Genomic DNA, 288,358 nt, shown 5'->3' on the forward strand with positions numbered 1-288,358 from the left:
TCTTTTAATGTAATTGGATTAAGAAGATGTGATCTCACAGATAGTGGGGGTGGACCCAAATTCTATCCTCCAAAGTGCAATGAAATGAACAAGCTCAGCGTCCATGCCCAGCAGAAGGAAGTGTCAGTGCACAGATAACATACAGAATCTGCTAGAGATAGAGGCCGTACTACTTACAATGAACTCTGCTTACAATAAGAAGTATGGGTAATGGTGCCCTTACTTTTTCATGCAGAGGAAAGGATATGTCTTCTGCTGAGACAGACTATTGGTCCAATTAATTCCAGAGAGGTAGCTGGGTTGGCCTAATGTAGTAAAATAAAACAGAAGTCCAGTGGCACCTTAAAAACTAACCACATTTATTTCAGCTTGAGCTTTCATTAGTTCAGTTCACACTGGACTGTCTACACTGACTAGCAGCAGTTTTCTAAAATTAAACTAGAAGTCCTCTATATGCAAAGTCATTTCTGTGTAAGAGCCGTAGAAATTCTGGCCTAGAGTTTTTGGGATCCATGAACATTATTTGTAGGGTAGAAGATACCTGAAGGTCATGTAACACTTTCTCTCTCATCTTAATAGGTACTCAGAGGTGGCTAGATTTACTGATCTGAGGAGCCTACAGTATAAATATGGAGGTTGATTCTTTGGACCTGGCTTGGGATTTTATAGGCCTTTTCAAGAACTGGCACCGCTGAATATTTTTGGGCAGGCCTGGAATCAGATAATCCAGTTCTTATTAGTGTCATCATGGTTCATTGGTTTGGTCAGAATATTACTTCCTAAGGGCACAGATCCCAGCCCTACTCTGTCTTCATTGGGGTGGTGGGTCAGCTAGGTTGGTCTAGTCCCCAACAGTTTTCCAGAATACTTTGTAGGGATCCACTAACCTAAACAGCTACTCCACTTATGGCTACCACAATGTGTGGAATAAAAGGCCAATCACAAATGACTCATTTCTTCCCAAGTGTGTCCTCTCCTGCCATGTCATCCACACAGATTTTGCCGGTTTCCAGAAGCATGAAGAGAAAATTTTAGAGGAAAGATACTTTATGGCTTGTGCTTTAAAAGATTATCCCTGAGAGAGCCATCACTATCTGAGTTTATATGCTATTCTTAAGCACTTTTCTTTCTGTCTTTGAATGACCTTAAGTTAGCAGGTATTGGTTAATTTTAATTTCCAAATTGTATGTATGTATTTATAGTTCACTTTGCCAATTCAATTGTTCCAAGTACTGCAAAGAATTAGAAGTCTGAACTGGGAATAATCTGTTTTTATTATATTTCTTAAAGTATTGCTAAAAGGCTAGAACCTTGGAAAGAGGTGGAAAAGAAATGGAAATAAACCTGTTGTCCACAGAATACAATGGTTACAACAGGTTCTAGGTGGCAAGGCACTGCAATTCAAGCAACTGTACAAAATGTGCTAAATAAACAAATAATATTTCCCCCTTAGATCTATGTGGGGCGAACTAGTATATGGTGTCATTGTGTAGGAGCCCTACACTATTTTTTCTGTACATAGAATGTATGAAATAATAAAAAAGATGAAAATACCTATGAGCATGGATAGAGTGCATTTTCTTTCTTCCTAAGTATCCGTAAACTACTTTCACACATCTGGGATTAGGAAATGATGCTTCCAGGTTACCTATATGGCTTCTAGCCAGGTTTAAGTCCCATAATCTTTCTGTAGAAACACAACACAACTGATCTTTTTCTGGGTGGCTGAATGATGTGCTGGTCGTTTTCACACGTCTTTACACTCATGCAAAATCATGCAAAACTCATGGAACGAGGGCGTCTTCATGGCGCAATTTCTGATGTCACCCTGTCATGATTCCATTTCGTGGCATGATGATGTCAGAAATCGCTCCATGAAGACGCCCTCGTTCTGTGAGTTTTGTGCGGTCTTGTGCGAGGGCAAAGACGTGAAAATGACCACTATTGCCTACCTTGCATATTGCAGAGGTCTAAAAAGAGCCTCCCCAGGGTCCAAATTCTCTCTGTAGCAGATATCAGTTCTATCAACTGTTATAGCCACCTACAGAGAGACTCTTTCAAACCCACTTTCAGTGGCCCCAAATGCTCACTTAGGTTTTTCTTGCTGTAAAATAGAGAAAAATGGAAGCAACACCAACTTTCTTATATCTCTGTGAAGGAGGATCAATGGTAGGCCAGAGACCAGCACTGAGAGGGGACTCTCAGAAGGTGGCTGCAGCAGCTGTCAGAACTGAGAACTGCTGCAGTCACATGGAGGCTTCTGTCTACATGGAAGTTCTAATCAAGGCTTCTCTGTGAACCATCCAGGACTAAGATTCAAGGCACGCAGTAGCCTTATAATAGGATAAATATGATAAAGCATTCCTTTGCCATGAACTGGCATGGGTTAAATGTTCCATTTTCCATTGACATTAAGGGCATGCTTCTACTTAATTTCTTAAGCCTCCAAGGAATGACCTCTAACCATCTTGGGCTGCAGATAACTTGAAGGTCGAAACCCTGCAATTGCAATGTCAGCCTAGAAAATCAGACTTCTGGATTGGATCCACTTTTTATTTTCTGTAGTGCTGCTGTGGCAAGAATCCCCAATCTGGAGGTCGTGCTTTGTGTGCATTATTTATGATTGTCTGCTACAAACGCAGCAAATATCGGTCCCCCTTCGAGCTTATTTTTCTTTGCTCTCAGATGTTTCCTTGAGTGGAACAATTGTTTGTACTGTACAGGCTTCATTTCTGTCTCCTCCAGCAGCTAGCCATTGGCAATCCTGTTCAAGATGTGGACAGAACAGAACGCAATTGCAACGGTCCCCTATTATTAGTGGACAAGGGGCATTCGCAAAGAGCCCCAGAAGTGTGAGAGAGATGTAGCCAGGGCAGTTTGGGGGATCTGACATCAGGATTTATGTAACTCTATATAAACACTATGTATCGTTCTGACTGCTCTGTGTCAAAGAGGACATGCCAAGGTACAGAAGAGGGCAAATAAAATGACAAAAGGGGGAACAGCACACGTGCTGTATGGAGACATGTTCCTTCTGTCATCTGCTTATTTACATAGGCAAGGACACAAACTGCCTGTGTGCAAGGGTGCAGAAACTGTGTGCAGATGGATCAACATATAGGGGTGAAGCAAGAGGCCATTTGTTGGAAAAAGAGGGCAGTGTGTACCTCTCACCATCGCAATCAGCCTTCCCTTCCACCCTGTCCATGTCCTTTGATCTCCATCATATGAGTCACTTGACCATGCAAAGGGGATGGAGATTGGATGGGGGTATGAGTGGTGTGAACAACCCTCAGACTGCTTTGGTATACATCTTGTGTGCCAGTCCATATGCACACACCAAGTAGGAAGACAGGAGAAGCAAGGCTGTATTGAGTTGCACCCATGTTTGTGAAAGAATTGTATCTCTCTCTCTCTCTTTTTATAAATTTCCATTTTTAATGATGTATCACAAACCAATTTGGTGGTGGAAAGTGCTATCAAGTCACAGGTGATAGTGACCCCCATAGGATTTTAAAGTAAAGAGACAGAGGAGGCTGGTCATTGTCTGCCTCTGCATAGTGACCTTGGACTTCCTTGGTGGAATTCCATCCAAGTACTAACTAGGGCTGCAGGTCATTACCATGTTGAGGTCTCACTAGTAAGTACATTATTAGCTTCTATTAAAATACGAAGTCTTCCATGTTAGGAGGAAATCAAGCCCATTTGATGCCTTGGAGAAATCTGGAAAGAAGAATGATTCACACGTAGATGAGGGGAACAGAATTGCACCCTGATCTACATGTAGTCAATTGAAAGTATGTCTATGCAGGTACACCTGTATCCAGTTTGTAACTGAATGTGTCTAGATCAAGGGATGGTGTTCGAGAGTGTAATGAAAGAGCAGGTTCTCAGCTTGAAGGTGCTGCTAGATCCATGCCTAAAGACAACAGACAAGGTTTCCTCTGTAGCACATTTATTTCATTTTATTTATTTACATTATTTATAGCCCATCTTTCTCACTGAAATTCAAGGCGGATTACACAGTATAATTCAATACAATCAACAGCTGGGGCATTCAATGAACAATACAACAGGGCAACTGGAAAACAAGCTGAAATCTTAAACAAAGCTGAAAAAAATGTTGAAGAATATATAGGCAATTTGACATGACATAATTAATGACAGTAACAGTGTATAGTAGTAGTCCCTATCCTTTATTAAAGCATTCCTTTGAACCATTTCCTTACAGAATAACTCTGTTACCTGTGTATGAAAGCCCTTCTGAATAATTTGGTTTTGCACAGTTTGCAGAAAACCAGGAGGGTGGGAGCTGTCCTGACCTCTTCAAGTAGGCCATTCCATGATGTGAGAGCCACCACAAAGAACGTGCGAGTACCGACAGCGGTCGATTTTGCTGATTTGAAGGGTGACTTCTCCAGGAGGCCCTGTTCAGAAGAGTGAAGCTGTCATGGTGGAGCAGAGGAAGAGAGATGGTCCCATAGGCATAAGGGTCCGAGACCATGAAGGGCTTTATAAATGATAGTCAAAACCTTGAATTGAGCCCAGTAACTGATGAGCAGCCAGTGGCGTGACTGCAGAATGGGAGGGATATGCATGCTGTGCCTAGCTCCTGGTAATAACTGAGCTGCAGTGTTCTGCACCAGCTGGAATTTCTGAATTGACTTTGAGGGGATAACTATGTAGAGTGCATTACAGTAGTTGAGTCTTGATGTTACCATGCCAGATCAGCCAAGTCAAAATAGGGGGGCAACTTTTGGACTAGATTGAATTTGTGGAAGGCATTTTTGCCACTGTGTTAACTTGCTTTTCTTGCAACAGTGCTGGATCCAGTATTTAATTAATTAATTAATTAATTCAGTCAGTCTATTTTTATGCCACTTCTTTTCTGTTAAGATCTTGAAGCAGTTCACAACAATTACAACGGCTAAAAACAGTACAAAATATAATATTCAATAAAATCACAATAAAACAGCCTAATGCAAATAATTAAAAAAACATTCCCATAGGCTCTTAACCAAGTATGTGAGAGTCAACTGAACCTCATGGAAAGTGGGGAGCACAATGTCCACCGATATCTCTTTCTTCCCAGCATAACTTACCTTGCTTTGACTGGTTCATCAGATGTATCCCTTTCTTGGAAACTGCATGATTTGGCTAGAAATTATCCATGAGCACATTTGGGTTGGACTACTGCAATATGCTTTATATGGGTCTGTCTTTGAGGGCTGCACAGATGGTTCAACAAATGGAAAATATGCATGTGAGATTTCCAGCTAGCATAGATTATAGGAAATATATCTCAACAGTGCTAAATGGCACTGATTCATGTCTGGGTACAATATAAAATGCTGGTAATTAAAGCCCTACATGGCCTGGGACTAGGAGATGTGAAGAACCACTTGCCCCCATACAAATCCACCAGCTCACTAAGATAATTTTCAAAGTCTTTTCTGTTATAGCTCTTTGATTATGGAAAATCCTCTAGACATCTCTGCATTTGTCTCTGAGTCTGATCTGTTTTCAGTGCCAGATAAAAATCTCTCAGTTTATTCAGGCTTTTGTTGAGATGATTTTCCTCTTATCCTTTTAACATCTTTCTGTATGCATTGTCCCTTTTTATATTCCTGCTACTGTTGTTCTATTGCTGCTATAGGAAAATCATGAATTAAGCATCAATTTCTTCCTTTTTTATGCAAGTTTTTTAAAATACCACTTTTAAATAAACAAGCATCTAATAATAACCTGACTGTCCCCTGTGTGGATGAAGAAAGCAGCAAAACTAGGCCTCCCCCATGCAGAAAGATGGGATTTTATAAACTGTCAAAAAAATCCTGAAAAACCAAATGTTGAGAGCAGCCAAGTCAGTTAATGAAAATAGAGGAGGGGCGGTATTTATTTTGGATATTTATTCCCCACTTTTCTCCCAAATGGGGACTCAGAATGGCTTACCACATTGTTCTCCCCTCCTCCATTTTATCATCACAACAATCATATAATGTAGGTTAGGCTGCAAGAGGGTGACTGGCCCAAGGTCACCCAGCACGCATCCATGGCAAAATACATATCTGAACCTGGCTATCCCATGTCCTAGTTTGAAACACTGACCATTAGTGCCTGCTAGCCTTCTCACACCTCTGAAATCCTAGAGAATAGCCGCAGGCAAGATGTTGGTTGATGAGATGTCCCCATTCTATGATTTCTTTTGGGTCTCTAGCTTGTATTTTATTACTTATCTTTTAAAACTGGTTTTTGCGGCTTTTGGGCTAATGCTATTATAATTGCTGCTGTTATTTTGATCATTGTTTTGTTTCAGTTGTTTTCCTGCTGCTATTGTTTTAATGCTGCTTTAACTGCAACTTTTCTTTTAATAAATGTATAGGGACTGTGCTAGGGATTTTAATTGTTTTGATATTATTTCTAACCATTGCAATCTATTGTAAGCTGCTCTTTGTCTGAGAGTGCCAACCTAAAACATTTAAATAAATAAACCCACAACACCCCCTCCTACTAGGGTTGCCAGCCTCCAGGTAGTGGCTGGAGATCTCCTGGAATTACAACTGCTCTCCAGGCCACAGAGATCAGTTCACCTGGAGAAAATGGATACTTTGAGGGGTGGACTCTATAGAATTATGCCATGCCAAGGTTCTTTCCCTACCCAAACCCCGCTCTCTCCAGGTTTCTCCAGGTTTCACCCCCCAGATTGCCAGGAATTTCCGAACTTGGAGCTGGCAACCCTACCTCCTACTTGCATTCCTTCTTTATACCTTATTGTTTGATAAGGGCAAATGTTTGTTTGATTGGGAGTGATAGCTTCATGAGGATAAGGAATCCCCATACTAAGAAAGAAAAAGAAAGAAAGAAAGAAAGAAAGAAAGAAAGAAAGAAAGAAAGAAAGAAAGAAAGAAATGGCATTTAAACCAGATATAAATCTGATTATAAAGCATGGTGTTTTTTATGGGTACTATCTGTGAATCCACAGTGGACTGCATAAACTCCCCCAATGTGGATAACGCATAATTACAGAAAGTTTAGGCCATTTCAGAGGCAAGTGGTGCAGAGCTGCACAGTGCTGTCTAACATGGCATGCTGAGGAGGCTACTGTACCAGTCATGCTGCAAAGTGCCCTTTGTGTAGCTGCAGCTATGCATCCCCCTGGACCAATCCAGGAACTTTAGTTGTGCACTCAGTTTTTCTGGAAGCCCAGATCCCCCCCACCATTTTACCTTAATCCCTGGAAGGCCATCTTTTTCACTCTCAACAACACCCTTGTTATTTAAGGCAGCAAGCTTGCTTTCCTCAGTCATTTAACATCGCTAAAGCTCACCACGAATCCTCTGATTTCCAGCATGGGTTCCTTTTAAATGCCATCAACATGTCCCTTATTATCTCGGCAGCAGCTGGAAGGCCCAGCGGCCACCACAGTCCCTGCCACTTCCTGATTGCCTCCCATATTGACAGCAGCAGGAGGAGCCCGGCTTATTTCTACCCACAGTGGCCGACTGAAATCTTTTCCTTTTGTGTAATTGTGAAGCCTGTAACCCTTATAAAGTAGAGCTGCTGCTCAAATTCTCCTCAGTCAATTTTCTCCCTGGATTTTGGAGTTTTAAATGAGCTAGCCTTGTTTCTGAACTGAGACCGAGGCACTGTCAGCCCTGTGGTCCATTTATATTCCCATATGTTCTATAGAGCTTTGGCCGTGTGCAGCAAAAAGCCAAAGCTCTTTGTTCCTTCGCTTAGGGAGGAATCCTAAGCAGGTCTACTCAGAAGTAAGTCCCATGTTATTCAATGAGGCTTACTCCCAGGAAAGTGTTCTTAGGATTGTAGCCTTAATATCTCTCTCCTTCCCCCCCTCTCATAAACAAGTTCCTCCAAGGAGCTCTGGTCAGCACACATAACTCTCCCCTGCTCCCTTTCATTCTTACCACAACCATATAATACAAGTTAGTCTGAGCAAGAGTGACTGGCCAAAAGCTACCTAGTGAGAGCCATGGTGGAGTGGAGATTTGAACACAGGTTTCCTACGTTCTAGTCTGACACTCTAACTGCTGGAATCACACTGGTTTCTGCATTAATGGTGGGCATGTATTCATTGACATAACACTGCAAAATGGCAATACAGAGAATCTTTGCTGTATGGAATCAGCCTTGATGAGACTATATGTATAACAAGATCCATTGTGTGCCCAGACATTAGTAAAACAATGCTTAAAAAGAATCTGGACACAATTGTGCGTCAATGAATACATTTTTTTGCATTCTTTTACCATCAAAACTGCACTTGCTCCAGTCTTGGGATTAATCTTAAAGATCCTTCTACCCATGTCAGTATTCAAGTTGAGTGGAACACAGGGCACAGCATCTGCTGGAAAAGAACAGGGGACATCTGTACTACGATGGGTATGCGCAGGCTTCTCCTTCTTCTGCCAGATATCTCATCTTGGTCGGTGTCCCTGTATCACTTGTTCACCTGATCTTGAAAAGTTTTTAAAAAGTGGGAGGCAAATCAATGGAATTACATGCCAATTTATTCTTCTATTTAAGCTGTTGCTCTGGGGCTGATGGGAGTAGAACAGTAGCTCTAATAACAACTTGTCCGTGCCAACTGTTACTACAATTCTTTTTCAAATATGGGATCCAGGGGCTTGAACTCAGGATTTCTCCTGGGTTCTACCGCTGAGCTATAGCCTACCTCCAAAGCTCCACCGATCCCCCTCTTCCGCTGATTGACAGGGAATGCAAGCCCACAGTATCTGATGCAGCTCTGGGAGACTCTCTAGAGAGCAAGTCTTGTCGGTGTCATTTCCTGGCCAAAGAGAAGCACTTAGCTTTGCTTGCATCTTGCGTCTTCCCATGGATCAAATCAATGATTAGCCTGAATCAGAAAAGACCTTCTCTTGCTCTTGCCTGCGTGCATCTCTAATACCCTCCAAAGTGGATGATTTGAGGGACCTGTTGCCAAGGGATCTCCCCAGAGACTGAACTTGAAACTGACAATAGCTTTTGCTGCCTCAAAGCTGCCTTTTAAGTGGTGCCCTTCAGGTGAACTTCTCCCCAAGTCATCTGCTTATTGCAGCTTGGAAGATGATAAACAAGGACATTAGCATTTCTGCTTGGCATTTATAGGAAGCAGGTTTACTTACAAAAACTCTCTGAGGAAATATGAGTTTGGCTTCTGCTGAATTCTGTGTTGGAAAAGGAGAGGGAGAGCTACATGGTTGTTAGCTGAATGGTAATGTAGGCTGTTTTATTTCAGCTATTTATCTAGTGAAAGTGTGTGAAATAATCTTTACCAACATCATCCTTGGCATTTTCATTTTCTTATCTTTCTGTATATATCTCTGTGCCACAAGGCATGATTGCATCACAAGAGAAAACCACTGCTTCTCAGGAGGTGTCAGTAGCTGAGAACTGAATTGTGGAAACCTAGCACCTCAATGAACCAATGGGCTGTAGTGGTTGGGGTGTCTCACAAGGGCAGGGGAAACCCAGATCTTATTTCCACTCAGCCACAAAGCTACTGGGTGGCCTCAGAGCAGTTGCTCTCTGGCAGCCTAACCTACCTCACAAACTTGTTGTGAGAAGAAAATGGAGTTGGGGGAGGACCATGCACACTACCCCGAGCTTCTTGGTGGAGAATAATGGATGAATTGTGGCACAAGGGCCAATCAAATGTGTTTGCTGAAGCATCCTTCTACCTCCCCCCATTATACAACTATTCTTCAGAGAATGGAAGAGTACACCCCTCTTTTCTATATAAATTTTTATGGCAGCCTGATTGAGCCTTGTGTTATTTTTTATTTATTTATAGCCATCCTTCTCACTGAGATCCAAGGTGGATTACACACTGCAAGTGAATACAATATATTCAATAAAACTAGGACATTCACTGAGCAAATTACAATATGATCAACAGTTGGGACATTCAATGAAAACAGATACAACAGGGTAGGTAAAGGTAAAGGTAGTCCCCTGTGCAAGCATCAAGTCATTACTGACCCATGGGGGGACATCATATCACAACATTTTCTTGACAGACTTTTTGTTACTGGGTAGTTTGCCATTGCCTTCCCCAGACAATAGGGTATGGTAGCAGAAAATTTGAAAACTAGCATAAAACTGAACATAGAGATGAAACCTTTCTGAAATAAAGTGTAATTAATGCAAATAAAGGTTGTTGGAAGCTGTGCTAAGTTTTTCCTGTCTACCAACTCCTCACCTTGATCAGCCTAACCAGATATACATAAAGCTGGCTTGGCAGATGTGGGGTGCTGGTATGTGGCCATCACGGCACATTGCAGGTCCTTTCATTAGCCACTTATATGATGGAAGCAGGAGGAAGCAAGAATAAGATGGAAGTGACTGGAGCCTTCAGAGGGAGGGAGAGAACTGCTGGCCATAGGAAAGCAGAAGAACCCATGTGTCCCTGCCAAACCAGTGGCAGCACCAGTGATTGCAACAGTCACAGAAGTGGTAAGAATAGTACCTGGAAGGACAGACTTCAGTGCGCCAGAAACTGCAAAGACTAAGATGATGCCGAAATCCCTGTCATCTATGAATGTTCAAACCAAAGTCAAAGTTGTAGAACTGCAAGAATACATGGTGGGAGCCAGGTTTAGGCTCATTTATATTTCTTGAGCACAGCATCTCTATTATCAATGGTAATTCCAACTAAAACAAATAGACCAAAGGTAGAAACCTCAGGGACAAATGCATGTAAAAGATGGGAAGGAAGGTCATTCCAACAACCCTCAGAAAAGAGAGGGATGGAGCTGTTCAGGATCCAGGCCAGAACAAAGTGCCAGGGCTACAGGGTCATTAGGAGAGCCTTTCAAAAGAATGCCATCCTTATCCATTTCTCACCTTCTGGTGTGCTTTTAGTAGGGCGATGCCAGTTTCCGAAAGCTGCCTTCTCATTAATATTTTTAAACCACTTACACAAATTAGGAGGTTGTTTTTGTTTGTTATCTAAAGCAAGAACAAAGATTGCCATCTATTGATGTTTTCATTTGGCCCATGAGGGTAAAGAAATTAGATGAGATCTTTTAGAAATAAAGCTGGTACCCGAGCCCATGCATGTGTCCAGAATTATTTCTATGGCATTCAGAAACAACAAGAGCAGTTCAGACTGTGGAGCTGGTTCCCAAGCAGTGGGTTAGCCACACAGGGGAACATTACAGGGCCATTGGGGAACATCTATTGCCTTTGTGGTCCATCCTTCCACCAAGGAGTTCAGGGCGGTGAACACTGTTTTCCTATTCCCCAGTTCATTCCCATAAGAATCCTGTGAGATTAGCAAGGCTAAGAGCCAAAACACACGTTAAGAAATACCTAGGTTCAGCACGTGTTCTCTTACCTCAAGGTTTGCCGGGATCTGTAGGCGTCCTGGAAGCTTAAAGTTTAGCATTTACAGAGCGCCTGTATTTTAAGCTTTAAGCTTCCAGGACGCCTTTAAGCTTCCAGGACGCCTACAGATCCTTTAAGCTTCCAGGACTTGAAGCTTCCAGGACGCCTACAGATCTTTAAGCTTCCAGGACGCCTACAGATCGTAAGAGAACACGTGCTGAACCTAGGTATTTCTTAACGTGTGTTTTGGCTCTAAGCGAAAGTGGCTCATGGAGCTTCAAGGGCTGAGTCCTAGCCCCAAATCCAGCAACACCATTTCTTTTGAGTTTGTCATTTCCACAGTAAAATACTTTGTGGGTTTCTGACTGAAAAAGTCTGGAGTTGGTCCACATTAGTTCACTCACACCCAGGATGGCAATGTTTAAATGTTCCATTTCTTGTTTTACGATTTCTAGCTTACCTGGCTTCATACTTCTCACGTTCCGTGTTCCTATTATGTAAGTCACACAGCTTTGGATGTTCCATTTGCATCTATTCACATCCACAACTGGATGTCCTTTCGGCATTAATCCAGTGCCATCATTAAGAACAGTGCTCGTCCTTGTCCTCGGCTCTCCCCCAGTAGCCAATTGAGGGCCATCCGACCTGGGAGTCCTGTCTTCCACTGCTCAGTGAATCCTAAGCAATGGGCTTAGTCTAGAGTAACTCTGCTTAGAATTTCACTGTATGTCTTCTTTCATTTTGGATTGTCTCATCATAGGTTTTTTTCAAGGTAAGATTAGCAGAAGTGGTTTATCTTGCCTTCTTCTGTGCAGTACTAACCACGGTTCGCTGAAGGGACACTGACATTGTCTGTGAAAGATCCTCTGCCAGTGTCACCTTCCACTACTGCTGCTGCCCAGTAGCTAACCTTCAGGAATTCCTCTACTCCCATCACCATTGGAACAGTCAATTCTCTTCTCTTCTGATGTGACCATTGATTCCTGAAGGGTGTGGATGCATCTTACGGTGAAATCCCAAGAAGAGTTATTCCAGTCTAAACCCATTGAAAGCAATGGGCTTAGACTGGAGTAACTCTTCTTAGGATTGCACTGTTAGTCTGGTGTCTCAGCTTTGACCATTCCAGGAGTTTAGACTCTTGACCAAGCCTGCACTCCTGACTGTGTTGCTCTCAGTTTCACTGACACACTCAACCTTCCTCACTATGTTAAGGTTTATATCCAAGAGAGATGTAATATTTATAGGGATAGCATTTTCCTCTGCAAATGATATTTAAATGATATTTTCATCATTTGGAAAGGCTCAGAGAATCTCCTTGTTCAATTTGGCAAGTTTATTAGTACCATACATACTAGTATTAAATTTGAAATGTCTTATGACAGATTAGGGGGTTAATTTTTTGGATGAACTGATAAAGAAGTAAGGCAGGATGATACACACAGATGTTTTCAGAAGACCCTCAGATGCGAATTCTTTTTCTAGATGGTGATAGCTTCCACCCTTTTCACATTAAAAAAAAACTTGTCTTGTTCTCAGATGTTGAGGATTAGGAGGAACTGCAGTTGGGATATAGATTTTTATAGACAAGCCAACATACTTATGAGCCAGTTAAAGGACAGGGGATATTTCACTGAAGTTCTAACGCAAGCTTTTTATAAGGCAAGGAACACGCCAAAAGTATCTTTATTAACACCTAGGATCCATAATAACACAGAGTGGGCATCCCTTTGAATTATGATTGTACCTTTACAGGAGTGAGAAATATAATAGAAAACTGGAGAGCCAGTTTGGTGTAGTGGTTAAGAGTGTCAGGACTTTAATCTGGAGAACCGGGTTTGATTCCTCACTCTTCTACTTGAAGCCAGCTGAGTGATGTTGGGTCAGTCATAGCTCTCTCAGATCTCTTTCAGCCCCACCCACCTCACAGGGTGATTGTTGTGGGGATAAAAAAATATTTTGTAAACTGCTCTGAGTGGGGGTTACGGTAAGTAAACCAAATGTTGTTGTTTTTGTTATTATTATTATTATTACTATTAAAAATATTGGATTCCAAGATTCCAAGATGTAAGGCTAACCCTTTATTCGCTTTCAAGAGAGCAAAAAAATCTTTAAAATATGCTTGTTAGGAGCACACTGAAGGAACATACTTCGGATTATACCCTGACTGGGGTAGTGGCATTCCAAAAGGTAACTTTCCACGTGACGATTGCACTATATGTGGTCTCTGTCTTAAAACCAACATGTTTCAAAATTCTAAAGTCCAAAAGATACCGTATTGGATCTGTTGTTAATTGTAACTCCCCAAGTGTTATTTATTGTATACAATGCCCATGCAATTTGCTATATGTAGGTCTTACAACTTGCCCTGTATAGATAAGGATTTCAGAACACAGAAGCTGCAATGGACTGAAAAAACTGCAGTCTCCACTGGTTAAATATGTCATGGCCTTGGGACACTCTGATAAGAAAACGAAGTTCTGGGTATAGAAAAGCTGCAGGTGCACTCTTCACATAAGTTCCAACTTCTGAGAAAACAGGAGATGTTCTGGATCTTCACATGGGAAACCTTGGTACGTAAAGGTCTAAATGAAGAAATAGATTGGCTGTGTGTGTAAAGGATATGGTTATTTGTCTTTTGCTGCTTGTGGTATTGTTTGTGGTTTTGTATACACTAGATTTATCTTTGGTATAGTGGGTTGCTAGATAATAGGGTAAAATCCCTTTTGAGCTGATGCAGTCGATTGGTTACTCACACTGTTGCTTTATGCTCCCCTTCTCCCTTCCACAGCATATAGCTGAGATGTGCAGGCATGTTTCTGTTTCATTTCTATTTCTTGTTGGTATCCAGCACCCCATCTCGAACTTTATATTCTTGACCTGGCTATATAAGGTAAATTTCTTAGATATCATCTTTTTTTAATTTGACAAATCTCCTACCGATAACATGTATTTTTGTGTGTATTGTAGATTTATGGGCAAAGGAACAACTACTTCTATTTAGATGCATAGCCCTGACTTTATTTCATGCTGTTCTGGGGCAGAATTCCATTGAATTTACTCCATGTTGTCTTAAATTTCATTTCAGCTTGAGTAAATTCATTCAAATATATTTAATTTATTTTATCCAGGTATTAACCACTAAATTCCCCCTCCTTTTCCCATTCTAGGTTTATTGTGTGCTAGGTCATGTTTGTTTGATTTATGTGTTATATTGATGAGATTCTGTTTGTGAAATTTGCATGCTACTGAGAAAGGCTTTTGGGCTGAAACATGTCTGGTTTTGGGTTCTATACATATAGTAATGAAATGGACTAATAGTCCTGTATATGTGTGATTTTATTATGTATATATACAAGGTTTTATTCTGATATGTAGAACCATAATATGGGTGTATTTAATCTAATGTATGTATTTCTAATAGATTATTAAATTTTATAATGGTGTTTTAATTCCTGTTTTTAGTTGCATTCTACAATTTCAATACCCCCCCCCTTTGTTCCAACCTCTTTGGCTACCCTTGTTTTGCAGGGTTGTTTCTTTTTTCCTCTGGTCATTGTCTATACCAGCTGCTTTAGTGAGTAAGGCTAAGCTACAAGTATTTATACTGCCAATCAATGCATTCATTTCAGGATGCATGTAATCACAATCAATGAGGATAAGGAGAGGTCAATCCCAGGTAAATGCTCCATTGTGTAAAAAGCACACAGGGGCCTAGAGAAAGTAGCTTGAAGAAGGCCAGAAGAAAAGATACACTGATCATTACTTAGCATCCTGATCAGGCTGTGCAGCATTTGCAGATGAAAAGAAGAGCGACATTATATCCTTTTCTTATTAGATTACTTCTTGCTTTTGAAGTGTCTGTTATCTGTTATTGGAAGCCCATCAGTGCTAAACTGCTTAAAAACTTGGTGTTGTTAAACTCCAGATCAGACAGCAAGGAAAATTTTGCAGTTCTGCATTGGGAAATTCCTAGAAAGTTGGGCATGGAGCTTAGACAGGGTGGGGGTGGTTAAGAGGAACCTCAGTAGGGAATAATATGCCATAGATTCTGCCCTCCAAAGAAGCTATTTTCTCCAGGGCAACTGATTAATGTCAACTGGAGATCAGTTGTAATCCTGGAAGATCTCTGGGCTGCACCTGGAGGTTGGCAACCTTATATGAATCTCAAATGGATACCTCCCCCCAAGACCACTTTAGACATTTTCTAGGCCAGCACAAGCCCTTGTGTGATGATGGAATGGCTGTCTTGGTGTTCATGTGGGGAGTGCGTTTGGCCAACGGAGGTAAGGACTGCCATCAACGATGCTTTGCATTGAATCAATTCATTGGTCAGTTTTGCTCTAGCAGTGACTTCCCAGGGTCTCAGGCTGAGAAAGGTCTCTCAAGGTCATTTGAAGTGGAGATATCAGGTATGAAGCCTAGAACTTTCTGCGTGTCCAGCAGGTGTTCTATCATTAACCCATGCACCCTCCCCAACTATTTATTTTATTTTATTTTATTTTATTTTATTTTATTTTATTTTATTTTATTTTATTTTATTTTATTTTATTTTATTTTATTTTATTTTATTTTATCATATATATATTCCACCCTCCCCACAAGCAGGCTCAGGTTCTGACTACTTGTCAGAACAGGTCATAATATTTGTAGGGGAAATCTCTTCTATTCTCTTTCGGTGTGCATGAAGTTGAAGGGGCCTTTTGCCTTGAAGTGGCCATTGCGAGGAGGGAATGTCTTGGGGATAAGCAACATCTATAACAACAACAACAACGTTCAATTTATATACTGCCCTTCAGGACAACTTAACACCCACTCAAAGCGGTTTACAAAGTATGTTATTATTGTCGAAGGCTTTCACGGCCGGAGAACGATGGTTGTTGGGGGTTTTCCGGGCTGTATTGCCGTGGTCTTGGCATTGTAGTTCCTGACGTTTCGCCAGCAGCTGTGGCTGGCATCTTCAGAGGTGTAGCACCAAAAGACAGAGATCTCTCAGTGTCACAGTGTGGAAAAGATGTAGGTCATTTGTATCTACTCAGGAGGGGTGGGGTTGAGCTGAGTCATTCTGTAAGAGTTTCCCAGGGTGTGGAATGCTAATGGCGGGAGGCTTCACTGTATCCTGAGGCGGTTCTTTTGCATATGGATTGGTGCTTGATGTGCTAATCTTCTCTGCAGGGCTATTGTCGGGTGTGGAGTGTTTTGTTGGCCTGGTGTTTTTCAGAACTGGAGCCCATGCTCTGTTCATTCTTAAGGTTTCTTCTTTCCTGTTGAAGTTTTGCTTATGCTTGTGAATTTCAATGGCTTCCCTGTGCAGTCTGACAAAGTAGTTGGAAGTGTTGTCCAGTATTTTGGTGTCCTGGAATAAGATACTGTGCCCTGTTCAGCAGTGGCTGAACATAGCCTAACTCAAACAGGGCACAGTATCTTATTCCAGGACACCAAAATACTGGACAACACTTCCAACTACTTTGTCAGACTGCACAGGGAAGCCATTGAAATTCACAAGCATAAGCAAAACTTCAACAGGAAAGAAGAAACCTTAAGAATGAACAGAGCATGGGCTCCAGTTCTGAAAAACACCAGGCCAACAAAACACTCCACACCCGACAATAGCCCTGCAGAGAAGATTAGCACATCAAGCACCAATCCATATGCAAAAGAACCGCCTCAGGACACAGTGAAGCCTCCCGCCATTAGCATTCCACACCCTGGGAAACTCTTACAGAATGACTCAGCTCAACCCCACCCCTCCTGAGTAGATACAAATGACCTACATCTTTCCCACACTGTGACACTGAGAGATCTCTGTCTTTTGGTGCTACACCTCTGAAGATGCCAGCCACAGCTGCTGGCGAAACGTCAGGAACTACAATGCCAAGACCACGGCAATACAGCCCGGAAAACCCCCAACAACCATATGTTATTATTAACCCCACAACAAAACACCCTATGAGATGGGTGGGGCTGGAGAGCTCCTGGAAGCTTTGATTGACCCAAGGTCACCCGACTGGCTTCAAGTGGAGTGGGGAATCAAACCCGGTTCTCTAGATTAGAGTCCCACACTCTTAACCACTACACCAAACTAGCTCTTCTGAGACCAATTTCTTCTTCTTCCTCACTACAGTTACTTTGGAGCTGAAGGGAAGATTCAGACTCCGTGTACTCCTGAGGCCATTACTGGTAGCTAGGCAAAGGGGCAAAGAGGAATTCTGGCCTTAGAAACACCTGCCTTTTGGTGTCTGCTTCAGAACCTATATTCTTCCTCATTGTTATGGTTATTTTGAAGACAGCTTCCCTTTGCTCCCAAGGTATCAGCTGCAGCCTGGAAAGCACCATTAACCCACTTATCTCTGCTTAAGTTTGTGTACTTGGAATATCACCTATTAGTAGGTTTGGGAGAGAAGAAGTTCTCCCTCCCCCCAAACCAAGTGCAGGATTTTCCTGCCTGTTTTGGAAGTCATTCTTATTGGAGGAATTTAGTCTGGTCTTCTTCCTCTTATGGTTATTGTGGATTTTCCGGGCTGTATCGCCATGGACTTGGCATTGCAGTTCCTGACGTTTCGCCAGCAGCTGTGACTGGCATCTTCAGAGGTGTAGCACCAAAAGAATCTTTTGGTGCTACACCTCTGAAGATGCCAGTCACAGCTGCTGGCAAAACATCAGGAACTACAATGCCAAGACCACAGCCATACAGCCCGGAAAATCCACAACAACCATCGTTCTCCAGCCGTGAAAGCCTCCGACAATATATTTCTTCCTCTTAGTTGCTGTTTTCACACATCTTTAAAATAGCACAAGACTCACCGGAGGCTGCTGGATTTGTAGCTCAATTTCTGATGTCACCCAGATGCAGGCAGTTATGAGGGTGCCACTAAAACGGCATCATGACAGGGTGGCATCAGAAATTACACAATGAACCCTGCAGCGTTTGGTGAGTCTTGTGTTATTTTAAAGACATGTGAAAATGGTCTTTATTTGGTTGCCTAGTATGTCCATCCCCCGGCCAACTTTATGAATAGAGGTACTGATACAGTTGAATAAAAGGGGGTCATTTTCCAAAGACAGCTTAATATACCAGCAGAAAGGCAGGTTATTGTGGAATAAATGAATATAATTTATGGCCTTCAACAATATGTAACAATACATATATCCATAAAAGAGGGGAAATGCTGGAGCAGGGATGTCTGGTATGAGACTAGGGGTGTTAGAAATAACTATGGATCTCCCAATTTTCAGCTGTGAAAAAATAGTTGATAAGTTGCAATAAGAGCTCCTTGAAGTATGAGCAAGCATTTTGAACTCTCTTTGAGCAAGATGAAAAACTGAGATCTTGACAGCCATAAAAAGACAGGTACAGCCATTACTTGTAGCCCAATAAAACTTTTATGCTCCCCTATTTAATGCAACCTGACAAAAAAGAGAGGATAAAATAGATACTTGCTTATTCACACAAATACATTGTACAGAAGTCATGAGATTTTTTAGACTTGTCCCGCCTTCTTCCGCAAATCCATATTTCTTTTACTAGAATATATTGACTGGGATCTTTCCCTTTAGGCACCCCCGAGGGCTTGGGCATCCCTAGTAAGATGCTTTACTTCTTTTGCTTCATACAGTAGAGGAGACTGCCACATTATAGTCCTGCATAACTTGTCACTCCCTCCCCACCCACCCCAGGCCACCAGCCAAGGTTGCATTCAGACATTTTGGTAAGCCATCACTTATCGATCAACCACAATCAGTCAGTGTGAACGGTGAATCCTGGGTTGTGCATGTACTCCAGTTTATCTGCCACTTGTTGGTTCTCTGTCTCCCAGCAGGAACAAAATCATAGTGTCATCTCTGTAATCAGGTGATTTTGGGATTTGATGAAACTGTAGCTTATAAACCAGTTTGCCATGATGCTACCCATGCATCATGGCCTCTCCAGCTGCTTAATAACAACCTGTTGGGAATGTCACATCATATGTAGACGTCTCTTAAAACTCATGTTGCTCTCCATTGCAGTTCTCCAGATGAGACAGGAGACTGCAATTCAAGGAACACAAGCTCAGTGTTCCCTTGAAGAGCCGTAGAAGGAGTCTGGATCCCACCTTAGGATTTTCAGTAGGTTCTTCCTTATTTTATTTATCTTTCTATTATAAATTTTTATCCCATCCTTTCTCTAAGGAGTTCATAGTGGAATACATTGCTCTCCATTCCTCAGGTTATCCTCACAACAACTTTGTGAAGTTTGTCATGCTAAGAGAGTGAGAGGCTCAAGGTTACCCAGTAGGCTTCACAGCAAAGTGGGAATTTGAACTCAGGTCTCCAAGATCCTCATTTGACACTCTGACAACTACAACACATGTTTAGATTCCATGAAGGACTCAACTGTGTAGCTCAGCTCTCAGTTTGAAAAAACCCAGCAGCCTAGGGTTGCCATCCCCCTTACCTCCAAAGTGGGGGTCTTGTTGCATGTGTGCACTTCAGAGGCCCCAATGATGTCACTTCCAGTTGAAAAAAGGAAGTGACGGGATCTCAGCAAAGACAAAATTGGCCCCAAACACAGCATTTTTACTATTTTGGGGACTGATTTGGAGCCTCCAGAGCATGCTCACGTGCCATTTTGCTGTGTGCTCCGGTGGCTCCTTGCTTGTCTCCCCCCCAGTCAGGTGAGCAGGGCTGGGTGTGTGTGAAAAGTGATGCTTTGGTATCCCCCACCCCCACCTGGGGGCTGGCATCCTTACAGCAGACAGAAATCTAGCCATCTAGCCATATAGATTTGAAGTTGGCCTGATGGAAACTCTTATTTCTCCTTGAGGCCCCCAAATAATTTCTTCCCCATTGTTCTTGAATGTGAGATCACAGTTTGTAAGAGCAAACTCAATATCTGGTAAAGGGGGACGTAAGTCTGACCTTTTCTCATTGTGAATGTGGCCATTTAGTCATTGGTTAGATTCAATCCCTCTGCTTCTGCAGGCAGGATATCTAAAGACATCGAATTCCTTGTGCCCAGTGACATTACACTTCAGGATCATTCCTAAACCAGCATCAGTTTGTTCAGCAAGGGTGTTTGCTGTCTGAGATGGAATAAGCCTCCGCTAGCTCTGCCTCGGAGGAGAGTCACATCGCTGGGAGGTTAGCGGCAACAGGCTCTTCCGAGAGTCACTGAATGTGCGGCTTTATGACTGTATATTCTTAGCTGTCTTCCTTACACTTGGGTCAGAATCTAGTCTAAATGTGTTCACATATTCATCCTGGCAACCCAAGCTGATCAAATACTAGGGTTTTTTTCATATACCAACTGGAGAAATGCACACAATATGCTGGGTGGAATATATCTGGTAATGTCCTATATAGAGATACACTTAAGAAACTTTGTTGCTTGAAAAGAAGGCAGAACACAGACATAGTGTTCTGGGATCCCAGATCCCCTGAAACATAAGGTTTCAGGGGATCTGGGATCAGATTCCTCAATGTGTAATTTAGCCCTCCCAAAGCAGCCATGGGTGACGGTGGTATTGCAATGTGGATGGAAGCTGCTGCCCTGGAGGAAAGGGGAGGACTCCCCCTGCCTGACTCTGGAATTAATTTTAGAAACTGTGCCAATCAAAGCAAAATAAAAGGCAGGGGGACATTGGGATGCCACAGCAAAGAGCATCATAGTGGCCTCCTACCCCATTCCCTGGTAAAGGAAGAATGAACTCTTGATTGGCTGGAGGAGAGCCACTTCTCCCACCCAAAGTAACGAAAAAGCTTACTGGAGGGGAAGAGGGTCCACTGCCTCTGAGATGTTGTACTGACAACTGCCTTGGACATGCTTGGCTTGTGTGGCTGCAGGGATGAAATGCTTCCTCCCCCATGTTCCCCTGGAAGCGCTTTGGCCCTGACAACCAGGGCCGGATCGAGGGGGGGCAGGGGGGTAGTCTACCCCCGGCACCACCAGGGAGGGGGCGCCGGGAGCAGTTGCCAGCTGCCGGAGTGCACAGGAGGCAGCATGGGCAGCCTCGCAGCCCCCCGCGCTGCCTTTCGCCTGCCCCACGGGACAGGGTGCAGCTGGCTTGCCGTGCACCCCCTGTCCTGCAGGGCAGGCAAAGGGCAGCGCGGCCACCCACGCCATTTGGCTGCCCTGCAGTAGAGGGGGCAGCCGGCCGCCCTGTCCCGTGGGGCAGGTGAAAGGCAGCGCGGAGGGCTGCGAGGCTGCCCGTGCCATTCGTCTGCGGAGAAGCGAATGGCGCGGGCAGCTTCCCAGCCCCGCACGCTGCCTCCGCCCCCACGTGATGACATCACCAAAATGATGTCATCACGCTGTGCTAGGAGTGCGCACCACGCCACTGTGTGTGCGCGCAAGGCCAGACTGGGGTTGTCCCGGGCGCCGGCAACTCTAGATCCGGCCCTGCTGACAACCATGCAGGCATGTCTCTCTCTCCTTTGGCTGCCAGGGCAATGACTGGGATATGGCAGGTCCCCTCCAGCTGGCCACACTGAATGAGAGTGGTGGCATCCCAACTGGTAGTCCTCCTGCCTTGGCATGTGTGTGTGTGTGTGTGTGAGTTCTGCATTGCAGTCTAGACTGGCCAGAGGGGGGAGTCTGTGAAGCCAGCCACATCCCTGCCCCAGCCCTCAGCCCATGATGCCTACCAGGCATGGATGGCAGCGTTGGCTCCTTCCACACTGCTGCTGGGGAGAGCTGATGGCAGGGTGGTGGGAATAGAAAGACTGAGGTGGTACTGTCAACACATGGCATTGCAAGGGCTGCTGCCAAGCACCTCATGGAGGGGGATGAATGGGGCTGGGGAGCCTCTGAGTGGGGGGAGCTCAGGCAGGCCTCCAGGCAGAGTTCCACTGGGAACTTCCCTGGGAACTTGAATGACTGGTATGTTCCCAAGAAAGGAGGAGAGGAATTCAGCATACAGAGAACTTCCAGAATAATATAGGAATGAAATGAGGAAAACAAAAAGTTTGAACATTTTGTGTTGAGACTTACTGCTTTGGTGTCTCAGTGTACCTACAGTGTTTGCCCATCAACCCAGATAATCTTAAATCAATTCTTCCAATCATGTCCTGAATAAATGCTACTGACTGCAAATGAAAATGCAGACCATAAAACTGATGTCCTTCATTTAAAGAATGCCTTCCTTTGTGCAGGCGCAAAGAGACAAACTGCAAGTGATTCCATATTTGATACCAGATGTTCAATTTACCGACCTGAACTACCATGACCCTGGGAATGCTACCTTTTATAAATGGGATTATTTAGTTCTTGGACTAGACAAGAGCAGCCTGAAGATACAATAACCAAGTGGCTACTATGCAGGTACGAAGCTGACTGGAATGGCTCAAGAAGAACTTTGCCAAAGCATATTGAGGCCTCATGTGTAATAATCAGTGGACTTGGAACAAGGTATGTTTATCTGGTGGACATTTTTGCTGTGAGGCTTTTAGCCTGGCTAGCTCTATGCAGAAATGATATCAGGAATGACTGCTTGAAAAAAAAGGAAAGAAACCACTGATGTTTCTCTGTGTTTTTAATAGCTGTTGAAAAAAAGATACAGAGCAAATAAGCAGTTAAAAGCAACAGCTATTAAGCTGTTAGAAAGAACATCAACAGGGCCAGGAAGGGAAGAATTTACTGGCAAGGAAATTTTTTACAACTTTTTTACTGGCAGTCAATGTATTTGCAGGCAATTGGCAACTCCGTATATGATGGTGTTGTTAGGATGTAGAAAGATTAGAGCCAAAACTACTCATACTTTTAAAATTTGTAAATCAGGTTCCTCCACAGGACAAAATACTCAGATTTTATTATTATTATTTGCTTGTTTCAATCTTTTGATTGCTTTCAGTACGTTCATTTCTGCCTTGATCTGCATTTGATAAAGTATGACTTTGCACATCGCAGTAGATTATATAGACAGCAAAGGAGATAACATAAGTTGAATGTATAATTTACAATATTCCAGAAATCTAGATATTTAAATTAAAAATTGACAAATCATGAACTGTAAAGTCCCAAATCAAGCAGAGCAAAATTAGAAACAAAATTAAAATTGTACTTTCTTTACAAAGGACTGTGAATTCAGAAAGTTGTGAGATTAGCAGAAATCTAAGTTGCAGCCCAGCACTGATGGGCAGAGGAGGGGAGGAGGGGATGGCGACAAAACACACATACACCTTGACTGGAGTAAAAGAGGCCACAACTTTATTAAAACAACAGCTAAAGGGAATGAAGTACAGTGGGGAGGGGCTGGCAGCCCTATTTATGCCCAGCTCTAGGACCTGACTGAGAACTGTGTCCTCTAGGTCTGGTACCTGGCCTCACCTTGCCTACTGCTTCCAAGCTGTCCCTGACTGGGTGGCTGGGAAGTTTAATTGGACCCAGGCACATCAGCAGGATGACAGGAGGGCCAAAACATGGTGGCCGCCATGCCTCGTGCCCCTCCAGCACAACCCGGACTCCAACACAGACCACACAAGTAAGTTGGGGGGGGGCATAGTTTCCCATGATTTGCTGCAGCATTACAATTGGGGGACTGTATTCTATAGTTTTTGGAATATCTAAGATGAAAACCCACTGGCAAGAATGTTAAGTAAAACACGCTGGAGAGCCAGCCTGGTGTGACTGTTGTCAGATGTGTCAGATGAGGCCCTGGGAGGCCCAGGTTCAGATCCCCAGTCTACCATGGAAGCTTGCTGGGTGACCTTGGACCAGTCACACCCTCTCAGCTTAACTTACCTCACATGGTGGTTGCTGTGAGGATAAAAAGGAGGAGAAGAGAATGGTATTGTAAGTCAGAGTTTTTCAAGACATCTGACATGTGTTCTTCACCTGTCAGGAGATGCAATGTTAGCTGGGAAGTATAGTTTTGAGAGAGAGAGAGAGAGAGCTGGTGGAGATCTGTCCAGAGGGGACAGATCCTTTCACAGCCCACTGCATCCTCTGGCATCTCCCCTTCTCTGGTGTCTCGGCTTTTGCCACGCTGAGGGTCATTTATTTCAAAGTTTTTAGTGAGAGTAGGGCAAAAGTTCTGGAAGGGGACAAAGTCTGGCTGGCTTCTCTTAGTGTGTGAGCAGTGGTATGTGTGTGTGACATTCAAATAATGCCATGCTGTGTGTGAACTTCTGCATGTAAACAATATGAACAAATGACAATCACTGATACGTGATGCTAGAGTCAGCTCGTCTCTATAGTAAAAGACATATTTCCCAGTTGCTGTGTGGGAGATGACAAAAGGGACTGCTGGTATGTCTTGGCTCCAGGAATTGGCCTGCCTGTGTTTTTCAGTAACTGCCCAAAGACTGAATAGCAACTTTGAGTATTCTGTGCTGCTATAGTTTAAAGCAAGATGTATGCCTGGTCCTTGATCAACACGTGCTTTTTGGCTGTAACCAATCATAAGTTGCATAACATGATGTTTTAGCCAATGATAACAAAATATTCACCTATATAATCAAAATGATATCTGTAACCAGTTCGAGCTTGCCAGACATACTTGCATACTTGTTAATTCTGTTACAGTTGTAGTTTAATAAACCAATCTTTTGAGCCTGCTAAACAGAGAGTGGACTCATTTTTGCCACAACAGCTGGCTCCAGGGATGAATGCAACACTTTCTTGCAGCTTACCATTTCTGCAATTTGAACAATTTGAATTTGAACAAATGTTTCTTAGGACTTGGCCTCTAAAGACCTTTTCAGGGTTTGCATTCAGCCTTGGAGTGTGTGAAGTAACCAATCAAGTTCCTCTGCCTTGGTGGAAAATGCCCCTTTCTCATTGCCATGTAATCACAATGAAATATCCAATCATAAAGCCAGAGGTCTGGGCTGCAGGGAGCACAAGCTGCCTTCTCCTTCATGTTCCTGCAGTCTTAAGATCGTCTGCATCCTTTTGACTCTGCCATCCATGTGCTTGTTTTTGCAGAGCAAAAGCACTTAAAAGTAGAGGTGGGTACGAGCCACGAAAAAATGAACCACGCAGTTCGCGGTTCATCCTGTTTCACGAACCATGAACCACGAACGTTCACAAACTTGCCTGTTTGTGAACCAGTTCATGGTTTGTGGGGTTTAAATGGTCCTTTCTGTACTGCTGTGAAGTGGCACGGAAAGGGGCATTTCACTGCGCTGGCTTGGATCAGCTGCTTGTCAGGGAGATCCCCAACAAGCAGCTGATCGGGGGTTGAAATGCCCCTTTCCCTGCCGCTTCACTGCTGCTAGTTCCCCTGCCACTTTGTTTCCAAAGAGCTGTGCAAAACACTTGGTTTTTATTCCCTTTGGCAAAGCCTGAAACATGCCTGGGAGTGAGGGAAAAGCAGCTATTTAATTCTTTCCTGGCTTTTAAAGCTAGGAGGAAAGTGCAGTGATGTTACAATGTTGCAATGTTACAACATTGCAACACTTTCTTGCCTTTGAAAAAAAAGAGAGAGTGTGTGCATACCCCAAGGAGGAAGGGAGAACCAGCCATTTAGCCCTTTCCTGGCTTTTAAAGCCAGCAGGGAATAAGCAAACTCCTGCAAACACGGGAAGCAGAACAGCCGGAATGCAGCAACAGGGAAAGAGACATTTAAACCCCGAATCAGCTGCTTGTCAGGGATCTCCCTGAGAAGCAGCTGATCCAAGCCCATCTCCGGTTGCCTAGGAAACTGATTTATCGGCGCCAGGCTGTCTGCAGTGACAAACCGAAAACGAACCAAACAAACCAGCCTAAAGTTTGTCCAGGTTAGTCAGAAATGGGCTCTGATGAACTGCTGGTTTGCGAACCATGAACCAGCCCAGTTCCTGATGAACTTTGGTTCATATTTCAGTTCGTGCCCATCTCTGCTTAAAAACTCTGACCTCAATAGCCTGGGTGAGCCTGATCTCATCAGCTCTCAAAAGCTAAGCAGGGTTGGCCTTTGTTAGTAATTGGATGGGGAATCTCCAACAAAGACCTGGGTTGTAGAGGGAGGCAATGGCAAACGACCATGTTTAGTTTTTTGCTCTGAAAACCCCACCGGGGGTTGCCATAAGTCACCTATGACTTGATAGCACTTTCCACCACCAGCACTTAAAGAGGTCTCCTCAGAGCTCCCTCAGAACTGTGGGGTTGCTTTTCTGTGGAAGGAAATCTGAGTACTATCTTCTCGACTGACTTTTAACTACCGGGGTTAGATAGAAGAGGGTAAATTTTAAATAGTTTTTGTATAATCATGAGTGAAATGTCTGTCGTCATTTAAAGGATGGAAGTAAAGGAAAGAGGAATGTGGGTGGAGCTGCAGCATAGCACCAACTCTTTATCAGTACAACTCTAATTTGCCAAATTCTTGGTCATACCAGCATGATTGATGAGCATCCTAAAATGTTCCCAGCAATCTCCCACTTCATAGCTGGTGCAGGTTGCACTTTAAAAATGAACTTAAAAATATGATTGCTGATAATAAATAATAATAAACATGATCATTTGATAATCATGTTTATTATTCATAATAATCATGAATATCGTGATAATAATAATAAACATGACATAAACCTTTTAAAAAATAACCCACCCATGTGAAGGTGGGAAGGGCAAAACTGAGCACATATGGTTTACTAGTATACTTGGAAAAAATAAACAGGAATATTGTGGCATCTTAGCCAAACCTACCTCACAGGGTTGTTGTGTACCTAGAATAGAGGAGAACTGTGTACTTTACCTTCGGTCCCCATTGGGGATAAATGAGGTAAATAAACAACATTCTAGCATAAAAGTTCAAGGATTAGATGCTGCTTCATTAGATGCATATAGAGGGTTCATACCAGGCTGACCTTTATACATGAGATTGTGAATATTTTTTTTTCTAAACAGCAGAGTCAAAGGGCTGAGAAATGCTGCAAGTACAAGGAGAAATGTAATTATGTGAAAACTTCAAATGTAATGAAGAAAATTATGGTGATTATTCAGCACAGTAGTAACAGCTCCCATGAAAACTGCAAAAGCAGAGGAAACCAGTCTTGCCCTGTTGCCAATGGGGGGAGCTGCATGCTTTCTTTTTACCCATGCCTGCCTTGATCAAAACCGAGTTTGGGAGTTCATGAGAGAGCAACAACAAAAGCAATAATAAAACTTTCATTGCTTTAAGGAGAAAAATATTCTGCACCAGCTAAACAAACAATTATTGAAGGAGGCTGACAGTGCAATCCTATACAGATTTCCTCCAGCCTAAGCCCATTGACTGCAGCGGGTTTAGACTGGCGTGATTCTGCATAGGACTGCAGAGAGAGGCGTTGCTTTCCCCATGGAACGCAAACATTTTCCTTTGGTCCAGGATGGATCAAACAGGCTTGGTAGGTTTTTGAAGCAATTCAGACCTGACCAGGCTGTTTACCACAGGCAAAAGAGAGATGAACCATCATACTCTGCGTACCCGTCCTTTCAAGCTTGCCTTCATTTCTCTGCCAAAGCTATTCTCTTTCTCCAGCCTCAGAGACACTCTGCCCAGTGATGAACCCAACGAAGAAGTCAGTTTTTCTTGAGGAGGAAAATAAGCTGATGACGTCCTGGATATAAAGACTATATGAGAAGGAAGCGGGGAGGGGAGTTGGAATTTCAGCAGGCAAACCTTTGCAGAAAACCTGTGTTGGCATTTGTTACCATCAGTAATAAAAAGCTCAAAAATGCATCAGTTAGTAATACAAATATAAACACCCAGAATCATTCTAACGTATAATCATAAACATGGAGAAGGAAAACTTAGCAGTAATCTTCTACAAGTAACTTATGAAGCCTCATAGCAGCCAGAATGTACCTAGCAACTTGACTGGTGACATAAGGATTCTGGTCAGATACAAGATATAGAACTAACCACTCATCAGGCTGACCCTGCAATTTCTATAGAAGGTATCTAATGATATGGTTTCTCAACTTGGTATAAAAGTTACAATATAGCATTATGTGTGATAAATGTTTGAGAACACCAGCCCTGCGCAGTGTCTTTCCTGAAGAGGAATTCCAAAAATTTACCATAGAGGAATGCTGAAGCCAAAATATACAACCTGGCGAGCATAAAATCTCTGAAGATTTGCGGAGGTGTAAGGTAAGACAACTAAGAAGCAGGAACCTGTTAACTGAGACTATACCACTTGTAATTGGGGAACATGTTCTGTTTGCTAATGAATACAAAACTTGTCTTTCAATAGCCAATAATATTCAAAAATATCCTAAAAGCTTGTTGTTTTTCTAGCATAAGAAGCCAGTCAAGTGTAATACAAGTTGAGCTGAGATCCTGCCAAATTAAACGTGACCAGTTACTTGAATAAGAATGTGATAATTTAGATTGCACATAACTAGGATAGTCAGATAAAAAATAAAGGGACAGCCAGAATTTCAGTCAGTATCCAGGCTGCAGTTTCCAAAAAACCCAACCCAGTTTCTAGACACATGGTCGCATTTTGTACACAATTCAGAAAACCCAAAATGTAGCTTGAACCTAAAGACTGATTAAATGCTCTAATTCAAATGGAAAATCATACAAAAACTGGGCTACGGATTTGACATTAAATACATGAATGGCCACAGGCACGAATTGACCACCATAGATATAGTAAAAAGTTAACAGACAATAAATTGGAGCCTGCAGACAATAGTCGTTTAAGGTCCAATTGAGCTCTGAGTAATAGTACATCAGCAGCAGCATAAAGTAATAGAGGAATATGATGGGAACCAAGTTTTGGGAAATGACCATCAAATAGATGTCAGGTTGTTCATAAATAAATAAAAAAGATAAGGAGCCAAAATGCACCCCCCCAATTAACCCCCCCTCCCTAATTAAAAGGAATCTCACTAGTTAATTTTCCTCAGCAGGCATAACATTTCCCACCTACATGACAAACTGACCCCTTTGTTACCTGAATTGGTCTTCTTGCAAATAAGAGAATTGTGGGAGGAATTAGCAGCAAGGAAGATGGCTATGCGAGAGGTGGTAACTACGGGATCTTTTCCACCAATTTTTATGGAGTCCCTGCCCAGATAGCAGATGAGACTGGTGCTTTAAATTCAAAGAACAATATTTTATTGAAGAGGAAAAACACGCACACACAGGAGTAAATAATAAAATGGTTACACACACACACGCACAGGGAATCCTAGAAAGCTAGCCAGAAGTTGGAATAGAGTGAGGGAGGGCAAAGCATATCTACCTATCCTGAAGAGTAGTCCAGTCTACGGGGGAAGACAGCAGCTTCAAATGACAGCATTCTCAGCCAGGAGAGCAAGAGGCTTAGGGCAACTTCAAGGGAACAGCATCTTGGATCCAGTAAGCATGTACAGTTCGATTTGAATGGGGCCAGGGCACTACTCTTATAGGGTAAAATGTGCCCTGAGGTGGGAGAGCCCACCTAGTCATTGGAACAAAGACTCCAACGGTCAGTTCCTGAGAGTAACAAAAGGTTTGATTATCTTGATTGGTAGCTGCTGGGGTGTATGAAAAAGAATGCAAAGTCTCTCCTGGACCTGCACAAAACGGGCAGTTTGTTAATGGAGTCCAATGGAGCTAAGTTGATGAATTTAGTTGTGGAATGTACCTTCCCAGGAATGAGTTATAAATACTTATGAATGCTAATTGATTTTCTCCTCAATCATGGGCAGGAGATCTCATCACGGAAGGAGGGAAAGGATTGTGCTAAGTGTGGTGACTCTGCGAGACCTTTGTTGCTCTGGATTCCTTTCGATGCTGGAAGGACTGTAAAACTAATCACCACAAATCTCTCCTCATTTACATGTGGCATTCCATTCATGCCTGGGTCTCCCAGGTGGGACTCAGCAACTGCTAGCTGAAATTCCTCTGGCTGCAATCCAAACTGCCATTTTAATCCAGGGGTCTTCTGATTTTGTATCTCAGGTAGCTATAGTAAATAGCTATTAAAGATGGCAGAGGCAGGACCGACTGCTTACACTTTGCGAAATCTTCTACTCAAGTATTAGGGCCAATTAGATGTTACATGGGAGGTAACTGTAGAAGTCTGAAAAGCAGCCAGAGGAGGCTACAAATATGACTGGTGGAGTGGCTGGTACAGGGGAGAGGAGCTCAAAAAAAAGCAGTGCAAAATGTAATGAACAAGAAAAACATTTTATAGACAGCTTAAACAACAAGGTAGGTGCAGTTGGAAAAGCACCTTTCTCTCTGAGAGGCTTTCCCACCCATAGAGGAAAAGATACAAGTACCCATCTTGCTTCCTGCTTCCTACCTTGGGGAGAAAATGGTTGTGTTTTTTAAAAAGCTGGAAAATGATTTTTAAAAATGGTTAAGAAGCTCTCTGGCCTTACCATCAATTCTCAGCTAAAACTGACAGCCTGTTGAGACTGCTTTTTACTAAAAAGAAACCTTGGGAGACGTTTACAGGTGTCTCAGCAGAAGGGCTAGTTTTGGCACTTAAGAAGACCCTATTCTCCTTTGCATCCAGTCACCAGACTTGGTGGCACACAATAAACTTGCTGAGGTTAGGTGATGATGATAAATCGAGTTGCTGTACAAAGCGTGGAAATTAAATCAAGCAATGCCTTTGGCCACTGCGATCTTAATTAATCAATTAATTGTGCATGTTATGTGCCGTCAAGTCACGCCGACCTATGGCGACCTTTTGAAGGAAAGACCTCCAAAACGTCCTATCATTGACATGCTCAGTTCCTACAAACTGGAGGACATGGCTTCTTTTATTGAGTCAAGTCATCTCGTTTTAGGTCTTCCTCTTTTCCTCCTGCCTTCCACATTATTGACTTTTCCAGAGAATCTTATCTTCTCATGATGTGACCAAAGTACGATAGCTTCAGTTTTGTCATTTTAATTAGTAAGCATCAACAAATTAGCTGTGGAAAAAGAACTCGAGCCTTGTGAAGCACTGGCTAACGATGCGGATCGCGTCCAGGAGGTGGCGCATGCGAGCCGCCCGGGCCTCCGCCCGCCTCCCTCTGGGCTCGCACGTGGCCGCCGCCTCCCGGGTGAAAAGCCGCCTGCAGCGCCGGGCTCGGCTTACTTGGCTCGGCGAAGCGGAGAGCGCCGCGTGCGCCGCGCCTGCTGTGGGCGCCGGAGCCCCGATGCCCGCCGCCGTCGGCAGTCGGCGGGAGCAGCTGCAACAGCGGCGCCCAAAGCCACCGCCGACAGGAGCGCTTGGCACGGGCTGAAGGGGCGAGGCGCGCGCGCGCGAGGAGCCCAGCCCAGGAGCGAGCGCCGCGGCGGGCATAGCGAGGATCCCCTCCCGGGACGGAGCGAGGATGGCAGCGACGGACGAGCCCAGTTAAGAAAAAGCGGAGCGGCGCTCTGCTGAGGTCGAGGGGTGGCTCTTTTTCGGCAGCGGACTGCAGCAGCCCCGTCCGGCTGCGCCCACCGGCGGAGCTGCTGCTGAAGTGAGCCAAGCCCACTCCTGCGGGAGCCGAGGGCAGAGCGGGCGGGAGGGGGGCGCTTTCCTCGGCCGACCTGCGGCTCAGCCCCGACGGACCCGCGTCTCAGTGCTTGAAACTGCCCGGGATCGAGGGCGGGCTCCTGCTTCCTCCTTCGCCGGCTGGGCGTGTGCGCGGCGCTTCTCGGTGTTCGCGATTGACCGGCTGGCCTCTGCTGCCCCGGCGTCTTGGGGCGTGTGGAGGCAGAGCCAGCTGCCGCCCCGCCGAGGCTGGATCCCCGCCCCCCCCCCAGGTCTGCCGGAGAGGACCGACTAACGCCTGGCGGAAGAGCCGCTTCGCTGTCCTTTCCCACACGGAGGCCCTGCTCGCGAGGAGCCTTTCTCGGGGGTCGACTCCCAGCGCTGCCAGGTTCTTCCCAGCCCGGGGAGCGGAAAGTTCCGGAGCGGGCAAGGGCAAAGGAGCGCCGGGGAGCCGTCTTCAGCTGGAGCAGCGAAAGAAAACGGCACTCCGTTGGCGCTTGAAAGACTGGCCACGGTTATTACGGCATTGGGGAGGACACGCGCAATTTGGCGATCGTCTGAACGGGCGTGGACCCGCCCGCCCGCTCGCTCGCTACCGGGAACCTCTGACTTACTCAAAGCGACTCTGTGACTTTTTTTTTAAGTCGGTAGACCCCGTGCCTGCCCTCCCCCCCAACACAGCTGGCTTGAAGGAGTGCTTGTGGGTCACCTCTCCAGGGGACTGTTGGGGGAACTCCACTCCGTTCGTCGTGGTAGCGTGGCGTCTCTCTAAAGAAGAGGAAAGTGCGAATCCCGTAGAAGATTTCTGGTGGAGCGCAGGGGAGCCGGCCAGATAAACTCTCCAGATCTCAGGATTATTCTTCCGAGCTTCCTGGAGGGGAAGGCCTCCTCTCCCGCTGTCGAAGGAGCGCCGGCACCCGCGGTTACGCGCAGAAGGAGAAGGGGCTGCCCCGAGGGCTTGAAGGCGCCCTCTTTTCTCAGCTCTCTTTCTCCCAAGGGAGTTTCTTACTCCTCCTAAACAAGCTGCAGAAGAAAAGTAGTTACACAAGTTTGCACCTTACGCAAAGCCCCTGTGCTGCGCGGCTCTACTTTGCTAGACGCCGGAGAAATTTCTCCGATCCTTGGAGAGGCCAATCCAGAGAGAAAGAGAATCGGCGCAGCGGCGTCGCCGGAGGGGAAGGCGTTCTTTGCCCGGACGGGAACTGGGGAGCCAAGATCTGCCCTTCGCTCGCAGACCAGCGAGAGTTCAGACTCTCTCCTTGCCTCGGAGACGTCGAGGAGCAGCTGCCGCCGCCAGCATGTCGAAGGCGGCGGCGGCCGCCGGAGCGGCAGCGGGAGCGGAAAGTTGCGGGGTGGCGCCGGCCGAAGACCTTTCCAAGGTGTCCGACGAGGAGCTGCTGAAGTGGACCAAAGAGGAGCTCATCCGCAGCTTGCGCAAGGCTGAGGCCGAGAAGATGAGCGCCATGCTGGACCACAGCAACCTGATCCGCGAGGTCAACCGGCGCCTGCAGCTGCACCTGGGCGAGATCCGGGGGCTGAAGGTAAGCCGGAGGCGCCCCCTGGGAGCAAGGGAGGGAAGGGTCGTCTCTGCATGGGGTTGGGGGGGGGGGCTTTGCATCTGGTTCACTCACAGGGCTGGGCAAAGGCATCTTGGTGCCTGGAGTGGACCACCCAGAAGGGATGCCTCCTTCCCCCTAGCTGACATGGAGCTGAGTCCCCCTCCCCCCAACTCAGCCCCTGTTCATTGCTGTGGTGCTTTGGCTGCAGAACTTCCCAGAAGCTTACGTCCTGTTGGTAAGATTGTACTCTCCCTGTCATCTTTAATGGCTCCCCAAAACCTACTGGCTGAGATACTCACTTCCCCTTGTCTCTAGCAGGGCCTCCTTTGCTTAATGGCCCTGAAAGCAGGTCTCCCCACCTATGACTCAGCATCAGAAGGTGTGCAGTAATAGATTGCCTCTGAGGATGTGCAGAGTGCATTCCCTTCGTTACCAAGCACTGCTTACTTCACTAAGTGGCGGCAGCTTTCCGGGAAGCACACCCCCATGCACAAATAGTGAAAAATACCTGAATGTTCAGTGTTGCAAAATTAGCATGTGGGCATTGCTTATACTGCTTGTGCATGGGGGTACTCTTCCTGGGAAGCTGCAGCCAGTTTTGGGTTTCAGGAGCATGCTTATATGGCAAAATACACCCACAACTGTTACATCACAGCATAATGCTTTCATAGATGAATGTTTTTAATCCCTGGCATCTAGCAGGGCTTGCAAGAAGCACCTTGGTGTGATCCGCCAGAGCCTGGGAATGAAGACACTCCCTGGTGCTCAGTGCATGGGGGATCCAGCCCAGTTCAGCAACAGTGTTCCTTTGGGAGGGGCCATGGTTCATTGGCAGGGCACCTGCTTTGCATGCTGTGGTTCAAAGGGTCTAGTGATGTAAAAGGCACTCTGTCTGAGAGCCACTGTCGGTGCCGCACTGTTTTCTCCACAGTGCAGGACGGGGGAGCGATCCACAGATGGAAGAACAATGTTGGGATGTTTAGTGTGCATTGCTTTGGTGATGGGCATTGCCTGAGAACTGGAGGCTGGGCTTTCCCATCTGCTCACAGCTTTCCCTGTGGCTTTTACAGTGCTGCATAATCTTTAAAAAAAAAAGAGAGAAAAGATGCTTTGTCAGAAGGGGTCTGTGACAAGTTGAGAAGAGAAAGAACAGGTGGGGATCTGGCCTGGGCTTTGCAAGAGAAAGGAATGACATGAAGTCTCAGAGACAAAACAAGGACTTCCTTGATAATGGGGAATATTGCAATTTACTTAACTTATATCCCATTTTTCTTTTCAATGAGAACCCAAAGTGACTTACAGCATTCTTCCTTTCATCATTTTATGACAAGAAGTGAAAACAACTAAGAGTTTTGTAAGACCTTAAAGAACTAACAACTGTACAAGTTACAGTGAACACACGTGCAGTCCTTGTACTGTGTACACTTGATTTTTCTTTATACATGTATTGAAATGTTCTCACATTATGGTCAGTGCATGAGCTGCTGAACGTGTGAAAACTCACATTTATCTGAGTATTGGTTCCTGGCTTCAGTTGCAAAGAGAATGCAGATTGGCTTCTTCTTATGAGCTGATGTGTGTATTGTACAAGCAGGATGTATGTGGGTTCACTGTAACTTGTGAACTGGGCTTGTATTTTAGCAGGTTGGTAAAGTGGTCCCTGAGCAGTGCAGGAGATTGCAGTCAAGGTATCCATCACCATAGAAATGACTACAAGGAGAAATGAGCATGGGCGTGTCCTCCTTGTGACTGGTGATGGATAGCTTTAGCAATCTAAGTAGAAGAAACAGAGGGGGGGGGAGTTGCTTTCTGCACAAGGTCAGCCCAGCATGTTTTGAGACTGAGAGTGGCTTATTCCATGGCAGAGTGGAGATTCGAACCTGGGTGTCTCAGATCATAATCCAGCACCTTAACTACTATACCACGCTGGCTCTCTTTGCCTGCCTGGATTCTTCCATGGCTCCTGCTCTCCTAAGCCTGCCTTCCCCTCCCTCTCCTTGGCTGAGAGAGGCTTAATTATATGCACATAAGATTGGGATCTGGGTTCAGCTCTTCACTTTATTGAGAACTCTTGCAGCTTGTTGTGAGAATAAAGTGGGGGAAGGGGAGCCCCACATGGGACCGTGAGCATCCTGGAGGGAGGGGCAGGCTAGACACAAACATAGAAGCTATTCTCATGTGAATCTTTTGTGGGCTTAAAAGAACATTATCAGTTATCTGCTTTTGTAAAACTTTCCTGTGCAGTTTCTTGGAGTAAATTTGAAACTCTCTGCCTGCCCAATGTAGCCATCTCACCTATGCAGACTTTCAAAAGACTTTGCAAAATAGGAATTATTTCCTGTTCAACCTGTTGGGCCTCTGTTTGTGTTCTAGCCTGATTTCTTTAATGAACTTAGAAAAGTTTGCCACTTTATGCTTTTTCTGTTACCAGAGAGGGTTAGCCATGTTAATACAAGTGATTACACCAAACTAAAACAGAAGGCTGACAAAGTTTTTTCCAGCATACGCTTTTGGGAGTCAGACCTCTTCATCAGATGCATGTGTGTCCTCTGATTTCCATATTTCCTTCCAATATGCATCTGTTGAAGTGAGCTCTGGCTCCTGAAAGCTCATGCTTAAACTTGGCTAGTGTTTAAGGTGCAGCTGGACTTCTTTTTGGCTTTTTTGTTTTTAATGTGGTTCTCATTGCCACACCTCCTGCCAGGTGATGCGTTTGCAACAGTCAGGCAGCCGTGTGCTTCTTATGATGTTCTTTGCTGTTTCTATTTATGTTCAAGGTAGCGGGCCATATGTGGCAAAAATGTTCTTCTGATTACGCTGCAAATGGCTTTGCAGATTGCAGAGTTGATTGGGCTGTGAATGGCAACCTCTCTCTCTCTCTGTGTATACCTGTGTGCTGTGCTCTAATGCCTCCTGTAGAGAGAGGAAAGGGAGAAGAAAGAGTTAAAAATTCACCATCCAATCTTTCTGGGTGCTTATATTTAGTGACAGTCCTAGCCAGCTATCGATCTGCTTGGTGGAGGAAGGATATAAAACTCTGAAATGATGTACTCGATTGACCTAGTGATAGGAAGGGAGATAACTAAGGTTCCAGTGATGTGCCTTTGTAGGGCTCTGATTTGTTCCTCCGTGTTTTTTTTTTTACAACCCAAAGTAATGCTGGGCAGGTGGAGAAAGGTTGTTTTTATTCTTTTCCCTCCTGGCATTCATTTTCTAAATCAAATTTGCCCTCCCCAAGCTTCTTTTTAACCCTTAGAGGGAAAGTATGGGAAACATACAAGAATCTCCATATACTCTGCATTCCCAGCAGCACAGGGAGGGGGATTTTGAGTATGGAAAAAGGAAACAGTTGAGAGGAAACAGTGAAACAGACCCTGTGGCGCTGCTCCATGCTTTGGCTTAAGAAATGATGATAGTACAGAGAAGGGCATCATAGAACACTGTATAACCATGTGTCAATTGAGTCACAGCCGTGGGAACACTGTGGAGAGACAGGGACCAGAGGTTTTGGTTCGTCTGCGTTTTGCAGTTTATTCCCTGTTTTCTTTTACATGGAGGGTTGACAAGATTTGGCCCTATTTGGAAGAAGTTGGAGTTTGGCCCAGCGTCTTCCTTCTAGCTTTCTTGAAATTTACCTCTGTTCTTGAGAGAGAGAGGCAGATAGTGGAAGATTAATTTAACCCCCATAGCTGGAAGGGCAAGACTAAATCTCTTCCTCTATCTATTGTGAGGGAGATAAAGAGCCTTCGCAGGTTTTTTTTTTCCTTCCTAAAGATAGACTGTTGAGTTAACCTCATGTCTGTTGCTTCACCAGTGATGACTTCTCTTAGTTTCTCCAAAAAGATTCTTGCTAAGTTTTCAGAACCTTTGACTGTGCAAAGTTTGCACTGGCAAACACATTTCTGCAATCTAGGCCGTCCTGTTGCGGCTTGCTAGAAGCGACAAACTGGGACCAGCCTCCTTTTGTCTGCTCAGCTCACAGGTGCTTCTTGAAAGGGACAGGGAGCATGTTCTTGATGACAAGGGTTCAGATCTCCTGAAGAACACTGTGGGAAGCAAATTACCTTTTTAAATTAAGAAAATACTTTTAATTTGAAGTAGAGCAGGTCTGGGATGTGACTCAGGCTGACTATGCCAGTTGTCCAAAGTTCAGTAGACTCCAGCTGGGTTGGAGTCCGGGAGACGTGGACGATGCTTAGGCGTGCGCAGTATCCCTGCCAGGTCACACCCTTCTAAGACATGGATTTAGAATGGTGTAACTGTTTAGGATTGCTCTGTAAGACTCTGATGCTGTGGAGGCAAGCCAGACATGAAGAAAGTGAAAGGATTGTGTAGGCAGAGGCTGCGATGCACTTATTGCTCATGGTGGGCTGCTAATGTGCACACAGAGCTACTGCACATGCATCCATCCCCCCTCCCCATACGGGTTAGCTCACTGAAAGATGAGTGTCTGGCAGGGTCAGTTCTCACTGCAGTTCTTCCCTCAAGTTCTTTTTTTCCATATGTGCAAATGGCAGCTGTCGTTAGAGCAGATGGTAGCCCTTGGTGAAGGTGTCCGCTGTATCCTAGACTGCAACCCATTTTGGCTGGCCTAGCCAGGCACTATGTGTGGTTGCCAGCGCCTTGCCTCTCATCTGACAGGTAAAGAATGAGGCCAGGTAGAGCCTCTGAGGCACTCAAAGCACTGTGCATCTGTGGGGTCACGACCTCTCCCAAGTATCAGATTGGTCGTGCATATCAAGAGCGGGAGGAGGGGGATGCCTGCTCTGATGAGGGGGGTGAGCAAATTGGTGGACTGCAGTTCTGCATAGCTCCACTTCTTCATGTGAGTAGCCCTGCCCCGCAGTCTCTTTGTTGGCATGACATTAACAATGCAATCCCTAGCAGAGTTACTCCCTTCTAAGTCTATTGATTTCAGTAGACTTAGACGTGTGTAACTCTGTTTAAGATTGCACTGACGAGTGTGGCAGAATCTTGGGAACGTGTTTTTATATATATATTCTGTGTAAACCTAAATATGGCCATACAAATCTGGTAAGTTATACTTTGTATCCAGAGTCCCAGCTCAGCAGCAATCCAGAACTGGCCTTATTGTCATGCGGCGTTGCTGATCCTAAATTACATTGGTAATTATATGGTAGGAAGGAACGGTAGACGACAAGTTTGCAAGCCTGCTCTCTTTGCAGCCCCAAGAACGTTTATTAGACGCTGGCTTGCTGTAGTAATGCATTTGTTGTTTCTTGCTCTGTCTGTCTCTTTCAAAGGACATCAATCAGAAGCTGCAGGAAGACAACCAGGAACTGCGAGACCTTTGCTGTTTCTTGGACGACGACAGGCAGAAAGGCAAAAAGGTTTCCCGAGAGTGGCAGAGACTTGGCCGGTACAGCGCTGGCGTCATGCACAAAGAAGTTGCTTTGTATTTGCAGAAGCTGAAGGAGCTGGAAGTGAGGCAGGAAGAGGTGGTGAAAGAGAACCTCGAGCTGAAGGAACTTTGTGTCCTGCTGGATGAAGAGAAGGGTGGTGTTGCAGGGTGCCGAAACTCGATAGATAGCCAGGCCAGCCTCTGCCAGCTAAATGCCACCAGTACGTACATAAGGGATGTGGGGGACGGAAGCAGCACCTCCAGCACCGGAAGCACAGATAGTCCTGATCATCATAAGCACCATCCAAGCTCGAGTCCCGAGCACCTCCAGAAAACAAGGAGCGAAGGGAGCCCTGAGCATCAAAAGCACAGGAGTGCTAGTCCAGACCACCTCCATAAACCCAGAAGTTCTGGCAGCCCTGATCACCAGAAGCATCTGAAAGGGCCAAGCCCCGAGCACCACAAAACCATTGGCAAAGTGGCCCCCGAACAGCAAAAGCACAGCTGTAGCAGTCCGGAAACCCTGCCCAAGCACATGTTGAGTGGTAGCCCTGAACATTTTCAGAAACACAGGCCTGGGAGCAGCCCGGAGCACCAGAAGCACAGCAGCAGCAGCAGCCCGGAGCACCTTCAGAAGCACACTCTGAGCGGAAGCCTGGAGCATCTCCCCAAAGTGAGGGGCACCAGCCCTGAGCACCTCAAGCAGCATTATGGGGGCAGCCCAGAGCATCACAAGCACTTGGGTGGAGGCAGCAGAGAAGGCACTTTAAGGAGGCAAGTCGCGGATGACCTGTCCCCCCATCACAGGGGCCTCTACAACGGGATGAATGGTGGGTTCTTCTCTGGTGTACCTTTAATGATGATGATGGTTTGAAAGATGGTTGGCAGCACCCTGTCATGTTTGTGATGGTCAGGTTCATGATGACATGGTAAAATGCTTCTCTTCCAAAGTGAAGCAGGAATTGCTGTGGTGGCCACAGTTGTTCCCAGTGATGCTTTAGGAGCGTAAGCGCAGGTGAGGTGGAAGGGGGTGCCTTGGACACGGACTGGTGCAATGGGCAACATGACAGTTGTGCCCCATGGACTCTATGTGGAAGTGTCCTGTGCAAATAGGGAGGCATGGAAAAGGGGTATCCCTGGAGGCTAAAGTTAACTTACAGTGTATAGAGCCTGACTGAACACGGGATGGATAGGGAAGACAGATGACAGAGCTGGGTGAATGCAAGTCTCTCTCACATAATTTGGGGTAAAGCTTGTGGGGGGTGAGATCTATGCAGCTTTCCAAGGGTTGCTGCCCTGATTCGGATCTGGGCAATGGCATGCGCGGTGTGGGGAGAGGAATGGACTTCCGCCTCCCCATTCCCAACCTGAAATGGAGCAGGGGAGGGGGTTCAAAGTGGGGCCATTTTGGGTCAGGAACCCTGACCTGGCTTTTGGCAAAACATATCATCATGGACATGTCGGAATTTCCTGTATCTTTTCTTACTGCCTTTCCCTTACTGTCAGTTCTTTTCTAGTGAAACAGGGACAGGAAAGAAATGGATGGAGGGATTCTTCTTACGTAGGACCTGTGATTCTGAACAGCAGTCAGTGGATTCAGTGTGTGTTTTTTTAAAGGGAGTCATGGGGGGACCTCCCTAAAGTGAGGGGCACCAGCCCTGAGCACCTCAAGCAGCATTACGGGGGCAGCCCAGAGCATCACAAGCACTTGGGTGGAGGCAGCAGTCCACCCAGAAAATCCAGTCAGTCATGGGGGGATCTCATATGGTATCGGTTCTGTGTTTATGTTGCTTCTGTGGTGTATATTAAGTCCTCTAAGAGTGGTAGCTTACTTATGTTTTCATCCTTAGAAAAGGACTCTGAGATGCAGCGTCTGACACCAGGTAGACATTTTAACAATAGTTTCTCAAATGGATATTTATTCCTTGCCCACAGTTCAAAAGGGATATTCTAGACTGTTGCACAATGCAAAGATTTTAGTCTAAATCCATTTTCCAAGATAGGGGTTGGTATTAATGTGTGCTCGTGGATTCTTTATGAAGATGGTCATTCAGTGTCTTACAGATCTTGGAGTATCACTTTAAAAAGAAAATAAAGGCTATTCATGTTCAGTTTGTGCTTCTTCTGTGTAAGCATGGATTGATGCTAGCAGCCAGCTAGTAGGAAACCTTTTGTGAGCTTGGGACCTGGCCTGATCTGCACATGGAGGTAATAGAATGGACTGTAGTACTTCAGCCTACAAACGCCTCTTTTGAAGTCTCATACAGATAAGGAAAAAAGACCTTGCCGAAACAGTCTGTCAACTGTCTCCTTGCTGTGTTAACTTTCTGTTGCATAGATCTTTTTAAAATGTGAGAGAGCATTCAGAAAAGGGAAAAATGAGGGCTATTTATCATTTGTCTTTTATTTTGGGGATCTTCCCTGATTTTCAAGAGTTGCAGGGTGGTTGGGTTAGGTTGTCCTTGAATTTTAGTTTGTGTTCTAGAAAGTGAATTATTTTTTCCAATTGCAATATGTCCAGCCAACAAGCGAGCAAAAGAGGAAGACAAAACTGAACTGCAGGTGTAGTGGCTTTCATGCAAGCTCTGGAGACCATGGGTGAACTTCTTGGTAGTCTGGTTCAAGGAGAATCAGATAGCTTCTTGAGAACTCTGTATTGACTTTTTAAAGTCACTGTGGCTTTAAAAGCTTTTAAATTGCCTACCTTTAATTGTACTCCTTTACAAATCAGTAATGTGCTGTTTGAAAGACCATTGGAAGTAGCATGCAAGCATTCTCATTAGACTTTGGTTGGGGAAGTGGAATAAGCTTGTGCCAGGAGTGGTTCAGCAGGACTTTTCATGAATTGTTGGGGGTGGTTCTTTAGCATCTGTCAAAATCAGGGCCTTGGTGTAAATTTACCAAAGATTACCAAACTTACCAAAGATATGAAAAACCTCCCTGTTTCTCAAACTTGATGAAACCATTGGGGGAGTGATTTCCAAACATACCAAGGTATCACCTGTAACATGAAATATGTGCATGAACCTGGTTTGTTTCCAGGCTGTATTGTGTAACTTGCTCTTCCTCCTTCCCTTTTTACATCAAGAACTGCAGTTAAACAATAACTCTCGTTACCCACAATGCAATGAGGTTAACATGAGGTAGCTTTTATTCTACTAACTGGGATCCTTATCCAGGTTTTAGGATCCCCATAATAGGGGGAGAAATAATTCTGGTTAATCTACATTTGTTTATCAAGGGTAACCAGAGTTAGTGCTTAACAGGATGTGAAAAATGAAACAAAAATGCTGAAAATACTCCTGGAAATCACTGTCTCATTACAGCAGCTTCCAGAATCATCAACCAAATCAGGGAAAACAAATTATAGCACCTTCCCACCCAAAAGTTTGTGTGTTTTGTTTGGTTCTTACCTCGCAGTGGAGGCAGCAGCAGACAGGCGTTGGGCCCACATGGCAGCATCTTCTTTTCCTTAATAGCATTCACCAATTAGATCCTGAGGGGAGAAAGCACTTATGTTATTAATTAACTCTGTTGGCGGGAAGATATTTTCTCCCCCATTGCTACCTGGGCAACGGCATTGTCTCCTTGCCGGTTGGGTCCTCGCAAGGGGAGACCCCTCCCTGCCATTTGGCTTTGGAAATGTTCCAAAGGAGGAAATGTGCAGACTTCTATCATAGGCTGTAATTCTAAAGACAATTCCCTGGGAGTAAGCACTATTGAATAACATGGAATAGTAGACCTGTTTAGGGGAGAATGTGCCTCTTGCTTTGTTTTGTGGTGCTACCTGGGCACTGATCTGTCTCCTTGATGCTGTTAGGACACGTGGACAGTTGGTCACTGTGAGGAAAAATGCCATGGGGTGTGTGTGTCTGTGCATGCAAGTGGTCTGTTCAATCAGTCAAACTTGATTAAAGCCCTGGAAGACTCCAGTTATAGGTTGCAATTCTAAAGAGACTTCCATGGGAGTAATCACTGTTGAATAACGTTGGACTTACATCTGAGTAAACCTTTTTAGGATTGCTTGTTCCCTCCCCTCCATCCTGCAAGCCATTTGCTCTTTCAAAAACAGTTCCTGCCTGCCCACAGCAAAAGGAAAACTTACGGAAAAAACATAGGTCTGTTCAGGTGTGTGTGTGTGTGTAGGATTCAGACAGCCATGCTGTCTGCCTGCTTGCACTTGGGTGATGGAGATCGGTGGTGACTAATGCGAGAACACCCTCTCATCATGGGAACAAAACGGCAGTGCACAAGAAAACATGGCACCAACAGAAAACAGCAGGATGCCAGGGTAGTAATTTATTGGCTCTACAGAAAATGGAAATTGTTTTTCATGCTGCCACTGCCCTGCTACCCCTTCGCCAGCCAGTTTCCTGCCATAGTGTGCACCCACCAACGCTCGCCTTCTTCTGGGTCTGTTGCGCATGTGTGTGCAGTGTAACAGGAAAAACTTGGCGGGTCGATGGGAGGGAGAACTGTTCTGTGCAATTTTGGTGCTGTTCAGTGCAAAACCAGCAACCCCCAAAAGCCTGGAAGCCCTCATTGCAAAGAATGGGGCCGAAGCTCATGATAACGAAAAAAGCCAAATAGATTAAATCTGAGCTTGTAATGCCCCATCTGGAAAAACCAATAATGGTACATAGTTCCTTCAGAAACCCTGGATCCAAAACTGGAACAATTATTTCAGCACACACTCCTAGTGCTTAACCACAATTCTTGGTTTGAGAAGAGGGGAGGAGTGAGGCATGTCCACAAGTGCGCCATCAAGCTTGGTTCATGCTTCTTTGTTCTTAAATGTGGGTGCAGGCGGTGTCTGAATGCAGCCTAGATCTTTGGTTTCCACCGGGGTGGAGTGGAGGTGGGGTGGGGGGGGACAGGCTTGTGTAGTTTCCTTGGAGTTGCTGCAGCTGCTGATACAGCACAGCGGAGCAGAGATTCTTCATTGCCGGGTTCCATATAGCTCCCTTGCCCTCTAGCAGCAGCTCTCTTACAGGGATTTTTCAGTTTTTTAAAAAAAATTGGCAACTTAATATTATTATATTGGTGTAATATTATAACGGTCTGAGTATCCGGTTCACTGAATTCCCAGCTTTCATTAAAAACAAAACAGTAAGTCTCTGGGCCCTTCCTTTGCGGAGACATGCTTATATCTCCACAATGAAATGCGCTAGAGATTTTTTTTAAAAAATAAAGCTAGGAATTCAGTGAACATGATACTCTGCTTGTAAAGTTACATTGATATAACAATATTCAGTTGCTGATTAATAAAACAACAAAAAAGCTCCACCCCCCCCCCCCATTCTGTGATAGGACAAGGGGAAAGGAATGGTCAGGGGTAGGGAAAATAGCTCCGGTATGGGTGGGAATGGGAAATTCTCAACTTTTCCATCCACATAGCAGACATCCAAGCTTTGCTATGATATTTACCCCAAAGTTTGCAGCAAAGGAGGTTTGGGAAGGATCAGGGGAAAAGATACAAAAGGGAAGAAAGGGGGACCCTCCCCGACCTGAGAGTCACAACATTAATTTCTTGTGCTTTGTGCAATAAATTGTTGTATCTTAATTTATTTTTTTGTTGTTCAACCTTTTGCTTCCTGAGAAGGATCAGGGAAAAAAGCTACGGATATTCTGTGAGGTGCACCAGTGCACCGTGATGTGAGGGAAGGAGGAAAAAAATCTGCTTCCGCACAATATTGAACCTGCCGCATATAACCCCCATGGAAATAGCTTTTGGTACCTCCTTTACCTGGATTTCTTGTAGGTTATACCTACCCAGGTACCCTTTTGCTGTTTCTAGATTTGCTAGGTTTTGATCGCCAAGTATGGATTCTCTGTGCCCAAGTGGAATGTGAAAATGAAGGGATGAAGTCTGCAGGTTCCAGCATTGGCAACCCCCCCCCCATCTTTGTTAGGGTGGCTTTGATGGTTACAGGCCCAAATAGTGGTTACTTGCAAAGAAATTATTTGTACCCTCAGTTATTGTTAAACTTTGTTGGAGTTTAAAAAGCCATTGGAGTAACGTGTGTGTGTGCGTGCATGCATGAAGAAAATAGTTTTATGGCAGCGCTTCTGTCTGTTTGGTGTGAGTTCCACTGCCTCTTCCTCATAACATATAATGATGGAATTGCAGGATGTGTATTTCCCCCACCCTTGCACCCGTCCTTGGTTGCCACTGGGAGGGGGTGGCGGCATCGAGAAACACCGTCGTGATCATGTCATGTCGCATGTTTCTATTGCAGCATGTAATGAGGGCAAATTGGTGGGGCTGTATTTTGGGTAATCTCTAATTCTCTTCTTCATGTTGCTCATGTCCTGGAGTACCATAAAATCATGATGTAGCTTAGTCTGCTCTGGGATGATTCATGAGAACCAGGAGCATGCAGTTGTGCTAATTAATATGTTCACATGGGTAGGTTTTGTGTGGTCTTTAAGATAGGATTATTGCAATTTTTTTTTTAAACTGGGAACACTGCTTAATTTTTTCCTTTTTATTTTTTTTGTGACTGAGGAAAATCTCAGTGGCTGTTGGCTCTGCTTTTTATTCCCTGTTGAGGTTATTAATGAGCCAAAGCAAAACTGCTGACTAATATTCTCTGGCTCAAATTGCTGTAGGGGTGTTAGATCAGGAAAGGAACAAGTGCTTCAGAAAACTTGCATTCATTTCAAGTGGAGGGAAAGAAGAAAATATGTACGTGTGGGTGAAATGGAAACACGGTACCAGTGTGAACAGTGGCAGCTCGGAGTATGCTTTCTCAAGAAAAAAGAGTGAATAAATAAGTTCAGGATTCTGGAGAATTGCAGGGCCCCAGTGCAACATGGGTATCTAAATACTGCTCCACATACTTCGTTTCTTTCTGATCGGTTGGCTGCCTTTTCCCTGTTCTGCATGCACTTCCCCCATTACCAAAGAACCTAAGGATTGCTTTGCTGAATTAGATCTCAAAGGCCAGCATTTCGTTTTTCTTTGTAGAAAGGCAGATGCTGCCAAGCTGAGATGTTAACTATGAAGATGCTGACCATTCCGTATTTCTCATAGGGTAGGACAGCAAGCAAATGTGTTTTGTTGGTTAATGGTATGTGGTTCTTAGAATCATAGGGTTGGAAGGTACCTCCAGAGTCATCTAGTCCAACCCCTGCACTTTGGAGGAAATTCACAACTACCTCCCCCTCACCTTCCCCCCAGTGACCCTTGTTCCATGCCCAGAAGATGGCAAAACACTGTCAGGATCCCAAACTGGCCTGGAAAATTCTTTCCTGACCCCAAAGTGGCGATCGGCATTACCTCAGACATGTAAGAAGGGGCCACAAGAACTAAGCGCTAATATAACCTTTACTGCCCTCCCTCTCATCATCTGCCCAGGTTCACAAAATCAGCATTGCTTTCAGATGGCCATCTAGCCTCTGCTTAAAAACCTGCAAAGAAGGAGAGCCCACCACCTTCCAAGGAAACCTGTTCCACTGAGGGACCGCTCTAACTGTCTAATGGGTTCTTGTTAGGGAAGAGTATGCAGGCAGGCTCTCTACCTCTCCCCACCCCCCTTTCTCTCTCTACCTGTGAGACACTGCCAGACTTGTAGTTCATTCTCTTATTATTTCCCGTATTGATTATTGTAACATTCCTCTTGTTGGCCTTCCTGCTTCTACTTTTACGCCTCCTCACTCTGCTGCTTGCTTCGTATTTTCTGCTTATCTGATCATATCACTCCTTTGTACTGCTGTCTTCACTGGCTTTCTTTGTCTGTTCCGCTTCACTTCAAGTTTCTGGTACTTAATTTCCAATCCCTTCAACAGGAACCAGTCTTCTAGTTAACTACCTTCTCTGTTCCCTGTTTGTGCCCTGTGCCGTACCTATCCCTGAAATGCCCTTTCACCTGTTCTTTGTCTCTCTTCCTCTGTCTTCCCATTCAACTGTCTTCTTCCTTAAGGCACATCAAGTCACCCTTGTATTTCCCATGGGATGCTTCTTTCTGTTTTGCTTTATTTTTCATGCCCGTTCTTTCCCGTTCGATTGTAAGCTTGTGAGTAGGGCCTGTTTTATTTTAAATTTTTGTTTGGCTTCTGACAGTTGTAGGTGCTTTATAAATATCCCTGCCCTCTCCCATTGATCTTCCCTGTAACTCCTCCTCCCCAAGGCTTTCTTTCTACAAAAGTTTCCTAAGTCAGGCTACAAGACTGGAAAAGTAATATATAAATGGCTGAGAAGGGAGGATTGTGAGGGAAGAGTAGGAGATGGGAAAGGGTTAAATACCTCCCCTCAGATGTTCTCCTTTGAATCCCCCCCCCTTTCTGTTAGATATATGCAGCAAATCCAGGTTTGGAAAGCCCATGTTTGATGCAGTCCCAAAATTACAAATCGTTTTGTGGCCTCTGAAAGATTTTAACAACTTTATTGTGGCATTAGCTTTCATGCGTCAGGACACCTCTTTGTCACGTCCATGAAGTATGACGTTCAGTTGGCAGAGAGATACCCAGAACTGCTCAATGCATAGCAGTTGGTTCTGCCCTCTCCATCAGGCACAGCTACCTTGGGACATGGATATCAGCTTAGTTACTGTCTTCAGGAGCTGTTGACAGGCCTAGGCATTTGTCTGGCCCTTTTAAAATTCCTCCTAAGCTAGAGTGGCCACTATCTATTCTTGTGATTTGTATTCCAATGTCACTTGTAATTCTGTTCAGTCATCACAAATGTTTCCCATATTTACATTCTCCACAAAGTTCAAGGAGGCCTGCACAATTTACCTTGAGTTCCCATTGGGAAAAGAAGCCACAGCCCCTTTTATATAGCTGCCTCCAACCCTCATTTCAAGTCTCCTGTTTAAAAGAGGCCTCATACTGGTTTCTGCTATCTGCAGGCCACCTGAAAAGCCTGCCTCTGCTCCTTTTTGGTGGAGAAGTAGAAGCAGCATTGTGTGTGCAACCACACAGAATTCATAGACATTTGAAATGGCTCATGGGAAGGATGTGGAATGGAACATGTAACACATTGCTAAGGAACAAGCATGGAATGAAATGAACGGTCATCCAATTTCTGACTTTTTCTCAGTCTGTTTACAATGATCTTTCACTAAATGTTTCCCTGTCCCCACTTTTTAAAATAAACTATTTTAACGATTTTTTTAACCTTACAAACTGTGGCCGAATCCACACTTCCTTTTTGTTTCCGCGCCTTTTTCGCAAGTGGTGCGCTGTTCATCCAGATACTCACATGCTTTCCCATTCTGCGTGTTCCTCGCCATCACTGTGCCACAATTGCGCCTTCCTTCCAAACCACGTGATAGTGGCGGAAATCCGTTCCCCCCCCTTTTTTTTGCATAGTGCAGAAAGGTCGGTATACCGGTAAACCAACTGTAGTGAGCAGCGGTTTGCGTGGGTAAAGAAACGGTCACCGGAGCATGCGCATGTCACACTGTGACCGTTTCCCTACTGTGTTCCCACCATTTTTAAGAGTGCGAGGAGCCAAGCCGAGCAATCCTGTATTTCCCACAACGATCGTCTCCAGTAAACGGCAGGTGTGGAAAACAAATATATTCCTGAAAGCTTAGGACACAGGTGGGAGATTCTACCATGTGCGAAAGACAGAATGCATCATCTCATGGTGTCGCGTGGCTGTGCTGCGAAGCATGCCAACCACAATCTGAGCCATCATCACAAATATCACACTCTGAGCATCCATGCTGTTAACTACTAAAAACAGAAAACCACTCTGAGCAGCAGAATTTCCGAACAATGCCTTTAATGTGACAATCTAATTTCAAATACCACCCAGCCAATTGTTAGAAAGTGGTCTGTGACGAGCAAATCAAAGATGAGAGGGAGGGTACATTGCCATTTCTTAAAAGTTGGAATATCGGTATACCGGAAAATTGACCTTTTTTTTTAAAAGGAAGTGACGTGTGCCGCCAATTGTGACGGCGGACGATGGAACCGCCCACTGTAATGCTTTACTCAGTGGCATGTGGAGAAATGATTGCGTCATGAAGACGCACTGGAAGGGTGAATGTGATGATGCACAGCATGGTAGCGGAATGAACCCGATTGCCACGACTGTGCAAGATAAGCAGATGTTGAGTGTGGATTTGGCCTATTAAGCTAAATTAAAATAACATTTTAAAAGAACTTTCAATTCAAAAATATCTCATGCCAAACTGGAGTGCAGGTTTTTTTAAAAAAATGGATGATAGAAAAAAAGAAAGGCATCTCAACAAGGTACCATCTACTTTTATTTTGTAAGTTACTCTTATGTAGGTCTGTTGTATAGTCGCAGTTGGACTATTTTGGTTGTCATGGCTCAAAAAGTGATATTGTAGTGCTGGAAAAGGTTCAGAAAATGACAACCGAAGTGATTGAGACGTGGGACTGCTCCTGTAAGAAAGGCTAAGACCATTGCAGCTTTGTTTACAGACAGAGGGGTGAGTGCGCGTACGTGTGCGTGGGCTTGGTAGAGGTTTATAAAATCATGCTTGAGGTAGAGAAAATGGGTTTTCTACCTCCTAATATCAGGACTTACGGTCATACAATAATCTGATGGGCAGTATTCAGGACAGAAAGAATGTACTTCTTTACTCAAAAAGCAATTAACTTCTAGGGTTCCCTGTCACAGGAGCTAGTGGATGAAGACTTTTTTTGTTTTGTCTAGTGATCCCTCCTTCCTGTTCTTTTAATTTTTGTTTTTGGATATGTGTTTTACGTTTTGGTTTTTAAGATGTTTTTAAGATGTTTTTAATGTGTTTTTAGTCTCTTAGCCACCTTGGTGGCCCTAATGAGGGCAAAAAGAGGGAGTATAAGTTTTGTAAATAAATAAATGTTATCCTAGAACTGACTAGGCAGTGTTTTTCCTGCAGGTATAGTCCCAAGACTTTACACAGTGTGATTCTGTGTTCAAGCAAATACGGCTTCAAATCAGATTGGGGCTACAATGGAAAGGGAAATAGGCCTTTAATGAAAGAGCAGAAACGGGTGAAATCCTTTCTGCCTGGTTTTTTTGTGGCCTTTTTGTCTATTTTATATGATCCTGATCTGAATTACACTTGCATGTGTACACAATTGGCTTCATGCACACTGTTAAGTTCATGACTGTCATCATTTCTGTGTCCTCAGACATGGGTTGTGATGAATTTTAAACCAAAAGTTCTAAGCTGGGAAGACCTCTTTTTAGCCCTTGCTTGAAGGCCTGACTGCACTTTGTTTTTCCTTGGGTGCCCTGAATGATCAGATGAGAATTTGTGCTGGAAACTCAAGATTTTTTTCCTAATTTCTCCTGTTCTGTTCTGTCTTTCTCTGTTTTAGTCTGTTTTCTTTTCTTTCGAATCGCTACTTAATTCTGTTCTAACTCTCCAAACGGCTGGACTTCACTGTTGGTTCTACAGCCAGAAAATTTTGTCTGTGCATTATGAGCCCTACCATTGCCATCTGCTTCTTGGCATTCAAACCTGCTAGTTAACCTTGTTGTATCCAGTTCAGAAAGCACCAAATAAATCATGAGAATATTTCAAACAAACAGGGAGTGTAGTGTTTTAATGCATAGGGTAGTAGAGATCAAATTGGGAATGTGCCCTGTGTATTTTTCTGTAATATGATAATGAAAGCTAAGATTCCTCAAAAATAAAAAAACCCACTAGAACAAGGGGACTATCATCCATATATACTTCTTCAGTATTCTCTGCACTGTCATGGAATCTGGCATATTTGCATATAGGTCAGGGAGACAGCGGTTTGTATACTTCCTGCTTGCTTAAAATTTTAACATCATGCCTCTTGTAGTAGGTTAGGCTGAAAGATTATGGGACAGTTCATACGCTGTCCCAGCCATTGATTCTGTTCACATTGCCACATGGGTAAGGGAGCGTGAATCAGGAGACTTTTTAGCATACGTCTGTGTGCGCATAGGTCCTATATTCATGGTTCTTTTTCCCTCATAAAAGGATGGACTTGGAGTGGTCATAGGTCTGGCATATACATCCTCTCCTCATCTCAAATCTCAGCCATGTGACTCAAGGGCTTCATGACATTCCGAACTCCAGTGCACGTTTCATCTGTCCTAGCAATTCCTTTGGAACTTGGAGGCAGAATAGATTCATGACCTAAGGCAAGACTGGAGATACTAGTAAGCAGTGAAACTCACCGTTTCTGAGGGCCAAAACACATATCGCTGTTTTTGTAATTTTATTCCAAGGTAGCTTTTTAAAAACGAACCCCTCCCCCCCAAATTTGGTCTTCTGAGAACAGATAACAACTTCAACATTTTGTTAATGAGCACTCAGAATTTTTTTGGAAAAACCAGCACTTTTAGGCTTGGCATTTGCCTATCTGTGATAGTGTTCCCATGTCCGTATACCCTCCCAGCTGGGGGGGAAGGGAGACCTGGCACTTACTAGGAATCTTCTCTTCGTGTGTGTGTGAAGCTGGCACGTTCTCCTAGTGGACACAGTGACATTACTTCTGGAAGTGACATCGTCATGCTGTCCGTGGGAATGTTCCCATGTCCTGCGCAGGGCCGAATCTTTGAGAACTGGCCTTTTGGGGGGCCATAATTGGCCCCAAATGAAGCACAGGAGCACTCCTGCAGCCAGCACAGCAGTGTCACTTCCAGAAGTAACCTCATTGCGTCTGCTGGGAGCACATGTGCTGCGTGTGTTCCCAGGGTGCCTGCTGGTGGCGGATGATCTCTGGGTGGTCGGAACCCCCTTGCTGGTTGTCAGCAACTGGCAGGCAAGCAGGTAATCCACCGGGAGACTGTCTGCCAGTGGCAGGCACCTGGGATCTCTACTGTGATGGGTCCTACCCTGCAGGTAGGGGTGACTGTCCTGATTAGCATATTACATCAGTGGTGTTCACATGTTTCCTGGTTTTGGAAGGAAGGTAATAGAGCTTCCTTCACTTGCAGTGTGAAGTAATGCAAGTATTACCTCAGCACAGCCAACCCGTCACCACCTTATTCCGCTGCATGTGTAGACTAAGCTTTTCCCACTCTGGCTTGGGACTGGGCAGAAGGGAGCCAGGGGCTCATAGAGGTTGGTGATGACAGTGCTCTTAACCTGCCTCATGCTGAAGGGGAGGAGGAAAAGAAGAAGTGACTGACGCACCACACCGTGCCTCATCCTTGACTTGGAAGACAATAACTGACGTGTAGTTTTGCAGTAAGCATCTGAGGCTTTATTTATTTATGGACCACTTTTCTCACTGAGACTCGAGGGGGATTACACAGTGTAGGTCAATACAATCAACAGCTGGGATATTCAACAAACAATATAGTGGGGTATGGATTGTAGAAGTGTGAAAACAAGTATAGAACAAATACAGATATGAAACTGCAGAAACAGAACGTAAGTAATTGGACACAAATACATTAAGTGAAGTGGTACTCTCAGTAGAATATCTGCATCAACAGATAGTATCCAATAGTATAGTATATAGGTCCTATCCCTGTACCAAAACAAGTCTGATCTGTTTCTTACAATAATAATTCAGTTTGCATAGTTAGCGGGAAACCAAGGAAGTGGAGGCTTTCCCAACCTCTTCATAGGGTAGGGGCCACCAGAGAGAATGCATATGTACAAGGAGCTGTTGATATTGCCCATTTGCAAAGTGGTATTTGTAGAATGCCCATTGTTGTGGTGGAGCATAGGGACAGAGGTGATCCCATAGATATGAGGGGCCATGGCTGTAATATATAATAGCCAAATCCTTGAATTGAGCCTGCTAAATGGGTAGCCAATGGAGTGACTGCAGAATGGGGATAATTTTGCATGCTCTGATCAATTTTTGATGAACCAGCTAGAGTCTCTGAATTGTCTTTGATGGGAGGCCTCTGTAGAGTGCATTATGTAGTCTAATCTCAATAATATCGTGGCATGGCCAGATCAGTAGTGTTGAGGTAGGGGGTCATCTTTCAGGCTCATCTGATTTGGGAGAAGGCCTCCTTTGCAGCTGTGTTCACTTGCTTCTCTGTTAGCAGTGCTAGACCTAGTATAACCCCTAGGCTTTTAACTGAGACTGCAAGGATCAGCTGAACCCCTTCAAAAGTGGAAAGCACAAAGTCCTTCAAGATCTTTGCTTTCCTAACCAGCATCACTTCCATCTTGTCAGGGTTCAGTTTCAATTTCAGCCATTGGACCACAGCTGTCAGGCAGTGACTTGGGACCTGTACTGCAGGTTAGTTGGACAGTGAGATATAGAGCTGGGTGTCTTGTGCATGTGTGTTACGTGCCATTAAGCAGCCTCTGACTTACGGCAACCCTATGATTGAAAGATAAGTCTCGATAGGGGCCCAAATGGCCTGGATTGGGTCGGTGCTGGGTGGGGGACCCTTCCCCCACCCGGCACCAACCTGGTCCTGGCCGTTTCGGCCCCGATCTGGGCTGAAACGGGCCCAAAATGGCCATTTTGGGCTCATTTTGGCCTGGTTAAAGGTCGACACGGGCTGGATCGGGGCTGAAACAGCCAGGATTCGGTTGGTGCCAGGTGGAGGAACCCTTCCCCACCCAGAACCAACTTGGTCCCTGCTGTTTCGGCCAGAATCCAGGCTGATACAGGCCAAAAAAGGCAATTTTGGGCCCGTTTTGGGGGCAGAGCCTGGATCGTGGCTGAAACGGCCCAGATTGGGTTGGTGCCGGGTGGGTGAAACCTCTCTTGCTGGACACCGACTGGGTCCTGGCCATTTTGGCCCCGATCCGGGCCAAAATAGGCCCAAAATGGCAATTTTTGGCCATTTTCAGCTTGTTTTGGGGCCAAAGGGGTCTGGATCGGGTTGGTACTGGGTGGGGGAAGCCTCCCCTGCCTGGCACCAACCTGGTCCTGGCCGTTTCGGCACTGATCCAGGCTGAAATGGGCCCAAAATGGCAATTTGGGCCCATTTTGGTCTAGATTGGGGCCGAATGGACCCAGAGTGGGTCGGTGTCAGGCGGGGGAAGCCTCCCCCACCTGGCAGCTACCTGAACCAGTCATTTCGGCCCTGATCCTGGCCCAAAAGGGCCATTTTCGGCCCTTTTGGGCCCAGATCAGTTCCAAAACAGCCTGGACTGGGTCAGTGCCAGGCAGGGCACTGTATTTCCACATTGATCTTTTAGCATCCCAAGCAGTGTGTCATGTCTGCACCTCATCCATGATGTTATTTTAAGCTGAGCTGTTACAAGGAACCATTGCTGTTATTGTGAACCACTATTCATGCTGTACTCTGATGTCATATTACCAATGCCATAAATTGCCTTGCTTTCACAGGCCTACTGAAACTGCAGGTGCCTTATCTAACTGCTATGAAGTTCCCAGCGTTTCTGACCTTGTAAACTGTCCGTTCTCATGAATCGCTGTGTTTCAACTCTAATCTTATGCCTTTCTAGGGTCTAGACTTGATATGTAGACTATGCAAAGAAGTACTCAAGATGGTTTTGTGCCAGAAAGTATGTTTTACTGTTGTGGAGGGAGGGGGGGATGAGTAATTGTGCTCTATAATAAGAATGATTTTCACGTGTTTAAGTATTCCTGTCAACCTGCTTGTATGTTGCTTTTCTTCTGAGCCATCCTATGGACATATCTATGGAATTGATTAGATTCCTAAATAAAACCTTTCAACCAAGATTGTGGATTTCTTGCTGTGAGGGTACAGGGATTTATCTGACATAGCCTGTCATCCATAGACTGATATCATGGCTTGAATTTCCCTTTGATTTCCTGGATCTTGTGGAACAGATTTCTTGTTCTTCCTTTTTTTGTTGTTCTATTTCTTTGCACTGGTTATTATAATAGATTTCTTTGTCTCTGCGTTCTTTGTCACGGAAAAGCTGCATTTAGAATTCTGACTCTATTTTTGTCACCTTTTGCTTTTGCTTCCTGTCTGTCTTTAGCAATTTTAAGAGTTTTCTCAGTCCTCCATTTATGCTTCTTTCTTTTGGCTGCAGGAATAGTCTTTGCACATACTTCCTTTATAATATCTCTGGTTTCAGCCCATAGCTCTTCTGGTTCATAATCAATTAAACTTAGTATTGCAACATGGACTTTGAATTCTTCAGGAATATCCTTTAGATTGCATTTTGGCACTATGTTTCTTTTAGTGTTTCTCCTCAGCTTTTTTCTAATTATTGATATTTGATCTGTATTGAATCAGCTCCTGGTCTTGTTTTAGCAAACAGAATAGAACTTCTCTATCTTCTGCTTCCAATTATGTAATCTATTTGGTTCCTGTATTGGTGCATATTGATGACATCCAGTTACATAGCTATGAATGATTTCTTCTAAAAGCTTTACATAGAGGTTGAATAACATGGGTGATAACATTGCACCCTGTGGAACCTCACAAGATAATTCCCACACTGAAGATAACTGGTCATCAACAGCAACCCTTTGAATCCATTCCATAAGGAATGACTTAAACCAGTCTAAGGCATGTTCCCTGATACCTACTTCTCTGAATGCCTCAACAAGATGGCATGGTCTACTGTATCAAAAGCTGCAAGTAGATCCAGGAGGAGTAAGTAAGAAAGAAGTATGGCTCTTTTTCATTTTTAAACAGAGGCCATCAACTAAAGGCTCCAGAGATGTCTCTGTCCCATAGCCTGGCCTGAAACAGACTGAAAGTGGTCCAGAGCACAAGAGTTATCCAAGAAGACCTGGAGTTGGTCAGCTACTGCTCTTGCAGTCACTTTTCCCAGAAAGGGTAAGTTAGAGACTGGGGAATAACTAGCCACTTCATTTTTGTCTAAGGATGTTTTTTTAAGTAATAGGCAGATGATCACCTCTTTGAACATTCATGGGAAGGTGCCCTGAGTTAGTGACTGATTCATGATTGATATCAAGGGCTCATTTATGTGGTCTTTACAAGATTTGAGCAGCGAGGATGGGCAAGGATCCAATGTACAAGTAGTCAGGGCTTTTTTTTCTGGGAAAAGAGGTGGTGGAACTCAGTGGGTTGCCCTCAGAGAAAATGGTCACATGGTTGGTGGCCCCGCCCCCTGATCTCCAGACGGAGGGGAGTTTAGATTGCCCTCTGGGCCATGCGCAGAGGGCAATCTAAACTCCCCTCTGTCTGGAGATCAGGGGGCGGGGCCACCAGCCATGTGACCATTTTCAAGAGGTTCCAGAACTCCATTCTACCACGTTCCGGCTGAAAAAAAGCCCTGCAAGTAGTGATCTTCACAGATGCCAGGATCCTGTCATCAATATCTGTCACTATAACTGGGTCAAAATAGTCCATAAGCTGACCAGATGGTGTATTAAGCATATCTTCTGTCTTGATTATATTATAGTTGGTATCCAGATCAGAGTGTATATGTTCTATTTTATCAGTAAATTTTTTTGCAAAGGTGTCATAGCTAATTGTCCTTGAGCCAGGAGTTAGATGTTGAGATATGTAGTTCCAATTGTTGTGAACCAGCTGATGCAGTGGTTGCAGAGAAATAATGTTTCTTTGCTGTTTTCACTGCTGCTTCAGAGGACTTTCAATGGGCTTTGTAGTACTCTTTATCAGATTAAGCATAAGTTTTCCTCAAGCATTTTTCTGTATGTCTTCCAGCACCCATTAGTTCACCTGGCTCCATGGTAAACCACAGGGCTGGCATCTGTTGCAAGGGTAGGAGAGGTTGATAAGGAGCAATCTTGTTAATGGCTTTAAAGAGTTTTCCAATTCAAGCTTATTCTGCAGCCTCAACAGATCATGTGTATGGAATTCTAAATCTCCCCAGAGTATTTTGGAATCCAGAAGGATTCATGAGCCTCTGTGGGTGGACCATTTTGACAGGTCCCCCTTTTTGAGTGGTGTCAGGGCCTTATGCACCCTTGTCTTCTGATAAGACCATAGTTCATTCCTTATCGGGAAAACCTGAAAAACTTGGTGCAAAAAATTAAGCTTGTTTCATGTTTGGGGCCTGTTGCTATTTGAGAAAGGCCAAGGAGACTATGAAATCCTGACCCAGCCCTGACATGGAACATTTAGCGTGGAAGTTGAAATCACTGAGAACAATCGGTTTGTTCCCCAGTTTGGTGGAGGACTGCATAATTATTTGGGACAGACACACATATCATTTTCTTCCAGCCATGTCTCTGTTATGCAAACCAGGTCAATTACCTCTTCCTGCAGCAGCCTGACAAGTCGTGCAGTTTTGTACCTCACTGATTTGACATTGTATAGTTTTAGTGGTAGGGGATATCTTGGACCCTGCATCATCAACTCTTAGGATGTATTGGAGATTAGATAGGCAGTGAGCATCCTTGCCTGATACTGGCCATCTTTGACAGGTATGGGGCTGCTTTCTCCTATTAGGGAAGAGCAACTAAGGAAGACATAGTTGTTTCTTTTAAAAAATTCGGTGCTGTCATTGTAGGCCCTGTGGGGTATGGGCAATATGTGCAGTAGCAGGTTCGCATGGAACAAAACAAAAATAAGAAATTAGTCCTGTGAATAAACTTCTTGTGGTGAAAGGCGCGCTGCTGGATTCCAAATTAAGTGGAAACATAGTTTAATCTGTGCCCGAACACATTAGGGCCGATTCCACACTACCTTAGCTCCCGCTTTTCTTGTGCACTGATTGCTCCATCTGCTATTGCGCGTTCTTTGCTTGTTTGTTCACATCACCTTTAGAATAGCGCTTATCCTGCGCAATCCGTTGATCACATCCCCTTTCAAAAATACGGGTAAAGGGGCGGGACAAAACCAAAAGGCCCGGGTTATTTTTTTTTTTTTAAAAAAGGCAAATTTGACGCTATATCGACGTGTAATTATCTTGAAACAACGAATCCGCGTTCCCTTCCTTCCCTGTCATTGGTCAGTTTTCGGACCAGCCTCTTAAAAGGTTATTGGATCCCCGTGGAGGCGCCAAAATTTGAACAGCTTTAAAATTGGACTGATAGTCATTCCTGTCTCTGTGGGAGTTACAGGTGACTTGGAGAGGGTAGGATGGCACCCCGGGAAACGATCATTTTTCTGATGGCTCATGTCCTTCTGATTATGCTCCGCTGCTCGACATTCATGTGCCTTTCCTATAAAAGGTACATCTGCAGGAGGAGACGTGCGGCTGCCAGATTGCTATTTTTCAGAAACCGGCACTCCGCTTACCGCCGCTACCTTCGTGCACCACCTAGAAACAGGTTTCGGCGATGGTTTGCCTTGGCAGAACTTGAAGAGCCACGGGAGCACTGGGTTTACCCACGAAGCCTCCACTGGTGGGATGCCATCGTTTTGGGCTACTGGGATGATCATTGTTGGATGGAGCGTTTCCGAATGTCCAAGCAAACATTTCTTGAGTTGGTGGAGGCTCTACGGCCACGTCTCGAACGTCAAACCACCACCATGCGTGTGCCATTATCCGTGGAGAGGAGAGTCGCCGTAGCGGTGTGGTACCTCGCCAACGGGTCAAGCTATCAGGTGGCGAGCGACTTGTTTGGCATCGGACGGTCCACGGTCGCATCCTCGGTAATAGAGTTCTGCTTTGCTGTGGAACTAGAACTTCTCTCGAAAACAATATGCATTGGTCCCGACGTTGGAAAGGTAGGTTGCACTGTGGAAAATTTTTTTTTTTGTAATGTGATGTCGTCCTTCCGACTTATCATTGTGCCAAAATCATATCAGTTGCTTTTATTTGACCATCCAAAAAATGTCTAGGTTCTGACTGGACAACTAGGAATCTCACACTTGCGCATTGATGTGCCTTACGCTGACAGATGCCCGTGAGCGTGGATATAATCTTGAATAACAATCACCTAAACTTCTGTGAGTGCTGTTTGAGTAACCCCAAAACATGTCTGATTAATTTATTTTCCTTTTTCGAAACAGATAATGGATGGCTTCGATCGCCTTGGATTTCCGCACTGCATAGGCGCTATAGATGGCACCCACATTCCCATTTGCGCTCCGGGGGGAAGGCCCGATCAATATGGGAATCGGAAGAACTATTCATCCATTCTTCTTCAAGGAACTGTAGACTCATCAGGACGCTTCATCGACGTGGAGGTAGGGTGGAGTGGGAAAAATCATGATGCCTTTGTCTTTACCCACTCCGCCCTCTGTATTGCCATGGATGCCGGCTCCCTGGTTCCTGGGAACCCTTGCCTGGATTTGGATGGTGTGGTGGTTCCACCGATCATCATTGCGGATGGTGCCTACCCCTTGCGTCCCTGGCTGATGAAGCCATACGGCCGGACAGCAGAAGCGGGACATCACCGAGACTTTGATAGGAGACTTTGCAGGGCTCGCAACAAGGTGGAATGTTGTTTTGGTCGTTATAAGGGGAGATGGCGTTGTTTGTCCAGGCGTCTGCAGGTCAGAGAACAAAATGTGGTCTCTGTTGTCACTGCTTGTGCTGTCCTACATAACTTGTGTGAGGAAAGGGGTCATCCGGTGTTGGGTGACCTGGAATCACCAGAACCCATTCGCATACAGGCTGATGAGGATGATGACATGGCCACAAATGGTGAGAATCTCGCAGCAGGAAAGGTAGTGCGGGAGGCCTTGGCAAGGTTCATGGCCGCCGCAGGATCAAGAGAGTAGAGCTTACCATGCCACCAATGGATGTTTCAGAAATCCGATTGTGGTGGTCCTTTAAACGATTTTTTATTATTATCCTGTCACGAGCCCTTGCTGTGTTGGCTCAAAAATAAACCAAAAATATGTTTTTGGATCTCATTGTTGAACTGTTTTCTTTCTCCTGATCTAAAATAAAAAAATACACATCATCACAAGACCAGTGAACAATCAATAAATAAAACAAATCAGAAAACCATTATATTCCTCTTGCAAACAATTTAGTGCTCCACACATTGCCCTTTCCATTTTTAAAAAAAATATTGCAATCTTGCCCAGTCGATGTTGTTGTTCGTGGAGGTGCATCCTGGAGATCATGGACACTCAAAATCACACTCACCGGCACACAGATGGCCCTGTCTCTGAACAACCAATTCTGCTCCGGAATGTGCATAGTGGACTCATACACAGCTAATCTGTTCACCCCGCGTTGGTTTAAGTCCTTCCCAGTGATGGTCTACAGGCTATTGTGTGGTCATTTCTCAGGGAACCTTACAAGGGTTATCACCCAACCCTCACGTCACTCATTAATATGTTAAAAAAAAAATTCTTATCACTTGACACTGTCATTCCCATTGTCCACTTAATGCTTTCGTGGGTACAGCCGGGAAGCAAAGAGCGCGGGGTGGACACGGGTCCATTTAATAAAAAAAACGCCTCTAAGCCTCCGTCGTTAAGATTCTCCCGCGCAAATAACGGGCGCGTGTAGCCGCCGATCATGCGCGTTGAAGATTCATTACTGTGTCGACATACCGTCTCATTGAAATCATGGCTTCAGGCGGGAAAGGTGTCTTTTGGAGGGACGACGAGGTCCGTGCCCTGCTTAACCTGGTGCTCAGCTCGGGAAAGGCAGGAATCCTCATGAAGAGCACCCACCTTCCCAACAGGCAGCACTTCAGTCGGGTAGCCACTCGTATGCGTGAGGCCGGCTTTGAGAGGAACACCGAACAATGCCGGTCCAAGTTTAAGCGCGTCAAGGGGGCTTTCTACGATGCCTTGGAGTCCTGGCAAGGGATTCCAAGGCAGAGTGGGAAGCCCCCCTTTTTTGCCGAAATGATGAGGCTCTGGGAGGCAGCAGGGAAACCCAGCTGGAGGAACCGATATCATGGTGGTGAGTTGAGGTCTCGATGATAAAATTATGCCTATGACAATTATGCTTGTGTTTTGATTTTGAATTTTTTTCAAGGACATTGAGCTGAGGAATTGGTGAGTGGTGGTCCAAAAACCGCAGATCTTGGACATTGTTCACTGCTGTGCCTGACCACCCTAGAAGCGGGTGTATGCTTGTGCTTTTTTAACAATACCGAACCCTGTTTGAATGGCCAAACCGCCCCATGATAGCTCCCCATGGACAGGATGTTCAAGCCAAATTTGTTTCTCAAAACATCGATACTGTAGGACAATAGAATTCACATTTGCAGACCACTCCACATAACCTCATGCATGCGTGGATTGGGGAAAAGCATTTGCTGGGGTGTCAGTAAAGTTTTGATAGTATGATTACAAGGTTTTCATAGAGGCCATTTTATAAAAAAAGATATTTTCCTGATTTCCACAGCTGCTCTTAGGAGGAGAGATGAGCCGATGAGTCAACCTGAGGAGCCAGAGGGGGAAGCCTCCGATGAGATGGAGCACGCCAGTGCGGCAGGCTCCTCCCCTGTGAGCAACGTGGTGCACCAGGAGTTGGCACATGCAGGTGGGTGTCATGAGGAGTATCATTGCATTATGCAGCATCTAAATAGCCATTCCCCTCCACCCACTTTGGGTGATGCCATCCAAGTGTCAAGAACATTCTGCGCCAAAGGCTGCCCTGGCATGATGTCAGGTGGCAGATTCTTTCAGTTTTGCATTCTCCACAGACCAACATCACCTGCAACGTGACCATTTTCCAATTTAAAGGAAAGTTTAGAGCAGACATGAGTTATCGAAAAGGTGACATCTTAGTGGTCTGCGGGCCAAGCTACACATGACGAATGACACTTGAATGGCAAGTGTATTTCTCCCTGTTCACTTGCCCTCCACTCAAACCACTCGCCATTCAAGTGTCATTCGTCATGTGTAGCTTGGCCCTGTGAAGCAACCTCATCCAAAGCATCACAGCACCGTGGTCCAAACAAGTGCTTACCGTCCACCATTCATAGATTCAAAAGACTGTTTCTTACAGTAAACATTGGTGTGACCACATTTTCCTGCACCGTCAAGACCGAGAATTTTTAAGGATGGCCCAAGTTTTCTCAAATCGTACTTCTCATAGTTAGATGCATGGTGTGCCAAAAAGATAAGGGCATGATATTGTAGTTTACAGAGGTGTTAATCTACTCTGCCATAACCTCTCCAGCTCAATATCAGAGTTTTTTCTCTTTTTACCACCATGCAACAAACTAAGAGAATTGTGATTCTCGAATGTGCACTCCACAATTTTATCACTTTGAACCCAAGGGCGCTTCCAGGATAAATGTTTATTGCTCCCAGGGTTAAACACCGCAAAATCATGTGGATTTCACCGATTTGTGAATCAGGAAACTTTTGTCATTGCTGTGATAATGGAAATTGACTGTTTGTCCATCCAAATGCAACTGTAAACGCAATTTGAACGGCAGCATTGGATCTCTTCACAGGAATCCAAACGCTGGCATTTGAATTCACAGGTTTTTTTCCCCCGGGCGCCCCTTCCTGGCACACACACACTGATGATATCTTGCTCTATGTAGATCACCTTCAAATTAATCCCTCCTGTTTAAATTTTTTTCTCTAACCACGAAGGAGCCTCTCCAGACCTATATGGTCACCTATCCATACATGGATTATCTCAAAATCTTAAACTGGTTTCAGACCCTCTGCGTTAGAAACATGCATGGCAACACTGGAGTGCGTGTCTCAAACTGTGTTCTCATATCTTGACTCACTTGAACCTTAATACAGAATTTTCTTTTAAATTTGGAAAACAATGTTTCATTTCTGATTGGCCATCAAGATGATGGTTAGATAACACCCTTAAAAATGATATGTTTTTCTATTGTGACAGAGGAGGTTGGGGATCGTCCGGGTACATCGGATTCAACTCAAGCGGCTCCATCCACCAGTACAGCGCCAGAGACCGCCCCCCGCCGCCAGGGAAGAACTCTTGATGACCTATTTGCCTTGGTGGAGAGCATGGATGGGCGCACCTCTGCATCACGTGGGTTCAACTCTATAAATGTGCTTTGGAGAGCAGCCACAGTAAACAATGCAACCGCCTAAAAAATTCTTGTTCTGTTTAGTCAACAGCATCCAGAGACGTATGGCCACATACGAGGGTCGTATGATGCGCTTTGGCCGGAGGCTGGACAACATCGAAAGGAGGCAACGGGAGATGGAAGAATCCAGCTTGTCAGCCAGGGAAGCTCATGGCCAACAAAATCAGTAATTGTTGCCCTGGCATGAGGCATCAATCTTTCCCACCCCTTGAGTTTCTCTTTAGTTTCAATAAATCAAGAACTGTTAACGTTACCATTTGTCCCCTTGTTTATTGATGTCTTGGCCGTCAGGAGTAAAACAAGTAGTGGCATTGAAAAACACTCCAATGTAATACAAACAACAGTGTAACAGTGAAAATGGGGAAACGGGACCGTTAATTCAAACGGAAACATCTTAGTCCAGTAATGCTAAAGAGTCAGCCTTTCACGAGCCCTTCCAACGCATGCACGTTTTGCCGTGGCAGACCTAGGTGGGATGTTTTCTGAGTTGCTGTCACCCTTTTCACAAGCATTTGCTGACCTTCCCCGGTGCTGACTCACCAACATTTCCCCAAGTGTTTGGAGAGTGGTTACTGCAGATTCCATTACATGCAGATTCTGCATCCACACATCCCTAAAATCATTTCTTTCCTTCCTGGTCTCCTCTAGGAACTCGACTTGCAACCTCCTTTCTTCTTCATGCCATTTGTTGCTATCCTTGCGGTCTATGCGCCATTCATTGATCTGTGCCTTGTGCTCTTCCCCTGACTGACTCATCATCTTGTCCGCCACAGAAAACAGGCCAGCATTTCTTCTTCTTCTGGATCTAATGGCTGATAGGCGTGTGCCAGGTGATAGCTCCGCCACTGATTTCAAAGGTGATTCTGTGAATTGATAAAAAGCCAAAAAAACATCAAAAAACAAACATAATCCAGAGCATGACATTGACTTTTCTGCACAGTTATTGTCCCTTGAGTGATCAATCAACAGAATCTCGTGTGCAGTCCCATGCTGAGGATTTTTTTTTGGTCTCCTGCTGAGAATCAACACTCCTTGCCATGTTTAACAGACATGGTTTTTACATCTATGCCCTGGGGGGAGAAAAAACCTGTACAGTTGACGTTTTTTGCCTGATGTTACCCAAGGATTCAATCAATGTGAAGCTGATGTGAGGGTGCTGTTCATTTGGTCCATAGTTCCGGCCAAGAAACTTTGGTGACTTCCCTTTTGACTCAAGCCAAAATTGGTACCAAGGGGACCCACCACCCCCCAAAACACACAATGACGTTAACATGACACTGCTGCCGGGGTTACATATCACGTCGCCAAGTTTAATTTAGCTTTATCTGCAGAAACAAATTTGAAAATTTGGTGAACAAACTCTTACTGATGGTAAACCATAGAGATGCTATGCGATTGCTAGCCCTTTATTTCGTTACCGAGAAAACATACCTTTGCTGCTGCCAAGACCAGATGTGCTGGAGCTGTTGTTGCTAATTGTTTCCTCTTGACCGTCAGGACACGGATCATCAGACTCTAGAAATAAAGGAGAGGTTTTCACAGATTTAATTGTGAGTTAAGTGGGTGGATTTGATGTCCTGGCATAAAACCAATTCCTGGCAGGATACAGAAGTTCACACAAACACAGGAAGGAAGTGGCTTAGGGTGAAGCTGCAAGCGACGCCTGACACAGGGCGGACACTTGTCCGCTTCCCTCAATTTCTGATGGGAACTGTAGGTATCCTGGTCTTGCAGCTGCATTGGAGAGACAAGCGCTAAATCAAGGAAGCCCACTTCTCCCATCAAAAGTTTAGCAAGGCTAACAAGTTTGCAACCTGTCAGGCATCACTTGTAGCTTGGGTCTCAGGCTCTGCAATTTTCACAAATGAAACAAAGCACAGTTTCTCAAACATTGAAAACATAACGTGTTTTCCTGAACACGTGGTCCAAACATGGATCCAATTGTGTTGAAGTGGTGTCCCATATCCTCACGATTCTAGACTCCAGCTGTCTTTTCACCACGATAGATCAAAGAACACCTGCAACTAGATATAACTAATCAAGGTTAAAGGGTTAATCACTGCAATATATGGATGTTTTCCTATGAAACTCATCAAACTCACCTTTGTCTTCAAGGCCATCCACAGTGGCATCAGTGTCAATCTCTGCCTCAACCTCAGGTACATTCTCTCTCACACCTGTGTCAATTGAAAGAATGTCATGATATTACTTCATGCGTCTCTATAATGAGCACTTTTCAAACCTCCACAGTAAAAGTGGTTTTCACTCACCCACTTGGCATGGAGTGGAGCTTCTAATCTGTCCATGATCTATGGTGAAGAGGTCGTGCGAAAAAAGCTCCTCCGAGCCATCAGACACTGGACACGGGTCTCTCAATTGCCGCCCCAGGGACACAACGCCAAGACTTCTTGACACTCGTTTTGGTTTCACGCTTGCATCCCCCCGGAGAATGCTGTCAAGCTCCCTGAAATACGGGCAGGTAATGGGAGCATTTCCAGAGGTTGAATTGTGCGCCACTACCTTCTTGTAATCCAGTCTCATCGTTTTTGTTTTTGACCTGCACTCCATAGCTGTCCTTTTATGTCCCCGAAGGGCCATCTGGGCTGCAATGCGCTCGAAATAATCGATATTTCTATAGGAACTCTTCAGTGCTTCCTGTATTTTTTCCTCCCCCCAGAAGGAGAGGAGATCCAATATTTCCCTCTCCCTCCAAGCAATTCCACGGGAGGCGGCATGCCTATGTTCGCTCATCTCGACAATTTTGAAAATACCTGACCTGAACTCCTGAGATCTCGTTCTAAGTGCTAGAACAGATTTATAGCTGAGGCTCCGTGCTCCGCTGCAGAATGTCTGTCAATAAAATGCTACCACATGCATTGGATCATGGGAAAGGATGGGAAAGTTTCCGCGGGAAGTAACGGTCAAGAAATGGCATGCCGCATGCGCGAGTTTGGACAGCAAGGATTGAATTAACGCCAATCCGAAACAGCGGTTCAATGGAACAACGACGACATTAGTGTTAATGTTAAAGGCATTCCAAGTGCACGTCAACGATGAACGCCAGTGAATGAAATCAACATGGGATGGGTGATCGGTCATGATGACCGGCCACATCATCCAAAGGCAGAGCTTGATTTTCTCTTTTGAAACTTGACCGCGGTGCCAAGTCCAGTGGCACAGGCCATTTCAAGCGTATCAAAAGCCATGAATGAGGTGTCACGAGGATGTCTAATAAACAGAGCTCATTGTTCCTCTGATATCGGAGGTCTGTCCGTTAAATTGATATGAGAACAATATGATGAGATGTCGACATATCGACACGGTAGTCTTTTATTTTTTAAAAAAGGGGTTGGAAAAAAGGCAGGGCAGGGAATTTGGGGGCGGATCAAGAGAGGGTGGGAAACCAAATGGGGCCGTTTATTCATAACAAGATAAACCGGAATGAAAGTGCAATGGGCTGTTGCGACGCGATGCCGGTTTAATGACGTCATGGGAGATGAGTGTGTGAACCGATTAAAGTATGGCGCTGCAGAAGTGAAAAACTGCCGCAAGAAGAACGGTAGTGTGGATTCGGCCTAGGTTGCTTGTAGAAGCTATGTGATTGAAAAAAACTCTTTACCTCTAGAGGGCTGGATCCTGTGATCTGTCAAGGGAAAATGCTGATGGTTGCAGATTTCTTCCATCAGCACAGTTCCATTGACAGATAACAGAGGAGAGGGCTAAACTCGTAACTTCATGGTGTGCCCCTGAGCATACTCTTTGGCTCGCAGCTACAGAGCTGAAAGTAGCAACTGAATCTTAATAAGGAAGCCTTTTAAGCATCCTCCCACAAGGCGACTGCAAAGGCAGCAAAGATAGTGGTCCACAAAGCAAACATTACATATTGTCTATTTACCCAGAAAGAAGAGTAGTTCTTTTTCCAGATGTGCCATCAAGAAAAAGAGGGGTTGCCTTATATTCTCATTCAAGTGCGTGCAGTAGTAAAAATTTTCATGTGTATAGCATGTTATGAAGGCAGGCATTTTACATTTGGGGTCATCTTCTGTTGGGGTAAATATGATAATTATCCTCATCAGTAGGATTAATAACCTAAAGTCAGAAGTAGTGAGACTGGGCAGACAGAGCACAGTTCAGTGAGAACTGACCCACATGCAGTTCAGGAACAGGTATTATATGGAATTCTTAACAAAAGTGCAAAGAGATGGACGAAAAGATGGAGTTGTGCTTCCCAAACTGTAAGGGCCAAAGTAGATGCAATGTCATCCTTGTGGTGGCCATGAGGATGTCATCGCCATTTTAAAGTGATTTGAAAATGCCATGAGAGGCCTCCTTCAGTGTGGTACTTGTTTCCCCCCATGCCTTTTAAACTGCCAAAAGAGCAATTGGGATGTGTGGGGCTGTTTGGTCACTTGATAAGGTGTGTGTGTGTGTGGGGGGGGGGCAGTCCTCGGCCTGCTGGTATTTGGGCCCAGTCGGGATCAGGAGCACTTCACAGCATTTTAAAATCACTTTAAAATGGCAACGACATCTTCATGGAGACCATGAGGACACCATTATGTCTAGTTTGGCCTGAAGAGCCAGTTTTTAGTGAGCTGGCGTCTTCATGAAGGGTTTGTATCTGTGCAGCTTCGCAGTTCTTCTCTTTGGGTTGTTAAACATTATCTGTTGAAGTGAGCTTTGACTAATGAAAGCATATATCCTGGAAAATTTTATTGGTCTTTAAGGTGCTACGGGATTCAAATTTTGTTTTGCTAATACAGACTAACATGGCTACCCACCTGAAACTGTCAGACATGAGACACCCTTAAAGAAGAATGCATTTATTATAGCATAAACTTTTGTGGAGTAGAACCTACTTAATTAGGTGCCTCAGTTGGTATGGGAATAGAGGGAAAATATAAATAGTTTGTTAAAAAAAAATAAGGGGGAAATGAAATGCAAGAGGTACAGTTTGTGACATTTCAGTGTAAAACTGAAATTTATTCAAGATAAGCACAGTGGCAGTAATTGGTGATAAAACAATACAGACTACACTATGGTCAATTACAGCTCTTTTTATAAATGGTTGCTGTGCTTATTTTGCAGACATTTGAGCTTTGCATAATGTCACAGGTTGTATGTCTTGTATTTCATTGCCCTTTCACCTTACTGTTTACATTTTTTTCTGTGCCCATGTATATCTACCTGAACATGCACCTGACAAAATGGGCTTCAGTCCATGAAAACTAAAGCCACAGTAGATATGCTGGACTATTTTGTTTTTGCTGCAGCAGACAAAATTGGAGTGCTTCTCCAGAAAACAGTAAATTTGTTCCTGATCTTCTCTGAGGGCTTGGGTTTGGAGATATCAACATCAAATAAACTCATCTGAAACACCAACTTCTTGAACTCACCCCAGATCTTTGTGAGAATATTGGCTGACAAGGTGTGCTTACAAAAGTGGGAAGATACGTTTGGATGAATGTCCCAAGTCTGAGGGTTCTTTTACCATAAAGATGTAATTCTGTGCATATTTACTGGTGAATATGTCACCTATTTGATTCCACCAGGCGGCATTCAAAAGAGTATCTCCTAGGTGATTTGCATACTTCATATGCAAACCAACTTCCAGTGGTAATACATGTCAGGTCACCAGAAGTGCCATGTTTTTGCATTAGAACAGTTGCACTACTGTGAAGATTCTATGTAAGTACTTCAGAAGAACTCTGCAGGATCAGACCAGTGGTTGATGTAGTTCAACATCCATTGACCAACCACTTTCTCTGGAGGGCCAACAAACAGCACGGAAAGCTGGGGCCTTCCAACAGCTTTCAGTGGTTGTATAATAGGCAATAAATGTCTGGTGAAATCTTTTCCTATTGCAAAGGCACAGTGACAGGCAAATCTTCAATTGTGGATTCCTTTCAGGCGCTTAATAAAGGCATAGCCCCTTGGTTCATTAAGTGGGTGACAACCCTGAACTATGAATATTATTCTTTCCAAGACTCTGGGTGTTTTTACTGGAGGTTTTGTTGGGTTGGGCCTTATGTGATGAAACCTTTAAAAATAGCCCTCTCTCTTCCCACTTGGTACAGTTAATGGAGTATAAAGCATGAAGCTGGCAAGGTATTCTTGGAAATATAGCTGCGATTAGAAAGCCTGACTGAACAATGCTGATTTTAATGCATAACCATGTTAGTATAATTCTTCGTAACTGCTGCTTACTTAACCTCTTCGTTCCTTTAGGATTTATAAGCAACATAAATCAAAAGGCTTCCTTCCATCTTTCCTTTGTGCATAGGCCATCAATTATTTTTCAGATTGCTTTCCTGATGTGGAAATGTTTCAGAGCTGGGTTTTCCCAAAAGAGGAAGAGGTGTATGTTGCCAGTGTACTTTACTTGCTCCTGCTCTTGTGCTTTTAACAACAACTTGACATAAAAATTAATTGTGTGGAGTTTTTTTCCCCTGACATGTGTGAGGAAAATGACATATCTATTTAGGTTTTTTCATATCACTGGGTCCTTTTTAAAAGGCCAGTAAAATTGAGCAACATCATTTGTTACAGTCCCCTGAAGTGGTATATCTGTAGCCCAGACTAGACTGAGCTTGTTGGAACTTGGAAGCTAAGTAGAGTTGGCCATGGTCAGTACTTGGATGGGAGACCACTGAGGAAGTCCAGGCTCACCTAGCAGAGGCAGGCAATGGCAAATCATCTCTGCTCATCTCTTGCCTTGAAAATGCCATGAGAGGTCACTATATGTCATTGGCAACTTGATGACACTTAATTGTTATGTTATTATTGCTGATTGAAACTGGTCCATAAATGGACTACATATCAGCTTGTAGTTGGGGTGAAAGTGAGCTATGACTTAGGAAGTCATTTTTGGAGCCTTGATTCTGCCATAAGCTAAGTGAGCTTAGGCAAGCAAGATTTCTCAATTTTTTGTCTGTAGTCTGGGAATAAAGATAGAGTTCTGACTTACCAAGACTGTTGTAAGATTTATAGAAGAGTAAAAAAAAAGGGGGGGGGTTGCTATAGGAAGAAGGTGAGATGGCAGAGAAGCTAAATGAATTCTTTGCAACTGTGTTTGTTGTAGAAAGTGCACCCAGGCCAAAGTCACTGCTTTCAGGAAGGGAGTCTGAAGAAATGAGTCAATTTGAGGTGAAAAGGGTTTGAAGCTCTAGACCTCAGTGCTTAGTTCTTGTGGCCCCTTCTTTCATGCCTAGAGTAATGCCAATCGCCACCTTGGGATCAGGTAGCAATTTTCCCCAGGTCAGTTTGGCTAGGGATCCTGATGGTGTTTTGCCATCTTCTGGGCATGGAGCAGGGATCACTGTGTGTGTGTGTGTGTGTGTGTGTGTGTATGAGAGTGAGGTAGTTGTGAATTTCCTGCATTGTGCAGGAGGTTGGACTAGATGACCCTGGAGATCCCTGCCAACCCTATAACTCTATGATTCTTGGAGAAATTAAAAGCCAGTAAGACTCCTTGTCCTGGCAGCATACACCTGCATATTCTTACGGAACTCAGATGTGAGATTGTTGATCTATTAACCCATAGATGTAATTTATTGCTAAAATCAGCCACTGAACCAGAAGACTGGAGAGTAGCATCTATTAACACTAATTTTTAAAATGGGGTCCAGAGGGGAGTGAGGAAATTCCAGGTCAGTTAGTCTAATGTCTATCCCAGGCAAATTAATAAAAACTGTAATCAAAGGTGGAATTATTAGACACACTGAGGAACAAGCCTGCTGAGGGAAAATCAGCACGGCTTCTGCAAAAGCAAGCCCTGCCTCACCAACCTTTTGGAATTCTTTGAGAAAGTGAGCGAGTGTGTATATTATAATGCACATCTTTGGTGGAACATCATTTGGGATACTGTGTGCAGTTCTGGTCCCTGTATCTCCAAAATAATATTGCAGAGCTGGGAGAAGTACAGAAGAGAGCAACAAGTTTATCGGGAGTTTGGAGCACCTTTCTTATGAGGAAAGGATGAAGAGTCTGCAACTTTTAAGTTTAGAAAAGAGACAATGGAGGGGGGCATGGTAGAGATTTATAAAACGATGCATGAGGTAGAAAAAGTGGACAGAGAGAACTTTTTCTCCCTTTTCCAAAATACTAGAACTCCAGGGCATCCAGTAAAGTTGATGGGCAGTAGATTCAGGACGGACAAAAAGAAATACTTCTCTACACAATGAGTGATTAAGGTGTGGAATTTGCTAATAGAAGATATAGCAGTGGCCAGCTTTAAAGAGGTTTAGATAGATTCATGGAGGATAGGTCTTTCTCAGTGGCTTTTATCCATGGTGCCTAAAAGGAAGTTCCATATTCAGAGGCCATAAACCTCTGCATACTGGTGGCAGCAGGCGACTTCAGGGGAAGGCCTCAGCTTCTGTGCTCTGTTGTTGACCCTTCATAGTAACTGGCTGGCCTCCGTGTAAGACAAGATGCTGGATTAAATGGACCACTGGTCTGATCCAGTGGGGCTCTTCTTATATATAGTGATGTGGTTGAATATCAAGGTGAGTGGGTTGATAATACAAATTAGAAAAGCCTTACCCCAATTTGAGTCAGACCTCAGATCTGGGCCCAACTGAAACCGGGGCTCGTACCTGCCACTGTACAGCCCTTTCTGCTCCTTCTCCTGTCCCTTTCAGGGCAACACACCATACCTTTGGGGAGGTAGAAGGAGTGGGAGAGGGCTTGTGAGGCAAAAGATACAGGTTTGTTGGGCCTGATGGCTTCATGCCAGTGATACGGGATTTGAAGTCAGAGAAAACTGCAACTTCCATTCTTTGGCAAGAAATGATGGAGAAGATGGGATTTATGACTACTGCAAGAATTGGTCCCGCAGGCCCATTTCCTCTGTTTCTCCCCTTCTCAAAGGGGAGGGTTTTCTTTTGTTTGTTTCAGGGAGTGGAGATTGGCTGGAAGTGGGATTTGATGTGTTTGTTAGGTTTTTTTAAAAAAAAAATCCTTAACTGACTGTTCACAAAATCCCTTGGAGTTTTTGATCGGTTCATGGGTACAGTTGGAGGGGGGAGGGAGATTTCTTTCAAGGTGAACCTGGGGAAGGATGGGTTTTGATTATCAGTATGGAGTTTGTATAAATGTAGCTCTATATAAGTATCACACTATATAAATGCTAAGTGGTGTTAAGTATTCACTGTAAGAATGTTCTTTTTTTTTGTGGAAACAAAAATGCGAAGTGTAGCTATTTTTATTTGTTGATCTTATGCTGAAAACAGAAATTATTGCATATAATAATAGAGCTTCCTAGGACCGTTAGGCATTTAGTGACCTGATTTCCAACTTTATAATTAAAACCTAAAATAAAATAAAATAGTGTTACTAGATACTCCTAATTATATATTGTCTATATGTTGTCACTGCTTTGTTCACTTGCTAATGTGTGGAATGGCTGGATTGCCTGTAATATGTTTAGAACAAAGTGAGCTTACAACTTAATATGTTCCACTGCAGAAATGGAGTTAAAAGGAAGGAAGAAGAGGAAGTTAAAATGGAGAGTTTAAAAGGAAGGAAGAATAGAATGGAGAAATTTCGAGCAGGATTTTAGAGAACTTGAAGTGTTGATGATGGGAACAGAAGTCTAATCTGTGAGCCAAACTACAAGTGACGTCTTACACAGGTTGGACACTAGCCAGCTTCCCTCAAGTTTTGATGGGAAATGTAGGCGTCCTGGTCTTGCAGCTGTAATGGAGAGCCAAGCTGTAAAACCAGGGCGCCTACATTTCCCATCAAAACTTGAGGGAAGCTGACAAGCGTCCAACCTGTGTAAGGCGTCGCTTGTAGTTTGGCTCTGAGAGTGGGCTATACCACTTCGGACTGCAGGAAAGGCTGAATGTTCCTCCAAACAAAAAATGTAGAAAATTAGGTGCCGGGAGAAAGATTCTAGCCCAGCTTTCTCCTAAGCGTGCTTTCCATGGGCATGTAATCAAGCAAATCCAGGGAATCGTGATGCGACTGTATTGAGATTGTTCTTGTACTGTTTTATCCTTCTTGTACTGTTTTATCCTTCTGTTAGGCTAAACTGAAGGCTAAACAGAAAGTGCATCTTACAGTGTCCTGAGTGAGTTTTTTGGGGGGTGAACGTTACGGCATTGGAAAGAGAGGGAGATGACTGGCTGCATTTGCCTACCCAAAGTGACTTGGAAATTGAAATGACTGCTTGTCATGGATGGCTACTGAATGGGTTACCTATGCAGATTGTAGAACTAAATGGTCATTATAATGTGTACACCATGAAAGTACTGGCAGTGCTTTCCCTCTTCCTACTGTAAGAACATGCTGTACAGATGGTTATTTTGCTATTACATTGTGCACAGGGATTTCAAAGCATAGATCTCTTTAGTGATTGGTAATAAAAGAATGCGTGCCTGGCTTTCATTGCTGGATTGATTTTACGTATTGGTTTTAGAGCTAGGAAGCTTTGCTTTAATTACAGCTCAAGCGGAATTTAGTTCTTCATGTGCCACATCCAAATATGATCTCCTCTTTATTATGACAACAGAGAGGCATTATGTTCAATTAGTAGACTTGAAATAAACATTGACCAGGTGGTGTTATTTGAATGGTTACTCTGAAGTCTCTACTGAGAGAATATCAGATTGAAACACCAGCTTTTCTGTAGGTGGTCTAGAGAGAGAGGCCAATAACACTGCACAGATCTATGCTCACATCTCTGGCTTTTACACAATCTTAATCTTAACAATGTCTTACACCTCAGTATGCATGCATGCATATATATATATGCCATGCATGCATGCATACTGAGTATGTATATATATATATATATATATATATATATATATATATATATATATATATATTTATATATATATATATATATATACATATACAGAGAGAGAGAGAGAGAGAGAGAGAGAGAGCTTGATGGGAACTTTCTTTCAAAAGTTGTCTCTCTGTGTTTTTGTGTGTGTGTCTTGGGTGTTATTTCATCTACAAAATATGATCTGATACTTTTTAAAAAGTCATTTAGAGCCATCTGTACTTCTTGCATCTTACTGGGATACACCGTATTGATTCCCACTTCTTCCCGAATGCTGTGATCAGGATTAAGAGGATTGACCTGCAACAGTGTGGTTTGAGGATGGATGTTCTTTAATTATGGATTGGAGGGTATAAGGTTGGGAGGATCCAGAAAGTTGTAAGCATTTCAGAGTTTTTGAGACTGCACAGTACCAATATCAATGGTCAGGATGATCACTTTGATTTTAGGTTGTGCTAACAGCATGAATGTTGTGTTATACTAAAGTTGGCATATAACTAGTCAAGCAGACAAAAAAAATCAGGTATTTGAAGCATTAAGATATTTGAAAAGTAACAAAAAAAAAGGTGATTAGCTTACACTTGTGCCAAAAATGACTGTCTTCTGAAAATGTTCTGGACTCCACTATTTCCCAAAAGTTTTGCAAAGCATTATGCAAACCACACAGAGTCCTCCCCAGATCAAACACTCCTGTTGTTATCAGATGACCACCAACACAAGAGCACAGTATTTGAGTTCAGCCAGGCAGCATGTGGTCAGTAGATAGGCCCCTTGACAATATGTCACCCATCAATTGATTGTCACTCCAGCTCTCTGTTTATTATACACATATAAAAACCATATGCAGCATCAAAGCATAACATTCCAATGCAGTTTTTTTCCCTAACCAGATCGCCTGCCACCAGGATCAAGGGCTCTGCAGTCATAACTAAAGGGTGGAAGATAACTGAATTGGTGCCTCCCTCAGGTACAAGTTCTTAGTATCTCTTACTCTATTCTCTAGTTGTGGGACTTCAACAAGAGAGCAGCTGTGTGCCCTGCGGTCAGAAATGCTTACTGCTTTGCTGCTCTTTGCAAGAGCATGTGTGAGATTTGGAAAACTAGATGGAAAGAAAAAATTGGGTGTGGCCTGACCCCCTAATTTTGGGTGTCTTCTCCTTCCTTTTCTGTCACTGAGAAGCCTTACGTTTGGGAAACAATTTGGGAACAAAAGTATCAGATTGCAGGCTAGCCCACAGTGCTTGAGATAGATGGTGGAATTTTGGAGATATTGTGGCAGGACATTGCATGATTTGCTAGTAATGTATGAATTTTGGTGGTCATTTTCATTTTCAATGCTGGATCCAAGAGATGCTGCAAGGATTGCCCTGAACATTTCAAAGTGGATGCGTCTTCATGAAGGATTCAATGTGATCATGTGTTGGCACCCAAAATGGTATGGTAGATAGAGTGTTGGATCTGGACATGGAAGACATAATTTGAAAATCTCTATGAAGCTCATTGGATGACTTTGTCAAAGAAAAAACCCACGCCTTTGCTACCTTTACCACTACAACATTTTCATTTTCACATTTCAAGGTAAATAGTTTTGAAAAAGGTAAATGTCTTTGTAGATGAATGTACTAACAACTGCAACCAGAAAATGAAATTGGCTGGAAACAACCTGCTATGAAAACTCTCCTGGATTCTTTAACTGTGTTTATGTCACTGAACAGGTTACTTTGGGGTAACTCCGACTCACTGTAACCTCTGCATTGTCATGTTCAAGAGGTGAATCAGAGGCTGAAGGACTGACAAGCACCTTTGACAAGATCAGGGCCTCTAAATTTGCCTCTTTTATCTGAGGGATCATGGAAACAGTAGCCAGTTTTTGAATTCTACAGATCTGGGGGCAGTGCAGAATTCTTGGGAGGTACTCAGTGCAGGAATTACATTGGCTACCACAAACCATGTGTTGCAAATTGGGATCCAGCCTTACAAATACATACTTCTTCCCTGTCCCATCTGTAAGGGAGTGGAAGTAGGTCTTTCCTTCCTAGTGGTAACAATGATTTTGCATTACATGTGCACCAGTGCAATCTCAAGTTCTCCCGTAACAACCGCACTTCAAACCATTTTCTCCACTGGTGAAAGGAGAAGTGTGTCCTCTTTGACCTCCCAAAAGGGTATGCCAAGGAATGTTGGAGGCAAAACCCATGAGGGATGTCAGCTGTAGCAGGAACAGGTATTAGATGAAATTGAGTGAAACAGCAGACTGAATCCAATCCATGGTTTCAGTCTCTGGTTTACAGAGGATCATGGTTTGTGCTAACCTTGATTAGCATCAGTGTACCAGTAACACAAAACTATGGTTAATTCTTGGAAGAGAAAGGAAAAGCTAAATTGGTCTGGAAAATGATTGGTGGTAGAGCACATGTTTAAGGGGAGTGGCTCCTGATAGGCAAATCATCAAGTAGGCAGCACAAGGGTATATGTGAAACACCCTGAGATTTTTTCCCTGCAATTATTTTTTCAAGGTTTCAACAAGCCTGACCCAGTGGAGCTGCTTTTATATTTGAACAAGCCAGTTATTAAGGTCATGTCAAGTATTTTTTTTTTACTAGTCCATGTTTTTGGTGTAGATGTGTTATTTTTTCATATTTCTTTACCTCCATTACAGCTTCCAAAGACAGTTTCTGGTGGTTAGCCAGAGCAAGATTTAGGAAGAGAGCTTTAACACTCAAACACCACATACCCAAGAAATCTAATAAAGAATCCAGTAGCATCTTTAAGATTAACTAACTTTATTGTAGCATAAGCTTTCGAGAACCACAGCTAGTTGGTCTTTAAGGTTCTGTTGGACCTGAATCTTGCTCTACAGCTTCCAAAGATATGCGTGACTGTATATGTAACATGAAACTACCATGATCTTCCATGCTGGCTTGATTGCATTGTCCATCAGTGTCTCCTTGTTTTACATTCAGCTTCATTTTATTCTGCCCCATCAGACAACAAAACAAAAAGACAATTCTGAAATGGGTCTCTGTACAGATCCTTCACCTAGACCGCAGCAATAAAAGTTAACAACAACAACAACAACAACATACATGCGATTTATACACCGCCCTTCAGGACAACTTAACTCCCACTCAGAGCAGTTTACAAAGTGTGTTGTTATTATCCTCATGACAATCGCCCTGTGAGGTGAGGGGCTGAGAGAGCTGTGACTGTCCCAAGGTCACCCAGCTGACTTCAAGTGGAGGAGTGGGGAATCAAACCCGGTTCTTCAGATTAGAGTCCCACTACTCTTAACCACTACACCAAACTTGATCAATTAAAAAAAAATCATGACTTTGTACAAAGTCTAATACACAGGCAAGTGTATGCAGGATACCTCTTTGTCCTTGGAATTTCTAAATTAGGAAAATCTGTTTAATCTTTCTAATATTGCCTGCTCAATGCCACACATTGTTTAGAGCTCTTCAGACCACTATGATTCTTGTGACTGAAGACAGAATAATTGGAGAAATGAAAGTTGTGTGATAGGTTAAACATTATCCATGGGGTACATATTTTATTTGGCTTTTCCTACTGTTGTATCTGGTCAAACTGGTTTAGCAGGTTTTTGAATCATATAGAAACCTGTGAACAAAAACGATAGCAGGATGAGAGTACAAGCATGGTCTTTGTAATGTCCCCTTGGGGGAAAAATATAATTTGCCCCACTTGCTATGGGGTATACTCCAGCCCAGTGGATTAATGAGAATCCTGCAGGCATTCTGAAATGTCGTGGCTGGCTTGGTTAATGTCAGGTTCCTTGAGCCCTTGATACTGCCAGCGGAGATGTCGTTAAACCTGTGCTCAGTTGTATTAGAATGTGGTTCACTCCTTTGTCTGTTTCCTGAAATGCAGATCTCTGGTGGTTTGTCTGCTGGCATTTCCATATTTTATGCCATAATGAACACTTCAGAAGGGATGCAGATGCAAAGAAGGCAGATTCAGAGGAAGATAGATATTTCTAAGGGCCATTTTGCGGAACGCACAATAACAAAGTTGAGTTTGCCACCAAAAGGACAATCAGTAGGGATCTGCAGTTAGTGTTCTCTGATGAGCATGCATGATACATGTTTTTAAAATTCCCTGTGATATATTCATATTTTACATCTTTAGGTTTAAAATTGTGAAGTGAGAAGAGGCCCTTCACAACGCATCAGTTCCTGGCTCTACAGGGGCCTGGGGAATTCCTGAAAGTGACCTTTCCCTTGTCTAAATCCAGGCTATTCTCTACCTCTCATCAATTGCTCAATATTCTGAAAAGGCTAGACAACATGCAGTTGTTTAAAGTTCCTAATTCCTTTAATTGACTAATCCAACAATTGTAGTGTATAGAAAATTGAAGAAACTGTTTAATATATACTGTGCACGCATATGTAAGTAATTTTGAACACTCCAAAGGCTTTCAGAACAAAGATAATGTGTGTCGACTGTGCCGCTGTTGCATTTTCACTGTATTTAAGGTTTTTTGAATACATGCACATCTGGCAGAGGGAAATCCCCACTAAATAATGGTCATCAGAGTAATCGCATTAACAGATCCTCTGGAAATCAGCAAGGTATGTAATGCTTGCCCTTCTGACACCATTGTGCATTCTGTGACCTGGAACTCACTTCTGAAAACAAAAGTCTGCAGTCTACAAACTGCCCAAGGGTGGTTGTCGATAGGGCTTTTTCTGGTGCAGTCACTCATGTTCACTGTGCAAGATTCCATAGTATTCCTGCAGCTTTATTGCCTCTCGGGGACTTTGTGTGAAAGGAGAAATTACTGCAGCAATGCCATCTGAGCATCTGCATCAGGCTGGGAATATGAGGATGTAACAAGGAACGAATAGGACCAACTGCCATTGCATATATGTAATCTTACGGTCAGTCTGCAGGTGATCACTGCAAATCTATGATCAGTTCCCCCCATTTAGCCTCAAAAAGCAACTGAGGAGGAGGGGGCTATATTGATCAAGGCAGTGATGCTGGCGAAGCAGTGGTTTAGCTCTTTAGCCCCTTGCATTGTTTCCCTGGTCAAACTTGCCCCGCCCTGGCCTGCTTTTATCCTGGTAGAGGGGAAAAAAGGCAAGCATGATTTGTTTACTTGCTTCTTTTATACCCTGCCTTTCTCCCCAATGGGAACTCAACGGAGGAGGAAGAACCAAAGCTGCTTTATATTGTACCAAACCCTTGGTCCATCAAAGTCAGCATTGTCTACTCAGACTGGCAGTGGTTCCTTAGCGTCTTAGGTAAAAATCTTTCACATCACTTGCTACCTGATAATTTCAACAGTGATTATTAGAATTCAACCCGGGACCTTCTGTATGCCAAGCAGGTGCTCTAACACTGAGCCATGGACATTTAAATGGTTAGATTAGCAAAGATGGAAGCTGATTTGAAAGGCACACTAGGTACCAATTCAGTTGAGTCAAACAGGATGGGATTACATAGCACTTGGAGGCCATGCCCTCCAATCCCACTGGAAACATCTGGATTTAAACTGCTTCATTTTGCCTGTATCTTACGCTCAGTTCCTGCCTGGATAGTGCAGAAACTGGAGTATGGGGAAATGAAGGTTGGAATCGTACATTCATTTACTTGGAAGTGAGTCTGTTAAAATCAGTGAGATATACTTCCAAGTTAAATGAATTTGAGGTCTGGGTGAAAGATGCCTAATTTTTGAAATATCAGAGGAGGGTAATGCATTTATAATGAGATTAGAGAAAATGCAATTGGAAAGGGCAGCATGAAATAAAAAAATGAAGTGATTGTATACTGGAATTGTATGTACTAAAGTGTTTTTTTAAATAAAAAAACCCTTGTTGTTAGTGTGACCTATTTTTTATGCTCTAGTGAAGCAATTCTTCCACTTTATTTTATTTTATTTATTGATTTATTTGAATTATTTATTCATTCAATTTATAGCCCTCCCTCCCCACAAATGGCCTCAGGGCAGGTTACAATAAAATGCTCAATAGGTATTAAAACATATAAGTACAGTTAAAAACAAAAAAAATAACCATAAATACATGCAAAACAGCATTTCGGATGGTGGCCCCCCTCCAATTCCCCAAACATTATGTAAACAAACAGAAAGGGTGGGGTGGGGCCACAGTTTATAATAATCTGGTGTCTGCACTTGTAGGGGGCAGATGATTTCATTGCCCCCCTGGCGGGAGACCAGTAAGGAGGCTCCTAAGATGATCAAAGACTGGCCTCAACCATATGCCTGGCGGGACTCTCTTACAGGCCCTCCGAAAGATCTTAGTGTGTCCTCCAACAGAGAGTTCCACCAGGTTGGGGCCAGCTGGGCCAGCGACCACCAGTAGGTTCTTATTTGTCAATCTTAATGCTCTCTGGGGTACATACAGGGAGAGACAGTCCCGCCCCTGGTTGGGGCCAGCTGGGGCGAGCGACCACCAGTAGGTTCTTATTTGTCAATCTTAATGCTCTCTGGGGTACATACAGAGAGAGACAGTCCCGCAGGTATGCTGGTCCCAGTCCTTAGGGCGTTAAAAGGTTAAAACCAAAACCTTGAAGCTAATCCAGAATTTGACGGGGAGCCAGTGCAGCTGCTGCAGGATGAGAGTAATATGTGCCCTGTATGATGTACCCATCAAGACATCTGCAGCAGCATTCTGGACCCACTGTAATTTCTGGGTTAGACCCAAGGGAAGCCCTGCGTAGAGCAAGTTACAGTAGTCTATTCTGGAGGTGACTGTTGCATGTTTTTTTTTAAATAATTTTTTTTATTTTCTAATTACTAACATCCAAACTACAAACAGAAAAAAGAAAAAGGAAACAAGGGGAGAGGGAAGAAACAACATAAGAACACAGACTACAACTACAAGTATTGAATTCCCTTCATAATACAGTTATTTAAAGTTAAACTTTCTAATATGCTATTAGATTGGTAGATCTTATAAGATACAAACTACAGTCAGGATCAGGTCTTCTCCACCCCCCCTGCGTCTCGGTCTCAGTTCTCTTTGAACAGCTACAATAGCTGCGCTCACTCCCTCCTCCCCTCTCCCCCCTTCAGATTCTGAATCTTCTTCTTGCTCGAACTCTTGATGATTAAGCACAAAATCCTTCAGCTGTACTTCCGATATTATCTTGTAGGCTTGGTCTTTATATCTAAACCAGATACCTTCCGGAAATAACCACTTGTATTTTATATCACGCTTTCTCAGAAGAGCTGCAAACCTTTTGTATTTGAATCTTTTCCGAGCTAAAAATGGAACGTCCTTCAATATCTTAACCTTGTTGCCAAGAAAGTCCAAGTTCATGTTGATCGAATTGTATAAAATGGTGTCCCGAGTCTTCTTAGATGAAAAATCAATAATAATCTCGTGAGGCAGCTGACGCTTCATTACATATTTTGAAGATGTCCGACGGACTTCCAGAATATCGCTTTTTAACTCTTCTTTAGTTGCCTTTGCGAATGCCGCCAAAAGTTCCGACACCAAATCCTTTAAATTTTCACTTTCCTTCTCCTTCACATTCTGTAAACGCAATACCGTCTGAGCACGATCCACTTGTAGTCCTATCAATTGATTCTCCAAAAGCTTTACTTCTTTATTTGTAGCTCTCATGAGTGTTGCATTTTCACGAGCAGATTCCTCTGCCTCGAGCGCTACATCTTTAATGGTTTTCACTTCATTTTCAACTGAGCCAACCCTTTGTCCGATTTCATTTAGCTTATCAACAAAGGGCTTCATAGCTTCAACGACCGACCGTTTAACCACCTCTTCAAGAGTCTCTCCATTCCCCTGCAACACAGCTGAAACCGATTTGCCCACAGCAGGGCTCTGCTTTTTCATCGCCATCTTAGGGGGGGGGGAGTCCGCCAACTAAGTTCCAAAACTCAATGAAGGGGAAGATAGCCGAGCCTTCTTAAGCTTCAGCTTCCACCAATCCTTCGCATATGCTTAGAGTAACAGAAGGGATCCGCTTACTTACAGGTTTCCACCTTAAATCTGCTTGTTGCCGTTCTCCATGGCCTGGCAGCACGCGATGGGCAGTGCAAGTCTGCCGGCCTCCATAGGAGCAGTCGGGCTATTTACCCCCTGGATTGACTTCAGGGGGCTCTTCCCACAGTGCTCCGGACCCTGACCCACTACCTGGGAGTCCTGGGGGTTAACCCTTGCAGGTCAACCACCCGGTCAGGCTGCTCGGCCGCTTCCTCTCGGACCTGCGGAGAGGAGCGTCCGACATGGCCGGGAAAATGAAACCGAATCCTGGAGGTAACTGTTGCATGGATTACCATAGTTAAGTCGTGGATTGACAGGGTGTAAGCTGTCTGGCCTGTCGAAGATGGAAGAATGCAGACTGGGCAGTTGCCATGACCTGGCCCTCCATCGATAAGGAGGAAACCAGTATCACTCCAGAACAATGAGACAGGCGTTAATGTCGCCCCAAATTTGGCAACCCGCGGCCCAAGTACAGGACCTCTGTCTTTACTGGGTTCAACTTCAGCCAGCTCTACTTTACCTGTCCAGCTACAGCGTCCAAAACTTTTACTAGGACATCAGGGGCAGAGTCAGGCCGGCCTCTGATCAACAGATACAACTGGGTGTCATCCGCATATTGGTGACAACCCAGTCCGAAACTTTGCACCAACTGGACAAGGGGGCGCATGTACAGGTTGAATAACAAAGAGGAGAGTATTGCCCCTTGAAGAATGCCGCACACCAAAGGCTGGCATGCAGATAAGCTCTCCCTAAGCACTACCCTCTGTCCCTGACCGTGGAGAAAAGAGATGAGCCACTGCAAGGCAGTCCCTCAGGTCTCCACCTCGGTGAGGCGGTGGGTCAACAGTTCATAGTTGGCCATGTCAAACGGCACTGAGAGATCCAACAAAATCAGCAGTGCTGACCCACCTCGATCCAGATGTCTGCAAAGCTCATCCATGAAGGTGACCAGTACTGTCTCCGTCCCGTGGCCTGGGCAGAAAGCAGACTGGAATGGGTCCAGGACAGAAGAATCCATCAGGAAAACCTGCAGCTGTTCTGCCACCGTCCACCCAGTCACCTTCCCCAGAAGTATATTTGCACGGAAATATGGCAATGCAAAAAGAACACAATAAGAATAATGAACTTTATATCCCACATGTCTTCTGTGAAATTTTAAGGCAGCATGTGTAGAATTCCCAGAAGGTCTCTGAACCAGACACTCAAGAGACCTGCTTAGTTTCAGCATAATTGCTAAACTGTGTGCCTTCAGGTTGTGGTAGGACATTTTTTTATTTTTAAATTTATTTTATCGTATTTATATTCTGCCCTCCCCGCAAGCAGGCTCAGGGCGGATAACAACATGATATAACGAGTTTGGGTGGGGTTACTGTAATCTCAGGGCATGTAACCACTGTGATGTCATCGTATGTGGGTGGGCCTTGACACAAGTGTAGGGGGCCGGCAGGCCCAGTTTCTAAAGAGCTTCAGAATCTTGGGTTGGGATGTAGGGTTGTTGTAAGTGGACACTATTCATTTGTACTTAACTACTGTCCACTTAATTTAGGTTTGAAAGGGGACTGTTTCAAAATGGGGGCTATTTCATTCCCTTCCCCCTCCTCACCATAGTCTATACTTCACATGAACATTATTCTGTGTGGGTCCTGTAACCTGGAAAATAAACTTTCCCAGGGTTGAACAGGACTACTAAAAGGAGGGGAATGCTGGAAAGCTCCGTAATCCTTGTGGCTGCGGATTGCTGGATTCAGCCATAAAGTCCCACTGAACTCTTGAGTATTTTCTAGATTTTATGAAGGCTAATGACTGGTTCAGGTTCACATTGTGGATGTCCAGTAGGCTCAGTGATGGGTTAATGGGGGGTGAGGGGGCATCTTTGTTTTCACTTCAGCACAGGCTTTTAAAATGGTTTTATTTATATCAGAAAGATACTTATGGCAATACATTATCTAGGCGTTTCATATTCCAATATCCAATTATTTACAAATCCGTTATTTTGATTGCTCTTTCCTTTCCTCTTATAATAAGTTAGCTTTACTAATAACATTATATTCCAGACTTGCCATCTATACCAGTCCATCATTGGGGGCAATGTTGTAGTATAAACATCTATTACTAGAACTGTTCCCACACAATTTTTAAGATAGCTTACCAATATCGCTTTGTGTCTCTTAATATTACATAACCTGTCATTCCTCTGATCACAGTTTAAGTGTTAAATCCAGAGGAGTTAGCCATGTTAGTCTGTAGTTGCAAAATAGTAAAGAGTCCAGTAGCACCTTTAAGACTAACCAACTTATTTGTAGCATAATCTTTTGAGAACCACAACTCTCTTTATCAGATGCATCTGACGAAGAGAGCTGCGGTTCTTGAAAGCTTACGCTACAATAAAGTTGGTTAGTCTACAAGGTGTTACATAACAGCAGAATTGTACAAATGCAGGCTTCATTGTCTTTAAGTCTTGTCTGAGCCCAGTTGTTATGTTTTTACTGTGGCATACTTAAATGTTTTAATGGCCCAACCTTTAGACTGCACTTTACGTATCGCCATCTTATGCAAAGTTACACCCTTTTAAGTCCATTGAAAGAAGGGTGTCGTTCTGCTTAGGATGACAAAGCAAGCATTTTAAAAATATTAACTTCTAAAATAAGACTCCGGTTTCTGAAGCAGATGATTGTGGATTTTACAAAATCTTTGGAAAGATCAAGGATTGTCTGACATTTAGCTTTTTGGAAAGACATTAGATTTTATCTTGCAGACTGTTCCTTGCATATTAAATGTGAAAATGTACTGTCTTGGACAAAACTTTACTAGCCAGTTGGTTTTCTGTGAACCAACCTCTTAATTCCTCCTTTAAAAAGCAGCTTCTGATGAAGTGAGATAAAATGACGGCATTAATTGGAACATACAAAGCGGTTTCATTCAAAACAGTCTTTCTAAGATATGAATTTAAACCATGTTCCCTGTTATTACAGAATGTTTGAATAATAAGCCCTCTGGTAGAAACTGAAAGGTCTTCAAATAAACTTACTAGTCAGTGGTAGAGTTGCTTTGCATCCTCATACAACCTCTCATTCTTAAGGATTCCTTTTTTGTTAGCAGATAAAAGTGTAACAGATGGTAGAGATGCCAAACAATCCACATGAAAAAAATACCTTTAGCAGCTTGTGGTGCTCTGCCACTGTGCACTGTGAAAGTGGAAGGTGGTGCTCTTTCTGGCATGTGGGGGGGCAGTGATGGAGCCGCAGGGCTGCAGCTGCAGAATTGTGTAGGCATGCGGCCTCTGAGCAGCTAGCGGAACACAGTGTGAGTGCAGAGTGATAACATCACTTGCTAGCCCCCACTCATAAGCTGGGCAGCTGCATGGTGCTACAGCCCTTCTCCATGGCAGCTCCACCATCACCTCCCAGCACCCACTGATAACACCTCCCCTTCTCCTTTCAGCAGTGCCCAGCGGTGGACACTGGGATATTCCCTGAGCTCCACTCCATAAGCCCAGTGCTGTTACTGGGTAGACTGCCTTGGGGAAAGGTGTGCCAAGCTTTTGAACTGTATATAACACTCAGCCAAGAAACTACAGAAGCAGTCCGTGTATTTCCGACTCTTACAATCGTACCATCACAGCACTGTTCACTGGATTTGAAGATATCACAATTGTGAGTGTTTCATCCAATTAGAGTTCTTGAGAAACCCAAACAGGCATTGCCAGCAGGTCCCTCTTAGGGAGAGTCACAGTACCCATTACACAGATCTGCATCACCTGGGACCACAGAACCACATACATCCCACTAGTTGTGTATGATGTTACTGTCTGGCTGGAATGGCAAAGACAATTTTTAAGCAACTGGCAGACACAAAACGTGGTTTGGAGGGTGTATATAATTTAGTGGGTCACAAATTGTACATTTCCTGCCCATCAGATGCTAAGGCAGAGGTAGTGGAGGAAATGGCTGGCTCAGTACGTGTGGTGCAGGGTTTTCCAGAGGTCTCCTGCAACTCTTACATTAAGGGCTCATTCCAACATGGGCTGGAAGAAGCAGGTATCTGATGAAGGGAGCTTTGACTCTCAGAGGCTCACATCCTGAAAATCTTGATGGTCTTTAAGGTACTGCTGGACTTGAATCTTGAGGTGCAGCCCACCTCCCTCTGCTGCTTGCAAACCAGAAGTGTTGCCAGCCATTCCCCTTTCCTACTTAGCCATAGTAGCTGATAGACCACTGACTCTATCTTCCCTCTCTATCCTCTTTACTATTTCTTGGTATATATGATGAGAGTAGCACAAATTGGTATCACCTGGGCCACTGAGTTGCTACAGCAGCATCTTAGCACAAGGTACCGTTCTTTGCAAGGAAACTCCAGTATTAACTTCCTCCAGTCCCACCATTTGCTTGCGATTTCATAATTTAAGGGCTTTCTAAGAAGTAGGAATAGTTTTTAATCTATGTTGTTTGACCTCTGCTTATGGAAATACCAGAGAGCCATTTACAGTTGTGCCCTGTAATTTCATTCTTCAAAGCAGGCTTTAAGCAGCTGCTCCAGATTTGGAGGGTTGTCTGATTTTAAAAAGCTCAAGCAATAGTTTTTCTGCTTGAGAAGGCAGTGAGCATCCAGGTGGAAGCATCGGGGCGGATGGGGGGGGGAGTCTTAAATAAGAGTTTGGGCCAAGAGCGACTGATCGTGCGTACGCAAACTGCTTTGCAAGTCATAAGTTTAAAGGTGGTAGTTAAATCTGTGAGCTTGCAAAAAAATGAAGAGACTAAAGGAGGAGGTGGTGATGGGTGAAAGACACTGGCATATACTTCTCTTGTAGAGTCTGTGTCATAATAAGAATGCTGGGAAAGAAGTGAGGAATTCACAGGGTAACTGGTGCTTCAGACCTAAATAAATGAGCATACAGGCAGCAGATGTGGTAGTAAAACTCTTTCTAGACTATGGCACTGCAGCTTGCAGGGAAGGAAGCAGGCTTTAAAGATCTGATATATCTAAATAAACTTCTGCATAGAGAAAACTAGAGGTCAGTGAGATGAGGCCACTGAGATGTAAGGAATTTTGATTTCATTCAACCGTCGGATTCCTTTTACTAACAATCTGCAATGGTTCAGTCTGGTTTAACATGGATTAAACAGGATGCATACTTCTAAATTACAGATGAGTTCCAAGGAATAATCCTCACGCCAAACTACTGGGGCAGATTGCTATGTAGGCTTACTAAAATTTCTGAGAAAAATGGCCCCTTTGTCTCAGGTGATTCCTGAAGAATCCTAAATGGGCAAGGCTTGTGGGATCCTTACATAATGAATGTGGCAATTCCTGAGCTGGCCAATTTGCAGACTCTGCACACATAGTAAGTATTATTGTTACAAACAGTTAAATGAATCTATGCATTAACTATTCATGCCATGGACACAGAGCTGTTTCCTTTTAAGAAGAAAAGGATCGTGCGAATAATTGCTATGGCATCCTCAAGTATTAAAAGGCAAGTGATACATTTAGAATGCATGGCTTACTCCCCCCCCCCCCCCCGCTGTTTTACTCTTAAATGTAACCGAGAAAAACATTTAAGCCTTGCTGTGACAAATCTCTCCCCTGGTCCTTGCTTTACTTGTATTGAAAAGTATTACATTACAGAGGATGTGAATCCTGTATGTGGGATTTGTATCACACACATGAGCCGTTTGTTGACGTTGAAGAGATGAACATGGCAGGTATGCTGACAGCTGTGAATTGAGGGGCTGTGTTAAGAAGAATATTGAAATTGCTTGGCTGAATTGCCTAGAACTAGAGTTCGCAGTTGTCCACCATGATGGGCAATTTCCTGAGGGGGTTTGCCCTGTTACCTGCTGATCTCTGGTGATTGGTGGGAGGTGGCAAACTGCCTGGCAATTGCCCACCTCTGGCAGACAACCTGGGAAAGCAAGCAGTGGGTGTGCTCCCAGCAAGGCGCAACGATGTCACTTCCTCAAGTGATGTCATTTTGCCAGTGGTGGGCATGCTCCTGTGCTTAATAGGTTTCAATTTGTGCCTCAAATAGTGATGTCATCACAGGGGGCGTGCATGTGCAGATCAACAGTCTAGTAAGGGCCAGGTCCCCCCCCCCCACTTCCTGCTGGTAGGATATAGGGACATGGCAACCATACCTAGAACCCAGATAACTCCAGAAACAATTTATGAGAGCTCGCTCACAGATGAATGTTTCATAGGCATGTGTGAACCAGGCCAGAATGTGGATCCTGCAGACAAATATAGAGCCATATAGAGTGTTCTTGCAAGCTGCGAAGCTCTAGTGCTACAGGAAGTTCTTGAGAGGCCTTTGGAAGACTCATGAGCTGAGTGAATCTATTAATATCTGATTCACTTTAAAATAAATCCATCTCAGGATACACTAAGTGATCTGCTTCCTTTGGAAATTATTGATTCTTGCTTTACTGCAAAAGAGCATGTGGGCTAAGCAGCATTTGCATCCTGGAGCCCAGCTATTCTTGGTGCAAGAAACAGAGTCTGCTAAAGCAGCGTCTAGGGAAGTTGCCCGCCTGATCAAGTGTGCTTCTGCTGTAAGCAAAAAGAGAGAAAGAAAGAAGTGAGATTAAGTGTGTTGGGAAGACAGTGTTTAGGGATGATTCATTGTGCACTATGACTGCAAGGTGGCCTGGTAGAAATCATTAAGGACTTCCATAGAAACTAGAGGCCATTAGCCCCGATTTGGCTGATTATTTCAAACCAAACATCAGTCTTCTTCACTCCATGGGCTATGCAGTACGCAGTACCTTTCTACTTTCAGTTCTCCTGCCCTCTGGAATTCTCTCTTCTCTCTTCTCTTCTGGAATTCTCCTCCTTCCCTTAGCCAGCTGTTTTCATAGGTCCTGGCTTACTCCTTTCTTTCACCTTCCTCTCTTTGCTCAGGCTATTTTATGTGAGAGGGGCCTCTCCCCATTTCAGAACACCCTTCCCTCTGGATTTTCATACAGAAACCTTACTTGATGTAAGCTGATTATACTCTGAAAGCTAGGTTCAGATATTTAAACATTTTTTACATTATTTTACATTTTTTACCTATATAGATTTGATTTGGGTTATACTTGCTCCTTGACAGGGTATGAAAATTTGGGTTTTCTGTGGATATTATAATCATTGCCAGAAGCTTCACTGCTACTGCTACACAATCCTTCTGTGTATTCACAAGATGGATTGAGGCGCAGTGTGCACTTCGAATTCCTCATGCCAGAGCCTCAGAATTCACAGGTTTTGCTTAGGGCACTTCTCTGAGGGAAGTGGAGGGAAATTTCAGCCTGGCTGGCCTGAAAGAAAGGAAGCCCTCTCCCACACGCTTGGTTGCTTTTGATGCAGGAGGCCTCTGGTAAGCAAATGCCCTAGTGTAGAGAAAAAAACTGTCTAAAGTTATCTGGGATACTCTTATTTGAGAATTTCCAACTTTGCTGCCTTCCCAAAACAGTTGGCACTACAATTCTTGTACACCTTGTACAGTTCTTGTATATCTGGCAGTGCCCGTGAGGAGAAGCAGGATTTCTTATCTTTACTTTAGCTGAAGTGCTGTTAGAATTCTGGGGCTGTATATTATCATCTTCCTTCCTTTCATAGCTTGGAGGAAGACGAGCTGTCTATGGGGGGCTGCAGGGAGGTACTACTCTCCTTAGCATCCAAGTGAAAGACAGAAAAAGAAAGGTGAAAGGGAGTTCCTATTCCCCTGGTTTAGGGTCCAACTCAGCCTGAGGGGGTGGGACAACACCAAATGACACTGTTGCTTTGGGTCAATTAACAGCTGTGTGCTCTTGCTGGCGTAGGCACCATGGCAGTCATGTGACTGCTGCTTACCACGCACAATGCTCTGCTTGTTTCAGCTCTTCTGAATGCTGTTATCAGAGTTCAGAAAGACTCGTTTGCAGCATTATGCAGGGGGGAAAAGCCCACAGGATGGTTTTGTGCATGTTACCGGCAGTTGCATGGTCACCTCAGCACAAGAGACGGGCAGGTGCACGCAGTGGCTGCTCCCCCACCTTGAAATAAGCCTTGTTTAGCATCTCAGTGCCATGGCAGCTGTTCTCCTTGAGGCTCAAGAGATTTCACATGATCTCTGCTTGGGAGGCCAAGAAAGTGCTAAGAAGTAAGACTTTGCCCTTTACCATCCAGAAAACTGACCTTAGCTGCATCTATTGAGTGCAGTAGGTTAAAAATTTGTTTAGCATAACAGTAAATTAAGTAAGTCTGCAACCTCTTGACCTTATTAGCAGAGCATTAATGCCATTGGGGGATGTTCCTTATTGGAGCAAAGTAATTGGGAGCAAGCTGTTCCCACTGGCAAGCTGGGTGATTAAAGAAATATATTAATTTTTAGAGCCTTCGCTCGGGATGGAATATACCCTCCAGTTTCTGCAACTTTTTTAACAGCAGCGTATTGAACTGTTATTAATAATTAACAACTCATTCATCATGCATGGTTCTGATTATTTTGCTTAGCTTAATGGTGGGGTTAACCTTTCTTGTCCTTTGTGCGCAACTGGATTGTCATTTTTTTAAAAAAAACAATGCAAAAAAGTCTTTGTCATTCGTTACTTTCAGACATTTCTTGTACCGTTCTAATTGTGTAGGCTTCTGTTACAAAATACCAAAGGTGGCTTTCTTAAAAAAAATTAGCTTTATCAGTGTCTCTAGCGAGTGGTGCCAGTAGGCTTTGTTCAAGCATCTGCTGCTTTAAAAGGTCAGTGCATGTATTTACTGCTAGACTCAGATATACCTAATTTTGAAGAGGAAATTCCAGGTCTCTTGTACATTAATCAATGTGCTGCAAAGTACAGGCTGAAATGGGGAAAGGATATTGGATTGAAGATCTTGCTCTTTGATAAAAGCAGCTTTGTGGAGGTTTGCTCTTTCTTCTTGGAAGAAAGGAAGGCCCACAATGTTCCAGGGCTGAGCTTCAAACTTGCATTTCTTTCCAGGTCCTTCAGTCACAATATTTTTCAAGGAATTCTGGGATTCCTATTTATTTAAATAATCCCTATTACTTTTAAAAGTGTTATTCTTTCTCCAGCAGCTCAAGGTAGTGTATATGGGTCTCCCTTTCTCATTTAGCCCCAAGGTTGTCTCCAGGTGGGTCATGGAGATTTGAAATTGCAACTGATCTCCAGACAACAAAGATCATTTCTCCTGGAGAAAATTGCTACTTTGGAGGGTGGACTCTATGGCATTATACCCTGCTGAGGGTCCCTCTTTCTCCCAAGCCCTGCCCTCTCCAGGCTTCACCTCCAAATTGCCAGGAACTTCCAAATTCAGAGTTGGCAACCCTATTTAGCCCTCATGATACTGTGAGATAGGTCAGCTTGAAAAAAAGTAGACCCAAGGGAAACATAAAATGCCGAATTGACCCCTGTGGTGTCTATATTTCCAGTTATATGATTGCTGCCTTCTTTCTCCTCTCATGGATGCGAGTGTCTTTCAGAAGAGGTACAAGATGTGTGGAACAGCCCTACGCTTCTGCCCCTTCCCCAATGGGGCAGATTGCCTTCCTTGCCACTGCTGTGAGATGGGGCAGGGGGAGAGGAATGGGAGTTACCACCCCTCCACATCAGCCAGACAGGTGGAAGTGGCAGCACTGCAGGCAGATGGGGAAGGGAGGAGGGGGAACCACCACCACAGGTAGGTAGGTAGGCAGGTAGAGTGGGAGCTCCTATTGCCACTCCTCCCACACATCAACCAGGCAGATGGCTGGCTGGCGAGTGGGTAGCCTGGTGACTGAGGGAGAAAGAAAGGATGGGATTCATCCTATGAATCTTGTGAATCCCCCACTTGTACAATATATACAAAAACCATTATAAACTTGTCTATTTATAGTATCTGAACCCCAGTAGATCAACTAGAATATACGGAAATAATGTGAACAGATACTGTACATTTTCTGTACATGTAGTGGCAATCACTTGGGTCCTGAGGAAAATTTCTTCTGATGAAATTGGGGATGGATTTTAGCCAATCTTCCTCCTTTCCAGTGCTGCTCCTGGGTCTTCTTTGTCCCACACATGCATAAAAGTTAGAAAAATTGATAAGATTTCAAAAACTCACTGAGATTGTTAAATTAAGAGATACATGAGTATATGAAGTTGCCTTATACTGAATGAGACACTTGGTTCATCAAGCCCGGTATCGTCTACTCAGATTGGGAGCTGTTCTCCAGGGTTTCATGCAAACATCTTTCATATCACCTATTTCCTGATCCTTTCAAGTCGAGATGCCGAGAATGGAATCTCGGATCTTCTCTGTGTTATGCGGATACTCAGCCAGGGCTGCTCTTCAAATGGTAGTGGATGTTCAGAAGCATTTTTTGAAGTTAAATGAATTATGGAACCTCCTTCTCGACTTCTGGAGAATAAAAGGAGGGTTACACATAAAGACATATAATTATATCCTGAAATGTAGCTTAAAATGAGTAAACTTTATGTAATACATAGGATATATTTTTCATTTATTTGTTTTATTTCATTGTTTACTTTCCTCCATAGGTTTGTCTTTTCCTCATAAGTATAAAATTACCTTGATAGCGAAGGCAAGCTTGATCTTGTCAGATCTCAGAAGCTAAGCGGGTCAGCCTTGGTTAGTAATTGGATGGGAAACCTCAAAGGAAGTCAAGGATGGCAGAGGCAGGCAATGGCAAACTACTCCTTGCCGTGAAAACCCCACCACAGGTGGCCAAAAGTCAGCTATGACTTGATGGCATCCTCCACCCCATAAAATGATACTTGTTGACTCAGGCTTCTTCTAAATAGAAGTTTTGCTCCAATTTGTCATTCAAACAAGAACATTTTTTAAAAGCTTCCAAGTCCCTGATCACCCACTTTCCATGTTTCCCCTTGCTTTGCTGTGATATTCCCCCAGTCTGGTGTGGTATGATAGATCACAGTCAAAGAGTGTGTTTGCCATTTGGACAGGAAAGTGCACTTTTTTAGGGGTCTCTGGTTTTAATAGCAGATAAAAACTATTAAAATCCATTAATCAAACCAAGAAATAAAAAACAACTGATGGACAGAGCCAACTACGTCCTTCCCCCCCCCCCCCCCAAAATATCTGCCAGTCCCCTTTTGTGCTGTGTTGGCCTGGAGCACAAGGTGGAAACAAGCAATGAGGGCCCTTAAAACACTTGGAGGGAGCGGGGAAGAGCAAAGGAAAAAAGAGCCACTTAACTGAGGTTTGAGTCAGATAGGTTCCTTATGCATGTTAGGTATCTTCTTGAGTCACTTGAGTTGAAAGGGGACTGTTCAGTATGGTGGGCTCTGTGTGGCATGCACTGGTATTTGGATCTCCTAAGTAGTTTTTCTGAGTGACTGGGAAGCTACAGAGCAGGCTGAAGTCTTCATTTTTAAGAGGCTCAAGCAGTCACCTGAAAGGTGAAGGAACTTGGCAGTTCTTGGAGGAAACTTGACCGTTCCTGGCTAACTTCCTGTGTTTGAATCTTAGTTTTAGTATTCGTTGCATTGGTATAAAGTTGCATTTCCCCCTACTATAAAGAAACCTTTTTCTTGTTGTGTTCTAGCTCTGTTCTCCTCCTTGTTAACAAGGGTGGAAAAGGTTATAACTGGGTTTTACCAAGGCAGGAGAGAGGGTACCTCAGGAAGGCCATCCCAGTAACTATCCAGGGTGGCTAGCAGAAAATAATGCCAAGCACTGGCAGGCCAGTAAATAAAGATTGCTTTGTCCTCTTTCACAGGTGTGCTTGATATTGTGACATGAAAGTATGATAGTCCCTCAGTTAATCCCAAAATCAATACAAGCGATCATCGTGAGGACAAGGGCACTGAGCTGTGAAGGGGAGGGAAGTTCCCCTCAGTTCAGTTCAGTGGTCTCAGTCCATGTGAAGGGAGAATGAGTAGGCCTATTTAGCACTCTGTGTGAACTGAATGTGTTCCCTAGCTAGAGTCCTTTGCAACACACAGGTGTTCTAGCACAGACATATACAGTGACTAAATATTTTTTGTGTTCGTTGGCTAGAAAACCACTGGAATACTAATATGCTTGGTTTTAAGCTGCTTTATGTGTTCATGCGTTAGAGGCGGCAATATTAATTGAAAAATCACTCTAGCATCCCCCTAAAAGATACTCGCCTCTTCAGGCACCCTTGACAGCACTGGCACCCTGCAGACTTTGAGATTATTATGAGTGTGGAACTAAGCACAGAAAGATCTGCAGCAGACCTGAGACTCAACAGGTCAACCCTTTTTCCTTCACTGACCTTTTCCTGTGGAGAAAGACAGGGAAAGGAAAGGTAGATACTTACTTAAGTTTTTATGTACCCCTTTTCTTACCAAGGGGTTCCAAAGCAGCTTAAGGCAGGAAAAAAATGCACTGTATAAATAAACCAAACCAACCAACCCAAATTGCATCTTGGGCTAGCTCTGGGCTCATTGGCTAGCTCATCCAAAGACACAGGGCAAGAGTTCTTCTGCTCATCCCTCTGGCTATGCTCAAGCTTTATAGTATCTGGAACAGGAAGGGCAAGATCCAGCCCCATCTGAACCAAGCCAATACAAGAATGAAATGTTTTGAAACATTTCCAAGACTCGATGTGCTTCACCCACTGCACCCTCCAGCAAACCAGCTTTACTTGCCGAAAAGCAAACATGTATGCCTGGATGCCCTCTTGTAACCTTACTGTTGAAACTCATAGTCCTTAGTTTGCAAAATGATGTCAAGAGCGAACTTTTGGCCCCATTCCAGCCATTTTGGGACCTAGCAAAGCAGATTGACCAGCAGTGCTATGGAAGGATATGTTTGAGTGGACAATCCAGATGGCTGGCCTGGCATTGTTCTCTCGACATTGTATAGCTGCTTAAAAGCTTAGGAGAGTGCAGCTAAGCATAATTGGAATGAACCATCAGGCTGAAGACGACAATGCGTATTTTACTTTTCTCCACAATAGCCTTGCCGATACATATTACTTACAGTTCTTTTTTGCAGTGCATGAAAGTTGCATCAAAATCTGTTGAGCAGAGAATCTGAAATGTAATTGAAGCTGTTTTGTGACATGGTCATAACGTTGGAGGGAAATAGGTTTGTTAACAGTTACTCTAAATAAGAATAAAGTTGTTGCAACCAAGCTTGGGGTGGTTGTACCCCGGGGTCTCTGAGGCCAGCTGCTGGAGGCTGGAAGGGAGCTGGTGATTAAAGAGCAACAGGAAAAATTTATTGCTGTGCTAACAAGGCAAAGGAATAATACCAGGCTCCCATTTATACCAGGAAAGGCCTGCCTGATGCGGTAGGGAGGGGGGATGCTTCAGACCTCTGTTTCCTCTTGTACCTGAGGAAGGCTCCAAAGCCTCAGCACGCAGGGTCTCACTGCATGATATATTTCTCACAGAATCATGGAGTTGGAAGGGGCCTTATAGACCATCTAGTCCAACCCCCTGCCCAATGCAGGAACAGCCTAAAGCATCCCCAACCAGTGTTCGTCCAGCCTCTCATTGAACACTTCCAGTGAGGGGGAATCCACCACATCCCTAGGCAGCTGATTCTGCTGATGAGTTGCTCTTAACATGAAGAAGTTTTACCTTCTCTCCTGTAGTTTAAACCTATTATTCTGCTTGGGCATGCACTGGTTTTAACATGCTCCCTGCAGACACTCAGAAGCTGAAGGGAACGGCATCTTTTTTTAAAAAAAAAAAACCACACAAGCTCAAAATGGCATCGTGGGAGGAGGAAAGGCTCCTGCTCACACCCAATGCCATTTTCTCAAATGAAAATTGCATGCAGGGGGAGTTATTTCACTGATTTTTCACAGGTTCTCCATGTAGAGCAGCAAAGTTGGCAAAATACTCCCCCCTGTGCTGTTTTCAAGCAGGAAAATGGCTTGGGGAAAGGTGGGAATGCACCCTCCCCTTGGGGTGCAGTTCTGATCTTGTTTGAGCGCTCTCTCTCTCTCTCTCTCTCTCTCTCTCAAAAAGAAGCAGTTCCCTTCAGCTGATGTGTGTCAGTCTGCAGGGAGTACATTAAAACTGGTGCACGCCTATGCAGAAATGTATTGTGTAGTGAGACCCACAGACTCCTAGCAATCTCACTAAGTAGAATCCCAGCTGCAGCCCATGAGGATCCTCTTTGAAGACATCACTCTGCTGTAGAACCCCTCGCAAGCTTTCTGGTTTATGCCCTCTCACAAACTTTTGAGATCAGTTGGGCCCCATGTTTGGAAAGCCAAGACACCCAGAGAGGTATGGCCGTGGTTACAGAACTCCTGTCCCTCAATATGAAGGCACTACGCTTCTAGGAATTTGCCAGGTTCTTCACAGCATAGCTTGTTGAAACTGACACAATGGCACCAGTCTTGATGCACACCTGCTCACCCCCCTCCCAAAAGGGAGCGAAGAGCAAGGCATTGACTAGAAGAGGCAGATATGCAAAGCTGGATGGAAGGAAGTTAGCTTGAGGTTTGGTGATCTCTTTTGTCCTCAAGATTCCTGAATTTATATCCCTAAATCCTGGCTACTGACTTAGAACTACGCAGAATAGACTGTGATGATATTTCCCGTCATTCTTTGCAAGCATGTAACTGCATGTATACCATGGTATTTCAGCAAGCATGTTGGTCAAGAGTGGAACATCAGCTCTCTAGGAATTATATCTGGAAGTCTTGGGAAGGGAGCTAATATGGCAAACCGCCAGTGTAAAGAGACCAGGGCCTGGCAAGTAGCTCAGAGGGAGAAGGAAGGCGGACCCAGCTGTGTGGACGTTGCAGCTGATCGGGCATAGAGCAAGCAAACACACCCCTTCTTCAGTTGAAATCCTTGGGTGAGGGAAGTTATCTGGAAGGATACAAATGTGATGCAATGGTAATCATAGTAAGAATGAACTCTGTGTATGAAAAATTAAATGTGTGAAGCATCCATCTCTTGCCTCTCCATGATCCATTCCTGACGGTGCCGCCTGAAAGCGTTATTTAGACACTGAGTGGAACTGCTGCTTATGAGCATCTCTTCAGATAAAGTTTCACTTACTTTTGAAGGCAATTGGGTGCTATATAAGACCTTGTATATAAGACCCTCTTTCCTCCAATTTTATCCTTGCAGCAGCCCTGGGAGGTAGGTTAGAATGAGAAAGAGCAGCTGCCACAAAATTGCTTAGTGAGTTTCATGACCGAACATGGATGCAGGTCTCTACAGTCTAGCTATACCAGCTCTCATTGAGATGAAGATATGTGCAGTGGCCTCCTGATCATGTTTTCCTAGACTAAACATGTCATTTCCTTGCATTTCAATTATCTCTTTGCAGGAAAATTGCAATGTGTCCCAGGGGCATTCCTGACTAGTTTCATACAATTGTCAAATTCCAAAGGTATTTCTTTGCTTTTCAACCCAAGTAATCATGGGTCAGACAAAGCCAAGAAAGCCCCCAAAGCCTGGTTTGTAAGGCTTGAGGGAACTGTGAAATTCTGCAGCATAACCTCTCAGGCACAGCTGAAGGAGTCTCAAAACCTGGCAATAGGGTTGCCAACTGGCCTGGCGAAATATATCCTGGCCCTTTGATAAAGGGTTTATGTGTGGAAGCAGGCATCAGAAGCTTTTCGTGGCATGAAGGTAAATAATATCACTTAGTAAACAATGCTGATTCCACACACATTGGATAATGCACTTTCAATGCACTTTATCAATCGTTTGAGGTGGATTTTTTGTTCCGCACACAAAAAAATCCGTTCCAAATGATCAATAAAGAGGATTGGAAGTGCATTATCCAACGTGTGCGGAACCGCTCGTCGAGACATCTCATGAAACCTCTGTTAAAGAAGCAGGGTGGTTTTTCCTCCAGGCAGTTGGCAACCCTACATGGAGCTAGAGGAGAATGCAACCTCTGATCTTGTCTGACCTGAATGAACTAAAGCTTAGGCAAAGTTTTAAAAATATATTCTGTCTCTTGAATGTCAGATAAAAATGAGGTTCTTTCATCAGTCATGGGAGGGGAAATTAAACCAAATTGATTTTTAGCTCCATTCTGGTTCAGCCCCAGCATCATGTGGTCCAAGTCGGGTACCGTGTCCATTGCACCACACTGGATTTCAGAACCTCTAGTGAAAACACCTTCTCTCAGCTCTATCCTATTGAGGATTCCTCCCTTCATGCTCCCTGGGACTTAATCTGATGATCTTCAGTCTAGATTTGAAAACTTTGAGAAGCAGAACCCAAAGAGTACAGAGGAAATAGCTTTCCCCTATCTGGTCCTGTTCTCATCTGTACCTCCCCCCTCCTTTCTCCCAGTATCTGCGGATAAAAAAGTTCAAGGAGGGCTTTTTCCAGTTTGATCCTCAAATCTTATAAAATAGGATTTTGCAATCATCTCTAGTTTAAAGATTTAGATTGATTGAATTTAAGATGCTCATAAGATGAACTGTGGATTCTCTTCATTTGTTCTCCTTGTTTATCAAAATGGCCCTTGGATCATGCTGAAGCCTGAAGCAAACTCATGGGCTCTTACTGGCTTTTTAGGTAACGGGTTTTTATTGTACAGCTTCTCAATTGAGTGTAGAGATTTGAATTTATGCCTCCGATATCCAAACCTGACAACCTAGTTTCGCGCCATATTGGTGTGAAGTGAGCAAAAAGTACCCACTTCTTTTTCCTATAGTAAAATATGGGGACTTTTTGAAATAGCTTATAAAACAAAAGGCCTTTCCAAATTGCTTGATGGGTTGATGGCTCTATAGAACCACATAAGTATTTATTGGTGGTTTCTCTCCTGTCTGCCCCTCATTCCCAACTATAGCCCCCTTCACATTTCTGTTTTAACCTGATTGTTACCCTTGGCTGACCTGACTTCATATAAAGTGATGTGCAGGCAGCAGTTTCAAACAGTATTTACATCCCTTTATGAGCCTTATGTGAATCACTATGGCCATTTCAGACAGTGCTGCTTTTTCTGATGTGGGAAGCAGCTACTGTGAGCCAAGCTACAAGTGACGCCTGACACAGGTTGGACACTTGTCAGCTTCACTCAAGTTTTAATGGGAAATGTAGGCATCCTGGTCTTGTAGCTGTAATGGAGAGCCAAGCTGTAAAACCTGGACGCCTACATTTCCCATCAAAACTTGAAGGAAGCTGACAAGTGTCCAACATGTGTAAGGTGTCACAGCTTGGCTCTCGCTCTCTCCGGTTACCAGAGCTTTTTTATTTATTTTTTTTAAAAATCGGCACAAAAATGTCACTAGAGCTGTATAACATTGTAACAGTAGGCATAGCAAGTTCTCTAAATTCCCAGCTTTCATTTTTTTTTAAAGTAAGTCTCTGGCCCCTTTCGTTATGGAGATATAAGGAAAAAAGCACACCCTCATTGGAAGAGGCTAGAGACTTACTCTTTTTAAATGAAAGCTGGGAATTCAGAGAACCTGATGAGCTGTTGTTACAGTGCTATAGCACTATGTATGTTCAAAGAAAGAGAATGTCCTTGAATTGGATGGCAAAATAAAAAGGTGGTATTTTCAGAAGCACTACAGGCATTTCAAACAATCATCCACAGTGAAGTGCAAGCATACTGAAAACTTGCAAATGGACACGAGCAGCTTCATCGGAAAAGGGGGAAAAAATCCATTAGCAACCAGCAGCCAAACTGGTTGTGTCTGAAATGGCACCAAAAATCCACCAGCAACCAGCAGCTAAACTGATTTACAAAAGCTGTGTGAAAAGGGCCGATGTTTCTCCAGTTATGGTAAAAATGAACTCTGCTGCAACGAGGGTGGCCGAAGCTGGGCTGGGGATTTCCTGGAAATATGGGGGTGGGGTTTGGGCAAGAGAGGGACCTCAGCTAGTTATAATGCCATAGAGTCCACCTTCCAAAGCTGCCATTTTATCCAGGGGAACTGATCTCGATGGCCTGGAGAGCTCCAGGCCCCATATGGAGGTTGGCAACCTTCGCTGCAACCCAAATTAAGCAGCTAGGGAGGACACTGTCCTTCTCTATTGGAACAAGACAGAGTTTTTTTGGGAAGGCGGGGTCCCTGATTAGTAGGATTTACTTCCTGAGTGGAAGTCTTCAAGGTTGTGCCAGGCCTTGTGTACAGGAAAGCTTTTATTTACTACTTCACACTACTTCATTGTGTTTTCCTGTGCTGTAGCACATGTGTGGAGACTGTGTTGGTTTGCATTCCAGAATCCCAGTCAGTCATTTTGTGGACCAGAATCAGTTTAATCTGTGGTCTTCCAAAACATTTGGAGAAGAACTTAGAATCTCTGCGCTTATCTGTTCATAATTAGAATAAAGGATGAAAACAGGATATATTTTTGCAAATTTGTGCAGTTTAATTGAGTCACCTAATGTCTTGTCTTAAGCGTGTGTTTTTATTGTGCACGCGCTAAACTCTAGATCTCTTGGTACATGGTGTCTATATAAGTGGTTTGAAGCACATGCTTTTCAGTCTTCAAAGGATCATTAAAAAGTGAACTGAGAAATTCTAGCTTATTTAGTATCAGTGTAATGTAATATATTTGTTTGGAGTTGCTGTTTGTGCATGTATTCTGGAACTATCTGCCCACGTTAGCAGATTTGCATGAAGAAAATACAACATCAACAGCAAATTTTGAAAATAATGAATGTCCCTCATTACAGAGTATATTCGAATGCTGCAGCCCCTAAACAAATTTAGGTCTGTTTTAGCAATGGTCTGAAAAGCGATTTGTTCCAGTTCAGGAAACAGTAGCTTTTTGTCCATTAAAAGGATGCTTGTTTGAAAATTAGAAGAAACAAAATAAATAATATTTGCAAGGCAATAGTTTATTGCACTTTCTTAAGTAATATGCAATATATTATGGGAGGGAAGGTAGAAAACAGGACAGAAGGTTCAAAGCAACTTGATTCACCACTAGCCAGCCTCTCAACCTCTTGAAATAGTAGGTAAAAAAACCCTGCTTGCCCAACTCTGCTTGGAGAAAAAGACTCAAAAGGAATATAATATTTTTCCAGAGATTTTTGTACAATCTCCCTTCTGACTGGTCAGTGGTGTTCCTTGAGTGGAGAGATAGAAGTGGATGGGGGGTGGGTGGGGGGCATTCAACTATCCAAGAGAAAACAATAGAGGGATAATAATTCTGTGGGTTGATTATTAAAGCTAGCCATTGCAGCAAGCAAACAAACAGCTGCTGCTGTTGAGACAGATCAACAGATTATCTCTTGGCTTAGTTTCCACCCAAATAATTGCATTTAGGTTGGAATAATAGGTATTATAAGAAACCAAGGGATGCCATTGAAAGTGGTGAACTTGACTTTTATTTTATATGTTATTTGTAGTCCACCTTTCTCACTGAGACCCAAGATGGATCATACAATGTAAGTCAATATGATTAATGGCTGCGACATTCAATAAACAGTACAATAGGTAAGGATAGCAGGAATTTGAAAGGAAGCAAGTGATTCAAATACAGGAATATAGTGATCAAACATTGCTGAAACAAAACGTAAGTAATTTGACATGACTTTTTGAACAATGTGGAAACAACCCAGTAGGATCATATCTATACTGACTTTACCCTCCCCCTGTCATGTGTAGTCAAACTTAATCCTGTCTTGATATCGGCATGTTGTTCATCCCCCGCCCCTGCTCTACACCATTGCCTTCCATAAGCTTCCTAACCCCACCACTAGCATCCATTGATGTGCAGTCGGTGTAAGGTGTTTAAACTTGCTTTTATGTATTTATTTAAAAATCAAACCTGGGAATCAAGGATTTTATGCTAATTGACAATTTTTTCCAAATTTCCCCCAAATATCTATATACGCAGATGCTAGGCAAGCTTATTGGTTCTTTCTGTGAGCGTTTATCTAATAATGCTTCCCATATGCTACTACCAGACCTGCTGAGTTGGAATGAGCAAAATGAAGCCACAATGGTCTTCATCTTTTGGAAAATGAGATCCATCTTTAACCTCTAGGTGGCAGCAGGAAACCACCAACCTGCATGTATGTAACATTAGAAGTGGCATCATAATAATGTGACAGGAAGGGGAGGTCTCTGAACCTGCCTGTGCAAAAACCAAAAAAACAAAAACCAACTACACTACTAAGTGATCTTGCTTCCTCCTGTTGCTCCTCTCAGCACGTGTGGAAAGAGAAGCCGAGGGCAGAGCCCCTTTTCCCTCTGTCCAAACAGTGGTTCTTCAACCCCTCCTCCCCAAAAGTCCTCATTGGTTGAAGTCTACCGGTATATTTCAGTGAACAGCAGCACAGACCCCCTTGTTGTTCAGGCTAGTGAAGAAACCTAATCTGAAAGCTTTTCTAGGAGTCAGAGAGTGCCACGTGATACTCTCTGGCCTGCTGCTGATAAAAGCTCCTGTTAGTTTCTTAGCCGGAGCATGATGCACAGGCCAGATCCCCTCCTGACTTCCTTCTGGTCCTAGCTGCTGCTGCTGCTGCTGCTGCTGCTGCTCACTTGAGGTACAAACCTCATCTCAATGCTTACAGTTCCGGTGCATGGCAAGGGAAATTAGTTGGCCCTAAGTTTATGGGCTGATTGAGTTAATGAATGACATGCCAGTTAAATTGGCAGGATGAGGCATAAAATGCACTAAAATGGCATCAAACCCACACTTTTCCGTGACCTCCATCAGGAGATGTTCATTTGCTGTTTGCATTTTGAAACCCACGAAACCTCATTTTGCTGTTAGAGTCACTCTCTCATCTTTCCTTTTCAGCTTCTCCATCCCCCCCGCCCCCTTTCTTTGGTTCATCAAAATGCTGTCTATTTTGTTCAGTGGCAATCGGTAGAAAAAGAGATGGAATGGAAAGGGAGATTCCCCCAAATGATTTTTAACCAGCATTTACTTGAAGTATAGATGGCATCCTGGGGAAAAACCTGAGTCAGATGGGTCTGGCTTTGCTCTGCTCATGGAAAGGTGTTTGGGGAGAACAATGGAGGCCTTTCTCAAGCGCTGGGCTTCTTTAATGCATCTCCAAATGGCACACTAAAGTTGCTCATGAAAATGCAAACAGGTTTGTTTCACCTTGAGGATATTTTACTGCTGAGGCTGCCTGGACTAGCCTTAAATTTATCATATAAAAAGGTGGCATTTGAGCTCCAGTTTAATTACATTCAGACAAGCAGTGTAACTTCTGCCGATTTTGACTGAATGAAAGGATGAGAAGCTGTCTTATGCCATTGAGTGCATCAACACTAAGAAGTTTTTGTTGGTTTTCACATTGTCTTGATCATTGTCAGCATCCCCACCTTGCTAGTATTTTATATTGTATTGTAGTACTGTTGCTTGTTATTCATTGCTCGTTAAAAGTGCCTTGCAGTTTTCACCTTTATAGAAACCTTTGAGGTAAACTACCAATATTCCATTTTATAAATGGAAAACTGAGGTTGACAGAAGATAGTGTACCCAAAGCCCTCTAGCAAGTCCATGTTTGAGGTTAATCTGGAACAGAGAGTATGTAATGCTTTCTCCTGTTGCTTTCTTGATACTGTTCTCTTGACATCATTTCCCCAACTTGTGATCCATCAGACTGAATGCAGACCGCCCCCCCCCCATCCATGTTTGGTGGCCCATCAACGTTTGGATAGGTCTTCTGTTGAGAACCTGACTGCCTTGAACTTCAAAAATAGACTGCTTGTGGAACACCTGGAAATCCACACTTTCCGTGCAATCCTATGAAGACTTACTCCAGTCTAAGCCCATTGATTTGAATGGGCTTAGACTGAAGTAACTCTTCATAGGATTGCACTGTTTATAGTTGGTGGGCAGCCTTGTGTCAGGTCTGTTGCCCACAGTCCCTCCATCTTCCTGAGTTATTGCAATCATCTCCTGTGTGTTGCCCGCAGCTCCTGGGAAGGCTGCGCTTTTATCTGAGATGGCTCATCACAGCGGCCTTGGGACAGTTCCATCCTACTCTCCCACGGACTGTACCCAGCTGGTTGGGCACCAAGGGTGGGGGGCTTACGTAGAGGGACTGAAACGTTGTAGCAAGCACTCCATACGTCATTCTCAACAAGAGACCTGTGTACAGCCAGATGCTTTTACTTGCCTCTGTGTAACCTATGGACATATATATGCTGAAGCTATGATATCTCATTAAAGAACCTTAACTCAAGTGAGCTTGGATTTCTTGTTGCAAGGGGTGGGAGTCAACTTCAATGTATCCTGTTCTCCATAGACTGACACATTGGGAAATGTTGGTTTTTTACAAGTTCTGTAGATATGGACCTGCCAATAGTGAGAGCAGGGGTACAGTAATTGTCAGTGTGGCATGGTTACCCTTTTTTCTGTCCCCTATGGGAAGTTCTTAAAGAAGTGAATTTGGAAGAGCCTTAGAAAGTGCATGTGGTTGAAAAAGGAGGAGGACTTCATTTCATTTCATTAACCTGTAATGTCTGTAGTGCTTTGCAGAGTCTAAGGCACTTTATGTTTCTTATCTGTTGGACATTGCGTTCTGTCAAACAGGTGAGAAATATCCCAGTACTAGTAGTCCTTGTGGTGGTGCAAGAGAATTAGCATTTAACTCTTAAGCTGGGATCCCAGAAACTGCTTAGGTGAGCCCAAGGACTTCTGTGAAGGATTTTTGGTGGGGATTCTTCCCCTACACATATTCACATGCATGCCACAAACTGCTTTTGAAAATCGAAACAGACATAGCATTTTAAGTGTGGTGGAGGTTGCTTGAAAGTGTCTTTGTGGCATGGAAAACACAGCTATAATTTGTCCTGTGGCAAAATCTTAAACTACTACTCCTAGCATTTTCCAAAATGCTGGAGGAAGGCTGGCAGTGGTATCTGTTGTCTAAAACTAGCGCCACCACTCATATACCTGGTCCTCTTAATCCTCAGAGTAATTTTGCAAGTGGTCTTAAAATTTATGATTTTTAAAAGAAGTTTAACTGCTCACTGGAACCATCAGTGAACAGGTAAGTCAGAGGCCACAATCTTATGCCTGCTTTCCTGGGAGTAAGTCCTGTTGAAGTGGATGGGATTTATTTCCACATATACATGTCTAGGATTACTCTGTGAGAGTTGACCCATCATTCATAATATGTCTGTGTGTAAGGTAAGTTAGACAGTGCAGGTGGAAAACTCTCTGGGTCGACTGTTGTTGCAGTAATATAGATTGAATCTCATTACACAAGGCAGTATAAAGCAATACATACGCATTCTAAAGGAACATCTGCACTTTGTATAAACTGTCTTTTGAGTTTTTTCAGAATGTTGTATAACTAAAACAGGTGTTGCTTAGTTCAGTATTTTTAATTGGCTGTCAAAGATGAAAGAAATATCTAGATTAATGTTCTCCAATTGCAGAATGGGCCAATGGTGATCTACCAACGTAACTCTTTGTCATTTTACATATATTTATAGTTTTGTAAGTTGGATTTAACATCACTTTTTGGATAATTAGAAGGTTATACAATAGAAAATATGAATATTTAATTAAGCATCAAACCAATCATAGTTTGTTTATGCTATCACATGAAAAAGATCTTAGATATTTGCATAACTTATAAAACATGCATATTCAGATAATACATTAGAGTTCTGATTGGAAGAAATTTCATGCGAATCTAGGTGAGAATTTTACCATTGCTAGGGGAATCTTAATGCATTTCATATACACTTTGATTGTTTTAAACTTAGAGTTAATTAAGAAATGTTAGCAAACCTAATTCTTACTGCATTTCTGTGTTCTATTTTTGTAGGATTTATATTACTGATTATATATGTTTTGATATCCTGCTTCATTAAAAAAACTAGAGTGTAATTTCAATAAAACGGAAATAAATAAACTCTAGAAGGTGTCTGTGTATTTTGATGAGAAAAAGTAAAGCAAGAAGGACTGATAAGCAGAATTTGTTCAAAGTGCAGTCTCTGTTTGACATGTCTCACTAATTGCTATCCAAGAGTAAAGATAAATCTTTATTTTGAGATGATGGGAGCTTAGTGAAGACATGAGTATATAATCTATTACAATGTGAGGAACGTTACATCTGAGACTTCCCAAAACTGCCATACAGCAGGAGGCAGAAGTCTGCTGTTTTTGAGCTGGCCTGGTGTGATGCTTGAGCTCTGGGCTGGAAATCTCCCATTGTAGTCAGTTATGGTTTCAGTGGGGCTTGCTCAAGAAATCTCCCTAAGGGACTGTGCCCATAAGTTACCCTCAGATGACCTCTGTATTAGACTGTGGGTTCTATTTAAGGTTGTCTGTAAGAATAGTTTGCAGCTGGGTTTTCCCGTCTGTTATTTAGGTGAAATCGTTACTGCAACCCCTCCCCCCTTCCTACTTGAAGACCCAGAAGCAGATGAATCTGAGGGTGGTTTTGATTTATTTTAAGCGTGGAGGTAAAAAAAAGCCAGCAGTAGTGCAGAGGCTGCAATCAGTTGAATAAAAGATTCAGCTAAATTTACCGTGATAAAGGGGTGCTTCGTGCATGAAATAGATGGGCCTGTACCAGCAGTTTGGAGATGCAATGCCTGGTGCCGGTGAGGACTATAACTATTTATTAGTATATTTATATCCTGTTTGTCAGCCCCAGGTTTTCCAGGTAGTTTTAGAAAACTAAAATGCAAGCAGTATTTTTTTTTGTACATTGATTAACTTGGGGATGGCTAAGTGGTAGCCTTCAGGACAGATGTGTTCCTTGGAGATATTGTATCTGGCCTTTGGAGATTTTACCATTTTTTTAATGTTTGTGTAACTTACAACAAATACGAAATGAAAAACAGAACAAAAGCAATTAAACATTAATAATCATGATAATAATAATAATTCAGGGAACAATTAATATTTCTCATAAGTTTGCCCTTAGTTTGATGAGTAAGGGTTTCCACAAATTTTCTAACCAGAGAATACTGTCTCCTCTTTGCAAAAACATTTGATCATGAGATAAATCTCCTTGATATTTTAAATCCATTTTAATACATCTGATTGAGAATCATTTTTCCAGTATCTGGGAAATACCATCCTAACTGCCATAATGAAATGCAAAATAATAGTTTGATTTTTTTGTGTGGAATATTTGTTACATTATTGAGTAATGGAGCATCAGTGGTGAATGGGATTTCAGTACAAAAAGCTGTTTCATTTTTTCCATTGTTCTGCCAGAACGTAGATGGATCTGAGCTTCTCCACCAAAGTTGAAGAAAATCAGCATCAGCCTCCTTATAGTAGCGGCAACAACTCAAACTTGAAGGATACTCTGGTTTAATTAGTGTTAATTTTAATTAATGCTAGTTTTAATTAATACTGGTTGTATGAGATTATTAAGAGGGGAATGAGGAGCTACTTGATGCCTGATGGTCGTAATTTGATTTCAGATTGAACTAGCTGTAACAGAAGGTCGGATGGGATGTACAAATGTATAAATAAAAAATATATAAATTAAAAAATTTAGCAGTAGATGCCAACCTTTGGAATTCCCTTTCTCAGAGTGGGTACATTCAGACCCATCCCTTTTGGCTTTACAGAGCACTGTGGAGACATTTCTGTTATAGAAAGGCCTTGGCTAAACTGGAAAATTAGATTGATGGCTGCTGCTCTCTGTCACTATTCCTTGTTCACCTGCCTTCGCTTTTATCGTTACATTTTACCTTTATCATGTAGCTTATGATTTATTTTAGTGTTTGGTTTGTTGTTAGCTGTCTTGACAGTCTTGCAGTGCCATTCTAGGAACACTTTCCTGGGTCTAAGCCCCATTGAATAAATCTGATACGCAGTGCAATCCTAAGCAGAAATCAGCGGGCTTAGACTGGAGTAACTCTTTTTAGAATGGAGTAGACATGTTTAGTCTGGTATTGTTACAGTGCCAATCCATGGAGAGTTACACCTTCCTATGTCTGTTGAAGTCAATGAGCTTAGAAGAGCAGAACTCTTCTTATGATTAGACTGCCATAGAAAGAGGGGTAGAAATGTATAAATAAATAGATAAATTCATTAAGAAATGTTTGCTAATTAATTAATGTCTTAATTAATTAAGAAATATATCCCACATTCCTCAGAAAGTATCCATAGTTCTACTGATAAAGAAAAAGAAAAATATTTACAAGTTGCAAGAAAATCCTTGTTTGTATGTAGTTCTCAGTTCCAGTGTGAACCCATATTTGGGCTTTTACTTTCCTCTCATGGCTCCCTTTTACAGTGAGCAGTTTGATCCAGAGGGCCTGTTTTCACTAAAACTGTTTTAATACCCTCTGTAGAAAAAAGTTGTAAGCAGCCGTATTGGCCCTTGAAAAACCAAATACCAAGTTATATCATCTAAAATGGCACAAAAGATTGTACAATCATTTGTTCTCACTAGAACGTCAAGTCGGATGTTACAAAATAAGATAAAACTGAGGGGAGGAAAAAAGTATATTTCTAAGGTCATGATCTCAAGACCTGCTCATGCCAGCACTTTGTATGCTTTGAGTGGTTGTTGGTTAGATTACAACATACCCTCTATCCGGGGAATCTTGGGAAGCATAGTTACAGTCAGGGCTTTTTTCTGGGAAAAGAGGTGGTGGAACTCAGTGGGTTGCCCTTGGAGAAAATGGTCACATGGCTGGTGACCTCCGCGGTGCGGAAGGCAATCTAAACTTCCCTCTGTTTGGAGATCACGGGGCATGGCCACCAGCCATATGACCATTTTCAAGAAGTTCCAGAACTCCGTTCCACCACGTTCCAGCTGAAAAAAAGCTCTGGTTATAGGAGAGAAGCTAAGGATGTTTGACTGAATTCTTAGCGGAAAAGTTGTACATGCATAGTGGTCGGTGCAAAATCCCAAGAGCGTGCTGCCCAGAGATTGTGCTGTAAGGTGACATCATGGCAGCAGTAAAGTTACCCTAATCACCTGCTAGCATCTCTAAGAGGATGCGTGCAAGATCAGACCTTAACACCATGGCCAGAAGAATCTGTTTTCTACCCTTCTATCTTTTAAAATGTTGTAACCTCTAACTTGATGAAGAGTTCTTTTGAGCTTGAAAGATTGCGAAAAGTTCTGTGTCATTTTGGTTGGTCTAATAAAAGGTATTACATGAATTCTGTTCTTGTTTTTGAATACTCAGCACTCCTTCCAAACTACAGTTCCCAGGATTCTAAATAAGACCAAAATTAAGCTTGTGTAGGTTTGCCTGAGGCATAAAGTTTGGAAACATTCCTAAATCATCATTTCCCCAAATGCAGTAAACAGTTACACCTAACTTCTCGGCCCATTCATCGAAGCTGTCTTTTGTTGTCCGTGAAAAAGAAACAAATCTGATTTGCTTGAAATCTTTGATGCTCTTTTCTCCCTCCAGTCTTCCTATTTTTGCTCTGTCAAGCTGGATTTATCTGACTGATCAGTCTTTGGACTTTCATGCTTTACATCTGCCTTCCTTGTTTGATGAACAGCTGTATGTGTGTACACAAGAGACAGATTTTCTTAACAAGCCTTGGGCAGTCTAGCCTTTATCCTTGACAAAGCTGTGAGAAATCTGATGCACACTGGCAGCACTGTATATTTTGAGGCATGCAGAAAGACGAGCCATGGAATTGCCAGTGTTATTTTTGGTGATGGACTTCTCAGTATTTGAGCATACACCACAGGAGACTTAGACATGTGGTAAAACTTTAGGTGTATATCTTTTTTCAAGTTTACACCTAACAACATCAACTGAGCATGCAGCAAATCCCCCCTACATCCTGGCACAGAGGTCATGTGACATGGGTTGTTGCTGCAATCTAAACTATATAAACTTTCCTCCAAGAATTTGTCTAATCCCATTTTAATAAGAATATTCTGAAAGGGCTCATTGCTGGAATAAGGCTGATGTGCCTTCATTATGTCTGAAGGAAAAACATGGGGTTTCTTAACCATCCGGGGCACAGGGCTGTTCAGTAGAACACTGGAACTATATGGGAAATCAAGTATGCAGAAATGTATATGGACTCCAGATGTTATCGATGAAGTGTGATTGGCTTTAGTCATATTATTTCAGAGGAATGCCAGGTATTTTTATGCACATTTATGATATCATGAAAACATATGTCTTTTTTTAGGTTACATAGTGGTTAGCATCATAGGTCATAAAATGAGTAATCAGCAATTGTCTTTCGATGTGCAAGTCATACTTTGTGGCAGCTGTGCCATTACATACCAACCCAAGAATTCCAGCTCCAAATTCCTAAATTCAAAACTCCTAGATTCCTAGCTGCTTTTGACCTAAAGTGAGCTACAAGCAAGCTGTGTTAAACTAAGATATTGTTGGCAGTGGGTAACAGTTATGCTTGCTTATTTTTACAGCCTTTGCTCATTGGTCTTTCTCAAGAAGACTCAAGGCAGACAGGTCCATATGTGACATATAAAACCATTGCTCCTCACACTGTCCTTGGAGAGTTAACAGTTTATGAATGTAGTTCTAAACAGAGTTACGCTATCCTAAGTCTCTTAAAGTCACTGAGCTCAGAAAACTATAACTCTGTTCAGGATTGCACTGTCAGTATGGGGAATTTATTTATTTGTATTTATAGTCCACCTTTCTCACTGAGACCCAAGGAAGATTACACAGGGTAAGTCTATGCAATAAACAGCTGGGACAATCAACAAACAGTATAACAGGATATGCATGGCAGAAATTTGAAAAGAAGCGTACAATTCAAATACATGAATACAGCGATTAAACATTGCTGAAACAAAACATAAAAATTTGACATGACCTATTAAACGTCATGGAAACTACCCAATAATATCATATCTACATCCATAGACAGTACCCAGTAGTATAGTGTACTGGCCCTATCCCTTTACCAAACCATCTCTCTTCATCATTTCCTTAACAGCACAGCCCTATTGCCTGAGTTAAAAGCCCTTCTGAGTAATTCAGTTTTGCATAATTTGCAGAAAGCTGAGAGTGGAAACTTTCCTGACCTCTTCAGGTAGACTATTCCATAAGGTGGGGACGACTACAGAGAATGCATATACGTGTGCCGATGTTTTACCATCTCTGGGGTGGTATCTGCAGAAGGCCCTGTTCAGAAGAGTGGAGCTGCTGTGGCAGAACATAAAGGAAGGGCTGGTCCTGCAGATATGAGGGGCCAAGGCCAGGAAGAAGCACATGATGTCGCCTTATACTGAATTAGACCATCAGTCCATCAGTGTCGGTATTGTGTACTCAAGCTGGCAGTGGCTCTTCAAGGTCTCAAGTGAATAAAGACTCTTTCACTGAGCCACAGGCCCTGCCCAACATGCCATATGCTTTTTCTGTATGGTGTTTCCTGATACAGACATTACCAAAGCTACACAGGGACTGCAACTGTGCTGCTAAAGGTGTGTGGCCAGCCTGAAGTTAAATAGATGCTCAAAGTGGGGAGAAAGGACTGTGAGTCCATTCATGAAAGATGGGGGGCAGTGGGGCACGAAAAACTGGCAAAGCATACTTGTTTGTTGGTTATTTAGGAGATGTCTATCTTGTCTTTCTGGTAAGACAGTACTCAGTCTGGAATAGTCCCTGGAACATCCAGTTTTGAAATCAAAAGGAGTCCCTGGGCCCTAACCCCTCCCTCTGCTTGTGGCTCACTTCTCTTGAGCTTGTTCCCCTCAACTCCTGGCCTTTTTTCTCCTTAGCTAAATATGAGTGCAGGGAGAGTACTTGGTGGGGGGAGACTGTGGGGGCATAAATGGTGGGTATGGAGGGAGCTCAGTTTCTTTTGTTTGTATCTTCCTTTTGATCATTGACAGACAATGGAAACAGACAGGTTTGCTGCTATCACATATCATTTGTCTCTAAAGTAAAGAAATGCAAGACATTTTAAGAGCAGATGTCATTCCGTGAGTTAACAAAGCTGTAGATTTTTTAAAAAGTCATTGATTTGGCACAGTGGCACCTCAGAAGAACACGGTTATTTATTTATTTAAACTATTTATATCCCACCTTATTTCCATAGACTCAGTGTGGATAACAATTCAACAAGTTGCAAAGGTACAGACGTTAAGCTTCCCATTTCAACCCCTCCCTCCTGACTGAGGATGCCAGAGGCAGAAGGATACCTAAGGAACACAGCTGCTGTGTAGGAGTACACCTGGAGATGGTTCAATAAATATGGTGTTTCAATCCGGGTACAAAGCATAGCTAGTGAAAACTGACCCTAGCTTCATTGTCAGTAAAGCAGCAACAGTGCTCAGCAATGGGACACAGTTACTTATTGTCAATTGTTTGTCCATTGTATGATTGTGGTCAGGTGTTCCACGAAGAAAAATCCCTTTTGTTAGGGCTTCCAGAGGGGCTTTCATGTTGCAGCTAACCCACAGAAGGGTTGAGTCTTATAAACTCAAAGTATGGTGGCATAAAAATGTGCAGCCTGTTTATCTAGTACCAGTGTCAGAAATAAGGAGCCTTCCTCACTGGTCTGAAGCCATATAGAGTGGCTGCTGCTACTCAGTAAGTGTACAGTTCTTGGAAAAATCTCTGAGCAGGAATAAGATTAAGGAGAAAGCATGAAGCAAACCCCCAGAGCTGCAGATCACCCCACACTTACCCCATAATGAGGAAGATTGACTGCTGCATAGGCCAGCCCTCCAAAGTGTAAAAGGAGAGGGCTTTTACAAATCCTATTGGGGCAGAAGTGGATCGTTAAGGGCAAATGGTGAGCCAGACTCCTGCCCCCCTCCTGTACTTCACCATGCATTGGAGGTGACAGAACAATTGGCTGCCCAGATTTGCTGAAGTGACACTATTGGCCTTCCTCGGTTTGATTCTGTACTTCTGGAAAATGCTGGGGCTTCCATATTCCAGGAACTTCCATTTTCTGCTGTTTGATTGACACATCAGAGCTTCTGCCTTCCAGCTACAGTTTTGATTACAAGTTAAATCTGCCAGTTTGTGAGTGCATTTTAAAGCGTGTTCATGTTTTTTGGGATCAAGACGAAGAGATGCCAGTGCCTCTCTGGCTGGCTGTCTTCTGCTGGATGTGCTGCCTCTTCCAGGCATGTCTGATCACTACTGGGGTGGGTTATTTTGGAAATAGAGAACACTTATGCATAGCAGCGGCAATGTGCTTTTCAAAGACTGCTTTTTCTGGAGTTGGAACTGGCACCCCCCCACCCCGACATACACAACACATGACACTCAGATAATACCAGCCCCTTTTTTGTATCCCACCATTTGTCCAAGTAAAGATGATACAAATTTGGCCATAAACAGTCAAACTTACCATGTTTGACTGTGATGATCAAATGTGAGCCAATCACTCGGTCTGTTGAGTTTGGCACCGAATTACTCAAATGCCTGCCAAACAGGCTTGCATTGGGTACTTTAAAAAGTATGCATGACTAATTTATCTGATTTTGGAGCAATTTAGTTGTCTATTTAAACCTTTTTCTTTTGACCGAAGCAGTGGTGCAGCAAAAGGGGGCAGCAGCACTCAGCCAGGCTTTGTGAGAGTGCCCATGTGTGAAAAGCCAAGTGTGCTGTATGGCACTGCTGGGCAGGATTATGCAAAAGGAACCTGCTGAAGGAATATGCTGAAGGAACAGCCACAAATGGATTAATGAATTGTCGGTTTTGCTATTGGCCTGGAATGCGCATATCGAGTGTCTCTGATCCTACCACCTATATGCACAGAGGGGGCTTCAGCAGGTCTGAATGTTATGCCATTGGTGGGTGTCACTGTGGGATCAGAATGGGCTGGGATGATCCCAGGGGTGGGGAAAGCAAATGCATTTCTCATGAATGCTGTATGTGCACTGGGATGGGTATCTGCAGTACTGAAAGGGGCAGGCTTTGCCCACATGCTAAGCTGTAACAGTGCACGCATGCCATGTTCAAAGGGAAGAGACTGACTGAAAGATGTGCAGAGCAATCTGTGCTATTTTATCTGGCAGTTGCAAGGATTAAAACACAGTAATAACCCTCAAGATGGTTGTTAATCAGGGCTGAAGTGGGCAACGGCTTTGAGTGCCATAAAGTCTAGAAGCAGAAGCCTGCCTGGCGATTAAGTGCCTTCTTAGACTAGTACCTTACCAGATGTTGGCACACTTGGGCACTGTGTTAAGATGGATGTAAAAGGTAAAACAGATGTGTTATAAGAGAGCAGAAGAACTTTACAATGATATGGGCTGATGGAGTGTGTGTGTGTGGAGATAGCCTTTCTATACCTTGAAAAACTGCCTAATAGTGCAATCCTATGGAGAATTACTCCAGTTTAAGTCTGTTGACTTCAATGGGTTTAGGCTGGAGTAACTCTCCATAGGATTGCACTGTTAGTTCTAGTCTGCGTATGCAGGAGGTGACAGACTTTTGAGGTGACAGAATGCACTTCAAACTGCAGTGTATATGTGTGGGGAGTCACATTCTTAATGCTTTTTTTGTATAAGAATTTCCTGCAAGTAAAAAATCAGCACATTGAAGAGAATGGTTCTAGCTGATCCCTTGCATGCTGTGCTAGTTTAGTGCTAGTTGCATGCTGACACACAGGGAATTATTAATATCATCATCATAAACTTTATTGCATTCGCTCATAGCCTTAGCAGGAATTATTAATATAGGGAAACTTGAAAATATGTCATCTCTCACCTGCTGTCTGAAGTGGTATAGTCCATTCTATTATTTCCACATTCTGGCATCTCATTACTATCTCATTCTGTACTTGTAGACCAGGTTTTACTTGAAGGCAGAATAAAGGTCCAGGCAGCATAACCTAGAAATGTTCAAATGAACCACACCACAGTTATATCTTACAAAATGATGTGGTGTGAGTAAGATAGGACATAATAGAGGTCTATAAATTTATGAGCATTATGGAGACAGCGGAGAGAGGTATTTGGACAAATCCATGAATTTGGACAAAAAGGTTGGACAAATCCATGAAAATATTTTACAGTGGCTGGCAGTAGTCATTGTAGCTAGCTAAATAGAAGTTGCCACATTCAGAGGAAGTGTGCCGTCTAGGTGCTGATTGCTGTGAGCCAGTGTGGTGTCATGGTTGGAATATGCTGGACTGGGATCTGGGGGGATCAGGTTCAGATTCCCTCTCTGTCATGGAAGCTTGCTGGGTGACCATGAACCAGTCAGTCTTTCTCAGCCCAACCTACCTCATATGATTGTTATAAGGGTAAAATGAGGAAGAGAGAATCATGTATATTGTTCTGAACTCCTTTGAAGAAGGGCAGAATAAAACTGTACTAAACAGTTCAACAACAGGGGGCAGCCATTGTTTTTGTACTATGATAATGAGTTGCCAGAAGCGTTTTTTCTTTGGAAAGGAAATGTAGTACCATACAGACCTTCAGTCTGATCTAACATGACTATGCTTTTATCTTCAAAGAGGGTGGAGGCTGTTGATATAGTGCTTTGCTGTAAGTACTTAAGAACTACTTTCTTGGCTCAGGTGAAAGTCTGTCTCACCAGACATTTTCTTCTAACACTGTTCAGTCAGATGCTCCTGGGAACCTCCCAAACAGGGCATGAATACAGTGGTCTATTTGGCCTCGGCTGTTGCCCTGACATTTCAGGTAAACAATCTTTTCTTTGAATTCTGTTACATTGTTTTGTCCATGAAGAGATGCAAAGATCCAGAAAAAAAAACAGAAACCCTAATTTTTTCCATTTCCATTTTTCCATTTTTTTCCATTTCTGTTTTTGATGGAAAAATTGGGAAATTTGGGGGAGCACTAAAAGGAACCCTATGAATGTTTTTCTTTGAAATAAGTAAAATGCTTTGTAAGGCAAAATTTTATTCACTTAAAAGGTATATAGCATGAAAATCCAAGGACGTTCTTTTTTTCTGATGAAAGATTTTGGGGGTGCTGGAAAAAGCTTCTGTAAAATATATTTATTTCTTGTGGAATGAGTGACGTGCTAAGATAGCATAAGGATGTATTTGCTACTTTTGATTTAATATTAAGTATATTTGCAATCTACTATCTAAATTATAAAGAATTCCTTTTATATTGTTAAAGCAGCAAAATAGGTTAAGGCTTAAAAGGAAAATCAGTATTGCATATATATGTATTTTCACAAACTTTTGGATTTTTTTCTGAAAAATAAAAACCTGAAAGAACTGTTTCCCCCAAGACTTCAAAAAGTTTGGAAATTTTATATGTATTAAGTCTATGGCATTGAAAACTCACCTCAAAACTTTGTAGTGGCATGAAGAAAATTGCAGGACTGTAAGTGCAGCATTGGATCTTACCCCTTTCTCTCTCCTACCCAGTTGGGTCTTCTCCTGTTGATATAGGAGTTTTGACAGATCCCTGGTGGTTCAGAGGTAAAGCAAAACAAAATGTCCAGCTATATTAGCTAAGCTGGGGATTTTAGAGCAAGGTAATCATTCATCATCTGCCAGGAGAGTAATAAAGTCTGAGAACAGGTTGTGATAATTGCTGTTCCCAGAGAGATAAGATTGGAATAGACAATAGCGGCCAGTCCTGATAGCTGAACAGGTACAAGTCTGTGTATGTAAATCTTTTGAGATACAAGAAATCTTTATGATCTTCCCCGGCTGCCCTCTTTCCCCAGCAGTCTGTTGCAGCCCCTCCCCCCCGGTCCCGGGATTCCAGTGGACAGAAAGCCACGAGGCACAGGGAGTGTCAGGCTCTGCCAGTTAGATCCCCAGTTACTTCACTGAAGACGCTTCAAGAGTCCAGTTAAAGTTTCTTTATTAGAGATCCATCAGTATCAGTGCACTCGGACAGCAGCATTGGCAAAGTGACGTAAAGGGAAAAGCAATGTTAGTTATAGGGCAGGGTTTCCCACCTTGGGATAAAGACTGTTAGAATTAAGGTTGGAGGGGGTAGGAGAGGGGAAGACAAGGATGAGCTCATTTCATGTCTCAGGGAGATATGGCTCTGGCTGGCACTTCAAGGACATTTTCCCATGCCAGTAGAAAAAGTGAAAGCAGCCATCTGCAAGATAAGCGACTCATGGCTACACAGTTAAACAGCTACACAGATAGTTCTTTACACATTCTCAAGAGGCCACAAATACAGTACAGAGAATAATAGGCACTCATGGCAGATAAGCAGGGTGCATCTGACAGGGAGCAGCAATGAGGAGGACGAATTGGGCAATATTGCCACTCCTCCTCCTCACACCAGGAGGGTTTCTACTTGTGGTGATGAGAGCACATCAGACTAGGATCTGGCAGACCCAGATTCAAATCTCCACTCATCCTGCAAGCTCATTTGGTGACCTTGAGTTAGTCATTCTCTCTCAGCCTAACCTATGCCACAGGATTGTTGTTATAAAGATAAAATGGAGGGGGGGGAATGATGTTGTAGGCTGTTTGGGGTGACTGTTGGGGAAGAACGCAAGGGATAAAATGGTGCAGGGGTTCTGCTGGTAAAAGGGAGAGTGGGAGAATACTTTTGCCTAATTCTCCCTCCTCACTGTACTACTGTACCACATGCTTTTTGTCTTTGGGGATCCTCCAGGCCAAATCAGCCCACCCAACTGCCTGCAGCATCTGTTAGCATTTTAAGACAGTGGGAAGATCTGATTTTGTGCCATTAATTAAATCTTGAGCATAAGCTGCAGTTTTCGTTGTGTCCCTTGGTGGTTATTTCGGAACCAACTTAGGCTTCTGCTCCACTACAGGTAGGTTTGAATATGAGTTTTTAAATAGAATACAAAATAAATCTCTGTGCTTGGTCAGGTCTCTGCAGTGATGCTGAGTACAGCTGAGCATTTAATGCCAGAAGTTTAGAAGCATAGAATGATTGGGTTGGAAGTGACCTCTGGTATCATCTAGTCCAACCCCCTGCACAATGCAGGAAATTCACAAATCCCCCCCCCCACACACACACCCAGTGACCCTTACTCCATGCCCAGAAGATGGCAAAACACCGTCAGGATCCCTAACCAAAGTGACCTGGGGAAAATTGCTACCTGACCCCAAGGTGTCAATTGGCCTTACCCTTGGCATGAAGTTTGTTTGATGCTATGCAATGTGGGTCTTTTTTATCTTTTGCTAGGGCAAAAAAGATTACTAATTGAAAGGGCTATGTGTTCCATAAGCACTGCTTGGATATACCTCTGACTGCTTGGTAAGGTCATCTTTTTGTTCAGCTTCAGGCAGAAACAATACTTTGTGATTTCCCCCTCAGCCTTTTTAAGCTGCCAGTGCGTTAATTCTTTCTCAGGCATGGAAGAGTGAAACAAAATTCCTTCAAACTTTTATTTCATTTCATGGGAATTGGCTGCCAGAGCTTTGTTGAAACCAAAGGCTAGGGGGTTCTTAGACTTTATAGTGCTACTTGTGTTTGACAAGTATTAGAGATGGGTCTGAACCGAAATATTAACCAAAGTTTGTGACTAACGGGGCTGGTTTGTGGTTTGCGAACTGGCGGTTTGTCAGAGCCCATTTCTGACGAACTGCCACGAACTTTAGGCTGGTTCGTTTGGTTCATTTTTTGGTTCGTCACTGCAAACAGTCTGGCACTGATCAGTTTCCTAGGCAACAGGGGATGGACTTCCTGCAGACCTTCTGCTGACCCGGAAGTGACAGTTTTCTGACCTGGAAGTGATGTTTTCATGAACCAAACAAACCAGTTTGTGAACCGAAGCAGGTTCGTGAAAGTTTGTGGTTTGTGAAATACAGTGAACCACGAACTGCACTGTTAGTTTTTTTTCCAGTTTGTGCCCATCTCTAACAAGTATACATGATCCCTATACACTGGAAAGATGAGGGCAGGTGAGGTTTGAATGGGAAGGAAGCATGTCTTTGAGCCTGTCCATAGAGTTCTTTCGTTCAGATGTTACTAGAATGGCAGGAAATCAGTTAATAATAGACCAATGGGCTTAAAGTTGCCCAGCAGACCTGCTCAAAGCAGAAGTTAGGGTCAACATTTCTGTTCAGTTTGAACCATGTATGGAAATTGGAAGAATGAGTAATCTACATATCTGCATTACTTTTGTGAACATCATCTTTTCATGTGTTCAGCTCTTCTGGATGATGGATGAGATCCTACCAGTTTGTTTAATTACATGCAGAGTCTTCCTGGGGCACAAGAGGCTTCCTCTTGCAGAAGAGGCTGTTCTTCCCAAACGCTTCACTCTTAGCTGAGCAGAGTGGCAGGATCCAACCCTATAATGTTATACACTATTTGGATGTTCTCATACATTCAATTACTTGTGATGGGTTTTGATATGGCAATGGGATTACAATTCCAGGGAGTTTAGGACTTCACAGATGGGGCTAGATGGTGGTGCAAATGTAAACAGATGGGGTCTGATGGCCCCACTGCATTTTATGTGGAAATCCACAGTCCTTAAAAAGTCACAGCATCATCTGAAGAATTCTGTCCACAGGTTTTGCTCATCTTTAATTCTATTCCGTCTTTAAGGCTTGGAGAGGCACGTGAGATATTCTGAACATATGAAGCTGGCATCTGTTGAATCAAACCATGCTCAGGTCCATCTAGCTTCTGCAGACAATGGTCTTCAATAAATACCCAGGTGTAGAAACTTTGGGAAGTTATAGAAAAGGCTCTTGGTTAAGTTGTTTCAGAATTCCCATGGAAAATAGGCTACTTCCTCCTGCAGTTGCCCAAGACTGCACATTGCCTGATCATGATTTCCTGTCATGATATCTTTGATAAGTCCTGTCTATTAGGGGTGTGCAAGGCCTGCCTGTTTCGGTAAACCTGATTCGGTTTTAACTGAATCAGGAAACTGTTTCGGTATTCATGTTTTGGTAATAGATTCGGCTTTTTGGCTTGATTCGGCCATTGTTTTCAATGAGAAAACCTTCTCCCAGCTTTCTGGGAGTCTGGGGGGGGCATTTTCTGTCCGAATCACACCAAACTTGGTGGAGACCTTCTCCTAACTCTCCTCTAACTACCCCCCAAGTTTCAGAAAGATTGGACTTTGGGGGGCATGCCCCCCCAAAATGCACCCAACTTTCAGGGGATCTGTTCCCACCTGTTCTCCCACCCTCCACCAAGTTTCAAGCAGATTTCACTTTGGGGGGGCATTTTATGGCCTCCCAAAGATGCTGCTCTTAGCCCCCCCTTTCTCCATTATTTCCTATGGGGGAAATAAGAGAGGCTTGTCTGGCTAGGGGTGGATTTTGCATGCAAAATGCCCCCAAACTTCAGGGGCCCATCTCCCACCTGTCCTCCCACCCTCTACCAAGGCCCAAGCTGATCCCACTTTGGGGGGCCATTTTATGGCCTCCCAAAGATGCTGCTCTTAGCCCCCCCTTTCTCCATTATTTCCTATGGGGGAAATAAGAGAGGCTTGTCTGGCTAGGGGTGGCATTTTGCATGCAAAATGCCCCCAACCTTCAGCGGCCCATCTGCTACCTGTCCTCCCACCCTCCACCAAGGCTCAACCAGATCCCACTTTGGGGGGCCATATTATGCCCCCCAAAAGGTGGTTCTCCTGCCACACCATTTTGTCTTTCTACTGTGGGGAAGACTTCCACACCGCAGAAATACATGGGATTGGGGCTGCCAATGGCCACAGCCACAGTCCACCTGCACCCAAACTGCCAAATACCACACACCCCCTCCCCAAAACCTAACCTCCCCTGCCCTGTGGCCAGCCACTTTCTATTGATTCCTGTTATGGGAAAATCTCCCACAGCAGGAACCCACGGAATGTGGCTTCTGTGGCCACAGGCACAGTCCCCCTTTTAAATCCACCCCCACAGCCCCACACTGACTCAAAGACACCCTCCTCAACATTCCCACACAGGCCACTACCCCAGGAGCAGGCTGGCCAGCCATCCCCCATTGTTCCCTGTGATGGGAACTTTTAAACTCTTTCCCAGGGCAATTATGCACAGCCCAGGGGTGCCACAATGGTGGGCACACTCCTGAGTGCGAGCATCTCCCTGTGAAAGAGCACCTGAACCACAGACACCCTCCCCCAAATCCCCCCCCCACCTACAGAGATGGCTGGCCAGCCAGCCCCATTGTTCCCTATGATGGGGCACCTTCTTTGGGAGGCCATAAAATGGCCCCCCAAAGTGGAATCTGCCTGAAACTTGGTGGAGGGTGGGAGGACAGGTGGGAGAAGGTCCCCTGAAAGTTGGGTGCATTTTGCTTGCAAAATGCCACCCCAAGCCACCTAGAAAGATGACTTGTTTTTCCCCATAGAGAACCATGGAGAGTGTAGGAGGATGGGGGCGCCTTGTTTGGGAGGTCATAACATGACCCCCCAAAGTCCAATCTTTATGAAACTTGGGGGGTAGTTAGAGGAGAGTTAGGAGAAGATCTCCACCAAGTTTGGTGTGATTTGGACAGAAAATGCCCCCCAGACTCCCGGAAAGCCGGGAGAAGGTTTTATCATTTAAAACAGTGGCCGAATCGATTCGACAATCTCTGATGTGGTATTACCGAATTTTTTTGGTATTCCGAAAAAGTTTCAGTAATACTGGAAAAAACCGAAATGGCCCTGATTTGGTAACTTTAACCTAATCAAAATACCAAATTGCACATCCCTACTGTCTATTCCTCTGTCTATGCAAGGCGTGAGGATCCAGGGGGACTCTAAAGCATGGTTTCTGGCAGGGGGTGGTCTTGGGGTAACAGGATAGGATACAACATGCAGCTGTATGCAGATTGCACCTCAGTTCACAGCATCCTGTCCTGGGGTTCTTGCAGCATACAGCTTGTAATGTTTTGCCATGTAAATATTTTTGTGTGTTTTACTTCAGCTAATTAATGTGGAGTTTTGAATATGTTTACTGTGGTTTAAAATGCAGGACTCTAAGAGAAGAAAGAGGGGGACTGGATGGGTGAATGAAATTGGCTGTAATTGGATGGTAGCTGTACTGAGGGAGCACAGCGAACTGCAGTTTAGTCAGAGGGGTGCTGAGGGAGTGAGTTGTTGTTCTAGTGTTGTGGAGAGCTGTTCTGGGGAAAGAGGGAGTAGTGAAGTGCTGTAATCTGAGAGAAGTTTCTCTGTTCTTTTCTTTGTTGACATTATTAGCCTAAATGGCAACTGGGAAAAAATAAATCTTTGTGACTGAGTCCAGTTGAAAATGTTTAAATATTTCCACCTATCTAGAAACCATTATATTTAGGAACCACTCTGAAACCATTATGTATATGTACTTGATAAATAAACTCTATTTCTGTTTAAGCAAAAGGTCTGTTTTATCTAGAACGCTATCTCATAACTACCCCTACGCACTGACTGTTCTGTCAGTCTGCCAGCTATAACTAAGCCTTCCTATACTGTGGCTCAAACTGAGAGAAAACAAAAGCACGAGCCTTTAGAGGGAACACTAAGAAAGGCAAGGGAACACTAAGAAAGGCAAGGAGGCAGTATAATACATGTCTCATAAAGGGAGCAAAATGCCACTCAGCTGATCCCTCCACATACCCTGTGTATCTTTATGACACTCATTTTACTGTTTTTTTTTAAAAGTACATTTTGTAATTGCTAGACTTCGCAAGAAAAGTCCTTAACAAGCTTACAGAAGAAAGTTACTGGTGGAATGGATTCTAGGTCACAAGTAAACTTCAGTTCTGAAAAGCTAAATTTAGAAGCTCATTAAAATATTGTCCTTGTGGAGTAGACACAGTTAAAGCATCTGCAAACTTTTCTCTGGGAGAATTGGTAGATTTTTGTTGACACGGCAGTAAGGGCAAAATCGAGGATTGCAACTGAAGCCTGGAGAAATCAATGGGGAAAAGTACTTAACTCAAAGGGATTTGCTTGCATCCCATTGCCTTTTTACACCAGCATTTCTTTATTTGCATACCAGTGAGGTCATGGGTTAGGATTGGCTGCTGAAATGACCCAGAAATTACTTTGTGAGCAATCCAAAGCAGGTCTACTTAGATTCCTACTCAGGTCGATTTGATAATGCTTTCTCCCTGGAAAGTGTCTTTAGGATTGTGCTGTGTTTATATGTCTTTGATAGCAAGTTTTTGTGAGGCTAGAAGTATTTGGTATGGTATAGTGGCTACGCTGCTAGACTTTGACTGGAGAGAGCTGGATTGAAATCCCTGCTCGGCCGTAAAGGTAACCTTGGTCCATTTATTCATCTTAGTTTGACCTACCTTGCAGGCTTTAGGACTGACCTATAATAAAGCTGGTGTCATAATAGTAATATTTATTATTTACATAAATTGCCTATCACGCTGTGGTGATAAAATTTGACAGCGCCCTGCCTGCAGGCTTATAATGGAATAAAGAGAGATGATGTGATGCAATGGAATCTGCACAAGCATTTTAACTGGACTATGTGTCTGCTGTGAGGAAAGAAGAAATTGACTGGGTTTTAGCCAAGCCTAGAGAAAAGGAGGCTTTATTTGCAAGAAGTGTTTTTTGGGGAGCAGGGTGGCATGCCCATGCTCTGTGTAGGTGCTGAATGACAGAACGTAGTGACATGGGTACCTCTGCTTCTTTAAATAATTGCATTTCCATTTACTTTAGTATGAAACTAAGACTTCTCTTTGTTTTATCATTGTCAAAGGCAAAGAAGAGTGTAATTTTTTCCTGAATTATCAGTTTTTCATTTTCAGTAAATGGGAGAAATTTTTGCCAACAATTAGTATGCAATAACCATGTTGCATATAATTAGTTACTAATGCTGCATTATCTGGTGGGGGGGGGCTGTTAGTATATAGCTTTGATCTATGGGATTAATCTGGGTTCTGCAAGCTGTGGCTCAAAAGGTTGCAGATGTAGCTTTTTAAAAAAAGAAAATGAAATCTTTAAATTAAAGTATCCAGGGAGAGGTAAGTGTGATGCTGGAATAACCCGTGTGTAAAGGGAAGATTTTTAATGGACTGAGGGGCTTCTTCAGAAATGAAATGATAGAGGTGAATGATCTCCAGTAATTCCAAGTGTGAAGCATGTGTAGATTTATGCCAGCACACTCAGACAGTGTGTTGTTCTGTGTAGTATTACTTACTGAGAGACCTTCTGTGAGCTACTTTCTAATAAAGGACTTGCAGCAACAATTCTTTCGGCTGCAGAAACTTTGGGAATTATTAATCAACATGTCAGTTAACAGTAATGTTATAGTGCATATTTTCAGGTATATAAATAGACTTTCTTACACTGGATCTTTGTTGATTTCTTGCTCTGAATTTTGATGTGGTCTGGCTCTTTAATTACAGAAGGTTGCTGACACCTCATCTAACCCCTTACAATGGTCTCCTCTCCATTCCCTAAACACTTTGACATGATGCAAGTTGCAGGCATTGAGGATTTAATTTATGCACTATCCCTCATCTTGGATGTATCTTTAGCCATTTACTAACATTTGCAGTCCGGTGCAGGGTTACTGCAGTCTAAACCCATTGGAATCAGTAGTCTTAGAATGGACTTGCTTTGCATCATTTGTGCAACTAATCTGGTAAAGAAAATGTGCCGATGCAGGTATTTTAAAAGTAAATATTATTCTAAAATAATACTTTGTTTAAAAAACCACAATCACATGTTAGTTGAGTAAAGCAAGTGTTGGCTTGAATCTTGTGTGTGCCAGGAGGGGAGCAGTTTTCACCAATTTACTCTTCTGAGGGCATCCAAAATACTGTTCCTAGGTATGGGGACCACTAGGAATAATTTCATAGAATTGCAAGTGTGAGTCTGTTAATCTTTGCCATTAAACAACTGAAGTTTTAACCATAGATTACAATCTTCCTCAGTTGAATTGTGTGGCTGGCAAAGGCTTGTGGTACTTTTTTGAGCATGATTCTGAGAATGGGAGTTCGGAGCAAATGCCAGACATAACAAGAACAGATTCAATGCCAGCATCCACCAAGAAATGGCTTTCTCCTAATGGGGAAAAATGATTGTGTGAATTGGTTGCCAAAGAGCTTCAGGATTGGGACCAGCAAGTCAGAATTGTCATGGAGGTAAGCACTGACAGGATCAGAACGAAAATCAGATCCAGGCAAAAAGAAAAACAGAATTGGGTCCATGACAGAGATGAGGCAGGACTGAGTCCAGAAGAATCAAGAGAGGCATGTGGGAGACAAATAAATAGGAGTTTTGGATATTTTTTCCCTAATCTTGAGTTTTCTAATCTGGCAAATTGAGGTCCAAGGGCCAGAAATTACAGAGGTGCATAATAAGTACAGAATAGCTCCACAGCAGAATTGTTCAGCATTGTGCCTGCAGCCTGTGCTTGTCTTGTCTTTAGGAACTGCTGGGAAGGTGGAAGTCACTTTAGGATAGGGAAATTACATTACAGTTGAACTATGTAGTAAGAGCAGTCATCTGGTTTTGTTAGTTAGTTGCAAATGGGTGGGGGGAGATATACAAGTTTGCATGGTTTGCAGTATGAAAGAGCTCCCTGCACAGTTAAAACGGGGATGTCAAGGAAGATATATTCAAGCTTTTCTTTATAACATATTGATTTTGTTTGTTCAGGAAATTATTTTTATATTAGGGATGATCCAAACATGCAGTCGCTGATCTATAGTCTGAATTTGTTCAGTCTGAAATGTAACTGTTCTGAACTGCAGTTCCATTGTTAGTCTGTTCCATGTTCCATTCTAGGTGCAGTAGATAATGAGTCCAGACACTTGCATTTTTATTTTGCATTTGTTTATTTATATCCCACTTTTCTCCCTGGTTGAAATTCAAAGTAGCTTAGAATATTGTTCTGTCCTCTTCCTGTCTCCCACAACAATGAGCTTGTGAGGTCAGTCTGAAAATTTGTGATGGGTCACCTAGTGAGCTTCCATGGTAGAAGTGAGGATTCGAATCTGGATCTCCCAGGATCCTAGTCCAACAAGTCCACCTTCTATACCATGCCAGAATGTGGTCTATTTGATTAAACCTTGGAGAATTTTTTGTGATTCTCTAGAAGAGATTTGTTTACCTTTTGCTGTGTGTTCATCTGTTACATTAAAAAGTCATTTCTGGTGGGTTGTAAGATATAGCTTAATGTACTTTATGTGACTGGTTAATCTGCTTATACTTTATTTAACATTTTCCTTAATTCTCATTCAGTCAATTATTTATCCTGGATTAATTTGATCTGTTGCAGAGTATTCTCTGCTGCTGTTCATTTCACTTTTAATAATAAAATAAATTTTGTTCCTGCAGCATGTGAAACTGACTAGAGGCAGCTGGAAGGCTACATTAAAGCTCAAACATGGTGCAGAATGCCCAGCTCTCAGAAGGGGAGGGAAATAGATGGCAATATCAGTTCATGCCATCTATATCTCAGCTCTGTTGCTATAAAGAATTGTAATGTCTTTAGCAGTTTCAGAGGAAAGAGCCTGCCAGAGGGAAAAGTTTTTCAAAATGATTGTGAAAATGCTTAAGCAATTAACATTTGTTGGCTATCAAATTGCCCCTGAAAAACTGATATATGAGTGTTGACGGTATTGAAGTTCATTAATGCTGAAAGAGGGGGGGAGGTAAGACAGCAAGGCTCAATGTATTAATTGATTAATGGGTCAGTTGAGTGATTTAATTACAAAATTAAAGTGTGCACTTTGAATCAGCCTCAGAGATTTCCCCTGGAGTCAGTGGATAGAGAGACAGCATTGAACTCCATCCTCTGCCATGGATTCATTGAATAGCCTTGGGGAAATCACATAGCTTCATGCTCAGTCTCATCAGATCTTGGAAGTGAAGGAGGGTTCAGCCATAGTTAGTACTTCCAAAGAAGACCAGGGCTGCAGGGGCAGGCAATGGCAAACCACCTCTGTTAGTCTCTTGCCTTGAAAACCCCAGCAGGGGTTGCCATATGTCAGCTGTGACTTGATGGCACTTTCCACCATAGTGTTAGAATACTAGTGATCTACTTAGCAGCATTGTTTTGAGGTGAAAATAATGAAGACTGTTAAGCAGTTTTCAAGTTCAATATTCTGTATTTTATATATTGTTTTTAGGTTTTTTCTTATTTTTAAACTCTTGCTCAAGTCTGAAAAATCTTGTGACAGGAGATCCTTCCAGAATTTTCCCTATCCAAATTTTTCTCTGGGTTTTGTAGTTCTGAGTTACCTGTCCTTGTTTCTAAAGAGGAGTGGGTGTATTAGGAATTGCCTATTCTACCCTTTTATTATGGATGTTTGTACAGATCATTGCACTTACATGCAGCTTTCGGTGCCTTCCATTAATTTACATGCCCTCTTATATTAATGATGACTATGTATTTTTTATAACACTGTTTAAAAAGGCAGTCTTAATACGATCATACCTATAATTGCACGAAAATTCTTTTTGCATGCTGTTTCACTGATTCACGTGTTGATGTTTTTAATGAGGATATTCAGCTGTAGGGTTTTCCCACCTGCAGTGCTCAGTGTCATGTGATCTCTCTGAATATGTGTTTTGTGAAGCATTGTGGTCTGCAGTTTCTCTCCTGGAGCACAAAGAATGAGAGAACAGTTGGAGCTGGGAGCTGGGGTCAAGGGACCATAGTGAGTGGTGGAGGGAACAGGCAACTGCTTAGGCCTCAGCAAAACCCAACATTTTCCCTCAGAAACAATACTATCCATTTTATTACTTGATACGAGGATCAATAGCACGTTGTTTTTATGACCCTTAGCAACTGAAAATAGATCATCCAATCGATGTATTTACATTGAATCTCTATTTTTGTTGGAATTGTGAATCTTTTGTTTCCGCCTGTGTTTTGCTTTCCATTCCTAGTCCAGCTGCGCAATCTGATTCTTCTTCTTCAAGTCATCAGATTTTAATATGGGTCTGGCTTTATAGAGCTTTAAACCACTTATAAAGACTTCAAGAATATGACATTTCAAGAAAGCATCATCATTTTTATAGGCTGTGAATAAAAGGGTTAGAACAGATGTGACAGAAGATATATTGTGAAGGGAATCTTACAGTTGAGAAAACATGACATTCAATGAAGTGCAGCTTTTGTGTAAAAAGCATTGATCATTTCCTCTTGGAATGATGAAGTTAACATGAAAGTTTACAAGGGTTTTTACTGACTGGACAAGCGCTCACTTGTTTTCAGAGGAAGAGAATGGGATGCATGTTTCATTGTCCAAAAAGAAAATAAAATTCACATGTTGGTCATAACCAGTCCTGTTTTGTCCACTCAGATCGACAACAACTTTCCAGTATCTCTGGCAGAAAAAAAATTCGTCCTTATCACCTGGTACCTGAGTACATCAAAATCTTTAAAAGAATATGCCAACAAATATGGAAAACAAAACAATGGCTCACGCTCTGGAAACACTCAGTCTACATTGTAAGTCCAAAAAAAGAGACATCAAAGATTACAGCAACTACTGGACAATCACATTAATTCCCTATGCAAGGAAAGTGAGTCTCAAAATTTTTCAACAAAGACTGTTACCATATATGGAATGAGAAATGCCACATGTTCAAGCTGGATTCAGAAAGAAAAAAGCACTAGAGGTCCTAGTGCAAAATTACATACCAGCAAATTTCAGAAGAAAATCAGTTGTTTTTTTTTTATAAATTACAGCAAAGCTTTCGGTCATGATCATGAAACATTTTGGATGGTGTTAAAAAAAATAAGTGTGCCACAACATCTGATTGTGTTGATTTACAGCCTGTTCTCTGGACAAAAGGCTACTATTGGGATAGAATATGGAGCGTCAGAATGGTTTCCAGTTGACAAAGATGTCAGACAAAGATGTATATTATCCAGGGCCGGATCTACATATTTTTTGAGGGGGGGCAAAAGTGAAAAATGGCACCCCCTTATATTTTTTCTTTATATATACATATATGAGCAATGTTTTAATATAGATATATAATAAACAACTCTTAAACCACAGAATAAATTGTGTTGACTTCTATGAATTGTTAATAATAACAACTTTACATTATCTTATCCATCATTAGCTAAGCATTCCTCCTAGAATTCCTTTTGTTGTAGAGACCCAAGGGAGTTCATAGGCAGACATGCATGTTAGATATTAGGAAGACAGAGTTTAAGGAACTCAGAGGCCTGATGAGAGTCATTCCATGGCAAAAAATACTGGAAGGGAGAGGAGCAAGCGAAGGGCGGGCTCTCCTAAAACAAGAGCTATTGCGAGCTCAAGCTGTCAATGTTCCAGTAAGACAAATGTGGTAGGGAAATCACAATGACAGGGGAAATTTAAACTCCAACAATGGAAGCCCACTACCCAAATAAAGAAAATAGATTCAAATTCTTAATTCTAGAAAAATAACATTTATTGGTTAGCCAAGGCAAGTTTCTGACACCCAAAAGAATCCACAGCAGATGCAAAGTAGAGATATATGAAAAGTAAACTCTCTTGCTAGGGCATCATGTCCTTAGGAGAAAATGCAGATAACTACTTAACTTCAAGTAAAAGTGAACTTTTCTGGCTTTTTTTCCTGCAAAACTTCTCACAGCATCATCATAATTTATGGTATTTGCCACACCACTTTCAATAGACAATATAGCCAGTCTTGACAAACACTCCTGATACATTGCTGACCTGAGGTAATCTCTTTTGGCTGGAGATCAGATCTAATTCTGGGAGATTTCCAGCCTGGAAGCTGGCAACCACCATACCACCATACCATAAGGCTGGATGCTAAGGACTGTTCTTACTAGTGGTGTAAAATTTCCACACGTTTTGAAGCCATAGGAAAAAGGTCCCCCCTCCTTTTTTTTTTTTTGCTACATAACCTGGGAAATTTGGGGGGAAATTGATATGTATGCAATTCATTAACTTACTTTCCTGACAAATCATGTCTTATTTTATTGATTTAACAACTTAGCATATAGAAGTGTGCTATGTGGAATAATTACATTTAAAAGTATAAAGTATATTAGTATTAGTATCCCACGCCCCTACCTTCCTGCCTTGGTTTGATCATCTCCCTCTGTGCTGATCTCTAAGCAAATACAGCAAATAGAATGGTGCCTGCCAGCTGGTGGGGTGATGGAGGAGCCCCCCCTCCCCCTCCATGTGCACCTTTTGGCGCGGTGGCACTTCAAGCTCTTCTCATCCCAGGCAGCAGCGCGCACATGCAGAGACAGGAAAAAAGCAAGTTAGCCATGCACAAGCGCCTATTTGCTGGGAAGAGAGGCGAATGCAGATCCCCCTCCTTGCCGGCGCACAGGCCGCTCTCTCTTTGATGGAGCAAATGGAGGCGCCTGCTGGCTGCCGGGGCCTGGGGGGGTGGCGGCAGTGGAGCCCTTCCCCTTCCCTTCCCCCTTCACACACACATGCCTTCTGCTGGCTGTCCCACCGTTTGGTGTGCTTTGCTCTTGAGAGTTGAGGCAGAAAAAAAAACGAGGGAGAGCTGGGCACGAGCGGCTGTTTGCTGGGGAGGAGAACTCGGATTCTTCTCTTTGCCCATTTGCCGCCCCCTCTTTGATGGCGCCCGGGGCAGGCAACCCCCCTGCCCCCCCCAAGATCCGGCCTTGATATTATCTCCCTATTTGTTTAACCTATATGCAGAACGTATCATAAGGAAAGCTGGATTAAATTTAGATGAAGGTGGAATGAAAATTGGTAGAAGGAATATTAACATTTGAGATGTACAGATGACACCACATTACTGGCAGAAAAAGACTTGAAACAACTACTGATAAAAGTTAAAAGAGAAAGGCTAAAGCAAAATTACAGCTGAACATGCTACAGTTATGCTACAGCTGCTGTAGCATAGTAGTTAAACGGTTGGGCTGTGAATCAGCATCTGCAGGTTCAAATCTCACTACTGCCGTAAGCTTAATAGGTGGCTTTGGGTAAGCGACTCCTCTCAGCCCCAGTTCCCTAGCTGTATTGTGGGGATAATAATAACTCTAACTTTGTTCACTGCTCTGAGTGGAGCACTAATCTGTTTAGAAGAGTGGTATATAAGTGCAATTGTTGTTGTTGGTGGTGAGTAATGACTACTGAGGAATTATACAACTTTTAGGTTGACAGTGGAAAAATTTAGTTTAGGTAGTTGTCTTGGTCTCTAGTAGAAAAGCAAGATTTCGGTCCAGTAGCACCTTAAAGACCAACGAGATTTTCCGGGTATGAGCTTTTGAGAATCAGAGTTCCCTTCATCATAAGGAGAAATTGATATTGTTAAAGATTTCTGTTCCTTACTCAGTTATCAACCAAAAATGATACTGCAACCATGAAATCAGAAGGAGTTTGAGACTTGGAAGGGCACCATTGAGGAACTAGGAAAGATCTTTAAGGATAAGGAAGTGTTGCTAGAGACCAAGATATCCTCATCATTATGTATGAATGTGAAAGTTGGACAGCAAAAAACACTAACTACAAGAAAATGGATTCATTTAAAATTGGTGCTAGCAGAGAGTTTGTACAGATACTATGGATGGCCAAAAAAATAAATAAGTGGGTTCTAGATCAAATCAAGCCTGACTTCTCCCTAGAAGTTAAAGTGATGAAATTAAAGCTATCATTCTTTGGTCACATCATGAGAAGACAAGACTCACTGGAAAAGACAATGTTAGAAAACATTGAAGGCAGTAGAAAAGAAGGGAGAGACTCAGCATGCGATGGATTAACTCAATAAAGGAAGCCACAGTTTTCAGTTTGCAAGACCTGAGCAAGGCTGCCAATGATTGGATGTTTTGGAAGTCACAAATTCATAGGGCCAACATAAATCAGAAGTAACTTGAGGGCACATCACCCCTCCCCCACACCCCTTATAGTTTTGTTGGCGATATCAGGGATCGAACCAGGGTGCCTGATTATACATTGTTTTTCCTGATTACATCTCTGGGCTGGGCTACAGACATGTTTCCCTTGGTCCATTGGAAGAAGGGGCATAGTCCTCCCCCTGTACCATTTCCTGATCTGATAGGGCCCCAAGGAGCTGCTGTTTGTTCCATTGAGGAAACTGGCATGCATCCATCTGAATATATTTACAGCCCCCAACTGGGTAAATAGTGGCTCCTTGGGGCCATTTCAGGTTGAGAAAATGATGCAAAAGAAAGATCTAATCCTATGGGCTTGATGAGGATCTGGCTCCCACACACCTAGGAATCATGAAGCTCCCTGACCTGATCCAGGTATATATCAGGGAAAACCTAACATGTAGACAATTAAGGCATAGAGATGTTCTTGATGGCTGTTGTGCAACTGTAGAAATGTGTTACCCCGCAGATGTGCAGGAGTTCAAGCAAGACATTTTAGGAAGTGAAGACATGGTAAAAATTTGGGCTGGACAAAGTTAATCTATTGGTCAAAGAGCTGTGGCTCAGTGGTAGAGCATATGCCAAAGGCCCCAGGTTCAGTGCTTGACAGCTATAGTAAAAAGTTATTGGGTAGTGGTTACTGTGGAGTCATTTTCTGCCTGTGACCCTGGAATGCTGCTGTGAGTCTTAGAGACTGGTACTGAGCTAGGTAGAGCAACCATTTGATTTAGTATAAGGGAGAGAGTAAGCTTTTCTGTAAGTTTCAAAACTTTCCTTCTGTATGCATCTATTTAAAACTATGACTGTTTACTTTGAGCCTTCAAAATGGGATAGGCTAGAAATCTAAATCAATCATAATAAATCAATAGAGGGCATGGATTTGCAGTCTGAACTAGCCTCGTCATCCTCTGTGCCAGCAAGAAGAGCTGAATGGCGGTCTTCCCATTGGCCCAGTGTCAAAGAAGATGGAAATGCACTGGCACCCGGTATGACCCCAGCCTGACTGATTTGTCACCAAAAGGGGAAGGTCAAATAAACGACCATCTGCTCTGTACATACCCCTTTGTGAAATGAGTCCACTCACCTCTAGAGATTTGTAGGGATGGGGGAAAATGGAAAAAATTTAGGGGTACACACCTTCCCTCCATGTTTTTTCCTTAGGACTTTTTTCAGTTTTTTCAGAGGAAATTTTGGGGAGCATTGAAAAAAAATGAAATATTTTTGGTTTTTTTGAAATGAATAAAATGTTTTTAAAAGTCATTCAGTTGATTCAAAATGTGTAGCATGAAAAAGTCTGAGACTCCCCTTCTTGTTTCCATTGGAAAAATAGAAGGAATTTTGAGGAGTACTGGGAAAAAGTCCTATGAAGTATATTATGTTGGGATGACTGGCATGAGCTAAGATAGAACAGTGTGCAGCAGTTTGCAGCTTTGGAATTGGGTATCTTGGCCATTTTGTTTGTGGCTTTCTAACGGTGCCATCCTAAGATTATACTTTTAAATTCCATAAATACGCCGGTTGGTACAATTTTATATGCTAATTAAGTTATAAATTTTGCTTTTTATGTTGTTAAAGCAGCAAAATAGGTTTAGGTTTGAGAGGAAAGGAAACATCGCATATATTCCATTTCCCCCCCAAAGTTCAATTTTTTTCCAAAAAGAACTGGGGAAAAAAATTGAAGGAAAAAAGTCCTCGGGCCTTTTCATATAGTACTGTTCTTTTTCCATGGCTTTGAAATTTCCAGAAATGTTATATCACGACTCAACTCTCAAGTTGGAGTGAAAGGTTTGGATGAGACTAATCATACAATGCAGGAAGATTTTTCCCCCTGAGCTTTTCCTAACAATTCTCAGACTTCTGAGAGATCTCCAAGGTTTGAAGTGTTAGTGCAACTTGGGGAGGCTTCTCCCTTCTAGTCTTGGCCTAAACTAGGGTTGCCAGGCTGTTCTTGGCAATCTCCGGGAGCTTGAGGGCAGGGACATGGGGGCATTCCAGTGTCATGTGTGCCATGATGTCAGTTCTGGGAAAAACAGAGAAGTGATGTCATGTTGCTCTAGGAATTGCTGGAAACCATAGAATTACTGACAATTCCTAAACTAAGTTGATGTCACAGTACATGTGACGCTAGCAGGGTTTTTTTTTTTTCATTTTTCTCCCACTGCTGCTTGAGGCACTGGTGGGAAATGAAGGTTGCCAGTGGGAGGCCTGGCAACCATAACTCAAAATGATCCTTACAAGGGGTGGCCAGGAGGGCTTTCAGAAAATGCATGCAGCAATAGTGCAACCTCATCTTTAAAGTCTTGAAAAGGTAGCCTTGTTGCTTTTACTGTTAGGCATGTTCTTTTCCTCCTGGGTTCTTGGGAGATGGAGTTCCCAATGGCTTCTACTCAGATGACCGAGGAGGGAGGAATTGGAGTTCAGTTCCTCAGTAATGGATGTCTGAACATCTGCACTTTAAAGATGAGGCCTCTGCTGCTGTTAGCCTTCTTGCTGTTGAATACTCCTTTCTTTGCCCATGGTAAGTTATGGAAAGGAGGTGATTGGTCATTCACAGGTTTGCCACTGGTAGCGGGGGATAACCTGGTACCAGCAGGTACTTCCTGCCACTCCTTAGCAGGATGGCTGGGCAAAAAATGGCAGGAAATGAAGGGAATATTGGCAGTGTCCTAACACACTGACATCACTGCCCATGTGCCTGGGCATGTGGGCAGTGATGTCAGAGCATCGCTGTTGCTAATGGGCATCCCACCAGTTGGCAGGGGGACCAAGCAGCCCTAATCATGGAGTGAAGGCCTTGTGGTAAATTCTTTGTGAATCAGGTACAGACTCATAATGGGCCCAGAGCTCTAAAGTCTGCCATTACAACCCCTTCTGCTTACAGATGTTAGTGCCATCACTAGGCCTGACCAATGTCAGATTCTCTTCTGGAGGATCATACTTGCTCTTCCTTAGTTACATTTCCATGGATTTGTAAAGCCTTAATTTTAATTCGTTACTCATGGGTCTCCTAAGCAGGGATATTTAAGAAATAAATTTTGTGTGCATGTTGCCTGTTGGTTGGCAGGAATCACAAAAAGTAACCTACGAAAGAATGCTACAATAGTTTAGCAGCTAAAACAACTATCAAATGTAATCTATCAAAAGAATGAAGTCCTAAGGAAGTGGCAGCGCCTTCAGTAACTAGGAAAGGCTCTAGGAAACTACTGTTACTAGTGTCAGGTTCAGCATGTTTCTCTCGATGTATAACCAAAGAGACTCCATTTTAATTCTTTTAGTGTTCTGAGAACTTCTTTCACAGGTGCCCAGATGCTCCCTCACAGTTATCTCACAGAAGAAGAATGTTTTGACTTCAGCTTTTCCAGCCTTGGGAAACTTTCGCTTTCTCAGCTTCAAGCAGCTTGTTTTGAGAACTATGGGGGGAGGCTGGGCCTTCTGGGGTTTGATACTTTGTACCATGATCTTTGCCTATCATTCGTAACAATACACGTGTACCAGCCCAGATATTGCATCTGGGCCAGTGGACTATAATGGTTGCTTTTTTCAGTAAATCTTTTGAAAACAACGGACTCTTGTCTGATTGCAGAAGGTAGTCTGGATTACAACTATTATTTAGCCACAGATCTGACAACTAGTTGGTAGAATGTGAGCAGAGAAGTGGATCTTCCTTAACAGAGAATCATATGGAAGAAGTGGAGATTATTATCTATTTGAACAAGTGTGATGGAGAATAACAATGATGGTTGCTTTCGTACTTGCTTTGTACTTAGTTTTTCTTGGTTAGAAGGTTTGATGCAAAGTAGTTTGGAATTTTTTCTTGATTATTACGTAAGTGTTACTGTTGTGGCTCAATCCTTTCTGAGGAACACACGGCACATAAATTCTGCAAATAAATAAATCCCTGAAAATCAGCGAGTTTCAAACTGTGCTTCTTAAAATGTCTGGGGCACCTTTGAAGCCCCTTACGGTTTTTCAATGAGAAGAGCAGCAATTATGGACAAGTTTCCCTGAAGGACAACTTGCTTGTCAATAGCCACTATTCTTAGAGGGTGTGCATATGGAGCAGTACTGAGGCCCAGCGAACCTATTCAGCATCTTCTCTGAATAACAACAACAACATTCAATTTATATACCGCCCTTCAGAACAACTTAATGCCCACTCAGAGCGGTTTACAAAGTATGCTATTATTACCCCCACAAAAACACACCCTGTGAGGTGGGTGGGGCTGAGAGAGCTCCAGAGAGCCGTGACACACACCGAATGTACACACATTCCCAGAACCTTTTACAACACACAGGGTGTGGGAGGGGGAGGGGGAGGCATGAAGGCATTCTTTGGCAGATGGTTCAAGGTGAAAACACTTCTCCAAAGCCAGAAAGTTTGGAAATCACTGCTTTAAATAAAAGCGATAGTTTTACTTTGAAACAGAGGTTGGAAGCAGTTGACATCAAAACTTATAATTAATCATTGGCAACATTGAACAGAAGGCATTTTTTCCAGATTCTGCCAGCAATCTAGACATTGAAGAATAATTAGAGAATTTTTGGCTCTTGCAGGCTGCTAATTAGGTTGCATCTATGCTGTGTCAGATCTTTCTTTTTAAAATGCCTTGACACATTGGGCTACTGAGAGAACAAAATGACTTGGGGTAAATCTTATACCTTAGGACAAAGAGTAAACAAATGGGTGGAAGGGTGAAGAAGGAAAAGAAAACAGATTTTTATGCTTGTTTTGGATATACTATGAATACTATGTGAAGAATAGAGGTAGGAGTCATCATCCTGGATCTTGAATGGTAAATGATTGGTCCTCCTTATCCCTATTTTTCTGTGGCTGGTTAGCTAGCATGGCTGCATTCGAATATGGATCCTATTTGCTTTGGGATGTTTGAGTGTTCCTGTTGCTCCAGTGCCTACGTGAAGTTTTAATGGTGTGTTGCAAGAACACTGAATTCAGTAGGGCCATCATCTCTGACAGTGATGCCTGCTGCTGCATTTTCTAGTGCATGCTTACATCTTCCCCAAAGCATCCTTTCCCCAGAGGTAAAAACCTGGCTTTCCTCTCCTTCATTGGAGTAGGAGCTGTTTCAGAAGAGCTCAAGAGGTATCAGCTTTTTGTCTGCAAGGAGCATTCATTTGGAAACAACTGCCTCCATCACAGAACAGAGCTTGACTGGAACCGCCTAACATTTTGTAGAACCCTTCAACATTTTGTGACTGGACCCATCCCCCGTGGCAGCCAGCTCTTGTGGCACTTGCTACCTGTTCTCAAAATTCAAAATATTGTCCACAGATTCAACAGTGTAGAGTGTTCCTATGGTAAGCTGTTCTAGGTAGCCAGTTGATATCTGTGGGAAACAAGGGCATGTCAAAACATCTTTTTCTAGCTTGAAAAAAGAGCAGTTTTCTCTCATGAAAAAAGAAAGGCAACATAAGCTAAAGCTACAACGTGCAATGTGTGTTATCCTTCCATGGTAAGGAGTAGTTTTTAAAATGAAGTTGGGAACAATTCAAAGTTGTGTATTCTGAAGTCTCACTAACTTTATGGGGAAGCTATCCCACTGAACTTGATGGACTTAGAGATCTAATTTTGGCTGGACTATGCCCATTTTTTAAAATTATTATGAGTATATAAATGATAATTGTATCTTTAAGTACATTGTGCCATTTGCCACCTTAAGATGGGGCTGGTTACTCTCTGAAATAGCCTGGCTTTGATTACCGTATGTGCATTCTTTCTGTCTGCTAACACTCCCTGTTCTTTATTCCCAGGCAGATACAGGGAAGTTTGTGCAGTAACCAGTGTTTCTGCTTTATCCACTATTACACCAGTGTTGGTTCCTTTAATGTAGGCATATGTCTCCATTGGGGGCTATCCAGCCACATTAAATTAATTTTTACATCATGTCAGGAAACACTGTGCAAAATGAAATTAACCAACCAAAGAATCCATCAATAAATACCTTGGCTGACTGCCATGTTTCAAGAAGTTTGGAAATCTCCAGAGCTGCCACAGGACACTCTGTTAAAAAAGAACAAGTAAAATCTTTTCTTTGAAAATACATCCAACCCTCCCCCTTCTTACAACCTGCTCTGCTTCTAGGCATTTATCTTGTTGAAAAATGAGAGATTGACTCTGGTTGGACTGTAGTTCTGACATGGCCCTGCAGTGGTCTAGGACATTAGATTCTAACTGGATAGCCTTATTGCCATGTGCAGTTCTGGTTACCATATCTCAAAAAAGACATTGCAGGGCTGGAAAAAGTACAGAAGAGGGCAACCAAGGTTATTAAGGGGTTGGGGCACCTTTCTAATTAGGAAAAGTTGAAGAGTTTGGGACTTTTCAGTTGTGAAAAGAGATGACTAAGAGGAGACGTATTAGAGGTTGATAAAATTATACACAGGGTAGAGAGAATGAACAGAGGGAGCTTTTTCTCCCTCTCCCAAACTACTAGAACTTGGGGACCTTCAATGGTTGATAAATAATAAGCATAGGACACACAAAAGATGTTACTTCTTTACTCAATGAGTAATTAAAATGAGGAATTTGCTGGCAGAGGATGTAGTGATGGCCACAGGCATAGACAACTTTAAAAGGGGATTAGATAGTTTCATGGAGGATAGATCTATCAATGGCTACAAACTATGGTGGCTTAAGGGAACCTCCACTTTCAGAGGTTGTAAACCTCTGGATACCAGTGCCAGGAGGGAACATTGAGGAAGGCATTGTCCTCTCTGCCCTGTTGCTGGCCCTCCAGCTGAACTAGTTGGCCATTGAGTGAGGCAGGATTCTGTACTGCATGGACCACTGGTCTGATCCCGCAGGGCTGTTCTTATGTTCATAAAATACAGAAATGCCAAATGCTTTGCAAGATGTCAGCAGATAATATATTGCAAAAATAATTATGATGTAACAGTAAAGCTGAGGCTGTATGTTCATCTCAGCAGTTTGTAAAAGGAGTATTTTAAATAGGGATACATTTTTTGGTAAAGGGATCTGATATTTAAGCTGTGCTACAGGAGTGGCTGTTAATTGGAATAAAAAGGGTCATTAAAGTTATAGTATTGCAAAGAGTGCATGATGAATTAACATCAAAGTTCTGGGATACAATAAAGAATCCAAAATGGCTATCTGCAATTTAAAAGGATTTTTAAAAATCCATTTGCTTTGATGCATAGAAAGGATCATGTTGTCAGTTGTTATGATTGTACTGCAACTGTATATTAAAAAAAAGGAAGGGGATTATAAGCAATTCCTTTGCCAGTCAAAATGTAATAAGTGTTTTGTTGAACGATAAAGACAAGATGCCTTAAATCTGAGATGATGCTCCTCATTTATTTTTTTCTTTCCTTTTCTAACCATATCTACATTACTTTGGCAAGAGCTGATTTGTTTTACTTGTAGTTTAAACTGAGATCACGTTTCCTGGTTTTCATCCTTAAAAATCAAAGGCAGCTGATTCCCAGCCAAGACATTTAGGGATAACAGATTAAAGCTCTTAGAGGACTGAGATATGTCCTGGAAATTGGACTAAGGTCCAAACAGCCATGGATAGTGACCAGCCCACATCTTAAACACTGGATTGGCCCACTGATGTATAAAGAGAGAACGGAGGTGCAGTTTAAAGGGCTGAACCCCTCCATGTTTGCCACTCTTACCCCACTCCTTTCCTTCTGGTGATTTATTGAAAATAATTATATCCCTCCTTTTTGTATGATACTTTCAAGGCACCTAACGATATTTGTGTAACAGTGTGCTTTCCAGAGGTCTGATAACAAAATAATAAAACAGAGTTACAGGCAGCTGTGAAACCAGGTGGATATTATCTGTCTATCTCTAGCAGTTCCTTGTGATATCCAAAAGATACAATGAGGTTCAGGAGATCTGCACGGACCAAACACCATGCAGTGGGGTAGAGGGTGAGTTGCCTAAGGGAAAGGAAGTCAGGCTAAATCTTCACTCCTCCTTCCGCCCGTGGAGGAAATTGACAGAGAAAGTTCTTCGCTGGTGGAATGAGGGGAGGGGGACAGTTCCGCCTGATTCTTCCTTCTCATTGCAGTGCTTAATACAGCATGGCATTTGTCCATGGGCTGACATTGCCCTTTCAGGGAACACAGAGGAGTGCTGTGGGAAGGTACCAAAGATTCATAGGATCCAGTACTACAGAGGAACAATACATTCACATGGTAAACCAATAAAACAGCAATACCAGGATGGGTTGCAACAGAAAACAAACTCAGTTGCTGTATTTATTTATTTAGAACATTTATCTGGCACCTTTCTACCCAAAATAGGGTTCACAATGTGGTGAACAACAAATATTAAAACAATCAAAACATTAAAATAACATTTATTCTATTTTTTGCATAAATGAACACACACACACAAACCAGGGGTAAGGCCAAAAAAAGAGTTTAACAGTGACAACAACAACAAGAACAAGAACAACAACAACATTCGATTTATATACCGCTTTCCAGGATGACTTAACACCCACTCAGAGCAGTTTACAAAGTATGTTATTATTATCACCACAACAACAAACACCCTGTAAGGTTGATGGGGCTGAGAAAGCTCCTAGTAGCTGTGACTGACCCAAGGTCACCCATCTGGCTTCAAGTGGAGGAGTGGGGAATCAAACCGGGTTCTCCAGATTAGAGTCCTGTGTTCTTAACGACTACACCAAACTGGCTCTCTACTGGGGGTACTGGGGGTATGCCAAACAAAACAAAATGTGCTTCACCCACTGGCAGAAGACAATAACAGAGGGAGACAGGTGAATCTCCATTGGGAGGGAGTTCCAAAGTTTTAGTACCGTGACTAAAAAGGCCCCTTTGGGGGTTGCTAGTACCTCAAATGGCGGGGGCACCTGAAGCAAGGCCTCCAAAGATAACTAAAGTGGACAGGTAGGTTCAAATGGGAGAAAGTGGTCCTTAAGGTATGCTGGTCCCAAGCACTATAGAGCTTTAAAGATCAATACCAGCACCGGGAATTGGGGTTGGAAGCACTTTGGGAGCCCGTGTAGATGGAACAAGACCCACTCCAGTCAACATTCTGGCTGCAGCATTCTGTACCAATTGCTGCTTCCAGACAGACTTCAAGGGCAGTGCATAGAGTTCATTGCAGTAATCCAATCTAGATCTTACCAGAGTGTGCACTACAGTGGCAAGATCTTTCCTGCCCAAGAAGGACTGCAGCTGCCTCAACAGCCAGCAGCTGGTGAAAGGCGCCCTGGCCACTGCTGCCATGTTTCTCTAACATCATTTAATGTGTCACTTAAGTGATAATAAGTTAGGGAGCAAGTGAACCTCCCACAACCAGGGTGCTTTCTCTACAGTGGCCCCCTGCCTCAAATTTGAGGAGAGAAACACTTAGAGAAGGGTCTTAGGGGATGATCTTAGAGAATGGGAGTGTTTGTATGGGATCAGGTAGTCGTATGGGATCAGGTTGTTCCACCTCTCTGGATGCCACAACTTGAAATGTTAACCAAGAGCTGGATTGCTGAGTGCCGAAGGGACACCATAGAGGAGACCTTATTGCAATCCCAAGGTCCAGAAGTAGTTTCCCTCTGAGCAAGCAGCATACAAATTGATTATATAACATGTTGGCTCAAAGCAGTTGAGCAATTGTACTGTGTGTTGGTGCTGTCATCTGGCAACCTAATAATAGGGATGGAGTTGGTTGAGTGTCTGTTATTCTGTCTGTTCTTTTTTAATAGCAGGGGTGATATGTCCATTAAAATGAACAAATAAATCAATCTGAACTTCGCCAAAGCCTACCTCAATAATCCTGAAATTGTCAAGCAGGGAATGCTAAAGAACTATCGGGAAATACATGAATGATATAATAGAGGTCTCCTATGAGTGTTCAAAGTAGGCCACATCCACAGAGAAGATGTCCTTGCTGAGTGGCAGAGTACCTGCCTGGCCTGCAAAAGGTGCCAAATTCAGTCCTAACCACCCCCAGTCAAAGACTGTCAGGGAGGGGGCATTGGGAGAGACCTCGGAGAGCTGCTGCTTATCCAGGTAGTATAGTGGTTGAGCTGCTGTAGCTTAGTGGTTAAGTGGCTGGGCTCTGAGCCAGTACTCTGCTGGTTTGACTCCCACTGCTGCCATGAACTGGAGCTGAGAGGAGTAAGCTACTCCTCTCAGCCCCAGCTCCCCAGCTGTATTATGGTAATAATAATAACACTGACTTTCTTCACCACTCTGGGTGTGGCACTAATCTGTCCAGAAGGGTGGTATATCAGCATGTTGTTGTTACTATTATTAATAGTGGTGGTGGTAATATTATTAGAAGACAGTACTGAAGCTAGATGGGCCAGTGGTCTGACACAAGGCCACTTCAGATAGAAGATGAATGTCAGTACCTCAGTTCTCATGATTTGCTGCTCTGGCAAAGGATTCTGCTATTATGCCTGCAGTAAGTGTAACTAGATCATTCAGTCATTCCTTGTGTAGAAAGATAGGAGAATTCAGTACTTTCCAGAAGGGCTTGCTGTAGTGCCTTGGCATAAGTCCCTTATCCCCGCTCAGGTGAAAGGCATGTACAGAACAGTGGCTCATTTGGAGAACATGGACAGCCTCTAAAGGCAGCACTTTTGGAGTATAAGAATGAAGTTTCTCTAATTTTTATTCAGAGCTGTGCGTGTGTCTGAGATGTTTTGGCAACATTGGCCTAGCCTTTCCTCGGCACCTCATTGTTTACAGCTAGAAATCTAGTCTTTGACAAACTAGGAAGCGGCTTTTCAGCATCAGTTCTGCCTGATCATCCTTCTCTTGTTGTTGTTATTACAGTGCCTTGTTGAGTTTTGTTTATGCTACAGGAAGGAGGGGGATTGTAATTTTCTTGAGACGTTGGCATCATTCCAGGGAGGAAAGTATATGCATCTCAACTGTCTGAGATTCAGTGCTCGGTAATTGCTACTATTAGAGGGGGATTGAAAAAGGAGATACTTTAAAGTTGCTCCTTGCTGCATTAAAAAAAATTATCTTTCTGCACTACATCCATGTCCATATGGGAAGACTGCTTTATGCTTATCTCTCAGTAAGGAAAATAACCCTCCCCCCCTTTCCTCCTGTTGTTATTTACTATTTTCATAGCACTTGTATTGCCTGATTAATCAAAGAGAGCTGTAAATGGCAATCTAGTATTCCCCTAAGTTGCTGTTGTGATTAAAATCTTCATATGTGAAGGCGATATATATCCATGACAATTTAGAAAGTTGTTGTACTCTGAGACTTGTGTGATGTTATAGATTCTTTCTTTGTTAATTTGCTCATTGAACTGCTTCTGCCTCACTTGTCAAATGTAACAGTTCACAGAGCAGTTCACAAATAATAAATCATCATTAAGTCCAATAATCTGAAATATAAAAAGTAAATATCAGCAAAATATAGCCAAAATAATCAAGAAAAAAGAAGCATCTATCTCAGTATGTCCCCATGCATCAACTGCCATCTTCTGGTTGCTAACTCATCTTCCAGCCATTGGAATCTGCTAGAGCCCAGGCCTCTTCTTCAGTCAGTTCCACCTTTTAAAATAGGCTCCCTGAAGAGGTGAAAGGGTATCATCTTAAAAAGTTTTTAGGAGTCAATGTAAGGTAGGGATGCCATTCCCCCACCCGGGGTGGGGATCCCCTGCTTCCACCCTCCACCCCCACCCCTGCTTATCTGGCTGGTGGGGGGCACGCATCCTGGGGTGTGCCGCCAGGCAGCATGGTACGACCTCAAGCAGCGCAGTGCACCCCTGGGCAGCATAGCACACTCCCATGCCCACAGCAGCCCAATTTGGGCTGAATCACGCCCTGCAGCGGGCCTTATTTGGGCTGAATCGGGCCCTATTCAGCTGGTGAGTGTGGGAGCACTTCCAGGCCGCTCCTTTGCCTGTGTGATGACATCACTTCCCAGAAGTGACATCATCACGCAAGCTGGGAGCACACACACACACTGCACACGCACGAACAGGAACACAGCAAGGTAAGTGCTAGGCCCTTGATCTCCCTCTGGGGGAATCGGGGGACCTGGCAACCCTATTGTAAGGCTGGTTCATTTGTGAGAGATTTTAATAGGTAATGACTAAGAACATCTTTAAAGATAATGCTGTTGAGATTCTGTCATACTTCTGTCTTCCTCTGATATGTTCAGAGCTGCAAACATTGCTCTCCCTTCCTGTACTTTATCCTTACAACAAATCTGTGAAGTAGGCTTGGGCTGAAGAAGAAGGGATGGCCCAACAGTACCCAGCAGGCTGAGCACAGATTTCAACCTGAGTCTCTCCACAGTCCCAGTCTCAAACCATAACTCCTCAGTTACACCATAGACAAAGCATGTTGTACCATACCCAGTGTTCATACTGCTGTACAGTGAATCAGCTCAGAAGGGGGTGTGGGAACAAGATGACTGCAGCTGTACAGAGACAGTATGCATGGGCACAGTCCTAAGAATCTGTTCCTTGGTCTAAGTCGCATCAATTGAATAGTTCCAAGTAGAGCTGCTTAGGATGGCTCCCAGTGGCACTACTGTTCTTTGTTTGCTGCCTCACCAATTATCTAAGGAAAAGGATGTCATTCTTCATTTACTACCTTGACAACATGTCCATTACAAACTAGCATTATTTTAACATTCAGGGATTTTTTATTCTTGCTTTGTGCTCCTTTCCAGGATTTTTCTGTGGTAGATCTGCTCCTAATTCAGTAAGTTAACCAAATTGCCTCATGATGCTGCAATATTCAGGGTAGGGTTGCCAGCCCCTCACTGGGGTGGTAGAACCCTTGCCCCCATCTGCCACTTCCCATCCTGGTCACCTGGCTGGGTTGTGGGGAGGCTGGTCAGAGCATCTGGTGAAATAGCATTTGCGCACTCCTCAGGGCTTCTAACGGCATAGCTTCTGGTTCAAATGGGAAACGATGGGGGTCTCAGCGGGGCCGATTCTATAGGAATTGGCCCCAAACATAGCAAAAATACTATATTTGGGGCTCATTCCTAAAGAATAGACCCTTTAAAAAATTAAATTAAAATAAACCCTACCTATCATTCTATTATTTATGCATTAAGAATTGCCTGATAGGTAGTATCTGTAGGATATAAATTTTGTGCCATGATGTATTCAATAAATGGTTGCCATTTTTCATAGAATCCTATTGTTTTTTCTTTTCCAAGAGAGCAATGTATATCTTCTGTGATTTTTTCCATGATTTTTTTCCAGTGTCATACCACTGGCTTATAGTTGGTATTGTTTTGGTCTTCCACCTTGAAGTGATTGTAGTTTTTGCAGCTATAAGGAGAGACTCCTAATGAGATCTCTTCTAATTGTAGGAATGCTATTATCAAGCCGTAGGTCTAGAAAAATTATTAGCGGCTGTATCTGCAAAGGGTAGTTGGTTATTTTATAAATGGTTTCTGCTACTACTTTCCAAAAGTTCGATATCTTTTTACATGGCCACCAGCAATGAATATATGTGAAGAATTGACCTTGTTGAGAACTCATCACTTCTGGTTCAAACCAGAAGTGATGAGTTCTCAACAGGGTCAATTCTTCACATATATTCATTGCTGGTGGCCATGTAAAAAGATATCGAACTTTTGATCTTTTTGAACTTTTAAGTGACATAGTCAGAAGCCCTGTGGAGTGCACACAAGAGAAGAAATGGCACCCCCTGGCAACCCTGATTCAGGGCCTGTTAAAGACAGTGGAAAGATAACTGGCTCAAAGTCCTCTTCCCGCTAAGAAGCCCAGGCCATCGAGTGGTACAAAAAGAGGCTCCCCTCTAGGACTGAGCACATAATTGTTCTTCTCTTCCTCTGTACAGCAGATTTGTGCTTCTAAGTGTGGCCCCTGGTGGAAGCAATAATCAAAGCTTGTTTCCTAGCAACTGCCATTTGCTTTGTGCCCATCTTTTCTCCTCCCATGGAAAAGGCCCCAAGCCAGGCATCAAACAGTATAGTCCAGACAGCTGATCAAATTAAAATTTTATTAAAAACTTGTATTTTAAATCTTAAATCTGTAATTAAATAATTTATTGATTACACATACCGATGGATCTATAAATGCTTTCAGCTTTGCCTGTCTTTTAGCAAATTACCACAAAAAACTGGCACTGAGATAAAACTGGTCTAAACATAAAGCTGGTTTAAACATAATTGGTCATGTTTCAGTGCAAGTCAATAACCTTTGAAGACCGCTGCAATTGCAATTCATTTCCCAATGCTTTTTTAATTTTGTTACACTGAGCTTTGATTTCTGCACACAATCCTAATGTCACTTTCTGAGACTAGTCTCCACTGAATAACATGAGTTTTATTTCTGAATAGGTCCACTTAGCCTTCCTTAAATGTAGATCCTTTGTCAAAAATCCCCCTTTTGCCATATTCCTCAGACCAGCACAACCTTTAACAATACTTTCTTAATGGTCACTTTCAATGAGCGATGCCTGTGAATTTTGGAAATAAGGCTTGGAATGTGAATCCTCCCCACCCCCGTTCAGAAATCCCTGGCCAGTTACCAGATGAGGCCAAATCCCCTGTGAAGCTTGGACCTGGGCTGTTTCCACACTATTTACCTTCATCCGGAACGCTGCGGACCGTCGCGAAAAAAATGCGGAAGATAGCGTCTTCTTACACGAGTTTTGTGCAACATTGCACAAAACTCACGTGAGAAGATGCTATCTGCTGCGTTTTTTCCACTATGTTTCGCGGTGTTCCGGATGAAGGTAAGTAGGGTGGAAACGGCCCTGGTTCATGGTGAAGTCACAGCTGCTGCCTCAGCAAGCACCTTTCTTCCCATCCCTTCCCTTCTCATGGAAATGTGACCCTTGTAACTGGGCAGAGGCTGTTGAATATAGGAGAAGCTTTGTAGGCCTCATCCCTTAATTCTGGGTTCTCCTGTGCATGTTTATGAACATCATTGCCTGCTGGGGGTTGATGGGACTTCCTCCATTCATTTGAGAGGCGTAGGAAACAACTACCATGTACCTTTCCTATACTTGAGGTGGATGAGGCCTACTGCAGCAAGCCACCAGTTCCCCCACTGGCTTTGTTGAGTAATTTTCTTGGGGCACTGATGGTTGGGGGCAAGTTCGCCTAGTCTTAGTTTTTTCATGCTTAAACAAACAAGTTTTTCTGACAAAATTCAAAAATACGAACTCATTATGGGAAGAACATCATAATTGGCAATCCAGCATAGCATACTTTGAATACATGAATCTGTCTTATACTGAGTCACCTCATTGGTCTGTCAAGGTCAGTATTGTCTACTCTGACCAGCAGCTGCTCTCCAGAATCTCTTTCACATCTCTTACTTACTGATCTATTTCACTGCGGATGCTAGGGATTGAACCTGGGACCTTATACATGCAAAGCCTTTGCTTGAATATGGAGCCCCAGCCCCTTCCCAACTCTTTGAGGGCTAAACTAACCTTTTTGGGTGAGCTTTTGGATTGGAGTTTCCAGACCTGACACACTTTCCCTGAAGTCACAAAATAGATTTGGGGGAGGGGGGGAAGCATTTTTAAAATATTCAGGAAATTGATTCAGCTCAAAACTCTGGTTTGAGGGGAGGAGAGTCTCCTGCCTTCCTTCGCACCACATTTTCCCAAGCTGACACAGCCCCAGCAGGAAGTTATTTGCATAACTTTGGAGCTTCCTGTGCTTGGAATACTCTTAAGTGCAGCTCCAAAGTAATTCAAGTAACTCCCTGCAGGAGCTATTTTGACTCAGGAAAATGCTGTGGAAGGGAAGGCAGGAGTCTTTGCTCCCCTCCTGCTGCCTTTCTCAGTTCAACCAGGCTCCCAGGGGCTTTAAAAATGGCTTTCTCAACAGCTGTTTTACTACAGGAAATGCATGTTGGGTCCAGGGAACCCCAACCCACGTTGCCAAAAAATGTAATGTGTAGCTTAGTTCTGAGTCTTGCATTTTGTTGGCTGTACAAGCAAGTTTTCTTCTTTTATAATAACTAGGCTGCAACTTCCGGTTTGTTTTTTCCATCAGTGCAGTATATTCGTGTTTAGATTTTAATTGCACTGAATTTGTAAACAGCCAGATGAAAAATTTTCAAGGGGGAGGTGCAAATGTCAGTCAAGATGATGCTTCTTTTGGACTGTGTATAGAAGGTAATGTCTTTTCAGAGGCCTGTAGGCAGCATGATAGAGCCTTTGTGATACGAGGGTTTTTAAAAAGTGTCTTGGTTTGTTACCAGGCAGCTTCTGTGGCCCCAGAGTTTTTAATACAATGGAAAAGGAATGCTTAAAAGTATTTTTGAAATCGCTTGTCTAACTCCTCTTTCAAGTGCGAACTGAAGCGTCTTATGAGTTTGTTGAGAATGGGAGTATTTGCTGCCGTATTGTTACCGACACCTCCGGGGACATAGGTCAGACCTTGTCAGATTGTGGTAGGCCAGGTAGAAGTAAGCTGTCACAGAGAACAAGACTTCAGAGCCCCCTTGTTGTGCGGATCAGAGAATGAGTCTGACCTGGGAGGCTTTATCGGTTTATTGGCACAACCCTGCTCCAGTCTACTGCTGTGAAGAAAAACCTTGAAAATAAAAACTATCATCAGGTGTATCATTTACTGCCCCATTGTAGCATGATGGTCCTGATTTAGGATGCCTGTCATGTTAGCTAAATGGAACCTCCATATTCAGAAGTCATAGCCCCTGAACTCCAGATGCTGGGACAAAGAATTGGGCAAGAATAGTTGCCTCCATGCTCTCCTTGAGGCCAGTGTTAGAAACAAGATGCAAAACTGAGTGGTCCAGTCGAGCCAGTGCTCTTGTTAAACTCTTTAAGAAGTTTCCTTTGGGATCTGGCTGGTTTAACAAATGCTAGTCAGTGTTGCAGTTTGCTCATGCTGTCATGTTAAGGTGTTATGTGTTTTTTTGGTGAAAGCTTAATTAGTGAATACACCGTAACAAACACTAATATCTGGAGAAATTCTTTGTTAGACAGCAGTGATTTGCCAACATTGATTTCCTAGTGCCATTAATTTGAACTACCCAACCTTTTCAGAATTTGGCTTTCTTCTATTGCTCACGAGAGTATTTGGTGGTGGAGACTAGTGATGCTATTCTAGTAATATCCCATCCTTTCTGGAAAAAAGATTAGCTGTTTAAGTATGGGATGACATTGTCCCCATTGGAATTTTGCACAAAGTGTGATCCAGGGAGCTAGTGGGCACTTCTGGAATTTCAAGAACAGGTAGTGCATGCCGTAACAAAATGGCTTGCATGGAGTGGGTGGATAAATAACATAGGGATATAATCTATTCACAAAACAGTGACAGGTTCTACAAAATGTTAGGTGGTTCCAACCCAAGGTGGTTGTTCCCAATTGAGTGATCCCTGCATCACAAAGGTGATGTCCCTGAGCTTTTTTGAAGCTCTCTTGCTCCAATGTGATGCAGGAAAGCCAGAATAGGCTCTTTGCTTTAGGGAAAAGATTCTTTGTGGAGGAAGCAAGCGAGCTGGATGCCAGGAAACATATTGGCAGGTACCACATGGGGATCACTGGTGCAATCTATGTTTTTGATCAGCTCATTGATTGTACACACTGATTCTTATAAAGGTGGTGTAACTTTAACTAGCACAGATAATGTTTACTGCACTTAATATGCGGTATTTAAAAAGCAACAAATATTCTTGCAATACACTGAAAGAATATTAAACGTTGCTGATGATTTCGCTTGTTACCAGAACTGCTCTTTTATTATAATGGGGAATTAGCTGTAGCAGTCTGTAACTATTAATATTAAGCGAGGATCATAACCTATGTTTACGGAGGTCCCGATCCCAGACACTCTAGTGAAAAAGAGGCAGACAAGGAGTAAGGTCCAAACACGTGTATTGAGTGTAGCGTAAGCCTAGCTTGCACAATCATACAAAGAACATACAAGGTCTAAGAAATACAGGGTATGAAATACAGAGACGTTCGCATTAGCTGGTTCCCAACGATGGTAAGGGAAATACTCACAATCCTGGAGCAAAGCAGAGACACGGCAGCGAGGGTGGCCCAATGCCAGCACTGGGACCACAGACGGACAGCAAGGAGGTCTGGATAGGGAATGGCCGAGGCCACGGGCAGCAAGGGGGGGGTCTGGATAGGAATGGCCTAAGCCACGGGCAGCAAGGGGGGGGTCTGGATAGGAATGGCCTGAGCACCGAGTGGTCTGAGAGACCAGCTTAAATACCCCAAAACGTACCCTGGGGCTGGTGCTGTACTTGGTGGTTCTCACAGATTAAAACAAAGGGTCTAATGGGCTACTGAATGGCTTGGATGGGCCACTTTGGTAATCAGATTGTGATAAGTGACACCTCAGGAAGAGGGGACAAAAGAGGGAGGGGGAAATCCAAGTGGGCTGAAAGGATGTTCCAGCGGACAGGGCTTGTCCTGATGTCATCAGCTTTGGAATGCGGAGGTTTCTTTGAGATGCATTCTTTAAGTGCTTGGGATGGTCGGCACTTAGTTCCTTCTCCGGGGCGGCTCCTAAGATATGCAGAGCGGGGCGAGGGGCTCTCGCTGCGGACGTGGTGTGCCTGCTTCGCCGAAATGGCTTCTCAAAGCAGTCTCTTCCCTGGGTCTTCTGGGTGCCTGAGAACATGGATGCCGGCTGGGCATAGCTGGGGCTGGATAGCAGGCTGCCCGGTAGCGAGGGCAAGCGTGGCGGCCGGCCCGCGGGAGGCTCCAGGCGGGAACTGACCAGGGAGCGCCTAGCCAGGCTCGCTGGAGGTTTCCCCGGCAGGCGCCCGGCTGCTAGCAGCGGCTTGGGCCCATATGAGGCAGGCTTCCATGGAGGCAGCGGGAACAACACTTTAAAACACAGTCCAAAGCAGGGAACAGGCACGGTCCGTGGCAGATGGCAATGCAGGCACGGGGAACACAGTCCACACACACACTGGGAAGTCCAGATACAGGTCAGGGCAAGGTTGCCCAGAAAGAGAGTCCTTTGTGCAGTTACCCAAACATGGAGTCAGCAAACTACACAGTCTATTGCAGCGGCAAGGTAATTGACACGCAGGCAGGAAACTGACGCGTGTGCCAGAACACACACGTGCAAAGCAGTCTTTGGTGTAGCAGTAAAACAGCAACGCAGGAAACTTTAGCACAGTTCATGGCAGGCTTTAAAGCAGGGGAGGGGGCCTACTTGGCAACGCGCTTTCCCAATCTGAATGGCAGTCTTGAAGCTCAGACCAATTTATGTGGGGTGTCCAGGTTTTCCCCAGTCTGGATACTAACCAGGCTGTTAGGCACTTAGTTTTTGACAATGTAACCAAACAACCAGCATCATGTGCCCTCAAGGCATTCTGTGTTCTGATAAATAAGGAGGACTGTGTTGATGAAAGAGGATTCCCTAATCAGTTATGAGCCACTGAATTTCCTTTAAAAAATATGCTGAAATGAAGAGTCAATTTGTTCTGCAACAAGCCAACAGATGTGCAGTTTTAACAAAGGCAGTGTGAGATGTATTTTCACAGCACATGCTAGTCATTTAAAGAGATTCAGCACGGAATGAAAGCAAGGTTAAAAAAGAGAGAGGTGGACATAGCAAGGGGACCAGTGAGAATAGCACCATATCTGCCAGCCCTTGAATTGAAGCAATCTGTGAACCAGAAGTGTGAATAGAAAAGTAGGTTTCTGCCTTAGCAACAAATATGTAGTTGTCATGAAGAGGTTCAGAGCTTTTTTCTGTCAGCTGTTATATTTGGCCTTGGTTTTTCCAGGTTGTTTTGTAGCTATATACAATTTTTTTAAAGATATAAATTGCCAAAGCCCACAAAGGACTTCAGAACCCCAAATCTTCCAGAGATTTATCCGTGTGGCAGTTATTTAAGTCAAGAGCAAAGCTAACAGGGTTATTCTTTATTGTTGTTGTTTCAAGTTTATGGAAGTTTTGAAAAGGTACAGTAATTTAGGCAGTCAGGTCTTCACAGGTTTTAACATATCCCTCCTTTTATTTAAATGCACCCTTCCTTCCTTTCTATGGACCCTAAAGAAAGCAAACTAGACTCAGAAGGAAAAAACTGCTTCACATCTTCCTGCTTTCATATTGGCTGTTTCTGCCCGTCCTTAGAGGTGCATTCACCCCGGAACTGTGGCAACTTTCCCCCAAGCATGTGCACATTATCGTTTGCCAGCTGTGTCCATATTGATTTTTTATCAGTTTTATTCATATTTCCCGGGACTAGGCTTGCTCCGATGTTTTCTTTTGTGGTGGGTTTCCGTTTGTTTGTTTTTTTGCATTTTCTAGCATATGAATTTGAAGCATTGCTGAAGAAACTCCCTACTCCTCTCAATCTCCACCCAGTTCTTCCCTTCCCCCAAAGCTCTTGCCCTTCCTTCTTCACATTTCTGTTCTGCCACAAAAGCAACAGTAGCTGCATGCAATTGCACATGTACCAAAAAAAAAATATGGATGGATGCTTTTAGTCTATGATGACAAAAGTGTCCAACCTCTCCTCCAAAATCATGTTTCTTTGGACTGTTTGGAGGTTTTCCTGCAACCTCACAACCAAAGATAAGCACTTGTGGGTACTGCCTGTGGAGGATGAGTTATTGGGGTGACTCAACAAAACACAGACCTGAAGTGGGAAAAGGGTGGAAACAATAGGCTGTGCAGAAATGGCCATTGTGTCTTTATTATGCTTATATTATGTTTTATATTTTTATGTCTATGGTGAGTGTTTTCGTTTTAGTATCAGTTTGTGCACTACTAGTTGAAAGACAACATAGTTTTTTTTAATTTAAGAAAAAAACTATAGCATCTATCTGGGTCTGTATTTTTTAGAGTCCCTTTCGGAAGCTGAAATCAAAACTCTCATTGTGCAGACTGCAGGTTCTGTATTTGCTATTGTCTGTGGACTGGACAGGGGCACTAGAACAGAAAGCGCTAGAATGGGATGAAATTAAAGGGATCTGTAGATTTTAGGAGGCATGTATACAGGGGTGTGCGATTCGGGTTTCTGATTTGGGAAAAAATACCTGAATTGGACCTGATTTATAAAGATTTGGGATTTCCGAATCGAGCCCAGCATGCTGGCCCTGATTCAGTAATACTGATTCAAAACTTCCTGAAGTGAATCGAATCCTTCAGGAAGCATCAGGATGCTTTCAAACCCCAGCTGGCTCCAGCAGACCGGCAGAGGAGGATCCCCCGCCAGCCAGCTGAAGTGTGGAAAGGGCCCTCTCCCTGCCGCTTGCGCAGGGGTGGGAGAGCGAGAAGGGAACCCCCTCCTCCCCGTTCCATCTGGTGAAATAAGCAATGGGGTGGGAAGTTTCATTGTGCTTTGAATCTTCACGGAGCATACTGAAGCAGGGCAATAAGTGGTTTTTGAAGCGGCTTATTTCCAATTCTTTTCCCCACTTTAGAAAACGGAATCTTTCCATGCCTGCACACCCCTACATGTATACATGTGCCCCTCTTCCAAAGTACTGTGTGCTGAGGAGTTGACCCTTCCTCTCCTGAGTCAATAGCATCAAAATCAGTCCCTTCCACCCCCACCCCCCACACATACTTTTACCATCAGGGGACTCTTTTTTCCACAGTAGTGTGTCTACCAAGGATTTTGTGTGCATTGCAAATGATTCTTGGGAAGGGGTTGGGGTGAGGAGGTTCAATTTATGCCGAGCTGTTTCTTAGCTTGAAGGGCTTCATCCTAGCCTTGCACAAATCAAGAGTGTTCCCTAGAACTATAATAATGGTCAAACTGCTTTTAAGAGATGGTTGCTTTTAAGAGACTTTGTCTGCTATTACTAATCCCTTCCTGGAGCTTTTAAACACCTTATGAGGAGCCCTTCATTTGGAATCCAGTGGTTTAGACAGTATATGACTGTGCCAATAATAAAGCATTGATTGGCTTGAATGCAACGAGGGGAAGGGCTTACTGGAAGAACATCTATTTTGAAGGTCTCAGGTTCACTCCCTGATTTCTCCAGTTTAAAAGGGTCAGGTGGTAGGTGATGGAAAAGACTTCTGCCAGAAGACCCAGGAGAGCTGCTGCCAATCACATCAATAATCCTGACCTTGATAGACCAATGATCTGTTTCAGTATAAGGCAGTTCAGATTCTAGACTTGTTTTTTAAAAAGGCTCTCAGATTAAACTTCAACAAAGAGATAAAATTTCCAATTAAGACCAGCAATTACTTTTTTAAAAAGTTCATTCTTATTGTAGGAGGTTGGGATTAAAAATACCTAATTATAGGGAGATGTATAATTACCGACAGTGCCTGGAAAGCGTATACAGCCCAAGGAGGAGTAAACTGCATGTGTTGCCTGGGGAATAAAAATAACTATTTTGACTCAAATTATGATAATCGGGGTAGAGGGGCGGAGTGTAATTCCAGATATAATTTGGTTAGGAAAGATATAGCTTATGAGTGCTAAGGCTTCATTTAGCAATAATCAGAGCTGCATACTTGGCGCCGAGCTCCAATGAATTAACCATGTGTACAAATTGTACGTTTTGTTCCAGAAAGAAATGAGGAAATCAAATAGCTCAAGACCTGTAATTATAGGCAAGAGAAAGAAGGGGGCTATGTCGTGCAAAAGTTAAAGTGGACTGTGTGCATATCAGAAATCCAATTCTAGGAGAAGCCCAACTAATTCATCATGGGCAAAGAGCATTTAAAATGCATCATCTGTTACAAATTTCCATTCACACAGAAACACCCACTTAACTTGAGTTGCATAAAATTTGCCTGAACGTTGAGGATGCACCACACTTCAGGTTCTCTGGATTCTCTGGTGTGATAACAGATGTGTCCATTCTGACTGATTTTGAAGGTGATGATGAATTGATGGTGGTGTCAGCTAACTCTTAACTAAAAGGAAAACCATGATATTGTTGGCTCCCAGACACTTGGTCCCATGTATTTATACTTAATTAGGTATGTAAGTATGTGTAACTGCATTAGCTTCCATTCATTTCTTGTTTTCTTTGCTCCTCTTCCCTCTCTTTTTTCTCTGTATGACTTTAGATGTAAGCTTTTGGGAGCATGGCATTATGTGGATCAGGACAGCCAGTCTATTGCAGGAACACATGAATGTATGAAATGTGTCAGTGTGTCCCAGTGGGACGGTCTGTGGAGGTAATGCCACATAATCCAATTCTGGCGGCAGTAGGCAGTTTTTTGCACCACACACTGTCTGTCAGTCACGGTCACTATCGACTGTAAAGCATCCTTCCTGGGTGTGGAGAAAACCCACCCCCAGGTGGGTTGTTTTGGTCACTTCCTCATTTCACATAGGTGAATTATTTGTGGCTCACTTTTCTCCCCATTGTAGAATGCAAGTGATCACAGTACAAAATAGATACTACAATAAAATAAACTGGGCGGGGAAGGGGGTTGACTTCTGAGGTTAGAGTAGGTATTCCTCTCTCTCCTGACTGATTTTCCTGTCAGGTTGAGGCTGTGACCTTCAGGCAAAGAGCTGAAGGACAAGAATAATTTGACTGTTGCTCTTTTGCTCATACCCAATGGCTTGTGCTTTTGGGCATGCAGGTCTTAAATACATATGGAGTATGAGGAGAACAAAGTCAGCTATATTTTATTCAGCTACAGCTAACCGGCTAGCAGTTAATTCCCTATTTGCTCCTGTAACAGTCTGCACATTTTAAAGAAGCAGGCCTGGAAGGACTGTACATGAACAGCTGCAAGACTGTTAAGGGTTAATCTCCCACAGAATCAGAGAGCTTTGAGAGGCAGGCAACTCCAAGGCATCTGAATGGGTAGCCTGAACTGAGAGAGGAGGTTCAGTCCTAGAAGAGAGAGAGAGATCTAGTGTGGAGAAGTGACTGAGGGAGTCCTGAGCTAAAGCACTTTATGGAGAAAGTTGGCAAGGAGGTTTGGGAAGTAGGTGCAGACTCCCAAATGGGCCAAAGAAGGGATAGATCTTCTAAGGAGAGGAGATTTTTTCCCTACTCAGTCAAACAGGGAGGTAGCTCTGGAGAGAGAAGAGATCCCTGGTCGGGTGTGGTCAGAAACTGTCTGTGGAGACCTTCAGATTCAGTTAACGACTCAAGGAAATCACTGTGTGTGAAAAGAAGGGGGTTGGGGTACTAGAAAGTGGGTACCAGCATTCCTAACTCCAGAAGAGAAAGAGAATACTAAAATAAAGTATACTAGAGTGTTTGGAGAAAAACAAAGGAACCAAAGCCTAAAAACCAGGCGCAAGTAACAGAGAAGAGCATAAGAACTGAAGTCTGTACTGTTCTGAATTTTATCTCAGTGATAGTTATATATGTTGAATGTTGCCTCAGAAATGTACAAACTCTAATTTCACCTGAGGTAAATAAACCAATTACTTATTTTTAGAACATTTAAAAAAGCCTCTGATGCCATTTCTGTGGTTTAAGGAGGATGGAACGTCATAGCTCCCCTGGCAGAATCCTGTAGCACTTGGGGGGGGGGCGGTCTGTGATTAAATAAGAGCGAAGATGCATTTTGTACAGCAGTAAGCCACAGTCTTCGGTTTGTAAGACCTTAGCAAGGCTGTCAATAATAGAATGTTTTGGAGGTTGTTAATTCATAGGGTTGCCATAAGTTAGAAGCACCTTGATGACACATAACACACGCACAACAGATGATCAGGCTCTGATGGCCCTTTCTCCTTGCAAAATGTTTTAGGTAGGGGGTGCTTTGCACTTGATAAGAGACAAAGGGGAAAGTGTGCTTAACACTTGTCCTGCCAGAGGTTTCTGTCCCTGAAACTTCCTGACAGCAAGTTGCCCAACTTCAGTGAGTGAGCTTGTTTGCTAAGCAGGGACTTGAACCCCGGTTTCCCATGTTTGTACCAAACCACGCTGGTTCTCTTATAAACAGCCTTGTTAAGGCAAATAAAGAGCTGTAGTCGGCTGAGTAAGCCATGATAACAAAAGCAAAAAACTGTTAGTGGTCATAAAATATTTCATGAGCAGACATTTAATGTATGACAGCACTTGGGAATCTGTTTATACGTTTTTCTAAAGATGTTGAATGTAGGACAAAGTTGTGAGTTGATGGCTTGTTCTTTAATTCCTACCAAGAAATCCTCTTTATGTCTTGAGCAAAAATGAGATGGTTGATGTAATCCTTGTCCTTGTTTGACCTCATGATGATGGATAGTTTTACCAGCATTGTTAAAATAGTATCTCTTGGATTATTAAATACTTTGTCCCTTCCTTCCTTCATTGTTGCATATGTCCTGGTTCCAAGTACCTGGAGTAAGTGAAATTTAATGTGAAATACATGTGGCTGTGGCTCAGTGGTGTAGATCAGTACTGCTGGTCTCCTGTTCAGTTTCTCTGTCTTTGGCAGCAGAGAACGGAAAGAGCTTTGCTGGAGAGCTTCTTCTAGACAGAGGAAGACAGGCTTAAATTAGAAGGCCCATTCACCTATTTCATGACCAGAGGCTGCTCAGCATGAAGCCATTCTCTGTTTCTTGCATCAGTAGATGAGCTTCAGCAGCTGAGCCTCAGCTGCCCAGAAGAAACATGAGACTGCAGCACCATCGTTGCTTGCAATGAGTGTCCTTCTGTCCCCAGCACTCAGATGGTTGTCCTCTCTAGTGACCATGCTTGAAGTAGGAGATGCCAAGCTGGTTAACTGTTTCCCCGTGTACTCAAGGATGATGTAATTTTAGGGCATCCTTGGCCACCAATCCCACACATAATGGCTGAGGAAGAAAGAGGTTATGATGGTGGTGAAGTTGCAAAGTTAACAAAGTTTCCTGTGGTTGCACAGGAAAAAGGGGGCAACATTGTGTGTGTGTATATGTGTGTGCATGCGCATGTGTAGGTGTATAGAGGAAGAAAAAGGCCAATGGGGTATGTATGGCAGGGTCAGGATAGTTCATACCTCCAGTCTGGTAGGGTAGCTTCCCCATCCCACAGAGGATCTGAAGCATACTATATATCTGAGTGAGAAAGGACTGCTCAAAGTGCATAGACGGTCCCACTTTGCTTGAATCTGCCAAATTGTACAACTGCATTAAACAAGACATGATCCCACTAGATAACATACTGTCCAAATCTCCAGTGAATTAACACTGTCCCTGTTTCTGGCTTTGGTACTGGAAGTATGAATCTCAGCATAATGGGCTATAATTGCCATTCTTTCTGACTTTATCCAACAAATATCTTTCCCCTGACCACAACTCCCTGTTTGCAAAGAGTTTCCAGCCCAGTTATGCCACCTCCAGGAAATCCAGCACTGAAACAGGAAACTCAGTAGAATAGAAACGATTCATCGGGCAGGTTGCAGTAGATGCAAGATCTGTATGTTCTCAGTTAGCTTACCAGCCATCCTTAGCTTGCTATCACTACTATCATTTTTCTATTCCCAAAGTCCTCTGTGAGTGACTGAGAATTTGGAAAGCGGGAGGGGTTAGGCTTGATGTTACTGGAGGCTTGGGCTAGTCGTAATCTCTGACTTCATTTCATTTCTGTAAAATGGGCATAACAGTAGCCTAGAGCACAAGGTTGTTATCAGGCTGATTGAGACAAAGGTCTCAATTTCTTTGTAGAATGTGAGATGTTATGAATAATTTTAGCCTTGAAGTTATGTGGGAAGGCAATCAGAACCATGCTGTTTTGTGTTTCTACCATTGCTGCTCTTACCTCTTCAGCAGAGAATGTATTTTATAAACATGCTCAGCTGGAGGGACTTGCCATTAAATATTCGGCACAGTAAAGGCCAGTTCTCCAGTTCTTGGAATAAGGAACAGTTAAAAAACCCAGAATGCAGCCAGCACACTCTTACAGTTTTCCTGAGCTGTCTTTCCTTTCCATTTTTCTACTTTCCTTTTCTAACCCAATTTTGTAAACATGTCCCTGAGTTCTTTTCCCTTTTGCTTTCAGACTGGTCGCCAATCTGGCCCTTAAGAGTATTGCATCATCAGTAACTCAGGATGAGTTAGACCATTATTGCCACTGAACTTTAACTCAAGTGAAATTTGAAACAAACTTGGAGAGTCTTGCTCAGGCAAAATATCCATAGATATTTCAAATAAAATTAAAAGAACTTGGATAAGATTTGCAAAATTTCTTGGGTTGGAAAGGTTAAAACAAATCTATAGGAATCTTGAGAGAAGTTAAAAGTATGTTTATAAGATAAACAGATTTCCGTAGGTAGTAGTGGTGGCATCTGACTAAATAATTGTAGGATTAATTACCATAAATTGTTATAATGGTCACTAATTTAGATGGTGTTAAGGGGGGAGGGGACTAAGGACTTTAGTGGACAAGAGGACTGCTATGAATGGGGGAGGGGAGTGTTCTTCCCTCTCTCTGCTCCTCAGTTTCCTGGGAGCATGCAGCCACCACCCCTACTAGAATAGGCTTTACCCTTCATCAGCTGTTGGGGAGAACTGGTTAGCCTCTGAGCTTATACAAAGTTCTGCTAGGTGACCAGGCAGCAGGCACGTGAGAACTGACACAACTTTATCTTAATCAAGAAAGGTCTTTATTGAGCGACTAAAGACTACAGAATATAAAGAGCACAAGTTAGAGGAAATGTATCTTGCACCAAAGTTTTGCAGGTACTGCAAGAAAAGAAAATAAGTTGCTATTGTCTAACTTTCACAGTAAGAGTTACGACAGTGTACCTTATTCACCTCCTCCTTGAGATGAGCACCCAGTGCCTAGGAGGGGAAGCAAGCCTGACATCCATGATCCTCTGTCCACCATCCTAGGAGTCACTGGAGCCATGCAGCTAAAAGGTGACAGGGTTTTTCTGTACCCTCTCTTCCCAAAGAGGATGGGGGGAGTTCCCTCCTCTAAAACCAGCTTCGTCCCTAGCTGGCCATGGCTAGGTGGCTCTCATGTCATGTATCGCTCATGGGCTTTGTTTCACCGGTCTCTGGTTTTTATAACAGCACCAAAAGCCTAGAACAACACACAATTATTTACCACATTCTGTCAGGTTCTCCACACATCCATAGAGAGGTGTAGAGGGAAGCAAATGGCAATTCAATGCTCTTTCCAGCTCTCCTGGTCAGAGCATGATTATAAAAAGGTGAATCAGAGGCTAGTTTGACATTAAAAAGGCCCTAGGCCTGAACATAACAAGGTCCATCAATGGCTGTTAGCCATAATGTTCCAATAGAACATCTTCAGAGGCTTGCATCTCTGAATATCAGTTACTGAGGGTAAAATTAAGACAGGTCTTCTCGAAAGCTTTTTGTGAGCTAGTATATGAAATGAGATGCTTGGCTAGTTGGGCCTGATGCAGCAGGGCCAGGAATTAAATGTTCAGATGGCAGATCAGGTGGCAGCTGTCATGAGTTTTCCCCCTTGGAGAATTCTTCGGTTCGTCCCAGGCAAATGAGTGTCCTATAGCAAAAGACATAATGGATTGATCTACTTATTTACCTGGACTATCAGAAGACCAGCACTTGTAATTCCAAGCATTAAAGCCCTCCAAAGAGAGATGTTATTTTAAGAGCACAGGTTGTACTCTAATTTCCAAAGTGTCACAGGTTCAACCATCACTTGCTATGACAATTCTTGCATAGCAGAGCACACATTACCTTGAATCACCTCTTTCCCTGTTGTCCCACAGCCCTATTTTTAGTTCGGTACCACGCTGTATTTTAATCACTTCTGACAAACCGCTGTAGATTGCCATCTTATGTTTTGCAATTCACACGCACTCCCAATGTGTGTGCATATTTAAATCGCTAGTGAGCCTCAGAATGGGAAGGAGGAAAGCCTCATCTACTGCCATTCATTTTTATTTTATATGCTGCCTAGCGAGTGAGGTGAGCTGGATATAATTGAGCCGCCAGCTCAGCAGCAAAATTAAGACCTACTAGGGTCAGTTGAGCTCATAGCTTTGCTGTCCACAGGCTGCCTACTTTTTAAACACAAGCCCTCTTGGTTTAAAAGAGCCATTGGATCCAGATTGGAGAATGAATAGCACAGGGAAATAAAACATATACCCGTCTTAATACTAGCTTTCTTAAGGAACACTTTAACAGCAGAGAGGTATTAAATGTCATACAAGATATTCTTCCAGGTCTACAACCTGCATTTTTCTAAGTGTTTGTTTTTGTATTCTAAACTCTTGTCTCTGTGAAGGGGGAACTTAAAGTCCTGGTGTGGCAGCAGTTCTGTGATGAGAGCAAAATAGAAGGAGAAATTGGCTGTGAGCTGTCCCTGTGAACTCCATAACCCTTAGAAAGTTGAGGCCTATCACTTTCCATGTAAGCCTCAACAAGAGAGGAGATATATTCCCATTAGGCTCTGAGGCAGGGGCAACCTTAGCGATTCTGGGGCTCTGGGCAAACGTTCAGGATGGAGCCCTAACATCACTGCTATACACCACTCCCCCCGCTGCCCGCCTTGCTGGGGCCAAGCAAGGGCAGCCCTTGCCTCATGTCAGGTGGGTTGAATCTGTTGCCAAAAGCCTGCTGTGATGGATGGTTTCAAGTTCCACCCTCAAGGAGCCTCAGCTTGCAATGGTGGAATGGAATGTGTGCGTGGGGTGGGGGTGGGGGTGGGGGTGGGGGTGGAGTTGGGTATTTTCACTGCTGGCCAAGGGACAGAGTTGGTGGTTGTTGATTTCGGGTGGGAGAAGGGATATCTGCTTAAGCAGAGTGTCCATTAGGGATTTTGAGTATTTTGAGGTGCTTTTTTTTTTTGAGTATTTTGACAGGAACAGCATTTGGGTGCTGTTCCTGTCAAAAACAGTTAAAAGTTGAAAGCCTTTTTGTTCCATGTTATAACTCTGAGTCAATCAACCTAGAGCCAGTTTGGTGTGAAGGGGCAGTTTGGTGTAGTGGTTAAGAGTGCAGGAATCTGATCTGGAGAGCCGGGTTTGATTCCTCACTCCTCCACTTGAAGCCAGCTGGGTGACCTTGGGTCAGTCACAGCTTCTTGGAGCTCTCTCAGCCCCACCCACCTCACTGGGTGTTTGTTGTGAAGATAATAATAACATACTTTATAAGCTATTCTGAGTGGGTGTTGTCTTGAAGGGCGGTGTATAAATCGAATGTTGTTGTTGTTATTATTAAACAAGAAATTTGCTTTTAACTGTTAACACATTCTCAGGGCCCAACTTTCCAATAACTTTGTGATTGTAATATTGAGAGCTGGAGAGATGGAAAACAAAGAAACAACCAAGCTACAAATACCACTACAGTAAACCTGTTTCTTAGCTCTTTACATCAAGCTTACTGTGTGTTTCCTTTAAGCCTATAATCTCCTCATAATAGGCCAAGTGCATGCTGCGTGGCTCCCTGAGTCCAGGCATTGCCTTCATTGAGAACTAGAAGACTAAGTGGTCCCCAAAGCCTCAATTATAAAAATAAAAGTATATTTTAAATGTCTGTAAGATGTGAAATTTAATTCCCTAGTTTCTTGATCTGGAGATGGGGTGTCATAAGACTGGCTGCCCTAGCCTCTGGTGGGGAAATCACCAGTGGCCACTACTGATCTTGTTGCCTGAGCCCCGGATGAAATGGGTGCAAACGGCAGTGGTGGGACCCTATTTTTCTTTCGCACCCACCCCCGCTCTCTAAAAGTGGGTGGGGTTGTTCCCCACAGCATGGGGCCCAGGGCAGTTCTCCCTTTTGCCTATTGGCTAAGACCTCCCCTACTCTAAGCTGGAATGAATAGTAAATTTCCTCTGTTTGGCTATAGTCACCTGACCATCAGTTATATAGGAGAAGTGATTAGACTGGGTTGATGCCTTGTTGCCCGCCCCCTTTACTAACAGAGCTCTTTTCCAGTTCCTCCTTTCTACTAGTTTTTGGATCAGAATGTACAGTATCTACCTGTTACACAAAATGCGTCACAATATTTTTATCGTAAAATATAAAGGGAACAGATCTGTGTCTGTATGTCACTTTTTTTTGTATGTCACTGTTGTGTATTAAATAAGGAGCTGCGGCTCCTTTGCTTGATGAGTGGATCTCTCTAATATGTGTTTGCAAATGTGTCTGCCACATTCACACTTTAATTTGTCAGGTGTGCACTTAAAACATCTCAGATGTGCACTTAGAAAGTGTAATGTGAGAAGTGTCCTTGATTCACCCATTCAGCAACTCTGTATGAAAAGAACATTTTATTTCCATTTAAGATGCAGGAAGCTATGATGACTTGATCTAAGCAATGCTTCCAGCTCATCCTTGGCCCTGGAAATTGTTTTCAAAGTTAAGCTCAGATTTGGAACTTGTCTGTGCAATTATTATAAGAGAAATGATGCACACACCTCTGAGCATATGCAAAGTGTCTTCTCTCACTGCCAAGTAAGCAGATGCTACCCTTCTGATATTTAGAACTGGAGATAGACTTCTAGCCTTGAGATCATGGTTCCCAGGCAAGCATGATCCTTGCTACTTATTTGCTTATAAATGAACAACAGGGTCTAAACCTCCCAGTAAGCCAAGTTAGACTACATAAATGCTTCTGAAGTTTGGATCCAGGAGTGAGGATTATAGCATGGAGATTAAGTATATGGAGACATGTTTGGTTGCTAGGACAGACCTAAATCTCCAACCACGCCAATCTCCATTTTCTTCCTATTGATGCCAAAAGTATACAGAAATATCACAAGGCCCTGTACAGAATTACAGCCAGTGGCATCTTCAGTTTTTAGTGGAGTATCAGGATGTTTCACTCTCAAGGAGTCAGGGCAGTCTTAGCCAATGGGCAACAAGGGCTGCTATCCCAGGCCTCACACTTTGGGGGCACGACCACCCACCTGCCCCTTCTTGAGCTCGGACATCTGGCTTTATGTGGCAGCTGTGACTCCTGCCCACCTCACATAGGACAAGGGCTACCCCTTGTATGGCACTATGGAAAGGCAGTGATTCAGGGGTGCCAGAAGTAGACTTTTGACCGGGGCCCCAAAATCACTAAGACCATCCCTGCAAGGATTTCGCTACCTTTAAAAAAATCTGAATGTTGCATTCTTCTGGGCTATGCAGAGTCCTGAGTTTATCATCTGCGTACATAGAACAAAGATAATTTGTGAGGTATAACGCAGATGAAATTTTCAAATTAAGCCACACAGGTTAACTAATTTAGATTCTGTACAAAAAAATGTTGTGCTCGTACCAGGACTTAAAGTTCTTAGTTTCTAGTTATAGCCAACCACCTGGCTTTATAAACACTTGGAAAGCAACAAAACAGAGTATTTAAAATCTGTATCACAGACTTAGCAGCTACTGCTGTGAATATGCCCAGTCAGAAACTGCCTTCTGGAGGTTCTGGCCTCGGGTGTGCCCAAGCAGATGTGTATGTGTGTGTGTGTGTAATTTGAGTTCTTTTCTTTTGTCTTTTTAATTTTAGAACCAACCTTGTCCTATGTTAGGCAGCTGGAAGCAAGAGTAAGACAGCTGGAGGAGGAAAATCGCATGCTGCCCCAGGTGGGTGACTTCTATTGTGAGGTACACTAGCTTGTAGCTCAGGCCCATAGTTAGAACTTTGGCACAGGCCCGTTCATGGAATCAGCCTAATTTTGTCAAATATAAAATCACTGAAACAATTATGAGTGTTGTTTGTGAGATGGGTAATAAGTTGGACTATTGTCAGATTTTACGGGGTGTGTATGTCAGCATCCCAAGTGATAATAGGATCGGCATTCCAAAAGGCAGGATGGAGTAAGTCATCAGAAGAGGCAATCAGCATAGCCCAGGAAGGCAAAAATGTCAGGATCCAGAGGCAGCAGTAAGGCAAGAATGAGGCAGGGTAGTGTGTCTGGCAGAATCTTCTCACTAAAAGACAATTGCTCATAGTCGGGATGAGTCTGCACAGATGACCTTTCTGAAGATATTCTCTTATGGTTTAATACGACTTTTTTTATTTAGTGGAGAAATGTGATCTTGCATAGTAACAATAGAATTGCTGTGTTGGACATTCCAAAAAATTACACAAAGGTCTCCAATCATCTAAAATGGAACATACACAATCCCCCCCCCCAATGTCATTCACTCACTGATGCTATATCCCACCAGGCAAATAGGGCTAGCAGTGCTGATGCTGCTCACATGTGTATGTCCACATTCATTTTTGATACCTGCAGGACTATCTCTTTCTCTGTGGTGGCTCTTCTGATCAAGCCCTGCTTAAAGTACCAGGATGTAGGCAGATGCAGTTATCAACAGCTGGGCCAGAGCTTTCTCTGCTGTGTCTCCTGTATTGTGAAATGGCCTTCCTGAATGTCACGAAGGCCCTCTTGTTGCTGGTATTCTGACGCCACTGCAAGGTGGAGTTAACTCACAAGAGCTTTTCTAGATTAGTAGTTGTTGATGAGGAAGTTTGGTATTCTGTTATCCCTGATTGTTGAGCTAGTTTTATTGTTGTGTTGTTTTCTTGTTTGGATTTATTGGTGTGCATTTTAATGGATGTTGTAAACTACCTCGAGTCCTTTGAGAAGGTGGGTTAAAAATAACTTAAATACATACCAAAAAGGAGTGTCTGTCATAGGTGAAAATTTTCACGTTTTCCTCCAAAGCCTATCACCTTTCCCTCCATTTAAGTTTTCTAATACCTGTCTCCTTCATATTGACAAAGGGACTCGGATGGACAATGCAGAGATCAACTCACAGAGATATGGAATGTGACTGTGTATATTTTTTACTTTCATAGGAATTGTACCATGCAGGCTCGTGAATGTGTTATTGACCACAGAATTCAGCATTCCAAGGCTTTGTGTCTCAGTGTTCTTTGCACCTAGGGTGCTGTCATGAGCAGGCATAAAGGAACTTGTAGTTTTCTGAGCAGCTGATGTCCCTATCAAGATGTCAGGTACTCTGGAGAATCACTCCCTTTCGTGCCCAAGACACTCCCACTACAATCGTCACAAATTCCAGAAAGAAAGGGAGGAATTGAGGTTTTGCAGGGAAGCCTTCAGCTGCCACCCTCTGATTAAACTTTGGGGGAAGTGAAGGAGGTACAGCAGGGCTTAAGGGGGTTCTTAGGGTGGGAGGTAGGGAAGCCAAGTCCAATTGCACTCCAAATGATATTATTAGAAATGCATGAATGGATCTGAACAGTACTTAACCCATCTCATATTTATTTATTTACATTCTGTATGGTCTATCTTTCTTCCTGGGATTTAAGGCGGATTATGCAGCCTAAATCAATACAGCCAATGGAGTGGGACATCCAATGAACAGTGCAATAGGATTTGAGTTGCAGAAATCTGAAATCTCTGTCTTAGAATCAGCAATGTATAAACTGGCTCCTAGACAACTCCCTCCAAATGTGTACAGTCTTCTGCTTATCTCAAATATTATGATGAGTTATCATGTAAGTGCTTTGGGTAATGTGTGTGTGTGTGTGTGTTGCACTGGGCTTGTGTTTACATGAAATTGAGAGTTTTCAGGAAATCAGAACTAAACACAATTTAAAGCTCAGTGCAACTAAAGCCTCCCAGTCCAGCAATCAAACATTCTCATCTCCTTGTGTTTTAATTTCTCTTTAATGAGCCTTGACAAACTCTTGGGCTGGGGTTAAGATTTAATTCTCTCCCATGCTTTAGCTCCCCCTTTCCCCCTAGAGTCGATACTTGTGCTATCAAAATCTCATTGGAGGCTCAAATCTGTGCTGCAGAAAGAAAATTTGATTAAGGAAGTCACAAATAGTCACCTTCAGGGATTCAGCAGTCTTTTTTTTCATACATCATATTCTGCAGCAAGTTGGAAGCATCTTAGAATGTTTTCTGTAGTACCTTAAGCATTAAGCCTCCAGGCCTCTGCTCGTGATATCAAAAAGCCGTTCCCTCCACTTAACACAGTGTTGTTTGTATTTGAAGATTACACAAATGCTGCTTGGGCATCTATTGGGAGCATTAACTCATGTATATTTGGCAGTCCTAGGTTGGCTCCAACCAACGCTTTTACAAGTAAAAGGGGGAAGAGGAGTCCTCTTTGACCCCACACGCACGCACGCACGCACGTGCACACACACACACACACACACACACACACAAAAGGACTGTGTTGGGGATCTTAAGACCGGCAGGGACAAAAGCCATTACGTGACTGGGACTGTGGTAAGGAGCGGAATTGAGTGAGACTGGATGGGAAAGCAGGCTGGATACAACCCTCTGTATGCACAACAGGGCAGAGTGCATGAACATACAAAGCTGCATTCTTTCAAGGCAGACATTTCATTCATCTTACTCGATACTGTCTGCTGTGCCTGGCAGCAGACCTCTGGGCTCTCAGGTAGAGACAGGTCTTTCCCCTAATTTGCTGCTGGAGATCCTTTTCACAGCAGATGCCAGGAACTGCATGCAAAGAAGGTGCTCTGCCACCACACCACAACTTCTCCACACAAATGTTCCTTCCACCGCAGAGGGGTATGGTCCCTCCTCAGGTATGACCCCTGCCTGAGCAGGCCATTGCTTCTCCCTTGGTATTTCTCTGAAATGAGATAAACCATAAAACTGGTTTATATTAAGGTGCTGGATATTTAGTTATTTTTATTTAGTAATATATTTATTATCCACCTTTCCCAGGGACTTAGAAGAACCCAGCCCTGCAGCTGCCAAACCCCTTCATTACATTATATATGCAGAATCATACATGCAGTGAGGGGAGACAGTTGCTGACATGCTGGCCATTTATAGTTTTGTTGGGAACCAGAATGTGTGAATTAACCCAGAATGTTGCATCATTTTGTGAGGCCTGAAGGCATGTTGTAGCTTACACTGGCCAAGTTGTAACAAATGATTGCTTATGTTTCCAGTTGGTAGAAGACTGGATAGAATCCAAGCTCTTTCCCTCTGGCCATAGATGGAAGATTTGGAGAAAGAAAACAGGCCCTTCCGCGGAGTTCCAGCAGACCACCAGATCATTCTTCTAGAGATCACGTCTGAGTTAACTGGTTGCCCCTAAAGCATGTGCATCATCAATTTACAGCAGCGCTTATCCAAGTGTTAAACTATGCAAGCCTGTTGCATCTCAAGATATAATCGGAGACACAGAAACAGCACAACCTGTATTTAGAGAGGCAAGAAGTGCCCTTGGCAAGAACTGCCTTGCAAAGGGCACCATCTTGAAAATGTCTTGTGTGATATATTGTGGTTTCTTTGGAATGCACAGTCTCCCTGGCCGGTTCCAGTCTTTCATTTTGATGGGGCATCATCATCACAAAATGATTTTACTTCAGTTTCACATCTGTGCTCCCGACTGCATCCATAGTTCTTAGTAGGTCCATTTAAAAAGGCACAGCCCAGATCTGAATCTATGCTTTTATTGTGCTTTTGAAAGTTGAAGTCACAGTCATGATTGTCTGAGCGATTGTGGTGGCAGAGTGCAGAATGTTCATGAACATACCATCTTTTCAGAATGTTTATAGTCAAATTTCTTTGATAGAAGAAAAATTTAGTAATTACGGCTGGAAGTAAAGTGTCACACATGCACTAAGGATGGGAATAGTTTGTGGGATTGGGTGAAGAGGGAATGGAGCCTAAAAGCAAAAGGAAAAGTACAGAGTAAAAACAGGGACCCAAGATGATGGTGAAGATAAATGTTACATGTTGAATATACCAGTCAGTTCTTTGGCTGCAAGGTGTTAGTCCTATTGAATTTTGCAGCCCACTTTTTTCCTTCAAAAATGCTAATTTCTAATTCTAGGGTTCTGTATCATTTCCGTGCCATTCAAAGTTCTGATTTTAGAATTAGAATGTATAGGGGGGGTGGGGTTTCAACAGGATTTCCACATAGTTTGCTGCACAAACTTCTTCCTCTCATCAGTGCCAGTCCTTGGCTGGAGCAAAGGTGGGCTCTCCTCCCTCACCAAAATGAGCACTGGGGGGAAGAAGACAATCCATTCAACAGAAGCCTTTCAAGGAACCAGGTTCCTGGGGTTGCTTCCCTAAGAAGGACACTCCCAAGAGTGAACACAGTAAACAGTATGGACTTGTTTACATATACACATACACATATGGCAGACAGACAGAAAAAAGCAAAAGTCCAGTAGCACCTATAACACTAACAGAATTTGTGGTAGGATATGAGCTTTCATGTGTCACAGCTTATCTGATGAAGGTCCCACTGGACTCTTGCTCTTTTCTACTGCTACAGACAGACTAACATAGCTGCCCATCTTAATCTAGGCAGATATATATGAAACATTCAGTTGCCGCACCTATCTAGCTCAGCTTCCCACCTGCCAACAATGGCCATCCTCAGGAACATTCTCAATCACGTCATGTCTGTATTTAATGGCAAAATGGCTGACCTTGTGTGGATGATGAAAGCAGCCGAACTGGGCCAGCCACAACAAGGTAGGGTTTATTTTACATACTTGCTGAATTCCCAGGTATGCTGAAAATTTGTCTTTTTAAATTAACCAAAAGGAAGAAAAAATCCTCGAAACATCTCTGAGGAGGACTGAAAATGCTCTAGAAGGGATAGAACATTGAGAGCAGCTGAGAAAAGGTGTGTCATAGAATCTTGCAGGGGTAAAACAGTGTTTCTTACCAGTAACTGTTGTTCGTCGAGTGTCTTCTGTGCAGACACACATTGGGACTGCGCGTGCGCAGGCCGGCCGCGGAAAGATTTAACTAGCTATAGAACGCTGAAAAGGGGGATGCTCGCCCGTTCCGCGCGTGCGCGGTTCCGTTCCCGCCAAAACTGGCATACTTAAAGCGAGCGTCCCCCGCATTCCCTCAGTTCCCCTGAGCCGCCGGAGGCCAAGTAGTACCAAACAGCACTCACAGCGAGGCAGGAGGGAGGGAATGTGTGTCTGCACAGAAGACACTCGACGAACAACAGTTACTGGTAAGAAACACTGTTTTTCGTCGTCGTCCTTCTGTGCAGCCCCACATTGGGAGTATAGCGAGCTACTCACCAATGGGGGCGGGTGTGAGTGTCACTGGAACAACGAGTGCAGGACAGCAGTCCCAACAGCCGAGTCACGTCTTGCATTCACGTCCACAGAGTAGTGCTTGATGAACGTTGATGGAGACGACCAGGTGGCAGCTTGACAGACGTCTCGAAGCGGAACCCCTCGTAGGAATGCTGCAGAAGCAGCTTGTGCCCGGGTAGAGTGGGCAATCACGGACAGAGGACACTGCACACCAGCTTTAGCATAACAAAGTTTAACGGCAGACACCAACCAACGGGAAATGGACTGTGGGGAAGCAGGAAGACCCCTCCGGGGTCCAGAATAGCAAATGAACAATGCAGGGGACTTTCTACAAGCTGCTGTTGCATGCAAATAAAACAATAAAGCACGTCTTAAATCGAGAGTGTGCAAGGCTCTTTCCCCTGGGGAAGAGGGGTTAGGAAAAAAGGTGGGGAGGATAACCTTCTGTTGAAGATGAAATTTGGTTACCACTTTCGGGAGGAATTCCAGACTAGGGTGCAGGACAACCTTATCTGGGAAAAACTGAAGAAAGGGGGGATCAGCCCGAAAGGCAGAGATCTCCCCAACCCTTCTGGAGGAGGTAATAGCCACCAGAAACACCACTTTTAATGTCACCAATGCCAGCGGACAGGTAGCCAGCGGTTCAAAGGGTGGAAGCATCAATTGGGCCAGAACCAAAGGCAAACTCCATTGTGGAACCGGGGGTGCTCTGGGAGGGAAGGTTTTGAAAAGCCCTTTAAGAAACTGCTTGGACAGGTGATGGCTGAACACAGTTCTCCCATCAATCCGCTCATGAAAGGCGGAGATTGCAGCCAGGTGGACCTTAATACTGGTCACAGCCAGACCATTCGAGTGCAACCCCACAAGGTAATCAAAAAGTAAAGGCAGAGGGCATACCCAAGGGGAAACCCCTTTGGGAGCCAACCAACGGGAAAAACGGGACCACTTGTGTTGGTAAGACAGCCTAGTGGAGAGCTTCCGTGAGTTCAAAAGGATCCGCAAGACCTCAGCAGAGAAGGTCATGCTGGGGCCAGCAGGAGCCAGGCTGTCAACTTCAATACCCCTACATTGTGGTGCCACACACCGTCCCGTAGCAAGAGGTCCGGGGCGGGTGGAAAGGGCAGGCAACATCCCTTCGAAAGGGAGAGCAGGAGGGGGAACCATTCCTGGCAAGGCCAATATGGAGCCACCAGGATGCAGTGGGTGCGATAAGCTCGAATCCTGCAAAGAACCTTGTGAAGGAGCGGGGTTGGAGGGAAGGCATAGAAGAAGCCTGGGGACCAGGGTATCTGGAAGGCATCTCCTAGAGATTGAGGATCCACCCCAGCCCTGGTGCAAAACAGAGGGGCCCGTTTGTTGTAGGCTGTAGCAAAAAGGTCGACCTCCGGAAACCCCCACTGGTGGAAAACTGGAAGGAGGTATTTGGGCTGAAGGGACCATTCGTGCTGCGGAAGAAACACCCTGCTGAGGGTGTCTGCGGACACGTTCAGCTTCCCCGCGATGTGAATCGCCCTGGGGTAGACGTTGTGGGACGCCCAAGACCATAGCCTTGCGGCTTCCTTGCAGAGCCTGAGTGAAACTGTTCCCCCTTGCTTGTTCACATAGTAGCAGGCCGTCGTGTTGTCGGACAGGACCTGGACCCGCTTGTTCCGGAGCAAATCTGTGAAGGAAGCAAGGGAGTACCGGATTGCACGTAGTTCTAACACATTGATGTGCATGGAAGCCTCAGAGGGCGACCAGACATCTTGCACAGTTAAAGAACCACAGCGGCCACCCCAGCCGAGGTTGGAGGCATCAGTGGAGACAGTAACGTCAGCCACAAAAGTACCAAAGGGAGAACCCCTGGATAAATTCTCAGGGAGAGACCACCAAACCAGAGAGCGCAGCACACCTCTTGGGATGGAGAACTTCCGATGAGAGGACATCAGAAGTGGGTTAAAGCGTTTAAGAAACCAGGTTTGCAGGGGCCGCATATGGAGGCGTGCCAGAAGCACTACACTTGTAGTGGAGGCCATGAGCCCAAGGAGCGTCTGAATAAGTAAGGCCGTCTGGTAGCGGTGAGACAGAAAATAATGCACCATAGAAACCAGACGGTTTAAACGATCCAGAGGTAGGAACGCCCTCCCTAAAGAGGAGTCCAGAACTACCCCAATAAACCGTATCGTTGGCGTAGGCAAAAATATGGACTTCTCAAAATTAATGAGAAGGCCCAGGCTATTGAGTAGAGAAGTGACAAGGGAGAGCTGATCCCTAAGTCCAGAGGCAGAGGGCCCAACCAGGAGCCAATCATCTAAGTAGGGGTAGATGACACACCCTTCAGAGCGTAAAAAGCCCACCACCGCTGCCATACATTTGGTAAATACTCGGGGGGCGGAAGCCAACCCAAAAGGCAAAACAGTGTATTCATAGGCCACTGACCCACAGAAGAACCTGAGGTATTTCCTATGATCCTCATGTATAGAGATGTGAAAGTAGGCGTCTCTCAGGTCAATAATGGCCATCCAGACTCCAATGTCCAAGAGCTCTATAACCTTGGACAAGGTGAGCATTCGGAATTTCTGGGTCACTAGGTAGGAGTTGAGACCCCGGAGGTCTAGGATAGGGCGAGAACCACCATCCTTTTTATCCACTAGGAAATACCTAGAATAAAACCCAAAGGGAGAGGTGGAAAGATCAACCACACGCACAGCACCCTTTAGAAGCAACTCCTGAACATTATTATTCAATAGAGAACCAGAAACTGGGGCATAACGAGGGGGCAAAGAGAGAGGGGGGGTGCAGAAGAACAACAATTTGTAGCCATGCTCTACAATAGACAACACTCAGGAGTCAGTAGTGATAGTCCGCCAAACGGGCAGGAACGGTCGGAGCCTCTCCCCAAACAAGGGGGTCTGGCCAACATCCTGGGAGGCAGGCAAGGCAACGTCCAGGTCCAGTCAGAAGAGCTGTTTCGGACCCGACGCAGGACCCTTCGGGGAGTGTTGAGGTCCCTGTTTCCCTCGGTTCCGAGAAGACCTTTTAGCAGCACTCTTCTGTGAACCGGAGAAGGAGCGGCGGCCGTAGTAAGTTGAAGAATAGCGGCCTTGGCGCTGATGGTAAGGCTGGGAAGACTGGTAGGGCGCTTGAAAGGACTGGAACCGAGGAGCACGATACCTCAAAGCCGACTGGTCAGCAATCACGCCGAGGGACTTAGCCGTCTGGTGATTCTTTTTCATGAGGGAAAGGGCCTCGTCGGTCTTCTCTGAGAATAAGAGACTTCCCTCGAAGGGGAAATCCTTAACCTTCGCCCGCTTGTCCAGAGGCAGGGCTGTGGAGCGGAGCCAAGCATGCCTTCGGAGGACCACAGAGGAAGCCATGGAGCGAGCTGAACAGTCAGCCACATCTTTTCCGGCTGTCATTTGCTGTTTCGCGAGCTTAACAGCCTCAGCTTGTAGAGCCTTGACCAAGGGTCGACTGGCAGCGGGCAAGTCAGCGATGTAGGAGGATAGTCGGTTCCATAGGAAGAGATTGTACGATCCCATTATCGCTTGGAAGTTGGCAATACGGAAAGCAAGGGATGCTGAGGAGTAGACCTTGCGTCCCAGGGTATCCAGTTCCCGGCCTTCTCGATCTACCGGAGCGGATTGGGAATTCCGACGGAACCGAGCGTTGACCTCATCGGCGACTAGGGAAGAAGGCTTCGGGTGGGCGAAAAGAAAAGGGCAATCCTCCTGCTTTAGCCGATAACATTTTTCCAGGTTCCGGGCAGTCGCCGGAACCGAGGCCGGTGCTTGCCACAAGTTGTGCGCGGCATCAACGAGATCCTCCACCGGAGGGAAAGCTACAGAAGCCGAAGAACCAGAGGACAGCGCCTGGAGGACCTTACTCTTGTGCTTCGTGGCAGAAGAAGTGACATCCAGCTCCAAAGCTTCTGCCATTCGGATCATCTGCTCAGGAAGCATACGATGATCTTCGGTGGGAGAGGACGCTCTGGAATCACCGACGGCATCGTCAGGGGACGGGTCCCATGCAAGGTCGGAGGAAGCTTCTGACGGGGAAGCCAGGCCCTCCTCATCCTCGGAACCGGAGAACTCTGGCACCTGCACAGAGGCAGACGGCATCGGTTCCGTGCGGGAGACCGGAGGCAGCGTCGGAGGGGCGACCGCGTGTCCCGGGTGTCTCACGGACGTCTCTGGTACGGCAGCAGGGAAAGCAGGTACCGGTGGAACCAGGCCAGCGCGTTGGACAAGCGCTGCCGAAGACTGGAGCCAGGACACGAAGGATGACCAGGTCGCCACATCACCTATGCCCGGGAAATTCTGCACCGGAGGCAGCCACGGGGTCGGAACCGAACGGGGGTCCGGGACCTGCTGCTGGGGCCAGAAGGAGGACGAAACAGACGGGTCAGCAGAGGCAGGAGCGGATGGCAAGCCATGCTCGAAGGCCATGATCAGATCCGGGAGGTTCGGAACCGAGATGTAATCATCCTCCATCTGCGGCGGAGGCGTGTGCGGCGGCGACGGCGTGTGCAAGGCATCAGCCGGAGGAACCGAAAGAGTTGCCGGAACAGGAGAAGGGCCTCGAGTGGCGGGAGCGGAGACGTCTCGTTTGTGATGTTTGGAACGAGACTTAGACTTTTTTGCCGGGGGCGCCGAAGCAGCCCGTTCCACAGCGGAGCGCTCTGCCGAGCGCTTCTTCGGGCGCGCAGCGCCCTCGGTCACAGGAGAGGCAGTCGACACCGCAGCCGGTTCCGAGGGGGTCGGATCCGAGGAACCACGAACCGGGTCAGACGACGGCCCGGGAGCGGGAGAAGCGGCCGAGCGAGGCGCATCAAGCTTACCCGCCTGGTCTTGGAGAAGGAGGTTAGACCCCCAGAGGAAGGCCTTCAGCCGAGCGGAGCGGTCGTGGCGAGCCTTCGGCGTAAAAGACTGGCAAATAGCACAGCGTTGAACAATGTGTCCTTCCCCGAGACAGAGAAGGCACAAATCGTGCCCATCCGAGTGGGTCATTTTTGTGGAGCATTTTTGGCACTTTTTGAAGAGGGCCATAACGACGAGTGGAAGGAGAAACACGCTAGAAGAACCGATTCCGACAGCGGTGAAAAAGGAACTGAGGGAATGCGGGGGACGCTCGCTTTAAGTATGCCGGTTTTGGCGGGAACGGAACTGCGCACGCGCGGAACGGGCGAGCGTCCCCCTTTTCAGCGTTCTATAGCTAGTTAAATCTTTCCGCGGCCGGCCTGCGCACGCGCAGTCCCAATGTGGGGCTGCACAGAAGGACGACGACGAACAAAGAATTGCTTGACTATTTCACGATAAATACTACAGTGGATGTTAATCCAATAACAATTTGGGAAGCTAGTAAAGCCTACATAAGAAGGACCTTGTTAGCAATAGCATCCAAAAAGAAAAAAGCGAAGCTGGGAGTTACGGATAATCTAATCCAGAAATTGAAGAAACTGGAACAAGAACACAAATTAACAAGGGATAAAGGTAAATGGAAAGAAATCAAACAGCTAAAGAATGAATTGGATTTATTGGAGGTAGAAGAAACTCAGAAAAAATGAAATATTTAAAACAATGACATTTCAAAGCTGCAAACAAACCTGGAAGATATTTGGCATACTGTTTGAGAAAAGAGAGAGAGAGAAAAGAAGGATACCAGGAATTAGGAATGGCATACCAAGTAATCTACAAAGAGCAAGAAATGAAAGACCAAATTAGAACTTTCTTTTCCAACCTCTACAAAGGAGCCATAAAAGAAGAAGAGATGGAGAAATATCTGCAAAAGACACCAATCAAAAAGTTTATGACTGAGCATAGAAATATTCTAAATAAAGCAATAACAATATAAGATACTAATTTTGCCATCAAAAAACTAAAGGCAGCGAAGGCTCCAGGTCCATATTGGCTGACAGCTGTCTATTATAAATGTTTTGAGGATATATTAGCCATACCCCTACAAAAAGTGATGAAAGAGATACAAGACAGGAAGATCCTACCATGGATGTGGCAAGAAGCAAATATAACTTTAATATATAAAGAGGGGAATGATCTATTAATACCACAATCATATAGACCCATCTCTTTACTGAATGTGGATTATAGGATATTTACAACAATGGCAGAAAGATTAAGAAGTAGTAATCCATGAAGATCAAACAGGTTTTGTCCCGAAGAGATAGATGAAAGACAACATCAGTTGTCTCTCCTCAATGCAATTGAATATTCAAGAAAGAAGAACAAAAACTGTATTTATGTTTCTAGATGCTAAAAAAGCGTTCGACAATGTGTCTTGGAAATTTCTTATGAAAGCATTGAAAAGAATGAATTGTGGGACTCGGTTCTTGAATTGGATGTAAAGTATCTACACCAACCAGCAAGCTGCAATCCTAGTCAATGGTTCATTTATGGAGAAAATTGAAATAACAAAAGGAGCACAACAGGGGTGCCCAGTATCGTTACTGTTCATTATTGCCTTGGAAATTCTGGTGATGAGAATCAGGCAAGACAACAGAATCGATGGAATATAGGGGAAAGAGATATATAAAACGAGAAGCTATGCGGATGATGTGGTTATATCAGTGACAAATCCAAACAACTCTTGTATAATGGAATAAATATTAAAATTTGGACAGTACTGTAGATACAAGTTGAACAAAAAGTAAACAAAGATAATGTTACTTTCGACAACAGAGGAACAAGAAGAGATTGGAAAAATAAGACACTGCCATCACTACAAAGCCTGTAAAATATCTCAAAATAAATGTATCAGCATGTAATGAGAACCTGTATAAGGATAATTATCAAAAAGTGTGGACAAGGATAATTATCAAAAAGTGTGGACAAGCATTACTGAAGACATGCAAAGATGGGAAAAAATTGAATATTTCATGGCTAGGAAGAATTTCTGCTGTTAAAATGAATATACTACTTCTGCTGCTACTACTACTACTACTAATAATAACATTCAATTTATATACTGCCGTTCAGGACAACTTAATCCCCTCCCAGAGCAGTTTACAAAGTACGTTATTATCCCCTCAACAGAACACCCTGTGAGGTGGGTGGGGCTGAGAGAGCTCCTAGAAGCTGTGGCTGACCCAAGGTCACCCAGCTGGCTTCAAGTGGAGGAGTGGGGAATCAAATCCGGTTTTCCAGATTAGAGTCCCACACTCTTATGGAAAAAATGGAAAGATTTCTTTGATGACTTAAAACTAAGATAAATTAATGTAATTATGTTATAAAGATAAAACACAGGAAAAACGACTTAATAAAAATTATTGACATTCAAGTTTGGTATAAGCAACCAAGGAGAGGGGATGAGAGCTATTATATAATTTAGTTGTACTGTTATATACTTTGAATATATCTTTCTATTAACCTTAATCTAAATTCAAATGAAGTGCTTGTATAAGTTTCTATGCACTTTCTATTTTTTTATCTTTTCTTTTAAAATAAAATCTTTACTAAAAACAAAAGAATCTTGCAGGGGAAGATCTGAAGATTTCCACATTTCCCCTAACCCCAATTCTTCTTGATCCCAGCTTGTTGATTGCTAATTCCCAACTTCTGTTCAACAGAATCAGACTATCGCTGAATATTGAGATTGTTCCTGCTGTTCCTTGGCATGGATAGAATTAAGCTTACGACCTCTCAAATGTCTTTGATTTAGTGGACAGCCTACTATCCTATGCCGATGAGTTCCATAGATGAATTGTGCATTATGTTTCTTGTACACTTGCAGCTTATTAGTTTTAGAGTACGTTCCCAATTTTCTTCGTCGTTTGAGAACATTGTGATGACTGAGCATTACTAGCCCTTAATGAAGAGCTGAGTATGTGTATCTAATTGTATTTTTAATTGTATTTGAAACAATAGAATTTAGAAAACTATAGGTACATATAGGCAGAATGGCATGCAGAATGTATTTATTTTTTCTTGATCCATTTGAAAAGAATGTCATCAGAGTTCCAAAATGGCCTTTCTGTGAAACTGGTTCTATTTTTAGATGCCGCCCTCTTTTAGGCAGCCCTGGGTGGGAGGGCTGAGACAAAACCTGTTAGAAACAGCAGTTTTCTTTTTAAAAATCTAGTAATGTAATTGGTTGTAAAGTGCCACCATCTAATAGAACAATAAGCCAGTTAAAAAAAAGTATTGCCAGGACTACAGTATCTGAAAGAAACAGAAGGATTCCCTCTTTGTTACCAGAGGTGTACAAGCAAATGCACGGGAGCTGGCAGAATTGAATTCTCAACTTCCATGGCAACGCAGCAGAAGTCAGACAAAGCAGAGGTAGTGGCAGAATGTGCTTATGCAGAGGTTAGCCCGTGAATCAGAAGAGGAAAAAGAATATCTTTGGGGAGAATATTTTCAGCAGTTACGTTGAAAACAGCAGAAATATATTCTGTAATTACTTCTGAATAGGTCAAGTTATAGCAATTCCTACTCAAGTATGTTTCTTTTTATTGGTTTTGACATGGAAAGTGGTTTCCTTATGGCCCTCAGGGAACAAAGGATGCAAGCTGAATGAGGGGGGACTATTGTTTGTGAAAGGCAAGCTTTTCAGCAACACAGAACTCTTTCTCAGGTATGACAGAAAGGTAGCTCATTCCATATCAAGAGTCTTCCATGGTCATAGATCCAGAGGAGTTAAGCCATGTTAGTCTGTAGTAGCAAAATCGAAGAGTCCAGTAGCGTGCATCTGACAAAAAGAACTGTGATTCTCGAAAGCTTACGCTACAGTAAAGTTGGTTAGTCTTAAAGGTGCTACTGGACTCTTTTCGATTTATCAAGAATCTGTCATCAGTTAGCAGCCAAATGGAACTGCCAAGTTCAGAGGCAGTCAATCTCTGCATAACATTTGCTGGGGAACAAACCACCCTTCTTTTGAACTTCCCAGAAGCTCTGGATGGGCACTGTGAAAAGCAGGATGCTAAACAAATCGGATCTTTGGTTTGATCCAGTGGGATTCATCTTTTTTCCTCAGCTGTACCTAGCACCAGTACAGCTCAGTGAATTAAATGACTGTCGCGCTGGATCAGACCAAAGTGCATCATCCTGCATTGTTTCCAATGCCGATTCCTCTGGGTCACAATTGCACAGTCTAATCGATTTTTTAAGATATTTATTAAAACAAATTGGGATAAACCTCATACACTTCATCCTGAACTCCTTGGAAAAAGAGCGGGATAAATGAAGCAACATTGCTTATATGATGCAAACATTGTAAATAAGAACCCAGATCTACTAAAAGTCTAAAGGGAGTGTTCTCAGGGAATCCAGTGGGAAGGGAATTTGGATGTTAATGAAAACCGACATTATAACGTTTAGATTCATATCCAGACATGTTGGCAGTCCTACCTACTGTGACTTTATGAGACAGTCTCTATCCAAATTCGCTTTCTTATGTGTACTATAGAATTGATTTCCTAACCTCAACTTATTTCTCCCTACCTCTCAAATTGCAAAATTTAAAGATGGTAATGTAGGGTGCAGCAGTTTGCAACTCTTTCTCAAGTATTGGGTATGCTTGCCATTTTTTTGATGGAAAATGAAAATATTTATACTTTTAAATTCCATTTATATGCCAAATAGTAAAGTTTATGCTAACTGTGTTATAAATTATGTATTTTGTGTTTTAAATCAGTAAAATAAGTGTAGGTCTCATAGGAAAACAAGTATTGCATATTTTTAAATTTTCCCTACATTTCTGGGTTTTTTTTTTCCCTGTGGGGAATTTTTTTTCTTGCTTCAAAATTTCAGAAATCTCTGGTCTTGAAATTGGGTTATGTCTCTAACAAAGATTTTGTCTCTCTTTCCCCCTCTTTCTTTGCTAAGGGTCATTTCTTAATTTGCTGAGCTGCTTTCCCATGTCTTCATTCCACCCCCGTCCAAAAACATTTGTACTTGGACAGATGATCAGCATATCGGCACCCCAGAAAGAGGCCAGGTTGGCATGTCAGATACTCCCTAGTGACTTTCTGAGTTTAGACGCTGTCAGAGTTTCATTCAAAAGATGCAAAATGTGTGTTACATAAACATTCAATGTATTTAATGTTTTTACTAGTGTAAGAAAACTTCCAGTAAGTTATGCTCTCTATAATTAAGAACTAATATTTTTAACACTGTCATATCGTATCTTTCACCTTGTGAGGGATGACTCATTGATAGTGTCTCATGCCAGCAAGATCTACCATCTTGCCTCGTTTGTTAAGAGACTTGCTATTTCTTCTTGCTTCCCTCCTTCTTTCCTATTATTTTATCTTCGTTTGGCTTTGATTTCTTTGTTATGTTTTGGGGGCTGCGGGTGTTTTTCAACAGTGTGTTTTGCCTTTGCTGTATAGCTGCTTAGCTGCCCTTTTTCACTCTTGGAAAGTGAAGGTGCAAGTTAGCATTGCTGACTCTCAGGCACACATTATTTTATCTTTCAACACCCCAGCACTTTCCATTTCTCACTTTCCTTCCATTAGTTTATCACCTCCAATTCCACCCTCTGTTTGACTTCAGCCTTTCAGTATATTTTCCCCTGTCCTGGATTGTTCAGTGTTCTTACACACCAAGTTAGGCTGTTGACTAGAAGAACCTTCATCTCAGCCTTTCAGGTTATGTATTTCTATGTAACAGTCTACCAATGTGAACAATACGAGCAGCTTCCTGAAGTATAAATGGAAGGGTGTGTGTGATATGTTGAAAGGGGATGGGTTTCTTTGGTGTAAGTAACCCACAACCTCATCTACTTGTGGCTTTAAATCTGTTCTCCCCACCACTATGAGATCCAGTGCATCTCTTTCCCACCCAAACAGCCCATGCTCTGGAAGAGGAGAAAGTTCTACCCTCAGTTTCTCTTTTGCTGCCAATTCGAGAGGGGCATTGTGAGCTCAATGGGCCTCGGCCTTCCAGTGTTGTCATTGCAGTGGACCTGTAGAAGAGAAAATAGAAAAAAACTTGTAAGATCATGGATGATAAAGGCTTGTTTAAAAAGTGCACTCAATGCAGCACTAAAATAATGAAGAGAGATGGACGTTTGCTCTGTTTTCTGTGTCTTGGAGAAGGACATAATGTCAGGGCATGTGAGCATTGCCAGGTCTTTATGCCCAATGCCCATGCAGAAAGAGCTGCGTGACTGAAAACAGCTTATGGGCAGCTCCAGCAGCTTGGCAGCAAAATCTTCTGCCTTAGCTGAGCTTGACCACTTGGACCCAATGAAGTTGGCCACTTCAAACCTGAGTGCACCAGACCCAACAAATCTTTAAGTCAGCGCCGACATTAGTCTAGATCAAGTGTCCCCTTGGAAACAGTGTCAAGGACTCCATCATAGACTTCAAAACCAGGTGGCTCACGTTTGAATCCATAACTCAAAGAGGTCGAAATCCCCTGTGCTTTGGAACCTCCAGCAAAAAAAAAGAAGAGCAAAGATTAAGTCAGAGCACCCAGCCAAGCAGAAGTTCACTCACCACTCAAGGTACACTGAACCCATGCTGGCTAAATTGTACTCATACTCCATTGGCTCATTCAGGTCACCTTCTCCGTATTCCTTGGAGGAGGATAATGAACTGGTGCACCTCTGCTTGGATCCAATTCCTCAGAGCCACAGGTGCATGCCACACCAGGAATTCTGCTCCCATGATGCCCATCTTGGTATGCCCACAGCATGCCTCCACTGGGCAGTTATGACTGGGGAAAAGTCTGTCACTAGGAGTCAGTCAGACAGAGTATCATCGACTTCTGTCCTACAGCCTCCACTCACAGTCCTCGATGACTTTTCATTTCTCGGAATCAGATTTTGAAATAGAAGCGAAGGAAGACTTCCCATAAAACAAGGGAGAGCCAATAGGCCACACCTACAAGGTTTAGGCTCAAAACCAGAAGCAGCAGAGGGGCAGATTTACCATTTACAGATTTACCGAGTATTGCCATTTGGCCTGGCCATAGCCCCTACAGTGTTCACTAACTGCACTAGCAGTCATGATCACCCATTTAAGGACAATGGGCTGTTCAATTTACCCTTACCTGGATGACTGGATATCAGCACAGTCAAGAGAATCTTTAGAAAGCCACAGTACTCTGATTGCGAAAGTGTGTAACCAATTAGGCCTTGTAATCAACATGAAAAAGTCCAAACTGATCCCTTCTCAAAGGATTCAGTTTATAGGAGCTATTCTAGACTCTGTCCGAAGCAGGGCCTCCCTCCCTCAGGAGGGGATATACAAGATAAAAGTGTCCAACCAAAGGTTCCAGTTAGCATTAAAGATTGAAACACTGCTTGTTCTTTTGGCTGCAACCGCAGCAGTTACAGCTTTAATGAGGTTGAACATGAAACAACTAAAGATGTGATTCCTCTTGGTCCATAACCTCTTGTACATTTATATGCCAAGAAATACACTATCCCAAGGGCAGCAATAAGATCTTTGGGATGGTGACTAGAGGACACTCACTCGATGAAAGGGATAGAGTTGGGCTCCCCCAAAATTGATCTAACAATCACTACTGATGCTTCACTAGAGGGGTAGGGGCATTTTGTCAGCACAATTTGGCCCACAGCCCATGGCTGGGAAAAGAAGATATTTCCATATCACTATATTTGAACTAAATGCTATATAATATGCCCTTACCTCATTCTCAGATATGTTAAACAACAAAAAAATCCAGTTACACACCGATAATTGCATGGCCATGTTTTACTTAAATGAGGGCACGGTGCTGCAGACACTGTGCAGAGAATCCATGTAGATTTGGAACTGGGCTGTTCGACATGGAGTGTCCCTTCAGGCTGTCCACACTGCTGGCTCTTCCAACATCATAGCAAACAGCCTGAGCAGACTAGGGTCTACAAATCAGGAATGGGCATTGAGAGACTCTTTGCCACAAGTGAAAACATCGAGGCTTCAGTGTTCTGTTGTAGAGGCAGGAATAGAAGATCAATAGGAGAAGCCTTTCAGATCAGATGGTCAGGGACTCTATTCTATGGTTTCCCATCCCTTCCATTGATTCCCAGGGCTCTCAGCAAGATGCAGATGGAAGACACCACATGCACAGGGGTAGCACCCTTCTGGCCTTGTCAACAACTATTTCACTACTAGCCAGGAAATGATATATCCGCTTGCTGGTAGTTCCAGACCTCTTGCTCTGTGGTCAAGCAAGACATCATGATATGCTCATAGCATGGCTAGTCTCCCCTTACAGTCAACCTTCACAGAAGGGTAGTGGAATTCTGAATGCCTAATGCCTAAAGCCAAATGCCAGTTTTTCGTATGCAAGAAAATTAAGTTTGAGATATGGGCATGGTTAAGGAGGATCACATTTCACTCTTATCTTACAGCTACAATATTAGAACACTTGTTAGACCAGAAACGACAAAGATATTAAGGTCCGTTAAGGTTCACCTGGCAGCTATATCTGCTTTCCATGCCCTGATTGATGATAAGACACACTTCTCACACTACACGTCTAAATTGTTCCTTACGGGCCTCGACAACATGTTCCCACTGGTATCACCTATAGTGCCACTGTCATTGGTACTTTCCAAGTTGATGGCTGAACCCTTTGAACCCCTTGGCCACCTGTCCACTGAAATTCCTATCCCTGGAGGTGGTGTTTCAAGTGGCCATCATGATGGCTAGCTGGCCACATTGAGGATGGGCTCACCAAAATGGTGTATAAATTCCATACCTTTCAAGATTTTGTACTTCCAACACTCTTCCCCTCATCTACCTCAGAGGTGGAGAAAGCCCTTCATTCACTAGGCCCCAGGTAGGGTGAGCCACCATTTGCTGCCACCACTCTGGGATTTAGAGTCCCTTGGGAAGGCCCAGAGTACCCTCCCAAACCTTGACCTCTGTAGCTTGGCCAATAAACAGGCGTGAGGACCCCGCAGAGTAACAACAAACAAAAGGATTTCTTTACAAGGTCAGATAATATCAAACAAACAAGCAATCAAGGTGCATTAGAAACAAGAGATGGGTGAAAGCAAAATAAACAAAAGGCCCTAGCGTGACTGAACTCACTGTCCCTCTGTCTGCCAGGCCTGCCTTCTCACCCTACCTGGATGAAGGCCTCTCTCCCTAGCAGAAACCTCCTCTGACCTGCTCCCTGGGAGAAAGAACACAGGGTTTTCCCCTCCCAGACTTATATAGCACCAGCCCCCTGTGTTCTGATTGGCCAAAAAGGGTGCCAAAACGGCCCAGGGGCTCCTGGGAATCGTAGGCAGGCCAACTCCCACTGCTAACAGGCTTCTGAGGCCTTGCTAGGCCTTCCTGGCACAGCCAGATCATGACATGTGTACAGGGCAATATTATGCAATTACAATGAAAACAGGCTTATGCTTACCTGTAACTTGTTCATTGAAGTCTTTGTGCAGGTACACACATCCTCCTTCCTACCCCACTGTGTGTTGTTCATTACTTACCTCAGAGGATGCAGTGACTCAGGAGAAACAGGATAGAGAGGATCTCCTCTCCCAGAGCATGGCTTGATTGGGTGGGAAATAGCTGTGCAGGATCAATGAAAGTCAGTGGGCTGGAGGCACTGCTGTGTCATCTTTTTTCACCTCCTTGCCTTCTCATAATCAACCCAGGTCCTACAATTTCTTTCCTCAGCTGGGGTTGGTGGGAGAAGCTGGGCTTACATTAGGGTTGCCAGGCCCCCTCAATCTTCCAGCGGGAGATTGGGGCCTGGGTCTTACCTGGGGGGGGATGCGCGCGCGCTCCTCCAAGTGTGATGACGTCACTTTAAGTGACATCATCACGCAGCCCCCTGGCTTGCGCCTTTGGGGGCTGCTGCAGAGCGCAGGAACGCTCCTGCACTTCGCAGCAGCCCAAAATGGGCCCGAACTACGCCAAAATGGGTGCGGATTGGGCCCGTTTTGGAGTGGATCGAGCCCGTTGTGGGCTCCTGCGGAGCGCGGGAACGTTCCTGCGCTCTGCAGGGGCCCATTTTTGCACGGATTGAGCCCGTTTTGGCGCGGATCAAGCCCGTTGTGGGCCCCTGCGGGGCGCAGGAACGCTCCCACACTCTGCAGTGGCCCCGATCCAGGCCAAAACAGGCATCCTGGCAGCGGCTGTGCGCGGGGGCGCGCAGCACCGCAGGGGGCGCGCATGGAAGGTGCGCCCCCCCGCTGGCCAGGTAAGTAGGGGCGGGGGTGGGAGGGTGGGGGCCGGTGGTTCCCCGCCCCCACTGGGGGTCTGGCAGCCCTAGCTTACATATAGTTCTTGCCACTCCAGGGAAGAACCCTGGGAAGAACCCTGGAGTCTAAGAGCAGAACCACAAGTGACAAAAGGCACAGATTGGACACTTGTCTGCTTCCCTCAAGTTTTGATGGGAAATGTAGGCATCCTGGTCTTGCAGCTTCGCTCTCTGACTGCTGTCCAATGGACTTTTCAACTGTCACTTGTCCAACATTCCACCAAGCTGCCTACATTTCCCATCAAAACTTGAGGGAAGCAGACAAGTGTCCAATCTGTGCCTTTTGTCACTTGTGGTTCTGCTCTAAGTCTTCTCAACCTCGTTGTTTGTTGCCTTTCTTTCATACAACTGGTAGATTAAGAATAGGAAGAAGCCTGAAGATGACTTAAAAAATAAAAGTCTTCAATACAATGCTAATGAGAACACCAATCTAGAATGTCAATACAATACTGTATTTCTTTTCAAGGAGTCACAGTGCTCCCATTGTTTTAACCATGTGTACAAGTTCAAGATGGATAATGGTCAATTAGCTCTCACACTGTGATTCAATTGCAACGGTTGTTGGATCTTTGGAGTACTTCCTTTCCATTTTACTGAGAGCCAGGGACTTGCAACTTCATCACTTAATGGCAGAGCTCCACTTAGAAGCTGATTGAATAGTTGTTCTAGCAATATGGCTGCTTGCCGGCACAGCTTGGGTGGTGGCCAACCTATTCAGGCACATCACTTGTATATAAGAAAGATTGTGTAGGCTGTCTGTAATCCTAAACATTGACTGAGTACTGTGCCAGCTAGGCTAAGGATTTATGGATGAGGAACGCAGGGAGAAGCACAGTATGGAAACAGAAAGTAGGCTAGAGTAAGGCTGGCACACTGGTCAATTGACCTGTCAGGTGTTGTCAGTTGACCACCTGTTATTTGACTGGGGTTAAATATTTCCAGAAGCCAAGATTGCTGCTGCGTAGGAGGCAGCTTACTTTCCTTGTATTTCATTATGATGTGATGTATTAGCAAGGGCAAGATTGAGAGCACTTTGCCTCCCTGTAGCAATTAGGGCACACCTAAGTGGCATGGCAAGGCTTCTCTCACTGGCTGCTCTCTATAACCACCAACATCTCTAAACAGTACCAGTTAACCTGCTGCCTAATGAGCACAACTGCCTTTGACAACTGACTTGTTCTTGAATAGCTGCTGTTACTTTCTTGGCTTCATTTCATTTTTAAAAGTTTTGAAAGTGGAGGCTAACGCGTGTATCACAGGATGAAAGTTAAAGTGAAGAACTGCTGAGTGAGTTGTTTGTGTGTATAGAAACCCCACCTCATATTGTGTAGTTCTAAGAATTCATTACATTTTTTAAAGTTAATTTTATTGTTTCACTGTTATGGTTAAGTACATAGTTTTTGTAATGAGCATAAGGGTCAAAACTTGTTGATGGCTAACATTTGTTTTTTTGATGTATTGTCGAAGGCTTTCACGGCTGGAGAACGATGGTTGTTGTGGGTTTTCCAGGCTGTATTGCTGTGGTCTTGGCATTGGCATTTTTCGGGTGGGATCAGATGGGAAAGCTTATGAAAAAGCATAACCTTCAAGCAGTATTCAGACCCACCCGAAAAATACAACAGATGCTACGATCAGCAAAAGACAGTAGAGACCCCCTCACCTCTGCAGGAGTATACCGTATACCCTGCAGCTGTGGACAAGTTTACATCGGGACCACAAAGCGTAGCATCCAGACAAGAATAAAAGAACATGAAAGACACTGTAGACTTGGACAACCTGAAAAATCAGCAGTGGCGGAACATAGCCTAACTCAAACAGGGCACAGTATCTTATTCCAGGACACCAAAATACTGGACAACACTTCCAACTACTTTGTCAGACTGCCCAGGGAGGCCATTGAAATTCACAAGCATAAGCAAAACTTCAACAGGAAAGAAGAAACCTTAAGAATGAACAGAGCATGGTTTCCAGTTCTGAAAAACACCAGGCTAACAAAACACTCTATACTTGACAATAGCCCTGCAGAGAAAATTAACACATCAGGCACCAATCCATATGCAGAAGAACCTCCTCAGGATACAGTGAAGCCTCCCTCCATTAGCATTCCACACCCTGGGAAACTCTTACAGGATGACTCAGCTCAACTCCACCCCTCCTGAGTAGATACAAATGACCTGCCAACATCTTTTCCACACTGTGACACTGAGAGATCTCTGTCTTTTGGTGCTACACCTCTGAAGATGCCAGCCACAGCTGCTGGAGAAACGTCAGGAACTACAATGCCAAGACCACGGCAATACAGCCGGGAAAACCCACAACAACCATTTGTTTTTTTGCTTTTCAAATAAAGCTAACACTTTAAAAATACTTTGACCAGTATTTGACTGGTCAGCTGTCCACCCTTCGACCTTCTCTGAGCAACAATGCTGGTCAGTTGAGAAATGTGACACACGTTATTTGATTAGACAGTTTATTGTGACCACTGAAAATGGCCAACTCCATGTTACAGGATACTGGGCAGATATGGGCAATACAGGGCTTCAGAGAGTTCCCAGGTAGTCCCCCCAGCCCAAAAGCCATAATGGGATCACTGGATATTATGCTATCATGATCATTTATCTTCTGGATTTTTCTGACTGGAGATAGTACACTATTAAACAACATTTTGATCCTCTTTGACACTTACCCTGTTTCCAGCGTACACTGCTTGCATCTTTATTCCCACACACCCCGACTACTGGCAAAGCCCTAGTGACTGACAGAGTTCCATCCTTAAAGATGCGATTTAACATGGATAAGTGCAGGGTTCTCCACCTGAGTAACAAAAATGTAAAGCATGCATACTGGGTGAGGGATACACTTCTGGGTAGCAGTGTGTGGGGGGAGGGCGGACTATAAATTGAATAAATTAAATTAAAATACTTAAGGAGAGCAATCGTGTCTCCTCTCAATCACCTCTTCTCCAAACTGAACATTCCCAAGCCTCTCAGTCTTTCCTCGTAGGGCTTGGTCTCCAGATCCCTGATCATCCGGATTGCTCTCCTCTGCACCCATTCAATTTGTCCACATCTTTTGTGAAATGAGACCTCCAGAACAGAACACAACACTCCAGGTGAGGTCTGACCAACGCAGTATATAGTGGGACAATGACATCCTGTGATTTGGATGTTACGCCTTTGTTGATGAATCCCAAGATAGCATCTGGCTTTTTTGCTGCTTCATCACACTGTCTGCTCACATTTAGCTTCCCAACCACTCGAATCCCAAGATCTTGTTCACACACACTGCTAAGGGTTCAAAGGGTTCAGTCATCAACTTGTGCCAGGAGATTTCCCTTTTATTACAGCAAGGCTTGCAAAATCCATGTGGAAGAAATCTTATGTTTGTAGCTGGAGTGTTGCTATTTGTTTCCATCATACCAGTTCCCATTGCAAGGAGATAAGCTACTTGTTCAGATGAAGAAATGGCTTGCCTCTTTAGCAAGGGAAAGTACTGCAGCCTAAATCAGAAACTATGGGGACAATCCTAAGCAGCTCTACTCAGAGGTAAGTCCTATTTTATAAACTGGGGCTTGCTGTCAGGAAAGTAGAAGGATTACACAGCTGTGCTGATGTTTCTCTCCCCTATATCTCTCCTTTGAATCCAGAGTGTGATGCTCCCACTGGATGATGCTTAATTTATGTATCTCCCAAGTTTGTGGCTGTTTGTGATTTATTGGCCCACAGCAAGAGACCTTCTATTGCTGGGTCCAAACAGAAAAGGCTGCAGTTCTGTCTCACAGCAGGTTTTCATACTGACGGTGATGAATATAACTTTTTGCCAGCTTCATTACAAAGATAATTTAGACTTGACATTGCTTCACTGCTTGCATTGCTTACCCAATCAGATATGTGATTTCACTGCTGAACAATGAAATTCCTCTGAAATCCCCTCTCTCAGTAAACTATCATAGTTATTTAACCGTTGGACTTACCCATTTGAGAGCAGAAATGTGCGGAACCCACAGGTGGAAACCTTATACAACTCAGAGGTAGAGGAGAGGGACAACCAAATACAAAGGCAGAGAAAGTCAAAAAGTTAGCTGGTTAAGGCTGCAAGCAGCACACTTACCTAGTGAGTGAACCCCATTAAGCTCAATGGGACTTACTGCTTAATTTTTTAAAAAATTATATTTTTCAAATCCAGCAGAAGCTTTGTTGTCCAGCAGTCACAGGGAACGGGGGGCACGGGTTGATCAAATGTGCTGGATACTCAAGCACAGTGCTCTGCTCCAGCCCTTTGCCGGAGTAATCCACTGCCGCTTCACCTCATAGAGGATTCCATGATGACAGCCCCCACGTCTACCTGCATCCTTCCCCTTAAGCTACAGATACCCTACACCACAGGCAGACAAGTGAGCCAGCTACCTGGGAGCTTTCCAGTAGAGTTCCCTACAACTTGAGGCAGGTTGAGGGGGAAGAAGGCACTCAAAGATGATGTCATGGGGCAGAACCTGTAGTTATAAATCCAGCAACTGCTAGGGGCATCAGGCCAGCCAGTTGGAGCAATTGGAGTAGGGTGCCTGTGTGCTGGGGTTGCAAACCTCCAGGTAGGGCCTGGAGATCTTCTGGAATTACAGCTGATCTCCAGACTATTATTCCTCTGGAAAAAATGGCAGCTTCATAGGATGGACGCTGTGGCATCCTAGATTCCCGCTGAGGTTCCTTCCAAAACTCCACCACCTCTAAGCTCTGTCCCAAAATCTCCAGGAATTTTCCAGCCCCATTGGCAGCGATGCTTTACTTTACTTTACTTTATTTGGTATTTAGCCCTCCCTCCCCGCAAGCAGGCTCAGGATGGGGTCCTGTGCCAAAAGACACAGAAGTTTGGTGGCTGAGGAGGAAGTGTTTTCCCTTTGTTAACTGATAATCAGGTGTCAGATAACAAAGCTTTTACTAGTACAATCAAAAAGAGATAAGAGATAGGTCAGTAAGTAAACAGATATTCTATAGATAGTATGAACAATATGTATAATAAAAGAACAGTAACAAGATAATGACAACAGATGTTTGATTTACTACAAGGTTGCCAAATTACACGGTGTTTAACTGCAATTCCTGACAGCAAAAATTGTAAAAGTTTCAGTTCTCAAATATATTCATTTAATTTGGATAATTGTGCTATTTGCCAAACTTTATATTGCAGAGATGTAATCTTTAAGCATATAATTGCTTCCCCAACTTTTAACAGTAATTGGGCAGCTGTAAAAAACAAACCCCAAACACCTAACATTATACTTCTTTGAATGGGTGGTCAGTGGTCAGTTAGCAGGCTTACTTCAGAGTAAATATGCTTAGGATTTCACTTGTATAGTCAGTGGGCTAAGAAAAGTGTAACTGGTTAAAGTTTTATTGTAAGAAATTTATAGTGTACTCCCTGAGGTTGTACAGTAGCTCTATTCAGTTTCAAATCAATAGATTTTATGGCTATAGCAACCAATTAGTATGCACTTTAATTGAGAAAGTATCTAACTAATAAATGGAACATTTTGTTTAAATCAGCAATGGAAACTGCTCTTTATTCTTGTTAAAAATCACTTTGTTTTATATCAAACTGCCCTGATTTGTACATAAAACACGGCTTATTCGTCCACTCTTTAGAGGGCTTTTCTGTCTGATTCACTGTTTTTATGAGGCTTAGATCACATCAAGATGAGGATTGTCTATTCTGGCAGCAGCTCTCCAGGTTCTTAGGCAGAGGTCTTTCACATCATCTGCTACTTGACCCTTTTAATTGGAGATGCTGGGGGTAGAACATGGGGGTCTTCTGCATGCAAAGCTGATGCTGTGCCACTGAGCTGTGGCCTCTGGCATAATGCCTTTAAGATTAATGCTAGGTACACTGCATAGCGACAATCACAAGAAAAGCTCTTGCCCCAATGCATTCACAGTCTAAAATGTGACACAGTTACAGGATCAGCTCTGTTGTACCATGAAACAATAAAAAACCCTCCCACCAAATAAAATTTTATCATTATCACTATTGTTGTTGTTGTTATTTTGCTCTAGTTAACCAAACACTGGTACAAAAATACATTTTCTCCCCTTTTCTGTCCTTTGTCATCAAGGCTACAGGCACATAGTCTGTTTTAACTGAACTAAAGGTTAAGTTAGCTGGAGGATGTGGTAGAGAGAGGGACTGGGTTTGGCATCAAAGAGTGGTTGTGAAGGCATGCCAAGCTGCCCAGCAGTAAACAATATGCCTTCTTGGCTGGGTATTTTCTGTTGAAATTGGAGATTTGGTTAGCAGAAGCCTTTTTCCTCCCATGGGCTGCCTGCTGTACAGCCTCTTCTGCCAAATAAGCAATTGCTGCAGGGCCCAGTGGCTGAGCTGAGCATGTCTTTTGGGAAGCTTCCTATAGAGGGTGAAGTGCTTGTCCTGGAGATATGGATGTACTCTTCTGTCTTTTTGGTTCTTGGCTGTTCTTACATGTCACTGGAAAACTGCTCGGGGAGACGGCAGCTGGCCAGACTTCTTCTTTCTGACAAAGGCTGGATGACAAATGGAATACAACCTCCCCAGACAGTGTGCCAGGCAAATACACTGGTTTTTCCACTCATGCCAACACTTTTCTCAAATGCAGGGACAAAAAATATCTTTAAGAAAAACCAAGTCATGCTTCAAACATTTCAAGACAAAAAAAATGAAAGTTTTAATCTTAAAAGAAAACACGTTACAAAAGCTTGAAGCCAATAACTTCCAGATTTCCAGACCTCAGAGAACTGCTAATGGACGAGAAATTAGTTAAAGAGCTAAACTCTCTTGAGAGCTTGGAGTATACTTTTATAGTGGAGGGTTCCTGTTGCAGCCCAGTGTGACTCGCTGTTGTGGCCCAGCCTCCTTCCCCATCAACCTCATTGTGAGCAGGTATTTCTGCTTCATCTCTGCATTGGGTATGGTTGAGTAATTCAGTCCCTCTTTGTGTAAATAGACAGCAGAAATAGTGCCCACCTTCAAAGGAGGCAGTCTGTTATGCCACTGCCTGAGCTGTAGCCTTGTTTTTGTCTCCTTGCCATCAGGAGGCATGTTCATGAGAAAGGGGACAGGAGGGCAGATATTTCTTATTTTTTCACACATTAAAGACTAAACCATGCAAAAAGTGTGCTTCAGCTACCAGAAGCCTAGGAAACTCTGTTTTGGTATTTGACTTTTTGAGCATATGTAAAAGCACTGTACACATATAAGTACAATTATATGGAGAGACTGAGTTTTTAAAGATCAACCATAAGAGAAAGGGTCTTTCTAAAGTGCTATGAAGACGGAGTTTCCCTTGGGGAAATTTTCTGCTTCCTATTTCCTGTTCACTAAAAATGGCTTCAGATTGCTTGCTGATGACAAGAATAAGATGTGTTTATAATACAACGGATAATTACTTTACATTATTATTGATTTAGCCTTTCTCTGCTGTCAACTGTGTGTCAAAAGATGAAGATAAGCAACAGTTATGTATTCCCCCACCCCCATCATATAACCCCATTATATAACATGCTTAAATAACAGAAGTCATATTGGGTCACACCAATATTTGGCCTGCATGCCATTTAAGCTTTTCTGCTTTCTGTTCCTTCACCTTCTGAGATGAGGAGGGCAGTTGCCTAAGTCAGGGCCTTTTCTGTAGTGGCACCTTGATGTTGTCACTTTCTTGCCAACAGCTGCTTCCCTGGCTCTGATGCTGTCTAGTTTTGGCATTAATTAAAACCTGGGCAGGTGGGGGTGGGGTGGGGTGGAGACAGCATGGTATAGCCCAATCTTATCAGATCTCTGAAGCTAAGCAGGGTTGGTACTTGAATGGGGGACCACCAAGGAAGACTCTGCAGAGGAAGGCAATGGCAAACCACTTCTGCTTCTCACTTGCCTTGAAAGCCCCTGCTGGGGTCCCGATATGTTGGTTGTGACTTGAAGGCACAAAAATACATATAATTGGTGGTGGGGATCAACCAAAGGCCTGGCCAACTCTCCTGAGAGCTTGGAGTATACTTTTATAGTGGAGGGTTCCTGTTGGCCAGGCCTTTGGTTGATCCCCACCACCAATTACCCCCCTCCTCCAACTCTTCATAACTTTTTATCTGGTTTTGCGGCTATTGATTTTGGGATGATTTAAAATGATGGTTTGTGTATATGACTGTTGTTGATTGTTTTACTGCTGGCTATTTTTAACTGATTTAATTATGTTGATTAGTCTTGGTAATTTTTTTTACATGCTAGAAGCCATCACAGGAATCTGCAGTATGGAGAGTGTGGGACAGAAATATCTCTGTATATAAAGAGCAGTCCGTTCAAATCCAGCATTTTCTTTCAACCAGCGCCAGGCACCTTAGGACAGTGCTGTTCAAACTGTGTTCTAAAGAACACAGGGAGATCTTTGAAAGATTATGCTTTGCCCATCACTATGAATTTTCACCTGCTATGCACAGTCACAGCTCAGCTTTGGGTACGTTTTAGGGTACAAGTTCAGTTCATAAATCCCATTGCTTTAGGGCATATTGTTAAAAATGGTAATTATAATTTAATAGGCACTATTATTACTGTAGCATAAAGGTAGAAAAGCATACAAGAGAGTTGCTGGGGCAGAATAACCTGCATTTGAAAGAAAAATTCCTTATATCAGGCTATTTCTTTAAAAAAACTGCTCTTTGCTGCAGCCTGAATGTGGACTTTCAGGCACCATGGCTGCTAAGATAGGGAGGACTAAGGATATAGAATATGTGGGGCCCAAATTGCTCTGCAGGTGTGGAGAGTGACAGTCCACCTGTATATCAGTTTGTTTAACAGTCCATCTTTCTGTCTGACAGTCAAGGTGGATTTCACAGTGTAAGAGAATGCAGGCAAATAGCATGAGACATCTGACAAACAGAGATGGCCTGTGCAAGTGGAACACCCACTTTGTCTATGAGGTTGTCATCTGTCCAGTGGATGAGAGGAAAGCACCTCTGGTGATAGTTATGAACCAGGATTTGGAGATGGGCATCAGTATACTGATGGTTTGGTAAGTTTCCAGGCACAAGCCACAGGATCATCTTCGCATTCAACAAGAAACAATTTATCACCAGTGCATAGAATTACTCACTTGTTTCTTATTTCAAGCAATGGTTCTTTATTTATTGCAGGAATGCTGATGGAAAAGAAGAGATGAACTGTAACTTGCAAACAAGAAGTTGAATTGAATCCGTCACAAGGAATATCATTAATATTCTGATATCCAGTGGGTCCGATTCGGACTGTTTCCATAGGTGCAAGGACTTTCTCTCACAGAGCTCAGTATTCCCATCTCCCCCCTCCTCTGGAAGCTTCAAATGTCAAGCATTTTGGGCTGCCCCAGGAGATGGGAGGTGGGAAAATCATCCTCCCTGGGTGGAAATCCTCGCATTCACAGAGATGTTAACGTGTATCCAAGCCATAATTTTCTTACATTTTTCACAACATGGGCTTTATTTTGGAACTGTTCAGATGGCAGACTTCCCTGTGTGGGGGACACCTTTGCTACAGACAAATGAGAGCTCTCACTAACGCAAGCCAGGGGCCTGTAGGTGGGTCATCAGCATCTCCTGCTTGACTGCATTACAAGTTGCAGAAAAATCTAACAAGATCGATTTGATGCAATTGCTCCTATTGATCTTTGTGTGATGATCACTGATCAAAGCTACATAGACAGTTTCATTGTCATACCCTGCATGAAAGCCAGACTAACAGGAGCCTAAACAGTGGCTGACAACTGCTCCAGCAACCCAGCTTAAAAAGAGGAGGTTGATTCTGAGCTGCACATTACGATTTGCATTTTTGGGTGCATAAAATACATATCAGCAAGAATCTAATGTAACCTGCATTTTAAAATGTGAAAAAATATGCCAGTATGCTCTTCATATTTGATCATTTCTCACCATTATTCTTCGACAAGTCACCTTAGGATCTAGTTTTGTTGGAAATTCTGTTGTGTTATCATTTATGTGTTGCACCCTATTGAATGTTGAAAAATAGAGTTAGAAATACTATAAATTTAAAAAAAAACATATTTAGCATTGGACTTTGAAGTTGGCCCCTTTTACTACCTTGCCCCATATCTGACACAAGCAGTAACCTCTGCTGGAGTGTAAAGACTGACGTACTCCAAGAAAGAGGTTATTTGCCTCAGGCTAAAGGTTGCAATCCACAATGTATACAGAAGTCCTACAATTTTTCTATTATCTTCAAGGAGGCTTTTTCTTCTTGCTTGAAGAACTAACTTTGTAAATTCATTTCTGCTCTGACATTTTTTTCCCTTTTTTTTGCGGAGTGGGTAAAAGGGGCTTTTGATATATACCTCTTGATATGTGCTGAAACTGATCAGATGTTCTGGTTTAATAAAGGAGGATTAATAAAGAATTAATAAAGGAGGAGACAAGATTGTGCAAGAAAGAAAGAGGGAACTTGAGATACTTTCCCCCTCTAAGCCGATACTATTATATAGGATACCCTGTCCTTTGCTAATACTCTATTTTCTTTTAGCAAAAGACAAGGGATTGCAAGGGAGGAGGGATAATTGATTGTGAAATCCACTCTGCCCCAACACACTCTAATGAAAGACTGCTAAATTCCGGGGCTAGCCAGATAAGTTCCTGTGCACTTAGCCTTGGACTTCAGGTGTTTACCACTGTAGTGCTGTTGCTCTCTAACTTTGGGTCAAACAACACATGGTTTTCCATGGGCTATGTTTGGGTTCTCTGACCAGTCAGTCACACACCAACTGTTAGTTCCCTGCTGGAACCTTGGTTCCCAAGCACACAAGGGCCCAATTCAGATAATGACCACAGCACATGGGGAGAAGGGTTTCTAACATAAAACAGCCTTTGGGGTGCTATTTGCCTTGTTTGGGGGACTGCAGGTGTACTGATGTGGTATATAGCTTTGCAGTGTGTATCCTCTAATTTTAATTCTCTCTTCCAGGACAGTATAAACTGATAGGACTTGAGCTGGCCAAGTTCCGCTTCACCCCTCCCTGGTTTCCCCTTTTCCCCTTAAGCTTATGCTCAGTTGCTCACAACATTCTACAGCTGGAGTTTGCCCAGCACATGGCAGGATATTAAATAGGGGAGGTTAATTTCACAACAAATACTTTCCTACATACTTGCAAAAGCTTCCTGTCCCCAGATACATAGAAACACCTTCATTGATGTGTTTTTTCTCTTGCTTTTAAATGTAAAACACAAACAAACAAGTTATAAAGGTAGTTGCCATGATCCCACTGTAGCTCCACTTAAAAAATATTTTACACATGGCTAGAATTTGGGAGGGATAGTGGCTCATTGGTAGAACATCTGTTTTGCACGCAGAAGGTCCCAGGTTCCATCCCAATTTAAGCTCAAGCAGTAAGTGATGTGAAAGACCTCTACATGAGATCCTGGAGACCAACTGCGTGTCAGAATGAACTATACTGACCTTGATAGACCAGCACTTTGACTTGGTGTAAGGCAGCTTTGTGTGTTCATGCCCTGGATGGGACCTCTCATCCCATTGAAAGCAATACAGCGTGGGTAATCAGCATCAGATATCTATTTTAATTATTATTTTATTTTGTATTCATTTATACCCTGCCTTTCTCCCCAATGGGGACCCAAAGCAGTTTATATCATTCTCCTCTCTGCTTTATCCGCACAACAGCCCTCTACATTGGGTTAGGCTGAGAGTGTGTGATGGCCCAAGGTCACCTAACAGACTTCCATTGCAGAGTGGGGATTCAAACCTAGGTCTCCCAGATCCTGGTCCAGCACTCTAAGCATGACACCACACTGGCATTCTTTTTTTTTTATATATATATAATTTTTTATTTTCAATATCTAACATACAACTACTACATACATACATACCCTACAAAACAGTAACTACAAAAGACTACAATAACACAAGGGATAGGAAAGAGGAAAGAAAAAAGAGAGAGGGAGGGAGGGGTGGAAAAAAGGGGAAGGTACCCTACAAACACTAAACACTAAACACTACATTTCTGTTTTCCCTTCATACTGCCATTATTCAAAAGTTAAAGCTTTATATTATATTGATGGAGTGGTTGACCTTACTAAATGCAAATTACAATTTAATTTCAAGTTAAATTTTTCTTCCCCTCCTGGGTCCCGGACGGAGTTCTCTCTGCGCAACTGCAGCCGCATTGCTCGTTTCCTCCCCCTCCCCCTCAGACTTCTCCTTTTCGTCTTGCTTGGTGCACTGGAATTCTGGGTTCCTGTCCTCAAAATCCCTTAGTTGATCTTCTGATAATATCTTAAAGGCTTGATCTTTATGGGTGAACCAGATTCCTTCCGGAAATAACCATTTGTACTTTATTCCACGTTCTCTCAGAAGAGCTGCGAACTTTTTATACTTAAAACGTCTTTTCCGGACTAGAAATGGGACGTCTTTCAATATCTTAATTTTGTTGCCCAAGAAGTCCAAATCCGCATTGTATGAATTGTATAGGATAGTGTCCCGGATCCTCTTAGATGAAAAATCGATGATGATCTCGCGCGGCAACTGACGCTTCATTGCATACTTTGAAGTAGCCCGACGGGCTTCCAAAATGGCGCTTTTAACTTCTTCTTTAGTTGCCCTCGCGGGTGTCGCCAATAGTTCCGAGACAAGACCCCGTAAGTCCTCGTTTTCCTCCTCTTTCACATTCTGGAGGCGCAAAATTGTCTGTGTTCGTTCCACTTGTAGCCCGATCAACTGATTCTCCACCAGTTTAAGCTCTTTATTCGTAGCCTTCACGAGTGACGCACTTTCCCGAGCAGACTTCTCTGCCCCCCCCGCTGCTTCCTTGATGGTTTTCACTTCGCTCTCAATTAAGCCGACCCTTTGATCTGTTTCATTCAGCTTGTCAACAAAGGGTTTTATAGCTTCACCAACCGCCCTCCGTACAATTTCCTCCAACAATTCTCCCTTTAAGGCAGCCGAAACTGACTTGCCAAGGGCAGGACTTTGTTTCTTTGTTGCCATTTTGGGGGGGGGGCGCCAACCAAATTTTGAGACTCAGCAAAGGGGAAGAGTGAGCCCTCTTGGCTTCAGATCTCACCTCTCCTTCACGTACGCTTGTAATAACAGAAGGAATTCGCTTACTTGTAGGCTCTCGCCTAATTCTGCTCTTTGCCGTTTCTCATGGCCCGGCAGCACTCGAGGCGCCGCGCACGTCCGCCGGCCTCCGTAGGGACAAACGGGCAATTAACCCCCCGCATTGATTCCAGGGGGCTCTTCCCGCAGCGTCCCGGACCCAGCCTCCCTCACTGGGAGTTTTGGGGGCTAATCTTCGCAGATCAGCCGCCCGGACAGGGTGCTCGGCCGCTTCCTCTCGAGCCAGCGAAGAGGAGCGTCCGACATGGCGGAGAAAACGAAACCGACCACCACACTGGCATTCTGACAAGCATTTACACATTTGGTTTGGGCCAACAGTTCCTGACTCCGCAGGTCATGCATGCCTGGATGTCAGCTTGTTTGTATATCTCAGTTGGAGTGCAGTAAGCATTCTGGCTGTTCAAGACAAGCAGATTTGTGGCAATGAAGGGGCAATGGAGCTCCCACTGGCACTTCCATGATGACTGTCAGGACCGTTTACAGTTCTATCAACATTTGGCATGTTTGGATTATCAAGATAACAGTGAATTATGGCTGGCTCCACTGCTTTTGTTTCTTAAAAAGATGTGAAACTGAAGGCCAGACTATATAGGATGTCAAGGAGCTGTGATCTGATACCCCCAAATGTAATTTAACCATAGAAAGTAATTGTAGGGGTGGGGCTTGAACAATACGGATTGGGGCCATGCTGCTGAGAAGGAGGGTAATTCTTCTTTCTGCTAAAAGTGCCATTTTCCTGATTGAAAATGGCTTCCTCAGTCTCCCTAGCCCTGTTGGGGGAAATAATACAGGCACTTCTGGACCCCCTGAATGGAGTATTTCTGGTTGGAAAACTGGTGCAGAAGAGCCCCCCCCCCTTGGCTGCCTGGTTCTGATCCATATTTCTCCCTTCCCCTTGTAGATTCTTTTTGCAGCTAAATTACATGACAGCATGACAGGCAGTTGACCCAAAGGTGAGATACTCAAGAGCCTAAAGACTTCTTTAACAGCCATCAGTAATTATTCACTTTAGCCGTGTATTTATTTAAAAGCATAGCTAACATCCAAGCCTTCCTGTGCCCCTTCGTTCATGTTATTATTTTATTAAATAAATATCCCATCTTTTGAAAAAAGATCCCTCAAAGGAAAGGGTTCAATGGGTATGATACTGCCCCCTGATCTTTTCTCTGCAAATGGTGGAGATGAGATTGTGTGTTCCTGTCATTTCCTGCCCACCTCCCTGATGCCTGGCATGATTACCAGGTAATCATGCATGGATGTAATATTTGATTAGGGTTTATCTGCACAGTATCAAACATGTGTAAACCTAAACATTATGATCGGTGTCTCATAAGAAATCCAGGATCTGAGTAAGCAAATTGTGGTTATACACATGGGAGTTGCACCCAGGCCAAGTAATTAATCAAAAATGATAAATCATTTTGGCATTTCTTCTAAAAATGGGCTGGGCTGGTGTCTGAACAGGATCCATAGCCTAATTTTTTTACAGTCGGGGCTGCCAAGACCCATGACGGGCTGTTAGACAATGACTGGCTCCTTTTCACACCACCCAAACCTAACCTAAGCATCATATGAAAACAAATCACATGACTTATGTGGCCTGTGGGCCCCAGGGATACCAGGGACTCTGTAAATGTATACCCTGTTCTCTCCATCGTGGCAACCCTGTTTATAATAAGCCTATCCAATGCTTGGATGGTGGTCATGGGAGGGCCACAGAAGCCCTCCTAGGAGATGTAAGCAGGCAGGATTCTACCCAGCTGCCTCTTCCTGTGTTTTGGCCAGCGGTTCAAATGAGAGATTCTGAAAAGACAGACAAGCACTTGACCCGCTGTGTATGTTTGTGGCTGCAGTTCTAAGAACCGCTGCTTGAGAGTAAGCCCCATTGAATGAAATGGGACTTACTTCCAAGTAGACTTACTTAGCATTGCTCCGTTTGCATATTGTTTTTTGAGATTATTAAAAACTTCATTGTATTTGTATTGTTTTGCTAAACAACAGATTACAAATGTTTACACTTTTATTAATTTGTACTGACTTAGAAGAACCCTCCCTCCACAAAATTTCTGGCTATGGGCTTGCACAGTGTGCCTCATTTTATTTAATGTCTGTGTAAACAGAGATTCTGGCAATCCCGATGGAAATTATTTTTTTCAATCAGTTCTGCTGATTGTTTAAAGCCAGCCTTTTTAAAAATGAGAGTTGACTTACAAGCAATTGTTTCTTCCCCTTTCTAACATTATTTAAACTGAGGAGGACAATATCAGAGATGACTTATTTGGGGGGTTAAAAAGCAAGTCTGGTTGAAAAGGTCACTGGCATCTCCCCCAGAATCTGATGCGGCTGTCAGTGTTTGGACTGATTTTGTGAAGCTGCGGCAAGGGTATTTTTAGCTTTTTGCCAAAGCAGGCAGCTGGATTAGGTTGCCCCAGCAACTGCAGCATTGCCTTGAACTCCCTCAAAGACTGCAGGAAGCATCTTGAGCCTTGTATTTAGAGAGGCTTACAAGAAGCTGGTAAAAAAAACCCAGAGGCAATTGGGAAGTGGAAACTTCCAAAGTGACACAGTGGGCTAGGCGCATTAATGGGGAATGTATGTATTATGCAGTTTTTACATTAAGGGGAAGTGAGAGTCTGCAAGAAGCCTGTTAGAACCATTCAGTTGGATGATGTCTGAAGATCATGCTGACCAGTGGTTCCCAGCCATTCTGGAATGGTGACCTACAAGTCCTAAATTACTTGATATGGTGACCCACTTTAAAAAAAAGCATGCACAGATCAATAAATCTTCAAAAGCCCGGGGCCCACTTTCATGGGCTTCACAACCCTTTGGGATCAAAACTCCTTACATAGGACAATCTTGTGTCCTTGATGTCCCAGGATCGCTCTCATACTAACTCACAACCACAAATTAAGCCACTTAACATAGCCACTTGCTATCATTGCAGCCTGTTTACAAGTATTAATACTACTTCTTATGTTACGTGAGTGTCCCCTTTGACTTTCTTGAGATTAGAATCCTGGACCCTGGTCCAGAGAAGTGAAGTTGCATTGAAATAATTGAAATTATTAGTTGTTGCAAAACAATAATGTTTTTGTTGTTGAGCTTTGAAAATGTAAGGAAATACTTTTTTTAAAAAAAAACAACCCTTAAATCCTATTGAATTATGTAGGATTCAGTTTTCTAGATTGAGTTCCTGACTTTTTAACTTTCTAGGTTGAGACCGAGTTATCATCCCATTAAGAGTCAGAATATTTTTGGACCTTCCAGGTGGAGGCCATTGGAAGGCCTGTCGTTCTGCAATTAGAGCAACTAAAAAAAAAAATTAGCAATTAAGGCTGCGAAAGACCTCTGAATGAAGCCTTGGTAAATCAGTTTAGACTGTTCTGGGCAAGATGGACCAACTGTGTGAATCAGTACAAAGCAGCTTTATGCATTGCTCCAGGAAAAACAACAACAGTACACAGGCGCAAGATGCAGGACTGAATTGTATACTCAGAATGGAAATGGAATCAAAGTGGGGTGGGGTGGGGGTGGGGGGGAATTGTTCTGCTTGATTAGAATGGCACTCGTTTCACTATTAAATAGTTTTTGATTTTCTACTAAGGGTCCCGTTAGGATGCCATCAGGGGCAGATGGGAATTTCTGCTCTTCAAGGCCTCCAGCTAGCTTCAGTGACCAGGCCTCCTCGCCTTCTCAGCAGCCTGAAGCGATGGTTAATGCCCTCAAGGTAACATGCCTTGCTGTTTGGCCGCATACGTGCCAGATCTCCCATTTGTGTTCTGTGACCATCTGTGATCCATTGCGCCTGAAACATCAACATATTTCAGCGGGAAAGCAAAAAGGCGATGTTATTGTCATCTCACACATGTTTCTCCACGTGTGTCAACTATCATACATCACCCATGTTGACTTGACAGCAAGAGCAGCACGCCCATGCTGGGAATGAAAAGCTGCACTTGCATAAATTCCTTTTTTTTTTAACGTGACTGTGAGGTGCAGAAGAACCTTGTCTGCCTCTATATCTGGCCACTGTGTGGCCAGCTTCTTCATTCACACAACTGTGTTTAGATGGATGGAATGTGGGAGAGTCTGATCACCCTACAAAAGAGCAATATAGGAAGTTGCCCTAGCGTTTGGTCTTGGCATTCAGTTTCCAGCATGAACAGTGGCCACCCAGATGCCTCTGGGAAGCTCACGAACAGGGCAGAAAAATTTTCCCTCTAGTCTAGTCCTAGTATCTGGTATCCAAAGCTCTATTACTTTAGAATATGGAGATTGCATGTGGCTATTCATAGACCTATCCACTATGAAAAATATTAATCCGTTTTAAAAGCCATCCAAGTTACAGGGCAATTAACTCCATACTAGGGATGTGCGTTTCGGCATTCAGAATGCCGAAAGAATGCCGAAACAAAAGTGTTTTGGCTTCTTTCGGGGAATGCCGAAACGTTTCGGGGAATGCCGAAACGTTTCGGGTAGCCGAAAGAAAAAAGCCGAAACGTTTCGGGATTCTTTCGGCTTTCTTTCGGCTTTTCTATGGGAAAATGCCTCCGTCTTCCAGGACGCCTGGAGGAGGCATTTTCCCACCGAATAAGCCCAAAATTGGTGGGGACCTTCCTCTAACCCTTCTCTAACAACCACCCAAGTTTCAGACAGATTGGACTTTGGGGGGCCATGTTATGGCCCCCCAAAGCAGGTCCCCCCATCCTCCCATAAGAAAGCGAAGGAGCAGCATATTGTTAGCATGCTGCTGCTGATCTTTCTTCATTATTTCCTATGGGGAAAAAATGAAGAGGCAGGCTTCCTTTGCCAGGGGTGGCATTTTGCATGCAAAATGCCCCCCAGCCCTCAGGGGCCCTTCTCCCACCCCTCCTCCCACCCCCCACCAAGGCTCAGCCTGCTCCCACTTGGGGGGGCCATTTCATGGCCTCCCCAAGTAGGTGCTCTAATCTCTACCACTGACAGCTGGGGGAGGCTTGTGTTGCCAGGGGTGGCATTTTGCATGCAAAATGCCCCCCAACCCTCTGGGGCCCTTCTCCCACCCCTCCTCCCACCCCCCACCAAGGCTCAGCCTGCTCCCACTTGGGGGGGCATTTCATGGCCTCCCCAAGTAGGTGCTCTGCTCTTATCTCTACCACTGACAGCTGGGGGAGGCTTGTGTTGCCAGGGGTGGCATTTTGCATGCAAAATGCCCCCCAGCCCTCTGGGGCCCTTCTCCCACCCTTCCTCCCACCCCCCACCAAGGCTCAGACTGCTCCCACTTGGGGGGGGGGCATTTCATGGCATCCCCAAGTAGGTCCTCTCAGCCCCTAAAGTCCACCCCTTACAGCCCCACACAAACCCAATTCCCCCCCAGCTGCCACACACAGACCCAAATCCCCACATTAGCCCCTCACAGACCCAAATCCACCCCCACCTGCCCCACACCCATAACCCCAGGAACAGGCTGGCAAAGGCCAGCCCTCTCCCTTCGTTCCCTATGCTGGGAACTTCTAAACTCTCTTTCCCTAGGCAATTCTGCACAGCCCAGGGGTGCCACAATGGTGGGCACACTTCTGAGTGCCAGCTGGTCCCTGTGAAAGAGCACCTGAACCACAGACACCCTCCCTCAAATTCCCCCACCACCTACAGAGATGGCTGGCCGGCCAGCCCCATTGTTCCCTATGATGGGAACCAACTGCACAACAAAGAATAAAACAAGAACAACAAAAAATAAAGTTTTAATTTTTTTTTCTCCCTTCCAAAGTACAAGTAGGCAAAGCATTATGACACATTACACCAGCAGTCCCCCACACAGAAAAATTAAAACAAAACTCACTTAACATCAGAGAATCACAAAGCATGATTCCTGTCAAAAACACTTTATTTCTTGAACAGCTTTAGGTTACACAGCAGGGGGGAACACCAAAGGGCATGGCAGCACTATCTTACACAAAAATAACACAACTCACTTAACATCAGAGAATCACAAAGCATGATTCCTGTCAAAAACACTTTATTTCTTGAACAGCTTTAGGTTACACAGCAGGGGGGAACACCAAAGGGCATGGCAGCACTATCTTACACAAAAATAACACAACTCACTTAACATCAGAGAATCACAAAACACAATTCCTGTCAAAAACACTTTATTTCTTGAACAGCTTTAGGTTACACAGCAGGGGGGAACACCAAAGGGCATGGCAGCACTATCTTACACAAAAATAACACAACTCACTTAACATCAGAGAATCACAAAAGCACAATTCCTGGCAAAAACACTTTATTTCTTGAACAGCTTTAGGCTACACAGCAGGGGGGGGGACACCAAAGGGCATGGAAGCAGTATCTTACACAAAAATAACACAACTCACTTCACATTAAAGAATCACCCCAAAAAATAGCTGTCAAAAGCACTTTATTTCTGTAACTGCTTTAGGTTACACAGTAGGAAGGCACCGCAGAGCAGGAAAGCAGTGTACTACGCAAAAATAACAAAACTCACTTCACATCAGAGAATCACACAAACACAATTGCTGTCAAAAACGGTGAAGTGGGTTGTATTATTTTTTGTAGTACATTGCTATCATGCCCTGTTGTGCCCTCCTACTGTGTAACCTAAAGCTGTTCAAGAAATAAAGTGTTTTTGCCAGGAATTGTGTTTTTGTGATTCTCTGATGTTAAGTGAGTTGTGTTATTTTTGTGTAAGATAGTGCTGCCATGCCCTTTGGTGTTCCCCCCTGCTGTGTAACCTAAAGCTGTTCAAGAAATAAAGTGTTTTTGACAGGAATTGTGTTTTGTGATTCTCTGATGTTAAGTGAGTTGTGTTATTTTTGTGTAAGATAGTGCTGCCATGCCCTTTGGTGTTCCCCCCTGCTGTGTAACCTAAAGCTGTTCAAGAAATAAAGTGTTTTTGACAGGAATCATGCTTTGTGATTCTCTGATGTTAAGTGAGTTGTGTTATTTTTGTGTAAGATAGTGCTGCCATGCCCTTTGGTGTTCCCCCCTGCTGTGTAACCTAAAGCTGTTCAAGAAATAAAGTGTTTTTGACAGGAATCATGCTTTGTGATTCTCTGATGTTAAGTGAGTTGTGTTATTTTTGTGTAAGATAGTGCTGCCATGCCCTTTGGTGTTCCCCCCTGCTGTGTAACCTAAAGCTGTTCAAGAAATAAAGTGTTTTTGACAGGAATCATGCTTTGTGATTCTCTGATGTTAAGTGAGTTTTGTTTTAATTTTTCTGTGTGGGGGACTGCTGGTGTAATGTGTCATAATGCTTTGCCTACTTGTACTTTGGAAGGGAGAAAATAATTTTTTTAAAACTTTATTTTGTGTTGTTCTTGTTTTATTCTTTGTTGTGCAGTTGGTTCCCATCATAGGGAACAATGGGGCTGGCTGGCCAGCCATCTCTGTAGGTGGTGGGGGAATTTGAGGGAGGGTGTCTGTGGTTCAGGTGCTCTTTCACAGGGACCAGCTGGCACTCAGAAGTGTGCCCACCATTGTGGCACCCCTGGGCTGTGCAGAATTGCCCAGGGAAAGAGAGTTTAGAAGTTCCCAGCATAGGGAACAAAGGGAGAGGGCTGGCCTTTGCCAGCCTGTTCCTGGGGTTATGGGTGTAGGGCAGGTGGGGGTGGATTTGGGTCTGTGGGGGGCTAATGTGGGGATTTGGGTCTGTGTGTGGCAGCTGGGGGGGAATTGGGTTTGTGTGGGGCTGTAAGGGGTGGACTTTAGGGGCTGAGAGGACCTACTTGGGGATGCCATGAAATGCCCCCCCCCCCAAGTGGGAGCAGTCTGAGCCTTGGTGGGCGGTGGGAGGAAGGGTGGGAGAAGGGCCCCAGAGGGCTGGGGGGCATTTTGCATGCAAAATGCCACCCCTGGCAACACAAGCCTCCCCCAGCTGTCAGTGGTAGAGATGAGAGCAGAGCACCTACTTGGGGAGGCCATGAAATGCCCCCCCAAGTGGGAGCAGGCTGAGCCTTGGTGGGGGGTGGGAGGAGGGATGGGAGAAGGGCCCCAGAGGGTTGGGGGCATTTTGCATGCAAAATGCCACCCCTGGCAACACAAGCCTCCCCCAGCTGTCAGTGGTAGAGATTAGAGCACCTACTTGGGGAGGCCATGAAATGGCCCCCCCAAGTGGGAGCAGGCTGAGCCTTGGTGGGGGGTGGGAGGAGGGGTGGGAGAAGGGCCCCTGAGGGCTGGGGGGCATTTTGCATGCAAAATGCCACCCCTGGCAAAGGAAGCCTGCCTCTTCATTTTTTCCCCATAGGAAATAATGAAGAAAGATCAGCAGCAGCATGCTAACAATATGCTGCTCCTTCGCTTTCTTATGGGAGGATGGGGGGACCTGCTTTGGGGGGCCATAACATGGCCCCCCAAAGTCCAATCTGTCTGAAACTTGGGTGGTTGTTAGAGAAGGGTTAGTGGAAGGTCCCCACCAATTTTGGGCTTATTTGGTGGGAAAATGCCTCCTCCAGGCGTCCTGGAAGACGGAGGCATTTTCCCATAGAAAAAAGCCGAAAGAATGCCGAAATAATGCCGAAAGAATCCCGAAAGTCGAAAGCCGAAAGAGATTCTTGTTTCGGCTTTCGGCTTTAACGATAGAGAATCTTCTTTCGGCTTTCTACTTTCGGCTATAGCCGAAAATTTTTGGCTTGCACACCCCTACTCCATACACTTAAATTGCATGGAGAAGCATTTCCTTTTGTCTGCCCTGAAACAGCTGCTAATCCATTTCATTCGGTGCCCCCTAAGCCTGCAGGAAATCCTCTTGCATTTTTATCTTGCCCTTTCCTTCAAGGAGCTTGAGACAGTGTACATGGCTCTCCCTCAGTTTATCCTCATAGCAAACTTGGGAGCTAGATCAGGCTAAGAGGGAGAGACTGTCTCAATGTCACTCAGTGAGAGCCATAGCAGAGTAGTTTCTTCAGGTACAAGGACTTTCTTTCAAGTACAAGGAGCAGGATGGGAGGCATTTCAGGTTCTTGCAACAGTCTGAAATGCCCCCCTTCCCACCCTGGATACACTTTCCCCCATGAACAAGATTTCAGGGGGCATTTTAGAAGTCCATCCTTTGAAAAAATTAATTTGGACCATTACTAGCACCTTGACTCTGCTTGCTTGCTTTGTTTTTTTAAAAAACCAAAACCAAAAAAGTCATCAGTGCTGGTTTTTTTGTAGAAGGTGCTTGAAGTCCTTTGTCCTAGTTTCAGGTGTCCTTTTCTGCAAAGACCTTATTTAGTCATTTCTTAGAAGTTGGTACAGGAGCAACACTTATGCTGGTCTGGTTCAATTGTACATGGAACCAAACAAATATGGTCCTTTGTCCACTACAAAGAGTACTTATAGGATTTCATGACTGAGAGCCAAGCAACAAGTGGAGCGCAAGTGAATGGCAAGTGAACAGGGAGGAATACACATGAGTCTGTTCACTTGCCCTGCAAGTGTAATTCATCACTTGTAGTTTGGCTCTGAATAGGGCAGCTTTCCCCCTTCCATGAAAAGTAATGGATTGCCTCCCAGAGGGCTGAGCTTTGCAGGAACTTATCCCTGGGAGAGGGGAGGTTTACATCTCTTCTAATTATGTTTTCCTCTGAAACAGATAAGGAACATTTTGGGGGAGAAGACATTCTCCAATATATTCTGTAAATGTTTTAAATATTTCATAGTTTGATAAAATATTTAATGCTATAGTAAAAAGGACGCTTTCTGCACACATCCGCTGTGTCCTGGGTTCCCAACCTTTTTGTTTCCTTTCCCATGAAACTTGCCTCACACGTACAAATGCCACCCTACAACCTTCCTTTGAGAGGCAGTCAAGCAACAGCTTTTTATATGATATTTTAATGTTTTAATATGAAACGTTTTAAAATGATTTTAAGGTTGTTGTCCGCCCTGAGCCTACTTGCGGGGAGGGCGGAATACAAATACGATATCTCGGGGGGGGGGGTTGATAATCTGTGACTGGATTGCCTAATGTATCCTTTGACCTCAAAAAGAAACACTAGGACCTCCTGATATTGACAGGGTCCAAGATGGTGGGACATAGGGGCTAGTTTATGCTGTTTCCCCAATAAATATGCCATCTCCCTCCCCACCAGCCAAACTGTTATCACTCCTAGTCAAGATAGAAGAGAGACTGCTGCAATATAAGAACCTGTTTTTCCCCACTACCAAAGCTAATAGCAATTTTGAGGGGATATTTCTAGTGGGGAGAAAAAGTAGTTCTCCCCAGTGTCCCTTAAAATAACACTTGAAGGTAGCTTGTACTATAATCCTGAGCTGCAGTGAGGAGGTTGAGGAATTGCATCTGCCTCCTCTTACCCAATGACTCCATGACTGTGATGAGATTTGAACTCAAGACTCCCAGTCTTCACTGCTTGGCCTCTGAAGCACTGTGCTATATCAGCTGTTAGAGTGCATGATGAAAGCACCATGAATTACATTAGGGGTTGGGGAGACTGGGTAGTAAAACCATGTCCCACTTATGCCAAAATTCTGATTTCAGTACCGCTTGGTGCATGTTACCTTGATGGATGTCACTCATTGGTCAGATTTGGATGGGATTTTCCTTCAGCTCAGATAAGCTAGTGACCCTTAACCCCTCACCTCTTGAAGAGATTGCTCTTCATTGGCTTATTTGAACCTTCTGGGCTCTCTCTTGTTGGCAGAGTGGCTAAACAGCAGTCCGGACATTGAACTGATTAACAGTAACAATGTTCAAAGTAAGCTTTATTTATGGAACTGAGAAACTGGATAGGAAGGTAACAGCTAAACTAGCTGCCTTGCTAGCCAAGAGCATGTGTGTAGAGTTCTCAGAAAGGCCTGTTCTTAGGCCTAATAGCATTCTGTTAACAGACAAGGAAAAGTCCTTTTTGAAAGAAGGTACTTCCCTTACAGTCCTGTCTAGCTAGAGCTTGCTGCCCCCTGCAGGATCTTTTTCTCTTCTTCTTTGTGCACAAGACTTTGCTTGCATCAACCATACTCACCTTACTTTGTGCATCTGTGCTACACTTGTGTGGCAAACTTAGATCGAATAATGCAAATATGTTACATGGTGTTTGGGGGGATTTTTGCCATAACTGGAACACAGGCCCATAGCTCACTGGCAAAGCATATTCTTTACCTAGTTCACTCCCTGGCATCTTCAGTTAAAATTATCTCCAATAGCAGAGCTGGGAATGATTTCTGCCTGTGATCTTGGAGAACTGCTTTTCAATCAGAGTAGAAAATAGTGAGCTAAATGAACCCAAAATTTGACTCAATATAAGGCATATTCATCTGTCCTCTTCGAATTTGGGTTTTGCCTGCCTGCACTGCTTAACATCAGTTGTTTTGAATACCTATAGTTTTCCTTGAGTAGAGGTGGTGAGAATTTAAAACAAACCATTAAAGCTACTCCTTGGGTAGAGGTGGTGAGAATTTAAAACAAACCATTAAAGCTACTGTTTATGACTGTGTTTAATAATAAACATTTATTGAAATTTCTTACCATCCAACTTTTTGTAAGGCCTGATTTAAAATGCATTCTAGGGATTAAAAAATGAACCAGACAAAGAGACACTTGCTTCGTGTTCCCTGCAGCTAGCATCTTGTTTTAAATTGGGTTGCTGAGCCTAGCACATGCAGCATTAGTGTGCATGTGCATGGGCCATGGATCCTTGCTGTGCAAATAAGGACCAGCAACACAGTTTAAATGAGATGCCAGACGAGTGAAACCCTGTGTGGGTTGAGCCTTTTTAATGCACCCATCATAACATTTAAATTGGAGACCTCAATGTTTATGTCGGCTTTTCTTACATTAATTTTGCCAAAGTAGGACCACTTTCATTATCCTGCAGAAGACCTGAGCTACTGAAGGATCTAGGATGCATTTGCCATGCAACAGAAAGCACCGTTTCACTTTTCCTAACTCTCATGCGGTTTGGGCCACCAGAGATTACAACTGCACAGAACGAGATGAATGGGCTTGATGGGTATACCGATGGACCTGCCTTCTGCTCCTTTGCAAGATCCCCAAATCACATTTCACATCTTCCCTAAGAGTAGAACATGAGCTAGCTACAGTTTGTGGATGTGAAAACCAACCAATGTCAGAGTTTCTTCTATAATCATAGATAGAAAGTCCCAATTGTTTAATTTCTCCTAGTTTGAGAAGGTGGGAAAACCCTGAGCTTTTCTGGTCTTCCTTTGTTGGGTATCGTTTCCATGCTTTCTGAGTTTTGAACCCTGAGCAAAATCTAGTTTTGCAGCAAATACTTGTTTACTTTTGCATCCAAAGCTGAAATCAGATTTGCAGCTGAGAGAGAATACCAACAGGTTTCAGAAAAGTAAACATGGAGCTGCAGAGAGAGAGAGAGAGAGAGAGAGAGAGAGAATGAACTTGTTGTACAACAGTATGAAAGTTAAGTCAGCTTAAAGGTGGTCAAGCACTAGTGCATGGCATGGAACAAGCTGGAACAATAACCTTGTGAAACAGAGAGCAAGTTGGTTATTGAAGTGGAAGCAAGTGTGAGCACAAAATGGCACCCAGCAAGTTGCAAGTCAATCACTATAGTATATATTTGAAAAACTGCTCTGCACTATAGCAAGCCCGTAGGTGCAACATTAGGGAACAATTTAGCATGCAGATGGTGGGAATACTTTAAATAAATAATAATAATAAATAAATAAGCCCAGCATTGATATATTTTGCCCTACACTAGGTTTTCCATTCTTGCAAAATGAGCCTGATAATGCTGATAAAAATGTCAGCTCAATGGCACACACTTACCAATGTGAATCATTTGTGGAATATCAGCAGTGTAAAAGGAAAAGAACTTTTCCTGCCCGCAGAGGTGATTCTTACTCTCTACAGTTAGTCAAGATGAGTGGCTGTTTAGAAACCTGGCCTGTAGGGGTGGTGAAGAGAAGTCTTAGCCCCAGGGCAACTGGGGACAGATGTCTGGGGCCCTGAGGTTGGGGGCCTGACTGCCAAGGGGCCCACCACTTCACCTAGCTCATGCCCAGCATTCCCTGTCCGAGTGTCAGGCAGTGTGGGTGGGGCAATCAGCTGAGCAGGGGAGGGATCGCCTCTGCTCATCTCATGTCCACTCATTCCCTAACTATCAGACAGCACCAGTGGCAGCAATAAGCTGGTTGAAAGCTGTGCTGTGTGCCCCCTCCAATGGTTCTGAGGTTCCATCCCCTGGTTTTGCCCAGGGCTCCAGAATTACTGAGATCAACACTGTCTGTAGCTCAACAGAGACTAGTCTTAATTGCACTCTGGGCTCTAGTTCTTATATTTGCTAGCTTGCCACTGTTGTTTCCATGGCGGTGAAAAAAGTTACCTCCTCCCTTGTACAGATATCTCATGTGGGCATGGTGTTCCATGCTGGCGCCCACTGGTGAAGGCTACATGTTTCTTCCATTTTGATGGGCTTTTAAAAATATTTTACGTAACCCTTAAATATGCTTTCCCCCTCAACATTCTAAATGGAGAATAAAATACAAAATTACTCCATCTCCAAAGGTAGTTTCTTAGCTTTTGTACCCTCTTCCATTTACTGGGAATCTACATCATGCACGGCTGACTGGAGCATGGCAACAATCATGTTCCCCTAAAGTCAGTAAATCTACACTACAGGAGAATTAAAGGATAATTGGTTTCATTTCCATATTAAAATACATTCAGAGCATATTGTCAGCATTTTAAAAAATTCATAACATTTCTCCAAATATGATTTCAGGCTCGGAAGAGAGAATACAAAATGAAGTGCATGAAAATTTACATTGCACATTTCACTGACGATGGCATTTTTTCTGTCTCACTAAGGTCACAGTCTTTATCTACTTATTCCTAACTGAGGAGCCTTAAGGAGGAGGAAACAAAAATGTACATTTTAGCATTAAAATAAAGCTTGTTTTGCATCTTCAACCAAAAATACTAATATGCCCTTTTGAGTTAAGAATGCACAGGACAAGATGCAAAGGAGTTAGAACAGAACATGAAGGGTTGGCCAATGCATACAGGAATCCTAGCTCCAGTTTATAGGCTGTTTATATATTCTACGAAGTAATGTCTTTGCTTGTGTGGACTGAATCCCTCCTACCACCACACAGTTAATGGCTTCGATCTACTGGAGATTTCTACAGTATGCTTAGAAGAGGTTTCTGTCCACAAAGTGCAGCTTCCCCTCCTGCTTCAGTCCAAAATGCCCCCCAAAGGCTACTTCTGGGGAAAAGGGGACTTCCAGGAACCCGGGGGGGGGGGGGAGTTGAGGTCTGCAGCGGGAGGGGGTAATCAGCAAAAATCACCCTCTTCTTTCATCTGCACAAATCTTCTATGAGATCCAAGCCAATATCTAGTGTGAACTAGACACTCCACATGTATCCAGTCGTACAGAAGTCCAGTCTGTGCAATTCTCCACCCCTCTTTTTAAAGGGGAAGAATAATTAAAAACATGAAAAACCAAATATTTAAAATGTATTATTTATGCTTTTAATGGTGATATGTTTAGTTGTGTGGTATATTTTAAGTCTGTTGTGATCCGCCCGGAGCCCACTTGTGTGGGGAGGGCGGACTATAAATTGAAGAAATTAATAAATTAAATTAAATTAAAAAAACATCTAGAGTGCTAAAACCCTTTCCCCAACCAGTTTAATCCAAGTCATCAAAAGCCAGCTCAAGTTTTCAAGCTTCCTTGAATGGTGGTGTGGCAGGGAATTGGGTACATTGGACTTCTGCATGATAGGATACTCAGTGGAGCTGCCAGCTATTGCCTGTATATAACACTACCTAGCTGATCTTTAGTTCTGAAAATGTCCTTGCTGGACATATCCCGATATAATGTTTCCCTCATTGAATATCTAAATCACTCTGCAAGTAGGGCATCTCCTTAGACTCTGAACATAGGCATAGCCTTGCTTGATCAGACCAAAAGTCCAGCCAGATGCCTCCAGAAAGCAAAGAAGGTAGTCATGAAAGAAACTGGTCTCCCTTATTGTTTGCCCCAGCATCATATATTTGGAAGGGTCATGCTTATGGATGTCGTTGTTCCATTTAACCATTCTGGCTGCAAGGCATTTTGAGTCCTGTCCTCCATGCATATAAGAATTTGCCTGTTGGATTGTGGCTGAAGAAACATGACCATAGTACAGGTTGTGGCAGAAGAAGCTGGTATTTCTGTAGTTAAGTGGAAGTCATACAGTGGTGGGTAAATACATTGCTGGAAACCCAGTAAAAGGCAGTCTTAGTGATTATGCAGCCCCAAGCAGAACCCTAGAATAACTGCTGCCTCGTCACTGGTCACCCTACCAGGGCCAAGCGAGGGGTGGCCTTTGCCCCATGTGGGGCAGTCAGGAGCTGCATCTGTCACCACAAGCCTGCCCTTTTCTTCCCCTCTTCTTCAGGTTGGGGCCTCTTGCCCATTGGCTAAAACTGCTCCAGTACCAAGTGTCACTTTTAGAAGTTCTGAAGCATTTTTGCGTTCATGTTTAATTGTTCCTGTGCACATAGCTACTGGAGGCATGAAGGAAAAAGATACAATTTACTCATAGCAGTGGTGGATGCCCTTCAATCTGTGCACTCTGATTTTATGCGATGCGTCCCTTCCCATCAACTAGAGGACATGACTTCTCATGGAAATCAAAGCAATTGAAAGTGTCAACTCTCACTTTCTTGCCACATCAGCATTATCTACTTGGATAAATATTTTCTATTGCTCACTGAGCAGAAAACTGGTTGTTGGGAGATGTGCTTGAATAACAAACAGTTTTGTAGAAGTCACTCATTTCAGCATCAGTACCCCTAGCGACACAACAGAAGGATGTTGTTTGCTATTTTTACAAATAGTTACAGGGAAGACACATTCTACAAAAGAACTGATAAGAGGAAGAAATTCTACTTCCTCTTATCTGTTCTTTTGTAGCATCAAACTTCAGGAAACATGCCTGTTGCATGAAAAGGAGAATACCAGGATATCCAGCAAAGCAGCTATCAGCCAGGTAGCAGAACCAGGCCACCTACAGATACGGTTGGGGTCTAAGCATATTGAAGGCACTCCTCGGGTATTCTGCAAAGAACTGAACTTTTGAAATTAAAAAGAAAACCAAAATGACCTGATGAGGACTAAGCATGCATCAAAATGCTCAGAATGTTGACGGCAGTGTAGTTGAGTCTGGGTTGATGGGGGTGTAAACGGTGCAGGGGAGAGCAGGCTGGGAAGTGCCTTGCATCCCATAGGTTCTGTCAGCTGTCTACACAAGTAGCAGGGACACAAGTAGGAAGGCGGTTGCTTTACTTCCACATCTCACAGTTACAAAGTAGCCTTGAGCTGGGCCAGGAAGTAGTTTTTCCTACTTCTCACATGTCTACAGAGTATATGCCCCACCCCAGCTATGGCATGCATGACCAAGCTGTGGCTGTGGGTTTCTCCTTTATGGTTCCTGCCCCTTTCTCCAGTGTTACATTGCCATAAGGGCTTCTGACTGTCCCTGTTCTACCGGTGTGCTTGAAGATGGGCTGGATGGTGGGTTCTTTTCACCACAGTCAGTTCAGAGGAGGTGGGGGGAGGAAACGGAAGGGAGCAGAAATTGGCCTTCTCAAGCCCCTAATAGCTTATAATTAGAGATGGGCATGAAACGAACCACGGAACAAAATTCCAGACGGAGTGGCTGGTTCATTTGCAGAGAAACATGCACTCTGTGGGACTTCATTTTAATGGAACAAACGACTTTCCCCAACCGTTCCATGGCCGGTTCAGAGCTTCACAGACCCCGCACCAGTTTCAGCCAATTGGCTGAACCCAGTGCGGGGTCTGTGAAACTGACAGCAGAAAGAGTCTGTCAGTTTCACAGACCCTGCTCAGTGTTCAGCCGATGGGCTGAAACCGGCATGGGATCTGTGACACTGACAGCCCGGGCAGCAAGAAAAGAGGCTGTCAGTTTCACAGACCCCATGGCTGAAGCCAGCACAGGGTCTGTGAAACTGACATCCCCTTTCTCCTGCTGCCAGCGTGGGGGTCTGTGAAACTGACAGCCAGAGCAGCAGGAGAAAGGGGCTGTCAGTTTCACAGACCCTGTGCTGGGTTCAGCCAACTGACTGAAACCAATGTGGGGTCTGTGAAACTGACAACCCCATTCTCCTGCTGCCTGGGCAGCAGTTTCAAACACCCTGCACCAGCTTCAGCAGCCGATGGGGGTGGTTGAAATGCCACGAGCCATGAACTAATTCGTGAACTGGGAAAAGGTTGGAAGTTCGTGGTTTGTGCAATGCTATGAACCACGAATCACGTGGTTTTTTTTTTTTTGGTTCGTGCCCATGTCTACTTATAATACCTTGGAGTAGAAGATTTTGGTCAGGTAAAATTTGTGAATCATTTATATCCCCTTAGATTCCTTGCATGCCACCAAATGTATATACAATTACCAATGGCAGTAAATGTATAATGACCATAATTACTAGAAATAATTTAGCCAGTATATCCACTACAAATGACTGTTTACATAAGAACTATACTAGCGTAAGTATGTATTATCCGAAAAGTACTCTTAGGCAAGAACACTGACATTTTCCTGTTAACAAAAGAGAAGGGGAATCTCGTGTGACTTGTTTCTTTTGAGTTAGCCTGCATCGGCTTCTATAGGTTTTTCAGTATATGCTTTATTTGTCTGTCTATGTCTATGGGTCTCACCACACAGTGACACCTAGCACATGCTGTTTAAGTGTTTGGTTTTGCAATTTTGCCTGGGAGCTGCAGTTTTAAAAGAGCTGCTGGATTGGATCCTGTGGAGAGAAGGATTCAACTCTTTTTGTAAAACTCTTTTTGGAGAAAAGGATTCACTCTTTTTGTAAAACAAAGAGTTGAGAGGGAGGGGTGGAAAAGAAAAGAAGGTTTTGGCTAGCTCCCTTAACTCCTTAGTTGCTGAAGTAGACAGTCTCCCCTTCCCTTGGCAGATTCCACCCAGAGGGGGTGGGGAGGGAGAGACTGTGTAGTTCAGCAACCCCTCTGGGTGGAATCTGCCAGAACTTAAAATTAAGAGGGTGGGGGAGACTGTGTAGTTTAGCAACTAAGGAGTTAAGGGCACTAGCCAAAAGCTTCTTTTCTTTTTCAACCCCCCCACTCTTGTTTTACAAAAAGAGTGAATCTGTTCTCTATCCAACTGCTCTTTTAAAACTACAGCTCTCAGGTATAATTGCGAAACCTGACACTTAAAGAGCACGTGCCAGGCATCACTGTGTGGTGAGACCCTATGTGTATATGCAACCTGTTTTCACTATTGCAAGGATGGACTAGTCCAAACAAAGTGGCTTACTGGTGCACTGAATGAATTGGTTTTAAGGAATTGCCTTATACTGTCAGGCCAATGGGCCTTATCTGGCAACATCTCTCCAGAGTCTCATACCAAGGTCTCCTTTAACCAGTCTGCCAAAATGGAGAGGGGCTGTGGCTCAATGGTATAACATATGCCTCAGTAGTGTAGCAGGTGCCTCCTAGGTTCATTCCATGACACTTCCAGTTAAAGGATTTCACATAGCAGTTATTGGGGAAAGCATTTTTGGAAAGGACCATGGCCCACTGGCAGAACACCTGCTTTGCATTCAAATCATGTCAGATTCAATCCCTGGAATTTCCAGGTAAAAGATCTGAGGTGACAGGAGCTGGAAGGGGCCTTTCTCTGCCTGAGACCCTGGAGAACCATGGCCAGTCAGAGTAGAAAGTACTGACCTTGATGGACCAATGGTTGGACTCTGCTTCAAGAAAATAAAGCAGCTATTCAACAAGATTCTTTCAAAAGGAGATTCATTTATGTGGAGTCCAGCAGTGTTGGCATGTTAATGTACTATATTGTCTGCTTGTCTCACAGGTTTTTGCTACTTCACACAGTAGAGGACAATCACGTTGCAACTAGTGGATTACATCATTATTCAAAATGGTCATGTTATACTTTTATGCTTACAGGTGAATGTGGGCACACTTCAATTTCCTGCTCGCTTTCATCATAGGAAGTGACAGATAAGATGAAATTTTATCAGTGGATTTTCTCTTGGCAATGAGGCTAGGGACTTGGGTGCTTGGAAGCTTCATAGAGAGCATGGCAGCAAGAACATAGCTCATTGTTTCCTAGAAATTGTGTCAAATGTGTTTTGATCCAGGCAGTGGTCAGCTGTGATCTTGTCATGGTCCTGTAACATGTCGGAGCATTACAAGTGTCCTTGTTACGCAGATAACTTTCTACTACATTCTGGAAAAAGAATAAAATGGACAAATCCCTGCCAGGATTTCTTATGGTCTACTGTTGTTATTGCATAAGTCATTTCCAATGAGTTACATTCTTTAGAAGAATTTATTCCGCACGTAGCCAGACACAAATTGCATCTCCTGGTAAGAAAACTTGTGTTGTTGAGCTGAGCCTTCTAACTTGACCCCAAACATGTTTCCAAATGTGATCGCAGTTGTTTGGAGATGCAGGTTGTCCACAGCTGTTTTATTGGAAATGTGGTCACATCCATGTTTAGAGATACAGGTTGTCTACAGCTGTTTTATTGGAAAGAAATTAAATCCATGCCTAGCTGAATAAATTCCACTGATGAACATGACCAAATCATGTCTGGAATTACTTACTAAATAGCGGTGGGCATGAACTGGGAAAAAAACAAACTATGCAGTTTGTAGTTCGTCCTGTTTCACGAACCACAAACTTTCACGAACTTGCCCCAGTTTACAAACCGGTTCAGGGGGTATAAATGCCACTTTCCATGCTTTCTGGGTTTAAATGCTCCTTTCTGTGCTGCTGCCCCTTTCCGTTTTGTCGGGGAGATCCCCAACAAGCAGCTGATCCAGGGATGGAAATGCCCCTTTCCGTGCCGCTTTGCAGTGACAGGGAAAGGGGCATTTCACCCCCGCAGGCTTGGATCAGCTGCTTGTTGGGGAGATCCCAACAGCGGCACGGAAAAGGGTATTGGGGTTTAACATGAACCAAATGAACTGGCAGACCAGTTCATGGAAGTTCGTGGAAAACGGGCTTCCATGAACCGCTGGGTCATGAAGCACAAACCGACCCAGTTCGTGATGAACTTTAGTTTGTCTTGCAGTTCGTGCCCATCTCTATTACTAAATAATCGCTGTACTTTATTAGCCTCATCTCTTATGTCTTTCCTGTTTTAGCTGTCTTCTTCTTTAGTTTGGTTGGTCAAACAGAGACCCCATAGATACTGACGATATCGGAGAGGGAATTTGGAATGCGTTTATCCACAAATTACTAAATACTGGCCAGAAGAAGAATTGCTTTGAAACGAGCAGAGCAACAAAAGGCCGGCGAAGCTTGTAGCCAGCTTTCAGAGAACGCCGGCTGCCCAGAATCCAAGCCGGAGCTCTCCCCACACCTAGGGGAACGAGCGGCGTTTGTTTACCCATTTGGGTCTTGACTGTAACTGCTCCAATTTTGGGGCACTTTGATTTTTGTATACTTATGTGAAATACTAGTTCCACCTGATGTGTGTGTAGGGGACTATGTATTTGTATGTGAAGTTAATAATACTGGAATTTGCCCATTGAAGGCTTTATAAATAGGGACCATACCGTCCTATATGGAAACTTTATTTTTGGTTGTACTTCCTTGAGCAGGTGCTCCCTTGCCGTTGGTGTCAAACAGAGACAACACCAAAAAGAAATTGAAGAGGAAACCAAGCACATTTAGATACATAAAAGATATATGGGTAGCATAACCACTCATCGTGTGACAGTATTCCCTGGTCAGGCTGATGGAGAAGGCATCAGAGCAATTTGCTGCCACGCTAAAATAAGTACCAGTGCTTTGCTATTTGAGCCATCATCTTGGAGCTGGTTTGTTAGTTCACTTACGTATTACATTTCTGTTCTGCCTTCTTACCATCACAGAACTCAAAGCAATGTATGTGGGGTTCCCAGAAGGTGAGGCACTGAGGCACTTTGATTTGCTGTTCATTTATTTCATTGGACTTAGAAGGATACAGTTCTGTTTAGGATTGCCCTGTAAATCATCCTTATCTCTATGTAGAATTTATGCTTAATATGAACAATGTAATGTGTACCCTAGTTATGGCTTTCTAGAAAAGATAGCTAACACATTTCCTGGTTCTTTTTCAGGTTGTGTGGAGGAAACTTGGAGATGCTGCAGGCTCGTGTCCTGGAATTAGACAACACATGTCTGGAAACCAGTATAAAGGACCAATGTAAATGGATACCAAAACAGAGAAGAGTTTCAGCTGCTGGTGGATTTGACCTAGTCACTGGTGCCTCTTCACTAACAATGCTATAACTCCATGCGCGGTCTGGATTGAATCTGGAAACTGGTACAAGTTTTTTTTTCCTCAAGAAGACTTGGCTGTAAAGTATCCAAATCTCCTGGCATTCCGTATATATCAAAATGCAACTCTGCCTCCTTTAATCCTGCCAGGAACATTTCAGCGTAGATTCTGAAGAGAATACAGCTGATATCGTCAAGGCTGCTCAAAATCTAACCTGGAAAACCAGAAGGCAAATCCATGGAGGAAGTGCTTATTTTTTTGAAAGCTGCAGTGGATTCCTGTGGAGATTTTCCCAGGAGCTTTTCACCAGATTGGAGAGACGCCAACAGACTGTGCCTTTGGTCTTCACAGTTTGGGGAAAGTCTGTTACCCCTGGTAGTCCCACACCTGAGCGTGACAAACGTTAGTTAATGGTGCTTAGGCAAATTGCAGCAGAAACAGTTTCTTTTCTGGTTTGTAGAATACTTGCATTCTGAGGTGCTAAAAGGCCTTCAAGTCTCTTAACCAGCCAGTAGTGTAGCAAAGAAATCTACAGCAGAAAAATAAAAAGCCCCTACCCCAAACAAAAGGGGGGAAATCCCATTTATTTTTATTCGTCTCAATGGATGTCTTCTAAAGAGAAGGCAAAGTCCATTCAGCGCACTTAGCAGCCCAATCCTAAAGTAACCTCAGTGATGGAGCACTGAAGGGGATGTGCTGGTGTAACAGGCAAGACCTCCTGTGTGCTGCAGACAGGATAGATCCATGCTGATGTCAGGTGGCTAATAGATGGTGGTTGCCTCCGCCAGTAGTTTGAAGTCTTAGCTGTACAATGATAGCAGTGGGATCCATTATCAAGCCTAGCTGGGGATTAGGCATGCCCTTTGGATTGCATAAGTAGGAACTAAAGAAGCACTCTAAAGATAAGGTGAGGGGTATGCAAGGAAGGACCATCTGGCTTGGGGGAGACAGGTAAAGGGAGTGCTTTAGGGTATGGCCCATTAAAAAAGTTACAAAAGGACTTCCATGCATTCAGCGGGCTGGAACCAATCAGGGGTTGGGATGTGCTGAAAAACAACATCGGGGCGGGGGGAGAGGGGCCCAATTCCTTACTTGAGGAACTTCCACACAGGGACTTGGAAAAATATAACCCCCCCCCCCCATAACAGCAGCAGCAAGTTGCATGGGAGTGGACTGGAACACCATCCCCACTCACCACTTCTGCAACAGCCCCTCCCATTTTTCTCTGCCAGGTCTGTGCAAAAGCACAGAAATTATTGATATTATGTCCTCCCCTACACCGCAGCCCAGCAACTTCCTTTCCCATTTCTCAGCTGAGCTGTATTGTAAACCTATAGCATAGCTTAGCTGATAGAAGAAAAAAGCCAGTTAAAGGTCCAAAAGGCGTGTGGTGGGAATGCAGACATTGGCTCCACTATTTTGAATGCAGAGTTTAGCTCTGCTGTCTCCCCATAGTGGCTGGGGGTGGAACAGCTACCCCCTCTCTCCCATTCTCTCCTTTGAACCTGATCAAAGAAAGGTTTCCTTTGATCTCATCTACAGGGGAAGGCTGTGGGAGACCCACAAGTCATGCTCAGAATGAGCAGGTCATTTGAACTGTTCCGTTTAAACCAGGGATTTCCTGCTTTCTGCATGAGAAAAAATCCCCATGTGCAAAAAACCTTGGTAGACTTTTGAGGTTGGTCTCCTTTCATCTCTCATTAACTCTAGTGCATCCAAATAATAGGTGGAACCACCCTCTCATATCTATGCCAGAAGCAATCAGGAGTATCTACATGGAATCACTTGGTTGAAAGTAACGGGTGTATTTTAGAATCTGGAAATTAATAGCCTGCAAACAGGGGCCTTCTTTCCTTTCCATCTCTCCTTCCAAGGTGGAAGGGAGGGCTCCATTTGTAGACTGAAGGAGTTTGTTGTGTGTTCAGGGTAGGTAAACATCTGGGATACTATAGTTCCCATGAAATGAGCATGTTTGGCAACATCTAGGACTTTTCTGAAACCGGAGGCTTCTTGACTGCAATATTTGACACCTCCTATAAATAATGTGGGAAGATAACAATAGAGAGGGCTTGATTTGTGAACTACATCAAGGCCCTGAAAATACTAGCTTATGTGTGATGTGGCTCCCTGAGGCAGCTGTGCCTTAGGTGCTTTACAGCTACCATGGTGCCCAGATGCTTTGACTTCACCACATGCATGAAAGCATCCAGGTGTAGCTTTCAGGCCACCTCTGGAGCTCCTCCCACCACCATCTTGGGTACATAGCACAAAATGAGAGAAAATTTTTTTACCCTTTCAGAACCTGAAGACTGCAGTATGGCCTTGGCCTCCAGACCTCTAAGCATCAAAGAGGTCTGATCTGGATCCGTTTTGTGCCAAATCCTCGATTATCTTGGTTCACAAAATGCAGACAACCAAAATCTTGTATCTGTATTCCCCCTTCATCTGTATTTTCAGAATATATCACCTTCAGTCTCTGATAAAGTGAGCTTTGACTCACAAAAACTTGTACCGTGGAAAATTTTTCTTTCACACAGTGAGGGAGGGTTCCTTTGCTGACCGTCTCATCCCATCATTCTGCTGTTATTCCCTATGAGGGACTTCTGGGGAGGTTGGAGTCACTGTTTTTCAACAAAATGTCACCAAAATTACAGCACAGCTTCTTCTGCCTGTCTACCAAAGAAGCCTTACATTTCAAGCAAATTAGACAATGGGCCTGAATTCTACAGACCCCTGAACAAGATCCCCCCCCCAAGTCATTGTAATTGCATGTCCATTGTTCCCTATGGGAGACTTTTTGGTGGGGGGAGGTGGAGTCATTGTTTTTCAACCAAATGTCACCAAAATTCCAGCACAGCTTCTTCTGCCAATCCATCAATGAACCCCCAAGTTTCAAGTAAGTTTGGTAAAGAGTTTGAATTCTACAGGCCTCTAAACAAGCCCAAGCTTTCTATTTTTAGAGGCGGTGGGGAAACTCTCTACTGCACAAAGGATGGGGGAAGGAGAATGGCAGCTCTCTGCAGCTTGGGATTGGCTGGGAGTGCTCTGTGCACTTCCCTTGCAAGGTTCTGATTGGAAGGGAGAAATTCCATTGTCCAGGAAATCTCTAGAATCACTGTAAAACACATGCTTATGGTGCATGGCTGTAAGCATCAGAACATGAATAAAATGGATATTTTCAGGGATGATGTCTCGTTATTCCCAAGCATCTTGAACTGGTGTTGCCATTCTAGAAAATCAAGGTAATGATTGGAAACAGCAATTTCTGTGTATATTTTTGGCTCAAGAATTCCATTATGCACACTCCTAGTGCCTTGGCTTACCCACCTACCCCAACTTCCTGTGCTCCCATTTTTGCGTTATGTAGAAACTGTACGTATCAAAACCCAAATGGGCAGTGGCAGATGCCCCTGGTTTCATAGCACTGACCCCTGTTGTTACGCTGGTGCAGAGCCCTACGCTGAATCACTGTATCAGCACATTGTATCAGTGTAAGGGGCCGTAGTGATGTACTGGTCAACATACCTCTGTGTAAATGTGTATTTGCTGGTATACGGAAGCTTTATGATTGGGCTGCTAGAGGTACTAAATATTTGACACATCCAACCCAAACCCCAGCACACATTCTTTCCAAATAACCAAGGTGCAATTTCTTCCATTTACTTTTCCACATGATGTTTGACTTCACGCAAGTCTATAAGAGTCTAACAGGACAGCACTGCATTTATGTAAAAGCTTTCCTTGCTGACAGTCGCACCCTTCCCAAGGAAACTGAATATTCTTGAAAGCATGACCTTCGTTAATCTGAGGCTTAAAACTGTTATTGGGTTTTTTGACCTGGATGAACTTACTTTGACATTATCCTCCCCCTCCCCTGCCACAACGTATACCATTAGATCATGTGTATTGAAATGCTCTGATAGCTATTTTGTGTATATATCGAAATGCAGCACCAGTTTCTTGTATGAATGTGCAACAGGCTTGTGATTAAATGCTGTTGCTTTGAATTTTTAACCATAGCTGACTATTAAAAAAAATAGGAATGCAACAATTCCCAGGTTTTGGGGTTTTCCTTAATTAGTAAGATTTGATTCCAAGATGATAATCTCCTGGGGTTTCTTTCCTTTTCTTTTGGTGGGCTTTGTTACATGTTGTGTTATTGGTCTGTGGGTCGTGGAATGTAGCAGCACTGTAGCAGTACAACCTTTTAAATCCTATGATAGCACGGTGTAAAATTGGCCAGCTACTTTGCAGGGGGGTTGATTTGCTGCAGTGACTTGGTCACTTTCTTTTTTATGCCATGCTGATCCAGATCACTGCTTTCATTATTCATCTAAATTGTTGTATTCCTATAACTATAAGAGGAAGAGAATGTGAAAAGAGAAACCCTCAAAGAATTTGTACCTTCAGGCAAAGGCCAGGCTCCAAAGAATTATGTCAGATGTGCCCAATGGGGTTTTAATCTCCCTTTTCATTGAACAGTAGATACCACTGTCATATCACTCCTGGTCTCATAAACTGCTTGTTGGATGCTGAACAGGCTGCTGTCCACAAAACAGAATCTCAGACCCACCTTCCTGCAGTGATGCAACTAGTTTAATCATTCTTTGGAGCTGGGCCAGGCTTTGTAGGAGACAATTTGAGAGATGCTGGTCTTTTGACATGAAACGTATGTAAATTTTGATACTGTATTAAAACTATTTTTTTACAATTCACCATATAATGGGGGGGTACCAAGCATATGTGTTGATCTTAGCAATGGTAATAAATTATTTAATCTCATGGTTATTTGCTTGTTTGATGTTGCATGATATTAGAGCTCACGCCCAAGGCAAGTCACGAACATTTCTCTGCTTCTTCCTGGTCACAGTTGATTTATAGAAGAAAGAAGTGAAGTAGAGGTTGAAGAGAAGTGGTGGCAAGGAGATGCAGAATGAGGCATAGGTGCCCAAGTTCCCTCCTGTGTATTACAGATTTTGGAAGCGTTTTAGATGTGACTTGGGCACTGGGAGGTACTGGGAACTCTCCTGTAATGCTACTTTGGGGCTCTGCTGCCCCTGACCACCATACGGGGATCATCACATATCCAGGAATATTAGCCTAATATAGACTATTGCTTATGTGTTATCAAAGGCACTGTCTCCTCCACTTTGAATAATCAAAGCCACGTGTGCACAATGGTGCAGATTCCTGGCTACAGCCATTCTGTGGCACACTGTTGGAAATAGCAAAAGGAGGCAATAGAAAATCAGTTTTCCCCTGCAGCACAATCCATTTTTGAGCCTTTAGTAAGTTCTGTGTGAATACACTTGGAATTTTTTTTGTCTTAATATCACTGGGAGGGACTTTTATTCCAACTCTCTCCTGATTTGGAGTTCCAGCCTACCAGTTCTCAACTCACCAAATGGACAAATCTTAGGGTAGGTGGATTAACCATGTTGGGAAGCAATTGAAGATCAGAACAAAAGCTAAAAGCAAAAAACCTAGAGCACAAACTTTTACTGATGCCAAATGTGCTTTGTGTAGGTTTGTATTGGCTACGTATTCCTTTCTTTTTAAAATGTATTTTATTGTGTACAGTGTGGGTGGAAGTTCACATTCTAGAGCTTGCCAATACCACATTAATTTTGCGAGTATCTTCTTTTTGCTTCTTTTCCCTTGGGTTTCATTGTAGCTTTTCCCTGGGTGTTTTATTTCCCCCCAGTAATAAAGGAATCTGTTATTATATTTATAGCTTTGGCCCATTTCTTTGGGGAACTCAAGTCAGTCTTGTTCCCATGGTAACAATTCTACTTCATTTATGCAATTCTCCTCTGTGGTTGGGGAGGAGGCGGGCCTGAGAGTGCTTATTGTGCTTACGTAGCATTTCTGCTAACTACCCCAGTGGCTTCTGGGTGGGATGGGGAAGAAAGGAGTGGAGCCAGTGCTAGCTGGGATCTCGGTACATTTACATCTCATGAGAAACATTGAAAAATATATTCAAAACAGGACTGGCTCTTCCTGTCAAGAATATTGTCTCTAAAAGCACAAGCGTGGCATCCATTAGGCGGCAAATATGCAGTCTTGTCTGGTCACTGCCTAAAGAGCAAGGCCCTTGGAAACTTCAGAGTAGAATGCATTGAATCAAGCTCCTCTTTCTCAGTGATCCCTTAAAAGAAGGGAGACCTGAGACTCAAAGTCTAGCACTCAGTCAGCATTCTGTTTTCTCTTGGAGGCTGCAAGTAAAGGAGGGGGAAAAACAATGGATGTGGGATAAGTGGTGGGGGTGGACCTTCAGGGACCTTGTCTTGTTTTGGATGGCTGAGGCTTCTGAAATTTGGTTCTCTATCTGATGGAGGAATCCCTATCAGCAGCGAGGCAGTTCATTCCCCCCGTTCCCCAAATCACATAAACCCTCTTATCCCTTCAAAGCCAGGTTCAAGGATGTGACTGTTCCTTTCTCTCTGAGTCACTGGCTGGGACAACAGCAGACAGAGCAGATTTTAAAAGAGGCTGCTACTCTTCCACAATTGCTTTCAGCTGAATGATGGGAAACAAGTTTCTAAAACAAGTAAACTGAAAAACTGGGTTTAAAGTTGAGCCAAAATGTGTGGTTTCTTTTCTGTTAGAATTTGTTGTGAAGTTTTTGACAGAACCCATAAAATTTCTGGCTCTTTTCCAAACCCGTTTGCTTCTTAGCAGCTGCCCATGCCCAGCCCTTGAATGAAAGACCATCTTGTTAGAGGAGACAGACACCCTTTCCTTCAGATCACAGCACTCTTAGGGACCAGTGAGAGATAGAACCCTCACAGGGAAGCCTAAAGATATACGAGAAATTCTCACCACAGGAACTAGTAGAATTGGGTGACCCGGGTCACCCTCACTTGACCCATCCACTTATGAACACCCAATGATTATCCTTGAGACTTCAAAAGCAGTAGCAATGAGCCCAAGCTGAGGCCCAGACCAGGTGACATTGAACAGTGAGGGAGGGCTCTTGCCTTCTTGCTCAGCTTGTGGGCCTCCTCAACATCTGGCTAAGTGCCTTTGAAGACAGTCTGAGCCAGTGCAGTTCTAGTGATGCTCTGATGTCAAGCAGCACAGGTGGTGTATATCACCCTTGTTGCTTCTAGACTGAGGTACAACTCCAGAAGCAAAGACACAGGGATAGATTTGGGGGTGACCAGTACTCTCTCAAGAGCATGGCACATTTTTCCTTATGAATGGTATATAAAATGCTAGGTTTTGTGATTAGAAATCTGCTTTGAGGAACAGAAGTTCAGGCATCTGCCGCAGCCTGTCTTGAGAAACATCCCAGTTTTTAGTCCCTCTGGGAATATTAGCTCAGTGGTACACAAAGTTTCGCCTCTCCATATAACCTCTCCAGAAGCATTGCTTGTGGCAATAAAGAGTGCAGATGTAAGGAAGGTCAAGTGGAAAACATCCATCATAGATGCCAGGCAAACAAACTGACAAATTCTACAATGCCAGGCAAACAAACAAACAAATTCTACAATGATTTGTTAGCAGTGCTTCAAATATCCATGCTTTCCCATTCCTGTTATTTTGTGGAGAAGTATCCTAAAAAGTTAACAGGTTGTTTGCCCTCAGACATACAGTTGGCTGTAAGAGGTTGCAATTATGCAAAATTCAGAGGAAACAAAGAGCACCTTTTAGCCATAAAGTCGAAAAATGAATTTCGCTCTTGTGACAATGTGGTATTAGATACAGAATATAGTTTCCTTAAAAATTCAGCTTTTGATTTCATTTTGTTTTAAAAGAACCATGTTTCTAGTACTTATGGGTGTGGCAATAGTCTTGAAAATACTTGGGCAATGCCTACAGAAATCTATTCAATAACAAAAAATGCCATATTAAACAAAAACAAAAATAAGGGAAACTCTAAGGTGAAGCTGCTAATTTGAAATTCTTATGCAGATCTGACACTATCAGACGTGGGCCCAATAGAGAATGGAAACAGCTCACCACAGAAAGTAATTATCTCTTTTTAGAGGTTTATTTTTATTATTGTTTTGCCAATGCATCTCCAGTTGGGAGTGAGCCACACCCATTCTGGATTTGTTATGCTTTTGATTAGGTCTCATTTTCATTTGTCCTCATTTGTATCAGTCTTTTGGACTGATGGGTCTTTTGATCTCACTTTGTAATAACATTTTTCCCACCATGTTTCTGTTTGTACCCAAGTATATGTATATATTTCTGCTGAGTAATATTTTTTGTATTGGATAAAATGGGTTCAGCCAAAAAATCACCTTGCATTTGTGTGTCTTTTAAGGCACGGATCCCTAATCTTGTTGAGTCTGTGGGCAATTCTACAATTTTAAGAAAGGATAGTAGGCACCACCACAAAATGGGGACAGGTCAAATCACAAAAGGGTTACTTTAAGGCTGAATCGACATTTCCTTTGGGGAAGAGATGCTGTTTGGTTTCAGTTTACAAAGACAGGAAGCCTTAGGGAGAGGTTGCCAAGCCCAGAGATGTAATGAAAGTGATGTCTATGCATGTGTAATTCAGACATGTGTAATTCAGACAGTTACAAGTTCTCCTTGTAGCGGTTTCTAGCAAGCCCGCCTAGGTCTCTGGGGGGTTCTGTAGGGTTCCCAGGTGCTTGCGGATGGTGGACAAACTCCCAGGGATTTGCCCCCTCGTCTGCCCATCGCCCAGGGGTTTGCCCCCTCCTCCGGAAGTGATGTCATCACACCGGCTCCAGGGCGCACACACAAGGTAAGTGCCAGGTACTCCACCCTCCCAATGGGAGGTGAGGGATGAGGGGTACCTGACATCCCTAGCTGCCAGTGACCTGTTGGTGACAAAAGGCAAAATTCCAAAAGGACTGGTGAGTGAAGCCACACTGCCAGGGTAGAAAGCCTCCACCAGCGTCCATTAACTAAACTTTCAGCTGTGGAACCATGAGGCAAGTTCCCAGCTCTTACCAGTTTTTAAATGGGAAGTCAGCCCTGCAACTTAGGCATTTGGAAGGTTGAGTCTAGAAAAAAACTAGCAAGGTAGCATGTGGCAAAATGGCCAAAGAACTGGATTTGGATTGAAGCCGCAACTCTCAATAACTCCACAACAAATTAAGAAAAGGATTTTTTAAAGAAAACTGCAAAAGCAAACAAAATAATCATAGAAGTATGTGGAGAAGCACAAAACAACAACAGACTTATTTAAGCTAGGCTATATTTACTAGAAGTCCCTGAGCTTGTTCCAGATGTTTCCTTCAGCAAATTTCAGAGTCCAAAAGGGAGCTTTAGTTCTTAAGTCCACAGGTCCATGTTTAAAGTCTGCCAGGTCCCCTGGTGGGAGCAAGGTAGCATTGCCAGCCTCCAGGCAGTAGCTGGAGATCTCCCGGAATTACAACTGATCTCCAGGCCACAGATATCAGTTCACCTGGAGAAAATTATAAAACAAAAGGAAGCTCCCTTAGCAACAAACTGAGTAATCAAAGTGGAAACCCACAACTAAGGGATACAGTCAGTCAGGTTCTGAAATTCTAGTGTATTAAAGTGGCACAGTGCAATGAATAAATAACAATACTGTTATAAGCATATCAAATCACATAAATAAACAATGTGCAATAAACAGCTCACAATCGGCCAATACAGAAATATCCAGTGATGCAATCAAGTTCATATCAGAGTTCAAAGCAGAGATGAAAAATAGACAGCAAACCAGAGAAGCCGTGAGGACCCCTCGTTCCTGTTCAAGGTAAGTTCTTAGATAGAGCAAGTGGGGCTTTCCCCCCATTCTACTGAAGCCCCTTTGGATTTTATCCCCAAGATTCAAGAAGCAAATGGGAACCAGGAACACAAAAGCTCTTAAAGGTATTGTACCCACATTCCCGCAGGACTGCCTTTTCTGCTGTGTTCCACTGTGACAGCTCCACTCATCTGAGCAAAGCCCTCTGAAGGTGCCACCCTGCAAACAGGTAAAATCAGCAATTGGCCATTCATGTGCATTCTCAGTGATGGCTCCTACATTGTACAATGGTCTACCTGAGGCTATTGGGAAGGCTTCCACACCTTTATTGGTTTGCAAAATGTGCACAACAGAATTGTTCAGAAGTACATTCTGGAAAAGGAAGCAAAGCTGAGGAGTAATGGATCAGGTCAGGAGATGATTTATTAAGAGTAAAGTTTTTCCTACACTGATCGTCTTGTTGCCTTAAACAGGGAGGTTTGCATGCATTGTTCTGGGTTTGTGCGTGTGTGTGTCTTTTCCTCCTGTTCTACAATCTCATCTCTACTGCATTATTTCATCTTACTAGCCATCTTTTCTGTTAGATTCAACTGTTATCATATCTATTAATCTGCTTCCTGATTGCATGATGGTTATCCTATTTTTTAACCCACTTGCTGATTGACTGGAAGTTTTTTTTAATCATAGTTGTAATCTGCCTTGAGTCCCAGTAAGAAAGGCAGACTATAAATGACAACACGGCAACAGCAACTGATGCGACAGCTTCCATGGGCACTACATTGGGGAGTGCCACAAAGGTTCCAAAAGCTTTTTGTTTGCCTGCAGCTGACCAACCCTGCGAAACAAGCCAAAGCTTTAGAAGTAAAAGATGAAACAAACAAATCCTTGTTTCTTCAGAACATCCTATTATTTGCACATAATGGGAGTCCTTCACGTCTGGCTCTTCCTCCTCTTTATTTAAGACCCTCTGTTCTGTTTTTAGTGCCACAGTGCTGCAAATATTACATGTAAGTGATGCATGAAACAAATCAAAACAAAACAAGGGGGAGAAAACACCCAGCCTTTAATTTAATTTTATGGCCCAGAAATGGCTTATTACTGTAAATTAGGTTTCTAGAAACATGTTCATCTGAACTGTCTTGCTAAAACATTTAAAAGGAAACATATATAAAAAAATGAAAGATGAATAATTCATCTCATTCTCCACCGATCACGTTAATTAATTTGAAAGGCAAGCCAAACATTCAGAGTGTTGTGAGTGACTTTGGGCATGATTCCATGAAGAGGCACGGCAGAGGGGATGTTTAGCCTGGGGAAGGGAAGTTGATTCCAAAATGAATCTGTTGACAGACTGCAAACATTCAAAAGGATGTAAGACTGGAAAAGGGAAATATGGGCACTTAGCATTTATATTGTCAATGTAATATTTTAGAAAGCTTTACCACCAGTGATGCCTTCCCATGTTGAAATGGGGGGGGGGGGATTGCAGTGTGGCCCTCCCCATTTGAAACACATAATCCTATTTTGATTTAAGCCTAGACTAATTCAAATTTGGGCACAACTCACAAATGAACTCAATTTCATCCACTACCCTGCAGCTAGATGATCCTCCCTGCTATTTACCCCTTTCCATTGTTGAAGAACTATGTCCCCCTGCATAGGCAAACCCACCAACCTGGATCTTCTCAAAGCTTCATAATAATAACATTCGATTTACATACCACCTTTCAGGACAACTTAACACCCACTCAGAGCGGTTTACAAAGTATGTTGTTATTACCCCCACAACAAAATGCCCTGTGAGGTGGGTGGGGCTGAGAGAGCTTTGGAAAAGCTGTGACTGACCCAAGATCACTCTGCTGGCTTCAAGCAGAGGAGTGCGGAATCAAACCCAGTTCTCCAGATTAGAGTCCCACTGCTCTTAACCACCAATCCAAACTGGCTTCCTCTTAGGGCCAAACTAGATGTGATGGTGTCCCCTGGTCCAACCCATGGACTCCATGGCCATTTTAAAACCTAATTAGGTGATTTAAAATGCCTCAAGGGTCTGATCCTGGTTGGGCCTGCAGCATGGAGGGATGAGGTGCTCTTCTCCCCCACTCTGTGTGCCTTTTAAAGCATTGGAACAGCCATGAGGGAGGTGTGGGACCATTTCAGCAATTGAAAAGGTGTGCAGGGAGAAAACGAGTACCTCACTACACCATGCTGAGGTCTTTATACCTTGAGGCATTTTAAAACCATCTTCTTAGGCTACAAAACAGCAGTGGTTGTACACAGGCCATCACAACCACTTTGGCCCTCAGTGGTTTCTTCTTTTTAAAAAGTTTGACCACTGTAAGATTAAGAGGGCAGCGTCACAGCCCAGCAGTAGTATATCGCTGATATAATATCGGCTTTGCATCCAGAAGGCCTAAGATCCAACCTGTGATGCGAGACCCAGGAGAGCTGGTGCTAGTCAGAACAGAAAATACTGACCTGGGTAGACTGATGTTATGACTCAATATGAGGCAGCTTCACATGTTCTTATACGTGTTCAACGGCCTTTTCTGTGGTGACATTGACTTTTTGGCATGGTCTGTCAGAAGAGGTGTATAAAGGACTTTACTGGCAAGGAGAGTTGGCAACTTCTAGGTGGGTTTTGGAGTTCTCCCAGAATTATTATCGATCTCCAGATCAGCTACTCTACAGGAAATGGCAGCTTTGGAGGGTGAACTTTATGCTATCAAATTCCTGCTGAGCTCCCTCCCAAGGCACCACCCCCAAATCTCCAGGAATTTCCCATGCTGGAGTTGGCAACACCACAGTGGCAAAATATTGGAAACTGTAAGACCTTTGAATTCTAGAGGCCTTTGGAAATTAAGCTGCATCCTTGCCCATTGCAGGAGCTGCTGAATTGTACGGTCAGGATTCTTGTAACTTTGGTGCACAGTTCAATGGCCTATTGGTTCAGCTTCTTTGTTGTTGGGCAAACTGAGCTGTTGGGCACATTGTATTTGGTATTGATTGTTTCATTGGTTTGTGTTGTTTTATCAGTTTCATTTCATGCTGTAGGCTGCTTCATGTGCAGAAGAAGCAGGACTTTTTAAAAGAAATGTATTTCAAAGAAAGAAAACCTTACCTTTGCAAAGGGGGAATAAAAATTCAATTTATATTTGCTCGGGGAGGGATGTGATACAGAAAGAGGGATTGCTTTCTTCATTTGACTTGCATAAGTATTCTTGTCAAGATTTTTTGACTTGAACAGTTACAAAAGCCATTTTTTTTCAAGAGGGGGAGTTTAGTGTACAACAGTTCTGTAATACTGATGAATTTACTGATACCGTCATTATGGTTGGAATGGTGGTATTTTGAAGCATTTCTATCCCACCTTTCTGCCCCATAGCCACCAAGGTGTCTTACAAATAAATTAAAGCAATGAAAAATAAGCATTTACTATAGCTCAATGACCCAGAAACATAGAAGGTAGCAACACAACAAAATAAATAAGTAAATTTTAAAAGATGCAGTTAATCGTTTAATTAAGAGCACAGGCAGATAAGGTGGACCTGAGCCCCTTCCCAGTACAGAAACTTTAATCAAAACTTTGACTACAACAACCAGAATTTTAGGAGGGGCTGGAGAGGGAGCTGGAGGAAGCTGGATTTAATCTCCTCTATACGTACCTGCCAATCAATGTGACTTTCTTTTGCAGGGCAATGTGCGCAACACAAATTGCTGTGCATACGCAATGTAAGACCACTGGCCATAATGCCAATGGAATACCATGTTGGCCATAAATTAGGCAACAGCATAAGCTGCATAGGAAGGCTTCAGAATCTTCTGTTTCCAGTTGAGATAACTCAGGCGCTACAAGCTATGTACATGCACCCAAAGATGTGTCATAGATACAGAGGAGTTAACTGTGTTAGTGTGTAGTTGCAAAATAGTAAAGAGTCCAGTAGCACCTTTAAGACTAACCAACTTTATTGTAGCATAAGCTTTCAAGAACTACAGCTCTCTTCATCAGGTGCATCACATGCATCTGATGAAGAGAGCTGTAGTTCTCGAAAGCTTATGCTACAATAAAGTTGGTTAGACTTAAAGGTGTTACTGGACTCTTTACTACCACATGTGTGTGTGCCCACAGACATTCAGATCTTCCTTGCAGATCTGATTATAAAGGGTGGCTTTGGAAATTACAAATATGCAGGAGATTATTTCATTTCACCCACATAATTATCCATATATTCAAGCAACAGTTAATCACATTATTGCACCCCCAGTTTCTGAGTAGCTGGTGGTTTTCTACAAATACTGGAATGTCTGGCTCAAAGGAAATCAGGGCTAACTGACAATGCCTTTTTCACTCAATTTTTCTGCTGTAGTAGCCGAATTCATTTCCTTGAAAGTTCAGCAGCATCATCAAATCTGTTATAGTGAAGATTAAGAAAATTAACCTAAACAGGCCCTCCCCCATCTGATGAAAACTGGAAACAGGCCTGTTGCTTTCCCCAGTCAGACTATTGGTCCATCTAGCCCAGTGCCATCTACCACGACGAGTGCTGTAGCTTCCCAGGTTCTCAGGTATTTCCCTCCCATTGCTATCTGAGATCCTTTGCCTCCGAGCCATGTCTCCCACAGGAAAAAAAGTATAACTTTCTTGGCTGAGGTTTTAAGATGAGGAGAGTTTCCAGTACTGTTATTCTATCATTAGTATGATGATTCTTTATTAAGTGCTTAAAATTCTACCTAGTGCAAAAAAAAAAAAATTAAGGTGAGGATAATGATGAAAATCATTTTGGGAGAAAGATGGGGTATGAAATCAATGTATGTGGTGGGCTACCTGGCAATGATCTGCCTGATGGGGAACAGCAGCAACATCCCCCTGGGTGGGACCAGGGCCAGGAGGGTGCAGCCAGGGGCAGCTTTGGCAGTCGGCCACAAGGCGGCTCAGAAGTCTGGAGGCAGTGGGCCTGGATGGGGGAGCTATGGCCCCCTGGTCCCAGGAAGGTTAACGTAGGGTATGGCTATGGACAGCAAGAGCTGGCTAAGGGCAGAGAAGATGAAAGTGGAGCTTAGCACAAGGATCAGGGGTGGAGCTGGGGTTATAAAAAGGGAGGAAGGGGAAATGGGAAGAGGCTGGCTGGAGGGAAAGGCCTCAGGAGCGCAGGCAGAAAGGGAAAACCAAGCTTGCTGGGAGGAGAAGGAGAAGCCAAAGAGAGGGAGGGGAGTTGGTTTTGGGAGGTTCTTAGGCAAGGAGGCATGTTACAGTGCTGTGGCTCTTCTCCCTTGTAATACTGTAACCCTGAGGTGGGTGAAGCTAACTACATCTTCAAGAGTTTGGATTGGTCAACTTCCAATAAAGCAACCTGTGCAAGAAAGCAACAACTGAGCTGCTGCTTTCAAGACCCCACAGCCCTCAGGTGTGATGTGCCCATGCCAGCATGACACTCTCCTGCCAGCTCATGTTACAGAGGAATGTCTTTCCCCACATCTGCTGCCCAAGATTGTTACTCAGTTCTTGTGGCCCCTTCTTACATGCCCAGGGTAAGGCCAATCACCACCTTGGGGTCAGGTAGCAATTCTCCCCAGGCCAGTTTGGCTAGGGATCCTGATGGTGTTTTGCCATCTTCTGGGCATGGAGCAGGGTTCACAGGGGGTGCGGAGAGGGGAGGTAGTTGTGATTTTCCTGCATTGTGCAGGGGGTTAGACTAGATGACCCTAGAGGTCCCTTCCAACCCTAAGATTCTATGAGTCAACCTTGGACATTGTTCAAACATGCCACTGAGCCAGGACCTCTGGTCTTAAGCCAGACTGATGAAAACAGTATATTATTTATGTTTTATATTTGTATACCACCCTCCATTCAATGATCTCAGAGCAATATAAATAGTTCTCCATCCCTCTTTTTTTTACCTAACAAAATCCTTATGAAGCTTTATTTATTTACTAAAATATTCACTAAATTTTATTTATTTATTTACTAAAATAGTTAAATGTTACGCCACCATCAAGGCAGCTTATAAAAACACCAGATGCAAACCAATTGCCAGATTAAATTTGCAGACAGATGCCTTCCTAAAAAGTTGAGCCTGACATGGACAACTTGAAAAGAGGGCTCTGCTAAGAGGAGGCCCTGGGAGGGTCTGAGATGACACATCCACTTCTCATGGGAGAACTAGAGCTTCAAGTAAACTGATCCTAGGTTGTATAGAGATTTCAAGATTCAAAAAATTGCACCCAGAAGCATAATGGTAGCCTATGTAGTTGTTCCAAGATGGTGTGAATATGCTCCTCCCAGCATGCTCTAAAGCTAACGAGTGAGAGAGGGAAGGAGAGAGTAAGCAACACAGCTGAGCCGGGTGTGAATGCTAGTTTCCATAGGGTAATTTCATCATTCTAAACTCCACCCTGGCCCTGTCTTCTTGGTCTAGCTCTTTCTCCCCTTCCTTTTGATGGCTACTAGGCTGAATAGCAACTGAAGGAGTGAGATCAGGCAAAGGAGGAAGGAAATTACAGTGACACTCTGAAAACATCCTTCTCTTGCCTTGTCTGCTGACATAAGCATGTGTCTCATCATGTTCAATTAAAATCACATCTCAGCCCTTAAGCATGCACACGCACGCATGCAGTGTTTCAGCTGAGACTGGAACTCCATCTTAGAAAATCCCAACTGATGAAACCTTGCAGACAAAGGATATGTTTCTAGCAGCCCAGAAGCAACCAGCTGAAATGTGTGAGTGGAAGCTATCGCACAACTCACTTAAAAACAGCACTGCAAGCCATATTTAACCCTTCTGGGAAATACGTACATCTTGGGGGTGGGGGTGGGACTGGCATTTTCAACAGCAAAATGGCATGAGAGAAATGATTAGAAAATCTGCACCTTCCCCTCTCTCTCAGAACAGCAGGCTGTATTTGGGTGTCACGCACACATTCCAAACGATCATACAACCATGCAATGTGTCGTTCCACCTTTAGGTGCTCTTTTCCTTATCACAAATGTGGGAGATCTGGGATGATGCAATCACGAGGCCCTGTTCAAGCCTGCCTGAACCAGCCTCATTATTTCTCTGAAAAAATCTAATCCGTTCTATCATTCACATGGGGGTGGGGGTGGAACACAGCTAGGTAAAAATAGTCTTGTTAAACAATGAACCACAGCACCCTCCTTTGCACGTGCATCTGACCCTAAGTGGAAAGCAGTCTTGTTCCACAGAAAGCTCTAAAATAAAGGAGAAAGGGGTTTTGTTGCCAATTATTTTGAGGCGATCAAAGGCAAGCCCTTACCTTGCAGTTACCTCAGAAATCGCAATAGTCCTAGAAAGGCTGGGCTATTCTCTCAAAGTTCTCAGGATCCATCTTGATTCCTCATTATTAGTTAATATTGTCTTGGAAATGGTTATTACTGCCAGAAAATGTCAGAATGATTGTTTTCTTGGAGCTGGTTACAATTTTAAAAATTGTTCAGAATGCTGAAAGAGATGCTTAAATAGGATGTAAAGCTTTTCGCTCCTGTTCTTAAAGAGAATATATCTGTTGATGGCTACTGGTAAGTAAATCTAAATGGAACTTCCATGTTCTGAGGCACTGTATCTCTGAAGGTAAGATGCCAGGGAGAAATAGGGGAGGGCTGGTGCTGTCATGCTCAACTTGTAGGCTTCCTAGAGGTGTCTGACTGGTCCCCTTTGGAAACAGAATGTTGGATGAACAGATGGTTCTGATCCAAGAGAGATCTTCTTTTGTTCTTATGAAAATTTAGTATTTAATGTTAAGATTGATCTCTTGTTTCTTAATAGAATTTCTGAATCCATAGAAGAGGGGGTAAGAACATTGGGTCTTTGAGGATAAGACAGTGATCAGCAGACTTAACATGGCATTGCTTTTTCTCCAGTGTGTGCATGTGCATGAGAGCACCTTTCCCCATATGTATCTGTTCAGTGAGACAGGGTTAATCTCTTAGTGGTCCCACCTTATGTTCTCAGGGCTTTCTCCAATGGTAGCTCTAAGAGCTAAGCTGCAAGAGATGAATTATGCGGAGGAGCATGTGAAGGGAGTTGCAATGTTAGCCTGGAAGCTAAGTTTTAAAAGTAATCAGAAGGCTTTGTCAATTTCCCCTCTCTACAGAGCCAGGGAGATGCTGATCAGAAGATTTATTTCCCCTTTGCCTCTTAGAAGGGGAGGTGAAACTAACAGTGCCTTCTGGAGGCAAAAAGGAAATTAACAAACCCTCTGAGCAGCTCTTCCTGGCTCTGTAGAGAGGGGAAATTAACAAAGCCTTCCAATCTCTTTTAAAACTCAGCTTCCCTGCTAACATTGCAATTCCCTTCATGTGCTCCTCATTGTGTAATTCATCTCTTGTAGCTTGGCTCTAAGACAATTTTATTCTCACAACAAACCTTGGGCTAGGCTGAGAGAGTGATTGGCCTAAGGTCACCCAGTGAGTTTCCGTTGGCAGAGTGTGGATTTGATCCTGGGTCACCTACCCTAGCTATATGTGAGTTGGGTCAGGAGCCCCCCAGCTTGACTCACAGTCACATGTGCATTGGGAGAGACTCACCTTAAAAACTAGCTGATCACTTGGCAAGGCTTGGAACCCTACAAGAGGAGAGGAGAGGCTTCTGCTTCTTTTTCCCTAGTGGAAACTGCCATGGGAGCCCTGTTTGCCCTCTCCTAGGGCTCTATGTACCCTTACTCACATGATCCCAGGACACATGAAGCCGGAGGATGGGACCATTCCACTAGGGAAAATGAAACAGCTGTGAAGGTCTCTCCCTTTCTCTGCAGCGTTCCAAGCTACACCAAGCGATGCATCAGTTTACACTGAGTCCTCTGAGGAAAGTATTACTGTGAGGTAGGTCAGGTGACTCCCCTCCCCCCAAGCTGTCTAGTGTCACATCTTACGTATAGCTAAGTCTGACACTCTTGGTTCCCAATGCATAAAGGAAAGGTAAAATAGAAGGAATGGTGAGAATGACAGTTTAGCTCAAAGACTTTTTAGGAAAGAAGTGCAATGCTAACACTTGGAGGGAAAAGTTATTAAGTGGACCTCAATAAAACTATTCATCAAATTACTAAAAAGCCTTTTAGTGATTTTTGCAAGAGTTCAACCTTGGATGGCAGGGACATTATGCACAAGCATGAAAAGAATCCACTCAGATTGTTTCAGGGGGGGCCTTTGTAAATATGGGAGACAAAAACGAGTAGAACAGAAAGGCTTCATTAAAGCACTCGTGCTTGTCACAAAAGCGAATTGTGCCTTTCTGAGTCCCTCAGCTCTGCCAATTCAAATCGCCACTCTTGTCATTTCAAATTCAGCCGAACAAGCCCTATTTATGTAAGTAGATCTAACTCATGCGTGGCATTGAAATTTCAGTTTTATAAAACTGTAATTTAACACGTGGAAGATTTGTTGTGGGGGGGCATGATTGGCTGAGTATAGGGTTGCTAACTCTAGCTTGAGAAATTCCTGGAGATTTGAGGGCAGTACCTGGGGAGGGACTTCTGCTTATCCCAGACTGTATGGTGCACCATAGAATCTGCCCTCCAAAGCAGCCATTTTCTTGAGGGGAATTGATCTCTGTTGTCTGGAGATCAGTGATAATGCCAGGAGAACTTCACCCGTTGGAGTTTGGCAGCTCTAGTGAAGCTCAAAGTTGACAAGACAATCTCTTGAGGCAGCATCAGGAGGACCCATCTGTATTTGGTTTTTATAGTCCTATTAAACCGTGTGATTGAGTATTCTCCCCCACCCCCTGCCTTGGGTCAATTCACATCTAATATTGAAGATCCATGATTCCTCAATCAGAGGTGAGGGGAGATGGAATGTTAAGCCCCCATTTCCATTGCTGCAGCCATGATTCGCATTTCTTCTTCATTGGCTTGTGGGGGCATATAAATTGTGCACCTGAGGATCTGTTCAAGGATAGGGTTGCCAACTCTGGGTCGATAAATTCTTATAAATTTTGGGATGGAGCCTAGGGAAGGAAGGGAGCCTAGCAGGGATGTGATGCCATGAGGTCCATCCTCCAAAGCTGCCATTTCCTCCTGGGGAACTGATCTCTATATTCTGCAGAATGGTGTTCATTCCAGGGGAATTCCAGGCTCCACCTTGGTGACCTCTTTATCAAGGCCTCTCAGTCATTGATTAAGAATCTGATTGCCAGAAACTTGGCAAAGCAATGCTCTTCCTTGAGATAGCCTATAGTAGACCAGTGTGTATGATTAGGTGGGGACCCACTCCCCTGCCCTAAATAGCTTGAAATCTATATGCTGACCTGGAGACATGCAGAAAGGAGTTGATCTTGTCCTCAAGATGGCAGGGAGGAGATGGAGAAAGACAAACCAGAATGGAGAATTGGTGGCTGTTGGAAGAGGAGGATCCAGCACTGTCCCTCTTCTCAGGTTTCAGAGGGGGATGAACTAAAGAGTTAGAAATATAGAGGGTCATGGCACTCTGTTTCCTGTTTACTATTGTGTACTGCTCTGACTGTCCTTTAATATGCAGATTGCTATTTTCAGGATTTTCTCCTCCTGAATTCCTCCCTCTCACTCCTTCTCTTCCTTGCTTCATTCCAGGCAACACCTCTCTCCTTCTCCTCCCTCCATCTTGGCAGCATAGATGCAGGCCTTGCCTCGCAATCCATGTCTATCCTTAGACTAGATAGGTAGTTAGGACCTGTCTCTCCTCCTTTCCTATCAGAGTATGGAATTCCTGCAATAAAGTACTCTTATTTCTTTTCTAAATATAAACCAAGTGTGTGCTTTTATTATTTTCATTCCTGCACACACACCAGCCAGCAGAACGAGCTCACAACCACCTATAATCACGCTTCCTATGCCACACAATAGACTCTGCTAACGGCCCAAACATGGAATCCTTTAATGAGGTTTCTGGGGCCTACATAACGATTTATCAGAGGCAACATTCAACGAGGCATAAATATGAGCCAAACTAATAGTTTGCCATTCACTTGGAATCTGAATCCCTTACATAGGAATGCAATATCCAGAGAAGGCACCGAGCTGCCTGCTCTTTGGCCATACCTCAAAAGAATTTTTAAGAATGACGTTTGTCTTCTGTCCTCTCCCCTATCTCAGCATGGGCATCAGAGGCTACTTAATGAAGCTGTTCAAGTTCTTCATAAGAAAATCAGAAAAAAGAAAGTCAAATGGAAGCTCAAGGGACTAAGAGACAGAATCCCACTTCCCATCTGCTCACACAAGTACCAGTTCAAAAGGGCTAATGCCTAGAAGGGTTTTTGCCTGAGGTGTGCTCAGTGCACTGGTGGTATAGAATCTTGTACTTGGCAGTTCTGTATTTAGAAACCTCCAGTGGTTTATGGGGGAATCTCTAACAGGTTAAGAGATTTCCAGCTTTAGCAAAGAGAATGAAGAAAAGATTTACTGCTTCTCAGAGCTTCCCCTTGTAGAGCTGGCTTAAAGGATGGGATGAGTGTGAGCGGTGGGCAGGTCTGTACTAAATGAAATGTTGATCCCTGCATCTTGCTGATCTTGCATGGTCAGGGATACACAAAGGTTTTTGGAGGATGTGGCCATGTGGTGGAGTGCTCAGGCAACCATTTCAACACATCTGCATTAACAACAACAACAACAACAACAACATTTGATTTATATACTGCCCTTCAGGACAACTTAACGCCCACTCAGAGCAGTTTACAAAGCATGTTACTATTATCCCCACAACAAAACACCCTGTGAGGTGGGTGGGGCTGAGAGAGCTCCAGAGAGCTGTGACTAGCCCAAGGTCACTCAGCTGGCTTCAAGTGGAGGAGTGGGGAATCAAACCTGGCTCTCCAGATTAGAGTCCCGCACTCTTAACCACTACACCAAACTGGCTGCACTGACTAGTGGCAAGCAGAATCAAGAAGTTAAGACACTCAGATTCTAATTCTCCATGACAGGAAGGAAAGTTACCAGTGTATCAGCCCTTCATACCCCCCAAACAAGCTATATGTCCACTTTGCTGTATGATGAAGGAAGAGCAGCCAGTGTTCTGACCTGCAGGTAGGTTTGTAAGGTGTGCAGCACTTGTAGCATTAAGGAAGACCTCTGCCCCCCACACTCTGCTTTCTTGTCTCTAAGGTGGATTTTAGCTCTCTGGCCCAAGTCGTAAGGCACATTTACTAGATCTGGGGATATAGAGATACCCTTCCGTAATGAATTTTTTTAGTCTTATTAAAACTTACTTTGATGTAATCAAGGTTTCTCAGACTAATCCCAGGCAGGAGGTTCTACAGTTACTCAAAATGTCTATTTAGGAGAAAACTTAAGCAAATGAATGGAGAGAAGTAGATAAGTTCAACAGAACAGCATAATACTTGCAGTAAAATTCCAGTGGATTCCCTGTAGGCATGCAAAGAACTCCTCTGACTAAATTTACTAGTCATATCAAAACTCACTTTGCTACTGTCCTTGGATATTTTGTCCTAGCAGGAACTTCCAGTTCTGCTTTGAAAATTCTCTTTAGCTAAACATGAGGATTTGAGCCCAGTGGCTCCTTAGAGACCAACAAAATGCTGTTCTACAGCAGACCAACATGACTCCCCACCAGGGTGTGTACTAGAAAAGCCTGCAGATGCTGAATTTTACTCACTGGCAGGCCAACTCTGTGTTTTCATTGCAACAGTGTGGGTTCAGCTCTTGGCAGATCATCACAAATGCTTGCAAAATGATGTTTATAAAGACTTGCCAAAGCTGAAGTCCTTCACATGGTGATGTTGCAGGCAAGATGGGCTCGCTTTTTGCATGGCTACTATGCACCCAGATAACTGTATAACTCATGCCTCTAGAACAGTGCATAAGTAATAACCACCTGGATTATTTATTTATTTACTTCACTTATCCTCCACTTTTCTCCCCAAAGAGGCTGACATCATTCTCTTATCCTCCATTTTATCCTCACGAAAACCTGTGAGGTAGGTTAGGCTGAGAGAGTGTGACTAGCCCAAGGTCACCCAGAGACCCTCCATGGCAGAACAGCGATTTGAACCTGGTCTCTCAGATCCTAGTCCAACACCCTAACCATTACACCATACTGACTCTCTGGATGCCTCACAATCCAGAATTTATGGCACCTTCATATCTATCACCGCAGACATATCAGGGGAAGGAGCTCATCCCATCCTCAGCCCTTCCTCCCTTCAGGCAAAGATTTTCCCATCCCTTTTGATACCTCCCTCTAAATTCATAATACTGTCTGATTCTAATGATAGGGTAGAATTGTACCACCTGGTTCTTCTTCCAGTGTCCTCCCAGTTCTACACAGTCCTTAAGAATGCTTGGTCTAGATGACCTTGAGATCTCTTGCAGCTCCACATGTCTATGATCATTAGTGATGCTGCCAAAGATGCTGCCGTACCTGGACTCAGGAGGCAAACTTTGCCAGTTCCTAATGCCAAGTTCTTTGGTTCAGACTGCAATCCAGGCCAGAGAAAAAAAAAACCCTGCCAACACCCTCTCTCCTGGCTGTCTCTCTTCCCTAAGCTTAGTGTCTTGACCACTACTCCAATAATGTCCCAGGTGCTGGAAACTTTTTATCAGGGTTCTCCAGGGATGCAGCAGGAACAACATGACCAAGGAAGATGGGTATGGGGGAAGAGACACACGAACACACACGTACTGACACCTACCTCTGTGCCAGTGCTGCAGCAGCACAGCTTGCAGTAGCTCTTCCACTGGGTGTGAAGGATTCATGGGCTATTGGGGGGCATAAACGGGTGGGGGAAGGGGTACAGAAATCGCGATGTGCTCTGATGATGTCATCAGGAGTACCATGTGGTTTCTGAAGTTTGGAATTGGGATTGGGGGATAAAACTATATACCATTGGGGTGGTCGGTAAAGTGATGTGTGTAGTTAGTATGTAGGGAGATTCAAACTCGATTTCAGCCATAAAGCTTGCTGGATGAGTTTGGATGAGTCACTCTCTCTCAGCCTGACCTATCTTATAGGTTTGTCCTGAGGATAACGCAGAGCAAGGAGGAACCATGTAAGCTGCCCTGACCTCCTTGAAGGAAGGTGGGATAAAAATGCTCAGCCCAATTACCCACCCAGATATGATACCATTTTTAAAAATCCAATTTCAAAACCAACTAGTGGGAGTTTGTTCATTACGGATGATAACCAGGGGTCATTTCATAGAAAAAGAGATGGAGGGATTCATTAGCATAACTCATTAGCATAAGCCATGCCTCTTGCCATCACCAGAAGTGTGTCATTAGTATAGCTGATTTGCATATGCCACACCCCCTGACATCACCTATTCTGGCTGTTTTGGACCCAATCCTGGCTGTTCAGGGCCAAAATTGGGCCCAAAATGGCAAAAGGGGCTGAAAATGGCTGAAAAGGGGCCCAAAATGGTCAGGATCAGGCCACTGATGAGTGGAAGAGTGATCCACCACCCACCAGAGGCCGGATCCGGGCCATTTCAGCCCCAATCCAGGCCAAAATGGGCCCAAAATGGCTGAGAGTCAGGTGGGCGGGGCCACCTGACATGCAGCCTCTTTGGGGAACTGCCGGAACTGCGTTCCTGTGCGTTCCCCCTTGAAATGAGACCTGATGATTACAGAAGTTAAATACATTTGGTATGCCATCTGAATGATAAATATTGTGTGTTTTACAGCTGAATCCTTGCTATAACCAAGGTGGGTAAATACTAGCAGAAAAGAAATGTATAGCAGAGGGAATCTGAACAGCAGCAGCTTTTCTCAGTGCCACATAACAAGCTGTGATGACCAGATGTTTAGTAATTTATTTACATTATAGAAAATCCGCCTTTCTTATTGGAACTTAAAGTGGATTGTCCACCACGCGATTGTTAGAAGCGCAGGATACCTGGCCTTGCACCTGATCCTCCTAGTCTCCGCATCAGCTGGAGGATCCTGTTAAGGGCTTCCTGTAAAGAAACGTGCATTTTGAAAACAGAATTCTGTTGATATTACAACAAAGCATACGTTACTGGTCTTACTGTGGAAGAATTTACAGCAAGCCTTTAGCCTCCACGAAAGGTCAAGGAAGAATATTGACTGCCTATCATTTTTAAGAGATGTATTCTAAATCATAGTTAGTGAATTGGAGTCATAAGACATTTTCACTCATTAAAGAAACAAGCCGAGCAGCCAAGTCTATAAATCAGAGCAATTGCAAAATGGAAACATAATTAGTCTAATTATCCCAAGCAGTCCATTATAGATGGGAGGGGAAAAAATGTTACTCTGACTGCCGAATCCTTTGCCTTGGAGCACATAAATATGTTTTCTAAATGGTTTCTGTATAAACTGTACATTAGCTACATTCACTGTTTATTACATATTTCCCCCCTCAGATATGTTTTGACAGGAAAAAAATAACAATAGATTTGCATTAGAAGTTGTGCCACACAGATGCGCTAAGCATTAAAGTAGTACTTGAACACAATCCCACTGGGAAATCATGATGGCTTTCTAGTGATATGAAAGTTTTTGAGATTTTTTCCTTTTCAAGTATGCATTCATCTCATTTCTGTTGAATCAGATTAAAGCTGGAAAAATTGCTCCCAGCCTGTGCCAAGTTGGTAATGTGTATCCAGCACAATGCGAATAAATTAGCTTTCGCCACGTATTGGAAGATGCCAGAAAAAAAGGAATGCTTCCCCAAATGTCGTACAAACGAAGTACTAAATGGGATAACAGGAGAACCCGATTGGCCTGTTGCAGGCTGGAGTGGCCAAGAACCCACAGGGACAAAGCAGTTAAAACTGTTAGAAGGAAAGTGCAATCCTAAACAGAGTTCAGGATTGCCTTGGGAGTAGAAAGATATAACTCTGCTTAGGATTGCCTCGGGAGTCATGTGGGTATGTAACTTCTAGGAGCATCATTTAATGACTTCCCCAAATGGCCAGCTGCCTTTATGAAAGGAACCTCACATGACAGAGCTGTAAAGTCAGCTGAACCATTGAAATTGCATACAGGTAAGTTTTGTATGTAGTCGAGGAAGGGGTAGTTACAGGTAATAAAAGAAGGAAATTTTGCTGCAAGTTCTGTTTTCTGTCAGGGAGGAGGTCCTTCCCTGGATGCTGATATTCACTTAGCTTACGTGGGATATGCCAGTCTGGGAACCAGTTCTTGTTCAGAAGTCATTGCTGCACAGCTGCCCATAAGGAAGTGCAGTTTTGATGCAAGAGTCTTTCCTGAACAATGAAAATGGCTAGTTTAGGTTGCTCTTCTGGCTTTCTTGCTAAGGATCACTTCTTATGACCAGACAAGTATGTGATAGCCACAGGGAAATATATTTATGTTGGTTCCTAGTGTGAGCCAAGCTGGATGTGTATCCTACATCCAAGGGCAGGTTTCAGCCATCAATACATACTCAAAAACACTAACCAAATAATGCTTCCCAATGTTTTCTCAAGGTATTCAAATGTGTTGGGTGGTAGAAACCCTAAAATCTGTTGGCCCTCAACAAGTTATGAAGGTGTCCCTCTGTGTGTGTGTCCTATCTGGAAGATACCAAAAGTTGTGCAGTGCACTTGTACCGACCACCTGCAGATTTAAGGGACTTGGATGCAGGATATGGTAAAACAACCCTGCAGGTCCTCCTGGGGAATGAAGGATTTACTCTGCTTGCCCAGGTCTGAATCTGCTAGACCACAGTAAGGAGTCTGGTTTTGTACCACTCGTTTCGTTTCACAGGTTTTACTCTCTGCCGCCAGCAGCAGGCCACTGACAGGATTGCAGTCTGATGGCCAGCAGTCAGGGTCTCTCTAATCCCCTCCTTAATTCAGCCATCCTGGAGATGGAGGGAAATTTTGGAAATCTCACATGTTAGAGAGATTCCCAACTCAACAAGCTGTCCCTGCTTCCATCATATTTTGATAAGCATGAGCCAAAACATGAAGCTTTTTCCATTTCAGAAAAAGGAAAAGAAAAAATTTACTTGTATAGTTAAATCAAGGAATCAATAGGTACAGCAAGTGAAAACAGTTGAACAGCAAAAGACTACAGGTATCTGAGAATGGGACAATCAAATGACAATCCTCTTCCCCAAAGTCTAAAACTTATCTCTGTGATGTTAGAGAGAGAGAGAGAGAAATATCTCTTTAGTATGTCTCCATGTGTCTTAAAGTATGTCTGAGCTCTAAAGCATGTCTGTTTCTCTTCAAGAGTGGCTTCTTCCTCCTTGAGGAAAAGCATCTTCTACCCACAAAACCCCCCAAACCAGGGAAGGAAATGAAGATGCTAGTGCTAGCTGGTCACTTTGAGGCTGATAGGTCCCTGCTGTATGTGTGCTAAGGCCACCTGTCCTGTCTCTGGGGTTGCCTTCATTTTCATAGGAATGGCTTTATTGATCAAACCCGACTTGGAATTTAGAAGAAAACTGAAAAGTGTGTGTATGTGGGAGGGGGGGGGAGCTCTTTTTCTTTGACCGGACTACCTGTAAGGACAGTTTGAGCATATCCCCTGAGCATTCATATAGAGCCAGTCCAACATTCATAAAGCAAAGTGGAAAATTATCACACAGATACTTTGGTGAAATGTTATATCGTCACACAGGATGCCCATGTTTCCCTCCATTGCAGCTCCCTTCTACTCTCTTCCAACCATAGTCATCTTTACCACTCAACTGTTGGTCATTCTCTATCACCCTTTCCTCTTCCCCTATTGCAGATCACTTCTGGTCTCCCAGTTGCTATGCAAGGGAGGAGTGCAGCAGTGACTATTCCCACACACTTTTTGCAACATCAGTGCTGGAGAATCTACAAGGTGCATAAAAAGTCTCTGTTCCACTCTCCCAAGTGTTCCTCCAACCAGGAAATATGAGATCAACTGAAAAGCCTTTGCAGTGTTGCAGGGACCTGCAGATAGCAGTAGATCACGATTCCCTTTGCTTGGCTTGTTCAGCAGCCACCAAGCACTGCACTGCTGGGACGTAGAGGATCAGCTCAGTTTCTCCAGCTGCATGCTTTCTACCAGAAGGCATTTAGTTGGCATTTATTTATTTCCTCTCCTTTCTCCCAATGCAGACCCAAAGTGACTTATATCCACCTGCTTTCCTTTATTTTATCTTCACAACAACCCTGTGAGGTAGGTTAGGCTGGAGTGTGTGATTGGCCAAAGCTCCCCCAGTATGTTTCCATGGCAGGGTAAGGACTCAAACTGAGGTCCCCCAGATTCTAGTCTGATATCCTAATCACTGCACCACACTGTCTCTGTAACCCAACCATGCCAGTTCCTTTCTCCTATCCTGCTTATTAACTCCAAACCCTATGCAACAGGGATTTGGAAAACCTCCTGAAACCCAACACTGTTTGCTTTGCAACTGAACTAAAGGCAGCATATCCTAATGAGTGCAGAAAAGCATATGCATGCGTGCTGTTGAGAAAATAAGATCCATATAAGCTTATAGATCTATATATCAGCTTATGGATCTATAAGTTTACATGGAACCTGATTTATCTTTAGCAAAGAAATAAGACCCCTTTGTTTCATGGAACTCCACTTTTGACAGGAAAGAGTAGAGATAGTATTGTAAACTGTCTGAGGTAAGAGATGTAGGAGGCATGTCCTGAGAGAGGAAGGTGAAGATGGAAGGGAGTATGTTCCTAAGAGTATCAGTAGGCACTTTAAAGGGATAGCACCAGGAAAGTAGAAAGTAATGATGGAGAGACCCTTGACCTCTCTATCTTGCTGACACTCAGAGCGGAACTACAAGCAACAAAAGGCACAGATTGGACACTTGTCAGCTTCCCTCAAGTTTTGATGGGAAATGTAGGCATCCTAGTCTTGCAGCTTGGCTCTCTGACTGCTGTCCAATGGACTTTTCAACTGTCACTTGTCCAACATTCCGCCAAGCTGCCTACATTTCCCGCCAAAACTTGAGGGAAGCTGACAAGTGTCCAATCTGTGCCTTTTGTCACTTGTAGTTCCGCTCCCAGTCTCCCTCTGAAACCTGAGATTAGGAGACAGCAAACTCTTCCATTTTTATCATGAACCATGGCAGCGTATGATCTTTGAAAAGATTCTCTGTGCTTGTGAACTTGCTTGGGCTGGAATAGTTTGTTTTGCTGCCCTTTATAGTTGTAGGTTTCAAACTACACTCCAGGAAACTTCGGGGTCCATCATAAGCTTAGCAGCAGTTTTTCAATGAGCAGATTTTTAATGGCAGAGTTCTCCAATCTTCTTCAGGGTTAGATCCAAATTTTCCATTACCAGAAAAGAACTTTCCTGTCTTTCATCTCCCATGACATGGCAGCCCACCAATCTCCATGAAATCCTTCTCCTCTGGGGATAAGAGATTCCCAGAAACAGCATGCTGATTTCTTTTGGATCCAATGTCTGCCTTGCACAGTGAAAAAAAGGTGGTGGATGCCTTCTGGGGCTCACGCAAGAGAATGGCAAAGCTTCAACAGGCCAGAGAGTGTCTCATCAGGACTGAATGTACCCTGCAATATGTCCTGGATCCTCTGCAGCATACTATCTGTACTAGGCAAACTGATGTGGAAATGGTTCCCTTAGGGGAGAAAGTTTGAAAACTCCTGCATTATATAATACCTATGGATCACCCATTTAGGAAACCAACACAAATAAGTATTGAAACATTATCCACACAGGGCTCTGTGCTCATAAATTGCTCCTAACTAGCTGGAATGTATGCCTGCCTTGACAAGTAATTAGATGGTAAATATGCTCAATGAAGACAGTACGTGAAATGTTGGTAAATATAGGGCCTGCTATTTGCATTTAGAGTTGACATCGCTGGTGAGTAATAGCTGGCAATGGTGATTATTGCTCTTATTTCAGATTCAAACAGGGGGAAGCCTGACTCTCCTCCAGGTCTACAAATTACACCTGCATTGCTCAGCTCATTCCCCTGCTTTTGATCGGGACCTGCATACAAAATGCAGTGGAAAAAGCTCAAATCATTCTGTCTAGGCAGGTTCAGCTGAGGGCACTTCTTCGCCAGGGGAAACTTTTCCCCAACTACTGTTGATGAACTAAATCAGGCCTGCAACACTTGTCACCAGGCACAGTGGAATGCAGCCCTCCAGCCGTGGTTATGTTGTGGCCTGCTAGGTGGCTGAAAATGCCTCTGTCTCTGGTAAGGTTACCAGCCTCAAGATGTGGCCTGGAATTTTGCTGGAATTAAATTTAATCTCCAGACTACAGAGATCAGTTTTCCTGGAGAAAACGGCATCTTCAGAGGGCAGACTCTGAGGGCCAAGAGAGCCTTCTCAGTCATGGAACAAAAACTTTGTGGCCCTCTCCTTCTGTTGCCATCTCCTGACAGCGGCTGAAGACTTTTTTTTGTTTCATCTGGCATTCCCTCGGTGACCCCCCCACTTCATGCCCTATGCTTTAATTAGGTTTATCATCACCCCAATCAGGGCAGTGGATCCTCTGCTGTCAGCAGGTGCTTCCCACTGCTGCTCTGGTAGCTGACTGGGGTATATATGTGTTGGCAGGATCTTGGCTATGGATGTGCAAAACTAAACAAATGAGCCAGAAGCACACCTACCAATTGCTGGTTCAGTTAGTTAAAGCAGCTTCCAAAATGGTGAAACAAATTCAGGAAACAAACCTGTAATAACTCCCCCCCATTCCTCAAAAAGTTCATGCGTTTCAGTTTGGTTCTTTCTGCACAGTGGCAGTGCAGGCGCAGGCACTGGGCTGGCAGTGGAAGGTGGCGGCATCTGTAACTTTTTTCCTTAATGGCAACCAACCAATCAGATCCAGGGGGAGAGAATGAGCCCTAGCATAACTCCATTGGCAGGAAGGTGAATTTTTGTCTTCGGCTCCTCCTGGGCAACGGCATCGGCACTGAGTGTCTCGATTTGCAAAAGGCTTGTTTTGCTTTGTGCTGGGAAGGGGAGCAGCAGATCTCATGGCACCACTGGCATTGCCTCGACAATCCATTTCTGTGCACTTTTACATACCATGCAAGGAGAGGCCAGCAAGCAACCACCATCCATGCGGGTGTGCACACAAAGGTGTGAGAAAGGAGAGCTTTCGTCCAGCCTCTGAGTCCCCAGCTTCCACAAAGGCTCACGTTATGTAGATTATGGTGAAAACTGGAAATAATAAACAATTATTAAAAGAGAGCTGCACTGAGGAGGACCCAGGCATGTGTGGACCAGGTGGCTCATTCAGTGGCCTTCTGCTGATGTCCTTTGCTTAGCAGCCACCGCAACTAGCCAACTGTGACTGCAAAAGTCAAATCTAAGTTAATGGGTCAGGAAGCACCAGGAGATGCTTCGTCTTGCCTAAAGTTCATGGTGGTTTGTCAGAAATGGGCTCTGACCTGAAATTTTTGAGCTATTGTAATTTTGAATCTTGAAATTTTGGAAGTTTGGAATTTTGTAAATTGCATTTTGTTACTTGTTATTTGTAAGTTGTAAGTTTCATTGTGCAACTTCTGCTTATTCACTGTATGGAGATAAAGTATTATTAATAAAATACAATTTAAAAAAGAAAAGAAATGGGCTCTGATGAACCGCTGATTCATAAACCATGAACTGGGCTGGTTCGTCACGAACTTTGGTTCGTATTTCAGTTTGTGCCCATCTCTACTTTTCAGTAGTCCTACAAGGATGAAACATCAGTAGGAATGGTGAGAGAAGTAGGGGGGAAAACCTTTGAAAAGATTAGGGGAGATGCACAAATCTTATCTAATGTGAAATTCATGGTGAATTTGCAGAGCAGACATTTCCAGAGAAGTTAAAAAGGATTTGATTACAACCATTAAGACCATTGAGTAAGACAATTTCCCAAAGGTGATGTGTGTCTGAATGCAAGAATCTCTGGTTAACATCTTGCCATTTGCTTCATTGTTTCTCATTCACATCTTTATGGTGCCAAGAATCTTGGTTTCTGCTTTTCCCCCCAAGCCCTCCCACATTAGAAATACAGCTTTTGTCCTTGCCTTTAAATCTCCTGTGGCTCCTTTTCTACTGAAAGGGCCTATATATACACACAAGTCACAGCTGTCTCTCCCATGCCAAGTCAAAGGACAACATTATAGCACTCTCATAATGCTTCCCTTATGTCCAGTTCCCAGTAGGACAGGACACAGATTGAATTTGTTTTGTAAACATACAGTACATGTGCTTCATGAAGATGTCTCTGAAGTCCCAGAAGAAATACCTGTTATTACTTTAATGCTAGCTGCCTGCTGATAGATGAAAGTGCCTTTGGAGTAACAGGGCACCACAGCTAAGTGTTCGGCATTTTTGAAAATTGGACATATATATTCTAAATAAGTAGAAATGTCCCATAGTGTTTTTCTTTTTCTACTTAAAAACCAAAGTTCGGTGAACAGAAAGGTCAAGAAAGCATCCCTGCATGTTCTTAAAGGAAAGTCTCTAAAGAAACAGTTCTGGGCTTGGATGGGGGGACTGTGGGCCTATTCTAGGGTTGCTAGGTCCCTTGACTCCCCTGGCAGGAGATTGGGAGCTTGGCACCCACCTTGCTGTGGACCTGGGTCCTGGTTTCGCATGCATGCTCAGCTTCTGCAATGACATCACTTTTGGGAAGTGGAGCCAAAACACGGGGTCAGAGGGTGGCTGAGAGCGCTCCCACGGGCTGGATCAGCCAGCTGCGGGACATGATTAAGCATGACACTGTCCCACTGTGGGACATGTTTCAGCTTGAATTGGGCTGCTGTGGGCGCAGGAGCATGCTGTGCTGTCTGGGGGTGCACTGTGCTGCTGGGGGGGGTGCCAGGGAGCATGCCCCCTGGCCGGCCAAGTAAGTGGGTGTGGGAGGGAAGGATGGGAGCAGGGGATTCCCCACCCTGGGTGGGGTAATCACACCCCTAGCCCAGTCTATGAGTGGCACCACCCCCTGACCAAGTCCACTCCGACCTGTTCCATGGCAGCAAGTGGACCAACTTCCTCTGTACTGCAATGCTCCCTCCCACCTCTTCTCTTCCCTCCCCCAGATGTCCAGTAATTTGAATGCATTTTCCATGGACAGTCCAACAAAATGCCAGATTGTCCAGGTGAAAACTGGACACCTGTCAACTCTTCTGCATGGGGCAGAGGTGCCGAAAGAATCACCTCTTGTCCTCCTGGATCACCTTTCCCATACTGTCCAGTCTACAAATCAAGATCCTCTTCCCAAGCCCTGTTCTTTGTGGTTCTGTATGTAAAGTTGAGGTGGGTGGCAACCAGAGAGAGTGCTTTTTTAGTGGTGGCATATTGCTTTTGGAATGCCCTTGCTGTTGAATCAGATCTTAGGTGCCCGTCCAAAACGTTTCTACTCACTTAAGGCTTTTAATTGAATAATCCAGTTTTAAAAGCTGTGGCCTGCTTCTAGCCTAAGAACTGTTTTGTCTTAATGGTGTTTTAATGACTTTTTTTAGTACTGAAAATTTTCTGAGTTTTTAAAAAGATTTTATTGCTTATGATTTACCGAGTTTATTTTTACTTTGTAAGGTAAGATCTGTGGAGAGAGGGCACAAGCATTTTCTCAGTAAGTTAATAAATATATTCGGATCTGCCTCATCTCTCCTCTCTCCTCTTTCTGAGGTGTAGAATCTTATAAGATACCATTTTTTCAAGTGTTTCTTGGTGTCTCTCTCACCCCATGTTCTCATGCACAGATTCCATACAAAGAGAATAACATCTTTTCCCACAGAGAAATGCTGACTTTGAAAGAGATGTGATGGCATTCCATATAAGTTTTCCAAGTCTGTAAGTGTGAATATTGGGGGTGGGTGGGATATCCCTATATTTTCCTCATAATAATTCTTTCTTCCTCCCCCTTTCTTGTCTCTGTCTCTCACCTGGCTGGCTGCCTCTGTCTCCTCATGCAGCGATGCTGATTACAGGGGGTAAGATTCAGTTTGCAGAAATATGCCCAAGCAAGCAGAATTCTCCCTTCTGACCTTCAGCTTCCCTTTCTCTTCTGCTGCGACATGCAGTTTAGTTTTCAAGGTAGAAAACTGCTCTCACCATGTGTGAACTATAACAGACTTCTGCTGATGCAAAAATGAGCAAGAAAATCGGAGGGTGGAAACTGATCTTTTTCTCCTTCCTCCTTCACAGCTGTGAGGTAAAGTTAAACACTGTGGGTTTGCTGGGGGAACTTTGTGTTTTGTAATGCAAACTAAGCAGAAAGGGACAGCCAAACAAGGCCAAGGATCTTCTCAGGCAAAAACAACCTTTACAATGTAAAGCAGCGGTTTTCAGACTTTTTATCTCTGGAACTCTTTCCACGTAAGAGGGATGTAAGAGGGAGAAGAGGCAGCAGCCAGACATCATGCCATTATAACTACAGTCAGGTTACAGGCTAGAGTCCTTCGTCTCCCAGTTACCAACTGCCATCAGGCCAGATGGGGAAGAGACAGCAGACAAGCACCCCTCCACTGGACCCAGCAGTCGTGGAGGGCACCCCCCACCCAGTACCAATGGCTGTTCCTGAGAAAAGGAGAAGCAGCAGCAGACAGGCATCCCTCCATCATGCTTGGATCCTCCCTAAAATTAGGTTTTAATTGATATTTGGATTCTTTTTTCATTGTTGTAAGCCACCTTGGGAGCCAATTTTGAGGGTGAAAAATGTGGGGGGATCATAAAAAAAATCCACCACAAAAGTATGCTATCCTTGGGTACACATTCAGCTTTTGAGAGGATTGAGGGGGCTGTTAGATCTTGGAGGTTGGATCCAGACAACATTTTCCACTAAAGGAAGAATGAGGGCAATTCCCACCAATTTCTTCTTCCTGCTTCAGACCTGGATTTTGCCTCTCATCCTGTTCCTAAGCTTCCCTGTCCTCAAGAAGTTGTATTTTGGGGAGATCAGTGGGCTGCTGTGGGAGAGGGGAGGTAGGGAAGTTCTGTTCCACTGACTGAAGCACCTTGCATGTGTGAAAAAGTTAGTCTGAGTATAATCCCAGGTTTGCTGAGAGGTGACCTAAAAAGACATCCTACAACCTAAAAAGACATCCTCCTGGCTGCATCTGAATGATAAAATTAATAACAGCAGACAAGCTGTTTTCCAGGCAAGTTTGTCTGCCATTTATTTTTTAAAAACCGAATACCCTCCTCCTCCAGACTCTTTTGGAAGGAACCCCAAGGTTCCATGGAACACAGCTTGAAAACCATTGGTGCAGCAGAAAGTGCCTTCGGGCACATTGGGAATTGGATGGACCAATCTGTGTTGCTGTTTGTTTAGCATTTATTTATCTTTAAGTTTCTACTGTGAGGCGATCAGTCAATGTGGCTTAAAGCCAGCAACTAAAACATAGAAACAATAACATTAAAAACATGTTGCCATTTAACGACTACTCCATCACAATACGATTTGTTAAAATGAATATACGAAAAGCAACAGCATCTAAACAAGTTCATTCAACTCAGTGTCTGTAGAATGTTTGATTTTTTAAAAAAGTATGGTCTCAAAGGGGCCTGACAGATCGTTCTTGGGAGGAAATTCCATAGTTCAGGAAGAACAGAGAGTGGAACCTGAGGCAGCAATTCGTTTGACGATAATTGTATTTTAATAGCTATTTTGAAAGTTATTCTGTTTTTGATGTTTGGAAGTATGTCCCATTAGGGAGATCATAGTCTGCTACTAGGCAGACTAAGCCCCTCTATAGTGAAAGAAAAAAGGAGAGTGAAGAGAGAAAAAGAAGATGTAGGAAAAACAGAGCAGGGGCTGCAAGGGACTGAAAAATAAAATCTGATGTTAAGAATCTTGCCTTGAGTTGTCATCTCTTTGCCTACATCAACCTCCCAAAAAATTTACTGTGAAAAAAAATTGCTAGACCATGCCTGGAACCAGCTGGAGCTTGGGGAGGCAGGGACTTGAGGGCATGATGTCACATGTGCCATGATGTCACTGTCAGGAAAGTCTAGCAGTGTCAACAGGTCCGTCTAAAAATTGTCCGAAACCCTATGATAAAACCATTGAGTTTCTGGAGATTCCTAGAACAACATGATGTCACCAAAGTGACATCATGCTGTATGCTGGTATTTTAATTTTTTTTTCTCTTGATGCTGCTCAGAGCTAGGTGGGTAATAAGGTGTGCCAGCAGGAGGCCTCTCACCGTAGTGGAGGCTTGGCACCCATACTACAAAAGGGGGATAACGATAGGGTAAAGGCACTCTTTAACATATCCTTGGCAACGACACAGGTCAAATAGATCTTTAAAAGTGAACATCAGGTAGCCATTGAAGATCAGTGTTATGAGGGCTCTACCTATGGTTGCCAACCTCCAGGTGGGACCTGGTGATCCCCTGGAATTACAACTTATCTTCAGTTGACAGCGATCAGTTCCCCTGGATAATATGGCTGCATTGACGAGTGGTCCTGATGACATTATACCCTGTTGAAGCCCCTGCCTAGGCTCCACCTCAAATATCTCCAGGAATTTCCCAACACAGGGTTGGCAATCACAGCTCTACCTTCCTTGCAGCCACACAAATGGTAGGTTGTGGCATTCTGTACCAGCTGAAGCTTCTGAACTGCTTTCAAGGGCAGCCCCAAGTACATAACATTATAATAATCAAGTGTCAACAACAACCTGAAGAAAAAAGTTTTGTTCCTTTAACAAAATTTAATGTGTGTAGATGGGCAGTTGAAGCTTCTCATGGCACAAAGGTTATTTACATCACCTTGTAAATAACATCCTACTAAGCCTCTGTGTCCTGGGATAGTAGCTCCACCCCCATGTCCTCTTACTCCAGGGGAGCCTCTGGCAGGAGGCAACCTCCCCGAGGCACCACTGAGGCAGACAGCTGACCAGGGGCTGTGGGGAAGGGCAAGGCCAGAGATGCAGCAGCCACAGTGTTAGAGACTTGTAGGTAGGGTTGCCATTCTCCTTACCCTCCTGGCAGGAAGGAGGGGGATCTGGCACTCACCTTTTTTCTTCTCTTCATGTGCATGCGTGTGCATGTGTGCTCCTGGTACCAACATGATACCGTCATTTCCAAAAGTGATGTCACATCAGCTGCAGGAGCACTACTTTGGCTGGCATAACTGTGTCACTTCCAGAAGTGATGTCATTGTGTCCACTAGGAGTGTGTGCACCATGTGTGTTCCTGGGGTGCCTGCCAGTGGCAGCAATCAAGTAAACCACAGGGAGATTGCCGTCCACTGGGCTCCTGGGATCCAGACTTGTAGGCCTAGCACATGCCTCAGATGGAAGGCAGGGATCAGGCAGAAGGCTGCACCTGAGAAAACTCCAGACAAGGACACTGGTAGCAGTTAAGATCTCCTGGGGCTTGGACAGGTCAGCAGAACAGCCTCTTAAAACCTCTGGGTAGCAAGGGGGCAGGGAAAGAGAAAATAGAGAGCCCAGAAAAGGAGGTAATGGGCCTAGATTTCCCTTCACTCACCTTGGGCCCATCCCTGAAGAGATGGCATTGGGGGAATCCATGGTTAGCCCTTCCCCCGCAACAATCCTTGATTAGGCTGACCTAGGGAGAGGGAAGGGCTGGAACACTTCCAAGAAGCTTTAAGAGGGAACAGAATGAGGCATTCCCCCCAATACACTGAGGTTCATCCAAGGCTGGATCAAGGAAAAGGACGATGGAGGGCACTATGTCCCTGGACTCTTATCCAGCAAGGGGTGTGTGTGTGACACTCTGTTAAAGGGACATGACAGTTTTTCCCTTCAGGTTGTGGGCAACACTAGTCAAGACAGAGACTTCCAGAGCATGCAAGGAAATATCTTAGTCTCCAGAAAGGGGCAGAAAGAATACACTGCTGGATATGGCCAACATCTGAGTGCCTAAGGGGAAAACCAGGTTCGGAACACTCTAGAGTTGCCAGTCTCTTCTTGAAGGGGCAGCTGAAGATTTCATGGCCACCAAGAAAATCATAAGCTTCATAGTAATCGTAACTTTTGGTTTTTATGAATATCTGGTCATATCCTGGATTTGGGGGTTGAAGCAGCTTGGAGATGGGAAGGTATATACATAAAACATTCACAGTAACTATTTTTAAAACCAAACTTTGGGCTGAGTATTGCAATTCCATCACACTGAAATTTTCATCTGAATCGTTTTGGCAGACTAAATCTGACATGTTTATATTGAGATGATTTATCATCATGCATTCTCATAATACCTCTATTCTCATGACATTTTAAGTGTTTTGTGCCAAACTTGGGGTTTTGCCCCAAGTCATCAGGCAGGCAAAACATACATATGTGAAAGACAAATGTGTTGTCTTGTCACAGTATTTTTAACTATTTCAGACTAATCTTCATTTCTCTAGCAAGAAAACACATGCATGAGGAGGGTTGTTTGTGCTGCCTTAAAGCTACACAACCAATGATGCAGTGCAACTTGTACACAAGTGAAAATTTTATGTAGAAAAAACAAAAACTATAATCATTACCTAAAATTATTCACTTAACTAGTACTTGTGGAACTCACTCAGAAAACAGACCTAATAAAAAGGGAGTGATCTGGTTAAACTTCGTTCCAGTTAGAGTTGCCAACTCTCGGTTAGGAAATTCCTGGAGATTTAGGGGCAGAATCTGGGAGGAGGAGGGAATTTAGCAAAATTATGATGTCATAGAGTCACTTCACCCTCCAGAGCTGCCATTTTCTCCAGGGAAACTGATGTCTGTAGTCTTAAGATTAGTTTTAATTCTGGCAGATCTCAGGCCCCACCTGAAGGCTGGTAACATTAGTTCCACCACAGAAACAAAATACATGTGGTGCTGGAGTTCTATGTCTGAGACAAAAGACATTTGGCAGCTGCTTTTTGTGGGGCATTGTGTGATATAGAGAGCAGCCTATGGAACTTCCATTTGGGAAAACAGTGTGTGTGGGGAGAGGGCATTAACCAGTTCGTTACATATATCTGAACAAGGGTGCAAAAATGTATGTTGAGGAGACAGTAAGATGTTTTGGGAGCCATCGAGGAGAATCTCAGTGCCATCCTAAACAGTGTTATACCTGGCTTAGAAGGTTGTAGCTTCGCTTAGGATGGTACTTGAAAAACCCATCTATATAATTTTTATCTTGCCATTTCTGAGGCCTTCCTCAAAGGAGACTGAGGTGGAATAAATGGTTTCTTCTTCTTCTTCTTCTTCTTCTTCTTCTTCTTCCTCCTCCTCCTCCTCCAACTTGAACAGCTCCAAAATAAGCAACCCGTTGAGCTGTGGTATTACATCATGTATCAGAACACTGCCAGAACTTTATTAGACTAGATCATCTTTGTGATGTATTAAATTAAAAGGGGTGGGGTTTTTTTGCATTTATGGCACTTTTTTTCTTCTCCATGAGTATTTCTGAAATAAATTAAGGATAGAAAGTAATCTTACTTCCAATCCTGACCTCCCTGGTCCTAATCTAACCCAGTGAACTATATGGGCACCATGGCACCCTCCAGTGGGCTTAATAGTGTCCATTTGCTTCTTGGCCTGAGGCATCTGTTCCAGAGAGCAAAGAGACAATCTTGGCTTTCTTTGATTCATCACAGTAGGAGGTACTTCAGAAGAACTCAGCACTTCGATATCTGCAAGGAATACCAATATAAAAACAAGCTGCTTCCATAAGAGAAAGTTTGACTTGGAAACACCTAGCATTTTATTGAGCCTCTCTGTGTTTTGTGATTGGTCCCACTGTGTAGCGGCCACTTTATTGTCCTGTGTACTTGGGAAACTATCTGTTCTCAAAATTCCAAATGTCATCACAGATTCAATAACACTGGGGAATCCCTGCTTGAACTACTACATCCCATTGGCTCCTAAATCTGTTTCCTAACCACAGCAGCAACCCAAGGTTCAATTCCTAGGCTCAGTTTATTTTGCTGCCAGTGGCTACAGGGCACCACCACTGTCTCTGAGGATTGACAGCATAGGAGATTCAGCTCACCATTTTAACCTCTTATTTTTGTGCTGCTATGTAATTGTCAGCAAAACTGCTCACCCTCCAAACTATAGAAATTGATGGAAAGACATTGCTTAGCATTTTTATGACATGTCTTTGTCTCCTTCAGGTTTCCTGCCATGTTACCAGTTGAAACATTTTCTCCCCTGCCTCTTTGCTTGCTGGAAACGCTGCAGGTTTTATTTGCTTCAACAATTTGAGATTTCTGTTAACTGAAGGTCTCGAAAGCTTGTAAAGTCGTGTTTTGATCGAGGATCAGATGAGCTCTCTGTTCGTCTTATCCTGTGGTTGTGATCTGTTTATTCTGTATATAATTTCCAGCCTGTCAGAGAAATGCCATTTATACTGCGGACAATTGCAACACAAAATGTTGAGCCATATGATACACTTGCTGCCAGCTGCACTGGGAAACTCACTATATACCAACTGCTGCCATCCAGACATTAAAAACAAAAGACATTATAAAACAGCAGGGAAAGCCTGTGCTCCCTGGTGTCCCAAAGAATGGGAGAAAACAGTTTGTGAACTGTTCTCTCAAAGGAGTTTTCTCAAAGAACGTTATTTGAGACACTGACAGGAATAGAGTCCAGTAGCAGCTTTAAGACTAACCAACTTTATTGTAGTTCTTTTCATCAGATGCTCAAATCTCAAGCAACCAGGTGATATAAGGGACTGTGGTTCTCGAAAGTTTATGCTACAATAAAGTTTGTGAGTCTTAAAGGTGCTACTGGACTCTTCACTATTTTGCGATTACGGACTAACACAGCTAACTTTGCTGGATCTATGACAGGAAAAGTTGTCAATATTTGATAATAAAATATCTGTAAAGGCTGTCTCCATGAAAGATGGGCTGATCTTGGGCTATATAAACTAAAGAGAATTTCTGAACTTTAGTTAACACAGGTGTGATTTCTTTTTTAAAGAGTCAGTGTTGTGTAGTGGTTTGAGTGCAGACTGGCTCTAGAAGACTCATGTTCAAATCTCTGTTCAACTATGGAAGCTCACTAAATGATCGTGGGTCAGTATATCTCTTGGCCAGCCTAATCCACCTCATAAGATTGTTGTTGTGAGGAAAATACAGGCAAGGAGAATGATACTGTAAGCCTCTTTGAGTCCCCATTGGGAAAAAGTAGGGTCAAATAAATAACCAAACATATTTATTTTCAGTCTTACTGGGTTGGTTTCTATATGTAGATAATCTACCATCGAACAAGCCAACAGACTCCCTCATCCTATTTGTGATATTCCTCTCAAAGGACCAAAGCAGAAGAAAAAACACCCTCCAGTGTTACCTTATGAATGCCAGTGGAGCAAAAGTCCAGACTAGATATGGGCACGAACACCATTATGAACAGAAAAAACCCACAAACAGGCCATGCGTCTGTTCACGAACGGGCCGTTCATGAGGCGCCATTCCAGACAAACAGGTGGTCATCGCAAGCCTTATTCGTTGTGTTTGGCCACTGTTTGGAAAGCCAGACACTCAGCTGCCTTCAATCAGTTGCCTTGGCAACGGAGGGAGGGACTGCCTGAACTCTGTCTGCCTCTGTCGCCCCAGAAACCCCAATCAAAGCCCAACTTAGCTTGATGGGCAGGTCTTCCTTCCAAGTGTGGAGCTGCAAATTGGTTACAATTGGTAACATGGGAGCAGACACCAGGGGGGAGGGGGTGTTCTGTGGCCATGGGAACTCCAATCTCGTCCCAGCAAACCCTGTTAGGCAGTTCTGTCTGCCAACCACAGACCTGCGTTTCTCAATGAGACTTCTGCTTATAAAAGGGCACTGCGCTCCCAGTTCTGGCTTTCACTTTCAGCAAGCAGTGAAATGGGAGAGAGCTGTTATAGCCTTTTGGGAGAGAGACAGGGATAATGCATTGGAGCTGGGCTTTTCTCTGTGTGTGGTGTGTGGGATAGGGATCTATCCCCTTTGGTTCCAGCACTGCTGCTAGGCCCTGGGGCCAAGCTCAGTGGGCACCTCGGCTGAGGACAGAGCCGGATTTAGATGAAGAGAGGCCCTAGGCTACTCCACTTGTGAGGCCCCTTCCAATCCCCCACCCTCACGACTAGAAGAAAATGGAAGAGTGTTATAAACAAAATTGAGTGAAGCCAAGGATGATGACGGGCATTTAAAAATCTGCAATTCACAATTTCTCCTCTAAAGGACATAAGATGTTATTGTTAAATACCATAGTGATTGTAAAAAAATGCATAAATGTTAAAATTAACACTGACAAACTTTTGCAGTAACTGAACTTTGTAAACCTTTTGGGGAATAAGCATTAATTTTTAGGAAAATGAAGTTGTAATGTTATTCTTTTTAAAAAAACCCTTGAGTTTACAAATTATATTGCCTGGGAAGTGTAAATAATATAATCATGTATTGCTGAAGGCTTTCACGGCCGGAGAACGATGGTTGTTGTGGATTTTCCGGGCTGTATCACCGTGGTCTTGGCATTGTAGTTCCTGACGTTTCGCCAGCAGCTGTGACTGGCATCTTCAGACATGTAGCACTGAAAGACAGAGATCTCTCAGTGTCAAACTGTGGAGAAGATGTTAGCAGGTAATTTATATCTATGCAGGAAGGTGGGTTTGGGTTGTGTCATCCTGTAAGAGTTTCCCAGGGTGTGGAATGCTAATGCTTCACTGTATCCTGAGAAGGTTCTTTTGCATATGGATTGGTGCTTGATATGCTAATCTTATCTGCAGGGCTATTGTAAGATGTAGAGTATTTTGTTAGCCTGGTGTTTTTCAGGACTGGAAACCATGCTGTATTCATTCTTAAAGTCTCTCCTTTCCTGTTGAAGTTGTACTTATGCTTATGAATTTCAATGGCTTCCCTGTGCAATTTGACAAAGTAGTTGGAAGTGTTGTCCAGTATTTTAGTGTCCTGGAATAAGATACTGTGTCCTGTTTGAGTTAGGCTATGTTCAGCCACTGCTGATTTTTCAGGTTGTCCAAGTCTGCAGTGTCTTTCATGTTCTTTTATTCTTGTCTGGATGCTATGCTGTGTGGTCCCGATGTAAACTTGTCCACAGCTGCAGGGTATGCGGTATACTCCTGCAGAGAAGTATCTTATTCCAGGACACAGTATAGTTAATAATTAACTATAATTTCTCATCTAACAATTCCAGCAGCAGCAAACACCAGGCTCCCATCCAACAATCAATACTAGCCATTTAAAAGAGCCAACTGCCAAAAAATGTTATATAAAATAAATATGTAAAACTTTGATTAGATTCTGCAATGGCTTTAGAACAATTTATCTACTATTAATGTATGAAGCAGTATTGTTTGGATTTATTGGCATGACAATTGACACCATCAATATTTCTTTTCATATCCAAGAAGTTCTGAGAAAGGGGTTGCAAGTGCATGCTGCAGGCAGGGCACTGTGAAGTGTGAAAGATAGACTTCCCTGCCTGGGAGGGGTGAGGCCAGTACCAGTCACATGTGCTTTCCTTGCTCTGTTCAAGCCAAGGAGGAGGGAAGGAATGGATGGGACTTGGGAGAGCTTGCTTGCCTGGTCTATCTGCCCCAGCCGGCCCCCCACTCGCACTCTCCCACTGATTAAAGTGCAGCACGTACCACTACTGACCTTGGGTTTGCAATTTTGGGAGAGGGGAGTCTTGGGTTTGCAATTTTGGGAGAGGGGAGACTGCCCATGGGGGGGGGCAGGGCTGTGGAGGCCCCCTAGATTTAGAGGCCCTAGGCTTCAGCCTACTTAGCCTATACATAAATCCGGCACTGGCTGAGGGCTCACATTGATTATCATCATCATCATCATCAGTGCCTGATCTGGTGGTCAGGCTTCTGGGTGTGCTGGGCTAGGACTCTAGCCCCCAGCCTATGGTTCCAGGGCTGCCACCAGGCTCTAGAACCAAGCTCTGTGGGCACCTCGGCTGAGGGTTCACACTGATTATTATTAGTATCAGTATTGGTGCCTGATCTGGTGGTCAGGCTTTTGGGCATGCTGGGCTAGGGCTCTAGCCTCAACCTCCAGTTCCAGGGCTGCTGCCAGGTTCTGAGGCCAAGCTCAGTGGGCACCTCGGCTGAGGGCTCACCCTGACTATTATTATCAGTATCAGTGCCTGATCTGGTCAGGCTTCTGGGTGTGCTGGGCTAGGGCTATAGCCCCAGCCTCTGGTTCCAGGGCTGCTGCCAGGCTCTGAGGCCAAGCTCTGTGGGCACCTCGCCTGAGGGTTCACGTTGATTATTATCAGTGCCTGATCTGGTGGTCGGGCTTCTGGGTGTGCTGGGCTAGGGCTATAGCTCCCAGCCTCTGGGGCCAAGCGCTGTGGGCACTTCGACTGAGGGTTCACACTGATTATTATTAGTATCAATAACGGTGCCTGATCAGGTGGTCAGACTTCTGGGTGTGCTGGGCTAGGGCTCTAGCCCCAGCCACTGGTTCCAGGGCTGCTGCCAGGCTCTGGGGCCAAGCTCTGTGGGCACCTCGGCTGAGGGCTCACAGTGGGGGCTGTGGAGGAGGCCAGAGAGTTCTTTCCACTCAGGGGAGAGAATCTCTCTCAACATTTTGAGGAGGAGGTGGGTGACAGATCCCTGGAGGAATGGTTTGTGTTTTATGAAACATCCCTCCTGTCCCCATCCCAAACTCTTGGTGGTGTCCTGCAAGCATTCCACCCCTCACTCCATTGTCCGTGGCCAGCTCTGCAGCGCAGCTTGTAACTGTTTGTCCTTTTTCCCCTGGGACAGTTAGTGGTCCACGTTTTGATGCCTCTGTATGGAGGCACTTTCGGGCCCTTCCTAATGACCCCCGTGTGGTGTGAAGCCATGTGTGTGATGTCCTGGTGCACAGGGGCAAAAACCCAAAGCAGCTGTTGTCAATAGGCCTGACTAGGCACCCAAAGAGGCACCACCCGAGCCTGTGGTCTCCATCCTCACCCAGCGAAACATCCATTGGGGGGAGAAAGTGAGCTACCAGCTCTTCTGAGCAGGGATCAGTGGGAGGGTCACTGGAATCCACCCCAAGCAAGAATCCTTGCCCTGATGGTGGGAGCAGAGCACTCAAGCAGGCCGTGCTCTCGAAGGTTGTTCCCTCGGGGTCTGGGACAGCACCGCTTAGAACGGTGAGATTGAGGGCTCAGGAGGTGGGCATTCATGTCTTGGCAGAGACAATTGTCCTACATAGCTTGCCCCTATCTATCGTGGAGTGCGTGGGCTTCTGCAGGCTACTACCGCATCTTGCCCCTTGGTTCTCCATGCTGTCGCCGTGCACCCTTGCCCGTCAAGTCCAGCAGGTATCTCGAGTGAGGGCTGGCATGTTTGGGTCAGGTGGGAGCGGCACGGTCAGGCAGGCTGCCCCTGCGGAGGTTGTTCCCTTGGGGTTGGGGACAGTGCTATTTAGAATGGTGAGGTTGAGGGCTCAGGAGTACTCATCAAGACGCGGGAATTTGTACCGCCATGGCTTCCCAGGCCAGGGGCCGAGCTGGGGAGGGGCACCTCTGCTGAGGGCTCACCTAGATAATTATTAGTGCCTGAGCTGGTCAGGTATCTGGGAGTGTTGGTGTCATGCTCTAGCCCCCCTCCGATCACGGGGCTGCAAAGGTCCAGATGCAAACTCAGTGGGTTTCTTGGCTGAGGGCTCTCATAGGTTTGGGTCTTCTCGATCCTTCCTGTTCCACTGGGTAACCCTTTGTCCTCCTCTCCCTGAAAAGTTCCAAGTCACTCTTTCTACCTCTCCCTCTCCGGATGGAACCACTCTAACCCTTCCCTATGATCTCTCCTGTCCGACCCATCCCCTCCTTTCTGTGATGGCAGGAAGGTGGGTGCTGTCGGCTGCTGCCACTTTGGGCTATGAGGAACAGCTCAACTGCTGTTACACATAAGCTAGTACCTCATGGTGCCCCTTATCCAAGGCACCTGCTGTCCTCTCCCAGTGGTGGGGAATGGGTCCCGCAACTCCGTCCTTTCTGCAAAGGCAGGAAGGTGGTTCATGTCTGCACATTTCGTCACTCACATGGTCCCCATTTCTCCTTCTATGAACCCTTGGGAGACCTCTGCTGTCCAGCCTATCCCATTCTTTCCGTGAGGGCAGGAAGGTGGCTGGTTTCTGCCGGTGCCACCCAAACTGTTAAGAATAGTGCCCGTACTGCCTGCTCAGGTGAGGTGTCTCGGAGTGGTGTGGAACTGCTCTGTCCCCCCTTAGTTCTCGGGGCTGCTGGTCCCTCTTTCTACCTCTCCCTCTGTGGAACCACTCTGACCCTTCCAAACAACTTCTTCTGTCCTGCCCATCCCCTCCTTTCCGCGAAGGCAGGACGGTGAGTCATGTCAGCCACTGCTTCACGAGGGACTACCATGTTACTGCTGCCTCCCTGGTCATGAGGGACAGCTTGGCTGAGATTGCATTGCACATATAATTGTACAGTATAGTCGTACAGCATGGTTGCACAGCATGGTGGCTCCCCTGTCAATGGGACTGACTGGACCCCTTTGAGCCGGGGGGGATTGTGTCCCGCGACTACCATTCTTTCCACAAAGGCAGGAAAGTGGGTGATGGCAGCTGCTGCTGCTGCCCTGTTTCTCCCTCTCCCTCTCTGGGACCATGGCAACACTCCCAACTACCTCTCCTGTCCTGCCCCATCCCCTCCTTTCCATGAAGGCAGGATGGTGGGTCATGTCAGCTGCTGCCACAGAGTACCTCTGTGGGTTCAGCGGATGAGGACTTCCAATTCTTGGGAGCTTTCCAGTTCCCAGTCCATACCTCTCCCTCTCAGGTACTGCCACGACCATTCCCAAAGACATGTCCCACCCCATCCCCTCCTTTCTGCAAAGGCAGGAAGGTGGGTCATGTCAGCTGCCACTGTCGGATTGGGGTCCACCTGTTCCTGTCAACGGGACTTCTGGGTCCGGCTCCTTACTGCAGCCAGAACCCCTTGGTCTCCTTCTCCCTGAGCACCTCATCTTCCCTCTTTCCTCCTCTCCCTCTCAGGAACTGCCACAACCCTTCCCAACGTCTTGTCCTGCCCCATCCCCTCCTTTCTGCGAAGGCAGGATGGTGGGTCATCTTGGAGGCAGCCTCTGCTTCGACACTGGAGGGGTGTCCAATGCTCCATGCATGTCCAGCTGGTGTGTTTTGTCAGGAAGACTCCACACCATGTGAGATGCGGACAACACCATCAGACCCAGTGCCGTGAAGTGCCCCATCTGGTGACATACATCGTTGTCTGACCCACCAGGTTGTTTATTTGTGTGTACGAGGCCTCCACATATGCTAGCTTGTCTTGCTGGAGGAATTTCTTAGCAGATTGTGGCTGGGTCATTTTGGTCTGTGGTGGCCAACATCATCACCCACCTTTTATACCTTTTGGAAGGTACCCTCTAGTACACCTGGTGGGCGGGCACATAGGGGGTGCCACCAGTGAGTGGCCAGACCACCCGCCCCCTCTGGGGGAAGTGGGCACATGCCGCCTCCCCTAGCCCACCAGTCCTGGAGGCCATACTCATCACCCACCTTCTGGCCTCTACTGGGAATAACGAACAGTTAGGCCTGGCAGGCGGGCACGTGGGGGTGCCACCGGCAAGTGGCCAGACCTCCCACTCCCTCCGGGGGAAGCGGCCCCACGCCGCCTCCCCTACCCTGCTAGGCCCGGCGGTCACTGACATAATCCCCCTTCTGCCTCTGCCAGGAATAACGAGCGGTTAGGCCTGGCAGGTGGGCACTTAGGGGGTGCCACCAGTGAGTGGCCAGACCCCCTGCCCCCTCCAGGGGAGGTGGCCCCATGCTGCCTCCCCTAGCCTGCTAGGCCCGGTGACCACTGATATAATCCAGCTTCCGGCCTACACTGGGAATAACGAGTGGTTAGGCCTGGTGGGTGGGCACACGGGGGTGCTGCTGGTGAGTGGCCCCCCGAGAGGGGAGGCGACCCGCCTTCAGGTCCACTGCATGGGGCCAAAGTGAACTGGAGAGGAGGGGTGGCTCCATTTGTATTGAATGGGAGTTTCCTGGGGGCGTTGAATTTGGGAATGTATAACTCCAAGATCCATACGCAATCTTGACCAAACTTGGCTGGTGGCTGGAGGAGAGCCTGCTGCACATTCCCTGTGAATATGGGCTCTCTACGTGCTAAGGGGGCTGCTCTGGCATCACCGAACACCGAACACCGAACATGTTCGTTAATGAGACATGTTTGTTTATGTTCGGCTGTTCATGTTCTTCATTGGCAATGAACACCAAACAGCCTGTTCTGATTTTTTTTCCTGTTATTGCCCATGTCTAGTCCAGACCCAGTCCAGAGTCCAGACCCATCCAGGACTGAAGCTGAGACTGCATGCTGTCCAAAACGCTGGTTAGGCACACAGTTCTTCCCACTAATGTCTAGGTTGATGGAAGTTTGATTTGTTCCAGGAGAGGACTTTATTGCCCTTTTCCCTCACTGGTGTCTGAGATGGTTCTGATGGTATTGGGCCTTAGTATTATTTATTTATTAAAACATTTATACTCCACCTTTCTACATAGTTCGAGATGACTTACAAAAATGATTTTAAAATTTCCAAATGAAAACCATGATAAAATCTTCCCCTCCCTGCCCTTAAAAGATGCCTGCCCTTCACAACCCTTCAAAAGCCCTGGCACCACCTCCTGGATATCTCCAAGGAGGGGGCTCCCCTTGTCTCCTCAGGGAGTCCATTCCACAGAGCAGAGGCCATAATGGAAAAGGCCCAGGTTCTGGTTGATGCCAGATGGGCAAAATGGCTGCACTGCAATATATGAAAGGAGGTGATCCTTCAAATATGTGGGTCCCAGACTCCCAGGTCATGAAGTGTTTTAAAAATAGTTACCAGCACCTTCAGTTGAACTTAGAAGCAAACCAGCAGCCAATGTAGCTATTTAAAAATGGGTAACATGTTCACAGTGGCTAGCCCCTGACAATCACACATGTACAGTACACAGGCCTGTGAAACAGGCCCAGCAGTCCAAACTAGGGATCCCAGGTCCCCCAGTGAGCGGCAGGGGATGCCCTGTTTCCACCATCCTCCCCCCTCACCACCACTCACCTGGCTGGGGGGGGGGAGTTGTAGGAACAGGCCTCCCAGGCATACTTCTGGGGTGGTGCAACAATGTCACTTCCCAGGAGTGACATCATCATGCAGGAATGGGGACTTCAGTGCAAAGAGGACTCCTAGGATGGTGCGAAGGTGAGTGACAGGTCTTTCCCTCTGCTCCTGCCAGGCTGGAAAGGGGACCTCGCAACCCTAGTCCAAAGCCCTGTATGGAATGATATCTGTGTAGAGCAGAAATGCGCATGGGGGGCGTGAAGTGCAATTGTACATGTTGGTGCAGCCCTCACATTCAATCAACTAAATGTCTCTGCAGAGCAGATGTGTTGCTGGAGCAATCTCCACCTTCATACACAATTAACACACAAGTATTGTCCACAAAGGGCTCAAATCTCAAGCAACCAGGTGATATAAATGTACATGTGAACTGGCCCTCAGAGGAACCACCTTAGGAGATATTTCTAATTAAAAACATTCCCCCTTCAACATCAGAATCCTGGCTGGGTTCACTCTAACATTGTTGAAGTCCTATAATAGTTTAATAAAAATGCCTGGATGCAGCCTGTCAAAATTATCCTAATTTTTCATTCACTTTAACAAGGGGGGGGGGGCGGGGCGGTTAGACTGTATTTATTGCCTGTTTGTGTCATTTTGACTTGAGCTCTCTGGGATGATTGATAAACCTCAGAATGTCTGGCAGTGCAACCAGAACAAAATGCTCAAGGGCCCACCTGCTTGGGGAGTGACCAGTTAGATATAAACAGCTCTCCCAATCGATACTTAATGGTTTATTGAATTGACTCAAACAGCAGTAGCCAAATGCCTATTTTAAGAAGACAATGACCTTGGGTTTCGTCTTCTGGATGTTATCTGCTGTGTCAGTGGCTCTCAGATCAGATCAATAACAAATGCTGTCCTTTGAGGAGTGTTTTTATTTAGAAAGGTGATATTGTAAAACATGACAAGACCCCTCCTAACAGAGGAGTCAACATTTCTGATGCTGTGGCTGAACAGTGGCACTGGAGATGCTATTGATGCCTTTAAATGAATCAGGGGAAATATTTGACAATAAATCATTTATCTGCTATGGACTATAGCTCACAAGTCATGCCATTTGATGGTTTTTAAAAGATTTATAGTGCTTTTTCCAATTTTCAGAGTGGTTAATGAAAGCAATCAATAAATCATGACAGACCTATTTAAAATGCCATGCCAAAAATCAACACTAATTGAAAATACAAAAATTGCAGTACCAAAACTCTGAATAAAACTTTCGAGTTTAAAGCAGCCCATAAGCCATAATTATCCCACCTATTTAGCTAAATGCTGGCATAAAGAGAAAGGCTCTACACCCTCTTTATAGGAGGGTACTTTATAGAAGTATCATAATAGAGGTGTGTGAAAACTCCCCAATTATTTCTGAGAATATTTTCAGCTTGCTGAAAAACAAAACTGCATGTTGAGGGAGAGTTACCTGCATAAAAGCAGAAATGAAATGCTTAAAAAGGCAGGGTTTTCTAAATTGTTATTTCATACAGTAATTTGAATCATACCTCAAATGCAACAGGCTTTCTTGCTGTCTATTTTTAGCAATCCGGGGCTATTTCTCATCCTTGTTCTAAGCTTAAATAGCTGACAGGGTTGCAACATTGTGCTATGGCTAATAAGCATTTCCAGTTCAAGTAGTTTACCAGCTTGCTACTTCATGGATTCCCAAGTTATTTCTTGTTCAGTATGGGGCATTTCTGGGAAAAAAAAGTTTTGGGCACAGGTTGGGTCATAGGTGCTCAATCCAACTTGTAGTCACATGTATGACTACACCTTCAAAGCACCCCATTGCTTTCTGCTGCTGTAGCACAGTGGATAAATAGTTTAGCTGCGAATCAGCAGTCTACTGGTTTGAATCCCACTATTGACATGAGCTCAGTAGGTGGCCTAGGGTAAGCCACTCTTCTCAGCCCCAGCTCCCCAGCTGTATTGTGGGGATAACAACATTTAACTTGTTCACCGCACTGAGTGAGGCACTAATCTGTCTAGAAGAGCAATATATAAGTGCAGTTGTTTGGTTGTTGTTGTTGTTGTTGTTGTTGTTATTGTAGAAGGAGGGGCTTAAGGCCACAAATAGGGCTCTCACACTTTTTTTTTTGAAACCAGTAGTTCAAGAAATGCACAGCTGGACCATGCATTAATTATTATGGGATCCAAAAGTTGAAACCTGTTCCCCGATGCTGACATTGGCTAGTGTATGTGTAACTTCTCTTTGTATGGGTTCTATGAGGCTTAGGAAGCAAACTTTCACACAATTGTAAGTTAAGAATTTTTTTAAAAAAAACTTTTAACAATAAATACAACATAACTATTTTTTTCCTTTAAATAAACTCATAAGTACAACCATACAGAAACTTTCAGCCAACAACATCTTTGAAAAGGTAAACAGTTCAACTTGTAGGATCTCAACAAGTGATAGAGTCCTTTTCCACAATCATTCCAAACCCTCTTCTTGGGGAATTACAGCCCTGCAAAAATAATACAATCCCAGTAACACCAACCAAACACAATACACAACCCCACTTTGTTCACAGACAACATTTCTGATTACCTTATTCAAGGTGATAAGAGCATATGAATTATTATTCAGCTCTCCAGCAACCAGCTTCTTCTTCAGATGCCTTACTGGGCTAAACCAATTATCTCACAGAGGTTACATATGCATCACCTCCATGGCCTCCAGTGGTATCAAGATTCTTGTCTACCAAATGTGTTCATGTGTCCTAGACAGTTTATGTTCATAGAATCATAGAGTTGGAAGGGGCCATACAGACCATCTAGTCCAACCCCCTGCCCGGTGCAGGATCAGCCTAAAGCAGGGCCGGATCGAGGGGGGGCAGGGGGGTAGTCTCCCCCCGGCGCCCCCAGGGAGGAGGCGCCAGAAGCAGCTGGCAGCTGCCAGAGGGTGCAGGCAACCTTGCAGCCCCCCGCGCTGCCTTTCGCCTGCCCCACAGGACAGGGGGCGGCCGGCTTGCCGCGCACCCCCTGTCCTGCAGAGCAGGCAAAAGGCAGCGCGGGGGGCAGCGGGGCTGTCCACGCCGTGCTCCCTTTTGCCTGCCCTGCAGGGAAGGGGGTGCACAGCAAGCCAGCCACCCCCTGTCCTGCGGGGCAGGTGAAAGCAGCGCGGAGGGCTGGGAAGCCGACTGCGCCATTCGCCGGGAGGCGAATGGTGTGGGCGGCTTCCCAGCCCCGCACACTGCCTCTGTTCCGCCCTGCGTGATGACGTCACCTAAGTGACGTCATCTAACCTAAGTGACGTCACCTAAGTGACGTCATCACACAGTGTGGGGAGCGTGCGCGCGCGTGCATGCGAGGCCGCCAGCCTAGAGTTGCCCCGGTCGTGGGCAACCCTAGATCCGGCGCTGGCCTAAAGCATCTCTGACAAGTATTCATCCAGCCTCTTCTTGAAAACTGCCAGTGAGGGGGAGCTCACCACCTCCCTAGGTAGCTGATTCCACTTTTGAACTACTCTGACCGTGAAAAAGTTTTTCCTAATATCCAGCTGGTACCTTTGTGCATGTAATTTAAGCCCATTGCTTCGGGTCCTACCCTCTGCTGCAAACTGGAACAGCTCCTTGCCCTCCTCCAAATGACAGCCTTTCAGATATTTAAAGAGAGCAATCATGTCCCCCCTCAATCTCCTCCAAACTAAACATTCCCAAGGCCCTCAGCCTTTCCTCGTAGGGCTCAGTCTCCAGACCCCTGATCATCCTCGTCGCTCTCCTCTGCACCCTCTCGATTTTGTCCACATCCTTTTTGAAGTGAGGCCTCCAGAACTGCACACAGTACTCCAGGTGCGGCCTGACCAAGGCAGTATAGAGAGGGGCTATGACCTCCTGCGATTTCGATGCTATGGCCCCTTTGATACAACCCAGGATTGAATTAGCCTTTTTTGCCACCGCATCACACTGACTGCTCATATTCAGTTTACAGTCCACTCTTACCCCAAGATCCCTTTCACATATACTACTGCCCAGAAGTGTATCCCCCATCCAGTATTTGTGCTTCTCATTTTTGTGGCCCAGATGTAATACTGTGCACTTGTCTTTGTTGAATTGCATCCTATTCACAGCTGCCCACTTCTCCAGAGTATTCAGGTCTTGTTGAATTTTAATTCTATCTTCTTGGGTTTTTGCTACTCCTCCCAATTTGGTATCATCAGCAAATTTAATGAGCAGCCCTTCCACTCCTTCATCCAGATCATTGATAAAAATATTGAAAAGTACCGGGCCCAAAACCGAGCCCTGCGGCATCCCACTGGACACCTCCCTCCAATCTGATGAAACACCATTGACCACCGCTCTTTGAGTGTGGTCCTCTAACCAGTTCCCTATCCACCGAAGTGTCCTAGAGTCCAGTCCACAGTCTTCCAGTTTGCCCATCAGAATGTCATGGGAGACCTTATCAAAAGCTTTACTGAAATCCAGATAAATCACGTCAACAGAGTTCCCCCGATCCAGTAAGCTGGTCACTCGATCAAAGAAGGAAACCAGGTTGGTCTGGCAAGATCTGTTAGGAACAAAACCATGCTGACTTCCCCGGATCACTGAGCAGTCCTTCAGATGCTTACAGATTGATCCCTTTAAAATCTGTTCTAATATCTTCCCAGCCACAGAAGTCAGACTGACCGGCCTGTAGTTTCCTAGGTCATCCTTCTTCTCTTTCTTAAAGATTGGGATAACATTTGCTCTTCTCCAATCTTGTGGCACATCCCCAGTCCTCCAGGAGGCCTTGAAGATGATGGACAGGGGTTCTGCAAGTTCTCTAGAAAGTTCTTTCAGCACTCTTGGGTGCACCCCATCCGGCCCAGGGGATGTTCATCATTGATGCCTCATATTGTGCTGAATGAAATTGATGGGTACTAGACATTATCTGAATATTTACTTATTTAAAACATTCTTGCGCTACCTTTCCACCCAAACAGGGTCCCAGTGATGGTGAATATCAAAACATTAATCCATTAAAACAACACTTAAAATAAGGTATATAGAAAATATTTAAACAATTCAATTAAAAAATATAGATATACAAACACATACAACAACACAACCAGAAAGAAGGACCTATAAGGGGTACTGGGGGTATGCCAAAAAGAGAAAAAGGTAACAAGTGAGAAAAATGAATCTCCCTGGGGAGAGAGCCCCAAAGATTTGGAGCCATGACTGAGATTGCCCTTTCTTGGGTTGTCACCTGTCCAGCCTCAGATGGTGGGAACACCTGAAGTAGGGCTTCCCAAGATGTTCAGACTGAACTGATAGGTTCATATGGGAAAAGGCAATCCTTCAGGGAAGTCAGGCCTAAGCCATATAGGGCTTTAAAGGTCAATACTAGCCCCTTGAACTGATTCCAGAACCCTTGTAAATGGAACAAGACTGGAGTGATATGGTCACTATGATTCACATTTTGGCTACAGAATTCTGCACCATCTGTAGCTTCTGGACAGTCTTCAAGGGCAAAAGCGCATCACAATAATCTAAATTCTAGATTTTACTAGGGTGTGGACCACACTTGCAAGATCTTTCCCACCTGGGAAGGGCCACAGTTGGCTCATCAAGTGAAACTGGAATATATAATGGCTGAGAGCCAGTTTGGTGTAGTGGTTAAAAGTGGCAGGAGTCTAATCTGGAGAACTAGGTTTGATTCCCCACTCTTCCACTTGAAGCTAGCTGGGTGACCTTGGGTCAATTACAGCTCTCTCAGAGCTCTCTCAGCCCCATCCACATCACAGGGTGATTGTCATGAGGATAATAAGAGACTTTGTAAACCGCTTTGAGTGGGCATTAAGTTGTTCTGAAGGGTGGTATATAAATCGAATGTCATTAATGTTATTATAAAAGTGGAGTATAAATGAATAAAAAATAATCCGTTTGAGCCGAAATTTGACTCAGGTACATCCAGCCTCATATGTACTTAAGAATTCCCTGCCTCTCCATATATTTTAGTTGTAATTTTTATTTCTCTCCATGAACAATGCTTGAAACCATGTTCAGCCTGTTGCCATAGCAACTTGTACACACAAGGAACACGAAGAGGCTGAATTAATAGAAGGAACAACCTTCATTTGTTTGAGGATTTGTATGAACCCCTGTGAAAAAGTCAACACAGTTTCCAGAAAATTCTCTTCTAATTGCTGGGATACTAAACTTTTGAGTTGTACATTCATCACTGTACTGATGGAAACAGGCTGAAAAATGGAAGCAAATGCTTTGTTAATCTACAATAAGGAAATGCAAGGAACATGAAGAATGGGAAAGGCAGCTCATGCCTCTGCTATAGTCATTTCATCTGCTAAAACACAATATTTAAGGCAAGCCAGAGCTTTCATTGCCATGGGAGTCCACAAATAAGGTTTCAGATAGTGAGAAGCCTCTGAGTGACCATAGCAGCTATCAGTTCTAACAGGTTCCAAAAACCCACCGAGCATCCCTCAGTTTAGTTCAACCACAGCTTGCTTGCCCACCCTCTCTGTAGAAACGCCTCACGTCTTGGATTCAGAATGGCTACAAAGATCAAGGAAATTGCATATTGTTGTAGCTACCCTGTTCCTCTCAGCTGTGCACAATCCCCTCTCAAAAAAGGCCAACCACTGCCCGAGCAAGTAAGTGGCACTGACGGAGAGTTGAAAGGGAGGTTTTCAAGAGATTGTTGTGCTTGCTATCAGAATTGCTAGATGCTACAGTCATCTAACAGCTTTTTTTGCCATTCGGAGAGTCCCATTCATGCTCCGGAATCAGGATGCCAAGTTTACACAGCTTTAGAATTATGTAGCTGAAAGGGTTTTGTAGTTTTTCAACGCAACAGTGAATTGCTGGAAAATAATGTTTTTCTTCTTTTAAAGCATAACAACATGCATTTTCTCCGAGCTGTCTGACAAAGCTGTTTAATGTTGAACTATTTTTTTTTGTATTATTTGCCCTCAAAGATCAACTACCAGAAAAAGTGTGTGTGTGTGTGTGGGGGGGGGAGTGTGAGATTTTTATCTGTATTGCTGGAGGAGGTATCTGTCATGGCAGTCAAACTAATCTTTCTTTTTTAAAAAACTCTGACGCAGACTAGTGGAAAAGAATGAATGAAACTGCAGAAATAAGAGTGTAATAGGGTATTTCCAGTATAACTTTTATTAGTAATTTCTTAATGTTCCTGATAAGAGAAGTCTCAGCAGGCTGTGCTCGTAATATCCACTGTGATTAATACAAATGACAAAAAACACTGGTGCAGATAATAAACTGGGAAGCTAATGAGCTGGATGCCTAAAATATGCTCTGCATAATGAAGATCTTATTGTTATTTGACATTTGTTTGGTCTAAATTCCCATGCGACCATTGCCATTTTACGTTCTTTTGGATGATCTCTGCTGAGCTTGGTGAATTACTCCATTGTTTGTGATTTCAGAACTGAAGGTTAAATCCTAACGGAGGTCAATCAGACTATGTGCAATGAAGAGCTGATGACTTGTGGAATAAAATATATGAGTATTTCTTAAGCCCTATTCTCAAGAGGGCCTGCTGAGAAGTTATTCTGATTCTTGTTAATTACTAGTAAATTACCCTAATAACATTGGACTCATGTTTCCATTGTAACGGAATCATACCGCACTGTTACGTAACTTTGTAACCATTGCTTTTTCTCTATGGCGAGCACAGATGTAAAACCATATAATACTAACTGAATTTAAATAAGAGGTGAAGGTTAGAAATGTTATACAAACACGTTAGCTTCCCTTGAAATTCCATCATCTCTAATTTTTCTTCCATGTTTTTGCTTTTTCATGCCTTATAATGGAACCCTTGGGATGTGCAGAATCCATTGGTGGTGAGTGGAGTGGAATAGAAGGGCAGTAAGCCATTACAGTGCAGCAGCTATAGTGTCAGACTTAGAAGACACAGGTTTAAGTTCCTCCTCGACCAAGTCTGTCACTTTCTCAACCTAACCTTTCTCTCAGGGTTGTTGTGCTGCTGTACTATAGTGGTTAAGTGGTTGGGTTGCGATTGCGAATCAGCATTTTGCTGGTTCAGATTCCACTACTGCCACGAACTCTGCAGATGGCCTTGGGTAAGCCACTCCTCTCAGCCCCAGTTCCCCAACTGTATTATGGGGATAATAATAACACTGACTTTGTTCACTGCTCTGAGAGGGGCACTAATCTGTCTAGAAGAGTGGTATATAAGCACACTAGTGTTGTTGTTGTTGTTTGCTGTTGTTGTTATTGTGAGGATAAAACTGAAGTGGGAAGAACCAGGTCAAGATTCCCTATGGAAGGACAGAATAAAAATCTAGGATGAAAAAAGGGTTTTTTTTTTGTCAAAATACAGATGATGGTACAGTGCAACGACCAACACCAATAGACCAAGGTACAGTAAAAACTGACCACTCTGCTAAGGCCTTCCTCAGTAGTCAATTGTAAACAATTTATGATCAAACACACCCACACATATAGAAACCAATCATGCAATGCTCCCGGTGTTTTATCTAATCTATATTGGTGCACATCTATAATAAATACTCTCATATATATATATATTTAGGTTGTTACTTAACCCCTCTATTTTGTTCCCCTGCTTGTTCAGAACAAAAATCTGACAGATAGATACTAAATCTGCTTTAAGCAATAAACTGGAATTGCCAACCTCTAAGTGGGCCCTGGAGATATCTGGGAATTACAACTGATCTCCAGATGAGAGAGATCATTCAGTTCCCCTGGAGAAAATGGCTACTTTGGAGGGTGGACTCTATGGCAATATACTCCACTGAGGTCCCGGCCATCTCCAAACCCTGCCATCTCCAGGCTTCACCCCCAAATACGTTTGCTAGGAACCTACCAGTGGTGGGCAAACTCTAGGCAATTTGCCACTCTGCTAACTTTTGGTCATTAGTGCTGCTGACTAGCTCAGTTTTAGGGAGATGCTGTACACTTTGGTGTCTTGCTGTATTTTATTGCAATGTTTCTACTTTTAAAGTAGTTCATTGAAAGCCACCTTCAAAGTAAGCCTTCAGCATAAGAGAATGCTCCAAAATGTGATCCTCCCCTTGATGTGGTGCTGTCCATGGAGCTACCAAATCTCCAAACTGTTCTCATCCATGTGCAAATCAGGCCTTAGAGTGGAATGTGAGAAGTGGCAGAAAGTGATGTAAAGCTCTATAGGAGCCCCTATGCTCCAGAGTATGTTGATGTCACTGGCATTGTCTAGTTCCTAGAAACACCTGTCACTTCCTGTTCATTCATGGAACAAACTGGCCCTCAACATAATTATTGGAATGGCAATGAAGATAGCCAGCTTTAGGCTATACAAGTCTTATCCCTCTTCTACTCCTTAACTTGCTTATTCTCTCCCATCCTTCTTGTACTTGTTTTTAAAATAAATATTGCCAACTATCCTTTCAACTGCAGTCACTCATTTCTATGAAATGTGTTGGGCCTTGTACATTGCTATTTGTTATTCCTAGTACGCTTCCGTATTCCACCCTCATTTCTTAAGCGTTTTGGTGAAGATTCTTAGTGTCTCTTTTTTTCTGGTCACCACTCTGCATATTTGATAAACAAATGTAGATGCATAGATAAAATACCCCTACTCATGTACTGCACATGTGATCTACCATTTCATCCCAGGACTTCTTTCCTTCCTTCCCAATGACTACTTTTGATTTTCTTCCCCTCTCAGATTTCTCACTTTGGGAATGAAATGCAGATGGGGGTGGGGGGAGAACAATGAACAGGTTGAGGTTCTTGAGTAAGAAAAAAAACCCTGAGAAAAATGACATGATACTTTTGAATATGAAGAAATTCAGATCCCCCAGCTGGCCTAAATGCCATCCCTCCCCAAGCCCTTGCATTCAAGAAGTGCTGAGAAAAAAATGACCCTGGAGATAAGGAGAGACCAGAGCAGCTAATGGAGGATCAGTATCTCACAGCAAGGGCTGAAAGAGGATCAAAAGAGCACAGAGAGTTGACAGAGCATCCCAGGTGTCATATGCATGTTATAAATACAGGTGGAGGGACAAAAAAGGGAACTACTGAAATGGAATCTGCTTTGACTAGGATTTTAAACATCTGACGAAAGTCAAAGCATAAAGTGAAACCAGCTTTTTTGTCACTCACAAAGCACATTTGATGTGGACTAAATACATTTGAGTGAAAACTTTTTGCTTTGGGGCCTTTCAGAGTTTCTTCCACAGAGAACTTTGGCCTGGTCTACATGTGCAGCAGAATAAGGTGGTAGAATACTGAAGAAGTACAATACACAATACCATTTCATACTGCAGGTAGAAAATATCTGTTTTAATGTTCTCTCATAGGGTCTCCATCTATTCTCTGCTGGAATCCCGCCAGCTCTCCCCCGTCCCCTGCCAACACTCAATGGGGCCTGGAGAGAGTGGAGATCAGCAGGGATGTGATCCTGCTGAATCCATCCTCTGAATCTGCCATTTTTTCCAGGGGAACTCATCTCTGTAATCTGAAGATCACTTATAATTCTCAGAGAACTCCTTGACATACTTGCTACAAAGAAAGGTTCTAGCCTTGCCCACTCTCTATTTCGTTAATTTTCTACTTGCAAGGAACTATTTATTGCAAGGAAGCATTAAAAGCTATGAACGCTTCACTTGCATTGGTACAGTCCATTCTGTTACCATAGACCTTTGCTGTTTGAAAACATGAAGCTGCTTTGGACCGAGTCAGACCACAAGTCTATCAGGGTTAGTATTGTTTACTTTGACTGGCAGCAGCTCTCTAGGGTCTACAAGAAAAAATCTTTCATATCACCTATTATCTGCTCCTTTTAACGGGCAGGGCATTTTTCTGGGAAAAGAGGTGGTGGAACGCAGGACTGCACAATGACATCACTTTGGGTCAGTTGGAACAAGGGGGGAGTTTTTAAAAGTTTAAATAGCCCTCGGCAAAAATGGTCACATGGCCGGTGGCTCTGCCCCCTGATCTCCAGACAGAGGGGAGTTTAGATTGCACTCAGTGGTAGTGGCGCAGACTCTATGTTTTTGCATCATTATGTAAGAAGAAGCTTGTTTGCTGTATGGACCAAATACAAGAAATGTATGGAAGAGACTATACCAATGTGGATTATTCCTGCGGAAGTAGTAAATCCAAGAACAGAACATGCAGGGGAAGAGTGGTTGACATATAAAGAGATTCTTGAGATAAAACAGAACAATTATTTGCTTAAAGACAATGATGAATTGCCATCCCAATATGGATGGTTTCAATATATGCAGATAAAAGATTTGTATGAGAAGGATAAAAGGAAAAATAGTTTTAGGCTACAAAATTCTGAGATTGAGAACTGCTTGCTTCGGGGGGGGGGGGAGAAAATGATTTCTAAAATATATAAGATATTATTGAAATGGTTCACAGAGGAGGAGGTTGTTAAAGTTCAGATGGTTAAATGGGCAATAAACTGTAATAGGGAAATTCCAATGGAAGCTTGGGAAAAGGTATGGAAAAATACAGTTAAAATTTCAGCATGTACCACGGTACGAGAAAATGTTTATAAAATGATGTATAGATGGTATTTAACACCGAAGAAGTTGGCCAATGGTAATAGTCAGATGCCTGATAAATGTTGGAAATGTAAACAACATGAAGGTTCATTTTATCATATGTGGTGGTCTTGTGACAAGGCAAAACAGTTCTGGGGAGATATAGTAAAGGTTATGTCAGATATTTTACAAAGGAATATAATTAAAACCCCGGAATTGTTGTTATTATGCATGAACCTAGAAGACTTTGATAAAATGGACAGAGTTATGGTATTTTATATGATTACGGCGGCCAGAATGTGTTATGCACAGTTGTGGAAGACTCAGGAGATACCATCTATGGAAGACTGGATTTTGAAAGTTCTGAATATGGCAGAAATGGACAAGTTAATCAGGAAATTGAAAGAACAAGAAGTATTGGAATATACATCAAGCTGGGAAAAATTCAAGAAATATGTGGAGAAAAAGTGGGACATAAAGAGGAAATTGTGGTCTTTGGATAGTTGTTAAGGGGGAGATAGAAATTTACTTAAGGTTAAAAGGGGGTATATTTTATTGGATTAGTATAGAGTTATAGTAATATAGTATTATAAAGTTAAGAGTAAGATAGCATATTCATATGGTAAGTAATAAGGTTGAACAATAAGGTTGTATAAGCAATAGGGAGTATATACGATATTATAGTGATGTAATGGAAGCAATAGATTTATAATATAGATAATAGGTATTTAAGGAATAATATATATATATATATATATATATATATATATATATATATATCTTTTAGTTAGTATATGTACCTATTATATATTTATATAATTTTTATACTCTTAATTTAGATAAGTATTACATTAAGATAGTTAATACAATTAAATAGATTAGATTAGTATGTATTATACAGATATATATTATATATATCATTATAGATTTTAAGAATTTATAGTATATACTCTTTAGATTAAGTTGGGTATGGAAAACTGTTGGGAGTCATTAGAAAAGGGAGGGGAGAAAGGATGGGGAAAATGCAATGGGGTGGAAAATGATAATGATTATTATGTTTATGTTTGTAAACCCATCCAATAAAATTCTTAAAAAAACAACAACTCGCCTCTGTCTGGAGATCAGGGGGCGGGGCCACTGGCCATGTGACCATTTTCAAGAAATTCCGGAACTCCGTTCCACCGTGTTCCAGCTGAAAAAAAGCCCTGTTAACTCGAGATACTGAAATGGGACTTTCTGCATGGAAACAGATGCTGTGCCATTGATCCATGGCCTTTCCCTTAGATTCAGAAGAGCAACAGCAAGATTGCTTACTAGTAAGGATAGGAGGAATTGCATCCCGCCAGTAGTTAAAAAGCTTCACTGACAACCACTTTGACTTCAGGTAAAATTCAAATGCTGGTTCTTACCTTTAAAGCCAAAATAATCTGGGACTGGGATATCTGTAGTTTCCATGTGAATCTGTCAATTTATTAAGATCTTCAAAAATCCAAGAGACGGGCATTCTCTGCCATTAGGTCTAATTTCTATGGGATTCTTTCTTTGTGTTCATTAGTTTGGCTCCTACATTGCTGATCTTCAAGCTTCAGGTGAAAATGTTTCCATGCATTTACTGGGAATTTTAATGTGACCAAAAATTGTTTATCCCTTTTGCTGTGGCTTGTTGATATGGTTCTTTGTCCTTATTTTAATTGTATGTTAATCTATTATATAATTTATATTGTATCTTGTAAATAGCTTGTTTTGCTTGCTCTAATTCATAGAATCATAGAATAGGAAGGGGTCTTACAGGCCATCTAGTCCAACTACTTCCCCAATGCAGGAGCAGCCTAAAGCTTCCCCAACAAGTATTCTTCAAGCTGCTCCTTGAAGAATGCCAATGAGGGGAACCCACGTAATCCCTAGGCAGTGATTCCACTGTTGAATTACGTTGCCAACAACTCCCTCCCCTCCCTTAAGTGACAGCCCTTTAAATACTTAAAGAGAGCAATCATTTCTCGTCTCAGCTGCCTCTTCTCTAAACTGAACATTCCCAAGTCCCCCAGTCTTTCCTCATAGGGCTTGGTCTCCAGGCCCTTGATCATTCCGGTTGCTCTCCTCTGCACCCGTTCTAATTTTTTAACATTCTTTTTGAAGTGAAGCCTACAGAAATACACATAATACTCCAGGTGACGCCTGACTAACATGCTGTATATGGTGGGACAATGACATCCTGCGATTTGGATGTTATGTCTTTGTTGATACATCCCAAGCCTGCATTCGCCTTTTTTGCTGTTGCATTACACTTACTGCTCATATTTACCTTCCCATCTACCCAAGATCTTGTTCACATACTTGGCTACCCAGAAGCGTATCCCCCATCCAGTATGCATGCTTTGCATTTTGTTACTGAATTACAGAACCTGGCACTTATCCTTGTTAAATTGCATCTTATTCTAGGGTTGCCAGGTCCCTTAAGTCCCCCAGCAGGAGACTGGGATGCTGGCACTTACCCCACGTGTGCTTTGGAGTCCTTGTTCTTGCTTTGATGTCACTTCCGAGAAGTGATATCATCATGTGGGTCAAAGGGTGGCCTGGGAGCACGAATGTACTCCCCAAAGGGCTGAATCACCCCCACAGGCCCAATTCAGCCCGAAATGGGCCTGTTGTGTGGTGTGGGAGCGCACCGTGGTGGGGCGCGGGGGCGTGCTGCACTGCCCGGGGGTGATACCGTGCCACTGGGGGGGCATGCACCCCACTGGCCAGGTAAGTGGGGGAGGGGGGAGCAGGGGGGAGCAGGGGATCCCCCACCCTGGCGGGGGAATGGCAAGTCTATCTTATTCAAATCTGGCCACTTTTCCAGGGTGTTCAGATCTCATTGAATTCTATCACTATCTTCAAGGGTGTTTGCTAGTTTGGTGTCATCTGCAAGTTTAATGAGTAATCCTTTTATACCCTCATCCAGATCATTTATAAAAATATTGAGAAACAATTGGCCCAGAACTGAGCCTTGTGGTACTCCACTGGACACCTCACTGCAATCAGTCATGACGCTGTTAACAATGACTCTTTGGGTGCCGTTATCCAACCAAAAAGAGTCCAGTAGCACCTTTAAGACTAACCAATTTTATTGTAGCATAAGCTTTCGAGAATCAAGTTCTCTTCGTCAGATGCATGATCCGAACTGGTCAAATACAGAAGAGGAGGGGAGAGAGGGGAGAAAGAAGGGGACATATATCACATATATCACATATATCCAACCAGTTTCCTAACCATCTAATGATCCTAGAGCCCTCCCATTTACCCATCAGAACATCATGAGGAATCTTGTCAAAAGCTTTACTGAAATTCAGATAAACTACATTGACAGCATTCCTGCAGTCCAGTAAGCCTGTCATTCGGTCATAGAAGGAGATGAAGTTGGTCTGGCAGGACCTGTTGGGGACAAATCCATACGGACTCCCCCATGTCACCATGTTGTCTGTCAGATCCTTGCAGGATGATGCCTTTAATATTTACTTCAGTATCTTCCATGGGACAGAGGTCAGGCTAATTGGTCTGCAGTTCCCTGGATAGTCCCTTTTCCCTTTCTTGATCATTGAGATAACATTTGTCCTTCCCAGTCATTGATTTTATGATTGTAAATCAACTTAAGAATCATTAGATTAATAGGGTGGAAATATTTTAAATAATAATAAATAAATAATAATAGCAAAAGCAACCCTGTATAATATGGTTGCTGTTGACGTAGATCATTCTGCACGTATTTAGTATGGTTAGTGAGCATGAATTATGTCATTCAAGACTTTTGCATGTGTATCTTGAATCATAATGTGCATGCGGAATATAATTGGCTCAAAATGATAGCATATATATCAGGCTGTATTGCACATGCACATTGGCCATATTACATGAATGAAGGTTTTTGAAATGAGATCTGCAGTTTTTTGAAATGAGATCCCTCAGCCCTCATTCCCAGCACTAATAGGCCAACTAAGGAAATTATGTGTACACTACATGATCACCCCTTAACTGATGCCCCAACTACAGTCTGCCCTGTCTTGACCTATTATTAGCTGATCTGTTTCAGCCATATGCAGTGGTGTAAAACATCTTCCTTTTCATTGGTTCATTCTCTGACCAAATAGGCAGAGACTTGAATTAGAGCTGTTCTGCGAAAGCAACTGTAATGTTTTGCCATGTAAATTGTTATATGTGTTTTAATACAGCTAGTTAATATGGGGTTTTGAATGTATGTCTATTGTGGTTAAAAAACCAGGTCTCTACAACAAGAAGGAGGGGGCTGGATGGGTGAGTGAAGTGTGTTGTGATTGGAGTTGTACCCAAGGGGATGGAGTGAACTGCAAGCTTTTAGAGAGTGTTCTGAGGGAACCAGTTCAGTCAGTGTCCATGGGTATATGAGGAAAGAGTTATTCTGCGAGTGAAATGCTGAGGGAAGAAGTCTTTGTGTTTTTGGGTAAAATCAGCTTAAGTGGCAACTGAGGAAAAATATGTCTTTTTGTCTGAGTCCTTTCATAAATGATGGAAGATCTGTACCTATCTTAAAACCACCACGCTTACGAACTTTTCTGAAACCAATACACTTATGAATTACTCTGAAACTGATGTATTGTCGAAGGCTTTCACGGCTGGAGAACGATGGTTGTTGCGGGTTTTCCGGGCTGTATTGCCGTGGTCTTGGCATTGTAGTTCCTGACGTTTCGCCAGCAGCTGTGGCTGGCATCTTCAGAGGTGTAGCACCAAAAGACAGAGAAACTATTACTCTGAAACTATTATGCATATGTACTTATAAACAAAGTCTATTTTTGGTTATGTAAAATGCCTAGAAGAAAAGGTACCTTTTTAACCTTACAGATACCTCGACACACTTGTGGCATTAGGGTTGCCAGCCTCCAGATGATAAATAGAGACCTCCTGAAGTTATAACTGACCTCCAGGTGATAGAGATCATTTTCCCTGGAAAAAAATGGCTGCCTGGGAAGGAGGACTCTATGGCATTATACCCAAGTGATGTCCCTCCTTTCCCCAAATCTGGCTGTCCCCAGGCTCCACTCCCCTCAAATCTCAGGAATTCCCCAACCAGGATTTGGTAACCCTAACCATCTATAAGCAAGCCTTCCTATACTGGAAGTTGAAAAGAGAGAACTTCGGTGGTAGCAAAAATTTAAGGGAGCATGAAAGGCAGGGAGGCAGTGTGCTATAGGTCTCAAAGGGGGCAAAATGCCTCAATAACCTATTAGAGCTTGAACATAACAAAACACAGCTTCTCAGCTACTCTTTGGGTGTCCCTCACTCTGTCCTCCTGAGTCCTTGAGATGACTGAAGCAGCACTAGCTCCTGCTTGAAAGCTGTATGTACATTGCTGAATTGGGATCATACAAAACTGCCATGAAGTTGCTTGAGGTCAGTATTGCTGAAAATGCGCACCCAGCCCATCCCCACCTTCCCAAGCCATTGTTTACAAACAAAAAGTACTTAAAGTTCCATACCTGGGGAGCAGGGCTGGCGCCAGTGTTTCTGGTGCCTGAGGCGAGAAACCTGTTCTGCGTGCATGTGCTCTGCATGCATGAGCGCCAGCCCTGCATGATGACATCACCTGTGACATCATCACACAGGAGCGTCCCCCTTGCCTGAGGTGGGCAGCAGCAGCAAAGGGGCAGAGATGCGAGCAAGGACGCAGCCCGCATCATTGCTCGCCTCCCTGCTCGCTGCCGTGCTACTGAGGCGCCTGGTTTGCCGGGAGCCGAGCCAAGGCGGGCAGCAGCAGTGAAGGGGCAGAGAGACAAGTGGGGCGGCATGCTTCCCCACTTGCCTCCCCGCTTGCTGCTGTGCCGCTGGGGCCCCTGGCTTGCCGGGAGCCAAGCTGAGGTGAGCAGCAGCAGCAAAGGGGCAGAGAGGCGAGCAGGGACAGTGCCTCCTTCTAAGTTCAGCGCTCAAGACAATCACCCCCATTGCCTCAATTGACACACCTGCCCTGCTGGAGAGCCACTAGAGTCAAATTTTAATCTGCTGCTAATTTTGGTGCAGTGATGAGATTCTCAGCAATTGATGGCATTTGTTAGAACACTGAGAAAAGAATGCAAGAGGTTTTACATACAGTCAAGGCCTATATTATTTGCTGTATTAATGTAACTATTTCAAGTTTGTGTGTTTCAGTGGAAAATTGCCTAGTTCTGAAGTATGCAGTCGTGCAGCCTAAGCCTATCTATTGCTTTTTACCTCCCCTTTCTACAAAGAGCTTAGAACAATGTGCATGGTTCTTCTTTCCTCATTTTATCCTCACAAGAACCCTGTGATGTAGGTTAGACTGAGGGCCAAGCCACAAGTGACAAATGACACTTGATTGGCAAGTGGATTGAGTGACGAGCAAGTGCAGGGCAAGTGAACTGGGAGGAATACACTTGCCGTTCAAGTGTCATTCATCACTTGTAGTTTGGCCCTAAGTGAGATTGATAGACCTAAGGTCACCCAATGAGTTTAATGGCAGAGCGAGTATCTGAAAACCTAGTCCAATACTCTAACCACAATTTTAGACTGCTTCTCAGTGAATGTTTGCTCAGATGCAAATACCACTGAGTTCATTAACACTTGATCCCAGATAAATACACTTGGAATTGTAATCTTAGGGTCTTAAAATTAGCCATGTAGTCTTAAATTCAGTCCTCTGCTCTAAGAACACAGAGCAGGTACCATTTTGAAGCTAAACATTTTTATAATAAGTATAAATAAGAATGCCTGGGGCAGTGGAATGTGACGGCTTGCCAATAGCAATAGTGATGAGGTAATACTTTATTTGTTCAGAAGCTGCAACAGATAGATTGCCCCATCCTCTGGAAAAAAAGAGTAGAGTAGAACAGCAGAGCGGGTACTAAATTATGATCAATGATGTGCATGTATTTCATCTCTGCTCAAGAAAACTCTTGGGATAAGCATGTTTATTTGACTCTGAATGTCCCTAGTCCCCACATCTATTCCCGTCTTTTGGGGGGATTCTGAAGACTTGCTTTCCCCACAGCCAGATGGTAGCTGCAGTGAACTAATTTTTAAAACACCACAGGGGCCCAATTTGCATCAAGAACACAGTATGAAGGTGTAGTGGATGGTTGTAGACATATGATTTAGAGGATGGTATGACTGTAGTTTTATGTTTGTGAGTTTGGTGTAGTGGTTAAGAGCGCGGGTCTCTAATCTGGAGACCCGGGTTTAATTCCCCACTCCATTATTTGTTTATTTAAAAACATTTATTAGCCACATTTCTGCCTTTCATGAACTCAAGATGCTTTACAATATAAATAATCCTAAAATGAATAAAAACAAAGTTCAAAAACCCAGTTTGGAACTTCAAATGAACATAAGCACACAGTTAATTAAAAGCAGTCCTAAATAAAAATGTCTCCAGCTATCTCCTGAAGAGCAGCAGTGCGGGGGCCAGGCACACCTCCCTGGGGATGCTGTTCCATAATTGTGGGACTGCCTCTGAAAAGCCCCTCTCCTGTGTACCTACTACTTGAGCTTCTTTGGTTGATAGGAGAGTCTGCAGGGCCTCTCCCTATAATCTTAATTCTAGGGCAGGAACATATGGGAAAAGACAGTCCTTCAAACCAAAATCAACATCATGAACTGTGCTCAGGAGTGGATTGGTAGCCCAGTGTAATTGCTGTAACACCAGGGTCATATGATCTTGATAGCTGGCCCCAACCAGCAGTATAGCTGCAGCATTCTGGACTAGCTGCAGTTTCTGAAAAATCTTCAAGGGTAGTCACAATAAGTACAGCGCATTGCAATAGTCCATTCTAGATGTAAGTATGGCTTGGATCACTGTGGCTAGATCTGACTGAGCCAGGAACTGTTGCAACTGATGCACCAAGTTAAGCTGGCAAAAAGCACTATGAACCACAACAGCACCTGGTATTCTGAGGTGACTGCTGTGTTAACGATATCGACTCTTTGTTGTATTTGTCACAGATCCCCACAGGTCTCAATGAAATAACTGAAAGCGTTCCACAGAGAGGAGAGCCTTGCTGGCCGATGTAGTTCCCGCTTATACAGAAATAAGTTTTTGTACAATTACTTGCATGTATACTAATGAAGGTTTGTTTCTTTTTACTCCCTTAGGTGCTCCAGTGATTTCCATGGTCTTGCTGTGTGTGTGTGGGGGAATGCTCCGGAGAAAGCTGAGAAAGTTGCAGCTGCCTGCCCCAAAGATCATTGAGAGCAGGCTTGTGACTGGAGGAACGATTTGCAAAAGATGTTGTTGCTGCAGGCTTTCTCTCGCAGCGAGGGGAAGGAACAAAAGGAAAAGCGGTGGGGGAGAGGAACTTCAGTTCCCAGAAAGACTTGCGAAAATGATCCTTTATCCTTCACGTGTAAAATGTCACTTGTAGCAAGGCTCTCAGTGGGTTGCCCTCGGCGAAAATGGTCACATGGTTGGTGGCCCCGCCCCCTGATCTCCAGACAGAGGGGAGTTTAGATTGCCCTCTGTGTCGCTCAGCGGCGCGGAGGGCAATCTAAACTCCCCTCTGTCTGGAGATCAGGGGGCGGGGCCACCAACCATGTGACCATTTTCAAGCGGTTCCGGAACTCCATTCCACTGCGTTCCTGATGAAAAAAAGCCCTGTATGGACTCAACGAGTCCCATGGCGCAGTGGTAAGCTGCAGTACTGCAGTTCAAGTTCTGCTTACAACCTGAGTTTGATACTGGCGGAAGCTGAATTCAGGTAGCCGGCTCAAGGTTGACTCAGCCGTCCATCCTTCCATGGGTCAGTAATGACTCGGTGCTTTTATGTATGGACTCATAACATCATCATATTGTGTGTAGGAGTTGATTGTTGTAAATTGAGGAGAAATTGTTGATGGGAAAGACTTGAACATTATTTTTTCATTTGTATATTTATTCTATCAGCTGAGATGTTTATTGTTCTGGCACTTGAGCACTTTGCACTTTAGAAATTATATTTATAACGATTATTGATATTGTGGTTTTGCTTGTGATTTAACTATGGGGGACATTAGTCTTATCTATCAGTATGAGCAGAGAGCCAGCATGATGTAGGGTTTCAAGCCATGGACAAGGATGCAGGTTCAAACCCTCACTCTGTCATAGAAGCTTGTTAGGTGACCTTGGGCCAGTCATCTCAGCCTAACCTAACTCACAGGGTTGTTGTTGTATGAATAGAATGGAGAAGGGGATAACAATATAGTAAATGGGTTTGGGGAGAAAAATGGGGTTTAAATATCTAAATAAATAAAACCTAGATTCATCATCCTGAATCAGCTCCTGCCCTCTGGTTTTCAATTCACAATTAATAATGCATATCAGAACCTGTCTTTTATTTGTACATTGAAAATGTGCATTATGGAGTGGGATACAGCTGTCATATTAGGCCTAAATTGTATCAAAAGGCAACTGGTTCATGTTTGAAATGATGTTGGTTATATTTTATGATAAAAGGAATCAGGATGGGATTAGAGAGGGCAGAGAAGCGTAAAGTAGTTAAATTCCTTGGAGAATGGATGGTGCTGAGGTCCACTGGGTAGGCAGTCCTATGTATTCAGAGGCGGGTGTTAAATATCACATCACCACATTTGATGTTATTTAGTTACATCATTTATAGTCCACCTTTCTCACTGAGATTCAGTGTGGGTCAGTACAGTCAATGTCAAAGACATTTCAATACACATGTACTAGGGTTAGATTAGGATGAGTAGCCATATTAGTCTGTCTGTAGCAGTAGAAAAGAGCAAGAATCCAGTAGTACTTATTTGTGGTAGGGTATGAGCTCTCATGAGTCACAGTTCACTTCTTCAGATACAGCTAGAATGTGAGTCCATCTGTCCTTATATCTTGGAAAGTAGAGTGATTTCAGATGCTGAATGACAATAGCAGGTAAATGATAATAACCAGTGAATGACAATAGGAGGCACGATTGGCTTAGGTGGGATATGCAGAGAGGTAATAGGCGTGGAGAAATCAGCATTGGTAATGAGACAGGAAATCTAGGTCTTGATTCAATCCAGGTGGATGCATTGTCTTGAGCATTGTTATCAGTTGCAATTCAGCAGTCTTGCATTACAGCACTCAAGTCTTGATGTTACCATGGCATGGATCCAGGTGGCCAGATAAGCTGTGCTAAGATAGGGGGCCATCTTTTAGGCTAGACTGAGTTTGTGGAAAGCATTGTTTGCAGTTGTTTTAACTTGCTTTTCCAGCAGTAGCATTGGCTCCAGTATAACCCCAAGGCTCTTAACTGAGTCTGCAAGGGCTCCATTGAAAGTGAGGAGTACAGTATCCTTCAAGCTCTCTGCATTTCCAATGAGCATCACTTCCATCTTGTCTGGTTTCAGTTTCAATTTGTTCATTTTCGTCTGCATATTGATGACATCCAGT

At 43.8% G+C, this 288,358-nt stretch overlaps 2 protein-coding genes across 5 annotated transcripts; one reads left to right on the forward strand and one right to left on the reverse strand.

Annotated features, from left to right (window-relative positions):
* Positions 1-32,629: 32,629 nt before the first annotated feature.
* On the forward strand, positions 32,630-219,028 carry CCDC85A (coiled-coil domain containing 85A). Of its 4 annotated transcripts, XM_054996493.1 has the most exons (5): positions 32,630-33,236; positions 38,519-39,446; positions 162,836-162,912; positions 200,264-200,386; positions 217,740-219,028. In XM_054996493.1, exons 1-5 carry the CDS (start codon positions 32,994-32,996, stop codon positions 217,827-217,829), a joined length of 1,461 nt encoding a protein of 486 aa, XP_054852468.1. In that variant the 5' UTR covers positions 32,630-32,993; the 3' UTR covers positions 217,830-219,028. The 4 variants fall into 4 exon arrangements, with proteins under 4 accessions (XP_054852468.1, XP_054852485.1, XP_054852493.1 ...); XM_054996510.1 differs by lacking the exon at positions 200,264-200,386; XM_054996518.1 differs by lacking the exons at positions 162,836-162,912; positions 200,264-200,386 and having other exon boundaries at positions 217,740-217,843.
* On the reverse strand, positions 62,731-65,219 carry LOC129341369 (myb/SANT-like DNA-binding domain-containing protein 7). The gene is made up of 4 exons (XM_054996530.1): positions 64,629-65,219; positions 64,461-64,535; positions 63,790-63,873; positions 62,731-63,221 (listed from the first exon to the last, which is right to left on the reverse strand). Exons 1-4 carry the CDS (start codon positions 65,107-65,109, stop codon positions 62,767-62,769), a joined length of 1,095 nt encoding a protein of 364 aa, XP_054852505.1. The 5' UTR covers positions 65,110-65,219; the 3' UTR covers positions 62,731-62,766.
* Positions 219,029-288,358: the final 69,330 nt, after the last annotated feature.

Source organism: Eublepharis macularius, chromosome 1 (genome assembly GCF_028583425.1).
Source record: "Eublepharis macularius isolate TG4126 chromosome 1, MPM_Emac_v1.0, whole genome shotgun sequence".
NCBI classification, from domain to species: domain Eukaryota; kingdom Metazoa; phylum Chordata; class Lepidosauria; order Squamata; family Eublepharidae; genus Eublepharis; species Eublepharis macularius.

Coding starts and splice junctions, on each gene's coding strand:
- CCDC85A (XM_054996493.1), top strand. CDS start 32,994: ATGTCGAAGGCGGCGGCGGCCGCCGGAGCGGCAGCGGGAGCGGAAAGT. Junction 39,447..162,835: donor CCTCTACAACGGGATGAATG/GTGGGTTCTTCT, acceptor TTTTAATTTTAG/AACCAACCTTGTCCTATGTT. Junction 200,387..217,739: donor CGATGGTTAATGCCCTCAAG/GTAACATGCCTT, acceptor GTTCTTTTTCAG/GTTGTGTGGAGGAAACTTGG.
- LOC129341369 (XM_054996530.1), bottom strand. CDS start 65,109: ATGAGCGAACATAGGCATGCCGCCTCCCGTGGAATTGCTTGGAGGGAG. Junction 63,874..64,460: donor GGATGGCCTTGAAGACAAAG/GTGAGTTTGATG, acceptor CTTTATTTCTAG/AGTCTGATGATCCGTGTCCT. Junction 63,222..63,789: donor TGGTCTTGGCAGCAGCAAAG/GTATGTTTTCTC, acceptor ATCAATTCACAG/AATCACCTTTGAAATCAGTG.